This window comes from Bos javanicus, chromosome 17 (assembly GCF_032452875.1).
Source record: "Bos javanicus breed banteng chromosome 17, ARS-OSU_banteng_1.0, whole genome shotgun sequence".
NCBI lineage: Eukaryota > Metazoa > Chordata > Mammalia > Artiodactyla > Bovidae > Bos > Bos javanicus.
In genome coordinates, this window is record NC_083884.1 from 13,867,550 (window position 1) to 14,155,907 (window position 288,358).

The 288,358-nt window shown below is 40.5% G+C and overlaps 2 protein-coding genes and 1 long non-coding RNA gene across 3 annotated transcripts; 1 reads left to right on the forward strand and 2 right to left on the reverse strand.

The window, feature by feature from the left end:
• Nucleotides 1-52,774: 52,774 nt before the first annotated feature.
• On the reverse strand, nt 52,775-170,128 carry HHIP (hedgehog interacting protein). The gene is made up of 13 exons (XM_061384097.1): nt 169,847-170,128; nt 163,677-163,869; nt 156,318-156,474; nt 155,472-155,673; nt 102,829-102,980; nt 102,278-102,451; nt 101,565-101,708; nt 93,141-93,262; nt 90,014-90,137; nt 88,603-88,733; nt 85,255-85,336; nt 63,312-63,460; nt 52,775-59,467 (listed from the first exon to the last, which is right to left on the reverse strand). Exons 1-13 carry the CDS (start codon nt 170,126-170,128, stop codon nt 59,274-59,276), a joined length of 2,106 nt encoding a protein of 701 aa, XP_061240081.1. The 3' UTR covers nt 52,775-59,273.
• LOC133228556 (uncharacterized) lies at nt 64,664-66,067 on the reverse strand. Its single transcript, XR_009730254.1, has 2 exons — nt 65,934-66,067; nt 64,664-65,671 (listed from the first exon to the last, which is right to left on the reverse strand). It is a non-coding gene; the product is annotated as an uncharacterized LOC133228556 (long non-coding RNA).
• A 359-nt stretch (nt 170,129-170,487) lies between the features above and the next one.
• Nucleotides 170,488-174,104, forward strand: LOC133229266 (mamJ paralog LimJ-like). Its single transcript, XM_061385770.1, has 3 exons — nt 170,488-170,521; nt 170,824-172,254; nt 172,987-174,104. The coding sequence occupies exons 1-2, from the start codon at nt 170,488-170,490 to the stop codon at nt 171,759-171,761; spliced, it is 972 nt and encodes a 323-aa protein (XP_061241754.1). The 3' UTR covers nt 171,762-172,254; nt 172,987-174,104.
• Nucleotides 174,105-288,358: the final 114,254 nt, after the last annotated feature.

Here is a 288,358-nt window from a genome sequence, read left to right on the forward strand (position 1 = left end):
AGTGTGCATCTCTCAATCCACGGTTCCCAGAGGCACACTGATTCTAAACGCAAGCCACTCAGAGAAGAAAGACCAGGGGAACATCTAAAGGATCATGACTACAATTTCAGACTTAGGCTAGGCAGGAGAGCAGAGATTGGGGATGTGAAAACAGTGTCAAAGACTAAAACGAGGCGCTCCATAGCTCGGCATTCAGTTCTCCGCTAGGCATGCCCACCTAGACGGCTCCAATCTAAAAGCAAACCAGAGTGAACTTACCACCTTCTCTCTGAAACTCTCTCCTTTTGGGTTCCAGAGCCCAGCAGGGGACATTAGTACCCACCCAGTTTCTTAGACTAGAAAACTGGGAAGGATCCTAGATTCTCCTCCATCCCCTTTTTTCTCTTCTCTTCTGTCCTCTCTGCTCTGGGGCTGTCTTTTGAGAGCTGCCAGGAAGGTCACTGCCACAGATCTGAGGTCAGCTCCATATCGTCATGATCTCCTATCGTCCTCCTCATTTCAATTCTCCTTGTTCATTATTCCTTTCGAGAGATGTGTTCCTGAATTTCTAACCTTGGTGGGAATACTGTCAGATCCGTGAATGGATCCAGAGTTACTATCCAGTTCTCCCAAGCCCTTTCTGGAGGTAAAGCTTCTGACGTAGTTTCCAGGTGTCCCCACATGGCAGTCCGCCTCTGCCCAGGCCAACCAGCTCGGACACAATCTCTGGTTATGGTCCCAGCTTTCCTGATGCCCTCTTGTCCAGTCCTCCTCTGTCTGCCTTGTTTGGATGGTCAAAATCTTTAGCTTGGTAGATTACGTTAACACATGTGTGTGTTAGATGCTCAGTGGTGGTCGACTCTTTGTGACCCCATGGACTGTAACCCTCCAGGCTCCTCTGTCCATGGGATTCTCCAGGCAAGAATACTGGAGTGGGCTGCCATGCCCTTCTGCAGGGGATCTTCCCCAGCCAGGGATCAAACCTGGATCTCCTGCATTGCAGGCAGATTCTTTACCATCTGAGCCACCAGGGAAGCCCAGACTGAATTAGTAAGTTCAGCCAATATTTACTCTCCCCCTCATCATCCTATGGGTGGAGAATCCTGCTGTGCCCTCCAGACTCTCTGAGCTTGGCCATGAAGCTTAGGCTAGCATGGTGTGGACAGAAGGGACGGTGTGCCAGCTCTGAGCAGAGGCTTCAGGAAACCTTGCACGTTTCTGCCCTGCACTCCTGCCATCCAGCCATGGGAGACTATGGCACAGAGAAGTCATTGTGCGTTCATCCTGGGCCCTGAAATGAAAGACCCAGGGAACACATGTGAATCAGCCAAGCCCAGCTCAGTTAAAACAACCCTCAGTTGACCCGCAGATGCGTGAGTTGAAAATAAATGTTTGTGGTCGTAAGACACCAAGGTTTTGGAGGAAATGAATATTTGTTGTTATAAACCACTGAGATTTTGGATTGTTTATTACTGTGGTAAAACCTGACAGATACATCTGAATTTTTCAGAACCTCCTTCCTAATCTTCCAGTCTCTAGTCATACCTTCCAACCGTCTATCCTTCACGTTGGATTAAATAAAAATTCTTCAGTAGCTCTTATGTCCCACAGGATAAAAAACCAAGATGGAATAAAAGACTTACCTGCTCAGCCTCCCCTCCCACTTTTTTCTGTCTTGCTTTTTAAACTCTAGCTATACCTCACACCCTTATGTTCCTATGATTCACATATTTGAATTATATTTGTCTATGTTCCCTTTTGCAAATCCTGTCAATTCTGAGTCCAGTACGTCTGTCTGATCCCCACTCTCGATCCAGCACATTCACCTGCAAAATCCTGATAAGTTTTCAGCATTGGCACATCTGAGCATCTTCCCTGGCTTCTCAAAGCTCTGAAAATAATTTGTACAATTCCATGAGAGGACATTTTGTTTTGAAATAGATTACTTTTTTTTTTTTTTAATCTCTCTTTCTGTTAGATTGTGAACAATTTGCTGATAACAAAGTTTCTCTCTTCCTGTTTTTACTCTCAGGACTTAACAATAAGTGAACCAATAAATGTTTAGTTGGTTTGGAAATTTAATCTGCATAATGTCTCTATCATCCAGTTGAATCACTTACACTGAATGTAACACTGAATGTAAGTGGTTCTCACCAAGATGCTACTTCTTGAACTATGCTTGAATCCTCGAATGAACACTCTCACGCACCCAGTGGCTGGGCTAAGAAATAAAGCATTTCTAGCCCCCTCCTTCTTCTCTTACTGGTCACTACAACATTTTGGCAGAGGAGAGCACTGTTCTGACTTCTAACACCATAGATTTGTTTTGCCTGTTTTAAAACAATACATGAATGGAATCACAGGTGCACGTTTGTGTCTGGCTTCTTTTGCTCAACACGATAGTTCGCAAAGATTCATTCAAGTTGCTGTGAACAGCGGTAGCGCATTTCACTGCTGTGTACCACTCCATGGCATACATATAACACATTTTATCTATCCATTCCACCATCAACAGATATTTAGATTGCTTCCAGTTTTTGACTCATGAATAAAGGGATTATAAACATTTTAATCTGTGTCTTTTGGTGTGCATATACGAATTTCTGTTGAGTATAAACCTAAGAGTGGAATTTTCGGGCCACAGAGTGTGTATACATTCGCTTTTGACAGATACTTCTAGACTCTTCTTCAAGGCAGTTGTACCAGTTTGTGTTCCCATCAGTGGTGTGTGAGAGTACTTATTTTGCATCCTCACCAATACCTAATATTTTCAGTCTTTTTAACTTTAGTGATTCTGGTAGATGTGCTTTGGCTTTAATTTAAGCATAACTTTTTTTTTTGGCCATGCCATGTGGCATGCAGGATCTTCCCCAACCAGGGATCGAGCTCATGCCCTTTGCATTGGGAGTATGGAGCCTTAACCACTGGACCACCAGGGAAGTCCTATTTTGGCTTTAATTTGCCTTTCCCCAATGACTAATGACACTGAACACTTAAATAATGTGTTTATTTAATATTTAGATATCTTTTGTGAAATCCTTTTCTTTTTTTCTATCAGGTTACCTTTTCCTTATCTATCTAATATTTTATACTATGTTTTACTTCTATCTTCCCAAAAGAGATTCACTTATACTTTTCCTTTGTTATATTTTTATCAAGTTTTGAGTCATGGTTATTCTGGTCTCATAAAATGAGTTGAAAAATGTTCTTTCTGTAGTCGCTGGAAAAGTTTATTTTTAATGTATTTTATGGAAGTATAGTTGATTTACAATGATGTGTTAATATCTGCTGAATAGTGAATTGATTCAGTTATATTCTTTTTCATATTCTTTTCCACTATGGTTCATCACAGGATACTGCATTATATAGTAGGACTTTGTTATTTATCAATTCTATATATATGGAAAAGTTAAATGTGAGAGTTGTATTATTTCTAATTTCTTCTCTAAAAGTCAATATGTATGCACGCTAAGTTGCTTCTGTTGTGCCCAACTCTTTGCCACCCTATGGACTGTAGGCTGCCAGGCTCCTCTGTCCATGGCATTTCCCAGGTAAGAATATTGGAGTGGGTTGCCATGTCCTCCTATAGGGGATCTTACCGACCCAGGGATTGAACCCCCATCTTTTATGTCTTTTCCATTGGCAGGCAGGTTCTTTACCACTAGCACCATCTGCAAAGCCCAAGAGTCAGTATGAAAGTGAAAGTGAAAGTCACTCAGTCATGTTTGACTCTTTGCAACCCCATGGACTATACAGTCCATGGAATTCTCCAGGCCAGAATACTGGAGTGGGTAGCCTTTCCTTTCTCCAGGGGATCTTCCCAACCCAGGGATCAAACCCAGGTATCCTGCATTGCAGGTGGATTCTTTACCAACTTAGCCACAAGGGAAGCCCAAGAATACTGGAATGGGTAGCCTATCCCTTCTCCAGGGGATCTTTCTGACCCAGGAATGGAAGTGGGGTCTCCTGCATTGCAGGGGGATTGTTTACCAACTGAGCTATCAGGGAAGCCCAAGAGTCAGTATACACAGTGCTTAAGCTTATGGCCCTGGGAATCAGACTGCTGAGACTGAATCATGGCTTTCTGCTTTCTTATCATGTTGACTTTGGAGAATTTATATAACCAATTTGCTCCTCAGCTCTCCCATCTGTAAAATGGGGGTAAAAAAGTACCAACGTTATAAAATTATTGTCAAAACCTTAAGAGTTTTACATGTCAAATTTTTAGTAATGTGTTTGGCCCATAGAATAATTAGCTATTATAATTATTTAATTCATCAAATCAGTGCTTTGGTTATAATACAGTCTTTCATAGAAGCTGAAGCTATATTCTCTTAATGGTGTTGGTTCAACAAGAAGCATTATGTGGGTTGAGGATCTAAGTACAACCTTCTAAATGGGATGCCAAAAATCAAATTCTTCTCCACACTTGGCTTTTTCTCTGTTTTGTGAAATATGAGGCAAAAGGCATCAGAAGCTTTCTGTAGAAACAGCACCCAGAGAAAGACACGGATCTTAGTCATGGTACCTTCAGCAGTGTTGTAGGTGGGTGTGGGTCCACACGGCAGATAATCCAGTGGTTAGAAAGGAGTCAGGACTTTTGATTTTCGCTGCCTGGGTAACTGACCTCAGAGATTCACAGTTTTTCTTTTTAACAAAAGGAAGCCCAGCCTTCCCAGGGTGTGGTTTGAATTCCTGATTTGGCGGTTGTTAGGGACTCTAAAAATGCCGTGGAGCTTTAAAGCGAAGATAGAATCATTACTATGCAAATCTTTTTTTTTTTTTCTTTCAGCCTTTGTGCCCCTAAAACACCACTTAAGTGGGATGTCTTTTTTCATCTGGCTTAGAGCCGAGATTTAAGACACACGGTTCTCTGATTAACTCTGAAACCATTAGCACCACATCTTCATCAGGAAAACCACAGAAATTAGGGTTAAATGGGTCCCCTTGTGACTTTTCTCTTTTTCCAGCTTTACTGGTTTCTCTCTGCTTCCACTGTGTCTTCTGTCTGCTTTTTATTTGGGAACAAATTATCTGTTCCAGATCTCCACGCATAGTCTTATTTTTGCATAGTTCCTGCCCTATAGTAAGTACTTCATGTAGGCAGTGTTCCTCTCAGTCATTTTCTTCTGAGCAACAAAAGACAGAAAGATAACAAAAGCTGCTGTAGATTCCTATTGTTTACAGGTGTCTGGTCTCCTGAAGACAATTGTTCCCCTCTACGTGCTCAATACAGCTACAGAAATCTCTGCCATTTCAAAAAATAATTTTTATAATGTTGTGCTTTCATGTAACCTCATCTGTTATAGCACAGATCGTGTGTGCATGCTAAGTCACTTCAGTTGTGTCTGATTCTGTGCGACCTTGTGGACTGTAGCCCGCCAGGCTCCTCTGTCCATGGGATTCTCCAGGCAAGATTACTGGGGTGGGTTGCCATGCCCTCCCCCAGGAGATCTTCACGACCCAGGGATCGAACCCGTGTCTCTTTCTTCTAACCTGCATTGGTAGGCAGATTCTTTACCACTAGCACCACCTGGAGAGCCAATCACACTTGTGATTATTTGCACCTAAAGTAGACAAGCTAAGATTTCTATTATGGATACTAATCTTTTTCTTTTGTTCTGCTGATATATAACCTTTTCCTTCTATGTGTGTGTCCTACTTACATTTTAAAAATATTTTGGGGATGAATACTGAAAATAACTAAAGTACCTCATGGTACATATTTTCAAAAAAAAAAATATTTTGATTACATAAGTATTATATGAGCACTGCTGCTGCTGCTAAGTCGCTTCAGTCATGTCCGACTCTGTGCGACCCCATAGACGGCAGCCCACCAGGCTCCCCCGTCCCTGGGATTCTCCAGGCAAGAACACTGGAGTGGGTGGCCATTTCCTTCTCCAGTGCATAAAAGTGAAAAGTGAAAGTGAAGTCGCTCAGTCCTGTCTGACTCTTCGCGACCCCATGGACTGCAGCCCACCAGGCTCCTCTGTCCATGGGGTTTTCCAGGCAAGAGTACTGGAGTGGGGTGCCATCGCCTTCTCTGTATATGAGTTCAGTCTCCTTTTAAAAAACTTAAGACATTATGAAGAAAACTAAGATCCTCTGATCAAAACTTTTAATTTGGAATGGATTTTTTTCAGGTTTTTAAAAATATTTCTTATAAATGGGAACTAAGATCCCACAAACCAAAATAATAATAATAATAGTTATTATTATTAAATAAAGTCAGTGTCTGACAATTGTGTCATGTTCATCAGTTCTTTTTCTATATTTGTCTATGGATTTTTTCTCCTGGACATATAGTGACATTTTCATGCCTCTTTGTCTGCCTGATTATTTTCTTATTGGATTCTGGACACTTAATCTTACATTGTTGAGCTCCTGATTTTGCTGTCTTCTTTTAGCAAGTGTTGTGATTGTTCCAGCAAGCAGTGAAACTATGCAGTACATTTCATTCCTCTTGATTCTTTGAGCTTTGCTAGGGTAAGTTTTGGAGAAGGTGATGGCACCCCACTCCAGTACTCTTGCCTGGAAAATCCCCTGGACAGAGGAGCCTGGTGGGCTGCAGTCCATGGGGTCGCTAAGGGTCGGACACAACTGAGCGACTTCACTTTCACTTTTCACTTTCATGCATTGGAGAAGGAAATGGCAACCCACTCCAGTGTTCTTGCCTGGAGAATCCCAGGGACGGGCAAGCCTGGTGGGCTGCCGTCTATGGGGTCACACAGAGTCAGACACGACTGAAGCGACTTGGCAGCATCAGCAGCAGGGTAAGTTTAGAACAGTCTTCACTCTAGTGCTAATTTAGCCCTAGTATAAAGTTTGGCCTCTCTGAGGTCTCTACTAAATGCTCTTCATATTATGAAGTTTCTTTGAGTGTTGAACTATCCTAGCCCCATCCTGGGAATGCTTCAGCCCACTGCTTTCCTACTTTCAGCCTCAGGGAGTTTTATTCCATGGATGTGGAGAATGGTACCCTGCCAAACACTCCAGAGAACTCCTTTGCAGATCTTTAAAACGGTCTCTCCAGTTTCCTCATCTCTGGTGTTCTGTTCCATAAATTCTAGCTACCTGGACGTCCCTGAACTATAATCTCTGTTCCTCTTAACCCTGTTAAGATACTAAAGATACTAGGATGTATCTAATCCCTTCCTTGAGCTCCCTAGACACAGTCACCTGGCAGAGAGCCAAGAAAATCCTAAGACAACCTTGTTTGCTTCCCTCTTTCCAAAGATCACAGGCTAATGCTGCCCACTGCCCAGTGTCTGAACAGAGTTACTTTATGTATTTTGTCCAGTTTCCTTGTTATTTTCAGTGGGAGGGTAATTCTGTTAGCCCTTCCATGGTGCTTGCAGCCATGAAATTAAAAAATGCTTACTCCTTGGAAGGAAAGTTATGACCAACCTAGATAGCATACTCAAAAGCAGAGACATTACTTTGCCAACAAAGGTCCGTCTAGTCAAGGCTATGGTTTTTCCAGTGGTCATGTATGGATGTGAGAGTTGGACTGTGAAGAAAGCTGAGCGCCGAAGAATTGATGCTTTTGAACTGTGGTGTTGGAGAAGACTCTTGAGAGTCCCTTGGACTGCAAGGAGATCCAACCAGTCCATTCTGAAGATCAGCCCTGGGATTTCTTTGGAAGGAATGATGCTAAAGCTGAAACTCCAGTACTTTGGCCACCTCATGCGAAGAGTTGACTCATTGGAAAAGACTCTGATGCTGGGAGGGATTGGGGGCAGGAGGAGAAGGGGACGACAGAGGATGAGATGGCTGGATGGCATCACTGACTCGATGGACGTGAGTCTCAGTGAACTCCGGGAATTGGTGATGAACAGGGAGGCCTGGCGTGCTGCGATTCATGGGGTCGCAAAGAGTCGGACATGACTGAGCGACTGAACTGAACTGAACTGAACCATATTTAAAATTATTTTATTCTTTCCTTCTTTTGAAGCAATTGAATTTCTGTGTTTCATAATTTTACATTTTGGTCTAGAAAATGTCCTATTCTTCTAGTGGTCACCCTTGAATTTAGGTTTCTTCCAACGAGGATATTGGATCAGAGTTATCATATGCACTGCACAGGCTGTGTACTTAGTGACTCTAGGGAAAATCACTTATGTGTACTTGTGCAACATTACAGCTGGTATACATTAGAATCTATACATATTCAATCATATTTTTATTTTTTTCATTACTATTGAATGATAGTTTGTATGGATATAGTACTTTATGTTCAAAATTATTTCTCTTTAGATATATAAAAATAACACTTCATTAAAAAGTAGTCACCTGTGTTACTTTTGAGATTTTGGATATAAATCTGATTTTCCTTGCATTTTAGATGATCCATGTTTCTGGTAGCTTTTAGGATTTTCTCTTTATCCTTGATATACCAGGTTTTCAGTGCCAGTACTAAAAGTATAGATTAAAAAAAAATTTTTTTTTCTGCTTGGCAGTTTGTTTGTTTGTTTGTTTGTTTTTTGAGGAATCATGATATTCTTAAGTTCTGAGAAAATTTTGTTATTATTACTTTATTTATTGCTTGTCCTATAATGTCTCTGGGGCTTCCCTGGTGGCTCAGTGGTAAAGAATCTGCCTGCAAATGCAGGATACACGGGTTCGATCCCTGGGTTAGGAAGATTCCCTGGAGAAAGGTGTGACAACCTACTTCAGTATTCTTGCCTGGAGAATTCCATGGGCAGAGGAGCCTGGCTGGTTACAGTCCATGGGGTTGCAAGAGAGTTGGACACAACTTAGCAACTAGACAATAATTACGACAACAACAATAATCTTTCTAGTCTGTTTGAAAGTGCATTCTTGCTTAGCTGCTTCAGTCGGGTCTGACACTGCGACCCAATGGACTGTAGTCCGCCAGGCTCCTCTGTCCGTGGGATTCTCCAGGCAAGAGTACTGGAGTGGGTGGGTTGCCATGCCCTCCTCCAGGGGATCTTCCCCACCCAGGGATTGAACCCACATCTCTTATGTCTAAACAAATGTTGGTACTTTTGTATCTATTCCTGTCATTCAAATTTTTTTCATTAAAAAAAACTTTTACTACGATTCTTCAGCCACATTTTCCAGTTCAGTAGTTCTTTAATTTTGTAGTAAAAGAATTACTTTAATTGATAATTACTCCATATATTAGATTTTTAAAAAATATTTTTATTTTTAAATAATTTTAGGTTTAAAAATGTGTTGTAAAGTTCGAGTTCCCATATACTTTCACCCAGCTTCCCTTAATGTTAACATCTTATACAATCATAGTACAATTATCAAAACTAATACACTAACATTGGTATAGCAGTGTTAATTAAATATAGACCTTATGTGAATATTACCAGTTTTTTCCATTGATGTTCCTTTTTGTGTTGTGTTTCAGGATCCAACACAAGATCTCACGTTGCATTTAGTTGTCACATCTTCTTATTCTTTTCTAAACTGTGACAGTTCTTTAGTCTTTCACTGTCTTTCATGAACTTGGTACTTTTTAAAATAGCGTTGTTGAGGTATAATTAATACTGTAAAGTGCACAGATTTAAAATGGATAATTGTATATTTTTGCATATGTATACACCTATGAAACCATCACCACAATCAAAATAATGAAGCCACCCGTTGTTACTGAATTCCAGAATGTCCTTGGGTCCTGTTGGAATCCTGCTCCGTTGCCTTCCTTCACCTCCTGTGACCTGGCAACCATGGATCTGCTACCTCTCACTTTAGATTTTTTTTTTTTTTTTACATTTTAATGCAATTTTAAAGGTTTAAATCCATTTATAGTTATTGCAGAATATTAGCTATATTCCTTGTGTTGTGCAATACATCCCTGAACATATCTTACACCCAACAGTTCATGCCTCCCACTCCCGTACCCCTAAACTGCTCCCACCCACCCCTGTCCCCACTGATGGCCAGTAGTTTATTCTCTGTATCTGTGAGTCTCCTTTTTTTTGTTGTTGTATTCACTAGCTTGTATTTTTCAGGCTCTACATATAAGCAATATCATACAGTATCATTCTCTGTCTGACTTATTTCACTTAACATAATGCCCTTCAAGACCATCCACGCTGCTACAAATGGCAGAATTTCATTCTTTTTTATGGTTTAGTGGTATTCCACTGTATATATAGGCAGAATTTCATTCCTTTTTATGGTTTAGTGGTATTCCACTGGATATATAGACTCCATCTTTTTTATCCATTTATCTGTTGATGGACACTTAGGTTGCTTCCATATCTTTCCAATGATAAATAACGCTGCTACGAACATTGGGGTGCATATATCTTCTCGAATCAGTGCTTTGGGGTTTTTTATATATATCCAAGAGTGGGATTGCTGGGTCATATAGTAATTCTATTTCTAGTTTTATGAGAAATCTCCATGCCATTTTCCACAGTGACTGCAACAATTTGCATTCCCACCAAGAGTGTAGAAGGGTTCCTTTTTCTCTCAGCATTTGTTATTTGTGTTCTTTTTGATGATAGCCATTCTGACAGGTGTGAAGTGATATCTTATTGTGGTTTTGATTTCGACTTCTCAGACAGACAGTGATGTTGAACATGTTTTTGTGTGCCTCTTGGCCATCTGCATTTCCTCTTTGGAAAACTATCTATTCATTTCTGCCTATTTTTAATCAAGTTGTTTGCTTTTTGGTACTGAGTTGTATGAACCATTTATGTAGGTTGGATATTAACCCCTTACATTTGCAAATATTTTCTTCCACTCAGTAGGTTCTCTTTTCCTTCTGTTTCCTTTGCTGTGCAAAAGCTTTTAAGTTTAGTTAAGTCCTATTTGTTTTTGCTTTTATTTCCTTTAGTTTACGAGATAGATCCAAAAAATGTATTGCTGTAATTTATGTCAAAGAGGGTTCTGCCTATGTTTTCCTCTAGATGTTTTATAGTAGCTAGTCTTACATTTAGGTCATTAATCCATTTTGAGTTTATCATTGCTTATAGTGTTAGGGAACATTCTAATTTCATTATTTTACATGTAGTTGTCCAGTTTTCTCAGCACCACTTTTGGGAGAGAGTTTCTTTTCTGTATTGTATATTCTTGCCTCCTTTGTTGTAGATTATTTGGCCAGATTAATTCATAATTAACCACATTAAAATTAGTTTTAATTTTATGGACATTCACATAAATGAGAACTCCCTTGGTGATCCAGTGGTTAGGACTCCATGCTTTCACTGCCTAGGGCCTGGATTCAATACTGGTGGGAGAACTAAGATCCCATGAACTGTGCGGTGCAGCACCCCCAAATTTATGTAAATGAAGTAATACAGTATAGTATATACTCTTTTCTGGGGGGGGATCTAGCTTCTTTCTTTCAGAATAATTAATCATACAATGCATGTGTGCTTAGTCACGTCTGACTCTTTGCAACTCCATGGACTGTAGGCCACCAGGCTCCTCTGTCCATGGAATTTTCCAGGCATGAATACTGGAGTGGGTTGCCATTTCCTACTCCAGGGGATCTTCCCAACCCAGTGACTGAACCCGAGTCTCCTGTGTCTCCTGCGTTGGCTGGTGGATTCTTTACCATTGAACCACCTGGGAAGCCCATCAATAGTTCATAACTTTTCATAACTAAAGAGCATTTCATTGTATTGATTGATACACCATAGTTATATATTCACCTGTAGATGGACATCTGGGATTGTTTCCCATTTTTGGTAATAACCAAAATAAACATAAAAATAAATTTAAAATAAAAATTAAAAACAAATTTGGCATGGACATTCCTATACAAATGTTTTGTATGGGCCTATACCTACATTTCTACTGAGTCAGTGGGTAGGAGTGGAATATCTTGATTGTATGATAGATGTGTGTTTAACAATTTAAGAAAACTGTCAAACTATTTGTGAAGTGGTTGTATTATTTTAGATTCCCTGCAGCAGTTTATGCAATGAGATTTCCCCTTTTTCCACATCTTCACCAACAATTGGTATCATTAGTCTTTTTACTTTTAGCCCTTATAACAGATGCATCAGTTCAGTTCAGTTCAGTCGCTCAGTCGTGTCCGACTCTTTGCGACCCCATGAATCGCAGCACGCCAGGCCTCCCTGTCCATCACCAACTCCCGGAGTTCACTCAGACTCACGTCCATCGAGTCAGTGATGCCATCCAGCCATCTCATCCTCTGTCGTCCCCTTCTCCTCCTGCCCCCAATCCCTCCCAGCATCAGAGTCTTTCCCAGTGAGTCAACTCTTTGCATGAGGTGGCCAAAGTACTGGAGTTTCAGCTTTAGCATCATTCCTTCCAAAGAAATCCCAGGGCTGATCTCCTTCAGAATGGACTGGTTGGATCTCCTTGCAGTCCAAGGGACTCTCAAGAGTCTTCTCCAACACCACAGTTCAAAAGCATCAATTCTTCGGCACTCAGCTTTCTTCACAGTCCAACTCTCACATCCATACATGACCACAGGAAAAACCATAGCCTTGACTAGACGGACCTTTGTTGGCAAAGTAATGTCTCTGCTTTTGAGTATGCTATCTAGGTTGGTCATAACTTTCCTTCCAAGGAGTAAGCATCTTTTAATTTCATGGCTGCAGTCAAGTATATTATTGTAGCTTTCATTTACATTTTCTAAATAACTAAGGATGTTGAGTACTTTTAAAGGTGTTTAGTTGCCATCTGCATATCTTCTTTGGTAAAGGATCTGTTCAGATATTTTGTACATTTTTGCTGTTGTGTTTGCTTTTCTATAATTGAGTTTTGAGAGCTCCTTATTTGTTCTGTATTCAAGTTCATTGTTAGATATGTAGTTTGTAGATATTTTATCCTAGTCTCTGTCTTGTTTTCTCATTCCCTTAACAGCATCTTTCAAGAGTCAGACACGACTGAGCGACTAAACCACTAAGTTGAGTCTACCTCTGCCCCTTAATCCTCAGTTGTAGGCTGTACTGTTCCTCTTTCTTCAGGGAAATGAGGCTTTGACTATCTTCTCCCTGTGTTAAACATACATGCATACTTTGTATCCTCAGCATACTTCTCAGAATAGCTGTATATTTATTTTGTTGAGAGCAGTATTTATTGCTCTTGTCTTTATGAATTGATAAAGGCTACAAAATAACCTATGACAGACAACTACTTGTGTCTTATGCTTCTTGGAGTTAACAACTTTCTTTCTGGGGGCATGGAGGATTATTTGCTTAGTTTTCTAGGTATATGTCCAGCTCCAAACCCTGCCAACTGAGCATCTGCTGACGCTCAGACATAACAGGCACTTAAGGTAAAATTTCACATTTTTGAAGGGATTTCACGGACAGGTTGTCCTCTGTTACTGAAGAGAGGTCATTCTAGGATCCCCAGCACCATCAGTTCAAAATTCCTTTTGGCCTGAATTTCCTGTTTTCAGAATCCTATGTATTACTCTTTCTTCACGCACTCCTTCAGTTTGGTGGAATATAGCCTCTAATAACTTCCTGAGAAAGGATCTGTGGGAGACAGATTTATGAGACCTTACATGTCTAAAATATTCTTTTCCTCTACCTTCACACTTTATTGATAGTTTCTTTGGATACATATGCCTAGGTGGTAAATCCTTTCCTGGATAATTTAAAAAAACATTTCTCAATTGTCCTCTAGATTCCAGTGTTGCTTATAAAAATGTGGAGGACATTCTGATTCCTGAATTTGTATATTTTATCTGTTTTTACTCCTTGGAATCTATCAACAAACCTTCCTTAGATTAGCACCATCCCCCTGCTTCTGTTTTCAGTGGTAGCTTCTGCAGTAACTCACAGACTTCTTGGAGATTCTGTGGTCTACACTAGATTGGGATTAGCTTTTCTCTACAGGTAGCTTAGGAGTTAGTCTTCTTGAGACACTTATTTAATTCATGTCCAGTGGCTTTCTAGCTTCAGATAGTTTATAGTGTCCTTTCCTATTCTCACCTTGTGGATTGTTGCCTTAAAAAACTTTAACCATATTTCAAAATGAACCCTCAAAAATGTGTGCGCTCAATTCACCATGTTTACCCATGGATAGGGCTTCCCTGGTGGGTCAGCTGGTAAAGAAGCTGCCTACAATGCAAGAGACCCTGGGTTGGGAAGATTCCCCTGGAGGAGGGCATGGCAGCCCACTTCAGCATTCTGGAGTCACAAAGATTTGGACACAGACTAAGCGACTAAGCACAGCACAGCAGCCATGGGTATCCTGTTTTGTTTTTTTTTTTTTTGCCCCACCACGTGGCTTGCAGGATCCTGGTTCCCTGACTAGGGATCAAACCTGTGCCTCTTGCAGCAGAGGCATGGAATCCTAACCAATGGATCACCAGGGAATTTGCAGCATTTTGTTTTAACTGATGTATGAAATATATAAAGTGAGCAAAACACAGTGATTTTAAGTTTACAGCTTGATGGATTTTTACATCTATCTACCTACCTACCTTAGTTATCTGCCTGTACAACTATCTTAATCATTAGGTAAATTAGGAGATAGATTATTTATAGCATCCCCAAAAGAAGTTTTATGTTCCTTCTGTGTCAATACCAATTCCCTCTTGTGCTCTCTTCTGACTTCTATCACCATCAAATAATTTTGCTTGTTCTTTTGATTAATAGGAAGGTAAATTATGATGCAGTCTTTTGTTTTTGGCTTATTTCACTCAACATAGCCTCTGAAGGGTTTGTCACTGTTGTTACACATATCAGTAAAGCAGTGCTGTGCTGAAGCTGACTCATTTCAGCTTGCAATTGTGTGCCTGACTTTCTGATTCTGTATTTTATGACTTCATGCTGATAACATGAAATTGGCTATATTGGAAGTATTTATTCCATAAAAGTTAGAAAACACTACCAACCAGGACTTTTTTCCTCCTTAAGGAGCCAGTTGTTAAGTGTTTGTGAGCATATCACTGCAGTAGTTTTTTCTTTATATTGCTGTGCAGTATTCCATTATATGACTATAATATGTTACTTTTTCACTGTCTTATTGATGGACATTTTTGTTATTTCCAATTTTGCCTATTATGAATAAAGCTGCTTTGAGCATTCTTATTCATATCTTTTAAATAACATATGTATTTATTTCTTTTGGAAGTATTTACTCTTGGAAGTATGATCGCTGGGTCATGCATTGGGTAGATATTTTGTTTTAGGAGATACTGCCAAACAGTTTTTTAAAGAAGTTTCACCAGTTTATACTTCCACCACCAATGCAGTTTTTCCACATTCTTGTTAACTCTTGGTTTATCTGTCTTTTCAATTTTGCCGTTTTGCTAGAGGTGTGATGTCTCTCATCGTGGTTTAAATTTGCTTGCCTTGATGAATAATGAATTGGGATCCCTTTCCTTACATTCAGAATCTTAGCCACTGGGCCACCAGGGAAGTCCCCCAAGTCCTTTAAATTTCCATGTAAATTTTAGACTCATTTGTTAATTTCCAAAAAAAAAGAAAGAGAGAAAAGAAAAAGAAAGATCCTTGCTTAGGTTTGGTTTTGGATTTTATTGAATCTATAGATAAATTTGGAGAGAATTAAAATATTGATGATCTTGAATTCTGCCAATCTACTTACATGGTGTGTCTCTTAATTTATTTAGGTCTTTAATTTCTCCTTAATATTTTGCAGTTCTTAGCATAGTGTTCATATACATCTTTTGATAGATTCATTTCTAGTTATTTGATTTTTGAATAAAATTTGTATAAAATTGTGTTTTTTAAAATTTCACTTACCAAAGTTAGGTCCTAAAAAACACAATTTATTTTTATATATCAATTTTGTTTTTAGTGGTACTTTAAATTTGCTTATTAATTCTCACAGTTTGCAGATTGCTTTTGATTTCCATGTAGTCATGTTTTCTGCAAATAAGGGTAGAGCATTTTTCTTTTCCAATCCTCATACCTTTTCCTTCCCTTTCTTTCCAATTGCACTTGAGTAGGGCCTCCAGAACAATGCTGAAAATATTTGATAATGGTGTACATTCTTGTCCTTAACAGAGTGGTACTGGCATCTGGAAGGGAGAGGCCGGAGATGCTGCTGATCATGCTACAGTGCACGAGCCATACGCCCACAACAAAGGATTATTCAGTCACAGTGTCAACAACACTGATCTGAAAGACCCTGGCGTAAAGGAAAGTAGACTAACAGCTCATAAACCTTAGGGCATGGCTGCTAATATTTATGACCTTGACCTTGAATCATTCAGGAAACATTAGATTATGATCAGTACACTCCAAAATGTAATTCAGTCTAGAAAAATTTACGTAAAAATGGTTAAGATTTGCAATGATTTGGGGCTTAAAGATCTGTTTCAATTGTCTAAAATAATTAATTTATGTGGAAGATCTCATTTGCAAATCATGCCAAATGCAAGAAGTATTACAGAAAGGCAAGACCTCTTTACAATTTTTATATTGTTCAACGATAATTTAAAAAACACTTCTGGCTTCCTGGTTTGATATTTGCATAAAGAGAGCGTTAAAAAAAAAAAAAAGTTCTAAAACAAACTGTGGAGTGGACATCAGGGCTCCAGTGAACATTCTTCCTGTCTATAGAGACTTACATAATCATGGACGTGGACCTCAGCAGCATCTCGCTATCAGCTGGGAGCTCACTCAGAAGGGGCTTCTCCTGCAGAAGAAGAAGGATCTCCATCATCTCTTTCACCTTCAGGGCAGAGGCATCCTTAACTGGGGCATGGAAGAGCCAACTACATTTTGGTGTAATTACAGCAGCTTTCTGGAATTCTTAATGGGCTGGAGGAGCTGGTGGAGAAGGTGGTATGGAAGGGAATTATGCAGAAGTTCAGGAAAGGATAAACTGTGCTGAAAATAAAAAGAATATGCAACAACATCTGGAAATTGATTGAAAAAAGGCAACAACTAAAAATGCATCTGGTGAAGAGAAAACAAGACCCAGATTGCCACGAATCTGGAAAGATCTGGAGACCAGAGAAAGTTCTATTAAAAGAAGAAGAAGAAGAAGAAGACCCTGTGGCTATGCACCAAGAAGCAAACAAAATTATTTGGCTTCCTGACCCAGAAATCTCTGTCTGTATCTCAGCATGCTTTCTGTTGTGAAATCTGCACAGGAAGGAAGCCAGAAGAGCCATAAATTCCTGTGATAAGGAAAGATGGTACTGCTGCGGCAGCTCAGAGCTGAATGAAGGCTGTCTCTGGAGCTAACAGGTCATCTGTTAGTCAGAAATAAGCAAATTTCATTGCCTCTTTGCTCACTGCATTCCACCCATCTCCTCAATGGACTATCTTCTTGAGTCCTAGATCACAGTATCACCCAATGGCTCAGATGACACTGGCTTGTGAAATGGCCCATGTGTATTTCTCAGTGTGTTTTTATAACACAACAGTGCATGATAACCACTTCTGCTGCTCTGGTCATAAATCATGCTATCGTCACAGTCTCTGATCATGCAGAGCCGATCACGGTCCTCCCTGTCCATCTGAAGAATGAAGAGAGCCTAGCATTTTCCAGTGGACCTCTGTATCCTCAGTGGAGTCGTGGAGGGATGACTGTGTAGTGCGATCTTCAGTTACAAAGTGAATGTCATATCAAGTCTCCAGGGACGATGAGGTGAAGACCACCAGAGCTGCTGGCTGGTGTTTCTTGTGGAGACTCCAAACTAGGACAAAACGCCCTTCTCTGTTAGGATTGCTGTAGGATTGTTTGTCAAGAACCTGGTCATGTTTCTCAGGAAGCTCACAGATTTCTTCCTGCTGAAGTGTTTTCGTCCTTTGTTAGCAAGCCCTTTCCCCTTAGCTCTTTTGGGAGAGGAAGCTTGGCCCACTCTGTAACACTGAGCCTTGAATTTCAAAGACGGATGCCTTTTGTAGGCCCTGTTATATTTACTAATCTGTGGAGAGGAGGAAGGCAGGAAAACCTTCTATTTGGAAAGCATTTTGCCTCCGAAGACAAGAATGACACAGTACACAGAAAACCACTGTTATGGATTGAATCCATCCACCCCAAATTTGTAACTCCCAGTGCCACGTGATTTGTTTGGACTAAGACATTGAAAGAAGTAATTAAGTCAAAATGAGGCCATTAAGGTGGGCCCTAATACAATATGGGGCTTCCCAGGTGGCTCAGTGGTAAAGAATCTGCCTGCAATGCAGGAGATGTGGTTTGATCCCTTGGTCAGGAAGATGCCCTGGAGAAGGAAATGGTAACCCACTCCAGTATTCTTGCCTAGAGAATCCCCATGGACAGAGGAGCCTGTCGGGCTACAGTCCATGGGGTTGCAAAGAGTTGGACACGACTGAAGTGACTAAACAATACAACATGACTGGTGTCTTTATAAAAAGAGAAGATTTGGACACAGAGGGACAATCATGTGAAGCTATACAGAGAGATGGCTATCTGCAAGCCAAGGAGCAAGACCTCAGAAAAAGCCAGTGCTGCCAACACCTTGATCTTAGGCTGCTAGCCTTCAGGACTGGGGAGTGCGTACATTTCCATTAAGCCATCCTGTTGGTGGGTAGTTCATTATGACAGCCCTAGCAGACTAATACACCCATAGACAGTTTGATGCATTTTTCTGGATACACTATCAGATCTGATCAGATCAGTTGCTCAGTCGTGTCTGACTCTTTGCGACCCCATGAACCGCAGCACGCCAGGACTCCCTGTCCATCACCAACTCCCAGAGTTCACTGAGACTCACGTCCATCGAGTCAGTGATGCCATCCAGCCATCTCATCCTCTGTCGTCCCCTTCTCCTCCTGCCCCCAATCCCTCCCAGCATCAGAGTCTTTTCCAATGAATCAACTCTTCACATGAGGTGGCTAAAGTACTGGAGTTTCAGCTTTAGCATCATTCCTTCCAAAGAAATCCTAGGGCTGATCTCCTTCAGAATGGACTGGTTGGATCTCCTTGCAGTCCAAGGGACTCTCAAGAGTCTTCTCCAACACCACAGTTCAAAAGTATCAATTCTTCGGTGCTCATCCTTCTTCACAGTCCAACTCTCACATCCATACATGACCACAGGAAAAACCATAGCCTTGACTAGACAAACCGTTGTTGGCAAAGCAATGTCTCTGCTTTTGAATGTGCTATCTAGGTTGGGCATAAGAAGTGAAGGGCTGCCCTGGTAGCTCAGTCAGTAAAGAATCTGCCTGCAATGCAGGAGACCTGGGTTCAATCTCTGTGTTGGGAAGATCCCCTGGAGGAGGGCATGGCAACCCACTCCAGTATTCTGGCCTGGAGAATCCCCATGGACAGAGGAGCCTGGTGCACTACAGTTCATGGGGTCACAAAGAGTCGGACATGATAGAGCAACTAAGCACAGCACAGCACATAGAAGTGAAACAGAAAACTTGGGTTAGGAAGCAGGCTACCATTGTCGGCACCTGGGGCTCATTCCCACAGGAGAGTCCTGGGACAGGGTACAGAACAGACCTCAGAGGTGTTGCTCTTACCCAGAGTAAAATTGCTGGGTCCCCTTAGCTCTTTATTGAACATTTTGAGGGAATGCCAAACCATAATTCACAGAGGCTGCGTCAATTTAAACACCCACTAGCAATGTTTGAGAGTTTTAATTCTCCACATCATCATCAATATTTGCTATTATCCATCTTTTGTTATAGTCATCATAGTGATTATAAAGTGATATCTAGTGATTTTTATTTGCATTTCTCTGATGAGTAATGATTGTTGAGCATCTTTTCATGTGCTATTTTCTTTGGAGAAGTATTTATTCAAATCCCTTGTTAAATTTCTAATGAGGTTATTTGTCTTTTATTGTTTAATTGTAAGAATTATGATTTGGGTACCATTTGTTGAAAGACTATTCTTTTCTTTATTGAATGGTCTTGGTACCCTTTTCTAAATCAACTGATCATAGATGTATGGGTTTATTTTTGGATTTTCAATTCCATATGGTTGATCTACATGTCTGTCTTTATGCAAGCACTACAAAGTCTTAATTACTGTGGCTTTAAAATACACTTGAAATTGGGAAGCATAAATGTTCCAGCATAAATGTTTTTCTGTAAGATTATCTTGGCTATTTTGAGTTTCTTAGATTTCCATATGAACTTTAGGATCAGCTTGTTAATTTCATCAAATGAGAAACTTCCTTTGCATTTAGTTTTTTCCTCTAAATGTGCAAGGATAGGTTATTGATTTGAGATCTTTCTTTTTTCTTAACATAGGCATTTATAGCTATAAACTTTCCTCTAACAACTGCTCTAAGTACTTCCATAAGTTTTGGTAAGTTGTGTTTTAGATGCATTCATCTCCAAGTATTTTCTAATTTCTCCATGATTTCTTCTTTGAAACATTGTTTTTTAAAGAATGTGTTGTTTAATTTTCACATACTTGGGAATTTTTCCAATTTTCTTCTGTTATTGATTTCCTATTTCATTCTATTGTGGTCAGAGAATATACTTTGTATGAATTCAAGTCTTTTAAATTTTCTGGTACTTATTTTATGTCCTAACATGTGATCTCACCTGGAGGATGCTTCCTGTACGATTGAGGAGAATGTGCATTGTTGTTGGGTGGTGTTCTATAGATCTCTGCTAGGTGTAGTTGGTTTATAATGCTATATTTGTCTTTGATTTAGTTGTTGACCTTTTATCTAGTTGTTCCATCTTTTATTGTAAGTAAAGTATTGGAGTCCCCAGCCGTTGTTAAATTGTCTGTCTCCTTTCAACGTTGCCAGCGCACCAAAACATGTATTTCGGTGTGCTGTTATTAGGTGTGGTTGTCTTTTGAATCAGATAGGAGGGGGAAAAGCAAGTTATAAACAGAATTTTATTTAATCCACCTTTTATTTTTACCCATATTGTTACCTTTGGCCACTGCCTCTTCTTGATGAGGGTGAAAGAGGAGAGTGAAAAAACTGGCTTAAAACTCAACATTCAAAAAACTAAAATTATGGCATCCAGTCCCATCACTTCATGGCAAATAGTTGGGAAAACAATGGACATAGTGACAGACTTTATTTTCTTGGGCTTCAAAATCACTGTGGACAGTGACTGCAGCCATGGAATTAAAAGATACCTGCTCCTTGGAAGGAAAGCTATGACAAAGCTGTGCTGTGCTTAGTCACTCAGTCGTGCCCAACTCTTTGCAACCTCATGGACTGGAGCCCATCAGGCTCCTCTGTCCATGGGATTCTCCAGGCCAAAATGCTGGAGTGGGTTGCCATGCCCTCCTCCAGAGGATTTTCCCATCCCAGGGATTGAACCCAGGTCTCCTGTGTTGCAGGCAGATTCTTTACCTTTTGAGCCACCAGGGAAGCCCATGACAAAGCTAGACAGCATATTAAAAAGCAGAGACATCACTTTACCAGCAAAGGTCTGTATAGTCAAAGCTATGGTTTTTCCAGTAGTTTTGCATGGATGTGAAAGTTGGGGCATAAAGAAGGCTGAGCACCAAAGAGTTGATACTTTTGAGCTGTGGAGCTGGAGAAGACTCTTGAGAGTCCCTTGGATAGCTAGGAGATCAAAATAGTCAATCCTAAAGGAAATCAACCCTGAATATTCTTCGGAAGGACTGATGCTGAAGCTCCATTACTTTGTCCACATGATGCAAAAAGCCTACTCATTGAAAAAGACCCTGATGCTGGGAAAGACTGAAGGCAGGAGGAGAAGAGGGTGGCAAAGATGAGATGGTTGGATGACATCATCTACTCAATGGACATGAGTTTGAACAGACTGTGGGAGATGGTGAAGGACGGGGAAGCCTGGCGCACTGCAGTTCCTGAGGTAGTAAAGAGTTGCACAGGACTTAGTAACTAAAGAATGCCGTTACCTTTACTGGCACCTATTTTTTCTCATATAGATTTTAGTCACTGTCTAGTGTCTTTTAATTTCACTTTAGTAAATTTTCTTTAGTATTTCTTGTAGGCCAGGTCTTAAGTTTGCTTATCATTTCTCATTTCTTTCTTTCAGAAAGAAGACCATGTAACCATTTGAGTGGCTATAAAATCATTAGAAATGACTGCTAAAATGATAAAACAATAATAACTCTTTATTACAAAAATATTTCATGTTCTTTGGAAACACTGTAGTTATTTTACTTTAAACCAGTTTTAAAAGTTCTCGTTTTTAAAACTGAAAAAAAAAATCTTCTGTAAGAGTGATGGAAAAACCTTTCCTGAATGTAGCAATACTAATAATTAAATTATGAAAAGCACTTCAGTTTAAATTATGAAATAAATTCTTTGTGAAATCAAACCTGGATCTGTAAACAATGGTATTTGCTTTAAAAACTGAACAAATAATGGAAAGCTTGTATAAAGGCACAGAACATAATTCTTGAATATTGAGCGGTACGGTTGACTTTCATAATTCCTTTTAAAGTGTTTTATACACATTAATTTAAACCTCACAAGTGTTCACTGGTAGATCATTTATCCACAAGTGTTGGCCTGGAAATTATTTATCCTAGAGTTAGGAGATGGAATTGAAGATACAACTAATGGAGTCTGGGGTCACAATTTTCTTACCAGAAGCAAATGTTTTTTGCCTCTGAATAGTTCTGGACTTTTAGAAAGAATAGTGGACATTTTCCTAATAGCATTTGCATTTAATCATAGAAGAAGGAGAATCCAGTGTAGGCCTTGGCACGTGAAGAGGGGTATTCAGTGGCCTTACATCATAAAAACACATCCATTTGTAATGCGCAGTATTCACACACTATTTATTTTTTATTTTATTTTTTTGGATGATAGTGGTATTCTAGGATCCTAGTTCTCTCTGATTCTTTTATTTATTTTAATTTAAAACATCATGCAAGTATGATAACGCATTTACAAGAGACTTGGACAACACAGAATAAAGTTTCACTATATATTACAATTATTTTTTAAGTAGACAAATTAAGGTTTTTAGTTGGAATTTCAGTATCAAACTCTCAATAATTAACAGAATGAATAGACAGAAAAGTAGAAGGTTAGAGTGGACCTGAAAAACACCATGAACCAATTCAACATAATTAAGATTTATACAGTTTTTACACAACAGTAGGATACAAATTCTATTCAAGTTCCCATAGACTATAAACTAGGAGACACTGAAATATATCTAGGGACAGAAAACATGGTGCAAAAATTTCATGGTCTAAAGGTATTGAAATCATACAGAGTCTGTACTCTTATCACTGTTCACACACTGTCTCTAATCTTGTTCACTGCAGACTGTCATGTTTCCTCAATCAGGTAGACGAAGGACCAAATTCACTCCTTCAAGTCACTGAGGAATTGATTGCTGTCATAACACATCAGTTGCTATCACTGGAGCCATGCACGCATTGTAGATCTCACTTAGAATGGTACTTTGCTCAAAGCCTTTCTGGAGAGTTTCTTCTCAGCATGACTCATCAGGAAATTTTCTCAGAAATTTAGGGGCTATCTGGGAGGTCCAGCCACTAATGATCTACCTTCCTGTTCAGACAGGATATTTTCCCTTTGCCAACTAAAGAAATCCCTTTTATAAAGAGTTGTCCTGCTGAGCTTTTGCAGGATTAAGTGCCTAGTTGAGTGCCCTCTACCAGGGAAAGCTGGAATGGATTTGGTTTATTTCTTAGCTCTGTGGAATCCATTTTGAAAACTGTCAGCCAAAGCAGATTAACAGAGCGATTACCATAAGCTATTTTGTGGACTTCATCCAAGTTCTGAGGGCTTGAACTCAAGTCTTTCTTGTCTTGAATGTCATGCATTTGAACAGGAAGGAGTAAAATGACCCATTTTGGTGCATCTTGGCACTTTATTAAAATCAGGTCTAAGGCTAACCCAGTATGATTTTTTTTTTCCCCCAAAGGAAGTCTTATTGATAGAGGAGTTACTTTTTCCCAAGATTGCTCCATCTAGCAGGTTACTTGAGGTCTAGTTTATTTACTTCCTCTACTAAGTGGAAGGACTTTAAAGCAATGTTGCAGACATGTCCCAGAAAGTTCTCTTGAAACAGAGAAATTAGAATTGTCAGTATTTGAGTAAGGTCAAGGAGTTTAACTGGATTATGCCTCTGGGTTTCTGTGACTACCTTACTCTACACTTTTCCCTGGGATGGAGTTTATTTTTCCAGGTAGACAATGCATTAAGAATGTGTGTTGGGGGGCCTGCCTGGTGGCTCTGTGGTAAAGAATTCACCTGCCAATGCAGGAGACATGGGTTCCATCCCTTATTGGAAAAAGCCCCACATGCCGCAGACCAGCTAAGCCTGTGCGTCCTAACTGTTGAGCCTGTGCTCTAGATCCTGGGAACCACACTCCTGAGCCCACCACCCTGGAGCCCATGCTCTGTAACAAGAGAACCCGTCACAGTGAAAAGTCCGCACACTGGAGAGTAGCCCTTGCTCACCGCAACTAGGGGAAAATTGGCGCCGTGGTGAAGACCCAGCACAGCCAAAAATAAATAAATATGAAATTTTTAAAAAGAATGTATTTTTGTTTTTGGCATCATGTCTCAGTTGCAGAAGTGATTTGGTCACAGATCGTGGGCTGAACCATCTGTGGTTTCTTGATTTGGGGAAGAAAGGGAGATGCTCTTTGGACTTGGACATGACAGAGGATAGAGTCTTTCAGTTCCATCTAACATGGCAGGGGAGGAGGATGCAGCACTGGGGCTGGTGGAAGAAGGTTGGAGTGTTTGAGCCTGAATCGAATGAAAATGCATGAAAAGAAGTAAAAGTAATAATATTCAGTTCAGTTCAGTTGCTCAGTCGTGTCCGACTCTTTGCGACCCCATGAATCGCAGCACACAAGGCCTCCCTGTCCATCACCTACTCCCAGAGTTCTAGGATGTGGCAAACACTATGATTGTGAGGGAAAGTCCATTGCTTCTATGCATTAATATCTTATGGAATATTGGGTTCAAATTATGTTTTGCTTTAGTTTTTATCACTGAATAAGGGCCTTTTGAGTCCATGGTTAAATGTAAGTGGCATTTGGGGTGATCCTGGCTAATTAAGAAATTAGTCAAGATGCTTTAGAAATCATGTCATCAAATACAAGTCAAAAATATTTTCCCAGCTATCTGAAAAATAAACCAGCAAAAAATGAAAAGGTCAAGTTGCTATAAACCCTTTGGCTTTTGTTATGGGCAGTTGCAAATAACATCACTCATTCTCAGATAACTGGAGCTTGAGTTACATAAAATAAGCCTTCGGAATTAAGCTGATGGGTGGTCTTTAGCTTGTTACTCCGGCACTTGGGTACCAATACTTAATATTCATGATTAAATCCAAGGAGAAAAATTCTTGAAATTACAACCTCCTTTTGTGTTTGGAGAAGAATCTAGTTACAGCCAAAATTTTCATTTTACCAACATGTTTTAACCTCACTTAACAGAAAAGGGGTAGACGTCCAAGTACTAGTCAATGTTTACCTTTGGGCCGCCTGCTGGAGAATGTGACAGGTTTGCAGATGTGTTTCTAATGCAAAGATAAGGAACCTGTTTCTCTCTTCCTCTTGCAACACAACACCTCACAAAAGCCTCTATAGTGCAGATCCAGCTGTTGGGAGAGTGTAGGCACAAAATCTCTGCAAACATGTGATCTGGTGTCTCCTTGGTGCACCTATGAATGTCTGGCTTTCACAGACAGGTGCCCTTATTTATAAACTCCTCCCGTGAAGACAGCCAGAGGTGTGAGCTGTGCCTGTCAGGGTGAATGATGGGTGCAGAGGAGGACAGAGGAGTAAATAGTGGGACTGTCCTGAGTTAAAACCTGAACTCTTCCAGTCCCTCGGGGCAGGACACCTGGAGCTCATTCTGCCAGGTCACCCTAACAGGTTTTGTCAGACATGGCCCGTGGTGAGAGCTAAATAAATAGAGTGTGTATGGGAGGGGGGGCTTCCCAGGTGGTGCCAGTGACAAAGAATTTGCCTGCCTGTGCAGGAGATGTAAGAGAGGTAGATTCGATCCCTGGATTGGGAAGATTCTCTGGAGGGCATGGCAACCCACTCCAGTATTCTTGCCTGGAGAATCCCATGGCCAGAGGAGCCTGGCGGGGTACAGTCCATAGGGTCACAAAGAGTCGGACACGACTGAAGCAACTCAGCACACACGCACTTGAAGGGGAATGGGATGAAGGATGTTTGGGGAATTTAATCCAACCAGTGAACTTCCAAATGCCTCTCACGACTGAAAACAGCTCTCGGGCAGGGGTGGTTCTTTGATTGTTCACTCAGGTGATGCCCCCATGCCACCAGGCATGCCTTCTACCTACTACCCTGCCAGCCTAACTTCTCATTTCCGCCCCTTTTGCTCCTTGAAATTCAGGGTTGAAACCAGGGTGAGGTGGGGAGATAACTTGGAAAGAACCATTGGGTGGCTTTTGACACATTGGTTGGATCTTTCACAAAGGCAATTGATCACATATTGGTTTTCATGCTTGTGAAATGTGAAATACTCTTTTCTCTTTTATTTTGAATTTATGTGACTACTCATCAAATCCAAGAATTAGTGCCTGATGGTTTAAATAAACCATTGTAATAACATGACTCTGTATGCAGTTTGTCTCTTAAGAAAGGAAGCTTAACTTAGATACCATAATTAATATTTTTTTATTTTTATTTTTTAAAAATTTTAAATTTTTTGAAAGATTTTTTTATATGACCCATTTTTTTAAAGTCTTTATTGTTACAATGCTGCTTCTATTTTATGGTTTGTTTTTTTTTTTTGGCCATGAGGCATGTGGAATCTTACATCCCTGACCAGGGATCGAACCTGCATCCTTTGCATTGGAAGTTAAAGTCTTAACCACTGGACCACCAGGGAAGTCCCTAAATTTTAATTAAAAAAAAAATTGAAGTATAGTTGATTTACAGTGTTTCAGGTATACAACAAAACAATTATATATTTCTGTATAAATATATTTTTTCAGATTCTTTTCTATTATAGGTTGTAACAAGATATTAAACATAGTTCCCCTTGCTGTACAGGAGGTCCTTGTAAGCTAGTCTTTTTAGGTGGCAAAGCACTGGGCAAACAAGCTCCTCTGTTGTAGAGGAAAGGTTTTATAGTTAGATACGTCAGATTTAAACTTCTGCTCCAGCCTCTACTACGTATGAATGACCCTGGACAAGTGGTTATAGCTGTGCCTTAGTGTTCTGCCTCTGTGAGATGAAGTTTACTGTTTCTCTTTAGTGCTGTGATAGTGAGTCCATGGACTGTGCCTACGGAGCACTCATTCTGATGCAGAGGGTGCCTCCGTGCACGTCAGCGCCTCCCTTCAACAATTCATGATAGAACCTCTTTTAAAACAAGGATTATACCAAGGGGGAAGAGAAGACGGGATGAACTGGGAGACTGGGATTGACATATGCACTCTTGGTACCATGTATAAAACAGATAACTAATGAGAACCTACTGTATACGCCAGGAATTTACTCAGTGCTCTGTGGTGACCTGAATGGGAAGGAAGTCCAAAAGGGAGGGGATGCATGTGTGTGTGTGGCTGAATCACTCTGCTGGACAGCAGTAACTAATACAATGTTAGACAGCAATTGTACTCCAATACAAATTAATTAAAAAAAAAAAAAAAAAGAAAAAGAAGGATTATCCATGTTGCAGTGTCTCCAAAAGGTTATCTTCTTGGTTGCTTTTTAATCTGTAGGAAAAATTTCCCTGGATGCAGAGTTTTCTGCTGTTTTTCACTCTCTCCTGGAAGAGACGCTGAGTACAGAAAGCAACAGTTAAAAACAATGTTTGGTGACTGGGAAATGGATAGAAACATGAGAAGTATCCTTATCAAGAAGACTTTTCCCCCTGTTCTTGGAACTTTGGCTTTCCCTCATTAAACCCCTCTCTAGGGACATAAGCATGACTTTTCTCCACCCATGTGTCAGACATTTGTGATGATATTGATGCCTGTGTGATAGAAATCGAATTTTGGGGATAATAAAGGAAGAATATTAGAGCTGGAAGAAATTATCCCTGTTAGCAAAACAGGACACTGATGGGCCCAGAAGGAATTTGGGAACCTAGAGATGTCACATAGTGAGTTCATGGCAGAGAAAGGATTAAAATCCAGAATATTAGATTTTTAACCCAAAGCCCTTTATTTCAGAAAGGGTGTTTCATTATAAACGTTTGTTTTTCTCTCAGTTGCTGCTCTTGGTGAACTGGGAAGATGGAAGCTGATATTAATAAGCTGGGCTCTTTTTACTGTCCTTCAGAGATCTTCTAAGTGATTTGAAAGAGCAGAGTCAGGTGGATTCGAGTTGGAAAAAGAATGGCCTTCCCAGATGGGAATCCCCATAACAGTTTCTGTTTGGGGCAACTACTGGACCATCATACCTTGAGTTTCTCACTTATTCTACTCATCAGCACACTCACTGATTTTAAGGAGCAAAAAATTCATATAATTTGGGGGAAATCAGAAGGAGTATTTCTTAAAGCTGTGTGAGGAACAATCTCTTATATGGACTTGTTTTGATTGCTCTATGAAATGAAATCATAGTGAGATTTCTCAGGCTTTACAACTATGAATTAAAAATTAACAACCAGTCTCTGGCCAAAATCTGCTCCCTAACCTGTGTTCCGCATCTTGTTCCAAGAGCAGCACAGCCTGCCAAGCATACCGGATGGCGCATCGGCAGCGAGAACTGGAAAGGAGAATTTTGCCCTGAGTTTGAAGGTGTTATTTTTCCCATGGTTTGATTTGCCTGGCATTCTTTGCCTGGCTTTTTTTTTTTTTTTCCTTTTCCTTTGCAAGGAAAGGGAGAAATGAGCATTGCTGACGAAGTCGAGAGGGCGCTGAGGCTGGCTGGCTTTATTACTTTTGGCAGATGAACGGTGTGATGTGGTTTTACTTCCTATTTGCAGAGCCTTTCTAGAAACCTGGGCTCTGTTCTCTGGTGAGTCCTCCCTGTCAGTTTATATATATTTTAGAAAGAGAAAATGAAAATGCAAAAGGTGGAATGGAATTTTTAAAAGCAGATTGTTAAAGAGAACCAGAGGACCCCATGGGAAAGCAGGGGCATAAGAAGGGATGGAGCAGAAGACGATTGTCAGCATCCAAAAACTACGTTTCTTTCTAGCACAGAATTTTTAGAATTTGCATGTGTGCAGTCTCCCTTTGACTGCAAGGAGATCAAACCAGTCAATCCTAAAAGAAATCAACCCTGAATATTCATTGGAATATTTGAAGGACTGATGCTGAAGCTCCAATCCTTTGGTCACCTGATGTGAAGAGCTGACTCATTGGAAAAGACCCGATGCTGGGAAACATTGAAGGCAGAAGGAGAAGGGGACAACAGAGGATTAGATGGTTAGGTAGCATCATGGACTCAATGGACATGAATTTGAGCAAACTCTGGGCGAGAGAAAAGGACAGGGGAACTTGGCATGCTGTAGTCCACGGACTCGCAGAGTTGGACATGACTTAGCGATTGAACAAGAGGTCTCTCTCAGAAGCCTATTGTAGCTAATAATGACAGTAGCAAAAGCATCAGTTACAAATGATGTGTGTGGCACATCCCAGCTTATCAGCAGCTTTTGGCACACATTATTTCATTTAAACAAAGAAAGGAACACAAAGCAAACTTTTGAGGATTCACAGTAAAACCTGCAGAGCTTGGGCCCAGGATGACGCTCTAGTATGGAATAGCCGAGGAGACAGTGGACCTCTGGCGAATGGTTTGGGCTCAGCTCACTCATTAAAGCCTTGGATAAGGCACAATCCCCTAGGCCTGTTTTCCTCATTTTTAATGTGATAAAATTATATTAAAGATCTCTAGGAATCCTCCCAGCACTACTATTCTCATTCTGTGATCAATTTCTCTGGATGGGGAGAAAGTTTTCATCTTAAACAAGGCACCCTTTGAATATTGCAAGACTCACTCTGCTCTTTGAAGAAGTCCCTTGCAGCCAACAGTCTTTCTGAAGGTTTACACTTGATTTACTAAACCATTATCTTATCAAGCATGCAGCTAGCTAAAAATTTTAGAGCTTTCATCACCCTTGCTTCTATTCTGAAGTGAAAATTCTCCCTGAAAAGATTGAAATGGGAGTGTGTCCTGCACTTACTGTGAAACTACATAACAATGTCACAAGTCTGGAATCCATTATTGGATGCCATAAGCCAACTCTTTTTAAAAAAGAATCTTAATACATTTTTTAATTTTTATTCAAGTATAGTTGAGTTATAATAGTATGTTAGTTTCAGGTATACAGCAAAGTGATTCAGTTATACTTATATAGATATCTACCCTTTTACAGATTCTTTTCCCTTATAAGTTATTACAAAATATTGAGTAGAGTTTACTGGGCTATACACAGTATAGTCCTTGATGTTTATCTATTTTATATATAGTAGTGTGTATATGTTCAGAGAAGGCAATGGCAACCCAATCCAGTACTCTTGCCTGGAAAATCCCATGGATGGAGGAGGCTGGTGGGCTGCAGTCCATGGGGTCGCACAGAGTCAGACACGACTGAAGCAACTTAGCAAGCAGCAGCAGTGTGTATATGTTAACTCCAAACTCTTAATTTATCCCTCCCCCACTCTTTTCCCTTTAAGCCAACTCCTCTCTTTCTCTCTCTCTGACTCTTTTTTTTAAGCCAACACTTCTTGAATGTAATTCTAAGCCTGGAAATCTTCAATCTGTACACATGGAGCCTTGTTGTGTTACTTAAAAAGAAGTTTTTGTACAGTTAGGATAATGAAGAGCAAGTATGCAGAGAAGGAAAGGAAAGGATGAGTTAGCTGTGCTTCAGCAATGATCTGGAGTGTGAGTGTGTGTGTCTGACTCAGGGAAGATGGCAATGATCGAGAGGTTGAGTGTTGCAAATTCAGAGTCTTTAACTTGGGACATATGATTCTTGTGCACACTTGTTCTGTGTCCATACATCTTAAAAGGATATCTTAAAACCTTTAAGACCACACTCATTGTAGCATGAGATATATTGTCTTTAGTGGAATACCAGTTTCTGGGTTTGGTGTTTCTAGATCTATTTCAGAATCCACCTGCCATGCGGGAGACCTGGGTTTGATCCCTGGTTTGAGAAGATCCCCTGGAAGAGGGCATGGCGACCCACTCCAGTATTCTTGCCTGCAGAATCCCCATGGACAGAGGAGTGTGGCAGGCTGCAGTAAAGAGTCAGACATGACTGAGCGACAAGCACAACACACAGATCTGTTTCTCCTTAGTTTCCAGGAAGAAACACAGCTTGTCATTGGGAGCTGTGTTTTCCATGTCTACCTTGTTCTTTTTCAAGAGTAGCTTTTTATTGTTATTTTTAAGGATTCTGTTTCATAAGCAAACATTTTTAAAGTTAGCCTCTTATTTTGGAGTAGTTTTATTAATAGAGTTATAGAAAAGTTGCTCAGGCAGTACAAAGATTTCTTAAATATCACTCACTTCATTTCCCTGGTGTTAATGTCTACATAGCCATGCTACATTAGACAAAACCAAGAAATCAATATTAAGATACTGATTTGAACTAAATCCATGAACTAAACTTCAGACTGTATAGATTTCATCTGTTTTCCACTTGTGTTCTTTTTCTGTTTCAGAATCCAATCCAGAGTTCCACATGGCATTCAGCTCACCATGTTTTACAGAGGTGAACAGAAGGGTCTGGGGAAGACCCACAGTGCCTTTTAGAGGTATTGCCTTTTATCTGGATTTTCCCTCTTGTTCTAGAGGTGGTATTGTGCAGTGATTAGCTAGACTCTGCTTTTTAAAAAAAATTTTATTTTATTGATGTATAGTTGTGTTGTTGAAGTAATGTACTAGTTTCTGCTCTACAGCAAAATGATTCAGTTATTTATATATATATATTTATATATATATATTTTATATATATATATATTTATATATATATTTATATATATATATTTTATATATATATATATAGGAGAAGGAAATGGCAACCCACTCTAGTATTCTTGCCTAGAGAATCCTGTGGACAGAGGAGCCTTGTAGGCTGCTGTCCATGGGGTCGCACAGAGTTGGACATGACTGAAGCGACTTAGCATGTATGCATGCATTGGAGAAGGAAATGGCAACCCCACTCCAGTGTTCTTGCCTGGAGAATCCCAGGGACAGAGGAGCCTGGTGGGCTGCCATCTATGGGGTGGCACAGAGTCGGACACAACTGAAGCGACTTAGCAGCAGCAGCAGCAGCAGTGTGTATATACGTGTGTGTGTATATACTCTTTTTCCATTATGGCTTATCATAGGATATTGAATGTGATTCCCTGTGCTACACAGTAGGACCTTGTTGTTTATCTATCCTATATATAATAGTTTGCATTGGCCAACCCCAAACTCCCACTCCACTTCTCCCTTGTCCCCCTCCCCTTTGGCAACCACAGTCTGTCTTCTGTGTCTGTGTAGAGGCTGCTTTCCTGACCAATCACTGATTCCCCAAGGTAGCTTTGGCTATTCTTCCATGATAGTGTCATTTGCAAACCTCTATTACAACACTCATCAGGCTGGACTGCAATCTCACTCACACATACTGGGAGTTGTTTAACATTAAAGCCAGTATTGGGGGCTGAGAAGGAATGTTGGCCACTCAGGCAATGTAGTTCGCTTCAGCTGGCTTTGGTGGCATTGAGGAAAGGAGCCTTGAGACCTCTGCTTATGGCTAGACCCTCAAACTATAGACCCTCAAACTATAAGCCCCGTGAAGTGAGGGATTGTTTCTGTTTTGGTTACTACAGGCTTTCCAGGTCCAACTGGTGCCTGACCCAAAGGAGGCTCTTCATAAATATTTGCTGAATGAACAAACGCATGAGAAGGTGAGAAGCTGCGGAGCTGAAGGAACACCAGCAGAGACAGGGAACACCACAGCTGGCAAAGGAAGGGCGTTTGGCCCTCTCGGTCCCCACCCAGGCGGCCTTGGCAGCGAGAAGGAAGGAATCCTCCTCTCCCGTGGGGGGCAGCTCCGAGTTCTTCAGCTGTTCTGAGTTGGAAGGCTCCCCTCACTACATCACACCTGGCTATATTTCAAAGATTAATGAACAGCGTCTTGTCAGGTTTAATATATTGCACTCAGGGAGTTTACTTTGACGATGTAATCATAAATTCCCTGAGCTGCGAATTACACCTTAAGGACTTAAATGAAGTCCTGGTGAGACGCAAAGAAACAGGAATCAGCGTAAAATGTAAAAAGTGCCAGTTTTGAGAGAAAACTGTAAATTTTCTAGGACATTAGGTTTCAAAAGAAGGATTACACACAGACTAAACAAAGTAGAAGTCATAAAAATTTAAAGACACCACAAAACATAACAAAAATAAGATCCTTTTTAGTTATGACAGAATTCTAAAAGGAAACTTACACCAAATTATGCCACCCAAGCAGAGCCATTAATTAACCTAATGAGAAAATATGTTCCATTTCCATGGCCAAAACATGTCAGGAAGCCTTTGACATTTTAAAATAGGAAAAAAGAAAGAGAGAGGTTGGGGGTGGGGGGGATGGAGAGGGAGAGGAAGAAAGAAAGAAAAAGAAAGGTAGTTGCAGCATTCTAAAAAGGTTTAAACATTCACTTATCAGTTCAGGAAATTGAAGGTACTTTTCATAATATTCTCAATGACCCCTTTGGGAAATTTTTGCAATTGTTGCATAAATAGAATGTGGATTACAAAAACAGTATTGGGAAAAAGAATTTGAAGTCAAGGGAACCATCAGGAAACCAAGGATCAGTGTCTGAAGTGGAAGCTTAGCCACTGACCTTTGGGCAGAACTTCAGAAGATGAGCTTAAGTAATGCGGACAGAGAGAAAACAACGGCCTCCCTTCCACCGCCTCCCCACCAAACCTACGCTGACCCGAAGAAAGACTCAAGCAAAGCATGGATATAGAAAAATATGTATTCTGAAACAAACCAATGACAACGAAAATTCCCCAAGTCAACTCCCCTTTCTATCTCCTAGGAATTCTATTGGTTCCGTGACTCATGTTGCTTCCAATACAACCGAAGTCGTTTTCTCTCTGGAGGGCCATATTCCACCCCCTTTCTTCCTGGGCCCTTCCTTGCTCCAAATCTCCCTACCAGCTCTCAGTCTTGAGGCTAGTTACGAGGTCTAGACCTGGGTAATTCACTGACGATCTCTTTTTCCCTCCTGAGACCCGAAGATAATAATATTTCCCATATATTTTTCAGAAGTTATTATAAGGATTAGTGAGGTCATGTGGGTAGTGCTTTAAGGTCTTCAGACGAAAAGGGCCAGAGGAGGCCAACATATCATTAGTCAGCTTTATTCAATTGCTGTACATTCTTATATCAGTGTAGTTATAGTCGAGAAGGTATTAGTCAGGGGTTTATGTATTTCTCCCCAAGATTACTCTTAAAACTGAAATTGCAAAGTGGTCCCAGTTGTGAAAGTTGAAACCAGGGTAGGTAATGAAGGCTGTAGGCCTGATTCCCAGGCATCCTGGACGGGGCTTTGTGGCCTGGACAGGCTCCAGGTTCTACCTTCTCTGGTGACCTGGGGGGCAACTTGCCCTTGTGCCCTTTCAGAGGTGATAGACAGTTAACAGAGTCCTAGCAGCTCTGGAAATATTGCCTCGAGGTCTGAGGTCAGAGATGTTTTTCCAGCCTATGCTGGGAAGGTAGTCTAATTCCTACCGGCCTATTGATGTTGCCAATCATTTTAGGAAGGAGGTTCTCCACTTGACTGACTCCACTCGAACAGAAGAAACGACTCTTGAGTCCACCCTTTTTCAGCCTGAGGTATCACTGAGTTATCCATCCATCTGCCTTCGGGGATAACCCCAAGGCCACTAGAAATGTTCAAAGACGAGCCTGTGCTATGCTATGCTTAGTCGCTCTGTCATGTCCGACTCTCTGAAACCCCATGGACTGTAGCCCGCTAGGCTCCTCGGTCCATGGGGATTCTCCAGGCAAGAATACTGGAGCTGGTTGCCATGCCCTCCTCCAGGGGATCTTCCCAACCAGCGACTGAACCCAGGTCTCCTGCACTGCAGGCAATTCTTTATCATCTGAGCCACCAGGGAAGCCCAAAGATGTGCCTAGACTTCAGGAACTCCAGTGCTCCTTGGCCTGGTGTCCACACCAGGGTATTAAGAGCTTAACTTTGAGGATTTTGAACTTGTCCGAAGATCATATTATTGAACCAGAGGATCTTTAAATGAAGGTTGAGGGGATTCATCTTTTTAAATGTGAAAAAAAGTTGATGATTTTTATATGGTAGTTACAGTTTGATGACGAGAGGGAAACCCATCATCATCATTTCAATTCAACTCATCGTTTCAATTTGGAAATGAACTTACTCTAAACTCTAATTTGTGTTAAATACATCAGACGTATGGACTCGAGACTTGTTGATTCTGAGATCTAGATTTGGAGACAGTAGCTAAAATTATTTAGTTCACTTGAGTGAATCTTGAGACTGTCTTCCTTATCAGACTTCAGGATGAATTTCCTGGAGGAAATGAAGACATTTAGTGCTGAGCACGACCAGGGAAATGTCTGATCTGGTAGGTCTGAGGTGGGAGCTGAGAATTTGCCTTTTTCACAAGTTCCCAGGTGATTCTGGATGCTGCTGGTCTGGGGTCATGCTTTGGGAACCATTAAACTAAGGGTACGGGCTCGTAGAATCTGGAGTCTAAACTAGACCATGTGTGGTCCTGAACCAGGACGTTGACATCACTTGGAAGCTTGTTAGAAATGCAGAGTCTCAGGCCCCACTCCAGACCTTTTGTATTTAAATCTGCATTTCATAAGATGCCCAGGTAATTAATGGGATTGCCCTGATGGCTCAGACAGTAACGAATCTGCCTGCAATGCAGGAGCTGCTGCTGCTGCTAGGTCGCTTCAGTTGTGTCCGACTCTGTGCAACCCCGTAGATGGCAGCCCACCAGGTTCCCCCCGTCCCTGGGATTCTCCAGGCAAGAACCCTGGAGTGAGTTGCCATTTCCTTTGCAATGCAGGAGACAAGGGTTCAATCTCTGTCGAGAAGATCCCCTGGAGAAGAGAATGGCAACCCATTCCAGTATTCTTGCCTGGAGAATCCCATGGACAGAGGAGCCTGGTGGGCTATGGTCCACAGAGTCACAGAGTTGGACACGACTGAGCGACTAACACTTTCACTTTCAGGTAATTAATATGGATGTGAAAGTTTGAGAAGCACCACTCTCAAGCTCCCTGTACTTGACTATCCAGTAGCCTATAAATTGTTCTTAATTCTCAGGCAGAAAGCTCTCTGAGTGACATAACTTTCCGTTTGAATACAGCTCTGATTGACTATAACCAAGGACTCCAGGAGAATCAGCGTAGCACAATAAAAAGAAAACTCATCTCTCACTCATATCTCATCAAAGAATGAATTGGGACCTATAAAAATGGCCAATAAACAAATTCAAATGACTTCAGTACACAGACAAGCTTGCTTGTGTCACAGGAACCAAAACCCCAGGGGAGAGTATACTCCTGAAATGACCTGTGGAGTGACTCCTTGTGAGCAAGAGTCCCCTGAACCAGGCGGGAGCTCTTGGGTGTTCACCTTTTAGCTCCGTCGTACAATTCTATAGAGCAGCAATGTCAACGCCTCTCTCAGCAGGGCCAGCCACAGCTCTCCCTGTGTGAAGGCAGGTGTTCAACATCAAATAACACTGCCCTGGACCTGAGCAACCCAGAGAAAAATGTAAATGAAACTAAACAGTTATGATAAGAACCAGTTGAGCACCCGGTCCACCCCGCCCCCAACTCATCCCACCCACCTCTCTTCTTTGCTCACAGAGCTGAAAGGCCAGGAGTTGTCTTTAGAATTTCAAATACTGTTTGGAAAAAGACAGATCCTACAAACGTCAGAAATCAGGGCAGATGAATTGATGGTCCTGGCCACAGAGGATTTTACCCACAAGAACCCACCAGGCTATCCAGTGAAGGAGACAGTGAGCAGCCTGAAGTTTTACTACATGGGGCAGATCTGTCCTCTCAAATAACTGGTGTCTCTTTCATGGGTTTGTTCTAGCAAGTCATTCATTCAACAAGTATACATACCCATGGTAGGGTCTACAGGAAATACAGAACGAAACACCTTGTAGGGGGAATAAGTGTGAAGATAAAAAAAAAGTAGAATGCAAGGTTGAGAGTGTTCAGGAATCCCTGCAGAGAATCTCCGGGTGGATGGGAGAGAATCTTAGGGTACCAGTCTCTGAGATGAAGGAGATGGGGTCCATAGCAGTATGAGCAGAAACTGGTGACTGGAGTTTGGATGTACTTATCTCTTGAGGTCACTCCGCTTTGATTTCCAATGGAAACCACATTTCCAGCCCCCGTGTAAGCAGTTTGACTACCCTGGGCCAATATGCTATGAAAAAGCTAAGACTAACCTCCATAGAGAGACCACAAGAGGACAGGAAGGAGAGTGCTATCTAGCCAAGCCTGTTGGGGCAGCTCCACTCACCTCCTGAGGGCAAGGTCATGAGAACTTCCAAGCAGAAGATACCCAACCAAGCCTCTCCTCAATTCCTGTCCTAAAGAAACTTCAAGATATAAGAGAATGATTGCTTTGGCTTTAAACCACTAAGTTTGGAGTGATTTGTTGCGTAGTCCTTGATACATGGGCTTCCCAGGCGGCATTAGTGGTAAAGAACCTGCCTGCCAATGCAGAAGACGTAAGAGACGGGGGTTCGATCCCTGGGTCAGGAAGACCCCCCCGGAGGAGCGTGTGACAATCTACTCTAGTATTCTTGCCTAGAGAATCCCATGGATAGAGGAAGCTGGGGGGCTACAGTCTATAGGGTTGCAAATAGTCAGATATGACTAAAGTGACTTAGTAGGCACACACGCATTGATACACAGAACAGTTAAGAAGGAAATGAACAGGTAGATGGCATACAGAGTAACTGGGAATGAGAGCTACTTTAAATGGGGGGCGGGGAGAGGCATAGAAATCCTATCTCAGGAAGGAGAGGTGAAGAGTTTGGAAAAGGGCATCTCAGGCAGAAGAAAACACCAAAATATTAAGGGGAGAAAGGACTGATCCTTGTTATGGAGGTCAAATGAAGAATAAGGTTGGAGATGCAGGCAAGAGACAGTTACGCAAGGTCCTGGAGGGACTCCTAAAGAATTTGGTTTTCATTGGAGAACCCTGGGGTGACTTAAAGCCACTAGCTAACCCCAGTTCATGCCTGTTACTCCAGCTGCCTCGGTTCCAAGGCTCTCCCCTCCAGAGGCCACCCCCCTCTCTTTGTGTATGATATCAAAATCATAGGCTTCCACATCCAGTGGAACCCAAAACCTAGTGTTATCAAGAGACAGTACATCCACAACCCCAATCACCTGTTTCCACTCTTCCTGCGATGGTCCATGTCCCCTTTATCTCAGAGATTGGCACCCTCTTCTCTACCGGGTTTGGTTATTCTTGGACCACTGGCCCAAAGCGGGTGTGCATTCATTGTTTAGCTGAATGTTGAATGAATGCCCAAATGTCAGGATAAATGGATAGGTCAACTCAATTCTTTCACAAAACTAAAACATATCCTTTGTGAAATGGTCTTTCCTCTTTGACTCACCCACTTTCTAAAGGATGTAGTAATAGCTACACAGTGGCAGTAAGACATCTCCCCTTACCCCTTTTTCCCTTTAAACTGACATTTCTCCAGTGCCATTTGGTTCTCAATGGAGAGACACAGACATTCTGAATGTTTCCTGTGTTCCCAACAGGTTCTGGGCTAGCCTTCAGTAACTATTCATCAGTGGGTTGGTGGATTCTTATAAGTTATCCTCGATCCCTTACAGCACTAGCCTGGATATATAGTGTTTTCTGGTCCTAACGTTAGCTTTTATTGTGCAAATGAAAAGAGAAAGTATGTAAGAAAGAAGCGTCTCAGTTTGTCCCTCCTCCTTCCCTCCATTTTCATTCTTTGATTTTTCTCTCATTATAGAAATGTAGAGGTGGGTTTGCTTTGTTTTTTCTCAAACTCTGGTAATCAAACTTCCCTTTCTCCCTTCATACTTGTGGTCAGTATGACACATTGATATGAATCTTTTTTTGAAATCTAATTGTGTAGAGAGAACTCATTAGGGAGAATAAATCACTATGAGTTCCTAAGTGAAAATAAGAAGAGGTGAAACACTACTTTATAACAAAATTCTAAGAGATAATCATTTCTCACAATGGAACAAGGGAATATATGAAGTCAGTCATAAAGGGAAAAACAAATATCATATATGGAGGCATACATGTTGAATCCCGAAAGATGGTATAAATGATCTTATTTGCAAAGCAGAACTAGAGATGTAGACATAGAGAACAAACGCATGGATTGGGAGATTGGGATTGACATGTGCACACTAAAATGTATAAAATAGATAACAGAGAATCTACGGCATAGCTCAGGGAACTCTACTGAGTGCTCTGTGGTGACCTAAATGAGAAGGAAATCCCAAAAGGAGGGGTTATGTGTATAATTGATTCACTTTGCTGTACAGCAGAAACTAACATGACATTGTAAAGCAACTATTCTCCAATAAAAATTAATTTAAAAAGAAAAAGAAACAAGGGAGTATAGAGGCCAGTCTTCACATGCATCCATGATGAGGTAGGGGTGGAAAGTAGGTAACAAATACAAGTTCATGTCCAGAGTGATGTTCCATTTGCAGCATGAGGGAAATGCACAGGCGCTCTACAATGGCTGGGTTGGGTGTTCAGCATGCCTTTGAAAAACCCTGTGAACTTTCTTTTTACCAAAGTTGGTAACGTAGTGAGTCCAGCTAGATAATGAGCAAACTTAACAACAAAGCATGCTTTCATTGTAGTGTATGAAACTCATCATCAGAAATAAATGTTTGAAAATAAGATGAAAATAAATATTATTGTTAACTTGGGAGTCACGTTGTGGGAGGCAACCCAAATACCTAGAAATCTGGAGTGATTAGGTCATTGTAATCTTAATCAGTTTTGTTTTTTTTTTAAAGGATAGACAAGACTTTCCTGGCACTACAGTGGTTGAGACTTCGCCTTCCAATGTAGGGGATGAGGTTTGATTCCTGGGCAGGGAGCTAAGATCCCACATGCCTCGCAGCCAAAAACCAAAACCCTAAACCAGAAGCAATATTGTAACAAATTCAGTTGACTTTAAAAATGGTTCACATAAAAAAAAAAAAAAATCTTAAAAAAAAAAATGCGGATAGGCAAACTGCAATAAACTCCAAGTCCTCTTTCCCCCTTTCTGTTTACTACTGAAACAGTGACATGGTCTGTTATGCCAAAGAGATAACTGGTCAGCTTGCTTTATCAGACTGCCAGTAAATTGATTTTGCATCCTTGAAACACCATTTTCACACACAGCACGTTCACTATGTCATCTCATTTGACGTTTGCAAAACTATGGTAGTTATCGTTATCCTTATGTCCATTTTATCAAATATGATCTACATGCTGCTGCTGCTGCTAAGTCGCTTCAGTCGTGTCCGACTCTGTGCGGCCCCATAGACGGCAGCCCACCAGGCTCCCCCGTCCCTGGGATTCTCCAGGCAAGAACACAGGAGTGGGTTAGCATTTCCTTCTCCAGTGCATGAAAGTGAAAAGTGAAAGTGAAGTCGTTCAGTCGTGTCCGACCCTTAGCGACCCCATGGACTGCAGCCCACCAGGCTCCTCCGTCCATGGGAGTTTCCAGGAAGAGTACTGGAGTGGGGTGCCATTGCCTTCTCCGATGATCTACATAGAGACGATGATTCCTTGCAAATGTTAGCCTTCTCGTGTCTGTTGAATGAAAGAACATTGGTCAGTGACTTCTGAGATTCAGACTCAGTTTTCACTGCTGGCCCTGAAACCCCACCAGTGTCATTATCCAGTCCAAATTATCTTGGCCCTTGAACTATGAGTGCAGATTAATTTACATGCTGAGTCGCTAAATCGTGTCCAATTCTTTGCAACCCTGGGATGGTAGCCCACCAGGCTCCTCTGTCCATGGGGTTCTCCAGGCCTGAGTACTGGAGTGGGTTTTCCTGCCCTCCTCCAGGGGATCTTCCCAACTCAGGGATTGAGCCTGTGTCTCTTGCATCTCCTGCACTGGCTGGTGATTTCTTTAGCACTGTGCTACCTGGAAAGCCTGATTAATTTACATAGTCATCGTAGATTCACAGATGTCCAGTTAGACTAGCACATGACCTTGAGTTACATTCTGAGGTCAAAGGGATATAAGAATGTCTTGGCCCATCTGCCCCATATTCTATGGCTGAGGTTCTTCCTGAGAGAATGCTGTTGCTCTCTTTGAGGGCATCCTTCAAATTTACATGTATTTCAACTTCAGTATCCACTTAGGGCTTTTCCTCTTACTCATGTCCACTAGGAAAAGAAGGTAACGTTTAGCTGAATCCTGTAATTCCTTAGTCTAACAATTCGAGGTCCCTTCTGGAAGGAGTTGGAAAGATAAATAAAATTTCCTAATAGTTTGCTACAGAGCTGTCTGTGGCAACACTGGAATGACCTGGGAGCTGATTAGCAATGCAGACTGTCGGGCTCCACTTCATACTTAATGAATCATAAATTGATTTTCCCAAGATTCCCCAGACACCTGGTAAGAAAGGACATTAAGGTGTGAGAAGCACTGGCCTGAAAGACGGGGTACTCCTTAGACACAGCATCTGAGGTTGGAGAAATGAGCGCCTCCTTTTGGAGGTTTGACGTTCTGGTGGTTCACGCTGGTGATGCCTGCTGTTCAAGGTTTTGGGCACTAGAGGGGGACATTGGGCCGCGTGGCTAAGTGAGCAGGGCCTCTCTCCAGGAAGCAAATGGGCATCTTGACATGATGCACAATTAAAACTTTTCTTTTTCAATCTCTTGTATGAAATTTAGTCCAGTTACCAAATAGTAACTGACACTTAGCATGAGCTATGTGCCCAGCAATCGTGCCAGGGCATTTACACGAAAGGCTTCTTTGAATCCTTAGAGGTACTATTTATTGATGTAAAGATGAAGACATTGGAGGACCTCCCTGGTGGTCCAGTGGTTAAGATTCTGTGTTGCAATACAAGCAGCGTGGGTTCAATCCCTGATCAGGGAATTAAGATCCCACATACCATGCAGCCAAAGAGAAAAAACTAAAGATGAAGAAACTGGGGTTCGGGAGGTAGGGAAATAAACTTATGCTCACACCACTGAGAAGTGACAGGAAGTGATAGAGCAGGGATCAGGCAAGGTCCTTCTGACCACGAGCCTGAGCTCCGACCCTGCACTGGCTCCTCTTCACTCTTCTCAGCAGCCCTTCAGGTCGGGCATCACAGAAACCAGTGGCGATCCCTTTAAACAATTAAAATAGAAGAGCAAGAAATTACGAAAAATTCTCTACATTTTTAATGCACTTTTTTTGTGAGGCAGGAGAGCCCAAAGGTTATTGTACAGGCTTTAACGTTATTCTGCCCAAAACAGAAGCCACTGGCTAGAGATGGTGAAGAGCCCTTGAAATGTGGCTGTTGTGATGGAAAAAATGAATATTTAATATGTTTAATTCTAACTAGTTGACTTTTAAACTTTGGTAGTTGATTATTGGAAAGCTTTAAAGTATGTTTGGAACAGCTTGGGGGTGTGACTCTACTTTTTCAATTGTCAAGTTTTTTCGTTAAAAATTTTGGGTCTATATATATAAAATGTACATGTAAGTATTAGTCACTTAGCCTGACTCTTTGGGCTGTAGCCTGCCAGGCTCCTCTGTCTATGGGATTTCCCAGGCAAGAATACTGGAGTGGGTTGCCATTTCCTTCTCCAGGGGATCTTCCCAACCCAGGGATTGAACTCAGTTCTCCCACATGTCAGGCCGATTCTTTACTGTCTGAGCCACAAACTGAATGATTTTGCTGTACACATGAAGCTAACACAATGTTGTAAATTAACTATTCTTCCAGTAAAAACAGAAAAAAGATTAAAAAATTCTGTGTCTGAATAAAGATGTGGCGTAAGTGTAGCATACACTTATGGTTTTTCAAGGACTCTATATAAAAAAGAGTGTACTTATTAAAGTTTCATTAACAACAACAACAATAATTCATATATCAGTTACATGTTGAAATGATCATATTCTGGGTAAGCGGAATTACATAAAATATATTACTAAAATTATTTTCACTTGTTTCTTTTTACTTTTATAATTTGGCCACTAGACATTTTCAATGATGCATGTGGCTCACATAACCTTTCTGTTGGACTCTGCTCCTCCAGAGCCGTTTGTTGGGTTCAAATCCTTACTCTACCACTCAAAGCTGTGAGAACTCTGTAGGTTTCCATTTCGTTTGTAAAATGGTGTAACAGTACCTACCTCACATGGTTGAGAAGGTTAATGAGTCAATATATGTTAAGTGCTCATTGGGTGACAAATCTCCATGGGCCTTGTATGTTCTGCACCTCTGATAAGCAGAATCTTGTTTTGTTGTAGTTCAGTCACTAAGTTGTGTCAGACTCTTTGCGACCCCATGGACTGCAGCATGCCAAGCTTCCCTGTCCTTCACTATCTCCCAGAGTTTGCTCAAACTCATGTCCATTGAGTCGATGAGGCCATCCAATCATCTCATCCTCTGTCACTCCCTTCTCCTCCTGCCATCAGTCCTTCCCAGCATCAGGGTCTTTTCCAATGAGTCACCTCTTCGCATCAAATGGCCAAAGTATTGAAGCTTTAGCATCAGTCCTTCCAATGAATATTCGAGGTTGATTTCCTTTAAAATTGACTGGTTTGATCTCTGCAATCCTAGCAGAATGTTCTAAACTATCTTATCAAAGAAGCTTGTATAGTAAACAGCCGCTCGGAAATGGATACAGCTTCTCCTTCTCATACAGAGATCAGCTGTGTCTGTCTGCTACTTTGAAAGATTTGGTTGCCCTAAGTGCAAAGTTCCTCTTCTGAAACTCAACCTTTTCTACATGTGCAAGAATCATTTTGTGTAACCCTGTGTGAGCACTGGGGCTTGAAGGACTAGTTAAGATCATGGCTACTTCTATGAGTAATAAACTGTCCTTTGTCTCTGACTCAGGAGGCTTCTGCTTGTGTCTGAGACAGGGTGGCAGGCTGACTTGTCTTCTTCACTAGAGTGAAACTAACACCTGAAACTAACACACACTGTTAATCAACTGCACTCCAATATGAAACCAAAATTAAAAAAAAAAAAAGAAATCTTGGACTCTTCACAGTTTGGGACAATACTTAGAAATAGGCGCCTGGAATACAGCGCTGTGTTAAGTGTTAGATATTATTACCGTTACCTCCCCCTCCCCCTACTTCCACTTGGTGCAGCTGAATCACTGCTAATTTCTGCCTTTCGTGTCCTCTTCTGCTTAGGGAGAGAGCGTGTCCTCACGCTGTCTTTGGACCTCTGGCATTTGCATGGGTTGTACCTTGTCACTTACCCCTCCTGGTGGTGTCTTGCTGCATGGGGTCAAATTGTCAGAGCTGAATCATACAGATCACCTTGATGGATTTGATTTTTTCTCCAAATATTGTTTCTTATAGCTTATTCTCTTCCAGGAGAATTTTCTAGAACTAGATATTAAGGCTCATGGTGGTACTCTATGCCCCCCCAGTTCCTCTGATTGTACCTCCTTTCATACAGAGGACAGTTTGGCATGTGAGAAGTATCAGCGAGCACTTCTCTCCACCAAAAACTCTGTCTGTCTAGTGCTATTTCTTCACTTTTTTTCCTTAAAAAAAATTTGGGGCTGTACCACGCAGCATGCAGGATCTTAGTTCCCAGACTAGGGTTCGAACCTGTGGCCCCTGCAGTGGAAGCACAGAGTTTTAACCACTCGACTACCAGGGAAACCTCACTGCTTCACTTGTTTACACTCAAGAGATGTGCATACACACAATCACAGAGGGTAGTTTCCACATTTGCACGAGATTGATTTTGACTGTACTATAAAACTATACCTAGAGTTAAGAGCTTTATCGGTTTTGGTCAAAGGACAATGTAAAAAATTTCAGAGCAAAGAGTATACACAGTGTACTATTTGGAATAAGCTACAGGGTCAAAACAGAACAAAGCTAAAGGGAATGTGAAACATTTCAGTGTGAATTATGTATAAAGGATAATCACACAAACATCACTGAAATGTTTTAACTGAACTCTCTGAACTGTCTTTAACTCTGGTTTTTAAAGTAGCCAATATAAAAGAACACCTTAACTTTTATACTGGCAACTGAAATTTAAATTTAATTAAAATTAAGAGTCTGATGCTGGGCAAGATTGAAGGCAAAAGAAGGGGGTGGCAGAGGATGAGATGGTTAGATAGCATCATCAACTCAATGGACATGAGTCTGAGCAAACTCTGGGAGATAGTGAAGGACAGGGGAGCGTGGCATACTGCAGTACATGGGGTTGCCAAGAGCTGGACACATCGTAGCGACTGAACGGCAACAAATAAAATTAAACATTCATACCAGCCCCATTTCAAGTATTTGAGGGCCAAATGTAGCTCATGACTACCATATTGGACAGTGCATATATAGTACATTTCTATCACGGGAATTTCCATTGAGGAGCCTTGCTGTCAAATTACATAAATGTCTGAATCAGGTGGTAAGTATTATTCATTAGCAAACAGCATTAAAAGTTACATCCAAGGTATTTGGGACAGAATTCTAGACATGTTTGCAACTCTAAGCAATATGATTATATCTTGGCTATAAGATAAAGGTACGAAACTTCAGCTATGAAAATTCAACATAACATACAATTCATTTTCTATTTTGTCAGTGGTTATATCTTCATTTAAATCTATCTGCTCGCAGTGATATTTTCCTTTTTGAATGTTTTCTCTTGACGGAAATCTCCCAGTTTTGTTTTGACTGAGTATCATCTTGGCACAATTTACAGAGCTTAAAACTAGCGTATACTTTATTTATGGTGCACATGGCTTTTACAACCCAATTTAACAGATTGATGAACTGCAAAGTACTTAAAAATATTGTGCATGTTTGTGTCATTATGATACTATTGCTGAAAATCTCATTGGCTATAGTAACAACAGCAACAAGAGCAGCTCTAGCATGACGGGGATACCTGACTGCCAGGTACAAATGTTTACCCTGTGTTGTGTGTCGTGTATATTCTAATACTCAACTCAGCTCAAGCCTGGAATGAAGATAGATATAGGACATATGACTGTTTCCATTTTGGTGACAGAAAGCCATTTTCCCACCAAGTTTTTGCATTATTAGTATTCTATCCTTGGAGAAGGAAATGGTAACCCACTCTAGTATTCTCGCCTGGTGAATCCCATGGACAGAGGAGCCTGGCAGGCTACAGCTCATGGGGTCATTAAAAGTCAGGGATGACTGAGCACATCCTGCCCTTGAAACCATCCTCCAGATCCTTGTGCTTCAAAATGCAGTCCAGGAACCAGCATTAGCGTCACTTGGGAGTTTGTTAGAGGCACGGAATCTCAGGCACCCCCAGACTCTGTGTCCCCAGAAAACTAGAGGCACACTAAAGTTTGTGAAACACTGCTTTAGACACCGAAGATGAGACATCGGTACTTCTGATGCCATTTCTGAGGCAAGGTGTTACAGACTGAATCATGTCTCCTTTCAAAATGCCTGTGCTGGAGTCCTAAGCTCCTGTACTTCAGAGTGTGTTCTTATTTGAAGTTAGGGCCTTTACAGAGGTAATGGAGTTAAAATGAGGTCATTAGAGTGAGTCCTAATCCAATAGGACTTGTGTGCTTATAAAAATAAAAGGGGGGAAATTTGTATAAGACCCACGGTGTCTACAAGCCAAGGAGCGGGAACAGAACCTTCCCTCCCAGCCCTCTCTGAGGAACCAACTCTGCCAGTACCTTGATTTCAGACTTCTAGTCTCTAGAATTATGAGACAATAAAAACTTTTGGTGATTAAGCCACAAATTTGTAAGGGCAACCCTGCTGCTGCTGCTGCTGCTAAGTCGCTTCAGTCGTGTCCGATTCTGTGCGACCCCATAGACGGCAGCCCACCAGGCCCCACCGTCCCTGGGATTCTCCAGGCAAGAACACTGGAGTGGGTTGCCATTTCCTTCTCCAATGCATGAAAGTGAAAGTGAAGTCGCTCAGTCGTGTCCGACTCTTAGCGACCCCGTGGACTGCAGCCTACCAGGCTCCTCCGTCCATGGGATTTTCCAGGCAAGAGTACTGGAGTGGGGTGCCATCGCCCTCTCCCTAGTGGACACTAAATGGTTACTCTTTCTTCTGTACCATGACTTGTCCACCTTTTTAGATGATGTTTCAGGCATTTATACTGTTCTACCTGCTCAGAATATGGTATCTATCAATCAGGTAGGGTGCCTACAGCAGTCCTCTTGGGAACACAGTTCATGGAAGAGACCATTATGTTTCTAACAGGAAGGAGCAAAACTAGTTACTGAGGGCCCTGGAAGGAGTGGCAGCCCCCTTGTGACAGTGGGCTTCTTCAGCAAGAAGAAAATGGTGGCCACAGATCAGCGTGTGTGTTAGTCACTCAGTCGTGTCTGACTCTTTGTGACACCATGGACTGTAGCCCGCCAGACTCCTCTGTCCATGGGATTCTTCAGGCAAGAATACTGGAGTGGGTTGCCATTCCCTTCTCCAGGGGATCTTCCCAACTGAGGGATCGAACCTGGGTCTCCTGCATCTCCTGCATTGGCAGGAGGGTTCTTTATCACTAGTGCCACCTGGAAAGCAGATCAGAGAGTGCTTTAGAAATCAGAAGAGAGAGAGCTGCAGGAGACATGAAAGGATTATTCAAAAATAAATCATACCAGGATGGGAGGAACAGGAAAAAGTGATCCAGAGAACCCAGCGAAAGCAACAAAGAACCATAGAGGGTAGAAGTGGCTGGAAGACTGGGAAAAAATGGAATGTCTTTTCTAGTCATTTACCTCCCACAAAATGCAGCGCAGTAGTTAATAAACTATCTAAGATATGCAATTTCTAATCTGCAATTCACATGGATCCTGGGGTTAGGCATTTCTAATAAAAATAATAGCTGTTAGAGCTGGTAGGAACTTGTCTCTCATTTTACACATAAGGAAACTGAGTCCTAGTGCAGTAAGTGGCTTACCCAGCATCACTCAGCTGATTAGCTGGAAATACAAACCTGGGAACCCCATCTCGCAGCCGAAGCCGAGAATTCCTGCCAGCACACCCGGCATACACAACTTTTGGAAGCTGTAGATCACAGAACAGTGTCTATGATAATCTAAATTGCTTTACATGAAGCACATGGATTTTGCATCAAGTAGTTTTAATTATAAGGCTATAAATATGTCAAAGGCATCATCAAATATCTGATGACATCTTATTAAATTACAAAAGTGAGCTCAAGCAGTTTCTGGTGTGGGCATAATCCCAAGAAGAATGAGTTTTATAGTCAAGTGCTACTCAGGCTTCTCTCCCCTTCTCCCAGCCCCTATTTTCCCCCTGTTAAATTGTATTAATCATAGAAATGATCATCGAGAAATCAAGCATAAATCAAATTATGAAAATATTGAAGAAATATTGTATCTAAATTATTTTTCTTCCTTTGATCCTTTCATTTCTTTAAATGCTGGTAGAATTTAATCTCCAGAGAGACCCTTTCAGACCTTCAAATAGGGGGGAAAATGTATTTTTTCCTGATGAGATCGTGTAGTTGCTTTTTTAAGCTGTACTTCCATTGGAATTAATACATTAGTCTAAAATGAAATTCAAAAAAAGAAAAAAAAACATGAAAGTAAGGAACAAGTTCAGAGAACTCTCTCTCATATCAGCTGTCCAACTCCTGGACAAATGGAAGCTGATAGGTTTAATAGTACAAAGGTGAGCTATGAGATCTCTTAGTGATGACTGGGGGAATTTCCATATATAACCCTGCAATTACTTAGGCAGTAAGTAAGGATCCCTTACCTTGAAGGTAGGATCCCCCTGACTATATGTTGCTGTGACCATGTTGGGACTCTAGGCAATGGTTTCTTAAGATATTCTCCTAAAGGAGATCTCATCATGTTCCTTTGTAATGCCACCTGTAATCTCTTTTCTCATCTGTGTCTAAGTCACTCTTACTAACATATGTATCATTTAAGTATTTATTTTCCATCTTTTGGCCATGTTGTACAACATGGGGGACCTTAGTTCCCTAACCAGGGATCAAACCTGGGTCCCCTGCATTGGTAGCACGAAGTCTTCACCACTGGATCAGGGTCTAAAAAAGGAGAACAGAAACTGCTCCTTGTATTTATGACAAAGGGAATTTAATGCAGGGAATCGATGACACTGTTGACAGCAGAGGAGAAGGCAATCAAGGGACACGAAGAAACCCAGAGAAATAGTTAGCATCAGGAAAAGAACCACTTCCCTCTTTAGCCTGTTATTTAGAACTAGCACCCAAAAAAGATGTCCTTTTCATTGTAGGGGACTGGAATGCAAAAGTAGGAAGTCAAGAAACACTTGGGGTAACAGGTAAATTTGGCCTTGGAATATGAAATGAAGCAGGGCAAAGGCTAATAGAGTTTTGCCAAGAGAACACACTGGTCATAGCAAACACCCTCTTCCAACAACACAAGAGAAGACTCTACACATGGACATCACCAGATGGTCAACACTGAAATCAGATTGATTATATTCTTTGCAGCCAAACATGGAGAAGCTCTATACAGTCAGCAAAAACAAGACTGGGAGCTGACTGTGGCTCAGATCATGAACTCCTTATTGCCAAACTCAGAGTTAAATTGAAGAAAATAGGGAAAAGCACTAGACCATTCAGGTATGACTTAAATCAAATCCCTTATGATTATACAGTGGAGTGAGAAATAGATTTAAGGGACTAGATCTGATAGATAGAGTGCCTGATGAACTATGGACAGAGGTTCATGACATTGTTCAGGAGACAGGGATAAAGACCATCCCCATGGAAAAGAAATGCAAAAAAGCAAAATGGCTGTCTGAGGAGGCCTTACAAATAGCTGTGAAAAGAAGAGAAGCGAAAAGCAAAGGAGAAAAGGAAAGATATGAGCATCTGAATGCAGAGTTCCAAAGAACAGCAAGAAGAGATAAGAAAGCTTTCCTCAGTGATTAGTGCAAAGAAATAGAGGAAAACAACAGAATGGGAAATACTAGAGATCTCTTCAAGAAAATTAGAGATACCAAGGGAATATTTCATGCAAAGACGGGCTCAATAAAGGACAGGAATGGTATGGACCTAACAGAAGCAGAAGATGTTAAGAAGAGGTGGCAAGAATCCACGGAAGAACTGTACAAGAAAGATCTTCATGACCAAGATAATCACAATGGTGTGACCACTCACCTAGAGCCAGACATCCTGGAATGTGAAGTCAAGTGGGCCTTAGAAAGCATCACTATGAACAAAGCTAGTGGAGGTGATGGGATTCCAGTTGAGCTATTTCAAATCCTAAAAGATGATACTGTGAAAGTGCTGCACTCAATATGCCAGCAAATTGGAAAACTCAGCAGTGGCCACAGGACTGGAAAAGGTCAGTTTTCATTCCAATCCCAAAGAAAGGCAATGCCAAAGAATGCTCAGACTACCGCACAATTGCACTCATCTCACATGCTAGTAAAGTGATGCTCAAAATTCTGCAAGCCAGGCTTCAGCAATATGTGAACCGTGAATTTCCAGAGGTTCAAGCTGGTTTTAGAAAAGGCAAAGGAACCAGAGATCAAATTGCCAACATCCGCTGGATCATGGAAAAAGCAAGAGAGTTCCAGAAAAACATCTATTTCTGCTTTATTGACTATGCCAAAGCCTTTGACTGTGTGGATCACAATAAACTGTGCAAAAATTCTGCAAGAGATGGGAATACCAGACCACCTGACCTGCCTCTTGAGAAACCTATATGCAGGTCAGGAAGCAACAGTTAGAACTGGACATGGAACAATAGACTGGTTCCAAATAGGAAAAGGAGTATGTCAAGGCTGTCTATTGTCACCCTGCTTATTTAACTTATATGCAGAGTACATCATGAGAGACCCTGGGCTGGAAGAAGCACAAGCTGGAATCAAGATTGCTGGGAGAAATATCAATAACCTCAGATATGCAGATGACACCACCCTTATGGTAGAAAGTGAAGAGGAACTAAAGCCTCTTAATGAAAGTGAAAGAGCAGAGTGAAAAAGTTCGCTTAAAGCTCAACATTCAGAAAACGAAGATCATGGCATCTGGTCTCATCACTTCATGGGAAATAGATGGGGAAACAGTGGAAACAGTGTCAGACTTTATTTTTTGGGGCTCCAAAATCATAGCAGATGGTGATTGCAGCCATGAAATTAAAAGATGCTTACTCCTTGGAAGGAAAGTTATGACCAACCTAGATAGCATATTCAAAAGCAGAGACATTACTTTGCCAACAAAGGTCTGTCTAGTCAAGGCGATGGTTTTTCCAGTAGTCATATATGGATGTGAGAGTTGGACTGTGAAGAAAGCTGAGCGCTGAAGAATTGATGCTTTTGAACTGTGGTGTTGGAGAAGACTCTTGAGAGTCCCTTGGACTGCAAGGAGATCCAACCAGTCCATTCTGAAGGAGATCAGCCCTGGGATTTCTTTGGAAGGAATGATGCTAAAGCTGAAACTCCAGTACTTTGGCCACCTCATGCGAAGAGTTGACTCACTGGAAAAGACTCTGATGCTGGGAGGGATTGGGGGCAGGAGGAGAAGGGGACGACAGAGGATGAGATGGCTGGATGGCATCACTGACTCGATGGACGTGAGTCTGAGTGAACTCCGGGAGTTGGTGATGGACAGGGAGGCCGGGCGTGCTGCGGTTCATGGGGTCGCAAAGAGTCGGACACGACTGAGCGACTGAACTGAACTGATACCTATTATTATCATCTTCCTCTAGGTAAGTAGGCAGGAGCTGCTCTAGGTGTGTCAGAGATTCTAAGTAGAAGATATATCCTTGGGAGATTTATAATCTGGTTGGAGAGACCAGGCACATGCAGAAAACAGATTGTGATTAAGAGACTCAGGGACAGAGTCTCAAAAGTGGAAGGGCAGTGGCTGAGGGAAAGAGACCTTCTGTGCTTCCTGGGCCATTGAGGGAGCTTCCTGGGTGAAGTTAGTGGTAAAGAACCTCCTGCCAATGCAGGAGACATAGAGATGGAGGTTCGAACCCTGGGTTGGGAGGATCCCCCGGAGGAGGGCATAGCAACCCACTCCAGTATTCTTGCCTGGGAAAGCCCATGGACAGAGGAGCCTGGTAGGCTACAGTCCGTGGGGTCACAAAGAGTTGGACACAATCAAAGTGACTTAGCACGCATGGGCCACTGAGGAATGAGCTAAGGGATGCTTTTCGTGGAGTTTCTTTGCCTAACCTAACACTTCTGGAGAGTAACCTGAGTTCGAGGACTCTATCTGTGAATCAAGCACCTGTACCACATTTTCTTCTCAGAACAATCTTCTCTTCTAGGGAAACAGCTTTACCTGCCGGTCAGGGACGTATTTGTTCAGGAAGAAAGGAGATCGAGATGAAAGCATTTTGGTCTTCTAAAGAATATTGGCAGATTTTTAATTCATGTTCAAAACAGCATAGCTGACCTTGTACAAATACTCTTGATACAATTGACTGGAAACCAAACGGCCAGGTCAACGAGGTTTTACGGTATCTGCAATCGCCTTTTTTCCGCATCTCCCCTCTTCTACGTGCTTCTTTCTCTCAGGACTCTTGACTGCTCTTTTGCATCCTTCACTGATTAATATTTTACTTTTTTTTAAAGGATCAGATCTAAGTCATTTACAACTTATAAATTTAAGTCAATATTTGTACCCAATGAAACTGACCCTTAACATTGCCGTATATTTTGGGGAGTAAAATTTTGAAAATAGAACATGAAAAGTGAAAAAAGGCAAGAATAGTTTGAACAAGAAGTTTGAGTATAGAATATTTAAAAAATCAGTGTTTATATAGTCAATATGGATACTTAAGCTTTAAAAATTCTACAATAAAAAATAATTTTAAAATCGCACATGTACATTAGATCATAAGATAAAGTTTAATACATTTGATCATGTTAAAGGACACAAACACAGCCAATCTAACCAAATTTCAGGCATGCATTTACATAAATATATTAAATTAAGAAAAGAAATTATACACTTAAACATCCTTTTCACCTAAAAATCATTAAATCCACAGATGAACAATAAAAACCAATTCTCTGCATTTATCACTTCAAGATACAATTGTTCTATTTTAAAGATAACACAAATACACTTGTTAGAATTTATATGCATTATACATATATTATATATTACATAGATAGTGTGTATACATATGTAGTGTTTGTACAGATAGATAAATATATATACATGGGTGTGTGCACACATACAGATACACACAGATGTATTTTAGGCCATCTGTACTATTACTGCTGGATTTTGATGTTGAACTGAATTAGAGCAGTTGGGTGCGATTACTGTCTTCTGCTTCAAATGTACCCACTGGGCTCACAATCTCCCATTATACACATCCTTGCCTTTTCTATAGTACATAAATCGTGCTGGGCACTTCAATAAATCTTTGTTAAATTAATGAATGGATGGATGGCTGAATAATAGAAGATCAATTAAAAAGAACTAATATTATAATAACTTGGTAAAGTAAGTCAAATTAATGCAAATATAGAAGGATTATCTAAGCCAATGACTTTGCGTGTTACTTTTCCAAAGAACATTTATAGAAAACAACTAGTACATATATTAACCTGCTTTTGTTACTTGTTCCCACAGTCTTCTGCCTCTTATTAACAGAAATCCGAGCAAAGTATCTTCTGCGAGTAAGGTTACGGACAAATTGCCCTAATTGTCAAAAATCTAAAGAAAAATCAACAGCTAGGAAAAGCAAAACTTAAAACAATTTAGCCATTCTAAAGTTAAAAGATAAAGTTAACCATTCTTTAAAGCTGGACAGAATTAATCACAGATAAAGCCAGGAAAGACATGGTTTCTTTACCAATTTCTTTTATGCTTATTAATTATAATGATTTGATAATTTTTTTTATTTTAATTAGCTGGGTTTCTTTTAAATAGACTTCTTTAGCATGTCCTAGGGAATGAACTCCAAAAATCTCATAGAACCTCTGTATCATTTATCTTGTTACCCCATAGTTCTTGGTGAAATGCAAGTCCAAAAATGTCCTATGAATTGAATGAGATGTGGGAAATACCTGATATAAGGTTGTCAGTTTGATTTCTCAATAATAGTATTACGAATGGAATGTATTAATGTGTTAATAGTATTATGTTCTATACATAAACTCCTAATTTATTCTATGAAAATCATGTCTCTGATTTTAAGAACATAAAGTGAAAAAATACCCAACACACTTTTGGGCATAGACTACACCAAATCTGATCACACATTGTTCAGTGAATGGAAACTCTTGGCTAGTTATTTTTTAGTGCAAAGGGAAATGTACAAGAGTTAGTTTCTAACTGTGAAGACAAAGCTTATTTTCTTTTTAGCGATTATGAATTTCCCATCCCTGTTAATATTATTTTTTTTATCTTGTGTTAAAACTTTTTTTAAGTTAAAAAATTTTTAACTTGAAAGATTATAGTCAATTGAAATAACTGACCATTTATATTAATTTGCTTGTGTATAAGTAATATAAAATCTACATATGCAAAAAAATACCCTGACCAAAATGTGATGTCTGACTTTGTGATGTACGTGAGATGTACCTGAGAACTCATATTGAATTGGCATCATTTTTTTTGTTGTTGTTAAAAGCAGTGACAAGTTTTAAGCTTAAGCTTTATGTTAATAGAAGGGATCATTATTTTTTATTGCTTTCAATCAACTTGTAGATGATTTATACAAAAGAAAGAGAATGTATCAAAAGAGCTCATCTGATAAATAAGTAAATCTCTTCATAGTCACTAGGGAAATAATCACTATGATTGAGAAGAAAATAGCACAACACTTTCTCCCGCTCTCCTGAGTACACTGTACTCCCCAAAACAGTTATTTTAAGACAATTTCCAAAACCAATGAGTGGCTATTAAGAGCAAGAAGTGTTGCAACTGGTTAAGATTAACGTCCGGCAGGTTTTATGGTCATGTTTTTTATATTTTTAATATCAAAATGCTTCTTTTATTCAGTTGCTCACCTTCTCTGCATCATATTGATTATAAGAGGTATGACTAATTTGTGTTTGTGTGATAAAGAGAAAGAAGGTAAGATGGAATGTATTTCTTTAGGATATTCTAACGAGAAACTTTCTAGAGGTATTGTCTATAGTCACAGTAACAGTATCTTGGCGGTAATAAAGAAATGGGTACATTTTCAAGGCATGGAACTTTGGTCTGAGTTCTTTGCAAGTTCATGTTTCATTCCAAGGGTGGGGTAAAGAGATTCTGAAGTCTCCACTGAGGGACTATTTCATTTTTTCCTCATTGATTTGGGATAGTCTTAAGATTATTCAACCATCCATAGAGATGGTTGTTGTTTGAAAAGGAAATAGCCGCTACCTTTCCTTACTGTTAACTCACACCGTTGGACTGGGGACGTTCTTTCTAGCATCCAAGCTGGAACCCCAGCCAAGCTGGGACATCTAGGCTGGGAGTCATGCACTCCTTTTTGTCACTTCTTTCAATGACTGCAATAGGTCAGTCTAGTCTGTTCATCACTGTCTACTGTTCTTTATGATTTAGTTTGAACAAATGTGGTACTAGGAGAGGAATTTTTCAGGCAAAATCAGTAGCAAGCTGCAGGATATCTTCATTAGTGTCCTGAGGACATGTTTGTTTAGTCAAAACCAATAGAAACAGAGACGAGAGAGGTTAACAAGAAAAGGGATGTATGGGGGTGGGGGAAGAAAAAAGAGAGAGAAAGATATCATAGGTAACATTCTTTAGAGATGCTCAGAAACTTTATCGAGCAGCCAAATATAAATGCCTATAATATACCTTATTTTCCCTCTTAAAAATTTAGTCTTAGTTTTTATGTTTCAAAACTAAAAGAAACTAATACAGTTTAAATTAATGTGTACTTTGAAAGACCCCAGATGCAGCATCTAACCTAAGATCCTAAACCTAGTAGATTTCTTTTTAGTTTATGATTTGGAGATAAAAACAATATTAAAAAATTGTTAAAAATTATTAGTACATTATTATGTAATTATTTTCAAATAAATAAATAGAGAAGTGCTTACTCTTAAATATATAAATGAAAAGGAGAATGGCTTTCTATTTAAGTTGTATGTGTAGGTTTCTTTGCTCTTCTTTATGAGATAGCCCATTAATCTGAGAAAACTTCTGAGTATTCTTTGTGATAAAAGGTATATTTTACAATAGCCATACTGAAGGGAAATTCCAAAAAGAAAGCTAGAGATGGAAGTCCTTTTTACCATTATTCAAGTTTCTTAAATCTTCCCTTCTTTGCACTTTAATGATGTGTCAACTCATTTGTCTTCTTATTACTTCAAATAACTAGCAAAAAAACGAAGTTCTATCAACCAGAACAAGAGTTTGTTAGAAGCAGTGGCAGAAAATATTTTGCCTCAACTCTTTATAACTACCATCATAGCATTTTACATTAAATTGATCCCCAAAGCTTAAGCTCTAGAATGGAAAAAAGGAATAATAATTTACATTTTTATGTTTATTGTATCTTTATCTCCCACATCTATATTCATACAGAGGACATTTTCTTTCATTTTGATTATGTGCTTTTTTACTGAGTAGATATTGCCATTCATGTGATGAAACAATTATTTTTCCCTAGCTCATACTTTTTAACCAATTCCTACTTGCCTCTCATCATGAATTATTTAAGATCATTCTCAGTCACATATATGTTTAAAATCTACTTGAAAGGAAAGGTCAAAAGTTTTTTTTGAAAGGATCACTTAGTTTAAAATATGTAGGTATTAATCTGCCTTTGCTATTTACTTCTTTCCTAGGAACAGAAAGAAATGATTCCAATGACTGTATTTGCTGGGGTTTAATGTAGTAGATCTGTTTTCTTTTTAGAAAATTTTGATCTTTTATTCTAATGACTCCCCATAGAAAAGGCAATGATACCTGGAGTACATATGTTTTTCTAAGTCATTTGAAAGTCTTTCGCTTGGGAAAGGACTATCTAAAAAAAAGCTGGGTCTGGTCAATTTAATCTAGATATTTTTAAATAGAACTAATGGCAATAGAACATCTTTTCTTTTATAAAGATTCTTTTGGAAAAGATGGAAAGATTCAAGATGTCAGAAAAAATGCTGTTTTGTGTTTTTTTTGAATTTGGCTGAATATATGGCAGTATCCTTATTGTTTTCAGTGAAACTATGAACAGGAGAATGTGTAATAAAACTGCACGATTTGACAGATTTAGACAGCTGGCTCCCTCACAAGAAGCTCACATTTTGTGAATGTCACCCACGTTGAATAAGAGATGAGGAGATGGTAGGGTCCATTTACAAAAATGGTTGTCAGGACATTTTTTTTTTTAATTGTAAAACTTTCTGTGATGGAATTCAGTAAAAGGGCCATGAAGAGAAAGCCACAGGGACAAAAGACTGCTATTAACCTACAGATGCGGGCTACGGCAGGGTTCACCGCAAGATTTGCCACACTGTTGGGCCAATGAAGTGTTCGTGTGACTAGAAGGGACCACCCCTTTTCTGGGGTAAGAGGGCAATTTGGTCTCCATGCTCATTTAATCCTGAGATTTCTTTGAATAGACTGTCCATTGAAATCTAAATTGTGCAAAATTATGCATGCACTTTTTAATGCAGGCTATTGTTCACTAAGCACTGAACCAAGGCTTGTCAACCCATTTCCATTGGGCATGAGGTCACTTGAAACTTAAGCAATCATATATGGCAGACAAGAACAGGGTACTTAACCAAACTTTCTACTTGGTGGTTTCTCCCTGTGCTTTCATTGCAAATCTCTCGCTTTCCAACAATAAACAAATACGAGTTGCAAGGTTTTGTTTATTTTTTAAATTGACGCTTCTGTTCTTAAAGGTAAGGAGCAGGTTTGGGAAGTCAATCTGTGTTGTATAATCTGCCCTGCTCTACAATTTAGACTCTGGAGGGACAGATGTTAAAGAAGGGCAACCGAAAGTGGGGGCCCACGTGTCATGAGTCGATGTTTCTTCAGAGGTGCAAAATGTCCTGATAATTCTTTATAATCCAAACATGGCACGCTGACTTCAAAAACCACGAAGAGAAGCGTCTACCTGAGTTTCTGCAGTTTAAGTTAGAACATGGTATTTCTTGAAAAACCCAAAAGAACATTTACAGGATATTTATTCATACATGAACCGGAGAGGATTTTCATTGAGTTCTGAAGGAATGTACACATTAAAAGTCATATTTGGCAAGAATGAGCATATTAAAAATTCGTACAAGTGACAGCTTACATAGGCAAGATTTGTTCAAAACGAGTGAACTCTTTTTCCAGTGAGGTTCGATTCAGTGTGAAACCCACAACATTCTAATCACATATACTCTCTGACAGGCTTGCTATGGTGAAAAGCATTTTACGAATGTTTAGTGCTGGAATTTTATAATGAGTGGCTGTTTTCTTGCTTTTTCATCCGTCGTTAATGATTACATGTTGGCACAAGGATACATTGCTAGATTAGATCCACAGCACATTAAAGGCTGTTTGCTTTCTCACTCCCCTTCTTTCCAATTAAGTTGGTGAAAAATGTAACTTTAGTATTTTACAGGACAGGGTAAAGGTGTTTCATCTAGGTGATGTCTATATTATAAAAATAAAATAAAAAATATAAATATGTAACACAAACCCGGTGCCTATTGTTAAATAAACTATACAATAAAAGCAGACCTTTTAGGAAGATTGGTTTTAGAATATGCTGTTATGATTTAATTGAAAACACTTGAAAACGATCTTGAAATTAAGCTAGAGTAACCAGATTTCTCTGCCAATAAAAAGGTAAGTGCGTTAACATTCTATAATTGGATACATTGATAAAAATGCAGATTACAATTTTATACCATTGCCCACTTAGAAATTAATCAGGGCTGAAACATTCTCTCATATTATAATCCTTTAATATTAATATAAAAATATGGCCTTTTAAAATTCAATCCATCAGATTGCACAGTAATGTTTTAAAACTCCATTGAAGTAGACTTCAGTGATTACAGACAGAAAATTCCTGGGAAGTCAAATAATCTCTTCTGGTGACATAAAAATGCCGTTACCAATTTACAATGGAATTTCCGGGGAAATTACTCCACGCAAGGAAATACATATTTTTAAAACCCATCTGTTATGCAACCACACGCATAGGGGTTTTGAGTGTGTGTGTATATGTGCATATGTGAACAAACATGCCAATATACACACACAAGACCTGCACATTTCTGGAAATGACTTTTAAATTAATCAAAGAAAATGAAATCACAGGAGTGTGTAGCAAGATAACAGTTGTTCTTTTTAATGACAGGATAAAAAAATAAATGCCCACTGGAAAGGAATAGTCAAACAGTCCCAGAAACTATACAATGTAACTTGTTAGATCCAGCAAATAAGATGTCATGTCAATGATCTGATCAAGAATACCTGCCCTGGTCACTCTGCGGAGGTTTCTGTCCACTTGTTCACACTGAGCACCAAGATATCCTTTTTTACAGAGGCACTTGTTGGGTCTAACACAGACACCACCGTGGCAACACGCTGGCTCACATTTCGCTGGAAGAAAAAATAGAGCAATACAATCACGTTCCATTCTGTAGGTCAGAAACGGCGCAGAATATGAGGCCAATAAATATTTGATGAGTGAGGGAAGGGAGGGAAAGAGGGGAAGAGCAGTCCCAAAATGACCCCAAAGCTGATAAATACAAAGAAAGAAGATTTTAGACTTCCAATTATTTGGGGGCCAGAATGCAGCAGACAGCGGGAGATATTTCTAGAGAAGCGGATCACCCAGATCACGGGAAACAATTTCAATCCATTATGGAATGGACTTTATGTAAAACAAGGACCCTGATGCTGGGAAAGGCTGAAGGCAGGAGGAGAAGGGAACAACAGAGGACGAGATGGTTGGATGGCATCACCCGACTCAGTGGACATGAATTTGAGCAAGCTCTGGGAGATAGTGAAGGACAGGGAAGCCTGGCGCGAAGCAGTCCATGCAGGTCGCAAAGAGCTGGACATAACTTAGTGACTGAACAACAACATCGAAACAAGAATTTCAGTTCTTTAAAACTTCTGTTTCCCTAGGGCATCTCCAACAGAATGTCTTCCAAGTACCTCTGGTTTCCATTCCTCCTCAGGTTAGGAGGACCTCACGGTGGGAAGGGCATGGCCAGAGAGAAAGACCCAGAGGCTAGAATATCAACAGTTTGACAGCAAGAAATGGTTAGTTTTTTATTTTGGCTGGAGGGAGGATCCATTATGTGGATTCCCTTGGATTCTTCCCTTTCCTTGTTCCCAGAGGGTGCACGGTATATGTCTCATTTCTGATTACACCCTGAAGCCCTTTCTTGGGGGTAGTAAGGTTGCCCAGTGAAAGATGTTTTGAGCAATCCTTTTCAGGGTACTCTACAGCACAGGACTGCCTCAGAAAAGAATGTTTACCACTACAATATAGGTAGGGAAGGGAAAGATTTACTGTTAAAATGAGGTGGAGACATAAAACTGAGCCTGTAACTTAGTCTCTTACTGATAGGATGAATGTGGGGTGTGCAGCCACTGTAGATAGAATCAAATTCCTTGAATACATATCCTTATACTTCTCAGGGATAGTTCTTTTAACCTTTTCCAGTGCATTAATAAAAATCCAGGGGTCTGTGGCTGGTATATGGGAAAGAAACAACACGGAGAAAATAGACTACAATAGTCTTTTAAATTTGTGGGAGATGAGCAAACTATGTGAGTATATGAAAAAAGTTCTTGGTTGGGTCAAAAATACCAAAAAAATATATTATTTTAATAAAATGATTCTGGTTTAATCTTATATATTCCAAGTATTTAAACTGATTTAGTGAAAAGATGAAAAATAATTTATGAAAATATAAATTTTCATTTATATCATATATTATTATTTCATTTATATCATATATTGTTATCATATATGGTATATATGAAGCTACCTATATTCAAAATTATGTTTACCCTCAGCCTAACATATTGTTTTTTTTTTTCTTATTCAAAATTTTCTTATTCAAAAATTTTTTCTTATCCAATGACTTGAGGTGACTTAAGAGTCAAATATAAGCAAAATATAAGTAAGGGATAAGACAGAATGGACACCAGGTAAAAGAAGTCGAGAGAAAAGATATCAAGTATCAGAGGAAGCAGGGGGAAGAGATATCATCAGGAATTAGAATATTATTGCATTTAAACACTGATCCTCATTTTTTGGCCAACTAATGAAAAAATATAGAATATGAATATTTGTTTTAAATAATGTAATTATTTTATTTCTGTTGTTTCAATTATGATACCTTTTTCCTAGATACGTAACCATGGTATCAATCAGTCACATAATACTGTTAGTACTGAAGTAATTTAAGCTTAAAATGGATATTGTCTATGTGACTTTAAATACTGTCTACTTTATTTTGACAATATATAAAGTAAGCAATGTATGGCTATAGTATTTTGAAACAAATACATGTTTAGAGTAAAGAGAGATGGCCTTTATGAATGATTGATACTTTTAAATATTAACATGGGACTTAGAATTTCATCAGCAAGAGAGACTTTAATGTTTGAAATCTTTTGTAAATAACACGTATATGCTGGTTATTGAAAACGTTCTTTCAACATATCCACCTTAAACTCTAGGTCTCTAAATTAATCTAACTGTCTTCACAACAGGTAGAATTTAAACACAACTGGGTGTATTTGTGGAAGTCACAAGTTAAAGGATAGAATAACCCTGGATTGAAACTCCTTTGCTCTCTGAGCGGCTGCACACCTAGCTGATGGTCAACAAGGGAGTGGCAAAAAGAATGAAGAAAATCTCATAAAATGACTCTGCTGCTGCTGCTAAGTCGCTTCAGTCGCGTCCGACTCTGTGCGACCCCAGAGACAACAGCCCACCAGGCTCTGCTGTCCCTGGGATTCTCCAGGCAAGAACACTGGAGTGGGTTGCCATTTCCTTCTCCAATGCATGAAGTGAAAAGTGAAGGTGAAGTCGCTCAGTCGTGTCTGACTCTTCGCGACCCCATGAACTGCAGCCTACCAGGCTCCTCTGTCCATGGGATTTTCCAGGCAAGAGTACTGGAGTGGGGTGCCATCACCTTCTCTGAAATGACTCTAGATAACTGCATTTTCCCCTTTCCTATAAAAGCACCAACTGAAAACCCCCATTTTAGTGCACTGTAGCAAGAAAGCAAGCAACAAATCAAGGGAGGGCCTATATGGAGTCTCTGAAAAATTCTGGCACTCAGAAAGGGCGTCTGTACACACAGGTCATTGCTGCTGTTGTTTGGTCGCTCAGTTGTGTCTGATTCTTTGCGACCCCATGGACTGCAGCACACAAGGCTTCCTGGTCCTTCACTAATCTCCAGGAGTTTGCTCAGACGCACGTCCATGGAGTCAATGATGCCATCCAGCCATCTCATCCTCTGTCACCCTCTTATCCTCCTGTCTTCAATCTTTCCCAGCATCAGGGTCTTTTCCAGTGAGTCCACAGGTTTGAAATCTCAAATCTGGGACTGAAAGCCCACAAGGATGATCTGGTTGGGCTGTTTTCACTTTTGATTTTGTGAAAGAAGTCAATTATCTTTATAACTAACTTATATAAATGAATTATTTACATCAGGAAAATGGCAATGTCTTCATGTATAAATTCAGAAACGAGCTGAGCATTACTGTTACTGTAAATGGCTACAGTTTTATCTTATTCGCCTTATTCTGTGGGGGGACTGTACTTCTCGGTTTGTGGGATCTTAGTTCCTGGAGCAGGGATCGAACCTGAGCACCCAGGAAGCTTGAAGTCCTAAGCACTTGACCTCTGGGGCATTTCCCCTTTTCATGCTATAGCTGAAAAGTTCATGCCCTTTTATCAGCCTCTCCCTATTTCCCCCACCCCTAGCCCCTGGCAACCACTTTTCTGTTTTTATGAGTTTGACGTTTAAAAAAACAAATTCCACATATACGTGATATCATGTAGAATTTATCTACTGTCTGGCTTTTTCACTTAAGATACTGTACTCAAAGTCTATCTCCGTGTTGTCAGGAATGGCAAGATTTCCTACACGGCTGAATAATAGTCACCTGTGTGTATAACATCTTCTTTATCCATTGACAGTCACTTACATTGTTTCCATATTTTGGCTACTGTGAATAATGTTGCTATAAACATGGGTGTGCAAGTAGAAATAGCTCTTTGAAGTCCTTTTTTCAGTTACTTTAGATAAATACTTAGAAGTGGCATGTTGGATCATAGGGTCACTCTATTTTTCAGTAAATGGCTACAGCTCTGAACGTTAGATCATTCTAGAAAAAATAACTAACGTAAGGTCTTGAGTTCCTAGAGGCTGTCCCATGCCCTCTCTTTCCCAGGGACAACAGAAATACTAACCGATTCTGCAGAAGTCCCCTTCCCAGCCGGGACTGCAGCAGCACGTTCCCGTAGGGGTGCAGTAGCCATTCCGACAGAGCCGGGAGCACTCGGATGTTAGGGTCTGGGCGGGCTGGACCACAGCCCTGCATTCCTCAGGCATCAGAGGTCTGCATCAAAAGACAAAATCAAAAGTGCATTTTGGTTGAAAATCAGCACTGGGATAAAATCAAGTGATTGTGTAGCTTACAAAGCATGTCTCTTCCTTTCTATGGAAATTCTTCTTTTAAGTCACTCAGACAGAAAGGTCGTCGACTTTCTAAGAAAACATACACCCATGAGAAAACAAAATAACCAGTTTTGAATCAAAGGGAACACATTAAACATGGTTAAGAAACTTTATCACGATCAAGATTCATTGATTAAAAATGTAATTACATTACACCAATATTTTGGTGGGGCTTCCCTGGTGGCTCAGTGGTAGAGAATCCGCCTGCAGTGCAGGAATGCAGTGAGATGCGGGATTGATCCCTGGGTGGGGAAGATCCCCTGGAGAAGGAAATAACAACCCATACCAGTATTCTTGCCTGGAGAATTCTATGGACAGAGGAGCCTGGTGGGCTGCAGTGCATGGGGTCACAAAGAGCGGGACATGACTGAAGCGACTGAGCACACACACAATTTTTTGGCATCTAAGAATTCCTAGCAATTACAATTAAAAAAATGAAGATATATGGATATTTTTTTTCCTCTAGGACTCCAAACTAACCCTGGTGGCTCAGCTGGTAAAAGCGTCTGCCTACAATGTGGGAGACCCGGGTTCGATCCCTGGGTGGGGAAGATCCCTGGAGAAGGAAATGGCAACCCACTCCAGTATTCTTGCCTGGAAAACCCCATGGACAGAGGAGCCTGATAGGCTACAGTCCATGGGGTCGCAAAGGGTTGGACACGACTGAGCAACTTCACTTCACTTCCAAAAGTTTTTAGGAAGAGAAAAAATAGGGATATTTGGCAATATTAGGGGGCTGAAGGCAGTCATTAAAATGAGTGCTTGTAGCCTAAAAAGCTTTGAAATTGCTTTTTATTTCATTTTCATGTTTCTTTTGAGATACTTTTTCCCAGAATGACTGGTCTTGAAAGGACATAAATAATACATGTGTGTTTCTGGACTCAAAGTTTATTTTTTTTTATTTTTTTATTTTTTTGTTAATTTTATTCTTTTTTATATTTCCGCCGCGGGTCCCCACCCGGCCAATGGGGATTCGAGATTCACGCGCCGCGAAAGGGGTGGGATTTTAGGTATTAAAGGAGCTTCAGAGGGTTGACTGCGCAAAGAATAACAAAGACCACCAGGGGGAGCCTCAGGTCCCAATTTTCCTCCACTTGACTAGGCGCTGCTAAGTCGCTTCAGTCGTGTCCGACTCTGTGCGACCCATAGACTGAAGCCCACCAGGCTCCCCCGTCCCTGGGATTCTCCAGGCAAGAACACTGGAGTGGGTTGCCATTTCTAGGCGCAAGAACTAAGATTTTCTTTCTCCAAGATTTTCTCCTAGTCGTGAGACAGTGGAAATAGGACCAAAGGTTTTTTGGAATCCAGTGGACAAAAGCATAAAAACAAGCTCATCACTTCACTTTTTTACTCGACAGTTCTTAAATATGTGATTCCATTTTGCAGACGAGAAAAGGCAGTGTCTCAGTTCAATTCAGTCGCTCAGTCGTGTCCGACTCTTTGCGACCCCATGAATCGCAATACGCCAGGCCTCCCCTAGCACATGTTAAAAGCAGTATCTAGCACACAACAGGCAGTTTCCTCCTCTTCTCCAACTGCTCTAACCCTCATCTTTATTTCTGATTTGGGGCCCTCAAGTTTAATGCAGTAACCAGCTTGGTCAAGATCTCTGGAAAAAGTAGCATTCACACCAGAGACAGACAATTGGCAGCCTCACTCCTTACCCCTTGGAAATAATGGAATCTGGGGCTCAGAGAGCCCCAGTTCCTCTCACAGTCCGAAAGGCAACTGTTCCTGAAGTACTCAATCCCTAGACCTCAGGATCCTCAGAGGACTAAAAAGAAGAGGCCGGAACCTTTAGTTCCCTTTGAGACTTGATACATAGTCAACAAAATGTAGCCAGCTCTGTAGTATTGCGTATAAACCAATTATATATATAAACAATGTACATACATGTGCGTTACCATTTGCCTGGCGAACATCGGTAAAAAATACTGCTTATTATCAGATTAGCCTAAGAGGCCATGCAATTGTAATACCTTGGTTTGCTTAATCAATCCCTTACCTTCTTCTAGAGGGCTTTAGGCTCCACCTTGACTTTCCTCGGAGCTCAGGTTCTCTCCCACCCACACCCCCAGCCACGGTGTTGTACCTTAAGGAAAGCAAACCACAACCCGGGAAGAGGGACATTTTTATCTCCCTTCTGTCCCCTGATGTGTTTCAGGCAACTATACGAGTGCTCCGAAGGCCGACGTAAATACGGCGGAAGTGAGACTGGGAGGGAAGCGGGCAACCATAGATCAAAGTTTTCCGGTCAGACACTCCCCCATTCCCCACCCAGTGGTCGCCTCGTTGACTACATATCCACTCCCATGACTATGAGTCATAAGATCAGGAGGCTCCGGGATGCTGACCACGGCTCTGGAAACGGGAGAGGGGCCGGGGAGACGGCAGGTCACTGCAGGCCAGCCTACTAGCGACGATCTCGCACCAAGTCGCATCAGCTTTAGAGCACGAACACATGCACCCCTCCAAAGCGAAGTCTCGCGCTCCTTGGACTCAAAGTTTAAACTCTCTATGCAATAAATGATCTAAATTGAGAGATTTTTATATACGTATGTGTATATGTGTACATACATATTTTTATAATTTTACTTTATCCTGCTATAAAGAAAAAGAATGCTAATAGTAGCAAACAAAAGTATCTTATCTGTCACTTAAAAAGTCACAGACTTTGTTTTAACTGCTCGACAACTGCCATCATTTAAAGAAGGACCAAGCTGCCTCCAGAAAATTGTCATAAGTCTTCATGTTTTTGAGTGAGAGGTTATCTTTCAAGGCGGTTCAGGCTAGAAGCATGATCCCAACTGCTCATGACCTCATCTTTGAGAAAAAATTTGCAATGGCCCTTTGCTATCAGTCACCTCTACCTGCGCCTCAGTGTGGTGAGAAAGCTCTTTTCAGGGAAGGAATGTAAACAAACGCTTCATCACCAGTCAAATCACCACCATGAAGAAGGCCAAGTCAGTTGGAGTCCTTAAGTACCATAACAAAGAAGGTGATAATTATGGGTCAGGACCACCACAGAGCTAAATGATACAGCTTTCTGAGAGAAGCAAATAATTAGGCCCCGCAGCCTTAGTTTTTTTGAGACAGGTTATCTTGTTATGCCCCATGGCAATGTGAACTGTGATAATAATTTGAGGTCTGATCTGAGACTGTTTCTACAATGACTCAAAACCATATTTAAAATATCCAGTGACTTCTTTAGCTCTTCTCTCCAATTAAAACCCACTCTCTGTTGAAAGTGTTGTTTGGGATGAACATGTATGCACTGCTATATATAAAACAGATATCTAATACGAACCTAATGGATAGCACAGGGAATTCTGCTCAATATTCTGCAATATTCTAAATGAGAAAAGAATTTGAAAGAGAATAGATACATATATATGTAGAACTGAATCCCTTTGCTGTACACCTGAAATGAACACAACATTGTTGATCAACCATCAGTTCCGTTCAGTTCAGTTCAGTCGCTCAGTCGTGTCCGACTCTTTGTGACCCCATGAATCGAAGCACGCCAGGCCTCCCTGTCCATCACCAACTCCCCGAGTTCACTCAGACTCACGTCCATTGAGTCAGTGATGCCATCCAGCCATCTCATCCTCTGTTGCCCCCTTCTCCTCCTGCCCCCAATCCCTCCCAGCATCAGTCTTTTCCAATGAGTCAGCTCTTCGCATGATCAACCATACTCCAATATAAAATAAACATTTTTTAAAATAAATTACTGATTTTTGCAACTATTGTGACAATTCAGAAAACTCCCTTAAATTGACTCACCCTTTTATTTAAATCTAGAAATGGTCCAGTTTATGTGAAGGTACTTAAGACATTCTACATTTTCACTCTGAACACACTAATATCTTCCTTGTCTCTCCCCACCACTCCCTGCCCCAAAGAAGTCTTTCTGGGAGTAAGGGCAGAGGGTGATATGGTGGAGAAAACATTAAATGGCCAAGGAAAGTGAGGGAAAAATCTTTGCCTTCTTATTTTGAATAGCCCAAGTCTGCTCAATTTTTCCCTCACATAAAATTCTTATTTTGTTTGAGATACTACGGTGGCATTTTGACCATCAGAAGAGCAGTTTCTCAGAAGTCATGATGTTCTTCTGAATTACAGATCACCACATTTACTGAGTGATATTTGGTGAACAGGTATTGTTCACATTTTCCTGGCAACTGAGATTCTATTTATCCAATTCTATTTAGGCTACCCACTCCAGTATTCTTGGATTTCCCTCGTGGCTCAGCTGGTAAAGAACCCACCTGTAATGTGGGAGACGGGTTCGATCCCTGGGTTGGAAAGATGCCCTGGAGAAGGGAAAGGCTACCCACTCCACTATTCTGGCCTAGAGAATTCCATGGATTGTATAGTCCATAGGGTTGCTAAGAGTCAAACACGAATGATTGATTTTCATTTTCACTTCATTTGTTACTAATGAACAAATGTTACGTGTGAACTAATGATTTTTGTTTCACTTCATTTGTTCATGCCCTTTCCAATTTATTCAAGAAAAGAGACCCAGAAGTACAGTGTGTCAGGAATATGTTACATGCAATGGAAAATGTGCAGTCAACATAGCTCACATGCTACTTGATTATATGGTTTACACCTGAGCAGATGCATCTAAAGACAAGACACCATGTGATCAAGAATGACTTCGATCAAACAGCTACAACCAGAAGATGTTGCCTGTCTGAAGCAAAGTATAGGGTCACTGAGCCACGTGCACTGGGAACAGATACGGCAGTCGGATGCACAGGGATTCACAAGCATGGTTTTTCAGGGCAGGATATCTGATCCTTGTTTCCCCGCTGATCCTCCAATTAGACAGTTTGATTGATTTTCACCAAACATTCAAATGTGTGTAAACTCAGATTATGGAGGGAATTCTGATTTTTTTTTTTTAATTTTGCTTAAGATAGAGCAAATGCTTATCTATCTGCAGATGCGATCGCTTCATGCTTGGGCTTGTTTAGTTTATATAAGACTGTGTGGCTGTCATATATAAACATGGTTCCCTTAAATTTTTATTTAATTACCTACAAAAATAACTTTATTCTTTTATGAAGTTGACAACTAACATTCCTCACTTAGCATGTTAAAATCCGCCCCTCCCTTCCCTTTAAACTATTATTCTATTGGGAACCCTTGAACATGAAAATGTACATCAAACATAGCCCATCACTTATTGGACCTCACTTTCCTTAAGGAATGAGGAGTCCTAGTTCTTCTTTCCCTTCCCCATTGATATAAGCTTTCTGAGGGCAAAATCTGTACATGCAGTCCTCTTCGAGTCCAGCCACTGATTGCCACGCACTATACCCTTCATGGGGAGAAGACAAAAACAAAACAGAATCCTGGTCCTCATGGAGACCACTGTGGGGCAGACAGGCGAACACCAAAGTGTGAGGCAGTAGGATCTTTGCTATGACAGAGGGCATAGGAAGTCATCAGGAATACAGACGAGGGCGCAATTAATTTAGGGTTGAGGGATACGACAGAAAGATGATATTTAAGCTACCCAAGTATTTTATCTCCTCAACTACTTACAGTCCTAGGAGGTAGGAAAAGACCATGGAATTTCAATATGTTTATTGAACTAAATGCATACAGTAGAAACTTTCAAATCTAGAATATAAATTCCATGAAGACCAATAATTCCCTCTCTTCTCTTGTGTCCTTTCAGGACCCATAAGAGTGCATAGCACATGCAGGATGCTTATTAAAAATCTGCTGAATGAATGAAATGAGTGTAATTTTAAAAGGGTGTTTGGTTCCTTAAAATTCTGTTGAGTGATGATATTAGGAACAGACAATTTAGGGGAGGCATATGATTAAAACTGTACCACTACACTTTTATATCATAAGCATAAAACTAAATTCATTGTATTTCCTTCTGTTGCCTAAATTAACTCAAGTCTTAAAAAATTCTTCCAAGACACAATTAAATTCACTTTAAATAAAGCATTTTTACACTAATTATAATTATAACAAATAAACAACAGGCTAAAAAGTAAGCAAGACATAAAGAGATAAGATTATTTTCTCCTCCAGTTGGGAATTAAGTCAACACATCAAAATTCATTTTTCTAATAATATATTTGACAAAGCCTGACAAAGATTGTTGGAGAGCTCAACCATTTCTTTTCTCCACACATACTCTTTGTTCTAGGGACATTTCTTCCTTCCATTGAAAGAAGGAAGTTTCCTTTACATGGAATAAATAAGAATTAAGAAAAGGGAATAGAAGAAGTAAATGTGAACTTTATTGTCACCTTGAAATAGACCATCTCGTATTTCAAAATTATTACATATACACACCTACATGGGATCTAAACACAAATCTAGAGTATATACCTGTGATAGATACACTCATTTTTCACTCTTAATTTTTATTGAACCAGGAATTTGGGCATTTTAATATAGCCTTAATAAGAATTGCTTAAATAGTATTCTCCTTTTAAACAATTATTTTTTAAACTTTTAGACCCTTACATCTACTGAATGAAGTCTGAGATAGCTTTCAAAACAGAAACTTACCTAAGAAGATATTTAAGTTTTTAATAAAGAATATATGGTGTCCATTTGTTGACAGTTATTCTCCATAATTCTCAGAAATTTAATTTAAATTTCCTAATTAGAAAAACACATTTCCTAATCCCTTTACACATGACAAATAATGAAACACTAAAGGGTTAGAACAGAAAACTACCCAACATTTCCTAATCTATAAAAGCATTGTTTCCAGAAATGTAAGACATTTTCTTAGAAATCTACTTTGATTCATTTTGTGTAGTAGTACAAAGCTTTAGATACTTTCTTGAAATAAAGGAGAAAATTGAGAAACCCAAGTAATTTATAACACACATCATATCATGATGATTTTTTGTGAATAGTAAGGCCAATGGTGACTGTCTCTGTGTAGTGGGTTAAAGAATGATTTTAATTTTAGGATCTTTAATTTAATAAGTGACTGACTCAATCAATGGGAAGTCTCTATCCATCTGTATGGACGCACAGGGATAAGATCTGTCGTAGCAGGCCTGATCTTCAGAGTGAGTGCTGCAGAGACCGATCTATTGTGTCTTTTACAAAAAGTGAAGTGTTCATTCTGAAATTTTTTTAAGGGGTTCAGATTTTAAATTCATGTTATTATAAAACAAGGTACACTGATCACGAGTAATACTCTTTTATAAGATTCTGAATCGTTGAAAGTTTCAGAAGATGTGCTCATTCTTCAGCTTCTCTTAGACAGTGTTCTGCTTGAGGTGATTTAGGAGGTGATGTAAGAACTGTCTTACTCTTTTTTTTTTTCTTGTGGAATCTTATTTCCCTGAGTGGGGATCAAACTCAGGCCCTCAACAGTCAGAGAGCAGAGTCCTAACCACTAGACCACCAGGGAATTCCCTTATTCCTTTATCCACATTCATGTTGGGACACATGGAAAAGTGATCCCTTACAACTAAAACCTTTGCAAAACTATTTTCCTTTTTTTTTTTGGCAACTAGTCATCTTTATAATAGAAAGTAGAAAATTAAATTATACAATTGTTGTTGTTTAGTCACTCAGTTGTGTCTGACTGTTTGTGACTCCATGCAGTGTAGCCTGCCAGGCTCCTCTGTCCACGGGCTTTCCCAGGCAAGAATATAGGAGTAGGTTGCCATTCCTTCTCCAGGGATCTTCCTGATCTAGGGATCAAACCTGTATCTTCTGAATTGGTAGAAGGGTTCTTTAACACTGAACCCCAAAAATTATAAAATGGGGAATAATAAAAGGATCCTAATGGAAATTCTAAGGAGGAATAGAGAAAATATTTCTAGTCTAGTATTTGCAATTGGAGAATTGTAGTATGTGTGACTTCAGCATTATTTACATAGTCCAAACTGAGCTTCTGATATCCACACCTCAGTCTTGACCCTCAGACTTCCCAAGTGGTGCAGGTGGTAAAGAACCCACCTGCTAATGCAGGTGACATAAGAGATTCAGGTTCAATTCCTAGGTCAGAAAGATCCCCTGGAAGAGGGCATGGCAATCCACTCCAGTATTCTTGCCTGGAGAATCCCATGGACAGAGGAGCCTAGAAGGCTACAGTTGATAGGTTTGCAAAGAGTCGGACATGACTGAAGTGACTTGGCATGCACACAATCCTGATCCTCCTACAAGGAGGGAGGAGCTTCTCTATTTCAGTTAATGGCAGCTCCCTTTTTTTTTGCCAAACTATTTTCATGTTTTCTTCCAATTCTCATGAGGTAGGAAAAACTGTTAAGTCTAAATCCTCATTACTCACTGTGACACAGAACACAGCCTTAGCACCACCTAGGAGTTTGTCAGAAATGTAGAATCTCAGGCCCCTCCCAGACATATAGAATCAGAGCCTGCACTTCACTCAATTTATCAAAAGATTCACATGCATAGTCAAGTTACAGAGGGACTTTTCTAATTTAGGGCCATTCCCAGCCAATGGTGATTAATGGGGGGCCATAAATTAATGTGGTCAGGAGCTTCCAGGACTGAACATTCTGCAATCTTTACTAGATGGAATATGACCTCTGCCCAAGGAGGCAGCCTTCCTGTACCACCAGATTTGATGGCTTAATGATCTCCTCACTCTGCAAGCATTTGGATACATAGGTGATAATCCATAAACGTGCATAGGTTCTAAAATCATGACTCAGCACTTTTGCCTCAAAAAAAAAAAAAAAATTAAGAAAATGGAAAACTTCTCATGATTGGTGAGATTTTTACTATTTTCCCATTTGTATAGCTTGAGGCATAGGAATGAGGACTAGTATATTAGTACTGTGTCATCTTTTAAATACTCATTTTAGGATCCTTCTCCAAGGTCAACATACAAAGGAATTTTTATTTATTTTCAGTCTGGATAATTTTTTTGGTTTGGGTGGTCACTAAATTCTTCTTTTTCATGTTGACATTTCTCTTTTCAAGGTGTCAGTTTACCCATGAGGAGTAGAAGCCTGGATTCCGACTACATATAACCATTTTGTAGCACCTGTTAAAATGATAATGCACCATACAAATTCAATTTGGCTGTGAGGAATCTTATATATTCATAATGCAATCCTATTCCAGGTCAGAGAACAGAGACTATGGAATCTGTTTCTGTGTTATCATGCAAAACTGGTTTCACAGGACTTCATGGCTATATAGAGGGCAATACACATTTCCTAACCACATTTTTCAAGTACCATTTGAGATCTATCAAAAAATTGAATGTTTTAAGAGCTACTTGCTTTCATTTCCTTCTTAAGGAATGCCTTCTTTGATATTATATCACATGTAGGCCACTTAGAAAAATCTTTTTATGTACGTCCTCCGTAAACCCTGATATTGGAATGAAGGAAAAGAAAACAAATTTAAGAATACCTCTGAAGTTACATACATTGTTGATCTTATTAAACATTATTAATTTGTACTGTATATTTCTATAATTCAAATTTAGAATGGGAAAACCAGTGCTCTACCTTATTTCTCAAACCACTGCATTTTTCTGTTCTCAAAATTTCTCATTTTTCTGTTCTGAAAGGCACTGAAGAGCAGGGCTAGGCTTGGGCTCTTTGCTCTGGGGCCAAGCGAAAGTGAAGTCGCTCAGTTGTGTCCAACTCTTTGAGACTCCATGGACTGTAGCCTACCAGGTTTCTCTGTCCATGCGATTTTCCAGTACCAGAGGGGGTTGCCTTTTCCTTCTCCAGGGGATCTTCCCGACCCAGGGATTGAATCCAGGTCTCCCGCATTGCGGGCAGACACTTTACCCTCTGAGCCACCAGGGAAGGTTGACTTTATTCTAAGGTCCGTGACTTAACTGCTGAGCACATGATCACTTAGACATAGGAGTGTCCATAGTCTGTCCACACATTTGTTCCCCCACAGTGCCCACTCCTTTGTTATCTATGTCTGTGTCGCTATTTCTGCTTTTCAGATAAGATCATCTATACCATTTTTCTAGATTCTACATATATGCATTAATATAACAATATTTGTTGGACTGCCTAGTGCTATTGTTGTTCAGTTACTCAGTTGTGTCTGACTCTTTGCAACCCCATGGACTGCAGCACCCCAGTCTTCCCTGTCCTTCACCATCTCCCTGTCTTCACCTTTGCTCAAACTCATGTCTATTGAATCAGTGATGCCATTCAACCATCTCATCTTCTATCATCCCCTTCTCCTCCTGCCTTCAGTCTTTCCCAGCATCAGGGTCTTTTCCAATGAGTTGGATCTTCGAATCAGATGGCCAAAGTATTGGAGCTTCAGCTTCAGCTTCAGTCCTTCCGATGAATAGTCAGGGTTGATTCCCTTTAGGATTGACTGGTTTGATTTCCTTGCTGTCCAAGGGACTCTGAATAGTCTTCTCCAGCACCACAGTTCAAAGGCATCAAGTCTTCAGTGCTCAGCCTTTTTTATTGTCCAGCTCTCACATCCATACATCAGTGCAGTTGCTCAATGTCTCTGACTCTTTGAGGCCCCATGGCTATCCTGTCCATCACCAACTCCCGGAGCTTACTCAAACTCATGTCCATAGAGTTGGTGATACCATCCAACCATCTCATCTTCTGTCGTCCCTTTCTCCTCTTGCCTTCAATCTTCCCCAGCATCAAGGGCTTTCCCAATGAGTCAGTTCTTCGCATCAGGTGGCTCAAGTATTGGAGTTTTAGCTTCAGCATCAGTCCTTCCAATGAATATTCAGGACTGATTTCCTCTAGGATGGACTAGTTGGATCTCCTTGCAGTCCAACGGACTCTCAAGAGTCTTCTCCAATAACACAGGTCAAAAGCAGCAATTCTTCAGTTTTCTTTATAGTCCAACTCTCACATCCATACATGACTACTGGAAAAATCATATGTTTGACTAGATGGGCCTTTGTTGGTGAAGTAATGTCTCTGCTTTTTAATATGCTGCCTAGGTTGGTCATAGCTTTTCTTCCAAGGAGCAAGCATCTTTTAATTTCATGGCCGCAGTGATTTTGGAGCCTCCCAAAATAAAATCTCTCACTGTTTCCATTGTTTCCCCATCTATTTGCCATGAAGTGATGGGACCAGATGCCATGGTCTTAGTTTTCTGAATGTTGAGTTTTAAGCCAATTTTTCCACTCTTCTCTTTCACTTTCATCAAAAGGCTCTTTAGTTCTTCTTCACTCTCTGCCATAAGTGTGGTGTCATTTGCATATCTGAGGTTACTGATATTTTTCCCAGCAACCTTGATTCCGGCTTGTGCTTCATCCAGCCTGGCATTTCACGTGATGTACTCTGCACATGAGTTAAATAAGCAGAGTGACAATATACAGCCTTGATGTACTCCTTTCCCAATTCTGAACCAGTCTGTTGTTCCATGTCCAGTTCTAACTGTGGCTTCTTGACCTGCATGCAGGTTTTGCAGGAGGCAGGTGAGGTGGTCTGGTATTCCCATCTCTTTAAGAATTTTCCACAGTTTGTTGTGATCTACACTGTCAAAGGCTTTAGCATAGTCACTGAAGCAGATGTTTTTCTGGAATTCTCTAGCTTTTTCTATGATCCAACAGATGTTGGCAATTTAATCTCTAGTTCCTCTGCCTTTTCTAAATCCAGCTTGTACATCTGGAAGTTCTCAAGTTCACACACTGTGGAAGCCTAGCTTGAAGGATTTTGAGCATTACTTTCGTGTGAAAAGACTGCTGTTGTGCAGTAGTGTTAATGAAATTATTAGAAAGTTCACAAATACCTCCTCAGTTTTGTTCAATGGTTAAAGATACAAACCGAATAAAAGCAGATATCGAAGCCACTTACACCTTTCAGTAATTTCACATTCAACTTTATCCTCATGAGATAGGGCTGACCTTGTTACTCCCAAGTTTAGAAGATTAGAACATGGATGAAAATATGAAATAACTCTCATACAGCCTAAGTCAAGATAATCGGGAATTCTTTTCTAGCATAGATTTTTACTCAACTGGTCCTCTTCAGGAACAAAGGGAGCTAGGCACTGTATTTCAGGCCCTTTATTAACCTCCTATCCAAACACCACCAGCAAGATACACAAGTATCTAAAAGGGTGTGTGAATTGCCTTCATTCAACTTTATCAGCTTAACTCAATGCATGTATTTCCAGGGGGAAATTAGGAAATGAAAAGGTATATATTTCCTTGAAAGGAAAACCTAGGAGAAATGACTAATGAAACTAGATAAGGTTGTTTGCTTTTAGGGAGAAACAAAGTCCAATTTTATTAAATTGCCTTAGGTGTTTCTTGTACTATTTTTGTTATGTCTTTAATTCAGAAACTGGTCTACTATAATTATTAGAAAAACAGGCATTTCACTTTAACTCAGTGGACTTGTTCCTGAAAAATCTTGTATAATAAAAATAAGGTTTAAAGGAAAAATAGAGCTGGGGCAGACTCCTCAAGATCTATGCAACTCTGTACCTAAAGCACTAACAAAAGTAAAATGTGGTGCCATGGAGAGGGTATCCAAGGGATACCAGAGACCACCTGCAGGTGGAGGAGAGATTCACTCAGGGGAGATGAGAAGCACAGGCAATACTGTATATTAACGCATAAATGTGGAATCTAGAAAATGGTGTACATGATATTATTTGCAAAGCATAGAGACACAGATGTAGAGAACAAATATATGGATACCAAAAGGGAAAGGAGAGGGGTGGGAGGAATTTGGAGACTGGGACTGACATACACGTACGCTATTGATACTGTGTATAAAATAGTAGGTTTCCCAGGTGGCTCAGTGGTAAAGAATCCACCTGCCAAGGCAGGAGAGTCAGGCGACATGGGTTCAATCCCTGGGTTGGGAAGATCCCCTGGAGGAGGAAATGGCAACCCACACTGTTCAGTATTCTTGCCTGAAAAATCCCACGGACAGAGAAGCCTGGGCCACTGTCCATGGGGTCACGCAGAGTCAGATACGACTGAGTGACTGAGCATGCAAGTATAAAATAGGTAACTAATGAGAACCTGGTGTACACCACAGGGAACTCTACTTAATGCACTGAGGTGACCTATGTGGGAAGGAAGTCCAAAGGGGAGACATACATACATATGCACGGCTGACTCACTTTGATGCACGGCAGAAGCTAACACATTATAAAGCAACTGCTTCCCTGGTGGCTCAATGGTAAAGAATCTGTCTGCAATGCAGGAGACCCGGGTTTGATGCCTGGGTTGGGAAGATCTGGAGGGCATGGCAACCCACTCTAGTACTCTTGCCTAGAGAATCCCATGGACAGAGGAGCTTGGCAGGCTACAGTCCTTAGGATCACACAGTCGGACATGACTGAAGCAGCAGCATACTCCAATAAAAATTAATTAAAACACACACACACACACAAAACCAAAAACCACAGAAGTGAGGCTTTGATCTCAGGAGGAAGTGAAACCTGCGAAGAGCCATGCAATGGCCCTGGGGTTGGGTGGGGGAACTCAGCGCCATGCTTCTTTCTTGTTTTAACTCAACTGGGGAGGCTCCTTCTGCCTGGACAAGTCAGGCTGAGGCCTTGATCCTCTTGTCATTCTGGCTTTAGTTGCTTGGAAAGCTACATAATTTCCATGTTATGCAACCATCCTTTTTTTTTATAGGTGAGTTAATTAGTCTGAAAGTAAATCACAGCATAGCAGAACAGATTGGACCAGGAAGCCAAATTATGGTGAGTTTTACCCACCTTGGTACCTATTGCCTTCTGGACCATTAATTTGGCAATTTATAACTTACCATGTTTTGACATAATTTTGTTGTTCCAGAGTGGCAATATTTATCTCTGAGAACATTGCTAATGTTTTAGACAATGTGTGCAATCTCTTGATTTAAGACAAAAATAAGCTCCTTAGAGAAAAGGACTAAATTCTCATGTATATTATCCCTTCATAACGCATAATGGAGGCTACCCACTCTACTATATTCTTGGGCTTCCCTGGTGGCTCAGCTGGTAAAGAATCTGCCTGCAATGCAGGAGACCTGGGTTTGATCCCTGGGTTGGGAAGATCCCCTGGAGAAGGGAAAGGCTACCCACTCCAGTAATCTGGCCTGGAGAATTCCATGGACTGTATAGATCATGGGGTCACAAAAAGTCGAACACGACTGAGAAACTTTCACTTTCACTTCACTTTCATAATACATAATACAATACCTTGCACACAGGAGACAAGCCAAAGATACCTGCAGACTCATTAAATCTCATGATTCAATCTTGTATAACTAGACTTACTCTGATAGAAAATAAAAACTGAAAAATTAGGGTTCAATAAAAAGTCAATGCAATTGCACCCTAATATAAAGAAGGAATAAAATTCTGTTCAGAATTTTATGTCCAAAATAAATTTTTTTAACTTAAAAACATAACTTATAAGCCATAAGTGATAAAAATATTAGACACTAAATAAGAAACACTGGTGACCAATGTTTTAAGTGGGAAGTAAGATTTGGAACAAGTTTCTATCCTTTAAAATAGCACAAAAATGTCAGCTTAAATTCTCTTTGAAGACTATCAGGATGACAAATTTTCAAATTTTGATGTTACACCTTTCAATTCACTTGTCAATATTGATAAAAATGAGGCATTTAAGCAACAGTTTTTTTAATCAAGTAAAGTGAATTAGTTAAAAAAAATGATACTAGGGTACAATATGTGTCTTTAGAAAGCACATCTTCCTCTAGAAAGCATTTTTTACAAATTTATGTGGCTGTTCCATGCAAGATTAAATCTGTCTTTATCTCAAGAACTGCAATATCTGATGGTATACTGTCTTACAATAAAAGTATGATATTCAGAAGGTCTGGTAACAGATTTCCACCATTGTCCCAGGCAGGGAAGAAACATGGATATTGAAAAGAAATGCTTTTAATTATCCTTCAATAAAAAATAAATTATTAACAAAATAAACAAAAAAAGAAATGCTTTTAAAAGTTTTTGACTCAACAAATGAGTCTCTTTTTGAAGACTATATTTTTAGCTACTCATATTCTCCGTTTTCGGAGAAGGCAATGGCACCCCACTCCAGTACTCCTGCCTGGAAAATCCCATGCACGGAGGAGCCTGGTAGGCTACAGTCCATGGGGTCGCTGAGGGTCGGACACGACTGAGTGACTTCACTTTCACTTTTTACTTTCATGCATTGGAGAAAGAAATGGCAACCCACTCCAGTGTTGCCTGGAGAATCCCAGGGATGGGGGAGCCTGGTGGGCTGCCGTCTATGGGGTCACACAGAGTCGGACACGACTGAAGTGACTTAGCGGCAGCATTCTCCATTTTCTGCCTTTTTAACAAATGCCACTTGTAAGTGGCAATTCAATCAAGTTTTCATAGCAATCTGTACAAATTACTCTAGGAACTGATATACCAACATTCAAAATTAATAGTTTAAGGAAGACTATATAATTAATATAAAGCAGAAAATTCCCTCGAATACTGTGGTCACATGTGACATCTTCAGGAAATAGGATCTAAATATAAGAAGTCTTATAGTATAGGCTTTTAAAATAACAGGGTCATTTCAATAAAAAATTTTAATAAATTATGATATAATATTTTGTATGTATCTTGAAATAGGTGATGGTGCAACATAGACGTATATGGACTATTTGAGTGTCTTTAAGTATGTCTGTGTACATATATACACATACAACAAGTCTTGGTAAAGAATGAATAAAATTCCAGTTATCCTTAGACAATATATTATGTATGCATTCTCATCCATTCATTAAAAGTTTATCTCAACCCATTCTTTTGTAATATATCTTTAAATTTTCATATGCTTCTGGCAATTTAGGAAGGATTTGTTAGCTAAAAATATTGTGCACCACAACATAAGCTATAGCATATTAAGAATAAAATGTAAGTGGGCACATAAGTGTATGCCATTTTTGGTGATTGGGAATGTAGAAAAACCATAGCAAAAATGTGGACCATGCTTCCCTTGTCTTTTTGACTTCAAATCCACCATGCTGAATGGATTTTTATAAGGCATATACTTGTTCATGACCTCTAGTGTTAAGAAATTCTGTCATGTTTGAAAACTAGTCCCTTGTCGAGCCTGTGTCCCTGTTAATAGCTGAGAGGTCAATGGAGCTGCTAAACAGTTTGTATTACCGTCAGGGTGGCCTGAAAACACCGCCCGCAGCAAGAGGACTTGGCAGCTGGGTCAACAGGCACTGTGGGGATTTATCAACCTAGGGAGGCCACTTGCATAAAACTCCGACTGATGAATTGGGACTAGACTGGCTTATTGGGCTAAACCCTCTCCATTATGCACGGCTTTCTTTAGGATGGCAGAGCTGCCTGCCAGCTCCCTGAGACATATGCGGAGGATAAACAGAACCAATTTCCTCTCATGAAGTGATTTTTTTTTTGTGGGAAAAAAAAAAAGCACTCTTCAGCATCCAGCATACTAAGGAGTAGGATGAAGATATTAAGAAAAAAGTAAACAAAGAACAGTGAGTGGGGGCATAGTGGGGAGGAGACAGAAGAGCAGGTTTTTTTTTTTTTTTAATATTAATACCACCATATTTATTAGTTTCCAGACTTCCAAATAACCCATACCTAAACAGAAGAACATTGCAGACTATTGTTACTAGCAGCAACAGTCCTTAAACAGAAAGGGTTTAGGTGAATTTGGAGTGATTGCAAGATAAAAGTCATAGTTTTTCTTTTAGCAGCTGGTATACGAACAGTAAAACCATAAATACTTAGACACCCTGGTTTAGGCATGAGGGCAGTTTTTGATATTGGTCATACAGGAGTCTGGAGATAGGATGTTTCTGTAAAATAAGCTCTGAAGCTGGGAATTTGCAGTTAATTGATAGACCTTTTAAGGGAATGGGCTGTGTGATTTGAGTGGGTATAATAGATAAGCAAGGTGTTAAAACAGAGAAAGACGGTATATGGTAATTAACTCAGTATGTTTAAGAATGATTTTGTTTTACAAATTCCTGGAGAAATAACCCTAGAAATATTTCCAGGTCAAAAAAGGGCCTTTAGTTTCAGTTCATCTGAAACAAAAATTAAAGAATCTTTTTCAATAGTGTGAAAAGATTTGCATTCTATAAAAATGAAGCTTGGTAAATTCATAACTCTGTTAGAATTCTTCCATTTCCACTCCTCAGGAGCACTTGTGTGATTCTGAAAAGATTTAACAAAGAACAAGCCTCTAAGACATGACTTGAACAATTGAAAACTAGACTCAGAGTTCTTTCCCTGCTGACTCAGACAGTAAAGAACACGCCTAAAATACAGGAGACCTGGGTTCAATACCTGTGTCAGGAAAATCCCCTAGAGAAGGGAATGGCAACCCACTCCAGTATGCTTGCCTGGAGAACTCCATGGACAGAGGATCCTGGTGGGCTAAGGTCCATGGGGTTGCAAAGAGTTCTTTAAAACTCTGTGGACATCTTGACCCCAATTTTGGCACTAAAACAACCTCAAAAAGCTGTGAGATCAATCACCTGAAATAATTCTTGAGTGCATGGAATGAACACCAATGGTACTGAAGAATAGCACAGGCTTTAAATCCATTACATTATCTTCACAGAGCTCTGCGAGGCAGAAGCAGAATGTCCACCTGCACTTGACAGCCAGGCAGAGGAGCACAGTGCGGTCGCATCCGCATTCCAAGATTCAGAGACAAGATCATCTGACTACTGGGCCTGCCAGGATCAACATCTTAACCAGCCTCTGGGGGCACTACTAAATGAAACTAAAATGATGGCCCAGTTCCTGTGCTCTATGCATTGATATGCTGGCTGAAGGAGTCCCAGACCAGGGTACGCAGAACCCAATACTCGAGGCTTCAGGGGACCTAGTGAGGTGGGCCAGTAAACTGGGAGATTGGCATTGATTCAATCCTAACTCCACTCCGCCATGAGACTTAATTTTTCTATCTCTGAAGGTATTCCCATGCTAAGATGGTGGCAACGTTCATCTCTTTTCTGCTTTTCCCTTAAAATCTCTTATGTCCTAGTTAAGCTGTAGAGAAAGCTGGTTGTATTCTCATGGAAGTTTCCTTTGATTACAATGGCATTTGTGTTTTTTATAATAAGGTATCAAACCATCCTTTCTGAGAAGGATGCCCACTGTAAAGGATTTTACATTTATGTCAATAGTTAAGTAATATATAGGCTGAGGGCTTCCCAGGTCGCTCAGTGGGTAAAGAATCTGCCTGCAATTCAGGAGACGTGGAAGACATGGGTTTGATCCCTGGGTCGAGAAGATCCCCTGGAGGAGAAAATGGCAACCCACTCCAGTATTCTTGCCTGGAGAATTCCATGGACAGAGGAGCCTGGTGGCCTGCAGTCCACGGGTCACAGAGAGTCGGACACCCCTGAGCGACTGAGCGCTCAAACAACAGATAGCCTGAGACCAGACTGTCCTTACAGATGGAAGTGGTAATGCTGGGACCTCATCTGATCTTATCAAAATGACCCAAGAATATGGCATATGGTTTATAAATTCCTGCATCTTCTTTTTTAAAAATTATTTTTAATTGGAGGAAAATTGCTTTACAATGTTGTATTGGCTTCTGCAGTACAACAAATGTGAATAAGCTACATGTGTTCACATAGCCCCTCCCTGGTGAGCCTCCTTCCCCTCCCACCCTTCTAGATCATGTCAGAGCACTGAGCTGAGCTCCCTGTGCCTGTACAGCAGCTTTCCACGAGCTCTCTGTTTCAGACACGGTACTGTATATATGTCGATGCTACTGTCTCAATTCATCCCACCTCCTCTCCTTCCACTGCTGTGTCTACAAGCTTCATTTTGGTGTGTGTGTGTGCACGAAACAAGAGAGAAAACATAAATCTTATGGTGTATGAGAATGGAACTTCTATGACATGATACAGAATATAAGATTTCTATGATTTATTGTTCTCCTCTTTTAAGGCCATGAGTCAACTGATACTTGAAATTTATTCTGAAAACATTATTCGAACAAGTCTGGGGTTCTTCCACAAGAATACAGTTAATCTAAGATTTTAATTGGAATGAGATATTTGTTGTAACAAGAAATGTCTGTGGATTCTTCTTCTTCTTTTTTTTGGTTGATGAGGCTCTTTCTTCAAATTCTCCCTTAAGTGTTTTAGAAAAGCAGTTGTGCCCTGAAGCAGACATTCTATTAACACTGTGAGGGTAGTAATTTGCTCTTGTTTCCAAAATAGCCCCATTCACATATACTAAAGTGTCTGCTTATACAGAACTTCCACTCGTGTCGGGAGAACTACTATAATAATAAACGCTGGCATCCAAATCGAAACAGCATGCGGCTCCCAACAAGTGTTTATGAAAACATTTGTTTTCTTACAGTCCGTTTAATTTTGAAATGTATGCCTAGGCCTATGTACAAGGACAGTGTCTCTGGGACTCTGTTAATCCCCCCCACCTCCTCAAAGCCAAACACACCTCTTAACCCTGGCCCCACACGTGACAGGACTCACCAGAAACAGGCACCACAGTGAAAAGTCAGGCTTTTGAGGTATGTCACTCTGAGACCACCCTACGAGAGGAGGCCCCGAGATCGCAGAGCCAAGGCCCCTCACAGCAACCCTGGTAATTAGACACTAATAATGGACTGAAGGTGTAACATTCACCTCAACTCACCACCAGCAGACTAAACAATCCATAGGAGGAGAGAAACCTTTCTGTGAGGATCAAGAATGAGTAATACAGCAGAAAGCTTGCAAAGGCGTATCAACTTTGACAATCATAATGGAATAACAATGGCTATTTCAAAACGAATGGCATTAATCTGAGTGAAGCCCTAGACTGCATTCTGAATCATTAGAAGGCTGCTAGTTCATGAATTAACATTGGTTTGATGTTTGTTCTTAATATCGCCAACTTCAATAATCACCAAGGTGTCTGATTTCTGATTTTTTTTTTTCATTCGTTAGTTTGCTTCGCATGAAGGACACTCAAGGAGGAAGAGAACCCTTGCAGTGTGTAGATGGGTACTTCTCTTATCGTGAAAGAAAATGCATACTGTTAAATAGAGAAGGAAAGCTATCATCATCGCTGTGTGACAGATGGGTATATATGATGTCCTCTATCACAGACCATTTAGCATTGATTATTCCTTTTTGTTCTGCAACACCAACGTCAACCTGTATTTTTCTCAGGAAAGGCAATGAATGCTTTCTGGGATGGAAAAAGAACAAGAACCTCCATTTGTTAGTCAGTGATTTTTTTCAGAAAAACATACCCAATTTATAACCTACAAATATTTTTAAAGGGGAATTAAATGAATGCTTTTAGTAAACTTTTTGGATTATTGGAATGTTTTTCTCCTAAAAGAGACTTGAAATTTGGGGATTTCAATTTGCACATGGGCTCATGAGGTTAACTTAGCACAGAAAGAATTAGAAATTCACTCACATAGTAGCATTTTAATACACATAAATCTCAGATAAATACAGATAATGTTGGGCAAAAGAAACCAGAAACAACTGAGTACATCTTATACGATTCCACTTATACAAAGTTCAAAAATGTGCTAGGTCAGTTAGTCATATACCAACTCTGTGAGACACCATGGATTATAGCCTACCGGACTCCTCTGTCCATAGGATTTCCTAGGCAAGATTACTGGAGTGGGTGGCCATTTCCTCCTCCAGGGGATCATGCCCACCCATGTGAGATCGAACCTGAGTCATCTGCATTGGCAGGTGGATTCCTTACCGTTGTGCCACCTGGGAAGTTCAAAAATGGGAGAAGCTAATCTATGCTGTTAGAGGTCACAGGATGATTGCTCTTGGCAGGGGAGGTAACTGGAAATAGAAATGAGGGGTCTTCAGGCCACCTGTATCCTTCCATCCCTTCTTCTGGGTGCTGGTTACAGTGTGTGTCACTTATGAAAAACTGTCATACTGTATGCTTATGATTTGGGGCCTTTTCTGAATACACGCTTCAGTAAAAAGTTTGAAAAAGAAAGGATTAAAAATTCATAGCACTGTGAAGCTACAGTCTGACCACAACTGGTTCTCCAGTGGTCATATACATGAGTATACTGAAGTCCTGCAATAATTGTTTCTAAACTTACACCTAAAATCTATTTGACAGTATGTAATTTTAGTGGCTTCTGAGAGTTCTGATTTTATCCATGAAATTAACAACTGATTCGTGATGACCCAAGATAATTTGAAAGTTGAGTGTGTGCTGAAGTTGGGTTAGGTGGGTAGAGGGTAGCAGGGGAGGGATAATTATATTCTCTAAAGGATGAAAACATTCACATCTTCCTTTTGCTGAAGCAATAACAAAATACTTCTGTAGTTTTCATTTATTTGGTCACAGAAGCTGTGAGCTTCCAGATAGTGTGAAACAAGGCTTCGATGCTGAACTGCCAAAAAAACTTTCCTTGCGTGTGAGCATGCTCAGTTGCTCAGTTGTGTCCAACTCTTTGCGACCCCATGGACTGTAGCCAGCCGACCCTGTAGTCAGCAGCTCTCTGCTGACTACAAGGATGCTATGGCTATGTACATGATCAAAATAACACTTTTGAAGGTCAGGGTATTGAAGTCTAAGTTTTAGAGACTGGAGCTGAGGGTCTCTCAGGAGAGCACTCAGCAGATGGACAGGGCAGAAATGTTCATCTTTGAGTGCTAATTGCAATTCCATCACTAATTTGAATGCACTGGAATAACTTAAGAGAATATTACTTGACTTAATAGAATATTAAAAAAAACTCACCTTTTGGGATCAATAATTTTATAGAGTTTTCCATTGTGAGTCTGGGTCATACTTTTACTACTTGATAGAATGTAAACTTCACCTATGGAGAGAGAAATACCGTAAGTTAGTTCACAGTATTGTAAGGCTTTACCTTTCATTGACTGCGTGTGTATACTCAGTTGCTAAAATCGTGTCTGACTCTTTGCGACCCCATGGACTGTAGCCCACTAGACTCCTCTGACAATGGGATTATCTCGGCAAGAATACTAGAGCAGGTTGCGATTTCCTCCTCCAGGGGATCTTCCTGACCCAGGGATCAAACTCAAGTCTCCTATGTCTTCTGCATTGGCAGGTGGATTTTTTTGTTAAATCACTGATTCTTTACCACACGGGAAGCCCTGTGTGTATGTCTATATGTATACTGGGCTTCCCAGGTGGTACCAGTGGTAAAGAATACGCCTGCCAATGCAGGAGACACAGGAGATGTGGGTTCAATCCCCGGGTTGGAAAGATCCCCTGGAGGACGGCATGGCAACCCACTCCAGCATTCTTGCCTGGAGAATCCCACAGACAGAGGAGCCTGGAAGGCTACAGTCCATGGGGCGGCAAAAGAGTCGGACACGACTAAAGTAAGTCAGCACACACAGAACATACATATATTATATAGTCATACATCCTCAGAAGATCACTGGCCTGAAGATTATGAGAGCTTTCTAAGTCCACCCTCAGTGACTCTGGTCACTTCTTCCCACGTCTCCCCATTGCTCTGCATTAGCAGAGCGTAATCTCTCACCTTGATGATGGCCATAGCCTCCTAGCTGATCTCCCTGCTCTTGCTCTTACTCTTCTAGGCTTACTCTCAGTATATCAGCTACAGAGATTCCTTACAAGGCAGGCCAGAGTATATAAACTGGATTACACTCCTCTGTATCAACACCCTCCAATGACTTCTAATTTCCCTCCAATAGCTTCTGCTCTCTCTCCAAGCCAAGGCTGAGTCCTGACAGACCTCTACGACAATGCACTCCCTTATTGCTCTGATGCCATCTGCAATGTTTCTAGCCTCACTGGCCTCCTGACTTTGGAAACGGGAGGCAAGTTCCTGGCCCAGCATCCTGTTTCGGGCCCCCGCTGTCCTAACTGCTCCTGTCTTAGCATCTGTCCCAGGTCCTATCCGTCAGTAATCACCATTAGGTGCGTTTCCCCCCTTTCGTCTGTGCTTATGTCATCGTTCTTGACTGTACTGTTTATTTATTTTAATAGATCGTTTTGATTTGGACCATTGTTTAAGTCTTTATTAAATTTGTTACAATATTGCTTCTGTTTTATGTTTTGGCTTTTTTGGCTTTGAGGCACGTGGGATCTTGGCTCCCTGACCGGGGATGGGACCCCCTGTGCTGGAAGGAGAAGCCTCAACCACTGGACTGCTCGGGAAGTCCCCTTACTGTGTTATTTAAAAGTACACTTGTCCCGGCTCCTAGTACACTTTGTGCCAACTCTCTCCTCTTAGGAGAGAGCCACTCTCATTTATGACCATTCCTTCCATATAATTCAATACATAGAACTGATCATATGAATAGGGAATTAGAAGTTGTTTTTATGATTATATGTTTATGAGGCTTTAAAATTTATGTTTGGTTATCATTCATGAAATAGTCTTTGATTTAGTTTATATTTCTCTATTTTACTCTGTTATTATGTATTAAGCACACCCTACTGCTTTCTCACTTCTGGAAAGGATATTATGGGACTTATAATAAAAACAAACACAACAGAAAAAATGGCATTAAAAAACTAAGGAATGTAAGTAAAAAAAAAATCATATTTGTTTCATCAACTACTTTATGTAGTTTACCACATTTAATCCTTAAACCCATTCCGATTTTATGGTTAAACACACACACACACACACACATCCAGAAAAACTCATTAAAAAAATCTAACTCAATTTATTATATGGCTCTTAATTAAAAACCAAAGAATTTACATTAAAGAGTGAAAGTATATTTACTCTAAATTATGAAATATACATGATATTTTTGGTTTTGGACAGTAAGAACTGTGTGTGCTTAATTTCTGGTTCTCCTCCCAACATTGTATTAAGTATGGACAGATATTTGAACATTTTAACCACGGTGGGGTGACGGTAGAAGGATAAATGATGGTGAGTTATTGGCAGTAAGGTCTGGGGCAACCAAAATGATTCATCAACATGATTCTAAATACTTATCTCTAACTCTGTCACAAACAATTTGATCCTAATTTATACTTTAAAATCAGAGTTTGCCAATGATGTTTAAATTACATTACAGAAGATTGACGTGAGAAAGGCTATATTTCTGGTTCATTTGAATGGGGTAGTAGAATTTCAAAGCAAACTTAAATGCAAGATGCTTGCAATGCTAAAACAAGAAAAAGACAGATTGGACTACTCTTCTTTGAATCCCTATATTCCAGCAGCTCTGAAATCTGTGTTTTGTGTTGCAGGAGTCTAGTTTGAGTTCCTTGGCAACCTAAGTGAATGGCATGGAGCTATTTCTGATGAATTCTCTATTTGGTGGAGTTAAACCAAATCTGAACATTTAGAGTAAATAATTATGATTTAGATGAAAACACAACTTTTCTTTTTTAATACCTAGAAATTCATGTCCAAGGCTAAAGGAGCATGGTAGCCATTGTTTATTTGGATATCGCTTTTTAAAGGGAATCATTATGATAGCTACATTTATCTCTGAAGTTTAAAACTGGTAGCATTTCACTCTTTGGTAGCATTCCAATTATCAACCTCTTTTTGCTTTTTAAACTGCATACATTTTGATAATATATCAACAAATAAATTGCATGTTATACTGGAGATTATCAAGGAGAAGATAATTTTCATTCTGTTGGAAAGCAGCTCTATAAACTCAGATTATTTCCAACAAATTTCATGCCCTGATGGGCAAAAAAAAAATAAATAAAAAATTAGGAAATGAAGTGAGATTCAGATTGCAACATATTTTAAATTTATTTCAAGAGACATGGATAAGTGTAAAGGTTTTCAGATAGAGAATATAGACAAATGACTTAAGTGCTTCAAAGATATCAGTAGCCATTTGAAATTTTCTCTCTAAGATTCAAAAATTCTCTTTTGTTTCCAACTCCCATCTTCCTGCTTTGTTTCTTTCATGTTTCTGGAGTAGAAATAAGATTTAAAGACCCCCAGAGAAAGATTATTGGAAGTGAATACTGAACTGGTCATCTTTGTGGGAGGTTATATTTCCAACAAATGGAGGTTGAGATTATTTTACTTGTTTTTCAGAGTAGAACAGAGCCTCTTGGGCAAAGATCGAGAATGGAACTTAACAGAAATAGTTTGTACAGTACCTAATTCGTCTTCTCCAAATCCCAAAATGTGACCTGAAAAGTAACCTCTACAGGAACCACCGTTGCCAAGACAGAGTGGTTTTTCTTGCCATTGCTTGCTCACAGGACTTTGCTGGAGGGTTAAGAAATTCCTACAAGAAAAACATACCAGGAACCTATGATGAAAATGTGCTTTTGCCTAAAAGACACAATGACATGCTTAAAATAAAGCTTGTAATAAATAATTCCTGTGCCATGGACCTGGCTTCTAAAGGGAAAAATAATATAGCCCAAAATGTGTGTGAATACTCTGAAAGTCCCATGTGAGGAAAAAGTACTTAAAGATGACATTTTGTTTGGAGGGGGTGGGTACTAAAAGTACCTGAGTATGAGAAATACCCTCCCCTTCATCTGGAGAATGATACTTCCTATCCAGGACTAGAGATCATGCTGTGCTATTCATCAGAGAGAGGGACAGGGGAAGAGTGCAGGGTCAGTTCACTTTTCTATTTCCTTTTAGTGACCAAGCATATCAGTTCTGCCATATGCCTGAATGACAGTGACTTAGGAAACAAGATCCTTATTTTGGGCTTCATTACAGAGTTTCTTATAATTATTGACAATGTGACCTCTAAGCTTTAGGCTAATATTTAATTTTGCAGTATTCCTATCAATAGAGAGAAATTAAGGTCTGTTGCCAAAAGTCCTCAAAGTCTGGCAAAAAAAAAAAATTCTTAGCCTTCCAATAATTTTTAAAATATTTATGTAACTCATGTAAAACTACATTTCTTCAATTTACTCATGATCACGGTAAATTTATGTTAAGGATGAAGGGAAGAGCCTAAATAATATGAAATGTCCATCTGAAGACTTTTCTGCTCTTAAAAATTATTTTATGAAGTTGATCAAGTCTGTTTCAAAAGCATCTTTTAGGAAATTCTTTAATTTCCCCACCATACATGGTAGAACTAAAAGTAAATAACAGGACTTCCTTCGTGGTCCAGTGGTTAAGAATCCGCCTGCCAATGCAGAGGACATGGGTTCAATCCCTGGTCCAGGGAGATTCCACACACTGCAGGGCAACAAAGTCTGTGAGCTGCAACTACTTAAGTGCGCGCTCTAGAGCCCTTGAGCTGCAACAAGAGAAGCTGCCACACTGAGAAGGCTGTGCTTGGTAATGAGAGTAGCCCCAGCTCACGGCAACTAGAGAAAGCCCTTGTGCAGCAAGGAAGACCTAACACAGCCAAAACAAAAAAAGAAAAGGAAGACTAACTGGTAGAATTGAAAAAAAAAGATTAATGAACAATAGTTTTTATGTGTCCCACACCTGACCTCCAAAGGGTGACATGCATTTGAATATTTTCTGATGATTTGCCCAATAATCAATGGATATGTCATTCGAGCTATCAAACTGTGGTGTCAGGAAGCCTACCCATTACGATCTCCAAACACGTAGCTTCCGTAGAGTCTTTCTGACTGGCAGCCTCGGTAAACAAATCCACCAACCAAAGGACCATTACTGAATGGCTTGAATTCTAAAAGTGATGGCTCACTTTCTGGAAATAAATGGACATAACATTAGATTAAATGAAACATTTTTATAAAGGAACACTAATGTAGGCCAGGGGGCTTCCCAGGTGGCGCTAGTGGTAACAACTCTGCCAATGCAGGAGACGTAAGAGATGCGGGTTCAATCCCTGCAGCAGGAAGATCCCTTGGTGGAGAGCATGGCAACCCACTCCAGTGCTCCTGCCTGGAGAATCCCATGGACAGAGGAGCCTGGCGGGCTACATACAGTTCATGGGGTCACAAAGAGTCAGACATGACTGAAGCCACTTTGCACGCATGCACACATAATGTAGGCCATGCCACAATTACTACGGTAATTCACTCGAACTCTGAAATGTGTTCCATGATGCATAAGATGGATTCTTGCTATAGGTCTTTAGTGAAAATAATTAACCCTTTTGCTTAAACATTATAAAATGTACAGGGCTTCCATGCACAGCAGAATAAAACAAAAATGCTCTGCAAACGCTTATTGTTATTATAACTTCCAAGACATACCAAATTTTCAATGACAACATCTCTGAACATTTTGGAAATCGTGGACTGTAGAACTAAAATACTTAAACAAATAATACTTAATTTTTAAATATTGAATATTTTGTAGAAATACTTCTGCGTATACCTCCTAAAACTGAGTCAAACCTCTGTCAAATTCTATAAAATGTTTAAAAGTTTACACTTTAATGAAAATAAAGGCATGGTACATCAAAACCACATTTGTTGCATATTTTAAAACACTGTCACTAGTCAAGTAATATCTTCATTTAAAATGTTTTAAGAGTTTTGTTTGTAGGATCATGTAGTTAACAAGGTCTACTTCAGTCATTCCTTGAGAATTACATGTGAATAGTCATGTATCTCAATCTTTTCATGCATGTCATTATGTTCTCAAATATAAAGATGCCAATTATGATGAAAAAGATACAAAGCCAGCTGGAAATTAATCTGAAAATTACTTATTACATACTTAAATAAGTCACTATCAACAGGAAGTCTTTTAGGCAAAAGCTTTTGTAGAAAGACAAAAATTCTAAAGTTCTTCCCGCTTCCCACGTGATTATGGTGAATAGGTGAATGTGTGCGCAATCAGTCATGTCCAACTCTTTGCAACTCCATAGACTGTAGCCCTCCAGGCTCTTCTGTCCATGGGATTTTCCTGGCAAGAATACCGGAGCGGGTTGCCATTTCCTTCTTAGGGGATCTTCCTGACCCAGGGATCAATTCCAAGTCTCTTGCATCTCCTGCACTGCAGGCTGATTCTTGACCGCTGAGCCACCGAGGGTGCCTGATGACGGCGAATATGATATTATAAAAAGTAGAACAATCAAGATTTAAATGAATTAAATTTAATCCTCTCCCAGGGTACTGAGAGGCAGCATAAGTGAATGTCTAAGGTCATGAACTCTGGAATCAGGCTGCTGCTGCTACTGCTGCTAAGTCACTTCAGTCGTGTCCGACTCTGTGCGACCCCATAGACAGCAGCCCACCAGGCTCCCCAGTCCCTGGGATTCTCCAAGCAAGAACACTGGACTGGGTTGCCATTTCCTTCTCCAATGATGAAAGTGAAAAGTGAAAGCGAAGCCGCTCAGTCGTGTCCAACTTGCTGCAACCCCAGGGACTGCAGCACCAGGCTCCCCTGTCCATGGGATTTTCCAGGTAAGAGTACTGGAGTGGGGTGCCATTGCCTTCTCCAAGCTACCTGGGTTCAAATCCAGATCCTGTTACTTCATGTGGTGTGACAAGTCACCTTTGTATGTCTCAGTTTTCTCATCTGTACAATGTGAACAGTAAGAGTACTTCTAGGATTTCTCTGTAAATGAAATGAGTGAAGTTTTTCAAGTACTTATTACAGGCCCTGGCATGTAGTAAATGCTGTGGATGTGGTTATTTGTTTTCTGGGTTTTTTTTTTTCTGATTTATTGAGGTATAATTGACAAATAAAATTTGATATATATAAATAGTAAAAGAATTCTGCAGCTGTGTTTTTAATATATAAATGTAGGGCCATCCATATTGTAATCAGTTTCAGCTGAACCCAAATTAATGTGATTGTAGAATTTAGTTTAATCTACAAATATAGCTAAAATTCCCACAAACTAGTGACTCATTAGATTTTTTTTTTCTAACCACATTATTCTTTGGTTTGCCTTTTATAAGATGCACACACATACATGAATACCTGAAAAAAAATAAAGTAAAATAACTGACTACCACGTGAACTAGCAGAGCTGCTTCATTCCTGGTACTAAATAAATATCTGTATTGAATGAATAGAAGAAGCAATCAATTCAATAATCTTCATCTATTATGTTCCCTGAATCATAATCGTATTTGATACACCATTTCCTCCAAAATGAGTAAATACAAAAATGTGGGAAAATATTAACTTTATATTTTAATATGTATCTCAAACACTCTAATAATCATGTCATTAAAAATAAGATCTAAACATTCCATCTTCATGACTTGGGTAAATAACAGGTTTTTATAAGTCTATTACTTTGTTTTCTCTAAAATAAACACCTTTAAAAAATACATTCTTATTTGAAACACATAATTTTCCTAATTGCTGAGGCTAGTATGTTGGGTATTGAGAAATTTCTTACTCTTAACACTTATTTTTTCCCTCTGTATATAAGATGTTAAGACAAGTTCTCTCTTATATATTAAATAAATAGAAGGTATTCATCTTGATTCTCAGATGAGCAAAATATAAACTGCTAACTTTCGAAGGCCCATTAAATTTTTTGGACCTACAGAGCAGCATTCAATCCACAGGGAGGGTAATTACCCAAATGGAGCCCCTAGGGCTTGTAAGAATCATCGGACCTTTAAGAAGCCAGCAACTGATTCTGCTACCGCTGTGAGGCCAGGGTTCTGATGCTTTCCTAAATGCTCATTTTGCAGAAATCCTTTTCTCTTCAATTAATACACTAAAATAAAACAAAGCCCGAATGAAAGCCCAAATCAACAAATTATGCTCTACTTACCATAGTCTTTCCCCTTTATGATCTGTAGGATTCTGGCCGATGAGCTGTTCTTTCCATTGGAGTCTGAACAAAGTATTGTTAAATTGATGTTTATATCAGTGGGGTGTCGATCCACAGCGCATCTGTGACAAAAGTGGGGACACTCATGAATTCCTACCAGGGTATGTTCCAAACTCAGAGATTCCTGACACAGGAACCCTCTGTGGGCTGGTAAGGATCCTAGGGAGGATTTAATTTGGAATCTCCAGAAACCGCCGAAGGAAACACCCTGTTTGTTTACTCTGTGGACGTTTAATGAGCTCTGGAGTGTATTTCTTAATTTCTTTCGGTACCCTCCTCCATTATGAACGTGCATGCTGACTTGAAACATGTGTTAGTCTGTTGTTAAGGGAAAGCAAGGATATGATACCTGGGTAACATACAAGAGTAAGGACAGGGATACCATCAACTCACTCCTGCAATACACGCTACAGGATATGTGGTCCCTGAGTTGTGATGACCCAGCATTATGATGCTGTAGAAGTATTTCATGGTCAATAGAAACTGCACTTTGAGTTTTGATCTTCTCTCAGACTAATGACATGTGGTACAATACTCTCTTGTGATACTGGGCAGAGGCAACTACAGTTCCCAGCAACCCATGCATCACTAGAGGAATCAACGATGCATAGACAACCATTCTGTATCCCTACAACCATTCTGCTTTCCACTTTCGGTATAGCATTTGATAAATATTGAAATATTTGATATTTGATAAATATCTCATGAAAACATGAGACATTCAATTAAATGGCCTCCCTGGTGGCTCAGATGGTAAAGGACTGGCCTCCAATGAAGGAGATCCAGGTTCGATCCCTGGGTTGGGAAGATCCCCTGGCGAAGGGAATGGCTACCTATTCCAGTACTCTTGCCTGAGAAATCCCATGGACAGAGGAGCCTGGCAGGCTACAGTCCATAGGGTCGCAAAGAGTCAGATACTACTGAGCGACTAACACAGACACACATTCAATTAAATAGGCTCTGTGTTAATAGATTTTGCCTAATTGTACACTAATGTAAGTATTGTGAGCATGTTTAAAGTGGACTAGGCTAGGCTATGATGTTTGGAAGGTGAGGATCATTAAGTGCCTTTTCCACTTATGGTATTTTCAACTTACAATGGTTTCACTGGGACTTAACCCCACTGTAATACAAGGAAGGTGTGTATTAGTTATAGTATTAATTTTGTGTTTCTTTTTTTAAAGATTCTTTTAAAAATGTGGACCATTTTTTAAATGTCTTTATTGAATTTGTTATAATACTGCTTCTATTTTATTTTCTTGTTTTTAAGCTATGAGGCATTTGGGAACCTTAGCTCCCTGACCAGGGACTGAACTTGCACCCATTGCATTGAAAGGCCCTCTTAACCACTGGACCACAAGAGAAATCCCTTGTGTTTCTTAGATAGAATTCTAAAGTGTGGGCTGCCCTAACCAAGGGGAGCATGCACTCCAGTTTAAGGAATAAAATAAAGTTAGCCTCCACAACCACTAAAGTCCTTCACGTGGACTCTGACTTCATGTTCACCCCCAATATGGCCAGAATATTTCTGTGACTTAAGCCACTGACTGTAAACTGTATGAGGAAAGGAACTATTTTCAACCTCATTATCACTGTTATTTCTGTCCCTTAGTTCAAATCCAGGAATATAAGGAGGGCTCAATATTTGTTGAATGTTTCAACCAACGAGTGACCAGGTATGGGGAGTATGGGTTGAGGGAAGGATGAAATTGAATAATATTTTTGAAATTTTCAAAACTTTGGAAAACAGTCCTGCACTGTTTTCAGATTTCTTAAGCTTGGCATTACTGACATTTGGTGCCAGATATGTCTCTTTCTGAGAGGAAAAGGGGGCTGTTCTGAGCATTGTAGGATATTTAGCAGCATCTCTGGCCTCCACCCACTATGTGTCAGTAGCATGATCTACTCCTTCTAATTTGTGGAAACAAAAAATGCCTCTAGACACTGCCAAATGTCCACTGATGGCAAAATCATCCCATTGGGAATCACTGCTTTAGGCCAACAAAATACATTTGTGACAGAAACAAAATCATTGGGAATTTTAAAATAAATTACAATTTTTTTTTAAAAATCCAAGAGTAGGTCTGGGACATGAGTGACATAAGATTCATACACAGCAATTATTTAAATAAACCATGAAATAAAGCCTGGTGGGGCCAGATGATCTGATTCACATTAGAGAAACTATAAGCCTGACAGTGAAAACAGTGGCTGACTTTATTTTTGGGGGCTCCAAAATCACTGCAGATGGTGATTGCAGCCATGAAATTAAAAGATGCTTACTCCTTGGAAGGAAAGTTATGACCAACCTAGACAGCATATTACAAAGTAAAGACATTACTTTGCCAACAAAGGTCCATCTAGTCAAGGCTATGGTTTTTCCAGTGGTCATGTATGGATGTGAGAGTTGGACTGTGAAGAAAGCTGAGTGCTGAAAAATTGATGCTTTTGAACTGTGGTGTTGGAGAAGACTCTTGAGAGGCCCTTGGACTGCAAGGAGATCCAACCAGTCCATCCTGAAGGAGATCAGTCCTGGGTGTTCATTGAAAGGACTGATGCTGAAGCTGAAACTCCAATATTTTGGCCACCTGATGCAAAGAGCTGACTCATTGGAAAAGACCCTGATGCTGGGAAAGATTGAAGGCGGGAGTAGAAGGGGACAACAAAGGATGAGATGGTTGGATGGCATCACCGACTCAATGGGCATGGGTTTGGGTGGACTCCGGGAGTTGGTGATGGACAGGGAGGCCTGGCGTGCTGTGCTTCGTGGGGTCACAAAGAGTCGGACAGGACTGAATGACTGAACTGAACTGTAGCTGATCTGCCAAAGGTGGGTAGCTGTTCTGTAGCCATAGTCCCTTTCTTGTCCTCATTAATTCTGTGATTCCCAGAATACAGTGTTTGGCAGGGATCATGAAGCAGACCTGCTGTGACTTAAGGTGGAACTAAGTCCATATAGGGTGACAAATTTTTCCTGTATTGGTTTTTCTTGAAGATGGAGAAACTCTGACCAAGAAAATAGTTTAACCTGCTTCTAACAAGAAAGAGGAAATCTGGAAGAAAAGGTGAGGCCTCCCAAAGGTGGAGTCTCTGGAGGCCATGAGATCTAGCCCTGGCTGAGTACCAGATTCACTAAGGTCCATCTGGCCCTTTTAACCTTTTTTCAGTTCAGTCTCTCAGTCGTGTCCCGCTCTTTGCGACCCCATGGACTGCAGCATGCCAGGCCTCCCTGTCCATCACCAGCTCCAGGAGCCTACTCAAACTCAGGTCCATCATGTCGGTGATGCCATTCAACCATCTCATCCTCTGTGGTCCCCTTCTCCTCTTGCCCTCAATCTTTCCCGGCAGCAGGGTCTTTTCAAATGAGTCAGCTCTTCACATCAGGTGGCCAAAGTATTGGCGTTTCAGCTTCAACATCAGTTCTTTCAATAAATATTCAGGACTGATTACCTTTAGGATGGACTGGTTGGATCTCCTTGCAGTCCAAGGGACTCTCAAGAGTCTTCTCCAACCTTTTTTAGTTTCTTATATAAAAAGAGCCCAGACAGTGAAACTTCTCTATATGATACTATTGCTGTTGTTTAGTTGCTAAGTCGTGTCCATTTCTTTGTGATTCCATGGACTGTAGCCTGCCAGGCTCCTGTGTCCATGGAATTCTCCAGGCAAGAATACTGGAGTGGGTTGCCATTTCCATCTCCAGGGTATCTTTCTGACCCAGGGACTGAACCCACCTTTCCTGCATTGTAGGTGGATCTTTACCACTGAGCCACCTAAGAAGCCCATATAATACTATACTCATGTCATTAAACATGTATCCAACCCAAAGGATGCACACAACACTAAGTGAAGTGAAAGTGTTACTCACTTACTCGTGTCTGACTCTTTGCGACCCATGGACTCTAGCCCACCAGGCTCCTCTGTCCATGGAATTCTTGAGGCAAGAATACTGGAGTGGGTTGCCATTCCCATCTCCAGGGGATCTTCCTGATGCAGGGATTGAATCTGGGTCTCCTGCACTGCAGACAGATTCTTTCAGTTCAGTTAAGTTGCTCAGTCGTGTCCGACTCTTTGCGACCCCATGAACTGCAGCACACCAGGCCTCCCTGTACATCACCAACTCCCGGAGTTCACTCAAACTCACGTCCATTGAGTTGGTGATGCCATCCAGCCATCTCATCCTCTGTTGTCCCCTTCTCCTCCTGCCCCCAATCCCTCCCAGCATCAGGGTCTTTTCCAATGAGTCAACTCCTTGCATCAGGTGGCCAAAGTATTGGAGTTTCACCTTTAGCATCAGTCCTTCCAAAGAATACCCAGGGATGATCTCCTTCAGAATGGACTGGTTGGATCTCCTTGCAGTCCAAGGGACTCTCAAGAGTCTTCTCCAACACCACAGTTCAAAAGCATCAATTCTTCGGCACTCAGCACTCACCATCCAACTCTCACATCCATACATGACCACAGGAAAAACCACTGCCTTGATTAGACAGACCTTTATTGGCAAAGTAATGTCTCTGTTTTTGAATATGCTATCCAGGTTGGTCATAACTTTCCTTCCAAGGAGTAAGCGTCTTTTAATTTCATGGCTGCAATCACCATCTGCAGTGATTTTGGAGCCCCCCAAAATAAAGTCTGACACTGTTTTCACTGTTTCCCAATCTATTTGCCATGAAGTGATGGGACCAGATGCCATGATCTTCATTTTCTGAATGTTGAGCTTTAAGCCAACTTTTTCACTGTCCACTTTCACTTTCTTCAAGAGGCTTTTTAGTTCCTCTTCACTTTCTGCCATAAGGGTGGTATCATCTGCATATCTGAGGTTATTGATATTTCTCCCAGCAATCTTAATTCCAGCTTGTGTTTCTTCCAGCCCAGTGTTTCTCATGATGTACTCTGCATATAAGTTAAATAAGCAGGGTGACAATATACAGCCTTGACGAACTCCTTTTCCTATTTGGAACTAGTCTGTTGTTCCATGTCCAGTTCTAACTGTTGCTTCCTGATCTGCATATAGGTTTCTCAAGAGGCAGGTCAGGTGGTCTGGTGTTCCCATCTCTTTTAGAATTTTCCATAGTTTATTGTGATCCACACAGTCAAAGGCTTTGGCATAGTCAATAAAGCAGAAATAGATGTTTTTCTGAAACTCTCTTGCTTTTTCCATGATCCAGAGGATGTTGGCAATTTGATCTCTGGGTCCTCTGCCTTTTCTAAAACCAGCTTGAACATCAGGAAGTTCACAGTTCACGTATTGCTGAAGCCTGGCTTGGAGAATTTTGAGCATTACTTTACTAGCATGTGAGATGAGTGCAATTGTGTGGTAGTTCAAGCATTTTTTGGCATTGCCTTTCTTTGGGATTGGAATGAAAACTGACCTTTTCCAGTCCTGTGGCCACTGCTGAGTTTTCCAAATTTGCTGGCATATTGAGTGCAGCACTTTCACAGCATCATCTTTCAGGATTTGAAATAGCTCAACTGGAATTCCATCACCTCCACTAGCTTTATTCATAGTGATGTTTTCTAAGGCCCACTTGACTTCACATTCCAGGATGTCTGGCTCTAGGTCAGTGATCACACCATTGTGGGTGTGATCTGGGTCACACATCTGGGTCATGACGATCTTTTTCGTACAGTTCTTCTGTGTATTCTGCCATTTCTTCTTAATATCTTCTGCTTCTGTTAGGTCCATACCATTTCTGTCCTTTATGGAGCCCATCTTTGCATGAAATGTTCCCTTGGTATCTCTAATTTTCTTGAAGAGATCTCTAGTCTTTCCCATTCTGTTGTTTTCCTCTATTTCTTTGCATTGATTGCTGAGGAAGGCTTTATCTCTCCTTGCTATTCTTTGGAACTCTGCATTCAGATGCTTATATCTTTCCTTTTCTCCTTTGCTTTTCACTTCTCTTCTTTTCACAGCTATTTGTAAGGCCTCCCAGACAGCCATTTTGTTTTTTTGCATTTCTTTACCATGGGGATGGTCTTGATCCCTGTCTCCTGTACAATGTCACGAACCTCCATCCATAGTTCATCAGGCACTCTGTCTATCAGATCTAGTCCCTTAAATTTATTTCTCACTTCCACTGTGTAGTCATAAGGGATTTGATTTAGGTCATACCTGAACGGTCTAGTGGTTTTCCCTACTTTCTTTGATTTAATTCTGAAATTTTACCCTAATGTAAACCAGGGTCCTTGGGTGGTAATGATGTGCCAGTGTAGGTTTCTCAATTGTAAAAAATGAGCATTTGGGTGGGGCATGTTGATAGTGGGGGAGGCAATGCTTGTGCAGGGGTTATATAGGAAAATCTCTGTGCTTTCTGTTGAATTTTGCTGTGAACTTCAAACTAACCTAAAAATTAAAATGTCTTTTAAAAAGAGGAGAGGAGGCACCTGATGCCAGCTACCTGAAAGCACTGGCTGACCGTTATCAGTAAGAGGATAAGCACAAGATTCTTGGCCTGCTGCTCTGCACCAAGGTGCTTAATAAGAGTCAGCTTTGCTCTGTAGGCAATAATTTTGGATTTTAGTTTCCTTTCTGCTTTATTAAATCCTCCTCTGCTTGAAATACTTTTGGAGGGAGGCAGATTGTTCGGCCCTCTACCGCCGGAGGATGTAAGCCTCCACAGCACAGGCACTCTGCCACATGTAAGGTCTGTAAGGCACTCCGCCCTGTGTTTTTACACTGAGGGTCGGGACTCCCCGGGAGGGGTGCGTGAAGGGTCCGGTGGGATTGTGGTGACTCAGGCTGCTCTGACTTCAAAGTGCTGCTTTGTGGTGGTATCTGTGCATTCTGAGCTCCAGGAATGGAATGTGACAGTTTCCTCCACATCCTGAACCCACCTTAAGTATTCCCTGTCGCCCAGATTTTAAGATCTGCTGAGATGCCAAAAAGGAAATGAACTGTAGACTTGCACTTTGATGGAGGGGAGATGAAGGGCAGGAGGGATTATAAAAAGAAAAAGTTCGAGAAATACTCACCTTGCACATAATGAACACTCAATAAACATTAAATAGCAATAATAACTTAACGAGTAAATGAATAAATGTGGCCAGATATCCCTTAGTGTGAGTCACAGACCACAGACTGAATGAAGCCTTCATCAAAGAAATGCTATACAGTATCACACTTCCTTGCATTTTTCAAGTGTATCCCAAATTTCTCATTCTACATACTTATTTTTTTTTGGCTGGCACCGAGTGGCATATGGGACCCTAGTTCCCCAAGCAGGGATTGAACCCACATCCCCCGCAGTGGAAGTATGGAGTCCTAACCACTGGAGTGTCAGGGAAGTCCCTCTAGTTAGTGGTCATTTCTTTATGATTCACTGTAGTTTTCATGCCTGGAAAATCCCATGGACGGAGGAGCCTGGTGGGCTACAATCCATGGGGTTGCAAAGAGTCGGACACAACTGAGTGACCTCTGTGTGTCTGTGTGTGTGTGTGTGTGTGTGTAGCAAACAATCAATCTGAATTCCTTTAACATTTATAATCTTTTTCAAGTAAAAAAGTTAACATTTAGCTCAACTCCTTCCAAATGCCACCAAGTCATCTTATATTAAGTGAAGCTACGATAATAAGAAGCATAATTTCTTTAAAATCTATCAGGTGTGTCAGACACTCTAGTGCTTCACTTACAAGATTTATATTTAATCAGTACAGCATTCTTACAAGGTGGATATTACCATCCTTATTTACTGTATGAGGAAATTAACATTTAGAAGTGTGTAAGACCTGGGTTCAACCCCTGGGTTGCGAAGATCCCCTGGAGGAGGGCATGGCAACCCACTCCAGTACTCTTGCAGGGAGAATCCCATGGACAGAGGAGCCTGGCGGGCTGCAGTCCATGGGGTTGCAAAGAGTCGAACACGACTGAACAACTCAGCATGCACACAAGGACAGCAGAGGGTGAGATGGTCAGATAGCATCACTGACTTGAATGTGAGCAAACTCTGGGAGATACTGAAGGACAGGGGAGCCTGGCATGCTACCGTCTATGGGGTTGCAAAGAGTCAGATACAACTTAGCGACTGAACAACAGCAGAGACAAAGGTTTATTATTTGTCTGAAGTGTTCAGTTTGAAGTCTTAATCATGATCCTAGCCCACCAGTGTTTATCTAATAAGAACCCTCCAAAATGTTAAGGTGATTTTTCTCTGTGAATTTGTCCTTTGTCTTATCTAATCTGTCTTCTCAATGTGCTTCACACATGAATAGAAGAAAGAGAACAAAATCCTGGGTGACAACGAACCAGTGTGATTTTAGCGGCATAGTGTTGGCTGAGACTCTGTTCCCTGCCTGGAAACTCCCTTTTCCCCACTTTGTGAATCCCTGCTCTGCGGTAAGGCAGGAGAGAGAAGAGGCTTGTATTCTCACCTGCCTGGATCATGGAGGCCATGGGCAAACACTTCTGGGGGCTGGTTGGTGCTGTTGAAGTGCGGGTTGCTCCTAGGTATGGAGTACGGCGCGTGGCACATGTCAGTATCCACGTCCAGCCGGAGCACGGAACCTGTGAAGTCGCTGAGGGATCAGAGGACCGCGTAAGGGCTTTCTGTTCTTGTTACATATTTCACCTACACTAAAGGCAGGGAGGTTGCTCTATGGCTAAAAAAAATAAATAAATAAAAACCACCTCCCCTCATTTGACAAAAAACTATTAACATTCCAAATTCCACATTGTGGGAAATGAAACCAGAGACTGTTTTGTTTCGGACCAGCACTGAGACACACACAGCTCGACGGTGACGGAAGGCTGTGGCATCGGTGGGGTACATCCTCTGAAATGTTTTTTTCCAATCCACGCATTTAACATCCCCTGAGAAGTTCCACTGAATGACATCAGTCCATTAGGCAGTGTGGAAGGTGGCTGCTGCACAACCCCCATGGGAGGAACTGGTGTGAGGACATCTGAGAAGAGCGACTTCCAGAAATACTGCATCAGCAGATTTATTGAATTCCTCTTCATGTTACAAATGCAGATACTGATAATAACAGTTAAAGAATTTAACCAAAGTGATCTAATTCAGTTTTTAATTCACTTAAAGCACTTTAGCATCAAGGGGCACCTGTTTCTCCGTTTTGTTTTTTACCTTAATCCATCCATTTCTTCCATATCATCCAGTGTGATCATCCCGTCACCGAGGATGATGTACAGAAAGCCGTCAGGACCGAAGAGCAGCTGTCCCCCTAGGTGCTTTCTGTGGAGTTCGGCGACTTCAAGAAATACTCTGGCTGTTCGTAGATCAACTTGATGGGGGTTTTTCCTAGTGGTGGGGACGAAACAAATCATGACTGTGAAATTTGTCAGGTGAACCCACAGAAAGTAAATAGGATACAAATAGGGAAGCACACACGTGGCATGTAAATAAGCAAACATACTGAAGGTGAAGCTAATAAAAATTACAGAAAAATTACGTTAGTTTCTAGGTTTCCCAAGTGGCATTTAAGAGGAAAGAGAATTGTAGAAAATGCCAAAACTACCATTTTCCGCAATTTTCCTTAAAGACACAATCGGGATGTTCAGCCAGATGGAGACTGAGGTTTAACTATTGCCACCTGATGGTAAATTATTTGTAACTTCTAAACAAAAAACTACAAAGACACAGTGAGAAAAATAATATCAACCATCTTTTAATGATACCTGGATACTGTGTATTCCACAACTCTAAGAATATGATCATGAGGCCCCATAGCCCACCGTTCTTGGTTGGTGGTATAAGACACATATAGCTTTCCATTTTTCTTGTAATTGGGATGGAATGCAAGGCTTAGCAGTCCTCTTTCATCTCCTCCCTGCAGTCAAATGAAAAACACAAAGAATTGTGAAGTTAATTACGTTCTTTATTGTGTTTAAACTGGAACCCCCAAAAGAGTCCCTTTCTTCTTCCTGGATAATCTTTGTCCAAACTCTTTTCTTTCCTTCCTTGCCTACTGCACACACAAAAAGATGATAAAATATTTCACTTTGCAGAACTCTTTAAGGGCTAGAAACAAGACAGTTGTCTTGTGTGGTTATCTACGCACAAGACCCTCACACCACTTTTGTCGAGTGATTTGTGTATGTAATCTGGGGAAGCTAGGAAGACAAGTTTAAGTGCTGTGAAGAATTCTTTGCTGGGTTACTAGGTTGCTTGTAGTTCACAGAAGACAAATAAAAAGGTTCATAATCAGCAGTCACTTCTAATCCAAGTCTCCCAAACCTAAAACACAGTGCGGGCTGCCAACTCCCACTGTCTTGGCAATCTATTTAGAAAACAGTTAAATTGCTTGTGTAATATGTAAACCTTTGTTTTACCCTGGAGGCATCTACATCAGTTGTCACAACCATGGTGGTCTGTTCGTCATAGCTAGGTAATAAGCAGCCTTGGCCTAGAAATGAGCTATTTTTACATAGATCCTTTCGCTGCCTTGAGTTTTTTCTTTATAGAAAGATGGAGAAATGAGAGGAGAGCTAAAAGCCAGAGCTGGGGTGGGGGTGGGAAAAATCCTAGAGAGGAAAGGGGACACTAGGAAATAAAAGAAAAATCCCAAACAACTTTCTTTTGTTATTATATGTATGTCAAGAATTGTATACATTAGGCATGCCAAATGCTGTAACAATTAAAACATCATCGTGTGCTTAAATAGAAAGGCATTTTATCTTTATTTTCTGCTAATTCAGCTTGATGAAACTCAATATGGTCTTAGCATTTGTTTTATCCCACAAGTAGTCTAGGAATTTCTATAATGAAATCAAAGTATCTAAAATTATCGAGATCAGATACTTCAAGTTCACATCCTGGTAAGCCAGTGAGCAATTCGTCTGTAGTCTGCCGAGTTATGTACAATGGCGAAAAATGTGACCGAACCTGCCCTTAGGACATCACCTTATCCCTGCTATTTCATTAAACAGCACATCTCTTAGGGTGAAAAGCTGTAAGTTACTCCTTAGACGTGTCAGAGAAGCAAAACCAGTCTCTAATACTGCAATTTCTTCACTGGGTTATACTCCATCATTCTGCCTTTGTTCCCCAGAATAGCTTGTGTTACTAGAAATGTCTGATACTGTTTGTATGCTACATGGATTTGTGAATTTCAAGTTCTAGGCATAAAAGTTTGCTTTTAATAAACATTGTTTATTTCCTGGATTAGAGAAAAACTGCTTTCATATGTATGCCATCCAAAGCCGAAACGTCCAAACTTTAAGTGTGTGTAAGTAATAAAGTGGGTGTAAATATCCCAGAACTACCAAGTTATTATTCAAATGTCCCAAAAGCCAGCCTCTTCATCTGCATATCACAATATTATTAATTTTAACAAGGAGAACTATCTCACTGAAGGGTAAGTCTTTATGACTTTATGAATGAGCCTTTTTTTTGGATTATCTCATTATGATGATTTTAATATTGACTCATCTTTCTTCTTACATCTTAATTAAACAGATAGCTCTTGCCTTTCTTATGAGACATTGAAAACAGGGATGTGTAACTAGTATTTGATTATAGAAAAACCACTGCACATCTAAACCTCCCTGATGGCTGAAGAGGGAGGCTTAGGGGTGGGATTTATTTTGTAATTAATTCCTCTTCCGGATACATCCCCCTCTAAAGCTGTGAATGCAGGTTAAGTGCTGCTGCCCACTTCACAAATGTTTGTGTTCCACTAGAAGAAGGTTTTGTTGAAAGTAGTTCTTTTGTAGTCTTTAATCAAATCATCTGAAAGACAATTTGAACTGGCTAGCAACATGGTTTAAAACTGTGCTGGTTGCTTTTTGGGAATTAGGTGTAGAATTCATGCACTGTAGAGATACAGAAGGAAAAAGAGATTTAAATAAATCCACAAGTGATAGAAGACAGTTGTTTACCTTAGAGATGGATGTATCTCACGAATGAATTTGGAGTTGGGGGGCACCACTGACTTTTATTAAAGGGCCAAACATGGAGACAGAATGAGACATCTGAATGACAAGTAAATAAATCAAGAAAGTCATTTCAGAAATGTCCTGAATTTTTCGGGTTATAGGATTTACATTTGTTTAGGTGGTGCTAGTGGTAAAGAACTCTCCCGCCAATGCAGGAAACATAAGAGACGCAGGTTTGATCCCTGGGTCAGGAAGATCCCTGGACGAGGGCATGGCAACCCATTCCAGTATTCTTGCCTGGAGAATGCCATGGGCAGAAGAGCCTGGTGGGCTACAGTCCATAGGGTTGCACAGAGTCAGACAAGACTGAAGCAACTTAGCACACACACAATAATTACACATGATTTCACTTTTCTAAAGTCAATTTCCAGGTGCAAAGTAGTGTTCTGGGTGGTTTAGAAACAGGACTAATGACTCAATCATTTCAGGGAAATACTCACTTTCATAATTATAGTGATGAAAAAAATTAATATACTATGTATACATCCTAGGGTGTCTCTCAAAACTAGCTTTTAAAATTATATCATATAACACAATTCCGAGATTGGGAAGGAAGGCTATTTGACTCCTGTTAGGATTTTAAAGTATTGGTAGGCTCACATTTAGCTTGAATTAGCCTGCAGAGGTATGCTGTCCATTTAAAGCATGTTACAAATCATAAGAATGGAGAAGTATGTCGATTGGACACTGAAGTTTTAACTTTGGGCCAGGGTCAGAGGCTATAATGCCAGAACCACCACCAGATTTTTGAGGCTTCCAGACCTTCTGTGGTTGCTTCCACCAGTCTTCATCAGCGCACTGCCGCCTGAGAGCCCGAGTGTTGGCCCCTGGCGCCAGGATCGAAAAAATGGCCCAGCTCTCGAAGGCTCATCAAAAAGCCCTTATGTTAATGTTCCCGTCTTTTTACTCTTTCCCTTTCTTTCCCTTCATTATGTGTAGTTTTATGGAATGAAAACCAAGCACTCCTCCCAGAAATATCAAATTATTGCACTGTTTCTGCTGAGCATCTGGAGGGAATGAACCTCTAGTGATTAATTAGTTCAACAAAGTTGCCTTAAAAGGGAGACAAACACAGTCCTAGATGGCAAACGGAAGCTCCGCGGTGCAGGGAGCCACACCTTTCCAAATGACACTGACTTCTAACATCATACTTGTGAAACTGTTAACCTGATGTCCCAAATGTTTATCCTGAGTGATGTGAGAAAGAGTAATGTGTCCAAATATTCACATTATACTTTGTACTTTATTACTAATACCAAATGCTCTGTGTGTGTGTCACTGCCTGAACCAAACAGGCAAAAATTAGTTTACAACAACACTTAAGAGTTTCCTTTATTTGGATAATGCTGTTTTTTTCCCTCTAAGTTCACTGACTGAAGCTTCGACAGAATATCATTATAGGCTCCTGTGAGCCCCTTTCTTCCCTGTGCCCAGGCCTCTCAATACCACATCAACTTCTGGACAGCCTCTCACCAAGCACCAAGGGCCCCTCAAAATCAGGTACTTGCATGATTTGAAAATAATGTCCCTATACACTTTGAAACCCTGAGATCAACCCATGTTTCAGGGTACTTCATAAAACCCTCCTTAGGAACTTATGGTAAGTAGTTAACTACCATTATAATCATCGTCCAGCTCTCAGGAACAATTTCACAGGTCAGCAGAAAAGAGACAAAGCCCATAAGCAAAGGGTATTGGTGACTTTCATGTAAGTACAAGATGAGATCTAGTCCTACAGTTTTGAGATAAACTCTTCCCTGGTGAACACATCAAAGTTCTAACTAAATGACTACAAATATTCTTCTTTGAAGAAAATGAAGCGGCTGTTGAAAAAGACAGGGAATCATGAGATGATTCTAACAGGAAGTATGTTTTACTTTTTTAATAGAAATTGTTGGGCATGGCCTTTCATGATGATATTTTAAAGAAAACATTCCAATGTGTTCATATTTCAATGTGGCGAAAGTTAATTTTTTTCTGATTTCTGCCTACTTTAAAACTGGCCTTAATATTTTCTATTTGGCAATTGACTTGTGTATTTTAGGAAACAGGGCTGGGCTGCACTGAGTTGGAAGCGTCACTTCTCACTTTTGCATAGTTTGCTTAGTGACCCTTCAGCAAGGTCAGTGATCCACAGAACAGCCCTACGGTACAGAGAAACCAAGGAAATGTAAAGTAATACGGCACTCCCTGTCACTGTCTCGTCAGACAAAAGCGCGTTTAACACTCACCCAGCAAATATTTAGTGAATATCTACTGCGTGTTAGGCATTATACTTGGCACCAGGGGTAAGATAATCAACAAGAACCAATTCCTGTCTTCCAGGTGCTTATCCAAGGAAGCAGGTAACAAAGTTTTCAGTTGTAATTTCCCCTATAAATTCTTTATGATGCTAATTTGAGATGCAGGGCAGTTAATGCTACACTATTAGAAATATGCATGGCCCCAAACCAAGCATTAAAGAGAGTAAATAGCTATTCTGGGTAACTTCTGACACGAAGTTTAATTAGCATATCTTCACTGAGGTTTCTCCACTCTAAAACATGGTAAAAAAAAAAAAAAAGAAAAAACCTTGGTTTTATGACAGATAAATTACATGAAGATTAGGCAGAGTGTCTGCAAATAGTAAAACCATCTTCTAAATTTATCTTACATCTGTTACCCAGAAAAACACATATGAATGAAGACCTCTGGTAAAACTTTTGTTCTCTTAGTAATGAAGGAGTTTCTAGGAATTAACATAAGAACAGACTGGTGGCACTTAAAATTCTAAAATATAAACTTTTATTAAAAGGCAAGTCACACATTTCCTTTATTAATTGTCATTAATGTCTATGTTTTAATGGCACATTATCAGGAAAGGAACAAGAGAACTTGGAGACCAATGTGAGCCCCTCCCCGTGCAAGCCTGTGCTTCTTAGATTGGAACCTTTTGCTATTCAGAAATGACAAACAGGTTTATTTGAGAACTGTTCATTCAAATACAATACCAGGTTTCTATTACTGCTGTAAAAAGTCATCATAAACTTAGTGGCTCAAAACAATACAAATGTATTATCTTAAAATTAGTAAGTTAGAATCCAACACAGGTCTCATCGGGCTAAAGAATTGTGTTTTCAGAACCATGGTCCTTTCTAGAAGCTCTTAGAGGATAAGTCATTTCCTGTTTCAACTTCAAGCCCCCTGGCATTCCTTGGATGATGCTGCCTTCCTTCCATCTTCAAAGTCAATAATAGCAGGGTTGAATTCTCGTATCTCACCACTCTGACCTTCTCTGCTGTCCTCTCTACTTTTAAGAATTTGTGATGACACTGAACCCACCCAGATAATTCAGTATAATCTTAATTCCATTGCAACCTCAATTCCCCTTTGCCAATTAGGATGAGGAAATCTTTGGGGGGAGCTTTCCTGGTGGCTCAGATGATAAAGAAATGGCCTGCAACGCAGGAGCCCCAGGTTTGATCCATGGTTTGGGAAGATCTGGAGAAGGGAATACCCACTCCAGTATTCTTGCCTGGAGGATTCCATGGACAGAGGAACCTGGCGGGCTATAGTCCATGGGGTGGCAAAGAGTCAGACATAACTGAGTGACTTTCACTCACTAACATCTGTTGGGGAAGGGCATATTCTGCCTGCTACGTGGCTATTTTAATCTGTTTTTTAAAAAGGATCCTAAGCACTGATGACTTGAGCCATCTTGGCCGTGCCCTGAAAGAGAGGACTAATGAAGCTCACCAATACATTCATAAGGAGATATCTAAGGAGATTGCTGGTGCTGGAGAAGACTCTTGAGAGACCCTTGGACAACAAGGAGATCAAACCAGTGGATCATCAAGGAAATCAACCCTGAATACTCATTGGAAGAACTGATGCTGAAACTGAAACTCCAATACTTTAGCCACCTGATGTGAAGACCCAACTCATTGGGAAAGACCCTGATGCAGGGAAAGATTGAAGGCAGGAGGACAAAGGGATGACAGAGGATGAGATGGCTAGATAGCATACCAATTCAATGGACATGAACTTGGGCCATCTCCGGGAGACAGCAAGAGACAGGGAAGCCTGACATGCTGCAGTTCACAGGTTCGCAAAAGTTAAGACGTGACTTAGGGACTGAACAAAAACAACCGCAACGACCTAAGGAGAGCACTTTCACAGCAAGCACTCTCTCTGAGCTGTCAGTATCACAAGAACAACCAACACGCTTCAAAGTGAGGTGAGAGCGCTTTTCAGAATGGAGGAGGAGAAAGTGGAGACCATCTCTATGTGGGCACAGATGAACTCAGTCAAGAGCAGAACTCGGGTGTTAATCACAGGATGCAAAGAAGGTACAATCAATGGAGCCAAACCATTTCCAAACACTAGAGGACCTCAATCTCACTAAAACTTTATTTTGGCTTGTTGGTAAGTTTGGAAAAGCACTGTATTCATTTCTCCACAACTGCTGGAAAAGATGAAAAGCATTGCTTTTCAATAGTTCCCAAAGTCTAATTTGGTCTCAGAAGAGGAGCCAATCTCCTGAAGAACCCAGAGGGTTTATGGGAGGGGCTGCATGATGCTACAGCACAGCATGACGTGGGCTGTTGTATAATACAATGAAAAATATACTTGATTTTTTGGTCCTGTTTCTTGGCACAGCTCTTAAAACCATTGGAATTTCCTGACTGATAGGAGCGTCTTTTGTTCTTCATTAGTCTTACCTGAGTTTGTGCTAACAAAGTGACTTGGTATTTCCCCTAGCCCCCATAGGTTCAGGGCTTCCCTGGTGGCTCCGGAGTAAAGAATCCACCTGTAATGCAGGAGATGCGGGTTCGATCCCTGAGTCAGGAAAATCCCCTGGAGAAGGAAATGGCAACCCATTCCAGTATTCTTGCCTGGGAAATCTCATGGACAGAGGAGCTGGGCAGGCTACAGTCCACGGGGTTGCAAAGAATCAGACACAACGGAACAACTAAACAACAATCACAACAATAGATAGCTTCAGGATGGAGACTGGTAGCCAGAGGAGCCAAAAGGTGTAACTGGGGGATTAGAACTTTCAGCCCCACCCGCCAACCTCCCGGGAGAGGAGAGGGACTGGATTTCATCAATCAATGAAGCCTCCATAAACCCTTAAGTGGTGGAGTCTGGAGAGCTCCCAGGTGGGTCAACACATTGAAGTACTGGAGGGTGGCGCCCCTGGAGAAGGCATGGGAGCTCTATGTCCCCCTAACTTCTATACCTTGTCCTACGCTCCCTTGTAACTAACTGCTCCTGAGTTACAGCTTTTATAACAAACCTGTGGTGAAAAGTGAAAGTATTAGTCACTCAGTCGTGTCTGACTGTTTTCAACTCTGGGGGTCTTATAGCTTGCCAAGCTCTTCTGTTCATGGAATTCTCCAGGCTAGAATATTAGAGTGGGTAGCCATTTCCTTCTCCAGGGGATCTTCCCAACCCAGGGATCAAACTCAGGCCTCCCACACTGCAGGTAGATTCTTTCCCATCTGAGCCACGGGGGAAGTCCAACAAACCTGTAATAGTAAGTAAAGCAATTTCCTGAGCTCTGTCATTGCTCTCTGAGTTACTGAGCCTGGGGAGGGAACCCCCAAATATGTAGTCAGCTCATGGACTACATGAGAACTCATGGGAACCCCCAAATATGTAGTCAGCTGGGCAGAAATGTGGGTAGTGTGGGGGCCCATTTATAGCTGGTGTCTGTAGGGAAGGCAGCCTTATAGGATTGAACCCTTAATCTGTGGGGTCTGGGTGCACTCTGGATAGTTACTGTCAGAAATGAACTGAACTGTTGAACACCCATTGAGTGCTGGAGAATTGGTTGATGTGAGAAAACCGCTCCCCCCAAACCAAAAAAACTCTGTCATTTGGTGTCAGAAAACATTCCAGAAAAAACCTGAGAATTGCATTTCTTTAGCTCTGGGATCTAATGCCTGATGATCTGAGGTGGAGCTGATGTAATAAAAATAGAAATAAAGTGCACAATAAATGTAATGAACTTGAATTATCCAGAAAGCATCCGCCCACACTGCCCATGGAAAAACTGTCTCCAGGACACCAGTCCCTGGCGCCCAGAAGGCTGGGGACCGTGGCTCTGTACCACTCATCCTCTTTCTAGGAAGGAGTTCATGGTCAACTCTATCGAAGAAGTCTAAGTTATACTTGGAATGATTTGGTAGTCTTCCTGTTGTACAAATTTTATTTTGGTAGTGGACCTTTTTATAAAATATCTTGTGCCATTTTATTACTCACTCTTCTGGCTTTTCTTACTTTCACTGTTCTCTGAGCATGAAACCACAATATACTGAGGCTCTATCACTTACAGCACTAACTCTCCCCTTTTCTTTAAAATTGCCTTTATTTTTCCAGATTCGGCTTTTCTTTTAAATAAGTCTGTCTGTAACTTACTCCCTCTGAGTTTCCTGATAATGAATGCACTTCGCAGCACTGTCTTGTCTCCTTAAGGCCTCTGCTATGCTTCATTGTATTTACCCTCTGTTGCAGCGCTTTAAAAAAGTATTTACAGTTTTCAAATGCTGGCGGGACCCATGCTCACCTAGACCACACTCTGACAAAGAGGTCTGTCCTGCTTCATATGAAGTTGGAGAACTGCTAGGAGATACCCCAGTAAGTCAGAGCTTTTAGGAAGTGTTTTATGGGGTATATAATTTCTGGTATGTAGCAATTGGGCCACGTCAAATGTACATTTAGGGCTGTACATTTTATCTTCTGATGGTAGCAAATGCAAAAACAGACGAGAAAAGCACAAACGAGGGGATAAAAGATATTCGAGATGGAGACTAGCTACCTCAAAGTCCCAGTACCCTCTTCAACGACTCTCTTCCCCACTCTTTTCAAGCATAAACAAAATAAATCCGTCACACTGGGTTTAAGTAATGACCTGCGTGGAGGCAAGATACCAGAAGTGGTTATTTTCTAGAATTTACAGCTTTCCAGCTGCTTCTTATTCCATGTACTAATATTCTTTTGACATCTTATGCCGATGGGGAAGAAAGTATACACATATTCAGTTATATAGGTAAAAACTGTTATGATCACAATAACTTACATCTGGGTGTGCATGATTTATTTTATACTTTATTTTAAACTTTATAAGTTTATTTTAAACTTTAAATTGTGAATGGAACCAACTTTCCATCTGAACTGCGATATCTGATACAGGATGGCACATTACAGAGTGGATTGACTTGTTCCTTTTATGCTATCCAGGCAGCAGTTAGTTGCTGTAGAGCCTTTAATATATGCTGCCCAGGGAATCCAATATAGGATCAGGGAATGGCTTGGATACTAAGGACTATTTGGCTCAACACGGGTCAAGTACTATTAATAATAATATCTGTCATACTCCAGAGTTCAGTTCTCCAAAACATCTTCTCTAAAAGAAAAAAAGAATGCTTCAATAAAACCAAATTGCGTGGAACATCTATTTGAAATAATGACAAAATACTAAAGCTACAAAATGTATAAACCCTTTTTAAAAACAGAATCCTAGCATTAAACACTTTTCTGAAGAAGAAAATGTATAGCGATGTTGGCAACACTTTTAGAGAAAGCTCTTATGTTATGTTTAGGGTACCTGAAAATAAATTAACAAAAGCTTTGATAAAAACTACAAGGACATTCACGGAATTAAAAATGAATAGGGAATTCCCTAATTGTCCAATGGTTAGAACTCTGCACTTTCACTGCCGGGGCCTCAAGATCATAGCTGGTAGAGAACTAAGATCCCACAAGCAGAGAGGTGTGGCCAGAACAAAACCAAAAACAAACAAAATGAATTAAAATGATAGTCAGAAAAGACTGTAACTACATTAAACTCTTCTATTATAACCTACAGGTTTAATACTTGTTGGGCCTTAGATTTTTAAAAGTACACATTTTCTGTATAACATAGGATATTCAAATATATAATACATACATTAATATATAACTGAATCACTTTGCTGTATACATGAAACTAACATAATATTGTGAATCAAGTATACTTCAAATAAACAAATAAAAATTAAAAAGACACATTTCTAGATTGAAATGAAAATGAGTAAAATATTGGGCAGCTACATTTTGGGACATAGCAAAATATCAGATATGTAAATTAGGAACTAGACCAAATCCCCACTAGACTGTAAGGTTCTTAAAGGGAGGGGCCTGATCTTGGTATTTCTAGTGTCTTACAGCGGAAGCCTTGTCATAAATGGTAGCATGTACTGAGCACTTCCTGTGAGCCAGAGACCATGCTAAGTAATTTGTAAGCATTATCTTGTTAAAACTTTATAAAAACTCTAAAGTTTAATACTATTTTATTATTATCTTTACTTTATGGATAGAGACACAGAGACGTAGAGGATTTGAGTAACTTGGCCCAAATGTACACCTACAAGAGGCAAAAGAGAGATTACCCGGCTGGAGGAGAACTAATGTGAACTGTTACGTTCCACCACCTCACCAAATATTCCCTAAATGAAGACAGGAACAAACACAAAATAGATTGTATTCTCTCATCAGCATCTACTGTTCACGGACTGAGGCAGTTTTGAAATAGTCTTAATTAAGTTTACAAAGCTCGGCAGAAGAATGAAATGAAGCTTATACATCAGTTATTTGAAAACAAAGGTTAACTTAGGCTTTAGGGCAATGCACTGATAAACTGACTATCTGGGAAAAAAAAAAATCCCCAATTTGTGTACATTTCTGTGGTGTAAATACCCTCACCATGGCCCATTTTAAACTGGTAACTTGATGTCTCTGACTGTGGTGTATGAAGAGGTGAGCACAGTTAGCTCTGGAAAACCCAGAACCACCACTGTAGAGTATTTCTATTCTTCAAGACTCAGTTAATAACACTCTTTCTCTCCACTAGTATTGCGCTCTTATCTTTTATCCCCTGCTTTACAGTTTTATCAAACTTGTTCCTTTCAAAGAGAAGTACCCAAATCATTTTGTAAATTGAACAGGGGTTCAAAATACTAAGTGAAACATTAATTAAAGATGATATTTTTAGATGAAACAATACATAACAACTAGTCTGGTCCAGTGGCTAGGACTTCTTGCTTCCAATGCAGGGACCAAGGGTTTAATCCTTGCTTGAGGAACTAAGATTCAACACGTGGCCTGGTGCAGCCAAAAACAAAGTAAAACCAAAAAACTGGTCTACAGTGAAAAAATAGAGAGCTCAACAATCCTTTCAAGGAGTTTATTTGGTTATTTAATGGGTGAGAAAGGCAAATTAAAATTCCTTGGCAAAGATCTCTCCTCCTTCTCATAAAGTTGCTCAGATAATCAAAGAAGACAATGAATGAAAAATCATTTTTATAAATTCCAAAGTGCAATCTGAATGGAAGATACAGCTATTACAATGGACAATGAGGTAAAAGCCATCCTCAAACTCAATCAATCCACAAAACACTAAGATTTTGGAAGGGAATATGATTTTGAAGCAGAGAATGTGTAGCCCTATATTTGAGTCAGATGAGGAATGCATTTAAATTGTGTAGCGGAAGTATTATCTTGCCGGCTACCATCTGAAGAACTTTTGGACTTCAGAAAATTGCAGGCATGGAAAGGCACGTTGATATTTATATTTAGCACCAGGCTTACCACACACTTTTGATAAAGATCTGTCTGTATTTCTTCAGAAGATGTAGATGGCATGTGTTAACAGTGGCTTATTAATGAATGATTTGCAAAACTCGAGGTAATCTGAATTTTTATCCTAGCATTGAAACATATATACCTAGCTACTGCTATTGCAGGAATTTTATATTTTTTTTCAGTTAAATATATATATATATATATATATATATACACAAACACTATAAATATATTCTTTATAGTATTCTCTAAAGCTAAAGTGATTTCTGTAGTAAACAAAGAAGAATGGGAGAAACAAATTAACCCCAACATTTGTGTTTACTAATAATACACATGGCAAGTCACAATATTTTCTCCCCTCTAAAAACAAACTCTATGTAAAAATGCACTTCCAAGATTTATGACAGAAAAATCTGCATTCTTGGTATTGGCAAACAGCTGGGAAAATTACCTCAGAGCAGTACTGACTGACATAACAGATATTTAAATAAATTTTTAAAAGACACTGAAATTTAGATTCAAATTTGAATATCTGGTTATGAACTAAGAAAGAATTTTAAATTATTCAGTGTGTGAAAGTATGTACATTAAAATACACATCTCCCCAAGGATTAGATGATACTATGGAATAAAGGAAATATTTGTTTATGATGGGGAGTTTCAACTTTTACTTTCCTTACTCTCTCAAATATTTCCTTTTCAGGGTCATTCTTTTTTTTTTTTTTGGATCATTCTTAAAATGTAAATATTTTTAAAAAATTATTAAATTGATAAATATTCGGCAAAGCTTATTAGAAGAGCAAATAATTCCTTTGGAAGATGATTTAGAAAATACCTTAATGCTTTCAAACCACAAGACTGTATTTTATTTAATGGGCAAGAAGTGTTGTTCTATTGTTTGCTAGCTTGGAAATCTCTTTCTTAGAATGTCTCAGTCTTCCATAAAGAAAAGTAATTTTTCACAATTTATTAATAAAGGTCTAACAGAATTAAGGATTATTAACTTTTATAATAAAAGTAAAAATTTTAATGAAATTATTAGAAATATTAAATTTTTATATTGAAAGCTAAAGAAATAAAATAGACTCATATGATTTCATTTACCATCTTTAAAGCTAATATTTTTGTGGCATAAAATCTGACCATTTTATTTTAGACATTAAATCCAAGGATATAAAGCAAGTTTCCTTGATATTTTCCTCTGCTTTATACCTTTTTATCTGAAAAATCTTTTTCCTCCTGTCAGAAAATGGAAGATTCAGGGTCTTTTCAATGGAAAGAAAAAAGAAAAAATCACAATATTAAGTATTAATGCTTCACTCCAGCTATGGGTACAAAATATTAAGTGAATTTGACCTCTTGCTTTTATAAAGTTTGTTTTTTATGATGTGTGGCTAATATGGTGGTCATGCAGCTAAAAGCATTATCTTCACATCATTATATAGAAATACAACACCAGGATACTTGAGTTTCCTAGGCATGTTCCCCTGCTCTTTGCCATTATATATTTCCTATTGGTAGTCTAAAGAAGAACTCAAGTTGACTTATATGAGAACAAACATTAAACAATTAAGTAAGATTACTGCTTTGAAAAGAAATCTTGAAAAAAACCCCAACAGTTTAGACCACCAAGGAACACTAATAAATCTAAGAAAATATGAAGTTTTCTCTATGTGACTTCTCTTGAAAAGTTGTGCAACAGATTGCTTCAACTTCAAGGTCATATAAAAGTTATGGTACTTTTGAAATTATTTTCTGAGAAGAGTTTGTCTTTATAAGAGTTAGATGTCAATTAAACTTGAAATTTACCACGATAGCAAAATTAAATTCTATTTTCATTAATCACTATTTCACAAAATGATCAAATGTAGAATTCTAACAATACAGCAACACTAAAAAGCAATCAATCAAAATCTTCATTTTTACATCAAAAAAATCATTCTTACTCCAAAATACCATCAGTTACAAATCAGCATTTAGTAAACAAACATTATCTATGCCTCAGATATCCAAATTAAGCAACAATTTTTGAAATTTAATATATTACATGCCTATACTAATTATGAATGATAGTAATTAACATACATTATTTCTGGGAAAATGCATCTTGAATATTAAATTATATAACAATTTAAAATGCAAAATTTGCCACTCCATCTTTTCTATAATTAGGAAAGTATGATACTATGGCATTAAGACAGAATAAATGTGGGGACTGTGTATTACAGATATCTGAAAATATGAAGTCCAGATTAAAGATATGTAAGTAATTATAAAATCAGAATAGGATTTATGAAGAAAGACTAAAAGAAGGGCTTGGATTTCTTAAGTTCAAAAAAGAAAACAATCTGAGTGCACATAACTTGCTTCAAATACATGAAAATTTATTTCAAGGAGGACAGCGTTTGGCTCCTCACCTCTTCCATTAAGTTTCACCAGTAGGACAGTTTTCAGTGTAAAAGAAACTATTCCTTTTGGACCAAAAGGCAGAATTTGAGGAAACTTCTGACATTCATACTGCCCAAGATTGTTCTTAGTGAACTGAGGGAAGGACAGGAACAGTTTCCTAATGTGTTTATAATTCAACATTTGTGGCAAGGGGGGTCAGAACCGATGGCACGTTCACCATCCCGTTTTCATTCACAGACTCACCATGCAGAGACAAGTTCCCGATTCTCAATCATAGGGCAAAGGAAGCGTTTATAAAGGCCGCATTTCCCGACCAGCCCCCACCTCCTCATCATTTATAACGCGGTCCCCATTTATCCTTACTTACTGCACAGCTCTGCTCTGATTCCAGCACTCCATTCAGTTATTGTGGGGCCAAGTATGGTGAGCCAGTTGCTCTCAGGTCATTAGGCATCAGATTCCTGTTCATTCGGGTCAAGAGGATGGGCTCAGAGCTTTAGACCGTCTAGATTTGCAACTTGTTGGCTTTTTGACAGGAGAAAGTGACTTAGCTTCCCGTGTCTTTGTTGAATCACCTTTCAAACAGGAACCTTTCCTATCTCAAAGGTTGTTGGGAGGTAGATAATGAAAAGAGCAAAGAGTGGACCCTGACCCAGGGCTGATGCTCAACAGAAGTCAGCCACTGTTACTCTGCACCATGGCTGGGCTATTGTATTGTAGTTGGGGAAAGAGGCTTAGACAAGTAAGCATACAAACAAATGCATAATTAAATACTAGAGGGGACTAAAAAGAAAAGAATAGGGTGTTATGGGAATGCATATCATGGGGAATCCAATTTAGACTAGGGGATCAGGGAAGGCCTCCCTGAAGACAAACATTCAAGCTGAGACTCCAGGAGCCAAACAATGAAGGGGAAGAAAATTCCAAAGAAAGAAAGAATTGCATCTCCCAGAGAGACACTTTATTCAATATTGGGAATTTTTTGGGAAAAGAGAAATGTAAGGGAAAAGCACAAAAGTACGCACACTCTCCCATTCTTGCTCTCCGATTACAGAGAGTTTGAGGGATTTGAGGGCATAGATGAATAGAGAGAAATAAATGTGGGTCATTAATATGAGAGCTGGGTTTGAATCCTGGCTTAGTGACTTACAGGCTATTTGACTTTGCAGAAGTAATTTAACACACTTGAACATCAAGGTTTTTTAAAAAATGACTTATAACCTTTACTTCATTAGGTTTCTTTTTTAGTGAAAAATACACACAGTAAAAAATTTTAAGTTACTAACACACAACTGATCCATATTAGCTGCTCACTAATCAGCTTTCTTTTCTTCCTCATGGTGGAGGGCAGAGGGATGGGCTGTAGTAGTTCATGTACCTGACCGTAGACAACAAGGATGTCTACTTAAGGGTAAGAAAGGATTGAGCATTCAGGATTATATCCTGGGATGAATAATCATTTATTCATTCATCAATTATTCTGACAGAACTATAACCTCAAACCAAAATGCCACTCTGAAATGTTTCAGATTATCTTAAATGATAATTCAATTACTCTCCCTAAGCACTTATAATTTTTTTTTCATTTTGATATACCTTTTCTGTCTTGATGTTTTCAAGTGAAAAGCTGTAGTTGGATAAAATGTTCATTTCTCATTTGATGGCATGCGTGACAAAGTGACTTTCAGGGTGAGGACCCAGAAAGGGCAATGCTGATGGCATTTGGTTTTCTCGGGTGTGGCATTTGCAGTAAATCTGCTTGTTTTACTGTATGTTTGTAATTATGTGAACTCAAATAAAGGAATCAATTTTAAAAGATCATCTTAAATGGGAAATCTAAATATACATACTTATTTTTATATTTATATATAAAGTGTGAGTATAAAAATATAAACACAAACATATTAGCAAAAACTACACAGGTACTGCAAGAATCATCATATGTTAAAAAAAAACAAATTTCCAGAAGCAGCAGTTTATCAGATGAATTTGGACATAAATACAGCACTATCCACAAACTGCCTTGTTATACTCTTTCTTAAATACTTCCAGACACAAAACATACTGCCTTTTATGTTACACCTATTAAGTCTAGGTGGTGGGAATCAGGAAATGTGAAAATAACAATCAAAATTAATATGCATAATATAAAAACTTCTAAGGTTTTTTTCCCTGACATGTATAGCCAAGATGTAAGGCCATGTTGATATGAATATAAGAAATCCAGGTATCCAAAACCCACATTTTAACACTGTAAAAATGATAAGGGAAGTCATTTCTTTTTTTCAAGCTGGTAATATTTTCATTGTGTAATAAACAGAAAACTATCGCAGATACACGTGAGATTGTCTGGAGAACTCTCAAATATACAAGGAGCATTATTTTGTATAATGCACACATGATCCTAGAAGAAGTGTAGAAGATGGGACCAGCCTAAGACAGAACTGCCCTTACTGATGCTAGAGTGACTTTGGCATCCACCCCTTGCTGTTGAGCTGGTGAAAATACAGATCAAGCTAAATTTCCTTTGAATCAATTAATTTCCCCATATAAATCTAAACAAGGGTAAGAAAACCATGGACAGCATAAAGGACACCTTGTTTTCCCTCTTCGGCTATGAGAGATTTTTGTTTCTGTTGACTGTGTCTAATGATAAGAGTCGACTTCCTCCACTTCCTGGGCTTCCCGGGTGGCACAGTGGTGAAGAACCTGCCTGCCAATACAGGAGACTTGGGTTCGATTCCTGCGTCAGGAAGATACCCTGGAGAAGGAAATGGCAACCCAATCTTGCCCAGGAAATTCCATGGACAGAGAAGCCTGGCAGGCTTACAGTCCATGGGGTTGCAAGAGAGTTAGACACCACCACTTAACAGCAATTCTGCTTCCTACACACAATCTTGTCAAAAGTTCATCTGATCATTTAACTTTGCTTCCTTACGACAATAACAAAACAAAACTTTCTGCCATTACCTAAAAAGTAAGTTCAAGGGATTTGACAGTGAATACAAGACCCTTCAACAGATAGCCCTAGCCTCTTTTTTCCAGCTTCAGCTTCTGCCATGTATCTGGATGCTCCCTATGTTTTCACATCCTCATGACTCTGCACTTGGCTATTTCCTCTCCTTGTAAGACCATCCCCATCTAGTTGCTGGGAAAGAACTTACTGATCTTTTAAGACCCAGCTCCAGCTGTTCTGCGGTCTTCTCTGATTCCAAAGAATGCCTGTCTCTTTTTTTCCTAGCACTTTCTACAAATTGCTATGACACCATATCACTATGCTATTATGTTTTATTGATTGTACCTACAGCTCTACCTGGCTCAAATGTTTAAGAATCTGCCTGCAGTGTGTGAGACCCAAGTTTGATCCCTGGGTGGGGAAGATCCCTGGAGAAGGGAATGGCAACCCACTCCAGTATTCTTGCCTGGAGAATCCCATGGACAGAGGAGCCTGATGGGCTACAGTCCATGCAGTCACAAAGAGTCAGACACAACTGAGTGACTAACACTTTCTCTTTTCACCACTTTCCCTACCCATCAAGAAGAATCTTGAATAGAAATCAAGTCTGATTATTTTTGACTGTATCCCAGCACAAAGTCCAATGCTGCTGCATCGCTTCAGTCGTGTCCGACTCTGTGCGACCCCACAGACGGCAGCCCACCGGGCTCCCCCGTCCCTGGGGTTCTCCAGGCAAGAACATTGGAGTGGGTTGCCATTTCCGTCTCCAATGCATGAAAGTGAGAAGTGAAAGTGAAGTTGCTCAGTCGTGTCTGACTCTTAGCGACCCCATGGACTGCAGCCTACCAGGCTCCTCTGTCCATGGGATTTTCCAGGCAAGAGTACTGGAGTGGGGTGCCATTGCCTTCTCCGAAAGTCCAGTGGGCTCTCACCTAACAGGCACTCACATAGTTAGTTGCATGAGTAAAAGACTTTTAGCTCGATCTCACATATTATATATATCTTTGCCCCATGCTCTTCTAAGGCTCAATTTATCAAATAAGTCATTTAAAAGGATTTATGTAGAAAAAGTACTAAAGCCTCAGGAAAAATAGAAAGTTAACAACTTCCACTTGGTATTAGTAAAAGAAAGGAGCATATTGCTAAAATTTACATTGGATGGTTATGAAAAACCTTTTTCTGATCGCAACAAGTAATGGTCTATAAAATATTACTCTAAAATCGTTCTTTGACTTGTAGACTCATCAAAGCACTAGTTCAGACAAAAATACAAGGTAATTCTTTCCCATTAAGAGTTTAAGAAATTGTGCTTTATTATCATGTTGTTTTTAATGATGAATGTGTAAAAGAGAACTGATGATAATACAGTGGTCCTAGAATTACTTCCTAGGATTAATGTCACTAGAAAACATCAGGTAAAGTATTAAGGGATAACACTAGACAATTTGTTTTTCTTTATAACTACTGGTCTAGAGCTGTAGAACTTCAGAGCAAAAACACTAATAAAAGTCAGTCATCATTATGATGTCATTCTCATAATTTCCTTAGAAATAAACCAGCAAGTACAAAAAATATTTATAATGTACGACATCATCTATGTGCCTTTCCATTGCTTAAACTTTGAGTTATATTTAGTGAGGTTTCCTGTTTGTTATAAAGAACACCTTCTAGATGAAATAAAATACATTAATAAAAGCCTTTTGAAGTCAAACTATCTTTGTGAATTGCACGTGTGCAGGAATAGCTTAAATGTTAGGGACTGAGCCAACTGTATGATCTAGCCCAAGTTATATAAACATTTTTAAAAAGAAATTTTTGTGACCCTAACTCTTTGGAAGATATGGAAATGGTTTAAATATCTAAAAGCAGCTCCCAAATGATATCTGCCTACTGGCATGGCATGGGCCCTAGATGACATGTGTAACCCACCAAACTTGGAGAAATAAGTGCACCAGTAACATTTGTAGTTTCTGGTGCCTTTACTTTAAACCCATAAATGTCTACGGCCTTTAACCACATCCAATTTGCAAGTCAGAACGACTTACACAGAATAGGAGACACAGGAGAATTGAGAAGTTTTGGGTATACAAGAAAGAATTCTCAATTCTTCCACTTGTGCATATAACTTCTTAGATGATGCATTTCCTCATTTCTCCCACTCTGCAAACTGTTTCATTTGGCAGAGTCAGTTCATATCTCCGGGCCTGACACAGTCTCTTTGACATTGAACATACTCTCCATGACACGCATCCTTCAGAGTGTGAAATGGACTTGGGAGAAACAAAAGAACAAAGGATCCTCAGGTTTCTTGAAATATGTCAGAGGGGCATAAGCCTGCTCCACAAGTTCGAGTATTTAGACTCCCCAATTTGTTTTGGCAGAAAAATCAAACTTCCTATTCATCTAAGATAAGGAAAGCCTTATCTCACCACAGGTGTGCCTTTTCCCCAAGATTTGCATGAATAATGCATTTTCATCTGCTGGCTGCATGGGACTTCAAAAAAAAAAAACAAACCTCCAATGAATTCTACAGAAGGACATTCTGTCAACCAATATCAAACTGGGGCTCTTTTAGCAAGCCACATTTAACTTCCTTCATAATCATACTGTTCCAGGCCAAATCAAGCTTAGCTTCTTTTTCTGCTTCAACAAGCTGTTCCAGGGTCGACCCATACTTGGGAACAGAGGCTGGGGGAAGCAGGAATATGATCTGAGTTTAGCTTTGGGTTAGTTTATTATGGAATGCTCATTAGAGAGAGCAGAGTTGGAAATCAGTGCTGATTCTGGAGCAAAACGTCTTCATATATTTACTGGTTGGTTTTTGGATGGTTATTGTTCAGTTCCCTGGGTTGGGAAGACCCCCTGGAGAAGGAAATGGCAGTCCACTCCAGTACACTTGCCTGGAAAATCCCATGGATGGAGGAGCCTGGCAGGCTACTATCCATGGGGTCGCAAAGAGTTGGACACGACTAAACGACTTCACTTTCACTTTCACTTTCAATGTACAAATACTAGAGTCAGACAGGAATTTAAATCTCAGTTCTTCCAGTTAATAGAAATAACTGTATATCATTACTTAATATTACTTAACTTTTCTGAACATGAGTTTTTTATCCATAAAATAATTTCTTATCAATAAAATAGGAATAAAAATATCCAAATTGTAGGACTATTAATAATGCCAGAATTAAAGTGGGTATATCTTAAAAACTCTCTGAAATAGAATGAAACTTCAAAATGGTACATCCCTTTCTCTGTTAAATTAAAAGGTGTACGTCAATAGAGTGTAAGGTATCAAATTTAACTTACAATGCTGAAGCGGACTAAAGGCCATTAGCAAAAAGACTCCAAAAAGTTATTAGGCACTTTCGGAACACCAAAAGCACTCACTAGATCAAATGATTGTTATAGTACTATGGAGAGGCAGTAATGTATTGTGTGAAGAGGGAAGGCTTCAAAGCATCAGTTTAATCTGGGGCTATTGCACATCTGGAACCAAAGAATTGGAGGATGGTGGCTCCCCCTTATCCATGTATAGCTCACTGATTCTTAAGCTCACTACAGCTCACTGATTCATTTCCTACTTGTAGGAGACTGAAACATCCTCCTTGAGGTTGGTAGAAATTAAGCATTAAGTTTATAGTCAATGCATTATTTTCTAAACCAAGCGAAAGTGAAAGTTGTTCAGTTGTGTCTGACTCTTCGCAATGTCATGGCCAGAATACTGGAGTGGGTAGCCTTGCCCTTCTTCAGGGGATCTTTCCAACCCAGGTCTCCTGCATTGCAGGCGGATTCTTTACCAGCTGAGCCACAAAGGAAATTCACTCTAAACCAAAGCAAGGTAGAAAACGGGTTGCATAAGAAATAGATTTGCCAGATAACATATTCAGTCCCTTGGTTTGTTTGACCAGTGCTTTCCAGGTGGCGCTAGTGGTAAAGAACCCGCCTGCCAATACAGGAGATGTAAGAGACGCGGGTTCAACCCCTGGGTTGGAAAGATCCCTTGGAGAATTCCATGGACAGGAGTCTGGCACACTATAGTCCATCCATAGGGTTTCACAGAGTCAGACATGACTGAAGTGGGGACTTGGGGGATCATACTTTAAGGTGAGTGGCAGCCCTTCTCCTCCATCCCAAAGCTCTCTACTTGGATAAAAGCTATCTTTATTGCAACAAAGCTTTCCTGGGCAGGACACATGAAGAGAGTATTATTAGGATATCCAAGGACTTACTGCATGAATGGCTGATGCTAGACAAGACAGGCCCAAGCAGGACCGCCTGCTACATTATTCAGTCAAAACCAATGAATGAAGAGGACTGGCTGGATATAACAATCCCTAGAGTGACAAAGCTGTGGTATATCACCAAAGAATAAGTCACCCTTGTCCTGAAGATGTGGTCGCTTCTCTTAAGCCAATCGGTCATGCAGTCTAAGAGATACAGAATGATGCTATGAACAGGAATGATTTGGAAAGAAATCCAGGCTAAGTATCTTTCTCTTCAGTGTTTATGCTTTCATACATTTTCTGAGAAACTTTTTGTCCTTGTGCCTTGCATTGAGGCCAGACTAAGGTCTTCCTGGGAAGTTCTGACAACTAATGCATGCCGCTTTGCTGAATGCCATGGCCTTAGGGTGAGCCAGTAAATAGCCAAATAGCTTCAATTCCCATTTCTTTGTCCCCTTCTTTCCACTCAGAATGTCATTCATGTCTTTAATAACCTTTTAAGTCTATACAAAGTCATTACCTTAACAGTTCAAGTTATTATTAAAAAATTTATTTCCAAATACAATTTAAGATGGATAAGCAGAGAGCAAAAGTCTTCCCGATAATTACTTTTAGGAACATTTTCTATGTTCTGTTTTCAACATTCCCAACACATCTTTAACCCTCCATTTCTTCCCCCCTCCTAATTTCGATAGCCTCTTTAATCCCCCCAAACACCTCTCTTTTGAAAGATAATGACCTAATATACTCAGATTCACAAGATAACAAAATATTGTATCTTAATCAGCCCTTTTCCTGGAATAAGTTTTATGGCATTTCTACTGATTCTTTTCTTTTTGACTTCACAGCATTTCCCCAAAGACCCATTTCCTGGCTCTGGAAACATTCCTTTTCTTTAAGCTCAGTGTCATAATAGTACTTCTCAGAGCCTCCAGGGAGGATACTGAACTTAATTATATTATGGCCGCTGTAATTTGGTGGCTTAGCCACACTTATTCCTTAACCAATTCATATGCTACTGAAGGCGAAACCAAGAGCAACCTCTCTTTATGCTTCAGCAACAAGCTGTTCCAAGAAAACCGTTGTTTATGGTATTGAGAAACTGCTCCTCCAAGCCACATCCCAGTGTAATGTTCAGTTGGCAAAAAAGAAGGTTGTATGTTGTTTGACAGGGAAATCTGCCTCATTCGACCACCCAAGAGGGCAGCAAAAATAAGTTACCTAGTAAAGGTGGTCTTTTATACAGAGGTCAGACAGAACTTTACTGGAAACTTGGGTGGACTGGAAAGTCCTGGCTTAATATAGTGAACTGCATAATTTACCATGCGCTCAAATGTTACTGTATAAGTAAAGCTTATTGTAAGATCAATGCATGCTCCGTTACACTTTAAAAAAAAAAGTGATTAAAAAGGAATAAAAATGAATCAGAATGGCTTGTGCAAGATATTGCTTCCAAATCCTGGACACAATCCTTCATCAGCCCCCTTCTTACTCCTGGCTTTGTTTTTAATATTTTTATGTTTTAATTAAAGGATAATTGCTTTACAGAATTTTGTTGTTTTCTGTCAAACCTCATCATGAATCATTCATAGGTATACATACATCCCCTCCCTTTTGAACCTCCCTCCCATCCCACCCCTCTAGGTTGATACAGAGCCCCTGTTTGAGTTTCCTGAGACATACAGCAAATTCCCATTGGCTATCTATTTTACATATGGTAATGTAAGTTTCCATATTACTCTCTCCATACATCTCACCCTCTCCTTCCCTCTCCCCATGTCCATAAGTTTATTCTCTATGTCTGTTTCTCCATGGATTACTTCTTTTTTTCTCTTCTTTTGTTGGCCATTGTCTAGAGTGACTGCTGCTGCTGCTAAGTCACTTCAGTCGTGTCCGACTCTGTGCGACCCCAGAGACAGCAGCCCACCGGGCCCCGCCGTCCCTGAGATTCTCCAGGCAAGAACACTGGAGTGGGTTGCCACTGCCTTCTCCAGTGCATGAAAGTGAAAAGTGAAAGTGAAGTTGCTCAGTCGTGTCGGACTCTTCTCGACCCCACGGATTGCAGCCCACCAGGCTCCTCCGCCCATGGGATTTTCCAGGCAAGAGTACTGGAGTGGGGTGCCATTGCCTTCTCCAATGCATGAAAGTGAAAAGTGAAAGTGAAGTTGCTCAGTCGTGTCGGACTCTTCGCGACCCCATGGACTGCAGCCTACCAGGCTCCTCGGTCCATGGGATTTTCCAGGCAACAGTACTGGAGTGGGGTGCCATGAGAGACAGTTATCTGCTTTTCTTGATGACTGAAAGGAAGAGAAGCTACTATGAAAGCAGGAGTGAAAAGGAAGAAGGCTTGGTTGTCGTGTTGCTTATATCAGGTACAAAGTATCAAGTTCAAGTTAACTGAAATTCCCTCAATTAAAAAAAATTTTTTTTAGTTATTTTGTTGTCATCATCAAGGTCATTTTAATGTCTATTTTATGATAATGAGTCGGCTAATGATCAGACATAGTATAATTAAGGAGATCTGGTAATTTTAAAATGTATAAAATGTAGGGCAACCATATAGCCTGGACATAGTTCTGGTCTATGTTCTAATAAAACTCTCCTTTCACTCACAAAGGTATCCCAGCTTGAATGATACATTAAATAGTCATGCTTAATTTAATACATACTTCAAATATGGAGCATGTGCAGAGGAGGAAAATTTTGAAAGTATACTTTTAGAGGAAATACCAGCTTTCTACCACAAATGGTGCTAACGTCTGGCATGTAGGAAAATGACCTTAGTATAGTCCCTGTCCCTCAGGAGAGACTATGTCAGTGTAATGTGGTTACCGCTGCAGTAAAGGGTGTAACTCATGAAAAGTGTTCTGGGTCTATTCTGCACAGCGCAGAAGGCTGCAGTTATATCCAGGCACACCTTGGAGCAATTGCGGGTTCGATTCCAGACTACCACAATAAAGCAAAAATCGCAAGAAAGCCAGTTACACAAATTTTTTGGTTTCCCAGTGCATATAAAACGTATGTTTACACTATGAAAAAAGTGAAAGTGTTAGTCACTCAGTTGTGTCTGACTCTTTGTGACCCCGTGGACTGTAACCCACCAGGCTCCTCTGTCCATGAAATTCTCCAGGCATGGATACTGGAATGGGTAGCCATTCCCTTCTCTAGGAGATCTTCCTGACCCAGGGATTGAACCCACATTGCAGGCAGATTCTTTACCATCTAAACCACTGGAGTCTAATAAATATGAAATAGCATTTTGTCTAAAAAAAAAAGGTACATACCTTAATGTTAAAATATTTTATTGCTAAAGAATTCTAACCGTCATCTAAACCTTCAGTGAGCAGTAGTAGTTACATCAAAGATCACTGATCACAGATCACTATAACAGATATAATCACAATGAAAAAGTGGGAAACATTTTGAGAATTCCCAAATGTGACAGAAGGGGAAGTGAGCAAATCTGTTGGGAAAATAGGGCTGAGAGACCTGTTCCAAGCAGGGGTGCCACAAACCTTCAGTATGTAAAACACACAGTGTTTGTGAAATAATAAAGTGCAGTGCATAAAATGGGGTGTGCCTGGATAGGCAAGGGTACAGTGTTAACGGTAGGAAGCAGTATATCCAGGGAGTCAAGACCATGGGTTCGGATTTGAGGTATATACACCAGACCAAGGTGTGCCAAAGACTAATGGAAATCCTACCTAAGTCATTTAGAGTAGCAAAGTTACGGAATGCAATCAAAAGCACCTCTACTGCTTTTATCCCCCACGGCACCCCACTCCAGTCCTCTTGCCTGGAAAATCCCATGGACGGAGGAGCCTGGTGGGCTGCAGTCCATGGGGTCGCTAAGAGTCAGACATGACTGAGCGACTTCACTTTCATTTTCACTTTAACGCATTGGAGAAGGCAATGGCAACCCACTCCAGTGTTCTTGCCTGGAGAATCCCAGGGATGGAGGAGCCTGGTGGGCCGCCGTCTATGGGGTCGCACAGAGTCGGACACGACTGAACCGACTTAGCAGCAGCAGCAGCAGCAGTTCTAAAATACAGAACTGTCAAAAGTAGCTTGTTGTAATGATGTTTTAAAAAAAAAAATTCAAAACCCTGGAAATATAAACTACAAAAAAAATTAGGATTCTATGAGTATTGAATTTTGCAACAACTTGGATGAATCAAAAAAGAAATCTCAAAAAGACACGTGTACCCCAATGTTCATCACAGCACTGTTTATAATAGCCAAGACATGGAAGCAACCTAGATGTCCATCAGCAGATGAATGGGTAAGAAAGCTGTGGTACATATACACAATGGAGTATTACTCAGCCATTAAAAAGAATACATTTGAATCAGTTCTAATGAGGTGGATGAAACTGGAGCCTATTATACAGAGTGAAGTAAGCCAGAAGGAAAAACATAAATACAGTATACTAACGCATATATATGGAATTTAGAAAGATGGTAACAATAACCCGGTGTACGAGACAGCAAAAGAGACACTGATGTATAGAACAGTCTTATGGACTCTGTGGGAGAGGGAGAGGGTGGGAAGATGTGGGAGAATGGCAATGAAACATGTAAAATATCATGTAAGAAACGAGTTGCCAGTCCAGGTTCGATGCATGATGCTGGATGCTTGGGGCTGGTGCACTGGGACGGCCCGGACGGATGGTGTGGGGAGGGAGGAGGGAGGAGGGTTCGGGATGGGGAGCACATGTATACCTGTGGCGGATTCATTTTGATATTTGGCAAAACTAATACAATTATGTAAAGTTTAAAAATAAAATAAAATTGGAATAATAAAAAAAAAAAAAAAAAAAAAAAAGTTATGTATTGGATGTTATAACATTTCAAAAAAGCAAAGTCACACTGTTGGGAACAGATCAGGGAGTGACAGGATCTAGGGGCGGTGGTGGGCAGCAGGGCAGGCTGTACATTCAGGGAGATAGAATGAGGAGGGTTTTTTGGGGGTTGATGGAACTGTTCTGTATCATGAATCTGGTGCCAGTTATGTAAATTTGTACATATGTTATAGTATACAAAATTTGACTATAAATTAATTTTAAATTAAAATCAGAGAAAAATCTCAAAAATTAAAATTTGAGATAAGACTAAAATGTGCATTTAGAGGGACTTCCTTGGTGGCCCAGTGGTCAAGACTCTGTGCTTCCAATACAGGGGCCACAGGTTTGATCCCTGGTTGGGGAACTCCCACAGGCATGGTCAAATTAAAAAAAAAAACACAAACAATGCATTTAGAGAAACATGCTAACTTTGTCAAGATATCCCTCGTTTTGTTAAAACATCATTGTGTAAATGAGTTTAGTGCCTTCAAAGATTAAAAGCAACTAGACTTCTAACAGAGGAGTATATTGAGAATAATTAATGGACCACCTAAATCTGGGGTCAGCCAACTTTTTCTTAATGGTCAGATAGTAAATATTTAAACCTTTGAGGGCTATATAGTCTCTTTATGGCAATTATTCATCTGTTGTTGTAGCACAAAGGTAGCCATGGATAATATGTAAAGAAATGGTTTGGCTATGGTCCCATAAAACTTTATTTATAAAAACAGGCAGAGGGCCAGATTTGGTCTGTAGTTTGCCAACTTCTAATTTAAGTTATTACCACACAGTGTGTCTTAAGAATACTTTACTCTGGCTCACCACCTATATAACATCCAAATAGGCAGAAGTAGTTGGTATAATTTTTTACATGCTTTAAATTCAATTATTTAAGTATAACCCCCCCTTTTTTTTTAAATTTTTGGCTGCACCCAGAGGCATGTGCGACCTTCCCCATCAGGGACTGAACCTATGCCCCCTGCACTGGAAGGTGGAGTCTTAACCTCTGGGCTGCCAGAGAAATCCCCTTAAAGCTTAAAAACAGTGGTCTTTTGTTAGTTCTTTTACATTAATAAAACAAAAAGAAAATGATGTAATTCAGTTCAGTTCAGTCACTCAGTTGTGCCCGACTCCTTGCGACCCCATGTATCGCAGCACACCAGGCCTCCCTGTCCATCACCAACTCCCGGAGTTCACTCAGACTCATATCTATCGAGTTGGTGATGCCATCCAGCCATCTCATCCTCTGTCATCCCCTTCTCCTCTTGCCCCCAATTCCTCCCAGCATCAGAGTCTTTTCCAGTGAGTCAACTCTTCGCATGAGGTGGCCATAGTATTGGAGTTTCAGCTTCAGCATCAGTCCTTCCAATGAATACCCAGGACTGATCTTTAGGATGGACTGGTTGCATCTCCTTGCAGTCCAAGGGACTCTCAAGAGTCTTCTCCAACACCACAGTTCAAAAGCATCAATTCTTCGGTGCTCAGCTTTCTTCACAGTCCAACATTCACATCCATATATGACCACAGGAAAAACCATAGCCTTGAGTAGACGGACCTTTGTCGGCAAAGTAATGTCTCTGCTTTTGAATATGCGATCTAGGTTGGTCATAACTTTCCTTCCAAGGAGTAAGTGCCTTTTAATTTCATGGCTACAGTCACCATCTGCAGTGATTTTGGAGCCCAAAAAATGATGTAATTAGCTCCTGTTTTTGAACCATGGATCAACTTTTATACTCAAATGTCTTGTAAATATATCATCCTTATTTATTCTCTTATTTATTTCTTCTTATTATTATCCTTATTTCTTTCTTCTTCTTATTATTCCTTATTTATTTCTTCTACAAAAATGAAGAATAAGGTAAATAGCACTTGCTTTCATCACTTACAGTGAGGATCAAGATTAAGAAAATACTTTATTTCTGTCCCATCTGATCCGAGGTTCTTTATTTTAAAAAGTTAGTGAGAAATATTGGATTGCATATTAATAGTCCAAGTAATTTCAAAATTCTTGGACAGGAACATAAGATCCTACAATCTGACAATGGCACTGGATTGCGGAAGTTACTACTGTAATGTGGGCCATATTATAAGACCAGAGATTTGTTTTCAGTGTCTAAACTCGCTCAGGTTCTGCCTTTTGTTTTCTCTCTACAACTATCTATCCCTTCTTCTCTGAACCCAAATATTCTCAAGTTTTCTCACTACCAAAATGTGCATTTAAAGAGCTTAAATTTGTTCCCACTAAATCTAAAAGAACGGTAAGGATAAGAGTCAGCTTTCTCAGAGATATCAGAATTTTAACAAAAATCAAGCTGGTAAAAATTTGATTGATAACCTTTAAAAATATTTCACACATGCTTACTTTTGGAAATAAAATTGTAATATTATCTTAGTGTTATCTTTTAAAAAAAGGATCTCTATATTTTGTTTTGCATATTGAGATTGTTTTCCTCAAGATAACTCTAATTATCAGCAACACTAATGTTGCCTTTCCATGTCTCTCTTCCCTTACGAAATTCCATTTAACTCAAATATCATTGGCTTTTTTCTTTTTTTGCCCCACAATTCCACTGCATGCAGAACTTCCCTGACCAGGGATCGAACCTGCACCTCCTGCAGTGGAAGCATGGAGTCTTAACCACAGGACTACCAATGAAGCCAAAATCACTGAGAAGAGAATACAATTCTCTTCTTCTACTTTGATATTGAGGGATGTCTCAAAAGTGATAAACCTAATCCCAGGTGAATAGGTTGGCAACAAGGAGAGCCACGTAGAAGGTCACTTGTGTTCACAGAGGAGCACTGTGCTTCCTCTAAGAGAACCCTGGAACAAGACACAGGTATCGTCACCCTGACAAGAAGTCCAGCCTTCAGGGAGTGTATGAAGTCATTTCTGGGGAAGGAAACGGCAACCCACTCCAGCATTCTTGCCTGGAAAATCCCATGCACAGAGAAGCCTGGTGGGCTAGTCCATGGGGTTGCAAAAGTCTGACGTGACTTAAGAGCTAAACAGCAACAAAAGTCTTTTCTGCCCTGCAAATGTGCTGCTCTCGTAGCCTGCTCTCAGTCTCCACTTCTTGGTAAAGCAGCCTCTAGGGTGCCCTGTGTGCCCTCCGTATTTCTAATCCACTGTTCACTGTCACTCAGAAAGTTGAACATTCTGGGAACTAACAGCAACACATCAGCCCTATTAACTAATGAAAATTAACTTTATATATAATTCAATGTCAGGGTAGCTAACCAGCTTCAAACAAATGATTTGGTTTCTCCAGTCTCTTGTTTCTTCAACCATGGAATGGAAGAACTGGATTGAATGAATCCAAAGCTTCTTCGACTGCTAAAAGTTTTAGGATTTTATGACTGCAGCACATGGCACTCAGTGACAGCTATTTTCTCGGAACCTTAGAAGACATTTCTGCTTATTTTTGCTTTCCCAGCTCTGCTGAACTCACTACCAGACAAACGAGATGCTAAACACAGTGGTGTGATCTAAGGGGTCCGGGATTTCTTGTCTCCTAGGCAATTCTGAAATCCAAAAAGCTTTGATAAGCAAGAGCTTTTTTATAAGTTTAGTGTAAAATTTATTTGCCAGCAAAACTAGATCTGAACTACTGGGAAGAAATTTATACTCTCTCTTTATTCCATTCATTTGAATATTCGGATTTTTTCTGCATATACGTTAACACATTTTTTACCAGCGCTATCTCAGATCCCACCAGGGATGTTAGATAGGTTTTAGAAAAGGCACAGGAACCAGAGATCAAATTGCCAATACCCACTGGATCATCGAAAAAGCAAGAGAGTTCCAGAAAAACATCTATATCTACTTTATTGACTATGTAATGCCTTTTACTGTGTGGATCACAATAAACTGTGGAAAAAACCTGCGTCTTGAGAAACCTGTATGCAGGTCAGGAAGCAACAGTTAGAACTGGACATGGAACAACAGACTGGTTCCAAATAGGAAAAGGAGTATGTCAACACTGTATATTGTCACCCTGCTTATTTAACTTACATGCAGAGTATATCAAGAGAAATGCTGGGCTGGAGGAAGCACAAGCTGGAATCAAGATTGCCAGGAGAAATATCAATAACCTCAGATATGCAGATGACACCACCCTTATGGCAGAAAGTGAAGAGGAACTAAAGAGCCTCTTGATGAAAGTGACAGAGGAGAGTGAAAAAGTTGGCTTAAAGCTCAACATTCAGAAAACTAAGATCATGGCATCTGGTCCCATCACTTCATGGCAAATAGATGGGGAAACAGTGGAAACAGTGTCAGACTTTATTTTGGGGGGCTCCAAAATCACTGCAGATGGTGATTGCAGCCAGGAAATTAAAAGACGCTTACTCCTTGGAAGAAAAGTTATGACCAACCTAGATGGCATATTGAAAAGCAGAGACATCACTTTGTCAACAAAGGTCCATCTAGTCAAGGCTATGGTTTTTCCAGTGGTCATGTATGGATGTGAGAGTTGGACTGTGAAGAAAGCTGAGCACGGAAGAATTGATGCTTTTGAACTGTGGTGTTGGAGAAGACTCTTGAGAGTCCCCTGGACTGCAAGGAGATTCAACCAGTCCATCCTAAAGGAGATCAGTCCTGGGTGTTCATTGGAAGGACTGATGTTGAAGCTGAAACTCCAATACTTTGGCCACCTAATGTGAAGAACTGACTCACTTGAAAAGACCAAGATGCCGGAAAAGATTGAGGGCAGGAGGAGAAGGGGACGAGAGAGGATGAGATGGTTGGATGGCATCACCAACACAACGGACATGGGTTTGGGTGAACTCTGGGAGTTGGTGATGGACAGGGAGGCCTGGCATGCTGCGGTTCATGGGGTCGCAAAGAGTCGGACATGACTGAACGACTGAACTGAACTGAATATATGACTAATACTGACAGTATAAATCTGGAAATCTCTGAATTACGAAACTTATCTAGTTTCAAGGGTTTCATGTAGAGGGTGATGAGGGATGATGAGCCTGATATATTTCTAATGATGACCTGAAATCTATAATATTTCAAATTTTGCATCTAAGAATAAATGGTGCTTGGCAGTATTTACATGTTTTTTGTGCTATGTTTATGTACATTCTTTGAATATGGTAATTTTCAACATATATCTTTAAATTATTAATCAAAATAGCTAGTTAAGAAACTAACGTAATACTGTAAATTAACTATACATCAATAAAATATTCAATTAATAAGTCCTCATTTCCTGTTACAGATAAAAATTTTACACATTTTAGTGTTTTTCAGGTCAATATTGGGAATAATGAGACATTCTCATATGAAATAAGTGAACAAATGAATGGGGAGATATTTGAACCTGCTTCAAAGTTATCCTGAAATGCAAACCCAAAAGCCATCATTTACTCCATCTTCCTTCTAACATTATAAATCTCTATCTGCATGTTTACAGTCAATTCATTACATTCTATCAACATACAGAGACAAAACTTCTGAACTTTCCCCAGGTCCTCTGGCTCAAATAGAAAAAGTCCAATACCCATTAGCTTGATGAATAAGTCGGTCAATGAATGGGTGGATGGCACACAGACAGCCATCTCCCCTGTGTGGAGCAGAGACATATTATTTTTGCAGTTCCATAAAACACAGGGAAGACATTCAGGAAGTCCCTACACAGAGAAATTCAGAAAACAGATTATTCCTCTGAGCTGGTCAGAGGAGTTCCACAACCTGGTCACCTTCTGGATCAAACAGTAAGTAGCTTTATTATCATCTTTGGTTAAGAGTCCTCTAGCTGGATCCTACTTGAAACTTCCATGGATAAAAAGTCAGTTTCAAAGAAAAACACCTTCTCATCATTTGACATTATCAAGTGGCGGAACAAAAAGTCTGACAGGGGGTCAGGGTGATGAAATAAAGCAGAGGGTCGAGTCATTGCAACTTTCTCCACGAGCAAGTGAAACGCTGCTTTTGGAAAAAATGGATACTACGGGCAGTGGTATAATAGACACTAAGGAAAACAAGTTAACTATTTTGGTGAGAGATAGTGAGCACACAGGCATGTTTTTAGACAGAAAGAATGAAAAAGAAAGTCTGTCATATACTTATAATATTGTACTATTCCTATTTAAAACTCAGATACATGACATGAACTAGTTTTTTTTTTTCATTAAAAAGAAATGACCTTTTAATTGTGGAATGCTTATTGCATGTAGTTTGCATGAATCTGAAGAACGTGTGTAAACGTGATAAAGGCTTTCAATAAAAACACAAATAACTAAAGGTTTTCCTAATGTTAGAGATATAAGAACACACATTCTTAGGTAGTCAGAATTTGTGCTTTTCAAACTTTCTCTTGCTTTCATTTAAGTGAGTAAACAAGAACAGATTTTAATATGCTTATTAAATACCTAGCAAAGGCATACTAACAGAGTCATGAGAATATTCAAAAAAGTATGAAAAAATGGCAATATTATTCATTTAGTAGTCTACAGCACATTCAGTTCAGTTCAGTCGCTCAGTCATGTCCAACTCTTTGCAACCCCATGAATCGCAGCACGCCAGGCCTCCCTGTCCATCACCAACTCCCGGAGTTCACCCAGACTCACGTCCATCGAGTCAGTGATGCCATCAAACCATCTCATCCTCTGTCGTCCCCTTCTCTTCCTGCCCCCAATCCTTCCCAGCATCAGAGTCTTTTCCAATGAGTCAACTCTTTGCATGAGGTGGCCAAAGGACTGGAGTTTCAGCTTTAGCATCATTCCTTCCAAAGAAATCCCAGGGCTGATCTCCTTCAGAATGGACTGGTTGGATCTCCTTGCAGTCCAAGGGACTCTCAAGAGTCTTCTCCAATACCACAGTTCAAAAGCATCCATTCTTCGGTGCTCAGCTTTCTTCAGAGTCCAACTCTCACATCCATACATGACTACTGGAAAAACCATAGCCTTGACTAGATGGATCTTTGTTGGCAAAGTAATATCTCTGCTTTTCAATATGCTATCTAGGTTGGTCATAACTTTCCTTTCAAGGAGTAAGCGTCTTTTAATTTCATGGCTGCAATCACCATCTGCAGTGATTTTGGCACATTAGTCATATCATTATGACTAAAAAAACAAATTAAAACATGTCATCTTTGTTTACCAAAATTAATTCAATTGCACAAAATGAGCTCAATATCATTAGAAAGAAAATGTGAACTTTAGAGACACGTGGTGCAAAAATATTCCAAATTACACAGTGCAAAAATACAAAATGTTATCATCTAATGTTTCAGACTCAGTATTCAAGCGTTTTGAAGACAGTTCTCTACACACTTCTGGAATTCTTGGAGGCAAACTCTATAGTGACTCACTAATAAATATGATTAACAGATGAGACTGAAATAGAAATTTCTTGAAAGCCTTTCAAAATAAGGACAGGACTGTGGCTTGTGTAGATGTATTTCTTATGGGGCCTCAGCTACCTTGTTTTGGAGACAGGACATTATCTGCAATTTAAGCTATTAAGTCACCCTTTATTTCTAGTGATTTAGTAATGATTCCTGATGCATCATTTATTGGTACATCAAACATCAAATCAAGGTATCTTGATTTCCATGTCTTAAAAATAAACGTAGGCATATGTAAGAAACTAGAACTATGTGTACGATAAGAAAATACCCCCCAATTAGGCATATTGTACCCATGGAAAGCTCCAGTTGGGCTGCTTTACAACCTTTGAACGTCCCTGCCACATGACCCAGAGGAAAACCCAGTAATCAGAAGCATGGGAAGGAAGGCAGTCAGGATTGAATATTCAGAGCTTGGACTCTCTGATTTAAGAGTAGCCTTCTTCACCCAAAGAGAAGTGTAAGTCTGTTGTTTTGGCTGCCCGGAATCCACTCCTGCTTCCTCTACTAACAACACTCTGATTTCCCTTTGGAGTATCACTCTTCAACGCTTAGAGGGTAGTGCTTTGGCCTTTGCTGACCTCTGCCCCTGGTCTAGGGAAGGGGATATGACCCAAGGCAGGCAAATCATGGTAGCACATGACTGGCCCCGGTGGATGGGGGCCTGAGACAGGAGCATCATTCAGGGCACTTCTGTTGGAACTCATGGGCAAGCAGCTCTTGTTCCCCTGGATTTGCTAAACTGGTAGGATCGGAGCCTGGAACCGCTGCAGAAACCTGGCGAAGAATGAACCCAGCATGGAGGAAAGTAAAGCCAGGGGAGGATGGGGTGGGGTGAGGTGAGGGGTCAGGTTGTGGCTATGCCTTGATTAAGCCCATTTGATGCAGCCCCTTTGAACTGAGTTTGTTTCCCCTAGGGTCTTCTTTCTCCCTTTGGATTCATTTTTCAATTCTTCCTAGATTCAGATCTTAAGCTGCCTTGCCCCCTAGATAAGGAGAAGCTCTGAGATGCCCTACAAGGGGAAAAGATGGCAGTCACAGCAGGGAGAAGGCAGCTGGCTACACGGGAGCCTGCTATATCACCGGGGAGTGGCTGCAACTATCTTTGCTGTCTACTCTAGGAAGAAACTCAGAATCGCTAACTGCGTCTGGGGATTGTCTCTGGCCTCAGTTTACATGTCAAGCCCCATCTCAATCCTTTCATCATGTTTCCTGTATGAACAAAGGCGCATCTCTCTTTTCTTCCCATTCCCTCTAACAGTCATTCCCCACGTGAGGCGCCATCATCCTCAGAGGGATGGAGTTCCCTGTTCCTTCCCCTGGGATCTCCCAGACTTGGCCCAGACTTTGGTTATACACGTGTGTGCCTCCTCGGTCCATGGAATTTTCCAGGCAATAATACTGGAGTGGGCTGCCACTTCCTATTTCAGGTTGTAGCATGTACTATCTTATTTATTCTGTTTCCTCTCCCTCCTTGAGTTTCTCAGATCTCTGTTGTTTTTCCTGCCCACCATCAGAACACTCTGATGGGTGGATCAGAACACTCTGATTTTCCTTTGGGGAACTACCTGCCATGCTCTCGGTCCTGTGTTTTGGGTTGGGATCCAGAAATGACTCCCAAGATGGGCATCTCTGCTGAGTACCTAACACATATGAATGTGTCTCCTGGTCTATGTTCAATGGTAACTGAATAGCAATAATAAAGCAGAGCAGGCTGTTATGGTTGAAACCATCCAGATACTTGCATGCAGAATTTTTGACAGAAGGAAAAAACAGACACACACACACACAAAGAAAAAAACACCTAGACATAGCTCAGTAGGAGCATACATCATGACAAACAAATGCTTTTGGTAGGATTAAAACAGTCTCAGATCGTGTGAGTCAGTGTGGTAATATGCCATTTACTGTATTCTAACTATTGCTTCCAAATTCGTTAAGTTTGATGGCCATTTTCTCTGATAAACTCTTCTTAGGGTTATCAGCAAGTTGCATCCACATCCTGCTTGATTGCTACTTTGCTGTGGCTACGCCTCCCACCTGTAAAGAGAAACCACTCAGGTGGGGTGGGAGGAAGATGACTTTCGCTACTCAAGTTTTTGGAAGCTATTGCCTCCGTGTTTCTAACGTATTGTCAGCAATTTAGTATTTCCTTCAGCATTTAAAGACTGCTCTCTGTCTGTTGACAACTTCTTTACCACTGAGTTTTTCTCCTGGGTGGCATTAAACTATATTTAAAACTTACATCTTGTTTATATATGCTCTTGAGCCAGAACCTTTGGTTTACAGGAAAGAATTTGCTGATCTCTTTCCTTCCCCACTAAAAAAACTACTGAAGTTACTCTAATTGCTTCTACAACTGCATACTGCTGGACTCCTCAAAGGGCTGATACCACAGGCAAAGCTTAGACCACTTGGCTTTGCTTATGTTACAATCTGACATATAAATCAGAGAGATTATAGAAATATTCTACATTTAGTCTATGAATTTACATACCTAAACATTGTCTGATTAAAAATTAGGTGTGTAATTTTGGAGGGAAAGCTTATCTTTAGCAATATTTCATTCAGCCACACAGGATTCTATTATATATGGGTGTATATATTAATATAGACATACACACTTATATGTATATATAATACACTTATAAACAAAAAAATTGAGCAGTAAAATTACTTTTCTTTAGGAAAGAGTTAAAAATACTGGTCCCTTCATGGTCATCTAAAACTAGTGGAAAAAGAAAAGTTAGACATTCATAGAACTAAAACCTAGACATCTGGGTCTACCTAACTTATGCCCTGATCATTAAAAGAAATTAATGATCACTTTATATTTTATATCCTATAAAAGAGCATTATTTTCCAACGTTTTCAGTTTAACAAAGCCAAATAAGGAGATATATATATATATATAAAATCCACAACTGAGTCTAAATACCTACATTCAATAATTTTTGATGTAATTATCCCCTCAAAGCTCAATAAAAGCGTTTTCATAATGAAAACAACACAGAAACTGACAAGACTTGTTTGCAATAACTAAATATTTTGTGAAAAAAAATGTATTCTGATGCAATATATTCATTCATCTTTAATGGCTTGTATAAATTTTCAAGTGCCATAATACATTCAAATTAGCAAAATTATAGGGATTAACTTTTCTACAGAGTTCCCCCAATGTCACCCAGGAGTCATAATTTAACTATGAATCCATTTTGAACGCATATATATCTCAACTCATTAAATGTTTGGTATTTAAAAGTAAATTACAGACATAAAAAAGCTTACTGGCATGCTTCATTGGGGAGTTAAGCAACAAATGTGTGGTTAACACTATCTTATGGGTACAGGAGAGGTCTCTCTTTTACTATGATACTCAATAACGTGACTAAATGCCTCCCAGAAATTTCGAATTAGAAATGCAAAGGTTAGATAAGTTAAAGGTCACCCCCCTACAGTCAAGAGGGGGCCAGCTCCCTACCAAGTTCCTAGCAGACTTGCTTCCCTAGGGCACATCATAAAAGTAATTTACTGACAACTCACCTTACCAGGGGTCATCTGGGGCCTCGAGTCTTCTGGAATTCACTTTTAAGAAGCATGATTAAGTGGGGACAACTATTGGCCCTAAAGTATTTATGCTGAGAACAAATGTCTGTCAGAATTAAATCCTTTGTGTGTGGTGGTTTCAGACTTAAAAAAGATGTGTGCCCTGACGAAAAGCACATATATTCTATTCACCAAATTAAATCTTAGAATGAATATGGTTAATTGATTTATGAGGTTTAAAACAAATACTCCAGAAATCCAAATAGACAACACAGCCTAATAAAATGGAGAATGCATTTACCAGGTTAGTTAAACTCTTTTTCAATGTCCTCTAGTCCAGTTCTGTCTCACACTGGAGGAAAAATGAATTCACATCGTTTCAAAGAAAAATGAAGATGCTGTGGAAACCAAGCCAGGAAAGTTGACTTATTTCAAAATTTTTGCAAGAAAGAGCTATTTCCTGATTAAAACAAATCTCCTGCTTTGAGTGCTTTTGATAATTTTGACATGAAATATTTGGTTTAATACTAGGTAGAGAAGGCTTTTCTACATTTAAAAAAAATTACGAAAGGGTAAAATATGTGTGCTTTGCACAAAATTAAAACAGATTATCTGACTCTGTGTGTGGGATACAGTTCTAATCTATACAGTGCGTGGAATTGAAGCTGGTACTTTGAATCGCCCAGCACACATCTCAGTAATAACAGGGGATGAGGCATACAATTTCAAGGAACACCCACAATGAAAATTATTCTTTCCAAACAGAGAATTGTTTTGGAATATGTGAGGTTAATTGGCGCAGTGGGATTTCTCTCAAAGAAACACAGAGCACTGAAATCCTGACATGTGCAAGTAAAATGATCAAGCCTACTCTCTTCCCCTTTTCAGTTTTTCACATCTAGTCTACTCTAAGGAACTAAGTAAGTGCTAGCTGCTCAGACTCTTTGTGACCCTGTGGACTGTAGCCTGCCAGGCTCCTCTGTCCGGATTCTCCAGGCAAGAATACTGGAGTGGGTAGCCATTCCCTTTTCAAGGGGATCTTCCCAACCCAGGGATCAAACTCAGGTTTCCTGCCTTGCAGGCAGATTCTTTAGACTCTGAGCCACCAGAGAAAGCCCTCTATGCACTGTCAAATTCACTTTTGTAGATTCACATGCAGATAGAAAAGGAGACAGTGTTTTGTTTCGTTCGTTTGTTTTTGCAACTTTAATTTACAGCAGCAAAGACTGATTAGTTAAATGAGGTTCCACTGGCAAAAAGAAAGAAGAAACTCACCGAAGATATCTGCGAATATTCTACTTTGGAGGGTGAATTGCAGGTAATTTAGAAGTAAGGTGATTATTATTTTATGCTTTTGGTCATTATTTTACAATTTAAATAGTTAGAAATTCCCTACAACATTGGCATATCTTCCCTATTAGAAGGACATAGTTATTCCATCATTATTTTAATCTTCCTGACTTAAGAATGGGTTTCCCTGATAGCTCAGTTGGTAAAGAATCCACCTGCAATGCAGGAGACCCCAGTTTGATTCCTGGGTCGGGAAGATCTGCTGGAGAAGGGACAGGCTATCCACTCCAGTATTCTTGGGCTTCCCTTGTGGCTCAGCTTGTAAAGAATCTGCAATGCAGAAGACCTGGGTTCGATGCCTGGGTTGGGAAGATCCCCTGGAGAAGGGAAAGGCTTCCTACTCCAGTATTCTGGCCTAGAGAATTCCATGGACTGTATAGTCCATAGGGTCTCAGAGAGTCAAGACACGATTGAGCGACTTTTACTTTCTAACTTAAGAACACCTTGATTTGGCCTGTTACATTCTAAAATCCAATTATAATTATTCTTTTAAAAAATAATCACCTGACTCCCTTACTCTATTTAAATATGCATCTTTCCCAAGGAGGAACATGTGTGTGAATACACAGTCTCTAAGCTGTGGTTTGGAGAAGGCAATGGCAACCCACTCCAGTACCACTGCCTGGAAAATCCCATGGACGGAGGAGCCTGGTAGGCTGCAGTCCATGGGGTCGCCAAGAGTCAGACATGACTGAGCGACTTTGCTTTCACTTTTCACTTACATGCATTGGAGAAGGAAATAGCAACCCACTCCAGTGTTCTTGCCTGGAGAATCCCAGGGACAGAGGAGCCTGGTGAGCTGCTGTCTTTGGAGTCGCAGAATCGGACACGACTGAAGTGACTTAGCAGCAGCAGCAGCAAGCTGTGGTTACCATTTTTGTGAATTATCATTTACAACTGGTATAGAATGAGCCCTCTTCATATTGCTACAATTGATAGTTTCCTGTAATTTGCAACTTTTCACTGGAACCAATTAAATGCCCCATGTTGTTAATGTACTGAGGTTTTAAAAATCTACACTTCAAAACTATGAGAAAGAATGTATACACTCAGTAAACACCATGTGTAAAAATACTTACATTTAATAGGGTAAATTTCTAAATATTCTTCCCAGTATTGATGCAGTGAAAGTTGGAAATGAAAGGAACCTCAGTGATTATTGATCCTCTCATGTTACAAAGGAAAATCTGAGGCTCAGGTGGTCAATGACCTGGCCGTGGGCACAAAGTGCTCAGAGCAGCCCTGGTACCAGGAGTCAATCTTCTTCCCTGTGACCTCCTTCTACTCCTGCCCCACCTCGCCAGCTATCTCTACATGGTTGCTATCAGTCTTGTTTACAAAAGCTTGGGTCAGACTTTGTCACTCTCCTGTTCAAAATCCTCCAGTGATTCCCCTCTTTCATTCACAGTAAAAGTCAAAGACCTTAGGAGAACATGTAAGACTCTCTGTTATCTGAGGCACACGTTCTACCCCACCAACACTACAGTAATCAGATAAGATGCTCTGCGATCTTATCCGATTACTCTCCTCATCACTCAGTTCCACACTCTGTCCTCCCCAGCACACCAACTGCCCGCTTCAAGGTCATGGTTTATCTTTACCATCGAACCCAGGTTTGCAAACTTAGCCCCTGTTATCCCTACACATTAAAGACATTATACTTTCATTAACTGAAACCCAAAGTCTCACTTCATGCTGAGTTATGCAGCTTTTTAAAATTTAACTGGAGTGATGGTGACCTTATGAAGGTGAGTGCACCTATTTGTCAGCATGGTAGGGTGTCCAACGGGCTCTGCAATTTGGGAGACACTACTTGTGCTTCTGTATCAGTACAAAGGAAAAAATCAGAATAAAGTAGAGTAAACCCCATGCTCTCTGAGCCTGGGCAAGGATGGAGTTCCCAATGCCTGAGTCATGCTGACCACTTTTCTTTACAGTCATTTTCTTAGAAAGTGTTAGAGACTTGCACTGCTTTCTATTTCACTGACTTTTAGAGCTAGAAAAGACCTATGGTATTATTTAGCCTAGTCCTCTGATCTCAAAGATGAGGATGCAGAGATGCCAGAAGGTTAAGCAGATTGCTCCCAGTCATAATCCCACTGGGGCTTCCTAGGTGACTCAGTGGTAAAGAATCCGCCTGCCAATGAAGAAGATGGAAGAGATGCAGGTTCGATCCCTGGGTTGGGAAGATCCCATGGAGAAGGAACGGGCAATCCACTCCAGTATTCTTGCCTGGAGAATCTCCATGGACAGAGGAGCCTGGCAGGCTACAGTCCATGGGGTCAAAAAGAGTCAGGCACAACTCAGTGACTAAGCGCACAGACACACACAACCACTGGCAAACTCTGTGGACAAGAGCGCCGTAGCCACTCAGAGAGCAGTCCTCACGCACACCCAGCTGAGGCGGGATACTACGGGAAAGGGACAAAGCAAGAAACAAAGACATTGACAATTTGATGCTGTCACCCAAAGTTTTAATAATTACTTATAAGAGAAGAAGTGTACCTAGTTAGTCACGCCCATAATACATTTTTTGGTTGTTTTTCTTTCTTTCTTCTGTTTCTTTCCTTTTATGCAGAAGTTTTATATGTACTGACATTTAATCAAAGTCAAAATCGTAAAATACATACACACACACACACAACCTTCCTTTGACAAGGAGACATTGTCTTTAGGTTGCAATTAAGGAACTTAAGCAATTAAGGAACTATGCCAACTATTGGGTAAATCTTTTCTGGAGCTAGCTATTAATACGTTGCTGCAAGTCACAAAATCCTAACAAAGATCAGCCCCAGGGTGGTGTGTGTGGAAACTCTGGGCGTAAATACATTATTAATGTCATGGGGTCAAACTGATCTTCCAAAGCCCTGGAGATTTAAACAGAAGCTTTAAGAGTGGTACAGGGTAAAACCACAGACTGGGTAAGAGACAGAATGAGCTTTTGCAACCTCAGGTCACAGGCTTGAGCCCAGTCTTGGCTAGTAATTGATAACTTATGACAGATGTTTGGTGACCTGTGTGTGGAAGGAGTCGGTTCAAGTTTTGTTTCCCTTTTCCTGAACAGGTGTGTTCATATCTACCCACAAAGATGTTTGCACTGTGAAAATCTCATTCCCAAATCTTTCACAGAAAGGCTAAGAATTTAATGGGAATTAAATCCAGCTATCTTTTTATCCTCTTAAGGGTTAGCACTTTTCTCATTTTTTAAAACCTTAAGCAACTTCCCTTCACTCCACGTACACAGTCTTATCTTTAAGGAATTCTTCAGAACAGTTTCAAAGTGTTGGCTAAGGGAAATAGCCTGAGGACAGATGTCATTTTATTCAAGTATGTGATCCATTTGGATCAAAGGTACTTTAGGATAAGAGACTGGTTTAGGACCAGCTTATTAGAATTTTTTAAAAAGAAGAGAATTTAGTTACTCTTAAAGAGATAGAATATTCAATATTTGAATTATTTGTAAGGAACATTTTTCCTCACGAATTCTGTGGCCATATGCAAACCTTCAAGATCCTTTGTCATCATGTTTTATTTTTATATTAGCCTCAAATTTATTGGATTGTTTTATAAGCAGGCTAAATATAATTTCAACTACAAGCAATCATGGAATTAGATCAAATTCATTGATGTTCTCCTTTTCCCTTCTTGTGCTACCACATATATGTATGATAGGGTAGCTAGGACATATTTTTTTGTCTTAAACAAATAATAATCTTTTACGGATATTCTGTGATTTGCAGTTTAGGCCTGTGGAATTACACAACATTTTTAAATGAGTGAATGGAAGAGTTTAAACTTAGTTGTATACAGCATGCCTAGAAAGAGTAAAATGAAAATTCACGAGAAAAAGGCGTCAAATTTTACCTCCTTTTGGATGATAATTCTCACAAGCCACTGTGACCATATGTATTGTCATCTAGTATCACAAAGTCAAGCTGGGGTAGAAAATGACATGATTTAGAAAAAGATTCTCTCAAGTTTTTCTCATTGTAACACATTATACAATGGGCTCAATAAATAGCATCTCCAAAGATGATTTTAATTTCTAGACAGTGACCCAGTTTTCAAAATGTCCTCAGTTTTGGCCACTTTGATATTATGATAATTCAACATAATTGCAGATTTTCAGATTTTTTTAAAAAAACCATTAAACTAAATCTCAATTGGTGATTAATATAAACAAATACATTAAAGTGAATTATAGTAGTTGATTAAAATATTTACTGTACATAAATATTACATATTATATAAATAGCTCTCTCTATATATTTAGTATATAAATGTAAAGATGAAAGAAGTCTGTTAAAAGCCAAGTGCTACATAAACAAACTCCCCAAATTGGTCTTAGGTAGGAAGACACAAATCAAAGAGCAAACATGCTTACAGATTTAGGAAGCTTTCTATAAAATACTGAGTTGATGAGATAGGACAAGGGCTTCCCTCAGCCTGGGATGTGACAAGGAGGAAGCTGTGGTCATTCCATTTATATATTCTTGCACGTGACCTTCAGCACATTTTGTGATAAATTAACAGATGTTTGTTGCATTGTTCAATTTTGAAAACTTCCTTTAAACTTCCCTCTTCACTGATCTCATATTTTGCCCACCTGTCTCTCTTAGAAAAATATTTTGTTGAGTAATACACTCTTTGTATCATGACATTACATGTTAATTTCAGAGCAACTTTGCCCAACTACTCCCCTACCAAATCCTGAGATTCTAAATCTGGTGGGCAAAAATATGTGCCTTCTTAGTTTTCAGTCTCAGTATATTTCCTTTGCAAATCCTACAATTTATTAACTCTATGGCAGAGTGACACAAACCACGTTCCAAAATAAACACACAAAAAGACCTATATTACTGTAATATCCAGGTTGAGAAAAACTACTCTGAAAGCAGGGAAATGCTGATGAAAGCTTGCTGCCATACTCAGGGCTCAGCTGCTTTGTGCTTAATCATCATTAGGCATGTGCTCTGAGGAACCCCAGACCTGGGAGTTTTTGCATAATGAGGTAGGTAGCAAGGCCTTATACCTAATGCCAGAAGGTGATGATGTAAAAATGAAGACGTTTTCTTCCTCTAGTTATACATTTCAATAACATTCTGGGTTTATCTTTTTGAACGGAAGAAAACACATAACAATATAACTCTTTCCATAGGAGTGCTGTATAATTTTACTGCAAACACTATCATAGAATTTCCATGAAGTACCATCCAATCCCACACTAAGGGGGACTGTGAAATACCACAGAATATAGTTAACTGTGGCCACTGGAGCTTCGGAGTCATTCTGAGGGCTAGGCACCTTTTCCTTACTCTTCTTTTCATGTGAGTATAATAGTTAATATAATAGTATAATAGTTTCATATTAGAGGATGCTGAGAACAGTGAATGCTTACAAGGTATTGATACTTCAGAGTCCTGTGAGATTGAGCACGTAAAGAGGTAGGTGCAACCTTTTAGCATCCCTATTCTACAGATAAAGAAACCAAGCCTAGAGGTTAAACAACCTGCCCAGAGTCAAACCACCAGCATATGGTATGAATGCAGTGACTGGCACCCAAGTCTGTATGCCTGCCATCAGATCTAGGTCCTCAGCCTCCCTGCTGTTATGCAGCCAGGACAAGCAGCACCATGCATGTCTACACCAACTGTCATCCATCTCTGCGTAAATGTGCTCCCCAATCTTTCCCTCTATGCAGTTGGCTGCTGATCAAAAGCACAGGGCAGCAGAGCACCATGGTTGAGAGCATGGTGGCCAGCAACTGCCTGGAAAATTCGGTTCTGCTACTGGCTAGCAGTATTCTCACAGGCAGTTTGTTTAACTTCTGGGCCTCAATCACCTCGTCTCTGAAATGGCACAATCATCCCTGCCTCAAGGGGTTACCAGGATTACAGAGGTACTCTATGTAATGGCTTAGCAGAGTTAAGTGCTTAAAAGAATAGTGGTTATGATTAGTAAAACGTAAGACTAGAGCGGGCTTCCCAGGTGGCGATAGTGGTAAAGAACCCGCTTGCCAATGCAGGAGATGTAAGAGATGCAGGTTTGATCCCTGGGTCAGGAATACCCCCTGGAGGAATGCACGGCAACCCACTCTAGTATCCTTGCCTGGAGAATCCCATGGACAGCGGAGCCTGCCAGACTGCAGTTCATAGGGCTGCAAAAAGTCAGACACAACTGAAGCGACTTCGCACGCGCACACACATCCTACATCCTTGCTTAAAACATGGCCAGCTTGAAGACTATAATACTGGGAAAGTTTTGGGATGCTTGTGATTTCGCTTTCATTAGATGACAGAGCCACTGTAAAGTCATGCCAACTGATAACTACCGACAGTCCTCTTTTTTCTTCTAGTCAGACACAGAGAGCTGGTGGCTGCCACATACAGATAGATACTTTTGAAAGACAGCAGTGACCTTCTGAAGGGTTCAGATTTCTTGGCTTCTCACTTGTTTTAAATGATTACCACAGGACCTTTGAGATTTATGGGCTCTATTTCCTTTGCCCTTCAAGTCTTAGATAAATGTAAAGACATTCATGTAAAAGCTTTCCTCACCTCAGCTGTGAATCATGGGACCTAAAATGTAGGAGAAGGCAGGTCTGTCTCTGTTTAGCTGGAGGGACCCTGTACTCTGAAGTTTCGACTTCAGTAAAAAAATATGATGCATGCTGGAGAGAACTTTATAGATTAAACCAGTTAACACTGGCACACACCATACCTGTATCCATTTATATTTATTCAAATGTTTTAAATAGAATTGCGAATGCCAAGATAAAAAAGTAAGAACACCAGAAATGAAATGTACTTAACCAAACAGAAAATTACATTGAGATTATTTCACATGACCAGCGAATTAAAAAAAGATGATTTCTCTGTTGGACATTTATAATAGACTTAAAATGAGATTAGACATTTAAAAATTGGAAACATTTATCACAGAGTGCAGGGCATTTTGATGCAGGATCAGTAACACTCAGTAAAATAAAGATAGTTGGGTTTAATACCATATCATTACTATCTTGATATAAAAAAATTATAGTAGTAAAAATTTTTACTTGCAGATCTACATTTTAATGGTTTGGAACCAGAATTTTAAATTACCCCCCAAAAGAAGGTATTTATAAATTTATATCTGAGGGAAGACTTGTCAATGAACTTTCTACCACTTTTAGAATAAATGTATTTCTACCACATTAATTCTCTTTTAGATGGAATTCAGTAATGCCTAATCCAGTAGTTTGATAGGTCAAAAACTTAAAACATATCACATATACAAAAAATTCTAGAATGGCAACTCTTCTATTGCAATATTTATCAAATATATTAAATATATTTTCCTGCTTTATTTCAACTAAACGCACACTTTCTTTCAACCTAAAACATGCTTAAAAGCAGAGCTCTAACAATTTTACCGAGGAAACGTTCGATGGGGACACAGTCGGCACCGCATACGTGTGCATGCACATGAGTGTGCACGTGTGTTCATGCTATGCTTCTGATACCAGTTTTGAACAGGAAACTGCTTCTCACTGATGCTCTGACTCATTTCACTCAGGAAAAAAAACACTAGCATTGCATGCGCTCCTATAAGCCCACCAGTTAAAGACAGAGGAAAATGTGAAAGGAAGGGTCTCTGACCAACTTCGGAGAAGTAGGACATCCATCCCAATGGGCTGATGTGCAATGGATTTCACTAGACCTTCGCTGCTCACGATCATGCGTGTGACTTACAAGCATGTGAGATCAGAGGCTGCCTGGCCGGGCCTTGCCCCGGCGCACCCTACCTCTTCTTCCACAATGCTCCTGTGGCTCCCAGGCACCTGGGCCACTGTCTCTCAAGAGACCCAATGTCAATGGGTTCGGTCACCCAGACAATCAGCAGCTTTCAACTGCATGTCCTCTCCTCTCCTGGTAAAAGGACTGCTTCAAAAAGCATCTTTTGAAATGAGGATCCCAGTAGATAGGGAGGGACAGGAGCCCAGGCATACTTGTTCCAATGATCAACAAGTCTTTAGCTCTGTCTGCTGCATGATGTTTGGGTGAGGCCTCTTGGTCCTCTGACCACCCCTGAGAACTGCGTGGGGTTGCAGGTGCAGGCTTGCCTTCACTGTCGTATACACACAGAGCTAAGGCTGATCCTTGGTGGTCAGGGCAAGTTTGTTTAGATTAGACTAGAGTAACTTCCCTCCAGTACTCTTGCCTGGAAAATCCCAATGACAGAGGAGCCTGGTAGGCTGCAGTCCATGAGGTCGCTAGGAGTTGGACACGACTGAGCGACTTCACTTTGGCTTTTCACTTTCATGCCGTGGAGAAGGAAATGGCAACCCACTCCAGTGTTCTTGCCTGGAGAATCCCAGGGGCGGTGGAGCCTGGTGGGCTGCCTTCTATGGGGTCGCACAGAGTCGGACACGTCTGAAGCGACTTAGCAGCAGCAGAGTAACTTCTGGTGTCCTTGTCATTATTTTAACAAGGGTTTGCAGATACAAATAGCAAATTACATTTTATGAAAAGGAATGAGAACATTTTTGCCAACTAGCTGAATACCAAATTCCCAGTGGAACAAAAACAGGAAAATGTAATAGGTGAAGCGACTGTCCAACTCAAATTAATTGCTGAAAAACATTAATGTAATTTTCTAAGACTTTTTATCAAGAATCTCACATGCTGCCAGAGTTAACTAATCTCACTCAAAGTGGACAAATTCTATGTGAAGCTCAAATAAGTGACAGAAGGTACAGGACAATGGGGGTTCCCTAGGGGCTCAGCAGTAAAGAGTCGCCTGAGAAGCAGGAGACACGGATTCGATCCCTAGCTAGGGAAGATCCCCTGGAGGAGCGCCTGGCAACCCACTCTGGTACTTCTGCATGAAGAATCCCATGGACAGAGCAGCCTGGCGGGCTACAGTCCATAGGGTCACAAAGAGTCGGACATGAATGAAGTGACTGGGCGTGTACACGCACACACACATCAGTGACAACTAGTGTACAACCATTTGCTCCCAGTGGTTACTTCAGAAATATGACTTGGCCATAGGTGGGCAGAGAAAAAGTGTCTCATTCCTTACTCAACTGATCCAGGGATTTGGCTCAGTCTAGACCAGTGCTTTTCAAATTGGCCCCATGTTGAAATCACCTGGAAAATCTTTAAAAGGGTACCAATGGAGTCCCCACTCCAGATATTCTGATTTAATTTGGGCAGTAGAATGTTCTAACGTTCCCAGTCATCTCTACTGTGCAGCCATTCTTAAGAACCAGGGGTCTATCACCCCCAAGAACTTCAAAGAGATGAGGCTGGGTCTAGTACATCCAGAAGTTCTGACTACGGATTCAGACATAAGATTAATTTAAAGATTTCAAATCACTGTGATCTTGGAATTTCCCTCTTTGGGATACAACAACATCAACAACAAGGTATATGCTCCTTCCCACTCCCACACTCAACACACAAAATGAAGATTTTAAAGTCTGCTCATCAGTTGGTCATTTGAGCCATTTCTCATGGCATCCACATGAATGGTCAGCTTGCACAATGCACTAATGCTAAAAATCTAGCAAACAGCTATTTAGTTTTAAAACTATTTTTTACCTATTCTTGGTAATTTTACAAAGCTCAGTCTTCTAGGATTTGAGCTATTGTGAATGGAATCACCTCTTCCTAAATGAAACCACAGTTTAAATTCATATGGCATAGAATTTACTCTATTAATCCAACTCCACAATTTCTTAGAGCAAAAAGAAGTCAATGCTTTAGTTGGTGCTTTGCAGTTTTGCACATAAATTTTGCTCAGTGAAACTTGGTTATGCTCTCAGGATATTGCAATCTCCTATAATACAGGCAGCACAATCTGGGTGTTAGATACTGGGTTGGCAAAAAGTTCGTTTGTGTTTTTCCACAATGGCTTATCAAAAAATTTATACGAATGTTTTGGCCAAAGCAGTAAAAACCAGACGCCATATTTTTTAGCTTTAGTCAAGACCCATTTAGGGAGGTGTTCTCTAAGTTCCCCAAATGACAGGTTCTTTGTTGGTGGGATAAGAATCAGGGCTGGTAGATATTTAAGGACATCAACCAAGTCCAGCTCTTTGCCACAAAAAGGCCAGTCCTTAACCAGGTGACAAAAATCCCTGTCAATTCTGAATTGACCGTTAGCAGAAAAGGAATTCCAAATTCCCTTATACCCAGCACTAGCTTTTAGAAACTCTTATAATCAAGAATTCCTCTTTATGTCTAATTTAATATACTCATATTGGTCATTAATTAATACCATGGGGGGAATCACCACTGTGGCTTGTCCTGCATTTATTTCAAACCTACCAAGATTGGGTTTAGTATATAGAATTATTATTAATGCTGTGATTAGAATATTTCAGTCAATACTTTGGTCTGTTAAAACAGCTCTATTCCCTCTCTTAGGATGTTTAAAACTGAAAGAATAGGGAAATGATATGCATAATAATTTATGAAGATTCCTATTTGCATTATTAACACAAAATAATCATTGAAAAACTCAGAAGTCTGCCATGAACACACTAATTTTTCACACATCAAGAAGCCTGAAAATTACTGTGAAATGATTGTGATACCGTTTTCATTTCAAAAGTCTCTGAGGGGCACACCACAAAAACCAGTAGTCTAGTCAAATCATGAATGTGTTGGCATCTATTCCATTAAACCAACAGTAGTCACGTCTAAGCCTTCCAATCTGTGACTTGTGACAGCGGTTCCTTGGAGACTGAGATAAAGGCATGCTGTTGCCTGATCTACTTGAGGGGCTACTTGAGGACAAGGATGTGGTCTTAGTACTGACTATACAGCATACATTCAAATTTCCCTGTGATAGGTTCCTATCGTACTGATATCACTAGTGCCAAATACTAAAGGAATCCAAAATACGCACTTTGAAATATGTCATTTTCTGTAACTCTACACATGTATTCTACATATTTCTACATAATGGGTAGAAGAATGGATTTTGAAGTTTATTTTAAGCCTGAGAAACCCTGCAGGTCTCCTAGGAAAGAATGCCCAACAGGGTTCTGCAGAACTCCTAGAGGCCTACAGAACATACGTACTACAGATTGTGACACGGTGCTGTCACAATCTGGCTTGTATTATTTTATTGCATGATAAGATGTCTCAATATCACAGAAGATAAACTTTCATTCATATCCCAATGAATAGGTGTGAATGAAAAGAGAGTCTTAAGTGACTCTAATCAGAAGAAGGGCATTCAAGTTAAATTGAAGTAGAAACATCAGTGTAGTGTTTTCCTTTCTGCAACAAAATTTTCCAGTATTCTGAGCCCATTTCTTTCACCTACATTTTATCATACATAAACTTTTAATACCAACATTTTAAGTAAAACGGTATTTGAAAACTATTCTCTCAAATAGCTGAAGATATATTTAAGAGTTAATTGGCAATGTGTATCATGGTGTATGTCCCTCAACTCAGTAATGTTCTACCAGTGAATTTTAAAGAAATTATCCATAATCAGGTTAAATAATATATACAGAAATGATAAACATTATTTACAATGATAAAAAGAAAATACTGGGGTAATCTTAAATATCTCTTAATAAGGAAATTCCATGCTCAAAAGACATAAAAAAAACTAAGTTTTTGAGAAAAGTTTCCAAATCTGGTAACATTCTCATGACATAGTATTAGGTAAAAAATGAAGGCTAAAAAGCTTTTATAAAAGCTTATTTTTATTTTAAAGTTTCCTAGGAAAAAACTATTAGAGAACATATTCTTCTGTGTTTCCAGTTATTAAAACAGACTTGTGTTACTTTTGCAATCAGGAAAAATTAACTTAATATAAAAACTGGAAGAAAGTATATCAAAATATTAATGGCGATATTCTTTAATTGATAGGATTATAGGTGATGGTTTTTAGAACACTTTCCCCAATGTTTTATTTCATAGAGAGAATGTTTAACTTTTCAAAGTCAGAAAAAAGCTTTCAAGGTCAGGAAAAAAAAAAACTCACTTGTAGTGAGTAATGCATTTGCTGAAGTACCTTTATTCCTTCCTCATGAGGTATCACTGGCAGTGAGTTATTAGAATACATTTCAGAATATATTTATTGAACTCTGATGTGTAAAACAATAATGGTTCATTTTAAGAGACTTTGGATTATGTGCTACAAAATGTAATGAAAAATTTTACTGGGAGAAAGTTGAAACTACTGATTTAAACAACTTTTCCAAATCATCTGTGTCTTGGTGCCAAAGCTGTTTTCCTTAAAGGACCAGAAGTACCATTAAGTACTTCTTTTGCACAGTTATGTCCTGGTCAGTCCTGAGTGTTCATTGGAAGGACTGATGTTGAAGCTGAAACTCCAATACTTCGGCCACCTGATGAGAAGAACTGATTTATTGGAAAAGACCCTGATGCTGGGAAAGATTGAAGATGGGAGGAGAAGGGGACAACAGAGCATGAAATGGTTGGATGGCATCACCGACTCAATGGACACGAGTTTGGGTAAACTCGGGAGTTGGTGATGGACAGGGAGGCCTGGCGTGCTGCAGTCCATGGGGTCGCAAAGAGAAAGAGTCAGACACGACTGAGCGACTGAACTGAACTGAATTGATGCTGCCACAGTGTGACCTTGAGGCTGAGTGGTCCCAACAATAGGCATTCTCTGTACTCTGAGTCATCCTAATTATTTCACATGGTAGATACTGAATAGATAGGTATCAGGAATATATTTATATTTTTTCTTACTGGCTTCTTCTGGTTTTGATGTTCTTACCTTTGAATAGAACTCAAGAAAACAAGAAGGAGCTTATTTATATCATATGAGTAGAAGAGTATATATCCTCCTTCGATTTTTTTCCAGTTTAAAATGAGAAAGATAATCAGGTCTCCTCAAATCATACTTAATTTGTTTCATTCTAAGACATTCATGAACTGTTAGATGTCTTAATTTTAGAATGCCATAATTTGCTTATAGCTTAGTACTACTAATATTGCATCATTTTACTTTCTTGTGAACAAACGTCTTGCCAACAAAGGTCCATCTAGTCAAAGCTATGGTTTTTCCTGTACTCATGTATGGATGAGAGAGTTGGACTATAAAGAAAGCTGAGCGCCAAAGAATTGATGCTTTTGAACTGTGGTGTTGGAGAAGACTCTTGAGAGTCCTTTGGACTGCAAGGAGATCCAACCAGTCCATCCTGAAGGAAATCAGTCCTGAATATTCATTGGAAGGACTGATATTGAAGCTGAGATCCCAATACTTTGGCCACCTGATGCATAGAACTGACTCACTGGAAAAGACCCTGATGCTGGGAAAGATTGAGGGCAAGAGGAGAAGGGGAAGAGAGGATGAGATGGTTGGATGGTATCACTGACTCAATGGACGTGAGTTTGAATAAGTTCCAGGAGTTGGTGATGGACAGGGAAGCCTGGCGTGCTGCAGTCCATGGGGTCACAAAGAGTCAGACACGATTAAGCGACTGAACTGAACTGAACTCTCTTGTGAAGAAAACGTGACAGTATTTGTTTACACACCTATTAGATTATTGAACATGAGAATTCAAATTGAAGAAGCAAGGAAGGAGGCAATAGATGCACTTATATGTTATAAAGGTGGCTAGTTATATAAAAAATATTTGACTTACCTGTAAAAATATTGTACAAGGAAATCACAGTATAAATAGCATATCTTATGACACAGAGTCAAACAAAGATGTAGTGAAAGAATGATTTGCGATTGCCAAAATAACCCAAAGGCCTCTTTGTTTCTGCTGGCAGATGCTGATATACAATTCTAATGCCTGTTAAACAGTATTTAAGCAAATATTTTATAAAACCAAGAATCATTTTAAGTATGTCAATTACATAGGGAAACCAAGTCAAAACACCAATCTGATTGCACTGCTTAATCATCACCAAATAACATGAAAAATGTAATGTCATTGTCCTGATTTAGTGGTCATAATTATTGTTTCCCTGTGTTGCCTCCTTATTTTCTCCTATATTCTTTCCTTTATTGCGAAGAAACACCTTTAGTGAGGATAACACTAAAATAAAATTAACATAGCCAGAGCAAAGATAAATAAAATTTAAAAAGCCAACCTTTATTCCACTCTGAACAAGTTTGTGAATGTCCAAATAAGGCTCCTTGAAAATTTCTCCTTCGGGGGTAAGTATCTTCACGTAACCTTCTTTTTCCAGAATGAAGAGGCGGTGGGAGCCATCCCCACTCTGAAGGGCGCTGACAGGCTGGCGCAGCCCACTCACAACCTCCTGGATACAGAAGCAGTTGTGTTTGTGCTTTCTAAACAAATTAAAGAAAACCAGTAAGCTTTTCCTGAGATGAAGGAGGTAAGAAATGTATGTAGCATCCTTTTCAAAATATATTTCCTCTAGGAATCAATGAAGGGCTGCTGACCCAAGGTCCCAATCTGATTCTCTTAAATTCTTTTCAATGGGAAAAAAAAAAAAAAAACACCTCAAAAAGCTTTCTATCAGAAAGCAAAGGAGAGAATCCAAACACATACGTATTTTAAATTTTTCACAAGCTCACTATCTCATCTTTCAGTGACTCCAATTAAAATCAGCATTACTCACAGTAATTAAACCTTACAGAAAGGTACTGAAAGGTCTAAGATCTATTTATAAAAGTCTGTTTAGCTAATAATAATTGTGCTGAATGTTTCTACAGTGCCATAAGCTAACAACAATCATACAATTCCAGTTTAAAACTATACTCAAGCTCATAATAGAAGATTAGTAGTCTCAGCATTAAAGATATTTAAGTGAATATGATTTTAGAGAAGCAAACTACCAAAAAAAAAAAAAAAAAAACATCTGGAGGATATAACTGCTGGACATGAGCATAGACAGATGACTCATTGTTAAAACCACAAGGCTTGCCAGGTTTTTGTTTTTTAAGATTAAATAACATTTATCTTTATGAACCTGCTGATCTCTTCCACTTTGTCATATTCTTCCATCTGGTCCAAGTAGTTAGAGGCTGGTCCTCTGATTTGTTTTCTTGGAAAATCAGGAAAGCACAGGCCACCATCTTTTCTTGCATAGTAAAAGCAAAACTCATCAGCAGTAGTTTGAAGTAAACCTTTAAAAAATGTAAAAAGATGCCTTAGAAATATTTAGTGTTATGGTAAAAACACCACATTTGAGAGACAAAATATAGGTCAAGAATTTTAGGAATATTCTAGGAAAATATATAGACCAAAAAAATGAAAGAACATTGTATTTTGGTTTGGGATTTCCATTTCTTTTTAAATCAAACATTTAAAGTTGCAGTGCAAGTGAAACAATATTATATTAGATGTCTTAAAAGGCTCATATGAAATAGAGCTAGTATGAACCCAGCATTAATTGCATTGACTCTATTTTCAAACCTTCCCAGTTTCCAAGTGTCACACTTTCACATTCATCTGATGACTATTCAGCACTTTTTCCCCTACCATATTAATAACTTCCTAAGAAGAACAAATTGCAGTCAAGAAAGAGACAGACCATCAAGAGCCAGTTTGGGTCATTTTAAAATTCTTACTCTACTGTCACTCATACATGATTAAATGATAAATCTAGTTACTATCCCAAGGTCATACATTATATGCCACAGTAAATGACTGACTCCCTGCAATGATCAAGGCATGAATTGATGCCAGTAACAGAGCCTCTGTATTCAAATGTGTCGGTGCCTTTTTCTTGCTCACTTACAGAAGACTATTTTTTAACACAAAAATAATCTTTAAAATATTCTTTCAATCTTCTCAAACAGAAGAGCTGACATACTACTCCTCACTGAAAAAAAATTAATTAATATGAGCCAAAACAAAAATGCAGACTTAAAGGGATCTGAATGAAAGGACTTATTTTTTCATTTCTTACATAGTAAGCATTTTTACCAAATAAAAAGTTGAATAAGAAAGAAGATCTTACCACAGAAAAGAATTTTGACATGACTTTTACAATTTGAGTTAATAAGGTAGGTTTTTGTTTTTTTTGCAGGGAGGGTGTAATGGCTAAGATTCACTTCCATATCTGACAATTTTGTTATTAAAATATTACATTACTATCAGAATTGACTCTTGGTTCAGTTCAGTCGCTCAGTCGTGTCCGACTCTTTGCGACCCCATGAACTGCAGCACGCCAGGCCTCCCTGTCCATCACCAACTCCCGGAGTTCACGCAAACTCACATCCATCGAGTTGGTGATGCCATCCAACCATCTCATCCTCTGTCGTCCCCTTCTCCTCCTGCCCCCAATCCCTCCCAGCATCAGAGTCTTTTCCAATGAGTCAACTCTACTGCTGTCCCAAATTCCTGCTTCTGATTTCATACCTTCAATTATGCTCAGTCCCTTGATTTTTATCTAACAAATCAAACTATTTTACTCCCACGTAATCAGGTAATGTAGCTGAGGTTTAGAAGTTGTATAATGGATGCAAGTTTGCAAGTATTTGTAAGAAAAAGAACTTGGAATTTGGGAACAACCAAGTGAGGCCCATCAATGGAATATGAAAGACACTAAAAAGTTGATTTTCTGTGAGCTTAACCCAAGTCCCCTCCAACCTGAGCGACTTCACTTTCACTTTTCACTTTCATGCATTGGAGAAGGAAATGGCAACCCACTCCAGTGTTCTTGCCTGGAGAATCCCAGGGACGGGAAGCCTGGTTGGCTGCCGTCTATGGGGTCGCACAGAGTCGGACACGACTGAAGCGACACAGCAGCAGCAACAGCAACCCAAGTCCCCTCCAACCTAAGACTAACTAACCTTGGAATCTGAGGGTCCCACAGGACTAAAACATAATATATATTTTGATCTAACTTGTGGGTGAAGTGTATTATCCCTGAATTTCTGAGACAGATTCTTCAATGCTGATACCTGACTAACCCATTGAGACAGGGCTTCCCTAGTAGTTCAGCTGGTAAAGAATCTGCCTGCAATGCGGGAGACCTGGGTTCGATCACTAGGTTGGGAAGATTCCCTGGAGGAGGGCATGGCCACCCACTTCAGTATTCTTGCCTGGAGAATCCCATGGACAGAGGAGCCTGGCAGGTTGTAGTCCATGGGGTCGCAAAGAGTCGGACATGACTGAGCAACGAAGCACAGAATTGGGAGACATCTTATCTTTGGGAAGCAGGTGAGTAAGAGGTGTCATTGGGTGTGTGTGTGTGTGTTGTGGGGATGGGCAGAACAAGGAGCCATGGCAGCTGGGAAGGGTGCTCCCTGGGAGGGGTAAGGCAGATGGAAGGAGGTTATCTTTCTTTGAAAAATCCAGGGATTAGAAATTGAGGAGAGCAATAAAGGCTGCAACGGCATTTACTCATCTTCAGCAATTTACTGTTCGTAAGAAATTAAGTTTTCTCTTCCATTCTTTAATGGCTAAGCATCAGAGGAAAACTGCACAGTGGTGTTCAATAATTCTGTCTGAGGTAAAAAGAAGAGAAGGAAAACTGAGTTGCTAAATCAAACTTTTTCCAGTTTTGGCCCAGATGTTTTGGGGAGCTAGATGTTTTATATATAAATACAGATATAGATCTGTAGATAGAGATATATATTTACCTTCAGGCAGGAAGTTCTCTATGCCAATATGATGCATGCAGGAAGACTGCTATACTATGGATATATTTATAACTGAATATGTGAAGGAGAAATTTTGTTTTAACTTTGTTTTACCTGCAGGGGTCACACATAAATTTCAAAGTACGACTCAGAGAACATTTTGAGTTCATTTTTAAAAAATAATCTGTTTTTCAACATTATAGTCTGCAAACCCATACCATTTTAAGGGGAAATAAATGAATAATCCCCATGGCTGATTGCATTTGGTAAGGAATTATTAGCTAGGGACAAATATGAGGAAATGAGAAATGGTTTTCAGATGAAACATCTGAAGATCAATGAGTACAGATTCATAAACTCTGACACTCCAGAGATATTATGCTGTCTTAGCAAATTAAACAAAACCAGAATGCTACCAATGAATTATTCTGAGGTTTTTACAGTATTAAAGGCAAACTGAACAATCTAAGTGGGAAGAAGGGAGCCAACTTAGAGGACTTTTACATAAACATATGGGCATTTTCTGACCATTTTGATAATATGAATGGAAACATCTAATACTTTTATTAGTACTTTATCTTAAATGATCTGATTTTATAGACAGTGATGGATAAGATACATTTTCTGTGAAGAGCTAAAAGGGGATCTGGTTTTGGGACACTGGGCTAACATTTATTTCCTGGGAGGATACAACTTAGCAAATGGTACCCTTCTGTTTAAAAGGAGACCCTGAAGAGCATTTTACTGAAGGCTGCCGCTCACCCTGATTATCATCCTATGATCAGGTCCACCAGTGATGGGAGTACACTGATGATCCCAGCAGCTGTAACGGTTTTATAACTCCTGATAATTTATCAGATGTTTGGAACTATAACTCTTCTCCCGTCTTACTATACCACAAAGCACCCTGTAAAATACTGGACATGTAAATAAATATTCTCTATGCAGTTTTCTAAGCTCTAGCTTTTCCCTAAGCAAGTACGCCAGAGAAAAGCTACTTTTCCTCATTCTCTCTGCTGTTTATATAGATGAGGAAAAAATGGAAAAACCCCACCATCTGTAAGGCTTGGACTGGAAAGCATTTTCAAGCAGAGGAGGTAGATCTGAGTGTATTAATCCATCCATTCCGGCTTGCTCTCTGGAGCACTAATGAGACACAAGTGTAAGATATCTGACTAGGGGTCAGGAGTGGCTGTGGACTTGAGAAACTCAGTGGAATCAAATCCATGACCTTGGCCTCTTTAGCAATGGGATTAAACCAGTTGAACTAATTGTGTACAAACAGTTCACACAACCCTCATCTACAGCTGAGAGATGATAGTCCGAGAGTGATAAAAATCATTATGGTAATGAGTATAAATGTAAAGGAAGAAGCAAAACCCCAGAGGTACCCTTTCATGTCCTCTCCACAGAGTGTACTTATTAGGTCATCATTTAGTGAACAGCAAAGCATCTCTTCTGTTCATCGTAATTCAGGCAGAAGAGACCCATGGTATTAAGAAAGGAGTTCCTATGGTTTTTTTTTTTTTTTTTTTTTAATGAAATTTGGGGATTTTTTAGAAGCTTTAAGAGTTTATCTCCCTCACTAAATTCACAGCTGGAGATTATGATCAATAAAGCTCCAGTATATCTTTACTGCTGCTGCTGCTGCTGCTAAGTCGCTTCAGTCGTGTCCAACTCTGTGCGACCCCATAGATGGTAGCCCACCAGGCTCCCCCGTCCCTGGGATTCTCCAGGCAAGAACACTGGAGTGGGTTGCCATTTCCTTCTCCAATGCATGAAAGTAAGAAGTGAAAGTGAAGTTGCTCAGTCATGTCTGACTCTTAACGACCCCATGGACTGCAGCCTACCAGGCTCCTCCATCCATGGGATTTTCCAGGCAAGAGTACTGGAGTGGGGTGCCATTGCCTTCTCCATATCTTTACTGCAGTGATTTTTAACTTCTTTATTTGTTGTGGAAATAAGCAGACCATGAATTTTTCTAAAGTTTCTAGAAAGTTGCTGTCTTTTGGGCAGACGTGTATCGCAGAGTGAATGGCACTTTCTTAAAGCTGTGGGGGTAAAGCAAAGGGATAGATCATTTATGTGTTTAATTCTTCACGTATTGGGCCATGGGGGAAGAAATGAAGATGTCTCTGAAATTATTTTCTCTCTTTCAACCCTTCTCAGCAGTCCTTAAGGTCCCTTCCTCTACATGTTTTTGATTTGCAAAAAGATGAGGCTGATGAGGACAGGTTAAAAAAAAACAAACAGAATCACAAAGCAGCTGTTTTTCACAATGTTGAATTTCAAAGACGAGCAAACCAGGACATTAAACAGACTTAAGAAGGTGAAAATATTACAAAGTCGCTTTTTGAGCAATTTCTGAAAAAGGAGTGCTCTAGAATTCTAAAGAGCCTTCTGTGTTGGGGGCCAGGGCCAAGGGGAAGGTTGTCATCTGATTTATCATACTTTAGGAAATGGTAACCTGTGTGCCATGGATCAGCCTGGCTAACAAATCGATCGACACAAACAGTGTGTTATTACAGCTCACTTTGGGGACATGTATTTAGAGCGATTATTAGCATTTGATGGATGCAGAGGAATCCCCTCGGTTTCGCTGCTAACGCCTGCCGGCCCAGCCCTGAAAATCACCCTGGCCGCTCCACCCACCACTGGAGCGCAGCTTTCATCTGGTTATCTTTCAAGGCAGCCTGGGTGGCCACCAAAAGCACTTGACATCTTGATGCACTTCAGCAGTTTTACATATATACAAACTTTGGAGAAAAATAAATTTGTCATTCGTCACCACATATGTTGATCTGGGGAGCAAGGTGCTTACAGTTTGGTTCCTGAGCTGTTTGCTGGGCTCTCTCTTTCAGGGGATATTGCTTTTTGTTGTTTGTTTTGGAAGCTAAAATAACTTCAAATAAAGGAAGCAGCCCACAGATGAGTCTCTCAATTCAGCCTAGTGGTATTTATCTCTAGGAGATAAAAACGCTGAGTGTCAGTACCATTTTCAGTTTAGAGTGGTAAAGGCAAGCCTTCCAGACTGGAAGTTTGCAGCAAACCTTGATGGGACCTAATCTGTTATCACTTCTCGGCAGGCCATCTAGGCAACCGTGACCTATTCTACTTTGCTTTGGGGAATGTGATAAAGAGGAAGAAACAGCTGGTTTAAGGCAAAACTTAGAAACATGGCTGTAGTTTATAAAGTCAATAATAATATTTTCACATTGAATGGGTTTAGATACATGTTATGGTACACCAAAGGAAGCAAGCAACCCTAGTCAAAATGTTTTCTTAGGCTATTAAGAGCACTCTATAAAAAAAAAAATACAAAAAATACACGTTTCTGGGTCAGAGAAAAAAGTAAAATGTGCATAGCAGTTTAAAAAAAACTGTTCCAGTGCATCCTACAGTTCTTAAAAGCTTGTCTTTTACTTCAATGCCACTGAGTTTTAGAAACTGTTAGCATCAGTAGATTTGTTTGTTTGTTACACTAACTAAACAGAATCTGTCTTATGAAATTCTTTTCTACCTCTGTGTTGATTCTTCCAACTAAAGCAACAACCACCAGGGTTTACAAGCCTCACATGGTAAAATTAATCAGTGCCCAAGAACTTATGTTCATTAGGGTCCAAAATATGGCCATGTATATCTGGGACATTATAAGCTTAAGAACTTGAACTTTATCTCGCCTATAAGTTTCTCATTGTATACAACCGGATTAAGGCGTTAAGGTGTTCTGAGGCTACCAGGTAGCTCAGTGGTAAAGAAGCCACCTACTAATGTAGGAGACTTGGGTTTGACCTTTGGGTCGGGAGGATCCCCTGGAGAAGGAAATGGCAATCCACTCCAGTATTCTTGCCTGAGAAATCCCATGGACAGAAGAGCCTGGCGGGCCACAGTCCACGGGGTTGCAAAGAATCGGACATGACTGAGCACACACGCACACACACACACACACACACACACACACACACGGCTCAATTTTCCTCATCTGTCAAAGGGACACAACTAGAACTTTCCTATCTCCCTCAAAGGCTTTATGAGAGGCAATCAGTCATTATATGTAAAAGTACTTTCTAAGGTGTTACGTTAAGGGGGGCTTTCAAATTATATTTTATTTAAGGAAATACCTTAAAAGTCAGTGGACAAACTGCGCTTACATATCAACTGTGTGGAAGGAGAGGTTGTCTTGATAGTGACACTGATGAGTAAAGACACCAATGAGAAATCTGTATCAATAATCCAGCATGTGTAAAGATTACCAACTGTATTATCAGTTTAACAAGAAATGTAAAACACTTCAACAAAACAATGTACTGTTTGTAGGGTGAAATGACAGTTATCCTTTTAGCAGCAATACAAGGTTACAAGTTTTTAACTGTTAATTACGAGGTAAAAATAGATATTTTGAAAGGAAAGGCAAGATAAATTTTACACCCTTGTAAAGCAAGCGTTTGGGCTTCCCTGGTGGCTCAGTGGTAAAGAACCTGCCTGCCAATACCTTGAGAGCTGGGTTCGATTCCCGGGTCAGGAAGATCCCCTGGAGAAGGAAATGGCAACCCACTTCAATATTCTTGCCTAGGAAACCTCATGGACAGAGAAACCAGGCGGGCTATAGTACAGGGGTCGCAAAGAGTTGGACGCGACTAAGTAACTAAACTACGCCAACGAAGCAAGTGTTTAGGAACAAGTATCTTGGAAAGCTATTCTGCAGTAGTTGATTTCACTTAATCATTTTTTTTTTTTACCTGGAATATGGCCTCGGCAAGTATAAAAGAATTCTGTGCAATAGTCTTTGCAGAGCAAGGGAAGTACCAGATCTCTTTCCAAGGCTTCTCTCTCAGGTGAGTAGAACAGGCTCTGAGAATGTGGAGAGCAAACGGCACACTTGATTTCCTCCAGTAACTTCCCGCATTCTGTGTTGTTGGTAACAGAAAATATCTGAAAGCCAGAAATTAGAAAAAGACTTCTGTTTAGTTCTACGAAGTTAGGTTTAGTTATGTTTTTTTTTGGGGGGGGGGGAGCGTCTCATAGAAAGAGAAAAGTTCATTTAGCCAATGCTGTGGTCTGCAAAGAATCACCAAGTCACAATTCAGAACACCTTTATAAGGATGCAAGCACAGTTTCTTGGCTTCCCAGGTGGCTCTAGTGGCAAAGAACCTGCTTGCCAATGCAGGTAAGAGATGCAGCTAAGAGAAACAGGTTTGATCCCTGGGTCAGGAAGATTCCCTGAAAGAGGGCATGGCAACCCACTCCAGTATTCTTGTTTGGAAAATCCCCTGGAAGAGGAGCCCGGCGGGCTACAGTCCACAGGGTTGCAAAGAGTTGGACACGACTGAAGTGACTTAGGCAGTCTCTTGGGTTGGGATGGGAGGGCAAAGGGTAAGGATGCACAGACAGGCTTCTTACTCTTGTACATCATCAGTCTGTTTGTCCTTCAGGTGTGAAAAGTTAAATGACAATTATATTTAAGACTCCTTAACTCTTTTTCTCACCCTGCCTTAAAGTATATACTGACTGACATTTAATTTGAAGACTCCAAATATCTTTATCCAACTCTATGTAAAGCAACTTTTTAACACGTGGCTTTTCTGTATCTTGGGTAAAAATCTCTTTCATTCCTGGAATGCCTAATGAGATTCATAAAGATGTTATTTAAATAATATTGTTCTCATTTGAATTAATTTACAATCTACAGATTGCCTAGGGAAAGTTTTCTAAAGTGTGGGAAATATCTTCTTTTCGTGTTCTACAAAAATAATACCTGAAGCTGAGTAAAACAGGTTTAAGACCAACTTTTATTATTCTTTATATCTTAGCCAGGAAAATTTTTCTAACTAGATCCTCAGGTATATGTACGAATAAACACAAGACTTTAGTAAAAGTGTTTTTGTATAGTATTTAATGAGTTTTAATGAAAAAGGGGCATACAGTATTATTATGTCTTTTATATCAATAAGACTAATTTGACAGCTACTGATTCATTGAGGTTAGAAATTTGTAGGTAAAATAGATTTCAGTGTTTAGAACTAACTTTAAAAAACTGATTTCAGGACCTCCTCTAAAAAACAGAATATCAGCACAATATTTGATACATGAAATATAGTACTGTCAAATCAACCATTGATTTTTCATATTAAAAACACCATAATGAGGTAGAATTTCATACAAAAACTTCCCAAGTTTTCCCAGTTTATATAACTACGTTTACACTTATTTCTTTAGAACTATGAACTGAAATTAACATTTTAAACTCTAGATCACTGTTTAAAGCAAGTATTTCATCTCGAGTTGAGGTTCTAATTTGACTAAACTGAGTGACTCATATGGCTTCTGTTTTTTTAGGATAAAGATATTCTAGGTGATCACAAACTTTGGATCTGAAAGAGCAAAGCAACTAGAAGGACAAAAAAAGCTGCACACGAGGCATGCTGAAATTTTAGCATGTAGTAATTAAAAGTCCAACAGAGGCTACCCTGTTTCAGAAAAAAAAAAAAAAATATGTGTGTACATATATGTATATGATGAGTTGTAACTATCTACAATATTCAGAAACTTTATTAATAATTACAATTATGCTTACATTTTTATAATTTTATTTACATGACAATTGCTTAAACGGTTAAAGGTTTCTAAAAGGAAACATAGACCAGACACTTAGAATTTGCATTCCAAGAATGTTTTAAATGTCTTTTATTGTCCATACTCTGTCAGACCTCACCAGATCTATTCAATATTAATACTGTTCCACTTTGTTCTGTTTGTTTACCACATGGCCGTCCAGTAAGAACAAAACAACTGCAGGATGCTGAGGCCACCTCTTTTGCTGGCTGACAAACTGGAATGTAATTACCTTTGGTTTTATGGAGAATATGCAAGCTTAGATTTTTCATAGTTGAAACAAAATGATCCCCATACACACTCCCAGCTGCTATCCAGGAAGAGCTTGATTTTAGTGCCTAAAGAATTTTGTCTTTTACAATTTTTGGAATGTGTCCTGGCCACAAGGTCTCTCATCAAAAGTTTCAGAAATAGGATTCAATAAATTATCTGAAATCAAGTTTACAAATTATTCTTTGTAAAGTTTCACGCTGTCCCGGCCCAGCAGGATGGGAACATTTTGCTCTGTGTGGGGTCTGCAGTGTAAATACCTATTTGAAGATAGATAGAGCCATCATTCTGGCTTTGGTTTCAATGAACCAATAGTCCCACTGAAGTCAATTAAACTGACTCAGCCCAAGCTGCAATGCTGTTTTAGACAGATGAGTGCTGGTGTGTGTAGGGTATTTTTTTCTTTTTCTTCTTCTTTTTTTTGCCTATGTGTCTGTGTCTCTACAGGGCCTTAACTTTTATGTCTGACAATGTCATCAATCTTAAGAAGAAATTTAAGCTAATTTCCTGTTTCAATTTTTAAAAGCCATATATGAAACCATCAAATTATAGCGGTTTAAACTAAATATACTTTGGAAATCATGTAAAACTTCGAAACATTATTACAGTGTGCCTAGTAATGACTGTGGCTGTTGCTGACTAATTTATAACATCTGGCAGGTCATCCTTTAATCTTTAGCCACATGAAAGTAAAAATCCACAGAAGGAAGGTAAGATAAATCCTGGAATACACAGTGAAGCGTGGCCTACAACTACAGCTTATCAACAAATAGTAAAGCGGGTGACAGAGACCTTCTGTATTTCTCTTTATTTATCAAGTAACTGAACAAAGAGGATAAAAAGGCACGCACATGGGTTCGATGAGGGGACAAAAGGGGAAAATACAGGACAGTATATTAAGATGATGCCTGAAGATCACTTGGTACACAAGAAGTTATTTCTAAAAATCATATGCCTACAAGGTTGTTCAGCTGTTGGATAGAACACATGCGTCTCTGGACTGTAGTGCTGGATTATGTCATTAAAGAGTTCAGTTTCAATTTTAGGCTAATATGTAAATAGATCATTGTACTAAGGCAGCTGTTAAAGGGACCCCAGGATGAGTTATTTGTTTAGTTGGATGTGTTCAACAATAGCCTTTGTCCCTGAAAGAGCCAGAGCAAACAAATGATTGTAAAAGGGCACACTTGAAAACAATTACTTTTCACCCATTCCTTGACAGCTTTGGCTGTGAAACCACCCAAGGTAGAGAGAGCTTCTATGCCTCTGTGGCTACAAGTTAAGTTTTAGAAATGGGGGTATTTCAGTTGGTTGCAGATTCAATTTGGCTAATGGGAATTAGATCTTTTTAGCATCTTGTATTTAGAAGCTGCAAAAATATTGCTAAGACAACATAACTTTCTAGATTTTGGCAGTACTTATTTGTAACAGTAGTTAACCACCTCGTTACAGTTCACAAAACTACTAAAATATACAAAGAAAGGAAAATACAAAATAATTGATGAGAATAATACTGTGGCTAAGAATTGAACTCAATTACATTCAATAGTTCCTTACATATTAAAGAAAATGGGTTAGCCTGGAAACTGGACTTAATTGCCCAGCTAAGCATGATCAATATTCTCTACCTAATTTGCTACTATTTGTCTATGAAGTTTCTTCCTTTAGGAAAATGCTACTCCTGTAGTTTCATGAAAATTTGCAGAAATCTTTCTGGGGAAATTTTTTTTTTTCCCATAAACAAAAAAGGGCCCTTTAAAATAGCCATCATCTCTCCTGTACACACATTATGAAATAAGACCCTAACATACATTATAAGCCAGGAAGGCTTAGGGGAAAAAAGGGAAACACAGAAGTTTATTATAAAATAACATGTTTTAAAAACTATTAAAACTTGAGAACGAACATGGTTTGAGAATGCATATGCAGAACCATGTTACATCTCTGATTTGAACAATTTAAGTATTGTTGATTTATAAGCCACTTGTAATGGAACCAGCCAAAGTCTCGTGTACCAACTTTAATTCAGACACGTTTTCCACATGAGTAGGGGTTTGTTGGAGATTGGAAGCACGTAAAACAGAAGGAATGTGGATCGCTAACGTGGCAGATTGCTTCCTAAAGAATGATTTCTTTAAAAAAAAAATTATATAACTTCTCTTAAGGGTTATAACTCTACGCCCAGCCCCCCATCCCTCCCCCAGCTCCCCATTACATTTAGCCAAGAAAAAGTTGTCATTCCTCCTGTACCTGGCTGAGTTCAGTATTGCAGGGGTCTGCGGATCATTGGTATACTCATACATATATCGCACATGGGGAGGCTTCATGGCAAATATTTCTAAATCTTTATCTGAATCTCCTGGTTCTGTCCAGCTCCTGGTAAAAACCCTGGAGCGGCTGTGAATGGAGTGATTTTTGTACTTTAATTCAATTAAAACCCAGGAGCTTAATGACATTGTTTTGAATAAAATGCTGCAATATCTGTTCCCTGCATCTCAGACTACTGCTGCATATGGTAAGAATAAAGAGAGAGTTGGAGCTGAAAACCTGCAGCAAGACAGTTCTCACTCAGCTGGGAATAGAGGGAGTTGGACAAATGCTCCCTCAAAAGGCATGAACATTTGGACAGAGCTGGGGACTGAAAGCGAATGATGTTCTCTGGTTTCACCCATTAGTGAACCAACTAACAAACACAATGGTGTTGTTGTTATTCTTTCGCCATAAGCGACAGGACTCTGTGTGTGGGCAGCACTTTAGTGGGGAGGAGGATAAGTCGACCCCTTTTTGTCCTATTGATTTTTTCCCATTTGCATGACTTGAGCAAATTAAATGATGCAATATGGCTTTTTGTTACAAAACAAAGTGAGAGATACCACCCAGACACATATGTTGATTCGTAGGAGCTGTTTACATGAGAATAGAGTGAAATCTACCGTGAACTGAGCATAAAAATTAGATTCAGCCTGGGTACTTTTTTTTTTTTTTTTTTTTTTAATGCCTGGGCCAGCAAGACTGAAGCACAAGTTTTCCAAGAGTCTCTCAGACCTTGACAACTGCAGTGTTCTAACTGAGGAATTCTTAATTAAACCTAAAATGGGGAAAGGGAGGGGGAGCAAAGACACCTGATTGTTTATTTCACGGGCAGAGACTGTTAATGACCCAACCCCTCGGTCTTTCCTTGGAGTACAGTAGAGAACACACATTACTGCAACCCAGGGCAAGAAAGAAGTGGCAAAACTCAGATAAGCATGTCTTAACACCCAGCCAACACTATATTCATATTTGTTTAAACTTATAAACATTGGGAAACTGTAAATGCCACTGTCCCCAAAACAAGTTCCTAGAGAAGACGTTTCTACACAAGTACCACTGAAAGCCCGATTTTATAACGTTACAAAACATGTCAGGAGGAGAATCGCCACGGTTTTCTACGATAAACACGCTCCAGCCAAATCTTTCTCCAATTCTGGGGTTCTAAACTGGACTACCAGGAGTTCCTTTTAGCTGTTTAACTATTGTAACGCAGGACACCTCCCCCGCCTTCTGACCGGGCTGGGGATCTTACACCAACCATGCTTCAACATCCTTTACGATTCAATCCTCTCTCTAACCAAGCACGTGGAGAAAACTGCACAAATCTTTTTACCCTAGAAAAACCGGAAACCACAGCCACCTTCATTTACAGTTTCACCGCAGCCAGTGCCCGATTCGATCCAAAACACACTGTTCATCGCGATTCTTTTAAAATATTTACCCGGCCCAGAATGCGGGTACCACAGAGGCTTCTCTTTTCAGAGACAAGCAGTTTTGCACAGCATCCTGCCCGCGGACTCTTGGGGGCGGGAGAGGTGTCTGCGCACCCCAGAGGAACACACAAACGAATCACGCTAGCGCTTTAGAAAGTTATCAAGAAAGACTCCCCCAGACAAGTTTGGCCCCTCTTCAGCCACCAGCATCGCCGGAGCCTCAGGAAACCCCACCCAGTCACTATGCCAATCTCGCAGCTGCGAGGCGGGTGCATGCCTACCTTGCTGTCCAGGCGCCCCAGCCCGGGGCTGTCACTCCGCAAGCAGCAGGACAGTCGAGGGTAGAAGCCACCACACAGCATCTCTCCCCCACTCAGCAGTTCCGGCTGGGACATCATCCGCCTATCTTTCTTTTTCAGGCGCTTCGGGGGGTTCCCATTCAGGCACCTTCTCCTCCTCACTCCGCTCCCTTCGCTTCTTTCCCCAAACTTAGCATCTCCTTCAAAGAAGCCCAGAGCCACGGCCAACAGCAGCAGCTTAAAGGACAGCATCTTCAGCATCATCTGCCCCGCGCGGCAGGGGCTGGGCGCGGGAGGTGGAGTGGGGGGAAGGTCACTGCCCAGCAGGGGCACTCGGGCGCAGCTCCGGGAAGGGGCTGCGGGGCAGCAGGACACTCGGGAGGCAGAGAGAGGTGGCGGGGGAGAGAGGGTGTAGAGCGATGCAACTTTGCAAAAAATAAAAGACAAGGCGATGGGCCCGATGCCTCAGGGGAGCCGGAGGAGCGAGATAAAGTTGTGAGGTTGACACCGTTTGCAGTGGTGCCAATGTCAGTCGGGTGGGGGGCTTCCTGATGCGGCTGAGAAGTGGGAGGAGGAGAAGGAGGTGGGAGAGGAGGAAGAAGAGGAGGAGAAGACGGCCACAGATGTTCACTGGTCCGTGTAACGGGAGTTGTGTAGGTGAGACAGTACCAGGAACAGACACGGCGGCGGCAGCGGCGGGGCAGGCGGAGGCAGGGCCAGCGCTGGGCTCTAGAGGATGCTGAGGTCTCCTCTGCCGGCGGCTGCAGCTTCTCACACAGCCTCTCATGTTTCGTTCCCTCTTTTCTTCTTCTTTTTAACTAGCGCGCGGGGAGGTGCTGCCACCGCGCGCCCCTTGACGTCACCGCTGCTCGCGCGCCCCCGCCCGGGCTGGGGGAGGGGAGGGGGCGGCCCCGGCGCGAGCGCGTCCCCCGGCCCCGGCGGCCTCTAGGGTGCGGCAGGGAGGGGCCGCGGCGGCGGGCGGAGGGGGAGGGCCCGGCGGAGCCCTCGGAGCCAGCCTCGAGGGCGCGGGTGTCCGGCCGCCGCCTGGCCGCGCCGCCCGGCTCGGGTTGGGTGGGGGCCGTGCACGGCTCTGGTCCCCCCAGCCCGTCCCCCTCCGGACCGGGGCGCGCGGTCCGGTGGCTCTCTGTCCGTTCCTCGCTCCTCACGCAGCCCCTCCGCACGACCCCGCGCGGAGGCGCCGAGAGAAAGTGAGGAAGAGCCGGCTGCGGGAAGTGAGAAGGGAGGGGACCCTTCCAGGGCCTCCCCTACCCCGGCTCCGACCCGCCCCTTGCCCCGGAGGGAGGGTGAGCCGAGTGGGCTGGAGTTGTGGTGGGGGAGCGTTTCGGCCCCTTTCCCCACCACCCTGGCCCGCGCGACTCCTCCATCCCCTGGCGATTTCCAGTGTGAAGCTCACGCCGGTACAAATCTTCCTGGGGTCACATTGAGAGGCGGGGATATAGCCCAGATGCTGCAAGTCGCTGAGAATGTGCAGATGAAGACTGTGCCGAGATTTACCTCTCCATGCCTAAGTCCTGCGCGCGCCTTAAGTGGCACAAGCGCCTGTGCGTGGGGTGGGGTGTCGACGCCTCTTGGGAGAACTGCTCCCACCTGGGTCCTGGGCAGGCTGGGTCCGGACGCCCCTTTCCCTGGCCCCACCTGTGCCCTGGAGCGTAGCTGGGCCCCGCTGGCGCTTTCTGGAGAACAGAGGAATACCCCAGGTGGAGGAGCGGAGGAGAAGCGGGCATTGGAATCAGCGTTCGTTTTAAATGGAAAAGAAAATGCAAAAATCCTGGGGAGATTCCCGCAAGGGTGTAAACACGGAGGCCCTGGAGATGGAATTAGTAGTAGGTTTGCGCGCGTCAAGGGGCTTGATGCGCTACTTTTCCTGTGTACCTAAATAGAGGAGCCCCTTCCCTCCCCCCAGCTAGACAAAGTCTAAAGTGATCTGTGCCTTATCCGAGCGCGGTGATGTGACATTAACTGGATTCCCCCACAAGTCGGCATCGGAAGGAATCTCTACGAAGTTGCATCACAAAGTGTGCTTTCTGTCCACTTGAGTGTTTAACTAGGGGAGCTCATTTTCTGGTACAGGGGTTCTGAGGAGGAGATGAGGCAGTTTTCTCATTTTGGCAATGGAGGAACGTTCGCCATATTTGGGTTTGCTTCACTTTTCCAACACAGACTTGGTCGAGCTAATGTGAAAGTTTCTTGACAATGGGTGTGGATAACTGACTAAATATTGTTAAAGTGGTCGCAGTGGCTAGATAAGGCTTCTGCCCCTTTCTCTTCCAGGGCCTGGATTTGCTAGTGGAACTAAGTTTTTCCCGAAAGAGGTGACAGAATAACTGAGAACAATCTGCTGGGCTGTGGAATCCAGTCCTGAGCTCACTGTAAGTGCCCCTATGACGTACTTAACATTTCTCCCAGGGGCTGTTGTATACACAAGACTTCTGTATACTTGTGATCCCAAATGCTCCTTGTGATCCCACAGACTACTTTATCTGACACTCTCCCTGCCCCGTTGAAGACTTTTTAATATAAAATAAATCATAGAGCTATAAAGACTTTAAGGCTTTAAACTCTTGTTTAATAAACAAATCTGGAAAGGAATCCTGTCGAGATTAAGTCATTTGCACAATCTCGTCTAATTAGGTGTTTAAAAACCCAGTCTAGGTTGCTTTCCACTATCTAAGGTTTTATTCCCAAATACCAGTGTTATGTTGGGTTTCCAAAATAAAAAATACTTTAAAAATTATATTTCAGTGGTTTGAGCTCCCACTCCAAGTGATGAATTTTTGGAACAGGCCTTACTTACGGTTTGTGTTTAAAGACTAAGGACATTTAAAGGTAAATTAATTTTGGTTTTAAGAAAATTGTGCAGATATTATAAACTGAGACCCTAAGTTAAAGATAGTTTATAAATGATTACTGAAACGAGACACAGTTGTTCCTTCTTGATCCCGGGAGCTAGAATTGATCCCATCTGCTGTTAGTCACGACAATCCATAATTTGGGTCACTGATGAGTTAGTTGCATTTATTTTCAGTGCCACTGATAGAATTTCCAAATAGTCACCAAACAGTGTTATACAAGTGAACTAACTTCTGACTCATTTTTTGCAGAGGGAAATAGCAAACTCATCTATAACCAGATCTTCAGCATATTTTTTTTTTAAGAATCAAGAATCAACATTGAGCTATTTTCTGAAAGTAAACCATTAAAGCCCTCCTGGAGTCTGCCCAACGGTCTGCGAACTTGAACCTGAGAAATGGACTTGTTTTTCATCAGGGTGATCTCCTTCTTCAGCTGAATCATCAGAAGTGGTGAGACGAAAAGACTCCTACCCAACCAAACTGCTTCAGACAAATTCAATCAGTTTGTCAAGGAATGGAGCTGTATAGTGTGGCCAGATCACCATCTGCTTGCACCACCACTGAGCTGTCTCTCTACGACTGCCACCTACATGTAGGTTGTACCCAGTGCAGGGCATCCCGCTGAGGCAGGGCTTGGGAGCTGAAATCCTGCTCCATTCACCAAGCCAAGTTTATTGGTGCCTGGCCAAATGATGTGGCTTCTTTTTCTAATTTGCACCAGTGCACCCTGTACGGTCTAGTGACATGTCTGACCATCCCAATCCCATACCCCAGTCCTATCTGAGATTCTATTCCTTACCTCAGATGGATTCAAGGTTTTCATGAACAAATTAGGTGTCTTGCAAAAGATGAAATGTTTGACCCCAATTGAAATTAATTTCATAGGTGAAGCTCAAAATATTACCATATATAGGAATTATGTATATATTTATACATGTATGTATATACAGTTAAGTAGATACCATTGTCTATGTATCAGAAGTTAGCACAGTTTAAATGGGTAAATGTTTAAAATAAAACTATTTGGGGTATTTGAATCGGTTTCATATACGGATTTCTGGACTTCACAGAAATATGTGCTATTTAATTCTATTTTAACAAATATAAAGTGCCAGGCACTATACTAAACAATATGTATCCAGTAATGAAAAATAATACAAACATTCTGCTTCTAGTAGTTAATAATCTAGATCCAGAGATTGAACCCATGTCTTGTGTCTCCTGCATTGGCAGACGGGTTCCTTTCTACTGGCATCACCTCGGAAGCCCCAATAATCTAGTAAGGAAGAGAAATTATAAGGTCACAAATAAACTTGTGATTAAATAATTACAGTAAAGACTATGAAAGAAATGCTAAAATGGAGAATAACAAGGCACATTTATTTCAGATTAAGTGGCTGGAAGGAGCCTTTCTGTGAAAACGACATTTTAGCTGGGACCCGAGGATGAATTGGAAAGAGTGTGTGAAGTGAGTCCTCCATGCCATTTAAAGTACAGGAAAAAGAATGAAACATTGCCATCTGCAGCAGCTTGAATGGATCTAGAGATTATCATACTAAGTGAAGTAAGTCAGAGAGAGAAAGACAAATGTCATATCACTTATATGTAGAATCTAAAAAATGATACAAATGAACTTGTTTACAAAACAGAAATAGAGTCACAAACATAGAAGACCAATTTATGGTTACCAAAGAGGACAAGGGGGCAGGGAGAAATTAGGAATTTGGGATTAACACATACACACTTCTATATATGAAATAAACAACCAAGACCTACTGTGTAGCACAAGGTGCGTGCATGCTAAGTTGCTGCAGTCGTGTCCCACTCTTTGTGACCCTATGGACTGTAGCCCGCCAGGTTCCTCTGTCCATTGGATTCTCCAGGCATGAATACTGGAATGGGTTGCCATGCCCTCCTCCAAGGGAAATTCCCAACCCAGGGATCGAACCTGTGTCACTTACGTCTCCTCATTGCAGGCAGACTCTTTACCACTAGTGCCACCTGGGAAGCACCCCACCCCTGAGCTATATTCAGTATCTTGTAATAACCTCTCTTGGAAAAGAATATGAAAATATATAAACACGTATATATTTATGTATAACTAAATCACTTTGCTGTGTCACTTTCCTGAAACTAGCACAACAAACATTGTAATCAACTATATTTCAATGAAAAAAAAGAAAACCTTTGAATTCAACATAGAATATGGTACATTTAAGGGAAAGCAGAATAAATAGCAAAATAAAGTAGACAGCTAAGATAGGAGAGGCTACAGGCCAAACTCAAAGCATATAGACTCCAGATAACTAATGAAGTTTTATTCATGCATTTGTCATTTCCTTTTACAAGTACCTTATCCTTGTTGAACTTTTTCTCTTTCTTTAAATTCTGGCTTTTCACTCAACTTCCCTGATGGCTCAGAGAGTAAAGCATCTGCCTACAATGCAGGAGACCCAGGCTCAATCCCTGGGTTGGGAAGATCTCCTGGAGAAGGAAATGGCAACCCACTCCAGTATTCTTGCCTGGAAAGTCCCATGGATGGAGGAACCTGGTAGGTTACAGTACATGGTGTCTCAAAGAGTGGGACACGACTGAGTGACTTCACTTTCCACTTTCTTTCTAGGAATTTTATTTCTAACAGCATTTCAGCCATTGCTTCTCCTCTAATCAGCACTTATTTTCTTTGTTTTCTTTCGTGCACTGTTACTTCTCCGAGGTTTTTTTCATACATGGGAATTGAATGTCCGTGTGACTGTAAACTCCATGAAGGCAGAAATCGCATTTTCTTCTTGATCACTCCAGCACAGTCTTGTACAGGCTCACAGTACAACGGGTGCTGACCTCTAGATAAATGCTGCTGATTGTCCAATCTTGTGTGACTCAATGCTTTTTAAAGGTTTTAACTAGAGAAAATATTTGCATTATAAAAATTTTGAATTGTTATAACAGGAGGGAAGACACAACTTAAAGTGCACCCTTGCCAAGAAATTTCAAGAGACATTGCCACTAAAATGCGAGTTCCCTGAGGAAGGATGGTGAATAAATACAAATCCTTTAAACATTACAGACCAATTATAGTTCAAGTACACTGATGACAGTCACCAACAGGGCTGTTGGTAGGGGGTTTTATATAGTCTTTCAGATGTTTTCAAAAGTTGGCACCTGCCACATGCCAGATCCTGCTCTGGACACTGGGGACAAAGCAGTGAGCAAAACTCCTCTCATGGTGCTCTGTTCCATTGTGGGAGGCAGATAACAAGTAGTTACAGAACGTGCCAGAAAATGCTGAGTGCTGTAGAGGAAGGGGGTCATGGGAAGAGAGTACAGGGGCTGAGAAAAATAATAATTTTATTTAGTAAGACTCTACATACGAACGATTTCCCTTCCAAGAGTGCGTTCGTAATTCCAATCTAAGTCCAACAAAGTGAGCCTAGGTACCCAACTAACACAATTGGCTATGTAGTACTGTACAGTAATAGGTGTGTAATACTTTTCACACAAATAATACATAAAAACAAACACAAAAGATAAGAGAACATTTTTGGTCTTTGATCTTAAGAAAACATTTTGATCTTACAATATCTTGGAAAGTACAGTAGTACAATACAATGGCTGTCATACAGGGGCTGGCATCGAGTGAACAGGCAAGACGAGTTCCTGGAGGAGGGAGAGAAGGTGGGAGATGGTAGAGCTGAAGGGTCGTCAGCAGTAGGTGACCAAGGGCCAGCCGCTGTTTCATTCACACCTGATGCTGATGGAATGCACATTCACATCTTTGAAACTTCACAACTTCAAGGTTCGTAAGTAGGGGACTTACTGTTTACAGTGAGTCCTCTATATCCACAAGTTGTGCATCTGGGGGTTCAGTTAACTGCCATTGAAAGTACTAAAAAAGATGCCATGAAGTTCCAAAAAGCAAAACTTGAATTAGCCGTGCACTGATGACTATTTACATGGCTATTACATAGTATTTACATTGTATAATAAGTAATCTAGAGATTATTTAACATATATATGGGAGGATGTGTATGCATTATATGCAAATACTATGCCATTTTGTATAAGGGACGTGAGCATGTGGATTCTGATAGCGAAGGTTCTAGAACCAATCCCCTAGGGATACCATGGGTGACTGTATGTTGTCAGGAAAGGTGTCTCCTGAGGTACAGGCAGAGACTGGGGAATAGATATTAGAGCAGAGTGGGCTACATGCATGCGGATGTCTGTAAGTATAGGGAAAAGCAAGTCAAAGGCCATAAAGCAAGCATGCTTGGTATGTTTAAGGATTAGCAGAGAGACCAGTGCAGCTGGAGCAGAGTGGGTGACAGAGGAAATGAGAAGAAATGAGGGCAGGCAATATGGGGCAGCCCAGAGCCCTGCATTGCATAGAATTTTACAAACTGTGTTATAGACTTTGGCTTTTCCTCCGAATGAAGCAGTTATCACTCTGTGGTCTTGGAAATAAACTCTGTATGTTAATTTATTATTAAATAAGTAACAGCTATTTCCTATTACAGAGCAAATTAAATACAAGGAAGTAGTTAAGTGAATGTTGGGAAACTGAAAAAAGATTATTTAAGTAAATAGTGACTGCAGGAAGCCCCTCCCATCCCTAGGGATTGGGGAACAAGAGAAGTTGAAATTACCAAAACCTGGAAGCAGACAAAGGAACCCCAGGGTGGGTACCTCCAGGATGGGGACATGAAATTGATTGTGGGCATTCTTGGAAAAAGCAAGACTGGAACTAACTGCCACTGACAGGGTACATTCGTTTTCTAGGCTGCCATAGCAAAGTACCACAATCTATGTGGCTTAGAGCAATGCAGAAATGTATTTGCTCACAATCTGAAAGCAGAGGGAGGGCAGAGTTTGTTTCTTCTGTTCTGGGACTGTGTCCTAGGTCTGGCAGGCTCAGGCGCACCTTTGCTTGGTTTGTAGGTGGTGTTCTTCTTGTTTCTTCGCATCGTATTCCCTCCAAGCATGTCTGTCTCTGAGTCCATAGTTCCCCCTTTTATAAGGACACCAGTCATGTTGGATTAAAGTCTACTTCATCTTAACTCATGCACCTGCCAACACCTTTTTTTCAATTAAGGCCAACTTCAGAGGTACTGGAGGTTAGGTCTTTAACATCTTTGGGGGGGGGCACAATTTAATTCTTAACCCAAGATGAGGGGCATCACTGGGGTGATCCAGACAGGAACAGCAAGGAAGGAGGAAGGAGCAAGTCTCTTCTCTTGTCATTTTGCCTTCCAGCCTCCCTCCCATGCCCTGTCTTAGGTCAGGTTGCCAATAAACAGAGCTCAAGATGCGGATCCATGGCCAGTGATTTACTGAAGGAGAACTGTTAGGAAAGGATAGTGAGGGAAGCTGGATAAGGCAGGAGAACAAAGCTAGGTAAAGATGTAAACTGGAACCTAGCTTCATTCTGATCCTACTAAAGCGTGAATTGCACCACAGAATTGGTTTCAACTTGAGGCAAGGGTGAGGTGGGATGATTTTTTTTAATCCTTATGTTGGTTATTATTTGCTGGTTGCCTTCTCTTGGGACATAAGCCCCCAGGTACATAGGTGCCATTCTGCCATAACAATGCTCTGGAGAGGGGGCAGCTGTGAACTCTAGTAGCCCACATTTTTCAAGGAATTTGTCCATTTGATCTGTTGGCATACAGTTGTCCATAATATTGCCTTGTTATTTTTTTATTCTATAGAACCTGTAGAAGTGGCACTTCTCTCGTTCCTAATATTGACAATTTGTGTCATCTGTCTTTTTTCCTGATCAGTGTGGCTGGAGGTTTATCAATTTTATCCAAGAACTAGTTCTTGCCTTCATTAAATTTCTCAATTGTTTTTCTGTTTTCTTTTATTATTATTATTTAGTTGGTTTCCCTTCTGATCTTTATTGTTTACTCTTTTCTGCTTACTTTGGGTTTACTTTACTCTGATTTAACTAGTTACTTATTATGGAGCCAGAAGTCATTAATTTGGGACCTTCATCTTTTTCTAATGGATGCAATTAGTTATATACATTTCCCCATAGTACTGATTTTAGCCACATCCCACAGATTTGAAATATGCTTTCAATTTCATCCAGTTCGAAGTACTTTCTGATTTTCCTGTTGAGTTCTTCTTGACCAGTAGTTTATTTCTGCTGCTGCTGCTAAGTCGCTTCAGTCGTGTCCAACTCTGGGCGACCCCATAGACAGCAGCCCATCAGGCTCCCCCATCCCTGGGATTCTCCAGGCAAGAACACTGGAGTGGGTTGCCATTTCCTTCTCCAATGCATGAAAGTGAAAAGTGAAAGTGAAGTCGCTCAGTCCTGTCTGACTCTTCGCGACCCCATGGACTGCAGCCTACCAGGCTCCTCCGTCCATGGGATTTTCCAGGCAAGAGTACTGGAGTGGGGTGTTTTTTTTAAGCCTTTATGTTATTGATTCAAATTCAGTTCCATTGCAGTCAGAGAGCATCATCTGTATGAATGGATTCTTTTAACAACTTTTTGAGACTTTTTTATGGATGGAAAAATGGTCTAACTTGATACACATTCTGTGTACAATGGAAGAAAATATATATTTTGCTGTTTGGGGGCAGAGTGTTCCATAAGTGTTAAGTTGTTTTGTTAGTGTTGTTCAGTTTTCTGTTTTTAGTTGATTTTTCCGTCCCTTGTGCTACCAGCTACTGAGATAGCTCTGAATGTGTCAGGTATTTTTCTGTTTCTTCCTGGAGTTCCATCAGTCTTTGTTTCACACATTTTGAAACTCTGTTAACTGAGCATATATGCATTTAGGACAGTTATGTTTTGCTCATGAATTTTTCCTCTTGTCATCATGAACTATCTTCTTTTATCCTTGGTGATAATCTTTGCTACAAAATTTACTTTGTTATTAATATAGCCACTCTATTTTGATTAGTGGTAGCAGACTTTCCTCCCACCCTTTTACTTTTGGTTTATTTCTGTCTTAATATTTGAAATGCATCTATTGTAGGAAGTGTATAGCTGAGTTTTGTTTATGTCTGTCTCTGTGATAGCCTTTGACTTTTCATTGAGGTGTCTGGACCCTTTCTATTTGATGTTGGGTTTAAGATTTGTCACCCATCTGTTTCTTTATTTGTCCCCTCTATTTTTTGGTTCTTTTAAAATTCTTTTGGATTGGATATTTTGATTTATTCCATTTTTCTCTGTCATTGGCTTATTAGCTACACCTTTTACTTTTTTCGATGGTTACTTTAGCATTTGGAGTATTTTTCATTTCTCATAGCATATCTTTAGTTAATATGATACCATGTCATGGATAGTATAAAAACCTTAGCAGTATACTTGTACTTTCCTCTCCTAGACTTTGTACATATTCTCCATGTATGTTATAAACCTTGGTGTGTATTGCTGTTTAGACAGATTTTTTTTTTTCAGATTTAAAAATAGGGATAAAAGTCTTTCATGTTTACTCACATAATTATAATTTCTGATGCTCTTCATCCCTTAGAACAGATCCATATTTCTTTGTGCTATGATTTTCCTTTTGACCGAAGAACATGTGTTGACAGTTCTCATAGAGTCTGAACGTGGTGACTCAGCTTTGGTCTGACAAAGTCTTTATTTTGCCTTTGTTTTTTTCAGAGACATTTGTGCTGGGCATAGAACTTTTAAGTTGACAGGGTCGTTTTTCCCCTAAGTCCTTTAAAGATATTGTTCTATTGCCTTAACTTGTTATTCTTATTTTGTTTTTTGTTTATAATCTATTTTAATTCTCTGGTTTTCCCCTTATCAGTGAGTATAATCCTCTTAATACTGTTACACCTTTGTATAATTTTCTTCATGTTTCTTGTGCTTGGGACTTGTTGAGCTTCTTGGATTTGTGAGTTTACAGATTTCATCAAATGTGAAACATTTCCGGCCATTATGTCTTTAGTATCTCCTCTCCTCTGGGGACTCTAAAAATATATCTTATCAGGGATCTTGAAAATGTCCCTTGGCCCACTGACACTCTTTTAACTTTTCTTCTTCTTCTTTTTTTTTTTAGTCACTACTTTCTCTATATTTCATTTTGGTTTCTACATCCTCAAGTTCACTAATCTTTAATTCTGCAGTATCTAACCTGCTGCTGTCTTATCTTGGGTATTTTCTAATTCAATCACCCCATTTTTCATCTTGAAAAGTTTGATTTGGGTCTTTAAAAAAATCTTTCAAATCTGCACTTTACTTTCTTAATCTTTCTCCTATATTCTTGAACATAAGGAATATAATTATAGTAACTGTTTTAATGTCCTAATCTGACAATTCTGTCATCCATGCAAATTCTGGAACTGTGTTTATTCATTGTTTTTTCTCCTTCTTATGGCTTATCTTATCCTAGTTCTTTGTAAGCCTGATAATTTTTGTTGTTGTAAAATACCAAACCTTGTGATTTTTACCATCACTTCATGGGAAATAGATGGCAAAACAGTGGAAACAGTGTCAGACTTTATTTTTTTGGGCTCCAAAATCATTGCAGATGGTGACTGCAGCCATGAAATTAAAAGACGCTTACTCCTTGGAAGGAAAATTATGACCAACCTAGATAGCATATTCAAAAGCAGAGATATTACTTTGCCAACAAAAGTCCATCTAGTCAAGGCTATGGTTTTTCCAGTGGTCATGTATGGATGTGAGAGTTGGACTGTGAAGAAGGCTGAGCGCTGAAGAATTGATGCTTTTGAACTGTGGTGTTGGAGAAGACTCTTGAGAGTCCCTTGGACTGCAAGGGGATCCAACCAGTCCATTCTGAAGGAGATCAGCCCTGGGATTTCTTTGGAAGGAATGATGCTAAAGCTGAAACTCCAGTCCTTTGGCCACCTCATGCGAAGAGTTGACTCATTGGAAAAGACTTTGATGCTGGGAGGGATTGGGGGCAAGAGGAGAAGAGGATGACAGAGGATGAGATGGCTGGATGGCATCACTGACTCAATGGACGTGAGTCTGAGTGAACTCTGGGAGTTGGTGATGGACAGGGAGGGCTGGCGTACTGTGATTCATGGGGTTGCAAAGAGTTGGACACAGCTGAGCGACTGAACTGAACTGAACTGAGATGCTTAGTACTACATCCTTATAAAAATTCTTGAACTTTGCTCTGAAGTTTGGTTAAGTCACTTGGTAACAGTTTGGTCTTTTCAAGCCTCCTGTTAAATCTTGTTAGGTGAAACTAGAACCACCTTTAATCTAAGGCTAATTTCTTCCACTACTGAGGTAATACGATTGTAAATACCCTGCCTGATTTTCCTTGAGTTATGATGTTTTCCCTCTGGCTGCTTGGAACATGCACTATTCTTGGACCTGTCTGAGTTCTGAGTATCAGTTCCTTTTAAGTGGTTCTTTCCTTTTCCTCAGGTAATTGCGCCATGGGCATATGCTACTAAATATGAAAACTCACGGGGGTATCCCCTGTGGATCTTCATAGCTGTTTCTCTGTGCAGCTGTCTTCTCCCCAGGACTCTGCTTTTTGAACTCCAGCTCCTGGCCTCTCCAGACTCCCTGTGTCTTTCCTCAGTTCAAGGTTACTCCTGGCTCTGTTTGGATTCTGCTTTGCACCGCAGCCTGGAAAATCTGTCTGGGCAGTAAGCTGGAACTGTCATGGGGCTTATATTATTTGTTTTCCCTCTCTCAGGGACCAGTGTCCTCTGCTTAGTAAGTTGATATGCAGTGCCTGAAAACTTTTGTCTATTTTTTTTTGGTCTTCATTGTTATAGTAATATAATATTAACTGTTTAGTTGTTTCAGGAAGGGTGTTCTAAATGGTCTCTCCTACTCCATCTTAGTTAGAAAATATAGAAGAAGTCTTATCTTTTTTTTTTTGGTGAGATTTTTGATAACCAATTCAATTTCTTTAAAATATAGTTTCTTGTGGTCAACCAGTGACCATGTTGCTCTGCCTCCCTAGACCCACTGCTTCGTGTAATCTATACCCTTACAAAGTAACTGGCAGGTGTTTATTTCAGGGTTTTTTTCCATCTTTGCCCTTCGTTGTGAGTAGTGATGTTAATGAATTACATTCGTGTTTCCTCTTATATCAAGCTCTTTCAGCTCTGTCCACCACCTTCTGTTTCGAGAGCTATACCCAGGCCTTCTTCCCTCCTCTGCTATTACTCTGGGGAACCCTGACTCTCAGAATGTTTTTCTCCTTGTACTCCAACAGCAACAGTTACTTCTTTTGTTTACACTAGACAGTGTGCTAAATTTATTTAGAAAACACAGCAAACCCTTTCTCCTACTTTTTTTAGCCTAGAGGGTAACACCTGGCTGCTGTGTATTCTGAGTATAAGGATGGGGAAATCAGCAGCAGGCTTTTAATAAGTGCTCCTGTTTCCAGCCCTGTGTTGTATGTACCCTACTGCCTATCACACGTGTCATCCTGAGTCTATAACCCTCCTTCCACTGAGAGGCAGAATGGTTCCCTCTTTGGCTGCAGCCCCTCCATATTTATTCTGGGCTGTGTCTTTTCCTAGCTCATTTGTTGAGCTCCACTCTCCTCACTTTCCACCCCCTAGAACTGCATTGAAAGAGTTCATTCATTGATAAACTTCCTCCTGTTCTTTTCACTGCTCTCTGTTTACCCTTCCCCTTTAAATTGGTATATTCTTCTTCTAATAGGATCCAAAAAAAAGATTATTATTTTTTTTTTGTCTAAATCTTATATTTCTCTTTTTTTTTGGCGGGGGTACCAAAGGGTTGGTTGCAGGATTTTTTTTTAACGTTATTTATTTACTTATTGTTGGCTGTGCTGGGTCTTTGTTGCTGTATATGGATTTTCTCTAGTTGCAGACAGTGGGGGAAACTCTCGACTGGCAGTGTGTGGGCTTCTCATTGCCATGGCTTCTCTTGTTCCAGAGCATGGGCTCAAGGGCATGCAGGCCTCAGTAGTTGCAGACACGGGCTTAGTTGCCCCGCAGCATGTCGAATCTTCCCGGACCAGGGATCAAGCCTGTGTCTTCTGCATTGGCAAGTGGATTCTTAACCACGGGACCACCAGAGAAGCCCACATTTAATTCTTTAATTCACACTATTGACCTTTTCCGACACCGTGTCTTTTCTTGTTTCAGTTATTCCAGCCTCAACTGTTTTTTCCCTTATTTATCTGGATATTACTCCCAGGTCTTCACTTTCTATGTCTCTTTACATGGTTTTATACTCCGTATTATATCCTTGAGCTTCTTCTCTGCTTACTATACCTATTGAACATTTGCATGTGGATCTTCACCTTTATCTCAGTATACTCCAAACCAAACTTGCCTTCTTCACCCCCTGTATCTCTTCCACCCACCTGTAGCTCCTGCCTTGATAAACAGAACTTCCCTAAACTCACATTTAGATCTAGAAGCTTCATTAGAATCTTTGTAAGAATGATCCACAGATGGCTCCTATGTTACCATATTGGGGGACATACAATATATGGTTGTTTCTCTTTTTGTAATGATAAGATTTTTCAGTGGCTTAGTGTGTTAATACAAATTATCCATTAACAAATCCCTATAACCTCTCACCTAGTGGTTTTGATGGTCAGTGAGCTATTGACAGTCATTGCCTAGGTCCAATTTAGGGACTTATATTTCTTACCAGCTTTACTGCAGCGACTTCTTAAGGTTTCCACACCTTTAATTTTTTTCCCTTAACTTGACCCTTCTGTATGCACTACCACTAAATAGCTTTTTGTGTACCACAAATCATTTTATGTGATTTCTCTGCTTAAAATTCTTTAGTGGATTCTTAGTGAATTCAGAATACAATCCAAATTTTAGAGCATAGATATACAAGAACCTTTATCATCTGGTCCCTGCTTTACCTGACTGTTATTTACTATTTTAGCTCAGTTGGTGAAGAATCCACCTGCAATGGAGGAGACCCTGGTTCAGTTCCTGGGTTGGGAAGATCTGCTGGAGAAGTGATACGCTACCCATTCCAGTATTCTTGGGCTTCCTTTTTGGCTCAGCTGGTGAAGAATCCACTTGCAATGCAGGAGACCTGGGTTCAGTCCCTGAGCTGGAAAGATCCCCTGGAGAAGAGAAAGGCTGCCCACTCCAGTATTCTGGCCTAGAGAATTCCATGGACTGTATAGTCCTTAGGGTTGCAAAGAGTCAGACACGACTGAGTGACTTTCACTTTCACTTTATAAATGCTTGAAACTTTCTAAAATAGAATTCATCTTGAGGTAGACAAAGTTATAAGATGTTGGTTTAACACTTATGGGAAATGAGGGACAAGCTGCTGATAAGAGGCAGATGGCAGGATTATTTTCATAATAATAGCACCTATGCTTTTTTTTTTTTTATTTTTTAATTTTATTTTATTTTTAAACTTCACAATATTATATTAGTTTTGCCAAATATCGAAATGAATCCGCCACAGGTATACACGTATTCCCCATCCTGAACCCTCCTCCCTCCTCCCTCCCCATACCATCCCTCTGGGTCGTCCCAGTGCACCAGCCCCAAGCATCCAGTATCGTGCATCGAACCTGGACTGGCGACTCGTTTCATACATGATATTATACATGTTTCAATGCCATTCTCCCAAATCTTCCCACTCTCTCCCTCTCCCACAGAGTCCATAAGACTGATCTATACATCAGTGTCTCTTTTGCTGTCTCGTACACAGGGTTATTCTTACCATCTTTCTAAATTCCATATATATGCATTAGTATACTGTATTGCTTACTTCACTCTTTATAATAGGCTCCAGTTTCATCCACCTCATTAGAACTGATTCAAATGAATTCTTTTTAATGGCTGAGTAATACTCCATTGTGTATATGTACCACAGCTTTCTTATCCATTTGTCTGCTTATGGACATCTAGGTTGCTTCCATGTCCTGGCTATTATAAACAGTGCTGTGATGAACATTGGGGTACACGTGTCTCTTTCCCTTCTGGTTTCCTCAGTGTGTATGCCCAGCAGTGGGCTTGCTGGATCATAAGGCAGTTCTATTTCCAGTTTTTTAAGGAATCTCCACACTGTTCTCCATAGTGGCTGTACTAGTTTGCATTCCCACCAACAGTGTAAGAGGGTTCCCTTTTCTCCACACCCTCTCCAGCATTTATTGCTTGTAGACTTTTGGATTGCAGCCATTCTTACTGGTGTGAAATGGTACCTCATAGTGGTTTTGATTTGCATTTCTCTGATAATGAGTGATGTTGAGCATCTTTTCATGTGTTTGTTAGCCATCTGTATGTCTTCTTTGGAGAAATGTCTATTTAGTTCTTTGGCCCATTTTTTGATTGGGTCATTTATTTTTCTGGAGTTGAGCTGTAGGAATTGCTTGTATATTTTTGAGATTAGTTGTTTGTCAGTTGCTTCATTTGCTGTTATTTTCTCCCATTCTGAAGGCTGCCTTTTCACCTTGCTAATAGTTTCCTTTGTTAGGCAGAAGCTTTTAAGTTTAATTAGGTCCCATGTGTTTATTTTTGCTTTTATTTCCAATATTCTGGGAGGTGGGTCATAGAGGATCCTGCTGTGATGTATGTCGGAGAGTGTTTTGCCTATGTTCTCCTCTAGGAGTTTTATAGTTTCTGGTCTTACGTTTAGATCTTTAATCCATTTTGAGTTTATTTTTGTGTATGGTGTTAGAAAGTGTTCTTGTTTCATTCTTTTACAAGTGGTTGACCAGTTTTCCCAGCACCACTTGTTAAAGAGATTGTCTTTTCTTCATTGTATATTCTTGCCTCCTTTGTCAAAGATAAGGTGTCCATAGGTGCGTGGATTTATCTCTGGGCTTTCTATTTTGCACCTAAGCTTTTAAGAAACAGAACATAATAACATTTCACAATATATGTAAATCAAATTATTACACGGTATACCTTAAACTTATACAGTGTTCTCTGTCAATTATATCTCAGTAAGACTGGCAGACTATTTATAAATAAAGAATAATCCTCGTGTCTTTGACCACATCAACAATGGCAATGTGGCGTCTCAAGGCCATGCCCAAGAGTATTGACTTTAGGGCAAGAAACCCAGGGAAGGAATATAGGATAAGGGGGCAGTGACTTTTGGAAGACAGAAAAGTTACATTTTTTTCCCCAGCTTTATTGAAGTAGAAATTAACAAAATTTCTGTAGGTACAAGGTATGACGTGATAGTTTCATGTATATATTAATATATGTGCACTGTGAAGTGATTGCTACAATAAAGTTAACACATTCATCAGTTACCTTTTTGTGGCCTTTTTGTTTTGGTATGGTGAAAAAAGTTACATTTTAAAATGTATTGTTTATAAATTTGCCAAACAAGTATATTGTTTGCCTTGGCTGTGTTGCCATTTAAAACTTCCTTCCCATAATATTTTTCTTCAAATTATTATATATATGTAAATAGCTATGATTTAATTCATTAACTCGTATGAAATTGAATTATAATTTTATAATTAATTTTTTATTCTCATCTATATGTTTTATTTAGGTTCATGTTTAATAAAAATCTACCAAGAAATATATATTATAACATCTTAATAAGCTTCAGATCAGATCAGATCAGTCGCTCAGTCGTGTCCGACTCTGCGACCCCATGAATCACAGCACGCCAGGCCTCCCTGTCCATCACCAACTCCCGGAGTTCACTCAGACTCACGTCCATCAAGTCACTGATGCCATCCATCCATCTCATCCTCTGTCATCCTCTTCTCCTCTTGCCCCCAATCCCTCCCAGCATCAGAGTCTTTTCCAATGAGTCAACTCTTCGCATGAGGTGGCCAAAGGACTGGAGTTTCACCTTTAGCATCATTCCTTCCAAAGAAATCCCAGGGCTGATCTCCTTCAGAATGGACTGGTTGGATCTCCTTGCAGTCCAAGGGACTCTCAAGAGTCTTCTCCAACACCACAGTTCAAAAGCATCAACTCTTCGTCGCTCAGCTTTCTTCACAGTCCAACTCTCACATCATACATGACCACTGGAAAAACCATAGCTTTGACTAGACGGACCTTTGTTGGCAAAGTAATGTCTCTGCTTTTCAATATGCCATCTAGGTTGGTCATAACTTTCCTTCCAAGGAGTAAGCGTCTTTTAATTTCATGGCTGCAGTCACCAATAAATTACTCCCATCTTAACTGAAACATTTTACTTTTTAAAGAGAAGAAATATCCATATAACTTTTTAAATAAAGCAATATGGAAAGGCTAATAAGAACACAAAGCCCTTCCACCTGTACTTCCTGTTCTGATTTCCTCTTTTCAGTCAACCTTTTGGGGTTTCAATTCCTCTTATGAATATAATTACTTGGATTCTATTCTATTTATATTTGATTTATTCATAATTCATTATGATTATTTAGCTAAATGTAATTCATTATAAAATAACTTTTAAAGACTAAATCTTAATTATACCATATTCATTATACAGTACATTTTTATATTTACTTATTCAATTCAACTGAATCAAATTTTATTGCTAGATAGAAATTTCCTAAATGCAGCAGCATCAATTTAGCTGGTGGCATTTACATGAGTTTCCATACAGATAGTTGGTCTTTACTAAATATCTGCAACTGGTCCTTAATCATATCTGAATCGTAAATGGAGTGATGGAATCATATCTGGATCAGATGGATTCTATCTCCAACATTCACTGTGCCAGCCACAGTTGCAGGCACTGTGACTAGCTACCATCACCTAGCCAGCCCCGTCTCTTACACGGAGCACATTGAGCATCCCCAACACTGATTTGCAATCTGCATAATGCCTGGAGTCTCTGTCAGTGAGAGGGCTGAACTGAGGTGGACATCCCCAGGATGCCTGCAGCAGGAATCACTCCTGTTCATTTCTCATGATGCTGGGGGTTCTGTCCATGAAATTGAATCTCATCAATTCAGATTATTCTTAAAAATAGCCTTGTTTAGTGGTGGTGACTTAAACTGTTATTTTTATAGTTCATGCTAGGTTTTTTTTCATTAGTAAATGTCAGTTTCTTCTAATACCTGAATCAGCTGCCATGGTGTAATCTGCTGATATATTTTCTTTCGATGGAATTGGAAGGGTGAGCTAATGGGACCAAAGGGTGTGCAGAAATGGTGCTTAATTATAAAATAATGGAAAACAGTCTGCATCATGAAATTACCTCATAAACAGAATGATCACAGCCGAGATGATTCAGTAATTAATGATTACAGCAAGTAAATTAACTTGTTTGTATATCAACCCTACAGAAATGATGTGAGAAAGTATAATACCTTAACTATGTAAACAATTAATAAAATATGGAAGACATTATAAATTCACAGAATTGAAAAGCCCACACAGCTATAGAATTAATTACTTTTGTGTGCGTTAGGTGTTTTGGAAACTAAGAATTAATTTTCTGGCTTTGCCTCAAATCAGGACCACCCTGTAGGGAAGTTTAATTCCTCAGTGAGTACCTATTTATCATTTAGCGGAATGTTTGGCAACTAAGCCACCAAAACAACATATGCAAATGGATGTTTACTAATGATTGAATGAAACCATGCTCTATTTCTGAATGTGCTTAATTTGAGTAATGTAAAAATACAAGGACTTATTTATTCAAAACAGGCTACCTTAATCAAGATGCAGAATTAATCTTCAAAGATACGAAGCTGTTTACAATTTTGGCAGTTTTACAATCTGGCAAACATTTCTTTGAAAATGTGAGAGATGAGAACAATATGAGTTTAGTTAGATCAAGCCTAAATGTATGATTATTTAAACATTTTCAAATAAACATTTGAAACTTTATCTTATAAATAATTGTCCTGGAGAAAATACTACATTATAAAACCTTTATCGTGTAGTTTAAAATGTGAATTTGCAGTAGTCCTATGGTCTGGAAGGGGACTGATATTTGTGAAAGAATGTTCTGACCGACTAAAACAAAAACTTAGCATTTAAATTTTAGGGCCAGCCAAAGAAATCATTACATCTAAGGCAACAATATATCTGATTTGATAGAATGTGAAATAGTTAAAAAATTATTTGTGTGGTGTGGTTTGAGACCACAAATTCTGCAGCATTCAAAATTCCATGAATTGCATGTATCCTTTTATTTTCAAAATGGGTGGCTTACTTGTAAGGAAATTCTTCAGTTCTTTATTAGAAATACATCTAAATTTTATGCCCTGCTCAAGGGCATGGAATTCTGCAAACATTTTCCTTTATTAATAGTTGTAAACACCTGGGCATTTATAGACATTACAGATATTTTTACATGTATAAATTTAGAATGTTGGATATAAGACAAAGATTCCTAATTTTAAAATCTATTTGTATTTCATAAGATTCTAGTTTCCAAAAGAGCTTTGCTGTTTTGGTTTGTTTACCTTAAATAAAATATGATTTTTCTATTGAAAATATCTGAAAAGTATATTCTCAAATATCAACTAGTTCTTGAAATATATCTGGGTAGTTACCAGTGTAAATGAACTCCAATGTCAGGATTCCATATCCTTTAAAACAGATGATTTTTTTTTTTTTCCTTTTTGGTAAAGGGGCGGAGAATTGTGGGTTTATTCTTGGAACCATGAATCCCAAACATATTAAGCCAGACTTTATTTTCCCTTGAAAAGTAATTCTGTCCTAATTACCACATGTGCATTGTTTATTGCTTTTAAAGAATGACTTAACATGATTAATAAGCAAGCACCTGAGAAAGAATGTCTTATTTTCCTCCAGAAAAAGTGAGAGGCTCGGCGGGTGAGACCAACCCAAAGGCCAGCACGACACCGGATGATAGTCCTAAAATAAAGTCTTCACTCACAGTTAGGAAAAGAAACTTTCAAAAACGTACTGATCTTGTGAGGCATGGACATTGATTCAGTGTCTCCTCGGGGAGGGAGTTGGGAGGGATGAGATCATGTTTCTGAAATTCGGTGTTACGTCCTAAAAGTTTGTAATTCAGCCTTCTCTCGTTTCTTTTAAAACTAGGATTTTCCTCTTTATTCATCTCTGCTGGAACATAGTGGATTTCTCAGTCCCTTTGGTGCTCTTTTATTATATAGATGAATGGCTATTTTTATTTTTTTGTATAAATTCTTCTAAGAACTTCCTCTCTTTGATTGCCTATGTGACATGTCTCTCCAGTCTTTGAATCCATTTGATCAATTATTTTTGGGAAATGGAAGTTTCTTCTGTGAAACACAGGAAAGAGCTATATTTGAGCCCACCCTATATGCTAGGGGCAACGATCCGTGTTTTGCGTCTATCATCTTATTTCATCATCCTAGCAACTCTACAATGAATACATTTTACATGTGAAAAACCAAAAACTTAGTGAGGCAAAGAAAATTTCTCATGGCCTTGGAGAAGATCAACTACAGAGCTGTGGTCCAAACACAGATGTATCCAAAGATGATGCTTGCTCAGTTCACCGTGATGATTCCAGAAGACCTGGGCTGTGATGATTGTCGTATCTTAAACGCGGGTGTCTGAGTGCTATTCTCATCTTCTGAGACTGAATCTTTCTGTATATACACTGCTAAGAGTTCTCAACGGGCTTTCCTGCTGGCTCAGTGGTAAAGAACCCTCCTGCCAATGCAGGAGACTCAGGTTTGATCACAAGTCGGGAAGGATCGGGAAGATCCCCTGGAGAAGGAAATGGCAACCCACGCCAGTATTCTTGCCTGGAAAATCCCATGGACAGAGGAGTCTGGTGGGCTACAGTGCATGGGGTTGCAAAAGAGTTGGACATGACTTAGCGACTAAACAAAAGCAACAGAGAGTTCCCAGTATCTACTATTACCGTGTTTCTTTAAAGTCTGAAGTTCAACACGTGTGTCCTTGTGGAAGAGAAAACACAACCCATTTCTCTAAATTGTTCTTATTTCCACTGACCCCTTCCTCAGGTCACCCTTGTCACCTCCTCCTAAAATAACTCCCTGTGCTTGTCATCACTTCTGGTTTGATGTTCTCTCACCACATCTTCTCTATTAATTATACATGCTTTGTAACAGTATCATCACAAACTGGACAGCTTAAAACACACTTACGTGTTTTATGGTTTCTATGAGTTAGGAATACAGGCTCAGCTTCAGAGTCTCTCAGCACAGTGGTGTGAGAGACTCTGAAGCTTACCCACGCACGGTAAGCCTCCAGAGTATCTGTCCCTGCAAGCCCGAACATTCCTTCAGCTTCCAGCTGCTTCAGGTAGTGAGATTACTTGACTTGCCATGGCAGGGTTCTGTGTATTTGAATGGACCTGGAGAAGGCAATGGCACCCTACTCCGGTACTCTTGCCTGGAAAATCCCATGGATGGAGGAGCCTGGTAGGCTGGGGTCCATGGGGTCAGTAAGAGTCAGACACGACTGAGTGACTTCACTTTCACTTTTCACTTTCATGCATTGGAGAAGGCAACCCACTCCAGTGTTCTTGCCTGGAGAATCCCAGGGACAGGGGAGCCTGGTAGGTGTGAGACACACTATCAAGGTGTGTTGGCCAGGGCTCCAGTCCCAGCTAAGACAAAACTGGGGAAGGAGCCACTTTGTGGCACATATAGTTGCTGGCAACTTTAAGTTTCTTACAGGCAATTGGAGTGAAAGCCTCAGTTTCTTGTTGACTGCTGGCCAGAGGTGCTCTTTGGTTGTTTATCACATGGCCCTTGACATAGGTCAGCTCACAACATGGCAGCCATTTCTTCAAAGCCAGCAAGGGAAAGAGAATGTCCTCCCCAGATGACCGTTACAGTCTTGTGTATTGTAATCATGTGCGTGCAATCAGGTACATCCCACCACCTTTGCTGTACTCTACTGTTTGGGAGCCAACCACAGGTCCTGCCTACACTCAGGGAAGAGAATCACTTAGAAGATGTGCATGCCAAGAGGTGGGCGTCTTGGGGACCCCCCCAATGTCTGTCACCTCCTCTCTGGGCTGTGACTATTCTTCCACCTCATTGGATCTCCAGGCCATTGACCTCTTTTCTTTGTCCTCATACATCAGTCTTCAGCTATTTTCACACCCTCCATTGTCCTGCTTAGATTCCTTGCTTCCATATTTCGATTACTATCATGCTAATATTCTGATCCCTTGACCCTTTGCCTATGGCTGCATTTACCTGTAAAGCCTCCAACTCTAGATAAGCCCCATGATGCTTCTCCCCTGAATCTAAACTCAAATGGTACAACTGTAAATTCATGCTCACACATTCCACTTGGCTCTCCACAGTGCTCAGCAATCTTGCCACGTTTTCCCACTCAATTTGCTTCCCTATTTCCCACAAGAGCTATTCTAAACTTTCTTCACTGCCCTTAAATCTTCAAGCCCTTCCTCCTCCGCCTTTTTGTTATCAGCGTGTGAACTTAACCCCTGTATGAAACACATAAAAAGAGAAACCATCATACGGGATTTCTATCAACTTCAACCGAGTTTACAAATCTTCCTGTATCTATGTCCATCCTTTCCTTTCTTTCCTCCCCTGTCACCAGATGAAACATTTGACTCCTATGAAATGTCATATCCTCCACCTGAATTTCATCCCTCCTTTATTTAACTTGTAGTTTCAACATCTTTATCTTTACCAGCTCCTTCTTATCAATATTTAAGTATGCAAATGTTTAAGCTATTCTTTAGCCCCATGTTCCCCTGTGTAGTCACAGGCCTATCTTTCTCTTCCTTTTTACAGCCTGACTTCTTGAAAGAACTGAACACACTAGATGTCACTTTGACCTCACCTATACTGGCTTTTCAACCCTCATTCTGCTTGCCAACTTCATTGCTCTTTGGTAGTTCTGCTCATCTTACCAATGGTCTTTCCTTAGCAACATTCAATAGAGTTGACCCATCTTTTCTTAAAATATTATTTTTCCAGGGAACTCTCCTATAGTGCTAGTGGGAATGTAAATTGGTACAGCCCCTATGGAGAACAGTATGGAGGTTCATTGTTGTTGCTTACTTGCTAAGTTGTGTCCCACTATTTTGCAACCCCATGGACGGTAGCCCGCCAAGCTCCTCTGTCCATTGGATTTCTGGGACAAGAATACTGGGGTGGGTTGCCATTTCCTTCTCCAATGGAGGCTCATTATAAAACTAAAAGTAGAGTTACCGTTGCCTTCCCTGGTGGCTCAGATGGTAAAGAATCTACCTGCAGTGTGGCAGACCTGGGCTTAATCCTTGGGTTGGGAAGATCCCCCTGAGGGCATGGCAACCCACTCCAGTATTCTTGCCTGGAGAATCCCCATGGACAGAGGAGCCTGGTGAGCTACAGTCCCTGGGCTCGCAAAGAGTTGGACATGACTGAGCGACTAAGCACAGCACAGCACAGTTACCATATGATCCAACAACCCCAGTCCTGGACATATATCTGGAGAAAATACTAATCTAACAAAATACATGCAACCCAATGTTCATTCAGTTCAGTTCAGTCGCTCAGTCATGTCCGACTCTTTGCGACCCCATGAACCGCAGCACGCCAGGCCTCCCTGTCCATCACCAACTCCCAGAATCCACCCAAACCCATGTCCATTGAGTCGATGATGCCACCCAACCATCTCATCATTTGTCGTCCCCTTCTCCTCCAGCCCTCAATCTTTCCCAGCATCATGATCTTTTCAAATGAGTCAGCTCTTTGCATCAGGTGGCCAAAGTACTGGAGTTTCAGCTTCAATATCAGTCCTTCCAATGAACACCCAGGACTGATCTCCTTTAGGATGGACTGGTTGGATATCCTTGAGGTCCAAGGGGCTCTCAAGAGTCTTCTCCAACACCGCAGTTCAAAAGCATCAATCCTGCACTCAGCTTTCTTTATAGTCCAACTCACATCCATACATGCTGCTGCTGCTGCTAAGTTGCTTCATTTGTGTCCGACTCTGTGCAACCCCACAGAGGGCAGCCCACCAGTCTCCCCCATCCCTGGGATTCTCCAGGTAAGAACACTGGAATGGGTTGCCATTTCCTTCTCCAATGCATGAAAGTGAGAAGTGAAAGTGAAGTCGCTAAGGCGTGTCCCACTCTTAGCAACCCCATGGACAGCAGCCTATCAGGGGCCTCCACCCTTGGGATTTCCCAGGCAAGAGTACTGGAGTGGGTTGCCATTGCCTTCTCCCCACATCCATACATGACCACTGGAAAAACCATAGCCTTGACTAGACGGAACTTTGTTGGCAAAATAATGTCTCTGCTTTTTACTATGCCATCTAGGTTGGTCGGAGAAGGCAATGGCACCCCACTCCAGTACTTTTGTCTAGAAAATCCCATGGATGGAGGAGCCTGGTAGGCTGCAGTCCATGGGGTTGCTAGAGTCGGACACGACTGAGCGACTTCACTTTTACTTTTCACTTTCATGCATTGAAGAAGGAAATGGCAACCCACTCCAATATTCTTGCCTGGAGAATCCCAGGAACGGGGAGCCTGGTGGGCTGCCGTCTATGGGGTCGCACAGAGTCGGACACAACTGAAGCGACTTAGCAGCAGGATCAGCATCTAGGTTGGTCATAACTTTCCTTCCAAGGAGTAAGCGTCTTTTAATTTCATGGCTAGAATCACCATCTGCAGTGATTTTGGAGCCCAGAAAAATAAAGTCAGCCACTGTTTCCCCATCTATTTGACATGAAGTGATGGGACCAGATGCCATGATCTTCGTTTTCTGAATGTTGAGCTTTAAGCCAACTTTTTCACTCTCCTCTTTCACTTTCATCAAGAGGCTCTTTAGCCACGCGTTCTGGGAAACAAACTCACTCAGAAGGACAATGCAGATAGTGGAGTGCAGTTTTACACCAGCGGGCCCAAGGCAGAGTCTCCTCTTAGCTAAGGACCCTGACCAGTTTTTCTGAAAATCTTATATACCCTAAGTGTACGTGCCAAACCCACCTCCCCAAATTCCCTGAAACTAGTCTGAACAAAGGAAAAGAAAGTTACAATCAAAGTTAACCTGTGATTCATATGCCTTAAGCCTAGGTAGTTAACAGTGGACAATTATCAATAGGCCTGTGGTCATACCCCAATAAGCATAATAGAATTTATGATTCTATTCTGTTACACAGATAATTAGGGTATTCTTTGAGGCAACAGAGAGTCTAGGTACGAGCCCTGGGGCTCTTCCATCTGGGGGTGGGGGGGGCCTGGTTTTCCAGCTGGTGTGTCGTTTCCATAGATACTGGGCATATAGCTCAAAGTCCACAGTCCGGCCCAAGAGGGAGTCCTGCTTTCAGGATGGAGCCTGTTCTGTCTGTTTCCTCCTTCATTCCCCCTCTTGATGCTCTTAACTCATAGGATGAGCATCCTTCATAGGGACATATTGCACCCTGACTCTCTGACCTCCAATTTGGGAGAAAGTCATCAACCTTTGGGTTACAAAATTCATAATACATTGTGAAATAAAGGGGCCACAAAGCAGAACTATCAAGGCAACTATAACAATGGTAAATATAGTTTTCCACCCATCACCCTTCACCCAAGATAGGACTGAAGTCCAAAAAGGAAGATTATCATCAGACATAACTTTCACCTGACTTTCATATCATCTAGGGTGGCTGATATACAGCCAGATAAATCAGGAATATATACCCAACATTCAACTTTAATTATAGCACAGGTCCCTCTTTGTACTGAAACTATGGTTAGTCTCAAGATGATACCAGCATGTCCTTGTAGCAGCAGTTGATTGTAGAGCTTCATCTCTGTTTCATCTTTAAGATGACCTTTGTTTCACAGAGATTAGTGGGGTCCTGTTGTGTAGTCTGCTTGGTGTCCTCCGGGTCTGCATGGTTTGGTATGCTGGTTTTTCCTGTGGTCATGTATGGATGTGAGAGTTGGACTGTGAAGAAGGCTGAGCACCGAAGAATTGATGCTTTTGAACTGTGGTGTTGGAGAAGACTCTTGAGAGTCCCTTGGACTGCAAGGAGATCCAATCAGTCCATTCTGAAGGAGATCAGCCCTGGGATTTCTTTGGTAGGAATGATGCTAAAGCTGAAACTCCAGTCCTTTGGCCACCTCATGTGAAGAGTTGACTCATTGGAAAAGACTTTGATGCTGGGAGGGATTGGGGGCAAGAGGAGAAAGGGACGACAGAGGATGAGATAGCTGGATGGCATCAGTGACTTGATGGACGTGAGTCTGAGTGAACTCCGGGAGTTGGTGATGGACAGGGAGGCCTGGTATGCTTCGATTCATGGGGTCCCAAAGAGTCGGACACGACTGAGGGACTGGTCTGATCTTATCTGATCTGATCTTCATCCTCATGTGGAGGATCCAGGGGGTGACACCTGCAACTTTAACTGCAGTAGGGCTGGTTAGAACAACAGTATATGGACCCTTCCAATGTGGGGCCAAGGAGTCATGTTTCCAGTCTTTGACCACACCTGATCCTTGGGCACAAATTCGTGAATCTGTTCCCAAGGGGGAATGCCACCCTTTCTTGTACAAACTTAGTTACCTGATTTATTACCTTACCCGATTGTTCCATCTGCTGTGAAATCTCATCTCCCCTCACCTGAGGCAAATTTGTTGACACCTGTTTTATTATGGGAGGGGGCCTCCCATACACAATTTTGTATAGAGAAGAGCCATGGGACTGTGGGGTCATCCTGAGTCTGAGCAGAGCCGTTGGAAACAAGTCCGCCCAGGAACAGTCAGTCTCTAAGATCCACTTAGAGACTGTCTCTTTAAGTATCTGGTTGGTTCCTTCCACCATCCCAGAACTCTGGGGTCTATATGCTGTATGTAATTTCCACTTGATGTTTAAAGTTTTGCTTACTTGTTATACTAAATCAGCTACGAAAGCCGGGCCATTATCCGATCCAGTGCTGGTAGGAAATCCAAATCTGGGAACTATCTCCCTAAGCAGGCACCAGGGTCCTTTGGATGCTTTTTCAGTCCGGGTAGGAAAAGCTTCTACACATCCCAAGAACGTACATACGATAACCAGCAGATAATGGTAGTGTCGCTTAGGTTTCATTTCAGTGAAGTCCACTTCCAGGTGTTCAAAGGGCCCCAAGATGGTGTGGACATCGCCCTCTAAATGACCTTCACAAATTTCCTTCCTAAGCCCTAACATGCTCGTCAACCTGTGTACCAAGCAATCGTTGCCACCTGTTTATTCCAGGCTTCTGTGGGTCTGTGCCCCTTCTAGTCCCTCCCAGGGGGGTGATCGGGCCCCCTCTTCCACCCTACCGGGTGGGTTCCTCCTCACCTGAGCGCTCAGTTTTCCTGCTGCCATCCACTTCCTGCTAACGTGAAAGGTCCGGGCATTCAGAAGCAGAATCCTTCCAGAAGGGAGAGGCGCCTTCCCTCCCCTTCTAGAAGATTCGAGCCGCAAGGCCTCGGAGTAGTCCCAAATGGGATTTGTCTCCTCAAAGTGAGGAGTTTCCTGGCCAATGCATCAAATGTAGCCACGCGTTCTGGGAAAAAAACTCACTCAGAAGGACAATGCAGATAGTGGAGTGCCGTTTATTACACTGGCTGGCCCAAGGCAGAGTTTCCTCTTAGCCAAGGACCCTGATCAGTTTTTCTGAAAACCTTATATACTCTAAGTATACGTGCCAAACCCACCTCCCCAAATTCCCTGAAACTAGTCTGAACAAAGGAAAAGATACAATCAAAGTTAACCCGTGATTCATATGCCTCAAGCCTAGGTAGTTAACAGTGGACAATTATCAATAGGCCTGTGGTCATACCCCAATAAGCATAATAGAATTTATGATTCTATTTGGTTACACAGATAATTAGGGTATTCTTTGAGGCAACAGAGAGTCTAGGTACGAGCCCTGGGGCTCTTCCATCGGGGCGGGGGTGCCCTGGTTTTCCAGCTGGTGTGTCGTTTCCATAGATACTGGGCATATAGCTCAAAGTCCACAGTCCGGCCCAAGATGCACTCCTGCTTTCGGGATGGAGCCTGTTCTGTCTGTTTCCTCCTTCATTCCCCCCTCTTGATGCTCTTAACTCATAGGATGAGCATCCTTCATAGGGACATATTGCACCCTGACTCTCTGACCTCCGGTTTTGGAGAATGTCATCAACCTTTGGGTTACAAAGTTCATAATATGTTGTGAAATAAAGGGGCCACAAAGCAGAACTATCAAGGCAACTATAACAATGGTAAATATAGTTTTCCACCCATCACCCTTCACCCAAGATAGGACTGAAGTCCAAAAAGGAAGATTATCATCAAACATAACATTTACCTGACTTTTCATGTCATCTAGGGTGGCTGATATATAGTCAGATAAATCAGGAATATATACCCAACATTCAACTTTAATTATAGCACAGGTCCCTCTTTGTACTGAAACTATGGTTAGTCTCAAGATGATACCAGCATGTCCTTGAAGCAGTGGTTGATTGTAGAGCTTCATCTCTTTTTCTTCTTTAAGATGATCTTGGTTTCACAGGGATCAGTGAGGACCTCGGCGTCCTCCGGGCCTGCCTGGTATGATCTCTTCATCCTCATGTGGAGGATCCAGGGAGTGACACCTACAACTTTAACTGCAGTAGGGCTGGTTAAAACAACAGTATATTGACCCTTTCAATGTGGGGCCAAGGAGTCGTGTTTCCAGTCCTTGACTACACCTGATCCCTGGGCACAAATTCATGAATTTGTTCCCCAAGAGGGAATGGCACCCTTTCTTGGATGCTGTGTTCTGAATGTCATCAGAGACCCATAGTCTATTCTTACTCTCCTATCCCCATAGAGTTTCCTTTACTCACATTCCGCAAGTATCTTAGCAACATGACCATCCTCCACACAGCAGAAAGTGATGGAAAGAAAACTGAGATCATGTACTTTTCCTCTAACGGCCAAACCCTGATACATTATTCCATTCATATTTCATTTGCCACAAATTAGACATTTGACTTCATTTAGCTGTGAAGAAAGCAAGGAGTCTTTATTCCGAGTCTCTGTGTATCCAAGTAAATTATGTTACATGGAATTAAAAAAAATTAATATTGGAATACAATTGCCATTCAATTAAGTTCAGTTCAGTTCAGTCGCTCAGTCGTGTCTGACTCTTTTCGACCCCATGAATCACAGCACACCAGGTCTCTCTGTCCATCACCAACTCCCGGAGTTTACTCAAACTCATGTCCATCAAGTTGGTGATGCCATCCAGCCATCTCATCCTCTGTTGTCCCCTTCTCCTCCTGCCCCCAATCCCTCCCAGCATAGTCTTTTCCAATGAGTCAGCTCTTCGCATCAGGTGGCCAAAGTATTGGCGTTTCAGCTTTAGCATCAGTCCTTCCAATGAACATCCAGGACTGATCTCCTTTAAGCTGGACTGGTTGGATCTCCTTGCAGTCCAAGGGACTCTCAAGAGTCTTCTCCAACACCACCATGTTCAAAAGCATCAATTCTTTGGCACTCAGCTTTCTTCACAGTCCAACTCTCACATCATACATGACCACAGGAAAAACCATAGCCTTGACTCGACGGACCTTTGTTGGCAAAGTAATATCTCTGCTTTTCAATATGCTATCTAGGTTAGTCATAACTTTCCTTCTAAGGAGTAAGTGTCTTTTAATTTCATGGCTGCAGTCACCATCTGCAGTGATTTTGGAGCCCAGAAAAATAAAGTCTGACACTGTTTCCACTGTTTCCCCATCTATTTCCCATGAAGTGATGGGACCAGATTCCATGATCTTCGTTTTCTGAATGTGAGCTTTAAGCCAACTTTTTCACTCTCCTCTTTCACTTTCATCAAGGGGTTTTTTAGTTCCTCTTCACTTTCTTCCATAAGGGTGATGTCATCTGCATATCTGAGGTTCTTGATATTTCTCCCAGCAATCTTGATTCCAGCTTGTGCTTCTTCCAGCCCAGGGTCTCTCATGATGAACTCTGTATATAGGTTAAATAAGCAGGGTGACAATATACAGCCTTGACAGACTCCTTTTCCTGTTTGGAACCAGTCTGTTGTTCCATGTCCAATTCTAACTATTGCTTCCTGACCTGCATATAGGTTTCTCAAGAGGCAGGTCAGGTGGTCTGGCATTTCCACCTCTTTCAGAATTTTCCACAGTTTACTGTGATCCACACAGTCAAAGGGTTTGGCATAGTCAATAAAGCAGAAATAGCTGTTTTTCTGGAACTCTGTTGCTTTTTCGATGATCCAGCAGATGTTGGCAATTTGATCTCTGGTTCCTCTGCCTTTTCTAAAACCAGCTTGGACATCTGAAAGTTCACAGTTCACATATTGCTGAAGCCTGGCTTGGAGAATTTTGAGCATTACTTTACTAGCGTGTGAGATGAGTGCAATTGTGCGGTAGTTTGAGCATTCTTTGGCATTGCCTTTCTTTGGGATTGGAATGAAAACTGACCTTTTCCAGTCCTGTGGCCATTGCTGAGTTTTCCAAATTTGCTGGCATATTGAGTACAGCACTTTCATAACATCATCTTTCAGGATTTGAAATAGCTCAAGTGGAATTCCATCACCTCCTCTAGCTTTGTTTGTGTGATGCTTTCCAAGGCCCACTTGACTTCACATTCCAGGATGTCTGGCTCTAGGTGAGTGATCACACCATCATGATTATGTGGGTCGTGAAGGTCTTTTTTGTACAGTTCTTCTGTGTATTCTTGCCACCTTTTCTTAATATCTTCTGCTTCTGTTAGGTCCATACCATTTCTGTCCTTTATGGAGCCCATCTTTGCATGAAATGTTCCCTTGGTATCTCTAATTTTCTTGAAGAGATCTCTAGTCTTTCCAATTCTGTTGTTTTCCTCTATTTCTTTGCATTGATCACTGAGGAAGGCTTTCTTATCACTCCTTGCTATTCTTTGGAACTCTGTGTTCAAATGGGTATATCTTTCCTTTTCTCCTTTGCTTTTTGCTTCTCTTCTTTTCACAGCTATTGGTAAGGCCTCCTCAGACAGCCATTTTGCTTTTTTGCATTTCTTTTCCATACAATTCCATACAATTGCCATTAGGTCTTAGCTTAAATATAATTTTCTTCAGAGAAAACTGCAGTCCACATTAATTCTCCTTCATGGAATAATGCATTTCTTTGAAAATGCAATGTTTTTGGTTATTTTGGTTGAATAGCAATTATTCGTATTAGATTGTATGTAGGCTAGAGACAATATTCTTCTTAGTCATGTCATTAGTTCCTCAGTACCTTGTATAGTGCTTGGCACATTGAAGGCAATTGATATTTATTGCTTGTAGAATAACTGTGGCTTTGGCCAAACCTTTTACCAATGGATCCAGGAGAAAGGAAAGCTGGCTACTTTTATAATTTTATTATCCACATTAATTTTCTGAAATTAAAAAGAACTGAAAATAACATTAAAAGGGAAACAAAAAAAAATCAAGGTTTGTTGAAAGCAAATAAGAAGCTGCTGCAAATAATTGGTACAGCATTCTCATTAACTGTAATTAAAAGTTTTTAGAGTCATGACTTGGGGGGACAGAATCAGTCAGTCAGTTCAGTCCCTCAGTTGTGTCCAACTCTTTGCAACCCCATGGACTGCAGCTCCCCAGGCTTGCCTTTCCATCACCAACTCCCAGAGCTTGATGAAACTCATGTCCATCGAGTCGGTGATGCCATTCAACCACATCATCCTCTGTCGTCCCCTTCTCCTCCTGTCTTCAGTCATTCGCAGCATCAGTGTCCTTTCCAAGGAGTCAGTTCTTCTCATCAGATGGCCAAAGTACTGGAGTTTCAGCATCAGTCTTTCCAATGAATATTCAGGACTGATTTCCTTTAGGATTGACTGGTTGGATCTCCTTGTAGTCCAAGGGACTCAAGAGTCTTCTCCAACACCACAGTTCAAAAGCATCAATTCTGCACTCAGCTTTCTTTATAGTCCAACTCTCACATCCATCTGTGACTACTGGAAAGCCATAGCTTTGACTAGATGGACCTTTGTTGGCAAAGTAATCTCTCTGCTTGTTAATATGCTACCTAGGTTGGTCATAACTTTTCTTCCATGGAGTAAGTGTCTTTTAATTTCATGGCTGCAGGCACCATCTACAGTAATTTTGGAGGCCCCCAAAATAAAGTCTGTCACTGTTTCCATTGTTTCCCCATCTATTTGCCATGAAGTGATGGCACTGGATGCCATGATTTTCATCTTTTGAATGTTGAGCTTTAAGCTAACTTTTTCACTCTCCTCTTTCACTTTCATTAAGTGCTCTTTAGTTCTTCTTTGCTTTCTGCTGTAAGAGTGGTGTCATTTGTGTATCTGAGGTTATTGATATTTCTCCCAGCAATCTTGATTCCACCTTGCGCTTCATCCAGCCCAGTATTTCGCATGATGTGCTCTGCGTAGAAGTTAAATAAGCAGGGTGACAATATACAGCCTTGACATACTCCTTTCCCAGTTTAGAACCAGTCTGTTTTTCCATGTCTGGTTCTAATTTTTGCTTCTTGACCTGCATACAAATTTCTCAAGAGGTAGATAAGGTGGTCTAGTATTCCCATCTTTTGAAGAATTTTCCAGTTTGTTTTTACACACAGTGAATTGTGTGTAATTCACACAGTCAAAACTTTGATGTAATCAATAAAGCAGAAGTAGATGTTTTTCTTGTATGCTCTTGCTTTTTCAATGGTCCAACGGATGTTGGCAATTTGACCTCTGGTTCCTCTGCCTTTTCTAAATCCAGCTTGAAATTCTGGAAGTTCATGATTCACGTACTGATGAGGCCTGGCTTGGAGAATTTTGAGCATTACTTTGCCAGCGTGTGAGATGAGTGCAATTGTGCGGTAGTTTGAGCACTCTTTGGCATTGTCTTTCTTTAGGATTGGAATGAAAATTGACCTTTCCAGTCCTGTGGCCACTGTTGAGTGTTCCAAATTTGCTGGCATATTCGAGAGAATAGAGAGGTTTTAAATGCATATTCAGTAAAATAAAACAAAAGCATTATCAAATAATTTTTGTGAGAATGTATGAAGCAGAGATAACCTTTAAACTGTAAAGTATATCTGTACAAATCTAGTTTCTACATCTTTTGGAAGCAATTTCATAACAGTAACAGATCTTAGAAATTAAAAGCAAATTCTTAATATTATAGACATTCTCAATAAAATCGACATTCTCAATAAAAGTGATTAGTGTACCACTCATTCAGTTATAAATTTCTTCAATACTTAAAAATTCTCTTTTACGTTTTCTTTTTTTTTAATGTATTGTTATTTGAGGAACAGAGAGACATGAATCCACGTATAGTTCTTCCTTTTTGTTATACCTACACAATAGTTATATAATAATGATAAACTACTTTTAAAATATATGAACTGAAAAAGAGCAGTATTTTAGATCCCCTGATAAAGAGCTAGAGAGGGAAGAACATAAAAATACAATTTTTTAAAGAAAATTATCTTATTGACATATTTTTGTTAATTTACAATGTTTTGTTAATTTATGCTGTACAGCAAAGTTATACATATATGACTTTGTATATAGTATAATATATATTATATACTTTATATATAATATGTATAATATATACATATTCAGTTCTATGTATATTTTTTCTTGTTCATGTTCTTTTTCATTATGGCTTATTACACAATATTGAAAATAGTTCCCTGTGGTATACAGCAAGACTTTTCTGTTTCTCCATTCTGTACATAGTTGTTTTGATCTGCTAATCCCAAACTCCCAGCCATCCCTCCTCTCCCACACTTGCCAACTACAAGTCTGTTTTCTCCATTTGTGAGTCTTCCTGTTTCGTAGGTAAGGTCATTTGTGTCATGTTTTAGATTCCATGTGTAAGTGATATCATATGGTATGTGTCTTTCTCTTTCTGACTTCCTTCACTTAGTACAATAATCTCTAGGTCTATTCATACAGCTGCAAATAGCATTATTTCATTTTTATTTATGACTGGGTAGTATTCTATTGTATATATGTACCACATCTTCTTTATCCATTCTTTTGTCTGGACATTTAGGCTGCTTCCATGTCTTGGCTATTGTAAATAGTGTTGCTATGAACATAAAGGTGCATATATTCAATATTTTTTTGAATTATAGTTTTGTCTGGGTATATGCCCAGGAGTGGGATTGATGGATTATATGGCAACTCTAGTTTTAGTTTTTTGAGGAAACACCATACTGTTTTCCATATGGTTACACCAATTTACCCCAATTTAGGAAGCAGTTTGGCTTCCCTAGTAGCTCAGTCGGCAAGGTATCACCACCAATGCAGGAGAGAAGGGTGGTGCAGGAGACAAGGGTGGGTTCTGACCCTGGTTCAGGAAGATCCCCTGGAGAAGGAAATGGAAACCCACTCCAGTATTATTGTCTGGGAAATCCCATGGACAGAGAAGCCTGGCAGGATACAGTCCATGGGGTTGCATGAGTCAGACATGACTTAGCGAGTAACCGCCACCAACAGTGTAGGAGGGTTCCTTTTTCTCCACACTCTCTCCAGCAAAAAAATACAGTTTTTAATATATGTTGCAGCAGTTTCCTATTACCTGTTGCCTTGCTGTTCAGCTGGCTCCAGTGTGGTCATATGTAACATGGTCTACCTGGCAGAGTCCTTTTAAGTCCAAAGACAGGACACCCCATACGGCAGAGAGGCAGGTTGAGGATGTGGAAGAGAGTTATAAGCCCTTAGAATGTTAACATGCCTTCTGGTAATCCCTTCACAAACAGATTGGTCTGAACTTAGTAACTGTACAACCTCTCAGGACCAAGTGGGGCATTTTCTTTCTCTGTTTTGGCCTGGAGGGTGAGACAGGGCTGTTCTGATAGGCTCTGACCACAGGTGGTTCTGCCCTCAGTGTGCATGTAACTCACCCAGAGAAGCACAGGGCTTCTAGAAGGAGGCTTGGGTAGATCTTTTGGCCCTTCTGCTCTTAGTGACTAGGAAATTGATTCTAAAACCAATGATGCTATGAATTAAAAAAAACAAAACAAAACAAAAACATTAGAACCTTGAGCACTCCAACTAAGGCAAAGGAATGATTTCTAGGAATTCTGTCTTCTTCACTATTATGAATGCTTTTGTAAGAAAATGGTACCGCAGTGGATATATATTTCTTATATTTTCCTCATATATTTGCATACAGATATTTACATCTAGATAACAATATCTGTGAATAGAAATCTAGTAAAATGAGAAGCCTCTTGATGAGAGTGAAAAAGTTGGCTTCAAGCTCAACATTCAGAAAATTAAGATCATGGCATCCAGTCCCATCATTTCATGGGAAATAGATGGTGAAACAGTAGAAACAGTGTCAGACTTTATTTTGGGGGGCTCCAAAATCACTGCAGATGGTGACTGCAGCCATGAAATTAAAAGATGCTTACTCCTTGGAAGGAAAGTTATGACCAACCTAGATAGCATATTCAAAAGCAGAGACATTACTTTGCCAACAAAGGTCCATCTAGTCAAGGCTATGGTTTTTCCAGTGGTCATGTATGGATGTGAGAGTTGGAATGTGAAGAAAGCTGAGCGCCAAAGAATTGATGCTTCTGAACTGTGGTGTTGGAGAAGACTCTTGAGAGTCCCTTGGACTGCAAGGAGATCCAACCAGTCCATTCTGAAGGAGATCAGCCCTGGGATTTCTTTGGAAGGAATGATGCTAAAGCTGAAACTCCAGTCCTTTGGCCACCTCATGCGAAGAGTTGACTCATTGGAAAAGACTCTAATGCTGGGAGGGATTGGGGGCAGGAGGAGAAGGGGACGACAGAGGATGAGATGGCTGGATGGCATCACTGACTCGATGGACGTGAGTCTGAGTGAACTCCGGGAGTTGGTGATGGACAGGGAGGCCTGGTGTGCTGCGATTCATGGGGTCGCAAAGAGTCGGACACGACTGAGCGACTGAACTGAACTGAACTGAACTGAAAGTGAGATGAGCTTGTGAGCTTGACATTTTCACATAATGAAAGATGCTCCTGGCTGCTGGGAGTTTCTTAACTGATACCACCTCCCACTTGCTGTTTTGATGGAGGTTGATGTCCTTTACAGAACAAAAATAAAATGGAAGGGACTTTCCTGGTGGTCCAGAGGTTAAAATTTTGCCTTCCAGCACCAGAGGTGGGGTTCAAACCCTGGTTGGGGAACTAAGAGCCCAAATGCCTCATGGTCAAAAAAACAAAACGTAATACAGAAACAATACTGTAACAAACTCCTAGAAAATGGTCACATCAAAGAAAAAAACCTTTAAAAATAGAAGTGAGTTATTCTTCAAAAATATGATCAAGTAAAGTTCAGTGGTGGTAGTGGTGGTTTAGTCACTAAGTTGTGTCTGACTCTTGCGATGCCAGGGACTGTAGTCCACCAGACTCTTCTATCCTTGGGATTTCCCAGGCAAGAATACTGAAGTGTGCTGCCATTTCCTCCTCCAGGGGATCTTCCCAACCCAGGGATTGTATCAGTGTTTCTTACATTTCCTACAGTGTTAGGCAGGCTCTTTACCAGTAGTGCCCCCAAATCTCAGTAGCTATTGTCTACTCAAGAATCACATGGGGAAATATGTGTTTTGCTTCTTCACTAAATTAATATTTATTGGCAGAATCAGATTTTCACATCTAGCCTAGTTTTCTACTGATAATACAATATATGTTATAGGGCAAAATAATGAATCACATATTTAAAGAAATAGTGCTCGTTGACTCCCTAAAGGCAATGGCAACCCACTCCAGTACTCTTGCCTGGAAAATCCCATGGATGGAGGAGCCTGGTGGGCTGCAGTCCATGGGGTTGCTAAGGGTCGGACACGACTGAGCGACTTCACTTTCACTTTTCACTTTCACGCATTGGAGAAGGAAATGGCAACCCACTCCAGTATTCTTGCCTGGAGAATCCCAGGGACGAGGGAGCCAGGTGGGCTGCAGTCTATAGGGTCGCACAGAGTTGGACACGACTCAGGCGACTTAGCAGCAGTAGCAGCAGCATGGTGCTGGAGGAAAACTCTGAAAATCAGAAGGATCTAACTTTTAAATTTCATTCATCAAAATAGGACAGTTAAATCAAGTTTCATATTATTACCTGAACCAGCAGAGCAAATGTCAAGAGGAATAAAGAGGAAAGTACTCAAGGCAGTGAAAAAGTTGTTTGTAATCACATTACAAACATATAGAATTTTTTTTTTTTTCAAAACGGGTACTTATTTGAAAAGAACTTTAAAAAGCAACAACAAAGCAAAAGCTTGCTCATGTCCCAAGTTGGACAAATAATATTACTCTGAATGAGAGAAGTAAATGTGTAGATTAAAACTCTCTATTTTCTCGAATGCTTTGTGTTATGAAAAACCCCTGTGTGATTTTTTCCTAAATGAAGTTCTCTTCAATTTAAACCCATGGGCATCTTAAGGGAAATTTAATAAACAAGCACTTTCCTGGCCAAAAAGAATTCTGTGCTATGCAAACGATGAAGAGAATTGTGACACAAGATGCTGAGTCCTGCTGGGCCAGTTTTAATTCCATTCCCTGGATAGCTTGTTCACACACAGAACACTTTGGAAGTCAATGAGAGGAAATTAGCGTGCTACCCAGAGCAGAGAAAATTGAAATATGCTGAATTAATGTTTTGAATCATGAAAGTCACTCAAAGAAAATTCTTTCAATAGGGTGCCAACCAGAGTCTGGTTTTATAATTTTTATAGAAAACTAATTTTTTCCTTCTGAAAGGAGATTTTGGTTTTTCTCAGAAATAATGATGGTATTGCTTTATAGTCCAGAATACAATGTGAATAAGCTTATTTCAGAAACCATTCTTAATTTTTCTCTGATTATGAAAGACATACTCAATTTTGAAAATGTGTACAATACATAAAGCAACAAAGGAAACAGAAATCACAATAATTTCACTGTATCTTATACCCCAAGATAAACATTGATAACCTTTTGATATGCGTTTTAAAATTATATTGCTTTAAAGCTATTAAACTCGGTACCTATTAGCACTGAAAAACTGGAATATATTCTATATGAAGAGCGGGTATGTATAACTTTTAAATAGCAAAATCATTATCTTAAACAGACACGTCAAAACTTATGAAAATAAGCTGGTTAATAGTCATCTTGGAAAACTAGACAGCTTCTCTATTGATGTGTCCTTTGCTTACAGAATTTAAAGTCACTTTCCTGTAATTTACCTTAGATCCAGTTTATGAGGCCCAAGCAAAAATCATCTTGTAATTTTATAGCCTAAATGTTGTTGTTTAGTCACTAATTCGTGTTTGATTCTTTGTGACCCCATTTTGGACTGTAGCCTGCCAGACTCCTCTGTCCATGGGATTTCTCAGGCAAGAATAATGGAGTGGGTTGCCATTTCCTTCTCCAGGGGATCTTCCTGACCCAGGGATTGAACCCAACTCTCCTGCATTGGCTGGTGGGTTCTTTACTGCTGAGCCACTAGGCTTTAAAAAATTGTTGGTCATATTTATCTGAAGAAACAAAGCAGAACTACTCATGGATCAGTTGTGGGAAACAAATGTCTTTGAGTAAACTATTGTGGTATTTATTAGCGTATGTAAGGTAGATTCAACCTCAAATATTTCTGCTACTGTGAAGTAACATCTTCTATATATACCACAAAATTTCATATTAGTCATTGGTTTCAAACTGTGTAGAATATTTGCTCCTGTCACATTTGTTAAAGAGCAACCCAGCAGTTACAACACTGACAAATTTAACATTGAGTTTTCAGTGATGTATTGATGGAAGCAAACCTTTATGTTCTTTTCTCCTTTAAAGATTAGTCTTTTCAAGCACAGAAGCTACAAGACTTCTTGAAAATACTGAGGACACAGGGGACTGCATTAGCATGTATTAGCTGAAAAGTATGAATGGCATAAAACTGTGGCTGTGAAGTAAAGACTTGATGTGTGCAAGTGAGTTATAGAATGTCTCCATTTATAATCAAATGCCAAAGAATGCTCAAACTACCGCACAACTGCACTCATCTCACACACTAGTAAAGTAATGCTCAAAATTCTCCAAGCCAGGCTTCAGCAATACGTGAACCGTGAACTTCCAGATGTTCCAGCTGGTTTTAGAAAGGCAGAGGAACCAGAGATCAAATTGCCAACATCTGCTGGATCACTGAAAAAGCAAAAGAGTTCCAGAAAAACATCTATTTCTGCTTTATTGACTATGCCAAACCCTTTGACTGTGTGGATCACAATAAACTGTGGAAAATTCTTCAAAAGATGGGAATACCAGACCACTTGACCTGACTCTTGAGAAATCTGTATGCAGGTCACAGAGCAACAGTTAGAACTGGACATGGAACAACAGACTGGTTCCAAATAGGAAAAGGAGTATGTCAAGGCTGTATATTGTCACCCTGCTTATTTAACTTAAATGCAGAGTACATCATGAGAAACGCTGGGCTGGATGAAGCACAAGCTGGAATCAAGATTGTCAGGAGAAATATCAATAACCTCAGATATGCAGACAACACTACCCTTATGGCAGCAAGTGAGAACTAAAGAACCTCTTGATGAAAGTGAAAGAAAACTAATCTTTTCTCAACATTCAGAAAAGATCATGGCATCTGGTTCCATCACTTCATGGCAAACAGATGAGGAAACACTGGCTGACTTTATTTTTATTTTTTTTTTTGGCTCCAAAATCACTGCAGATGATGATTGCAGCCATGAAATAAAAAGACGCTTACTCCTTAGAAGAAAAAATATGACCAACCTAGACAGCATATTAACAAGCAGAGACATTACTTTGCCAACAAAGATCCATCTAGTCAAGGCTATGGTTTTTCCAGTAGTCATGTATGGATGTGAGAGTTGGACTAAAAGAAAGCTGAGCACTGAAGAATTGATGCTTTTGAACTGTGGTGTTGGAGAAGACTCTTGAGAGTCCCTTGGACTGCAAGGAGATCCAACCAGTCCAACCTAAAGGAGATCAGTCCTAAGTGTTCATCAGAAGGACTGATGTTGAAGCTGAAACTCCAATACTTTGGCCACTTAATTCGAAGAGCTGACTCATTTGAAAAGACCCTGATGCTGGAAAAGATTGGGGGCAGAAGGAGAAGGGGACAATAGAAGATGAGATGATTGGATGGCATCACTGACTTGATGGACATGAGTTTGGGTAAACTCCAGTAGTTGGTGATGGACAGGGAGGCCTGGTGTGCTGCAGTCCATGGGGTCGCAAAGAGTCAGACACGACTGAGCAACCGAACAGAACTGAACTGACTTATAATCACACTATATACTAAACGACCAATGGATGTGGTGGCTGGGTGGTGGGATTTTCAACTCTGAAGTCTTCTCCTAATGGAGGAAATAGTACTAGAGACACAAAAGAGACTCAGAGCACGTTGAATATAGGAGTGATGAGAAAATTCAGCACTCAACACTTCTGACTAGTGCCATCTTGAAATATGCCTGCCTTCTTGAATATTTATGTGGGTTTATGATGTTCAAATTATTTTCTTCTCTTATGACATCCACATAGATTTTGTTTTGCAGATCAAGAATTCTCTACTGATTTACCTGAGGAGTGCTAATAACTGGTTATGTCCCTACCTCGTGAAAAGCACTGCTACCTCTTGTTCCTCTTCTGTGTTCACTTGGGTGTGGCAGTACCAAGAGTAGTGATGGTAAACAGCAGAAGACTGAGGATTGATATTCCTACTTTGCTATGGTTAGCCTATCTGGCAGTGAGGAAATGACTGCCTTCCCTGAGAAAACTACTTCAACCACAGTTTATAACAGAGAGAGAGATTTCACTTTGAGAATAGTAGGTAGATTTGGCTAAGATCCAGCTTCACTTGGGCTTCCCAGGTGGCACAACTGGTAAAGAACCTGCCTACCACTGCAGGAGACATAAGAAACTCAATGGGAGAAAATAATAGCAAATGAAGCAACCGACAAACAACTAATCTCAAAAATATACAAGCAACTCCTACAGCTCAACTCCAGAAAAATAAACGACCCAATCAAAAAATGGGCCAAAGAACTAAATAGACATTTCTCCAAAAAAAGACATACAGATGGCTAACAAACACATGAAAAGATGCTCAACATCACTCATTATCAGAGAAATGCAAATCAAAACCACTATGAGGTACCATTTCACACCAGTCAGAATGGCTGCGATCCAAAAGTCTACAAATAATAAATGCTGGAGAGGGTGTGGAGAAAAGGGAACCCTTTTACACTGTTGGTGGGAATGCAAACTAGTACAGCCACTATGGAGAACAGTGTGGAGATTCCTTAAAAAACTGGAAATAGAACTGCCTTATGATCCAGCAACCCCACTGCTGGGCATACACACTGAGGAAACCAGAAGGGAAAGAGACACGTGTACCCCAATGTTCATCGCAGCACTGTTTATAATAGCCAAGACATGGAAGCAACCTAGATGTCCATCAGCAGATGAATGGATAAGAAAGCAGTGGTACATATACACAATGGAGTATTACTCAGCCATTGAAAAGAATACATTTGAATCAGTTCTAATGAGGTGGATGAAACTGGAGCCTATTATACAGAGTGAAGTAAGCCAGAAGGAAAAACATAAATACAGTATACTAACACATATATATGGAATTTAGAAAGATGGTAACAATAACCCGGTGTACGAGACAGCAAAAGAGACACTGATGTATAGAACAGTCTTATTGAAAAGAATACATTTGAATCAGTTCTAATGAGGTGGATGAAACTGGAGCCTATTATACAGAGTGAAGTAAGCCAGAAGGAAAAACATAAATACAGTATACTAACACATATATATGGAATTTAGAAAGATGGTAACAATAACCTGGTGTACGAGACAGCAAAAGAGACACTGATGTATAGAACAGTCTTATGGACTCTGTGGGAGAGGGAGAGGGTGGGAAGATTTGGGAGAATGGCAATGAAACATGTAAAATATCATGTAGGAAACGAGTTGCCAGTCCAGGTTCGATGCATGATGCTGGATGCTTGGGGCTGGTGCACTGGGACGGCCCAGAGGGATGGTATGGGGAGGGAGGAGGGAGGAGGGTTCGGGATGGTGAACACATGTATACCTGTGGCGGATTCATTTTGATATTTGGCAAAACTAATACAATTATGTAAAGTTTAAAAATAAAATAAAATTAGAGAAAAAATTAAAAAAAAAAAAAGAAACACTGGTTCAATCCCTGGGTAGGGAAGATCCCCTGGAGAAGGGCATGGCAACCCACTCCAGTGTTCTTTTGCCTGGAGAATCCCATGGACAGAGGAGCATGGTGGGCTACAGTCCATGGGGTCACAAAGAGTCAGACGCAACTTAGCACGTGCACCATTACTTAATTCTCCCACCTTTACCACCATGAATGATGGAGGGGCACAGGTGTGAATCCACGATTCCTTTGTTCTCCAAGATTCCACTGACAGAGAAGGAACATATTTAGATGGGTTGTTGAAGGCTGAGAGTGGGGAAGGGTTAAAAAAAAGAGGGGAGCAGAACAAGCAAAACCAAGAATAGCATGAGCTGAGATGGTAAGGCTTATAAAATGTTGATTTGTTGGTCTGATTGGCTGTGTCCCATTCAACTCTGGACCAGCCACTTTGTGGTGGGCATATTCTACACCAGCTATCAGGTGTCTCCATCTTCCTTGAAGAATAAGATCAAGACAGTGAGTACCAGAGGAGTAAAATTTCCTATTCCCGAGGGCCAGTAGATAGTTCTGGGTTCTTGTCTGGGGACCTTTTTCTTTTTCAGTTGCTTAACTTGGGCAATGCCCTTACCTATCCAGGGAGGACTCATGACCTTATCTGGTCTTCAGTATTAGCATCTGGTTTCCAGTGCCTTACCTGTATCTAAACGTAATATGATAACCTCATAAGAGCACAAATATTGGGGAGGTTGCCTCATTACTGAGAAAGTGACATTGGAACTTGCTGAGCTGTTGGACACTGTTCTGTAGAACAGAGCTAATAAGACCAGTGTCTCAAATTAATTGTCAGGACTAAATGAGCTACATAAGCAAAAATTCTGTATATTGATGTATCATATTGTGGGGAGAGAGGAAATTAGCCAAGATGGCACGGTCAGGCTCTCTCACCTCACGTTTGTAAATAATGACTAAGTAACAGCTGAGATCATTTATAGCACTGCTCAGGCGCGTCACGAGGTGCTCGCTTGGTCACAGGCTACTTTGTGCCGATCACCTGTACGAGCTCCACCTAAAGAAGAGTTACATTATGTTAAAGAGTTAAATCATGTTACATTACTGCTGCGTCATGGCTCTGTCCATTGGGTCAGCCATGAGAGGTGTGACTATAGCGTGTCTACTGCTACGGCTGCTGCATCAGCCGGGAGAGAATGCTGTTATGGCTGCTGTGTCAGCCAGGAGAGAGGTTGTGTTGTGTTAGGTTATGCTATGGTTGCTGCTCCGGCCGCTGCGTCAGCCAAGAGAGAAGAAACGTGTCTGCAGTTCCTACAGCTCCTCCTTGAATTTTCGTCCAGCTTCCCCACGTGCATCTTGTCTACCAGCAAACAGTGCAAACAGTGAGCTACTGCAAGACATACATGAATTGAAATCTCTATTGTCCCTCCAATAAATTCTTTCCTTACCTTCTACTGGTGAACCTAACCAAGGCTTCTTTTTTTTTTCTTTCTTTCTTTCTAATTTTTATATGTCTATGGCTTGTCTTTGGCACCCCACTCCAGTACTCTTGCCTGGAAAATCCCATGGATGGAGGAGCCTGGTGGGCTGCAATCCATGGGGTCTCTAGGAGTCGGACATGACTGAGCGACTTCACTTTCACTTTTCACTTTCATGCATTGGAGAAGGAAATGGCAACCCACTCCAGTATTCTTGCCTGGAGAATCCCGGGGACCGGGGAGCCTGGTGGGCTGCCGTCTATGGGGTCACGAAGAGTCGGACACGACTGAAGTGACTTAGCAGCAACAGCAGCAACCTTGCTATCACTATTAAGAAAGGGCCTACACTTCTAATTTATTACCCTTGCTACTTTAACTCTGCTGTGGCATCTGGAGAAATGATAATCAGCTGCAGCTTTTTTCCCCTCTTGACTATATGACTCAATACTGTGTTGTCATCATTCCCATTAGTAGCCATTCCACATGACTCAAGGGGAAGGATGGAAATGAGTCTCACCCAAGACGACATAAAAGCAAAGATAATACAATAAATTAAGACTTCAGCTAAAACTACAAAGGAAAAATGGTGATTCTGAGAAACATAAATGTTCAGTTTTTTGCAATTTGTTTCAACTACCCCCTCGGCCCCATCACTCATTCTTTTTTCCTTCCAGGGGCTATTTTCTGAATGAAAGGGTGGAGGTACAGGATGGCCTTGGTGAATGATGGCTGTGGAGCCTGTTATGATAATGTCACTACTCTGTGTGTGTCTTCTGGACTCTCCTTTGGAAATTATGATGCTGTTAGCTAAGAATCTCCTCGCCATGCAAGAATGTCATGTGCAAAGTAGGTCATCTTGTTTAAATTAGCAACACCCCGACAAAACTAAATTACTTTATGAATGAAATGATTGCCAAGCACGAGTATTTCTGGTTAATTTGCACTTAACTCATTCAAAAGACGTATCCTTAAACTTCTTGGTTAAATGAATCAAAAATCATCTACCAATTTAAAATGGGAATGCGTACTAAGACTCATGTGCTTTACAGTGCTGAGTCTTAATTGTTTTCTCTTCCACAGGGCTCTTTAGTATGCAAAGAGAAAATTCAATCTTGTAGTCAGAAGTCACATTCTAAAGAAGTCGTTTTAATTACGTTTAATTTTGCTTGTTTGAACATTTTTATATTTTAGCCAAAAATTACCAGCAACTTCTGCTTTTGCTGCTTTCTAAGGATAATGGCTTTTTAAACTAAAAGTGTTAGCATGATTTGGTACTTTCCTCTTTTGTGCTGTCATGCTTCCCACCATGACCGTGCTTCTTACACTGTTTTGCAATTGTTTTTGCAACTGTTTTTGTTCTTGTCCCTTCTACTAATGAAGGGGCGTGCCCATGTTTCATTCCTTTTGTATACTCACTGGCTGGTTTAGTTCCTGTCTCTTTTTACCTGAAATTTTCTCTATAAGCTAGAGGAAAGGGAAGTAGCTCCAGCATCCTTCAGTGCCAGAACTTAAGGCAAGAGGTTCAGGATCCATACAATGAAAACATAGGTATAAAATGGGCAAGGTAGTGTTAGGGGAAGCACACTGATTGAAACCGCCCACCCTGGCCAGGCACCATAGTAACCATTTGCATGAGTTATTTTATGACAGGAGATCCTGATAAGGAATACGGAACTAATAAGCCACCACCAACCGGAAGAGTTTGGGAAAGGTCAAAAGGAGACACCGCGTGTCCGTCCACTTCCCAGGATCCCTCTTGCTAGCATCCATTTTGGCTGAGCTATGTGTGCGCCACCAGGAAAGACTCTGATTTAGAATGATTGGCCAAAGACCACCCGGAAACTAATCCCATCACCATAAAACCTGACACTGAGAGCCACATGGCAGAGCAGTTCTCCTGGTTTCCCTTACCCTACTGCTCTCCACCCGGGTGCCGTTCCCAGTAAAATCTCTTGCTTTGTCAGCACAGGTCTCCTCGGACAATTCTTTTCTGAGTGTTAGACAAGACCCCGCTCTTGGGGTCCTGTAGGAGGGCCTGCCCCTCCCTACAACAGTAGAACTAAGGTTTTGGAATAAGGAGCTGTGGAAATCCTAACTCAGGACTTGAAATCAGTCATCCTTCCATCCTATGATAAGGCCTTCAGAGAGCTCATGGGGAAAGAGTTCGAAGGACCACAGACTCCCACAGGTGTGGGGTGAGGATGGAGGAAAACTTCTGAAGAATTGTACAGCTTCATGGCTCAGCAAGTAAAGAATCCGCCTGCAATGCAGGAGACTCGGGAAACTTGGGTTCAATCCCCGAGTCAGGAAGATCCCCTGGAGGAGGAAAATGGCAACCCACTCCAGTATTCTTGACTGGGAAATCCTATGGATAGAGGAGCCTGGCGGGCTACAGTCCATGGTGTCACAAAGAGTTGGACAAAACTGAGCGATTAAGCACATAGGCATGATAGTGCTAATCCCTTGAGAGTCAACACCATCACCCCCTGCCCGCCCCCACCCCCCCACCCCCAGAAGTGTGCCGCCATCCTCAAGTCAGCCAGGCTGCATTGGGCCACAGTGGATTGGAAAGGAAAGTGCAGAGAAGGGAAGGAAGAGGAATACACCTAGCCCAAGCTGGACCACTTCAATTCTCTATCACAGAAGTCTGACTCTTGGTTTCAGACACATTGTGTTAGTCTCTGCAGTGGCTGAAAGTGAGATGATGTAAACCAGGAAGTTCAGGGCAACCGTCTTTGCAGACTGAGAAGCAGGGTCAAGTGGGGGGCTTGGAGGAAAAATAATATGGGTCTGAAGAGAGTTGTGAGAGTAAGAGAACACTTCTTGGCTTTTGAAAGCTTTCTAGTTACTGGTTTTAGCCGTTTAAGAGGCCCTATTTCCATAAGATATGTCTGACTCATTTCAATACAATTTCTCTTTGAGATGAAGCTATTTTGTGTTAATGTCTTGACTGAAAAAGGGGGAGAATTCAAGGCCCTGAAACTAACTCGGCAGATCTAAAGGACAGGGGCCAAATCCTTCCTTATATTTCATGTTTTCTTTTGGTTCTTTATTTCTTTAGCATTTTTATAGTCAATTCAGAGCATGCCACTTTTACATTTATCCTTTCTAAGGCTTCCCTGATGGCTCAGGTGGTGAAGAATCTGCCTGCAAAGCAGGAGACCTGGGTTCAGTCCCTGGGTCAGGAAGATCCCTGGAGAAGGGAATGGCTGCCCACTCCAGTATTTTCGCCTGGAAAATGCTATGGACAGAGGACTCTGGCTGACAACTGTTTTCAAATTATGTTCTGTTTCAGTAGCATTTTCTAGAGCACTGCATGTCTAGTGCATTACTCAAGTTCTTGGAGTGCTTTACAAGCTCATTAACTACCCGCAGGGGCCGAAGTCTACTTGTGTGTTACTCAGAGGTCCCCTATTGTCTACAGAAAGCTCAGGCTTGTGAATGGTGAAGCAAAGATGAGTTTGGAATCTTGTCCCAAACCTGTCTCTTTCTCTAGAAAGGCCAGAAGTTAGGGACAGTCCTTGGCAGGACTAAATTCCAAATTTGTCTGTAAATTGAACGGTAAAAAGTAATTCGTGATTACTTTTCTATAACAATAGTGAAAATAATCAGATCCTAGAGATTACTATTGGGATGACTTATTGAAATTTTTTTCCTCTTAATGATCTGGAGAAGAAAATGGCAGCCCACTCCAGTATTCTTGCCTAGAGAATCCTGTGGACAGAGGAGCCTGGAGGGCTGCTGTCCATAGGGTTGCATAGAGTCGGACACAACTGAAGCGACTTAGCATGCATACATGCATTGGAGAAGGAAATAGCAACCCACTCCAGTGTTCATGCCTGGAGAATCCCAGGGACGGAGGAGCCTGGTGGGCTGCCATCTATGGGGTCGCACAGAGTCGGACACTACTGAAGTGACTTAGCTGTAGCTGATCCGGAAGAAAAATAAATGACTGATGAGATCTCCAAGTTTGCAGATCACACAAAATTCTTCCAGACACGTGGTGTGTTAGAACATCAAAAAATTCAGGTCTATAGTTGTAGCATGGTAATATATTTTGGAAAAATATCTTTCACAATTTGAAGGCTATGAGCTCTCAGTTACAGCTCAGAAGAGAGATCTAGAAATGTCTTGTCCCAAACGGAACTCAGCACTCTTCTAAATTAGGGTTCAGATTTTCTCATTTTTTAATGTTTGTAGCTAATATGCATGTTTAGTCTGTCAGACAGTATGCTATATGCCTTCAATACATAATCCCATTTAATTAATGAAACTGTACAGTGAATCAAGTGCAACAATCCCCATTTTATTGTTAAAGGCAATTCACTTGTGTGAGTTCCTCATATGTGTTGAGAGACATGAAGAGTTAAGCTAATGGATGAAACTACATTCATTTCTTCATCTTTTAGTACATTCGTGTGCTCCCTAGGTAGCAGAAATAGCCTAGAGGCTTGAAGTACACTGATGAACAAAACAAAACAGAAAAGGTCCATGCCCTTGTTAGCTTATATTGTAATGAGAGGAGACAGAACGCTAACAATACATACAGTAAAATAATAAATTATCTGGCACTTTAGGAAGTGACAAATTTCAATGGAAAAAGGAAAAAAAAACAAAACATATAGCAGGTAAAGAGGAACAACACTGTGAGGCTGGTGGGAAAGTGAGTAGCGATTAAATTGGGTAGTCATAGAGTAGGTCCCAACAAAAAAGAACACTTGCTCAAAGATTTACAGAAGTGGGGGTTGCCTACAGAGATGTCTGGGGAACAGCATTTCAGGCATGAGTGAAAATAGCGCCAAGCCTCTAAGGCAAGAATGTGCCTTGTGCGCTCAAGGAAGAGCAAAATGTCAGTGGGATGGGGCTGGAATGAAGCCAGAGAGGTAGAGTTTGCATAGACGCAGATCATGGTGCTTCCTGAAGGCTGTTCAAGATTTTTTAGTTATACAAAGCCTGACAACTATGCTTTTCTGCTTCAGCCATTCTTTTCTTCTTCTGATATTCTGGTGATGTAAGCAGGGAGGAAAAAAGTATTCGTTGTTTAGTTGTGTCTGACTCTTTGTGACCCCATGGACTGTAGTCCTCCATGTTCCTCTGTCCATGGGATTCTCCAGGCAAGAATAAGAGTGGATTTACATGTCCTTCTCCAGGGGATCTTCCTGACCCAGAGATCAAACACTGGAATCCTGCATTGCAGGCAGATTCCTTACCATCTGAGCCACCAGGGACGCTTCAGGTTAAAAGGAAGACTATGACACAGCTTTAGAATTTGCCTTCCCACCTTCACCCACCCCTATACTTCTACCTTGGAAACATTTTTTTTCCCTCACAGTTTTCAACAATTAGAAGTTATTTGGGTTTATAAATTGTCTTGATATGCAAATACTCTCTTGTCATGATTGCTGCTGGTGTCTTTTGGTGTACTTACTGCTTGGTGTACTTACATAATAAATTTGATACCTTTTCAATATCTAGTTGAGATATACTGTTAAAAAAAATTTCATCCTTCACTATCAGTGAATCTATTATAGGGATGATATGTCCCTGAAGAACAATATTTTATTTGTTTTCTGGAAATACAAATGCTCATGATTACAAAAACTCTAATCTTATATAATTAATCTTAAAAATATTATATCCACAGTCCTCTGTTTTATGATAGCTGTAACTATTGAGGCTGTAATGTTTCAAAGGGCACTATAAGAGTCTTCATAGTAGGGAAAATGCAGCTACTCAATAAATATTTGACCACTTCTTTCTCTACTGATTGGTTGGTTGGTTTAGTCGCTAAGTTGTGTCCAACTATGGTGACTTGAAAGGCTGTAGCCCCGCCAGGCCCCTCTGCCCATGGGATTCTCCAGGCAAGAATACTGGAGTGGGTTGCCATGCCCTCCTTCAGGGGATCTTCCCTACCCAAGGATGGAACCCGTGTCATTCCAGGGATGGAACTCTCCTGTATTGGCAGGCCAGCTCTTTACCACTAGCGCCACCTACAGGTTCAGTTCAGTTCAGTTCAATTCAGTCACTCAGTCATGTCCGACTCTTTTGCGACCTCATGAATTGCAGCACTCGACTGAAGTGACTTAGCAGCAGCAGCAGGCCTCCCTGTCCATCACCAACTCCTGGAGTTCACTCAGACTCACGTCCATAGAGTTAGTGATGCCATCCAGCCATCTCATCCTCTGTCGTCCCCTTCTCCTCCTGCCCCCAATCCCTCCCAGCATCAGTCTTTTCCAATGAGTCAACTCTTGGAATGAGGTGGCCAAAGTACTCGAGTTTCAGCTTTAGCATCATTCCTTCCAAAGAACACCCAGGGCTGATCTCCTTCAGAATGGACTAGTTGGGTCTCCTTGCAGTCCAAGGGACTCTCAAGAGTCTTCTCCAACACCACAGTTCAAAAGCATCAATTCTTCCGTGCTCAGCTTTCTTCACAGTCCAACTCTCACATCCATACATGACCACTGGAAAAACCATAGCCTTGACTATACGGAACTTTGTTGGCAAAGTAATGTCTCTGCTTTTGAATATGCTATCTAGGTTGGTCATAACCTTCCTTCCAAGGAGTAAGCGTCTTTTAATTTCATGGCTGCAGTCACCATCTGCAGTGATTTTGGAGCCCAGAAAAATAAAGTCTGACACTGTTTCTACTGTTTTGCCATCTATTTCCCATGAAGTGATGGGACCAGATGCCATGATCTTCGTTTTCTGAATGTTGAGATTTTTCACTTTCATCAAGGAGCTTTTTAGTTCCTCTTCACTTTCTGCCATAAAGGTGGTATCATCTGCATATCTGTTATTGATATTTCTCCCGGCAATCTTGATTCCAGCTTGTGCTCCTTCCAGCCCAGAGTTTCTCATGATGTACTCTGCATATAAGTTAAATAAGCAGGATGACAGTATACAGCCTTGACAGACTCCTTTTCCTATTTTGAACCAGTCTGTTGTTCCATGTCCAGTTCTAACTGTTACTCTGTGACCTGCATACAGATTTCTCAAGAGGCAGATCAGGTGGTCTGGTATTCCCATCTCTTTCAGAATTTTCCGCAGTGTATTGTGATCCACACAGTCAAAGGCTTTGGCATAGTCAATAAAGCAGAAATAGCTGTTTTTCTGGAACTCTCTTGCTTTTTTGATGATCCAGCAGATGTTGGCAATTTGATCTCTGGTTCCTCTGCCTTTCCTACAGGCTCACGACCCTTTATAAAAGATGGGGATTCTCTTCTCTCAGGTAACACACCTAGCGTATCTGTTAGTGTCAGTGTACTCTGTGGAAACCGGGGCTTGCGTGCACGCTAAGTCGCTTCATTCGTGTCGGACTCTGCGATCCCATGTACTGTAGCCCACCAGGTTCCTCTGTCCATGGGACTCTCTAGGCTAGTATACTGGAGTGGGTTGCTGTGATCGGGAACTTAAAAAAACTGCTGATATTCCTGCTACTGTTATGGTTGTAACAACGTGTCCTTGTTTCTGATCCAGGAATGTCATGTCTGTGCTAGCAGCCATGGCAGGATAATTTGTTAGCTTGCAACTTGAGTAGAGGAGGGGGAGGAGCCAAGATGGCGGAGGAGTAGGACAGGGAGAACACTTTCTCCCCCACAAATTCATCAAAAGAGCATTTAAACGTTGAGTAAATTCCACAAAACAACTTCTGAATACCGGCAGAGGACATCAGGCACCCAGAAAAGCAATCCAACTCTTCGAAAGGAGCGCGACTGAACAAAGAGAAGAAATACAGCTCCACCCATCAGAACACCAACACAAGCTTCCCTAACCAGGAAACCTTGACAAGCCACCTGTACAAACCCACACACAGCGAGGAAAAGCCACAATAAAGAGAACTCCACAAACTGCCAGAATACAGAAAGGACACCCCAAACTCAGCAATTTAAACAAGATGAAGAGACAGAGGAATAGCCAGCAGATAAAGGAACAGGATAAATGCCCACCAAACCAAACAAAAGAGGAAGAGATAGGGAATCTACCTGATAAAGAATTCCGAATAATGATAGTGAAATTGATCCAAAATCTTGAAATTAAAGTTGAGTAGAGGAGAAGGCAATGGCACCCCACTCCAGTACTCTTGCCTGGAAAGCCCCATGGACGGAGGAGCCTGGTTGGCTGCAGTCCATGTGATCACTAAGAGTCTGACATGACTGAGCGACTTCACTTTCATTTTTCACTTTCATGCATTGGAGAAGGAAACGGCAACCCACTCCAGTGTTCTTGCCTGGAGAACCCCAGGGATGAGGGAGCCTGGTGGGCTGCCGTCTATGGGGTCACACAGAGTCAGACACGACTGAAGTGACTTGGCAGCAGCAGCAACTTGAGTAGAATCTCAAATCCTTCACTTTTCTTGGTATTGATTTTCCATGCAGATTATAACAGCATAAACTTTACTTCATTTCTGATGCATTATGTTATATTACATGCTTCCTTTATTATATCCCCAAAAGAAGGCCAAAACATCTCCCTGTGAGGGTAGGCAGTTTCTTTTTTAGATCAATTGCTCCCTTGAATCAGATGAATTAGTTGCAACTTTTGGTTTTAAATGGCAGAAGCTAACTTTTTTTTTCCTTTTTTAAAAAAAAGTATTATTTTATATTGAAGTATAGTTGATTAAAATCTAACTTAAAAATATGTATTTATGTATATATCTAGGAAAAGTATTGAGATAACTCCTGTAGGAACCAGCAGTTGAAGGATAGGAACTGAATGTTTAGCATGTGTCTCTCCTTTGTTTTACTCTGGTTCTGGTTCTGTGCATTCTCTCTTCATTTCCATGGCAGAAGAGACATTTTAAATGGCAACCCTAGCTTAGCAACTTGAAAAAAAAGAGAATGTGTTTGCCCATATTGATTTCTTGGACACATTGTAATGTACATTCCTATGAAGCTCCACCACTTTGGCCATCTGATGCCGAGAGCTGACTCATTGGAAAAGACCCTGATGCTGGGAAAGATTGAGGGCAGGAGGAGAGGCGGCAACAGAGGATGAGATGGTTGGATGGCATCACCAACTCAATGGACATGAGTTTGAGCAAACTCTAGGAGATAGTGCCGGACAGGGAAGCCTGGCGTGCTGCAGTCCATGGGGTTGCAAAGAGTCAGACATGACTGAGCTACTCAACAACAACCAAAAATAGCCATTCAACATGGAGTAGAGGTTCACTGAAGGAGGTGAGGCTGAGCAGATGAAATAATTTATGTCCAGTATAAGAGTGAGTTTACACCAGATGAGTTAGTGACAATTGAACTTTGCCTGGAAAGTTTGTCTATATAGAACCTAACAGCCCTATATAGTAGCAATTGCAAGTCACTTAAGGATGATAAAAGATCTCAGGGCACTGGAATGTTGCATATAGCATTAATATAGTTATTTACTGTACAAAAAGTCTTATTTTAGCTTTCAAAGTATATAGTGTCTAGCTATTTAGCAGCTTCACAAGGGCAGCAGAAGAATATTACTATGTTTATTTTGGGATCAATTATCTGCATTATGAAGAATTTAGTAACCTGGAAAAATAACACAGATCAGCAAATCAAAGAAAAGCAAAGGATGAGTATCCATAATTTCCTGTTTCTAATGCTGTAACTTGTGAAGTTAGGCCAGATAGCTTTGGCTTTAGAATGCTGAAGCTTAAGGATAGAGTGTCACTGTTTATAATAGCCAGGACATGGAAGCAACCTAGATGTCCATCAGCAGATGAATGGATAAGAAAGCTATGGTACATATACACAATGGAGTATTACTCAGCCATTAAAAAGAATACATTTGAATCAGTCCTAATGAGGTGGATGAAACTGGAGCCTATTATACAGAGTGAAGTAAGCCAGAAGGAAAAACACCAATACAGTATACTAACGCATATATATGGAATTTAGAAAGATGGTAACAGTAACCCTGTGTACGAGACAGCAAAAGAGACACTGATGTATAGAACAGTCTTATGGACTCTGTGGGAGAGGGAGAGGGTGGGAAGATTTGGGAGAATGGCATTGAAACATGTAAAATATCATGTATGAAACGAGATGCCAGTCCAGGTTCGATGCACGATACTGGATGCTTGGGGCTAGTGCACTGGGACGGCCCAGAGGGATGGTATGGGGAGGGAGGAGGGGGAGGGTTCAGGATGGGAAACACATGTATACCTGTGGCGGATTCATTTTGATATTTGGCAAAACTAATACAATTATGTAAAGTTTAAAAATAAAATAAAATTTAAAAAAATAATAATAAAAAAATAAAGTAATTAAAAAAAAAAAGAATGGAGTGTCAGACAAGTGTATACCATTTCTTGTTTCCTGGAATGGTAATTTATTAATGTTATTATTAATGATAGTAGTAGTAAATGATGAACATAGTAAAGGCAAGAATCCAATTATTTCATATATCATTTTGCATGCAAAAGAGATGACTACAAAATTCTTTTAACTATATGAAAGTGATGATGAAAGAGCTTTTGAATTTGCCTATATTTATAGAATTTTGTTTTTATTATTCTGTGATGCCTTTGCATTTATACATGCTAGTGGTGGCTGAAATACTGTAAATTAATCTTTCCATGTGACTTGAAATGTCAGTATGAGAATTGACACTGAAGACAATTCAGATTGCTATGGCATATTTTTAATTTTCAGCTGTGCATTTGACTTGGCTTTTTTTGCGATTTGGATTTGTGCAAATATTGAAATCTCAATGATACTTAAGATTTCATACTTCATAGTTGAGACAAAAAGAAAAAACTGATTAAGTTACTACACAATGTATCTTAAAAATATGGGAACACAGAGAAGAACTCTGGTGTTTTGGAGCCAGTGCTTATTGACTCATGAAACCAACCTTAGCATCTCCTCCATTACTGGCTGAATAATGGATTACCAAGAATGTTCATGCCCTAGTCCCTGGAACCTGTCAATATGTTACCTTATGAAGTAATAAGCAAAAGAAATTTTGCAGATGCAGTTAAAGTAAAAGATGTTGAGATGGAAAAAGTACCTTGGATTATCCAGTGGGTTCAATCTAATCACATGAATTCTTAAAAGTAGAGACTCTTCCCTTGTTGAGCGTCAGAGTGATGATGGAATGAAGGTCAGAGAGATGTAATGTGAAAACGACTTGACTCTTCACTGCTGGCTTTGAAGATCGAGGAAGGGTGCCATGGGCCAAAGAAAGTCAGAAGCCTCTAGAAGCTGGAAAGGGCAAAGGAATGGTTTCCCCCCTAGAAGTTCCAGAGAAGAATGAAACCCTGCCAACACTCTCATTTTAACCTAGTGAGCCATAGGTCAGACTCTCAACCTACAGAACTCTAAGGCAATAAACTTGTGTTGTTTTGAGCCACTAAGCTTGTGCTAATGTTTTAATGGCAGCAATGGAGAACGAATGGCAGCAATTCCCATTTCTATATTCACAGACATCATGCTGGTGTCTTGAAATCAGTCATGGTGGGATTATTTACGTTGCTGAATTACTATAAAATAGGAATTAATTTTTTTCTAAGAGCTAGTTCAACATTTTACAGCACACCATTGGAAAGAATCCCTCTTCATTAAGGTTACTCAAGCCAAGCGGATTGACTAAAACAAAAGTCTAACTCAATCACTTTAGGAAATCAACCTGCAAGTTGAAGAGGAAATCACTGTTCATTAATACAGCAATCCACGACAGTGGTGATGCTGGCGCCTTGTAGGCCAGGGGAAGGGAGGTGGGTACAGGAGTGGTGATGGGTCAGAAAAGGGACACTAACTAAAAATTCCACTTCATTTTACTCCTGTTAACATAGCTTGAAAGATCTGCACTCATTTTCATGAATTTATTAATACTTGTACAGAACTTGGAGGAAAAATAGTATTGGAAAGGTCAAGATAATGTGGGACTTATCAGTAGGCAGATTTCCCAGAAGATGCTCTGGTCATTTCACATACTGGATGTTTGGATTTCTTACCACATGGCTTCCTATCCTTTACTTGAAAACTTTGAGTGTATAGAAATCAAAGTTGTTTTACAGTCATCTTCTTCATCTTTGAACAGCTGTCATTAGTAGACAGTTTTATTTATTTGTTGTTCAGTTGCTAAGTTGTGTCCGACTCTTTGCAGCCCTATGAACTGCAGCACTCCAGACTTCCTGTCCCTCACCATCTCCTGGAGTTTACTCAAATTTATGTCCATTGAGTCAGTAATGCCATCCAACCATGTCATCCTTGGTCACCCCCATCTCTTCCTGCCCTCAATCTTTCCCAGCATCAGGGTCTTTTCTGATGAGTCAGCTCTTCACATCAGGTGGCCAAAATATTAGAGCTTCAGCTTTAGCATCAGTCTTTCCAAAGACTATTTAGGGTTGATTTTCTTTAAGATTGACTGGATTGATCTCCTTGCTGTCCAAGGGACTCTCAAGAGTCTTTTTCAGCACCACAATTCAAAAGCATCAATTCTTTGGTGCTCAGCCTTCTTTCAGTCCAACTCTCACATCCGTACAAGACTAATGGAAAAACCATAGCTTTGACTATATGGGTCTTTGTTGGCAAAGTGATGTCTCTGCTTTTTAATGCACTGTCTGGGTTTGTCATAGCTTTCCTTCCAAGGAGCAAGCGTCTTTTAATTTCATGGCTGCAGTTACCATCTGAAGTGATTTTGGAGCCCAAGCAAATACTAAACTATAATCTGATTCACTTTAACTTCAGCAATATTCCCTAGTCTTGTTCTCTGAAACTATATATATCCAATCTATTGTTAAATCCAGTCCACAGGTGCAGAATATAGTAGAATGATGTTGTTCAGTACAACATACTACAGTTAAAGAAGATCCAGTTTCAAAGAGTTTTTATTGGAATGTTCCATTACACTATCAACTTTTAACAAGGCAGTTAGAAAAAGTACAAGATAAGGCATCATGGGGAATCAAAGGAGTCAGTCACAATTTTATCTAGTCACCTAAGATAATTTGATAACCAGTATGCACTGAGTATCAACTATAGGGCAAGTACTAATCCCAGCTCTTAAATAGCTTATTCTGATTGGACAGAGACTGACAGTAAGGAGAAAGCCTAATAAATTATATGCTTTGAAGGTAATAGAGCCCTGGAACAGAAAGAAAATTAAAAGAGGCTAAAGGGTGATTTAGAGTCCTGAGAGGGAAGGTGCTTTAGTGGCAATGTGAAATAGTGAGGTCCAGGTAGGTTTCATTGAGATGACAACATCTGAGTGATAACATGAAGGTGAAGCAGTCAGTCCTGTGGACAGGTGTGAGAAAGCGCTCCAGGGGGAGGGGCCATTCAGTGCCCAGGTGCTAAGGTGGGAGTGTTCCTAGTCCATTAAAACTTTCTTATGTTTTGAATATATAGAGCTTGCCAGTGTATCATTACTTTGGGGCCTTCCTAGGTGGTGTAATGGTAAAGAATCCACCTGCCAGTGTAGGAGATATAAGAGACACTGGTTTGATCACTGGGTTGGGACGATCCCCTGGAGAAGGAAATGGCAACCCACTTCAGTATTCTTTCCTGGAAAATTCCATGGACAGAGGAACCAGGAACCTGGCAGGTTCCTCTGTCCATGGGGTTGCAAAGAATTGGACATGACTGAGTGAATGAGCACACACACAAACATCACTATATTTAAAGGGCAATTTTTTTTTTGTTTTAATAGATAGCTTACAGTTGGGTCTCATTTTTGTTATCAATCTGGCAATCTCTGCATTACATTTTAAATGGAGTTTTAAGATTATTTACATATAATATAGTTTATATATTATTTATATTTAATATAATTAAAAGTTAAGATTATTTATAGTTAATATAATTATCAGTATAGTTGAATTTAAATCTAAATATCATCCTTTTATTTGCTCCTCCCATCTTTCTTTTTTTTTTCTTTCATTTGCTGAAATCTTTTGGTATTTGAGTATTTTAAAGTATACTAATTTTATATTTGCTAATAACTTATCTTCACTACCTTCTAATTTTATTATAGTTGCTAGTGTTTACCATATGGATTTTTATCTTATCACAGTTTCCATTAAAATGATATCATACCACTTCATGTATAATATAAAAACTTTTCAATATTTTACTTCCACATGTGTTATAAACTGTAGAATACATTATTTTTGTTTTAAACAGTCAATTTTTAAGTAATTTTAAAATGAGGGAAATTGTTTTGCATTTCCCTATATTTTTATACATTTGGTATTCTTCATGCCTCTATGCAGATACAAGTTTCCATCATAACACAATTTTGCAAAGTATCAAACAAAAGCTATAATATGTATCCTTCTCCTGTATTTGATCATTCTAAATGATTCTCTATATTAAAAAATGTATTAGGGACCTTATAATTTAGAGTATTTTAGTAAATGTGCCCCCAAATCTTGTCTTTGCCATATTGGAAAAATTCAAATAGTGGTGCCATAATTATTATTACGAAAAACACTATCTCAAAATTAAGGATTATATGTATTTTAGGACTGTATGTGTGTGCTGAGTCACTTCAGTCATGTCCGACTCTTTGCAACCCTATTGACTGTAGCCTACCTGGCTCCTCTGTCCATGGGATTCTCCAGGCAAGAACACTGGAGTGGGTTGCCATGCCCTCCTCCAGGGTACCTTCTTGACCCAGGGATTAAACCTGTATCTCCTGCATCTCCTGCATTGCGAGCAGATTCTTTACCACTGAACCCAGGAAGCTTTTAGGACTAACAGATCAGTTGCTCAGTCCTGTCTGACTTTTTGTGACCCCATGAATTGCAGCACACCAGGCCTCCCTGTCCATCACCAACTCCCGGAGTTCACTCAGACTCATGTCCATCGAGTCAGTGATGCCATCCAGCCATCTCATCCTCTGTTGTCCCCTTCTCCTCCTGCCCCCAATCCCTCCCAGCATCAGAGTCTTTTCCAGTGAGTCAACTCTTCGCATGAGGTGGCCAAAGTACTGGAGTTTCAGCTTTAGCATCATTCCTTCCAAAGAACACCCAGGGCTGATCTCCTTTAGAATGGACTGGTTGCGTCTCCTTGCAGTCCAAGGGACTCTCGAGTCTTCTCCAACACCACAGTTCAAAAACATCAATTCTTCAGCGCTCAGCCTTCTTCACAGTCCAACTCTCACATCCATACATGACCACAGGAAAAACCATAGCCTTGACTAGACGAACCTTTGTTGGCAAAGTAATATCTCTACTTTTGAATATGCTATCTAGGTTGGTCATCACTTTCCTTCCAAGGAGTAAGCGTCTTTTAATTTCATGGCCGCAGTCACCATCTGTAGTGATTTTGGAGCCCAGAAAAATAAAGTCTGACACTGTTTCCACTGTTTCCCCATCTATCTCCCATGAAGTGATGGGACCGGATGCCATGATCTTCGTTTTCTGAATGTTGAGCTTTAAGCCAACTTTTTCACTCTCCTCTTTCACCTTCATCAAGAGGCTTTTTAGTTTCTCTTCACTTTCTGCCATAAGGGTGGTGTCATCTGCATATCTGAGGTTCTTGATATTTCTCCCGGCAATCTTGATTCCAGCTTGTGTTTCTTCCAGTCCAGCGTTTCTCATGATGTACTCTGCATATAAGTTAAATAAACAGGGTGACAATATGCAGCCTTGACGTACTCCTTTTCCTTTTTGGAACCAGTCTGTTGTTCCATGTCCAGTTCTAACTGTTGCTTCCTGACCTGCATACAGATTTCTCAAGAGGCAGATCAGGTGGTCTGGTATTCCCATCTCTTGAAGAATTTTCCACAGTTTATTGTGATCCACACAGTCAAAGGCTTTGGCATAGTCAATAAAGCAGAAATAGCTGTTTTTCTGGAACTCTCTTGCTTTTTTGATGATCCAGCAGATGTTGGCAATTTGATCTCTGGTTCCTCTGCCTTTTCTAAAACCAGCTTGAACATCAGGAAGTTCATGGTTCACATATTGCTGAAGCCTGGCTTGGAGAATTTTGAGCATTACTTTACTAGCGTGTGAGATGAGTGCAATTGTGTGGTAGTTTGAGCATTCTTTGGCATTGCCTTTCTTTGGGATTGGAATGAAAACTGACCTTTTCCAGTCCTGTGGCCACTGCTGAGTTTTCCAAATTTGCTGGCATATTGAGTGCAGCACTTTCACAGCATCATCTTTCAGGATTTGGAATAGCTCAATTGGAATTCCATCACCTCCACTAGCTTTGTTTTTAGTGATGCTTTCTAAGGCCCACTTGACTTCACATTCCAGGATGTCTGGCTCTAGGTCAGTGATCACACCATTGTGATTATCTGGGTCATGAAGCTCTTTTTTGTACAGTTCTTCTGTGTATTCTTGCCATCTCTTCTTAATATCTTCTGCTTCTGTTAGGTCCATACCATTTCTGTCCTTTATCGAGCCCATCTTTGCATGAAATATTCCTTTGGTATATCTGATTTTCTTGAAGAGATCCCTAGTCTTTCCCATTCTGTTGTTTTCCTCTATTTCTTTGCATTGATCGCTGAAGAAGGCTTTCTTATAAACTACTGTAAAAAGTGTTATTTAGTGGGAGAGTGAAAGCTGAGCTTCCATAAGGCTTTAACCTGAAAAGCAGTTTCTGTCAAAGGTTGACAGTTCAACTCGGTGAAAAAAATTCATCTGTAAAGATCATTTGTCTGCACTAAGTTTTCTAATCAATTAAAAAAAATATTTCAGGAGACCTTGGTAGCCCTATCAGCCTAGTAGGGAGAGAGAATATTTAAAAAAAAAAGATTTTATGGTCAAAACAATGAATGTTTTGAAAAATAACTTTATTTTTGAAAAAATTTAAAGCAGACAGGTCAAAGAATTGTCTGGGTTTTCACAAGCTTCATTTTTCAACTCTGTGGGAAGAAAAGGAAGGCTATATGACCATAATCAAAAAAGGCCACTGGCAGGTTAACTAAGATTTTAGGCACAATAAAACTGCAGTTCTGCTGTCTTCCTACTGCTTTGCAATTTTCTGGTTTGAGTATTGGGTGCCTGTGAATCTCTGATAGGATAACTTTTTTGCTTCCACCTGCTTGCATAAAGTGTTTACTCAACTGCCACTTCTCCACAGGAAGATTTTGGTTTTGTTTTTTTTTTTCTGCGAGAAATTGTTTCCAAAAGTACCTCAAGAAATACTTCCTTATTTAAGAATGTCAACTTTACAACTGACAGATGTATCTTCTTATGGTGCATGCACATTTCCTTTTAGAAAATAGTGGACTGAAGAGCTTGCTGCTGCTGCTGCTGCTTAGTCATTTCAGTCGTGTCCGACTCTGTGCGACCCCATAGACGGCAGACCACCAGGCTCCACTGTCCCTGGGACTCTCCAGGCAAGAACACTGGAGTGGGTTGCCATTTCCTTCTCCGATGCAGGAAAGTGAAAAGTGAAAGCAAAGAGCTTGGGAGACTCTTAAACAAATGTAGAGTGATTCCAGCGCCTCTCTTCCAGTGTGGCTGTCTGTTCTCATCTCCCAACATTTGCTTTTCGGGCAAGGACGTTGTGGTGGGGAGTGGTAAGAGTTTTGAAATTAAAGAAAAAGATCATTAAGATAAACATAAAGTGGAAAATAGGTAAGTGAGGCCATCTTGCTCTTAGGAGTGGGGACCAGAATTTAGCAACAAATGAAGAACAAAGTATAGACGACCAGGAGATAAAGTTTCCTCAAAAGGCCCTAAGTATGTATCAACTTGGAGCATGTTTTAGGGCCATTCCTTTCAGATGGTAAAGAATCTGCTGCAGTGCAGGAAACCCAGGTTCAATCCCTGGGTCAGAAATACCCCTTGGAGAAGGGAATAGCAATCCACTCTAGTATCCTTGCCTGGAGCTTTCCATGGACAGAGTCTGGTGGGCTAGTCCCTGGGGTTGCAAAGAGTGAGACACACTAAGTGACTAACACATACTTTCCTACCCAAAGTTCCAGCCTTTGCCAGGACCCTGCCCTTAATTTTCCACCCTGCCCCCTTACCCCTAGAAGGTAGTGGAGCGTTGAGGGGGGATGTCCAAGTAGCAAGACACAGTGTGAAGGTCCTTGTTTTGAATGTCCCAACATGGGGATTCTGATACCAGCTAACTCTGGGCTCATTCTGAAATAAAGCTGAAGCCATTTCACTTCTCTGAGCCTTGTTTTCACCACCTGTCAGATGAGATCAGATGGCTTCCATGGTTTCTTTTAGTTTAGGAGTTTGGTGACTCTGTGTCTTACTCCCTCACTACGCAGTCAACTCTGGCAACTATTAGGGCTTAGCTCTGTTCTTTCCCCTAGATTATTTCCCTCCACATGTTCTGTCGGGCCTTGGCATCAACTGTGGCTTCTTCCTGTGTAGATGCCACTGTATGGCAGAGACACCATCAATGACGGTAGTTATATTCTGGACCAACCATCATTGGGAGGGACCTCAAAAGGTTCCTCTAAGTATTAGCAGAGGAAAGGGAAGACAAACTACCAGATTTCATTTCCTCTTCTCTCTTTTTTAAAAAAATATTTATTTTCATTTATTTATTTATTTATTTGGCTGCATGAGAACTCTTAGTTGTGGCATGTGGAAGCTAACTCCCTGCCCAGGGATCAAACCTGCTTCCCCTGCATTGAGAGCACAGATTCTTAGCCACTGGACCACCAGGGAAGTCCCTATCCTCTCTCTTTTCTCTATGAACTTGAAGATTTAGGAAAAGTCTTGACCCATCTCAGTCTTAATTTTCCCATCCATAAAATGGAATAGTCACTCTCAGTATGTTTTTACATTGCATAATTAAGACTTAATGGGCACTAAGGTTTTGATGAGTGAACCATAAAAGTGTAACATATCATTACAAATAATTACAGAGCATCTGGATGTAAAATATACTCTCAATGACAATATCCTTACCTGGAGACAGAGAAAGAGGAGTGTGGAGACTGATAGAAAATGAATAAGGAGGAAGAGATACAGAGAAAAAGAAACAGTGAATAATTGTCACGGAGTGGAGTAACGCAAAGGAAAACAATATTAAAAAGTCAAGTAGAGTACCTCCCTGTGGTCCTGTGGTTAGGAATCTGCCTTCCAATGCAGGGGACGTGGGTTTGATCCCTGGCTGGCGAACCAAGATCTCACATGCTGCAGGGTGACTAAGCCCTGGTGCCACAGCTACAGAGCCCGTGCACTCTGGAGCCCGCACATTACAATTGGAGAGGAGCCTACGCATCGCAATGAAGAGCCACCCACCACAACAAAAGACCCTGCATGCTGCAACTAAGATTCAATGCAGACAAAAAAAAAAAAAGTCAAGTAGAAGAAAAAACATGAGCAGAGTATCTTTGGGGAATAACTAAAGGGGCAATTTGTTCAGAATTTAATAGGATTTATAATAGCTATGATGGTTGTTACAAATAAAAATAGCAAATTATAACAGCATGTGCATCAGGTAGAATTCTGTGATGTCCCCCCGCTGCCATGATCTCTGCCTCCTAGTGTTATTCCTGTGATTATATTATCTTATGTGGCAAAGGGATTTTGGAGATGTAATTAAGGTTACTGATCAGTTGACATTATGATAGTGAGAATTTCTGAGTGGGGCCTAACCTAATTACTGGAGCTCTTTAAGACAAAAGGATTTTCTCTGACTGGAAAGAAAAGAGAGAGTCCTAGAGATGTTCACTGGCCAGCCAGGAAGAAAACAAAAGTCATGTGAATTGCCCATGGGGCCTACATGGAAAGCCTCCGAAAACGGACTGTGGCCGGTAGCCAGTGAGTAAATGGGGATGTCAGTCCTACAACTGCGAGGACTGAATTCTACCAACTTAAAATATGAGCTCAGAAGTGGATTTTCCTTGGAATTTCCAAATTCGGGTGGCTGATAACTTAACTGCAGCCTTGTGATACCCTGAGCAGAGAACCCAATCAAACCATGCTGGATTTCTGACTTACAGATTTGTGAACCAATAAGTGGGCATTGTTTTAAGCTACTAATAGAATACCAGAATAGCATCCATGGTAATATAAAATTGAAAAAACTATATTATAGCATGGCTCAATCAGCTCGGAGTCTTAGGATTGGCTTCCTGGGCCTCAGTTCAGTTCAGTTCATTTCAGTCACTCAGTCGTGTCCGACTCTTTGCGACCCCATGAATCGCAGCATGCAAGGCCTCCCTGTCCATCACCAACTCCCGGAGTTCACTCAGATTCACGTCCATAGAGTCAGCAATGCCATCCAGCCATCTCATCCTCTGTCGTCCCCTTCTCCTCTTGCCCCCAATCCCTCCCAGCATCAGTCTTTTCCAATGAGTCAACTCTTCGCATGAGGTGGCCAAAGTACTGGAGTTTCAGCTTTAGCATCATTCCTTCCAAAGAAATCCCAGGGCTGATCTCCTTCAGAATGGACTGGTTGGATCTCCTTGCAGTCCAAGGGACCCTCAAGAGTCTTCTCCAACACCACAGTTCAAAAGCATCAATTCTTTGGTGCTCAGCCTTCTTCACAGTCCAACTCTCACATCCATACATGACCACAGGAAAAACCATAGCCTTGACTAGATGGACCTTTGTTGGCAAAGTAATGTCTCTGCTTTTGAATATGCTATCTAGGTTGGTCATCACTTTCCTTCCAAGGAGTAAGCGTCTTTTAATTTCATGGCCGCAGTCACCATCTGTAGTGATTTTGGAGCCCAGAAAAATAAAGTCTGACACTGTTTCCACTATTTCCTCATCTATTTCCCATGAAGTGATGGGACTAGATGCCATGATCTTCGTTTTCTGAATGTTGAGCTTTAAGCCAACTTTTTCACTCTCCACTTTCACTTTCATCAAGAGGCTTTTGAGTTCCTCTTCACTTTCTGCCATAAGGGTGGTGTCATCTGCATATCTGAGGTTCTTGATATTTCTCCTGGCAATCTTGATTCCAGCTTGTGTTTCTTCCAGTCCAGCATTTCTCATGATGTACTCTGCATATAAGTTAAATAAGCAGGGTGACAATATGCAGCCTTGACGAACTCCTTTTCCTATTTGGAACCAGTCTGTTGTTCCATGTCCAGTTCTAACTGTTGCTTCCTGACCTGCATACAGATTTCTCAAGAGGCAGATCAGGTGGTCTGGTATTCCCATCTCTTGAAGAATTTTCCACAGTTTATTGTGATCCACACAGTCAAAGGCTTTGGCATAGTCAATAAAGCAGAAATAGCTGTTTTTCTGGAACTCTCTTGCTTTTTTCATGATCCAGCGGATGTTGGCAATTTGAACTCTGGTTCCTCTGCCTTTTCTAAAACCAGCTTGAACATCAGGAAGTTCATGGTTCACATATTGCTGAAGCCTGGCTTGGAGAATTTTGAGCATTACTTTACTAGTGTGTGAGATGTGCAATTGTGTGGTAGTTTGAGCATTCTCTGGCATTGCCTTTCTTTGGGATTGGAATGAAAACTGACCTTTTCCAGTCCTGTGGCCACTGCTGAGTTTTCCAAATTTGCTGGCATATTGAGTGCAGCACTTTCACAACATCATCTTTCAGGATTTGGAATAGCTCAACTGGAATTCCATCACCTCCACTAGCTTTGTTCGTAGTGATGCTTTCTAAGGCCCTCTTGACTTCACATTCCAGGATGTCTGGCTCTAGGTCAGTGATTACACCATCGTGATTATCTGACGTGTATTTTTAAATTAAACCACATTGAGGGATTATTCAGAAGGGCTTTTGGGCCAACTGTTTGGAAAGGAAGGAGTCTTTTTGCTTAATCCTATGACATGTGCAAAGTTATTTTTGTGAATTTCACTTATTAAAATTAAGTTTCTTTATGGAAAATCCCTCATGTAGTCAAAACTTTTGTTGACAAGTAGCAAACCGGGCTTATTTGAATTATACTGTCCCTGTGTGTTTTATTCTGTCCTCTAATGGAACAATTGCCAAATGATGAAGAGATTGAAGAGAGACAGTCAGAGACAGATTGGAGAGGTAGAAAAGTTAATTAGCATGTTTCTTCTCTTGCACTGATTTTTCCTGTTTTGTTATCTAATCTTGTGCTAAATATCAAAATTCTGATTAAGAACAGTTTTAAGAAGTAAGTAGCAAACCCTTGCCTTTCCTCCTACCAGCTAACCAACTCTTCCTGTTGTCCATTCTAATGTGAATAATGCCACCATGTATCCAGTTTCTAAGACTTCAAAGCTCTGAGTCATCTTTCACCCCACCCTCTCCCTGATTCCTCATATCCTACAATTTATTGTCAAACACCTATAAAATTCTTCTCCTTCTTCTTTCTCCCTCCCTCTTTCCCTCTTCTTTTCCTCCTTCATTTTGTCTTCCTCCTTCTTCTTCATTATTCTCCTCCTCCTTTTTCTTCACCTTCTTTTATCTTTAGCCCCAGTGCCATTAACTTGAAATTCAAATCCTGTCTATGATTTCCCAAATTATTGCCATCACCTGTTAGGTCATTCAGTTGTCAGACTCTGTTATCATATTAGATAATTCATTCTACAAATCACGGACAGGATATTGTGTCTAAAATACACTTCTAATCCTGGCTTCTTTTTTTTAACTCAAAGATTTTCAGTATCTCCTTTCACCCGCAGAATAAAATCCAAACTCCTTATTTGGGTACTAAATTCTTCCACAATTCAGATCCAGTTACTTTCTGTGTTTGTCAGTGCCCTCTATACACGTGCCCCATTCTTCAGCTACATTAGATTCCTGTGTCCCTCGAAATCTGAATTCTGCAATCACACGGCCCTGCAGTTAAATCTTGATTCCACCACCTACCAGCTAGCTATGTGAACTTGGACAGTCTCTTAAATCTCTATCAGCCTCAATTTGGCATCTGAAAAGTGGGGGTAATAATATCCCTGACAAAACAGTCATTGTGAGAATTAAATATGATGATGTATGTAAATTTCCAGGCTTAGTATCTGGCACAAAGTTCCTAAGAAATTATGCTTTTCATTGTTATTTTTCTTACTCCTCTTCCCTTCATCCTCTTACTGTATCTTCTGTATCTTATTCACATTCATATTCTTATTATCACACCGAATATTTTCTGACTCTTTGCTGTTGTTTGCGATGTTTTCTCTGCAAGGAATGCTAAGTCCTCCATTTCTACCTGTTTCATTGCATAATATCCTTTGTAATGACTCCCCCAAGTCTTTTCCACTGCAGAGTAGGGGTAGTCTAATCCAACCCTGAGAATTTCCTGACCTTCGCAGGGATTGGTTGAGGACACCTTGAACAGCCAATGTAAGGTAAAGGGAATCTGCTGGTAAAGTCTTTATCTTTCCAATGAAGGAGGCCATTTCTCCTCTTCATTTGAGTATAGATGTATCTCAATGTGATGTTTGAATTAGTATCATCCCACTAAGATGAAAGTGAAGATGAAGGATGAAAGATAGAGGAGGAGACAGAGAAACCCTTGCTGATATCATGAAGTTACTCATGCTGAGCCCAGAGCCCTCTCTACTTCTGGTCTGCTTGTTAAGTGACACAAAGATCTTTCTTTATTGAAGTCAGTTCGAGTTGTAGCTTTCTTTCTGCAATCAAAAAGATTAAAAAAAATTGTAACTATACGTGGGGACAGATGTTAACTGGATTTATTGTGGTTATCATTTCACAATTTATTCAAATACCTAGTCATTATATTGTACAACTGAAACTAATATAATGTCATAAGTCAATTATACCTCAATTGAAAAAAAAAATGTCTTTGGTTGTTGGCATGCTCCACTACATCATTTAGGAATGCATTCTCTCATCAACAGCAGAAAATCTGACTGTTGTGGCTTAAAGGAATGAAGATTTATTTTTTAAAAAATGACACCAAAATATTCATGATCCTTCAGGTTAAGTTCCAATGCCACTTTCTTGGTTAAACTGTCCATGTTTCCTCTGGCAGATGTAAATACGTTCTGTCTCCTCTGTACTCCTATTTCGTACACTACAGTGTCTCTCCCTGCTCCTGCCACATGTTGCCACCTCTGCAAGTATCTTTGTCACACTGGAGAGGTGTTTTGTTGATGGTAGTTACTGTATCTTTATCCTGTTTTCTTCTTCCACGGGGTGTCCGTGATGCTTGTATAGCCCATGGTGATTTGCTCCATCACACTTGTTCAAACAGGCTGTTTGTTCCTTGTTGGACTTCTGTATATTGATTTTTATAGTCTCAATATCATCCAGTGATTAAAAGAAAAGACAGTGGTGTTGGTACGTGGGTGTGTAGATCCCTTCCAAATTGTCTTGTACAAGAGTATTTTTTAAAAGAGTTTTGGATGTGGGTCATTTTTTAAAATCTTTATTGAATTTGTCACAATATTGCTTCTGTGTCATGCTTTTGGTTTTTTGGCTGTGAGGCATGTGGGATCTTGGCCCCTGACCAGGGATCGAACCTGCACTTCCTGCATTGGAAAGCGCAGTTTTAACCACTGGACTGCCAGAGAAGTCCCTATGAGGTATATTTTTTAATCAGTTCATTAGAGGAGAAACTCAAAACATTTACTGTAACCAGTAGCTCTTTGATAGAAGAGAACCCGAGAGATTAAGAGTTTAGGAAAAGAAAAGAGATGAAATCTAGGTACTCTGCTAAATGGCACCTGTTAGCAAGGTCAGTGGACATCTCTGGGCAAATCTCTGAAAGGTATCTACACACCATCACTTTATTTTGTTCTCAGTCTCCAAGTACTGATATGTTGACCTTAACATGCAAGGACACAAAATATTTAGATTTTGACTTTACTGCCATTTAGCATTAATTTCTTAATATAAGCCTCTGATAGGTTTTAAACTTTTAATGTTATTGAATAGCTCTAATCAAAGACCGTGTCTTGGACTTCCTTGAGATGAGAAATAAATCCTGTCCCTTCCCCACAGTCAATAACTTAAGTTGTTATGAAAGACCATGGAATTTCTGCCTCCTGGGCTTAAAATAATATAAGTGGTAGATTCTTCTCTTCCAAAGTTTGTTTAAATGTGTCTGAGTCTGAAAGTGGGAAAGATGTGACTCAAATTACCTCTTACTGTATCGTTAGCCTCTGATTTTATGATTGAGGTGTGTGTCATACCAAGGGTTCCAGAGGAGACTAAATGTGATTGGAGTTTGAGAAAACCTTTCAATGGAGCACAGAGCAGCTCTGGAGTGCCTCTGAGATGGGGTTTGCTTACGTAGACTCTTCTCTGATGTTCAGTTGCTCAGTTGTGTCCAGCTCTTTGCAACCAGGCTTCCCTGTCCTTCACCATCTCCCAAAGTTTGTTTAAACTCATGTCCATTGAGTTGGTGATGCCATCCAACCATCTCATCCTCTGTTGCCCTCTTCTCTTGCTCTCAATCTTTCCCAGATCAGAGTCTTTTCCAATGATTCAGCTTTTCACATCAGGTGGCCAAAGTATTGGAGCTTCAGCTTCAGCATCAGTCCTTCCAATGAATATTCATGACTGATCTCCTTTAGAATGGACTGGTTTGATCTCCTTGCAGTCCAAGGGAGAGTCTTCTCCAACACCACAGTTCGAAAGCACCAATTCTTTGGTGCTCTCTGATGTAAGGTTGAGCATATAGGATTATGCTCTGAAGGAGCCATGCAGAGTCTCCCATTGCTCTCGTCAGGTTGGGTGGATTCACGTACCTTGACCCAAAGGGAGAGCCCAACAGGCTGGGAGAGAGAGAGAGAAGGGTGTGAACTGGAGCTGGGGGGAAGGCACATTTATATCTGCACATGACTGTTCTTATGACTGCCTCTCAGCAGTTGCTTTGCTCTTTAGTGACTACTTCTCATTTCCCTGCTGGCAAGCATCCCAGAATGTGGGTTTTCTTCCCTCTGTGTCTTCTGGTAGAGAGATGCTGTTGGTGATCCACATGACCTCCTAATGGCTCCTGAATTTAGTGGAAAGAGCAAAATGGTAGAAGCTGGAGACCTCTGAATGTCAATTTCACTGGGTTTCTCTGTAGTTTTTAAGCTCTTGATCTTCTTGTGTGCCATATTGGTCTCCCCTGATCTAACCCTTTGATAATTAGCTACTTCCTTTTATTTTGTTAATGAATCATTTTTATTGTTTCAGCAAATGTTTTTTGAGCATCTTTTCCATGCCAGGCACTTTTGTCCACACACTGGGAACACAGTGCCATGGTGAACTAGAAAACCATGATCTCCACAGTTAGTGAGTTTATGACCCAAAGTAGGAGGCAGAAAATTGAAGAAAGCATTAAACCATAGCTCCAGCCTTTGGGTCATTGCTTGAGGGGCTCCTCCAGGTCGGGATGCTCTCACCTCAGACTTTGACCTATCAGGCTGCTATATACTTTTCCCACCTCAGCTCCAACATCATCTCCCAAGAGATGCCTTTTTGCATCACCCAATCTTAAGTCCTTTTCTTCTCCCAAGCCTCTATCAATCCCATCCTCCTCATCCACAGTTTCAGATCCAAACACCTCTGAAAGCTAAAAGAATTTCCCTCCTAACTCGAGTGAAAGTTTATTAATACTATAAACTTTACTCCGTTTATTCTGTTATATATTTTATTGTGGTGACATTCATGTGTTTGATTTATGGGAAGCTGACTCAGACCATGTTGGTTTAACAAACAGTATGAGCACTGTATTACCTTTCTAAATTAAAAAATCCTGAATTTTGAAGTACTTGTAGTCCCAGTAGTATTGTTATTTGTTATTGATTTTTATTGCTTTACAATGTTATATTGTAAAGTATAGTTGCTTTACAATGTTATATTGGCTTCTGCTGTACAGCAAAGTAAATTAGCTGTATGTATAATCCTTTTTGGATTTCCTTCCAGGAGTTTTGGATAAAGGATTATGAACATGTCCTACCTAAATTTCTCCTGTGTACTAATTAGCTGAGTTTCTTATTTTCTTGTTTCCCCAACTAGAATGATTGCAGAGACCTTGTCTCTCTGGTTTACCCTATTCAAAATATAGAGTGGTAACTGGGTATTTAATAAATATTTGTTAAGTGAGTGAGTGATGGCTTTTACAGGTAAAGTACCTAATGTTCTTGTGTAGATTTGGCTGGGGAGGGGAAAGCCAATGTCAGAGAAAGCTTGTTGGAAGAACTGATGTCAAATCTAAGACAAATAATTACCTAAGCAAAGTTCAGGATGGGGAGTGGGGAGAGAATGACTGTGTGCAAAGGAGAGTGGTAAGTTTAAAGCATGGGAAAGAAGTTCAATGTGAGTGATGCACAGACTTTAAGGGGGGAGTGGCAAAGGATGAGACTGGAGGGCGACCAAGGGGGTTTTAAACCTTATTAAAGGTTTAGACTTTTATTCTTTGGACAAGCAGGGTGATATAGCATGAAGGTGTCCACTCATTTAATCCTGCCAACAGCCTGGAAAGCAGGTACTATTCTTCCATTTCACACATGAGAAGGTTGAGGGTCAGGGAAGTTTATGGGGTTTGCATAATTTGTGGCAGAGCTGTGACTAATTCGGGTTGTCTGGTTCTGGCCTCCGTGCTTCCTTTTAGAAACATGGTGAAAACTCTGTGAGAAGTGGAAGATCTTGATGATGCGAGTCACCACCACCAGCACAGAGTAACAACTCCCGAGTGTCCTGGCGGCTGGAACACTAAGCTGACAATTCCAGCACCATAGACTTGGTCTCCGAGTGTGCTAGTTAGGCTTGATGGGTGCCACAGTGTGCTTCCACTTTCGTTAGCAGTGGGCAATGGGCACGGATGCACTGGTGGCAGAACGGGCGGCTGGGTGAGGCAGAGCAGGTAAGCGTAGGTCAGGCACCACTGCGTTAGCTGCAGATCAGAACCACAATGAGATGTCACCTCACACCTGTCAGAATGACAATCATCAAAAAGAACACAAATAACAAATGTTGGTGAGGATGTAGGGAAGAGAGAATTCTCGTGCACTGTTGGTGGTAATGTAAATTGGTGTAGCCACTGTGGAAAACAGTATAGAGGTTTCTCAAAAACCTACAAATAGAACTGCCATATGACCCAGCAGTTCTACCTCTGGGTACATGTCACAAAAAAGCAAAAACACTAATTCCAAAAGATACATGCATCCCAGTGTTCATAGCAGCACTGTTCACAATAGCCAAGACACAAAAGCAACCTAAGTGTCTATCAGCAGGTGAGTGGATAAAGAAGATGTGGTATGTATGTATGTATGTGTGTGTGTATATATATATATATGTATATGTCTATGTATATGTATGTGTATATATGTGTGTGTGTGTATATATATATATATATATAATGGAATATGACTCAACCATAAAAAAGAATGAAAACTTGCCATCTGGAACACATGCATGGACCTGGAGGATATTATGCTAAGTGAAATAGGTTGGATAGAGAAAGATGAATACTGTATGGTATCACTTATATGTGGAATCTAAAAAATGCAACAAACTAGTGAATATAACAAAAAAGAAGCAAACTCATAGACATAGAGAACACACTAATGGTTACGAGTGGGGAGACGGCAGAGTGGGGAAAGATAGGGGCAGGGGATTATGCGGTACAGACTCTTTATGTACAGGATAAGCTACAAGGATATATTGTACAACACAGGGAATATAGCCAATATTTTATGATAAGTATGAATGGACTGTAGCCTTTAAAAGTTCTAGTTACTTCATTGTACACCTGTAATATTGTACAACAAAGGCCCGTCTAGTCAAGGCTATGGTTTTTCCCGTGGTCATGTATGGATGTGAGAGTTGGACTGTGAAGAAGGCTGAGCGCCAAAGAATTGATGCTTTTGAACTGTGGGGCTGGAGAAGACTCTTGAGAGTCCCTTGGACTGCAAGGAGATCCAACCAGTCCATTCTGAAAGAGATCAGCCCTGGGATTTCTTTGGAAGGAATGATGCTAAAGCTGAAACAACAGTCCTTTGGCCACCTCATGAGAAGAGTTGACTCATTGGAAAAGACTCTGATGCTGGGAGGGATTGGGGGCAGGAGGAGAAGGGGACGCCAGAGGATGAGATGGCTGGATGGCATCACTGACTCGATGGACGTGAGTCTGAGTGAACTCCAGGAGTTGGTGATGGACAGGGAGGCCTGGCATGGTGCGATTCATGGGGTTGCAAAGAGTTGAACATGACCGAGCGACTGAACTGAACTGAATATTGTACAGCAACTATACTTCAAAAAACAGAGAAGATCACTGTCTTAGAAAAAGCAGCACGGAAGCCTGACCTACCGTGCAGCAGTGCCATTCAAGTTCATAGAGGACAGTGCATGTTAGCTACCATGCTCTGGAACAGTGGAAGGTTCATGAACTTGGCCACTCCCTGGAGGTGGTGTGAACTGGAAAACTGTTACAAGGACTTAAAAATAATATTCAGACTCTTGTATTCCTTCTTCTTTATCAGAATATATTGGCCTTGACTTTCAAACTTTTCAGACTCCATCCTGAAGAACAACATGTTTAAGATCCACACTGTGGAAGCACGGAAATGTGTTATTTCAAAATGCCACATGGCTAAGGCATGTATATTTATCACAGTTTATTATGTCTATCGTTGCTAGGAACTTAAAATATTCAGATCAGCTTCTATGAGTAGCATATTCCATGGACCACATTAGCTCTGACAAAGGCCCAAACTTGGACTTCATAGTTGATTGGTTCAGCAGATTTAGCAACCTCCAAAAAGAAGAGGGAAACCTACCCCGCAAACTGGTAATGGCTCATCTCTGTAATGTTTTCTAAGACATCTGATATGCATTTAAATTTTCTGTTTCTTTTTGCTCTCCCAGGGAGCCTTTCCTTCAGAGCCAAAAAGAAAGGACATATTTTGACATGGGTTAAAGGTCCTTGTAAAGATCTAGAAAAGAAATATCTGCCAATTAGGCACCAAGAATGTGGTGTAGTAGAAACGCTATTGGTTTTGGAGTCAGAAGATCTTTGCCTGATTACCAATCTTAACAGGTTATCTAATTGCTCTGAGCCTCAGTTTTCCCATCTGTGAAATGAGACAATAACATCCACCCAGTAGGGATGTTGTGAAAATTAAATGAGATTAAACATGTAAAATGTGCATTATAGATGTGCAAATGTCTACTATTCATATTATTAATACTGATGGGAATAGAAAAACTGAAAGCCCTTTAAATATCAGGGTAAATTCAGATTTGCTTGGATGGTTTTTTTTGTGGAAAATGATTAAGTGGTTTCTCTGGAACGAGAGAGAAATTTCATTTGTACCGCTTTTATGAAAGTTGTAAGAAATATGGCTGAATTCATCAGGAATTTGAAAAAAAGCTGAAGTGTCTTAGAAGAAAACCCCTAGAGCAACGCTATGGTTAACATTCAGCATGTTAAGTAACATGTTTGAAATAGTTTAGTGATGTATTTGAGTGAGTTTTGTAACTGTCAGGCCTGCTGTAATGCAAGAGGTTATGACACTGCTACATGCCAGGCCACAGGAATCAGCAGAGGACAAAGATCTTACATAGTTAAGGAGGGGCAGAAGCAAGTTCACTTATCCTGGGGATCAATAGTCGCCATTTTTTTTCTTTTTAATGTAGGTAGAAGGCTAGCAAAAAACAAACCAAAACAAAACAAAAACAATGCTGGCAGCTATGGTGCCTTAAACCGTAAAGGATCATCACGAGAACTTCGATAATAATGTAAATAAACAGGTTTGTCCATAAGGGAGGCTCCTTGGCAGAGCAGCTACTAACACAGGTTTTGGATTCAGTAAAATCTGTACTCATACTTCTGCTATGTTGTGTTCTCATTTGACACCTTCATCAAATGGAGATAAATAGTGTGTGTGTGCTAAGTCACTTCAGACGTGTCCGACCCTTTGCGACCCCATGGACTGTAGCCCACCAGGCTCCTCTGTCCATGGGATTCTCTAGGCAAGAATACTGGAGTGGGTTGCCATTTCCTTCTCCAGGGGACTTTTCTGACCCAGGGATCAAACCTGCATCTCTTATGTATCCTGAATTGGCAGGGGAGTTCTTTACCACTTGTGCCACCGGGGACTCCCAGAGATAAATAGTAATACCCTCATAACGTTATTGAATTCATTAGCCAGGGCAGTGGGTATGGGACTTACCTGATGGTCCAGTGGCTGGGACCCTGTGCTCCCAGTGCAGGGGGCCCAGGTTTGATCCCTGGTCAGGGGACTAGATCCCACAGCCTGAAACTAAGACCTGGTTCAGGCAAATAAATAATCATAAAGAGAGTTTAAAAAGGCAGTGGATGTAAGCCGGCAGCCCAGTGCCCAAAGTAAGCACCCAATAAAAGATTACTATATTTATAGATTATTTCAGAAACTTAAAAAAATGATCTTTCAATCTATTTCTGCAACATCCGTTCCCCCTAAAATAGAATGAACCAACCAGGAGCAAAATCTAATGCTGTCATTTTGATTCTATGTTCATTTCTTCCCTAATGAAAGAGGCAATAAAAAGAAAGGACTTGGATATGCAATCTCTGAGTTAACTGGGTCCACAGCCTGGTGAGAACTCAGGCAGGTGACGGGGCTTATGTGCCTGAGGTTTTGCAAGTGCTTGTACTCAAAATGAAATTTAACAAAATACCCTGATGTTGTCTGCCATCCAGTAGTACTTGTGGTCGAGTGCTTTTTGGAGAGAGCTCCTAGGCGGGGAAAAGAAATATGAAAGCAATGGAGCTTTACCAAACCTATGAGAGCGTAGAGGAAATCCTTTATTTGTTGAAGAAACGACACTCTTACTTTGGGAGAAACGGGCCAGGGGCCAGAGGGAAAGAAGAAGAAACAAACCAGGTGAGATACGGCGTGATAATAAGCAGAGCCTGACGCCAGCCATGCACAGGAAGCTGCTCGCCACCTGCAGCGAGGAGCCAAAGCAACCACCGGAACTTTCCGGTCACAATCAACCTACTTAAGACCTCGAGGGCCCAGCCAGAGGCAACTGCAGTGTTGACTGAGCAGAGAGACGCCTCAGTGGGGCCTGTAAAAGGGAAGAAATCCAGAAGGATTCCGGGATGGGGGATGTTGGCCTTAGAAGGACAGTAAAACACTTATGTTCAGAGATGGATCGACTCTAGGTCTAGGCTCTGTTCCCTAGGGAGGCCCGGAGGAGAGACCACAGGCTTAGCTGCTGTGGGGAGGCCACCTTCTCTCCCCACCCCCCACTCCCTCACTTGGCTCTGGACACGAGCAAGGTTTATGGATGGGCAGAAGGAGAACACCCGTTTTGTGCTTTCTGGCTCGGCTCCACAATGCCCCTGTGGTCCAGAAGAGACACATGCTCCCTCTAGAGATGAATGGGTGTGAAACTGTGAAGGTAAATAGGACTGGCCTTACCCTTTTCTATTTCCAATACTCAATTGAAAAACAATCTTATAAAAAGAGCTTTATTGTATCCCAACATGGAAAAAAAAGTCGAGCGCCTCTGGGGATCAAGTATACACAGACATTATTTGGATGGACCTGTGAGCCATGCTGTTATAAAGCATCTAGAGAATAAACAACTTTTCTCTCAGCGTGGTTAATCGAAGGGCTCAAAGCAGCAGTGGCGATGCAGAGGTGGATAAAGTGATACGGCATTTGGATCTTTAGGAACTCTAGGCTGGTTGAAAAGCAATTTTGAAATGGGTGAAAAAAGCGGAGTGATGTTGGGAGTCTGGGTTTTGAAATTATGGGGGCAACGACCATTGGAGCTAGTGTTGAGAAAGCCACCAGCTGCAAGTGGGTGTCTGGGAAGTTGGGGGCATGGGTGGAAAAAGGAGATGGTGGGCAGGTGCAGGAGATATGAAGGAGCCGACTCTCTTCCCGTCCACCATCACCCGCAGTTTAGCTCGTGTCTCCACTTTTAGGCTTTCCTGGTGGCTCAGTGCTAAAGGACCCACCTACCAACGCAGGAGACTCGGGAGACATGGGTTCAATCCCTGGGGCAGGAAGATGCCCTGGAAGAGGAAATGGCAACCCACTCCAGTATTCTTGTCTGGGAAATCCCATGGACAAAGGAGTCTGGTAGGCTGTAGTCCGTGCGGTTGCAAAAGACCTGGACACGATTTAGTGACTAAACAACAGCAACTTTACCTTTAGATATGCTTCCTAGTGTTTCCTAGAGACAGAGTGGCGAGGAGCCAAGAGCAGGAGAAAAATGAAGGTCAGATGGAGGAGAGATAAGAAAAGTCGTGGAAATCTTTCCAAACGCAGAGGTGTAGCAACATTCAAGGGTCCGCTGGGTTGTTCTTCCTCTCCTCACCCACTTCAAGCTCTGGTACTGCCGTCCTCTGTGGCAACTTCAGGTCGGGTGACAGCTTTGAGAGTGAATGATTGACCACATCGGTTCGTACCCAACTACCGCCCACAGCAGTGGCCACCCTAGTGGGTTTCCAGTTAGTCTTCAAGCACCATTTTCTTTCTTTTTCCTCTTCCCTTCCTCTTCCTCTTCTTTCCTCTTCTCGCCCTGTCTTTGCCTCTGTCTTTCTTTTGTTGGTTTTCCATTTAAGTTTACTTTTACCCACCACCCAGGGTGGCAGTTATTTATTTTCAAAATTGTTACATAAGAAGGGGAGGGGTGAAGTGGGCACTCTGGCTTCTGGGGGAATGGAGCAGCAACTCAGGGGCAGAGAACTTACCTGATCTAACCCCTGGCCTGCTTGTTCCATAGCCTCGATGAAAGTAAAGGCATCATTTAACACACAGTTGTGAGAAACACGAGGCCAAATACTAAACTCTTTGGCAAACGCTGTACTCAGGAACAACACCATTTTTCTTCACTTACCGTCATGACAGCTAAAGAAAGGAATACAGGGTGCTTGAATTGCAGGACGCTGGGGAAAGGAAGACAGTTAAGCAAATATTAGTTCATACGTGGTGATCCTCTCCTTTGTGTACACTTTGAACTAAAACAACAGCCTCTTAGCAGAGTGGTTGAAGTTAAAGTGTTCAGACACACATTAAAAAAAGAAGAAGAACATTTTAAACAGCAGCCCACCTCTGTGCTATACAAAGCCTCTCAGCAGTTCAGTAGGATGAAATTAATGTGCTCTTAAGATGTCTGCTTCTTCCACTGGTAGAGAAGTAAGTAGAATATAATTAGTTATTCGGTGACATTGGAATGCTAAAGGTGATAAAAGAAAAGGAAATATTCTGAAGTTAGAGTGCCCTGTTTGACTACTGCCAGGGAGTTAATACATTAACGAGGAAATTCTGGACCTAAATGGGCTAAATTCATTATTTTTTCTGCTGCTAAAATTTTGTTTGGATAACTGCAAAAGATGAAGTGGAAAAAGGAGACATTCACGTCTCATATGGAAGGAAAGGCCTGGTTGTGTCTGATACTGGAGAACCAAATTTTTCTAGGACTATTCATTCTAGTAAAAATATTACCTTTGTGTCTCTGCCAATGGTAGCATTTTAATTTGTGATTCAGGATTATTTATCCTGTTGTGGTTGTTTCATTCTCCTTTAAAATTCTTCCCTTTCTCTTTACTACTTGTTTTCCTTTCAAACTCCAGCTAATGTACATGACTGAGTAGTCTTCCAGAAGGTGAGGCTGAAATCTCCACTGGCCTTCAGCTATGGGATCATTGAAATTATTTCAAAATTACCTCCCACCTCCCATTTGGAAAGAGATTTGTGCATCTCTAACTCAGAAATTAGGCAGTGAGTTAATAAGGTCTCTTTCTTGGAATGGAGTCACCATCTGAAGTCTTGTTGTAATCACACCGAGGCATGAAAATGACATCTAGCAATACAGAAAAAAACATTTTGCTCCTGATTCATCAGTGGGGCTGCCCCAGGGTCTGAAAGTCAGAGCCTGGACCACTGGATTCTCTGTGTAGTGGGTCTAAATTGCTCAGCTCCATGTATTTATGGAATCTCTCTGGAGATTCTAGGAAGCACAGCTACTTTGGGGCTTTGTTTTGACCTTGGCCTTCTCCTCTTCCAAAAGAACATCTACTCCAGGTGTTTTGAAATGCACAGGAGAAAATACAGTTGGTTGTAGTCATTTAGAGAGTCATTCAGAGGTTCTTTACCATCAGAGCCACCAGGGAAGTTGTAATTTAGTTATATGCAATTCTGGAAAGTGCTCGCCCTGCTCACATGAGTTCCTATGTCTTTAGGAATTCTACTCTCTGTGGTGGTTGAAAAGCAGAATGAATTTCTGGAAACTTTTCTCATCCAAAGTTACATTGTCCAGAAATACTCCAGTTTCTCAGAGCCTCAGTTCACCCATGTGCTAAAAAAGCTGAGTATCTATTTGGTTCACACCCATCTGGGTCTGGCTTTTGGCTCATATTCAGGATTCCTCGATATATTCCCATCATTCCACCTGCTCTAAGATCTTTACTTAGAGGCAGTAGTGATTCCAAGAGCTAAAGGTGATTTATATCTGGGAAGAAAAGGCTGTGTTACCAAAGTAGCTTTTCCGTAAATAATAAACCATTTACTTTTTATTCCCCTAGAAGGTAGCATAACTCAGTGACCTCACTTTTGTAGTCAAACCAAATCCTGTGTTTATGGGTCTACACTGCATATATTTCCCCTGATAATAACCTGGAAATTCACTCAATTAAGAGTCTTGATACAGATCTGACATCTGAAGTGAGAAATTCCTGTTTCTTTGATTCACATGAAATATCAAGACTATTACTGCTATTGAAGTGAAATGAAATGAAAGTCTCTCAGTCATGTCCAACTTTTTGTGACCCCATGGACTATACAGCTCATGGAATTCTCCAGGCCAGAATACTGGAGTGGGTTCCATGTCTTCCTCCAGGGGATCTTCCCAACCCAGGGATCAAACCCAGGTCTTCTGCATTGCAGGCAGATTCTACCAGCTGAGCTACAGGGAAGCATTACTGCTATCATGCTTCTCTAATATGTGGTTTTGAATTTCTATATTAAATAGCTATGGTATTATGATTTATAAAAAATATATATTTGGTCATTCAGATGAGCAAAATATATTTCTCATATATATTTGCTGTTTGTCCACAATGAGGTGGATTTCAGAAAGCTCCTAAGAATGTTGGCTAGTTGCCTGGAGAATCAACCTCAGTGATTAGAGATTTGGAGCTTTTGGACCACCGCCCCCTACCCCCCGCCCACCTCATCCAACCTCCAGGGAAAGCAGAGGGGCTGAAGTTTGAATCCATCACCAATTGATTTAATCAATCAATTGCTAGTGATTTGATTAAACATGCCTATGTAGTGGGCTTCCCTGGTGGCTCAGACAGTAAAGAATTTGCCTGCAATGTGGGAGACCTGGGTTCCCTCTCTGGGTCAGGAAGACCCACTGGAGGAGGGCATGACAACCCACTCTAGTATTCTTGCCTGGAGAATCCCCATGGACAGAGGAGCCTGGAGGTGTACAGTTCATGGGATCACAAAGAGTGGGACACTACTGAGCCTATGTAGTGATGCCTCAATAAAAATGCCGAAGGACAGGTTTCTGAGAGCTTCTGGGTTGGTGAGCACATGGAGATTAGGGGAGAGTGATACCCCGCCAGAGAACACAGAAGCTCCACACTTTCCCCATACTTTGCCCTCTGCATCTCTTCCATTGGCTGTTCCTGAGTTATACTGCCTTTCATAAGAAACTGGTGGTCTAGTAAGTAAAGTGTTTCTCTGAGTTCTGTAAGCTACCCTAGCAAATTAATTGAACTCATGGGGGGGTCTTGGGGACTTCCAATCTGTAGTGGATCAGAGTCATAAGTAACAACCTGGACTTGTGACTGGCATCTGAAGTGGGGATGAAGGAATACCCCTGTAGGACGGAGCCCTTAACCTGTGGAATCTAATACTTTCTCTGGGTAGATAGTGTCAGAATAGATTTGAATTATAAGACATTCAACTGGTCTCTAAAGAAATGGTCACTGGTATGAGGAACATCTCTTACCCTCACATTGGAATTGATACCAGAACCTATCTAATAGACTTCTATATTGCCATGCTGCTGCTGCTGCTAAGTCACTTCAGTCGTGTCCGACTCTTTGAGACCCCATAGACAGCAGCCCACTAGGCTCCTCTGTCCCTGGGATTCTCCAGGCAAGAACACTGGAGTGGGTTGCCATTTCCTTCTCCAATGCATAAAAGTGAAAAGGGAAAGTGAAGTCGCTCAGTCATGCCCAACTCCTAGCGACCCCATGGACTGCAGCCTACCAGGCTCCTCCACCCATGGGATTTTCTAGGCAAGAGTACTGGAGTGGGGTGCCATTGCCTTCTCTGCTATATTCCCATAGAATATTTGAATACTGTAGGAGATTTGAAAAACTATGTAAGGTTTGGTTGTGGAAACAGAAATAATTCATAATCAGATTCATGGATGCATTTTTGCTGGTGAGTTTGAAAATTCAAGGTCAACAGGAGGGCAAGTCACATATTTCTGAATAAGTGTAATGGAACCAAGTTCTCCCTGGTGGCTCAGTGGTAAAGACTCTGCCTGCAATTCATGAGCCACAGAAAACATGGGTTCGATCCCTGGGTCAGGAAGAACCCCTGCAGGAAGGCATGGCAACCCACTCTAGTATACTTGCCTAGAAAATCCCATGGACAGAAGAGCCTGGTGGTCTGTGGTCCATAGGGTCCCAAAGAGTCAGACATGACTAAAGCAACTTAGCACACATGCGTGAAGGAAGGATACATGAGAAAGTAAAAAGCATGCATCAAAGTGTATTTTCTTTAAATTTATATTAATTTTTTTACTTCTTTTAAAATTGAAGTATAGTTGCTGTACAGTATTTCAGGTATACAGCAAAGCAAATCAGTTATATGTTACATGTATGTATTTATATCTTTATTCATATTCCTTTCCATTAGAAGCTTTTACAAGATATTGAATATAGTTCCCTGTGCTATACAGTAGGTCCTTGCTTATCTATTTTATATATAGTAGTACCTGTTAATCTCAAATTCCTAATTTATCCCTCTACTACATACAAAGTATTTTCATTTTTATTAGGATAAGATATGGACTATACCTAGTAAATGATTTCAAGTTGATTGGTTAAAAGGAGATTATACAGAAATTGTGGCATAATTACTTTTCTTTCTGAATTGATAGTAATTTAAGTTCTTTCAGCATCTAAAGACTGAAGGTAAAAGTCCCACAGAAGGATCACATTTTGAAGTAAAAAAGTCCTGTATTTAAAATTGTCTTTGAACAAAAGGTCCTCATCTTTCTGAGTCTCAATTCTTATTTCTAATCAGTTAAGTTGCTCAGTTGTGTCCGACTCTTTGCAACCCCATGGGCTGCAGCATCCCAGGCCTCCCTGCCCATCAACAACTCCCGGAGTTTACTCAAAACTCATGTCCATTGAGTTGGTAATGCCATCCAACCATCTCCTCCTCTGTCGTCCCCTTCTCCTCCTGCCTTCAATCTTTCCCAGCATCAGGGTCTTTTCAAATGAGTCAGTTCTTCACATCAGGTGGCCAAAGTATTGGAGTTTCAGCTTCAGCATCAGTCCTTCCAATGAATAATCAGGACTGATCTCCTTTAGGATTGACTGGTTGAATCTCCTTGCAGTCCAAGGGACTCTCAAGAGTCTTCTCCAACACCACAGTTCAAAAGCATCAATTCTTCGGTGCTCAGCTTTCTTCAGTCCAACTCTCACATACATACACGACCACAGGAAAAACCATAGCCTTGACTAGATGGACCTTTGTTGCAAAGTAATATCTCTGCTCTTTAATATGCTGTCTAGGTTGGTCATAACTTTTCTCCCAAAAAGTAAGCGTCTTTTAATTTCATGGCTGCAGTCACCATCTGCAGTGATTTTGGAGCCCCCCAAAATAAAGTCTGCCACTGTTTCCACATCTATTTGCCATTAAGTGATGGGACTGGAGGCCATGATGTTAGTTTTCTGAATGTTGACTTTTAAGCCAACTTTTTCACTCTCTTCTTTTACTTTCATCAAGAGGCTCTTTAGTTCTTCTTCACTTTCTGCCATAAGGGCAGTGTTATCTGCATATCTGAGGTTATTTATATTTCTTGTTGCAATCTTGGTTCTAGCTTGTGCTTCTTCCAGCCCAGTGTTTCTCATGATGTAGTCTGCATATAAATTAAATAAGCAGAGTGACAATATGCAGCCTTGACGTACTCCTTTTCCTATTTGGAACTAGTCTGTTGTTCCATGTCCAGTTCTAACGGTTGCTTCCTGACCTGCAGACAGATTTCTCAAGAGGCAGGTCAGGTGGTCTGGTATTCCCATCTCTTTCAGAATTTTCCACAGTGTATTGTGATCCACACAGTCAAAGGCTTTGGCATAGTCAATAAAGCAGAAATAGTGTTTTTCTGGAACTCTCTTGCTTTTTCGATGATCCAACAGATGTTGGCCATTTGATCTCTGGTTCCTCTGCCTTTTCTAAAACCAGCTTGAACATCGGGAAGTTCACGGTTCATGTATTGTTGAAGCCTGACTTGGAGAATTTTAAGCATTACTTTATTGGCATGTGAGATGAGTGCAATTGCGCAGTAGTTTGAGCATTCTTTGGCATTGCCTTTCTTTGGGATTGGAATGAAAACTGACCTTTTCCAGTCCTGTGGCCACTGCTGAGTTTTCCAAATTTGCTGGCATATTGAGTGCAGCACTTTCACAGCATCAGCTTCTGGGATTTGAAATAGCTCAACTGGAATTCTATCACCTCCACTAGCTTTGTTTGTAGAGATGCTTCCTAAGGCCCACTTGACTTCACATTCCAGGATGTCTGGCTCTAGATGAGTGATCACACCATTGTGATTATCTGGGTCATGAAGATCTTTTTTTGTATAGTTCTTCTGTATATTCTCGAAGAAGGCAATGGCACCCCACTCCAGTACTCTTGCCTGGAAAACCCCATGGACGGAGGAGCCTGGAAGGCTGCAGTCCATGGGGTCGCTGAGGGTCGGACATGACTGGGCGATTTCACTTTCACTTTTCACTTTCATGCATTGGAGAAAGAAATGGCAACCCACTCCAGTGTTCTTGCCTGGAGAATCCCAGGGACAGGGGAGCCTGGTGGGCTGCCATCTATGGGGTCGCACAGAGTCGGACACGACTGAAATGACTTAGCAGTAGCAGTCTGTATATTCTTGCCACCGCTTCTTAATATCTTCTGTTTCTGTTAGGTCCATACCATTTCTGTCCTTCATCGAGCCCATCTTTGCATGAAATGTTCCCTTGATATCTCTAATTTCCTTGAAGAGATCTCTAGTCTTTCCCATTCCATTGTTTTCCTCTCTTTCTTTGCACTGATCGCTGAGGAAGGCTTTCTTATCTCTCCTTGCTATTCTTTGGAACTCTACTTTCAAATCGTTTCTCCTTTGCTTTTGGCTTCTCTTCTTTTCACAGCTATTTGTAAGGACTCCTCAGACAGCCATTTTCCTTTTTTGCCTTTCTTTTTCTTGGCAATGGTCTTGATCCCTGTCTCCTGTACAGTGTCACGAACCTCTGTCCATAATTCATCAGGCACTCTGTCTATCAGTTCTAGTCCCTTATATCTATTTCTCACTTTTACTGTGTAATCGTAAGGGATTTGATTTAGGTCATACCTTTGGTTGGTTGTCTATTTGACATCCATTTTCCCAACCATCTCTCTTCCTGAAAGGTGCATGAGGAGAATCATTTGCAAATATTTGGTGATTCTGTCTCAGAACTATTTCTCAAACTGGCCTCCTGGGCTGGTTCTTAGTCTAGTGCTCAAGGACTGTTCCAACTGTCTATTAGTCTCTGAGTCACTGTCCTCTCCCATCTCCAGTCTACCCCCTACACTGTTTATATGTATCCAGTGAGTAACACAAAGGCCTTTGATGTGCCAAACACTGGACTGAAGCTAAGTAGTGAATTTATCTTTGGTAGTGCCAGAGGCTGGAGCCGATAAGCTGGGGTGTGTCAGGCTAACCTCCCTCTCCCGAAGTCTCCATCTGCCACTTGATGTGGACGAAGGCTTTGTTGCTGGAGGCACAGGGCAGGGATTTTATGTAGAAGAATTTTGAGGACAGTCAGGGAGATGTCATAGTGTTTGGATTCCGCCATATCCCCAGAAATAAATTTGAGCACCCATCATTAAATGGGAAGCAATTAAAAGAATTGTTTTTATAAAATCTGACTTTGGCACCGTTGGGCACAAGCAATTGTTTTAGAGCCCAGGAAACAAGAGTTAGTTGTAAGAGTCCTTCTAAGTCCCTCTACAAAGTATCTTGGAGCTCTTTAGAGTTTTGCAGACCAGTGGCTCCTTTTCTGCATAGGTGGGTCAGCATTATTGTTAATGAGCTTTCTATAGGTAGCTCCTTGGACCACGGACATGGACACGAAGAAGGCAGAGCAGAGGGGAACATGGCTGATGCCACCTGATAGCGACTATAGTTGACAATATGGTTTTCAGTGTTGGGACTCTAGAAACAGCTGGAGAGGCTTTGAGGTGTGTACACATGTGAAGAACAGAAGCATCGAAATAGTGAAGTAGGGGCTTTGGGGTCATAGTAATTTGGCTATATGTACATGTATATGTATTTACACATGAGTATGTATATCTATTTAAATATTTAGTAAATATATTTAAATAAATATAAATACTATTAAAATACTTATATATTTATACCACCTTATGGGGTCTGATAGACATGCAAAATCAGTACTTATTTAATGTATAAAATTAGATGAGTTTGGAGAAAAGTATACACCTGTGAAGGGCTTCCCTGGTGGCTCAATGGTAAAGAAACTGCCAGCAAATGCAGGAGACATGGGTTTGATCCCTGGGTCAGGAAGATCCCCTGGAGAAGGAAATGGCAACTCACTCCAGTCTTCTTGCTTGGAGAATGCCATAGACAGAGGAGCCTAGCAGGATGCAGTCCATGGGGTTGCAAAGTTGGACAAGACTTAGTGACTAAACAACAATCATAATATAACTTGAAATCAGGAAGTATGATGCTTCCAGCTTTGTTCTTCTTGCTCAAAACTGCTTTGGCTTCCTGGGATCTTTTATAGTTCCATATGAATTTTAGGACTGTTGTTCTATTTCTGCAAAAAATGCCATTGAGATTTTGATTGGAGTTGCATTGAATCTGTACATAACTTTAGAGAAAATATTTACAAACAATACATCTATATAAATTTAAATAATTGTTTGGCCATCTCATCTGCATACTCAAACTTCTTATTAAGCAGCAAACCCATGAACTGAGAGACTTTTCGAATGATCACATCTCTGATTAGAAGTGAAAGTGGGAGCATTGAAAGTATAGGATAGAATATGACTTACCAAAAAGAGGTGTAGACTAGGTGTACAGAGAGCTGGATTCTAGTCTTTAATTAGTCACAAGTGTTCCACGTGATCAGGCCTTAGTTTCCTATTCTCAGATGATTATAGGAGAGAAAGATTCATAATATCCTGTTTTCGTTAGAATCATTTGTGTGGCAAGGACCAAAAAACCCAACTCAACTTAGCTTAAAGCAGAAGGGATTCTCTGATTTATATAGATGAGCCTTATGATGATAATACGTAAATGTATGCAATATGATTTTCAAAGGAGGCATTTGAGATTCATCCCTTTTTTCCCTTTAAAGCAGGACTATAATATTAGCCTCTCTGGGCTTATTCCGCCCCTCCCACCAAAATTACTGAGACCAATTATAGGAATATTGTAGTAAGATTACAATTCTGGGTAGAAAATGTTTAGTTCTATAATATCTGATGGGGACAAAGTATTATCCATTATATCAATAATAATGTGTTTAAGATGAAACACGTCATTAAGAATTTATAAAAAGTGCTTCAGATAATTTACCATGTAGTCAACTTTAATCAAAATGTTGACAGGCATGCAAAGTCATGTTTTCAAAGGACAACAGAGGGGCTTAGACATATAAATATATATATATATTTATAATAAGAAATGCATATATTTATAATATATAATTATATATGATACATGTTTGACTATAAAACATAACATAGCAATTTTACATTTTCTCTAAGGTTGATGCATTTCATTTATATTACATTATTTAGCAATATTACTGCACACTGGCCAATGATCCCCTGATGAAGTCTGCATGGTAAGCCATGCTTCCCTTAGTTAGCTCTGTTAAGTGTCTCAGAGTCTAAATAAACTCCCCACAATGGTTTGGGAGCCAGTATGAGGCAAAGTTTATCATTCTGGGTTCCTTGTGAAGAATCAGTGAGAACATTCTGTTTACTTGTGCAAAGAAGTGCTTTTCATGGGTTTGGGTTCCTGAAGGCAGTGGGGAGACCCAACTGCTTAATTTAAGAATGTCCTTTTCTTCCTTATGCTTTCTTTCTAAGAATCTATTCCTTCCTGTTCTTCACCTCTCCCTCAACAGCAGCTGCACACACATCCCTTACCCTGACACTTGGAAATCAGACAAGTAGGGCTGCCATCTATGGAGTCACACAGAGTCGGACACGACTGAAGTGACTTAGCAGCAACAGCAGCCTTTTCTTAGGTCATAAATGCCACTCAGTGAACCCGCCACTAGGTCATGCTCATGTGCAGTGCAATCTGTTTCCTCCTCCTGGGCTCCAGCCTCACCTCCCTTACGATTGGAGCCGAGTGTCCCTCGGGGAGTCTGTTGTTCCACACTTGGGCTTTTGGAGGCTGGTAAACATAAAGCCATTATTTTCCAAGTGAGCAGGTTATGTAAACATGACATTTCCAAGTTGGAAAATATTCTCAGCTAGGATCAAATTCAATCGAAATTAACTTCTCTAATCTTTATAAGAGAATATTTAATGATGGAAAATATCTTGATGGGTTTTTTTTTTGCTCATATAGAATACAGTCCTTTTAAGAACACCTCCTCCATGTACAATCCTTCTCTTCCATGTGTTCTTAAGGAAAACCCATGCTCTCTTCCCAGGCTCTTCTGAGAGCATATTACGATAATCCCAAAGTCGATATCATGAGAGAGAAGATGGAGAAACTTGAAGATAAAGATTAGGAAGCATTGCTGACAGATATAAAATAAATCATAGTAGAAAATGAACCAGCTCTAAAACTATTTTAACTTACTGAGAATACAGTAAGAAATATATAATGAATCTCAGCAGACTTCACATGTGAAAAGTAAGCTGTATCTTGCTGTTTTGTGCTTAGTCACTCAGTCATTTCTGACTCTTTGCAACCCCATGGACTGTAGCCTGCCAGGCTCCTTTGTCCATGAGGATTGTACTGGAGTGGGTTAGGTTGCATCTTACCACTCCAAAAAAAAATTATAATCTGGTGTTATTTCTTCAAGTGTTCCAAAAACCATCTCCATAGTCCAAATGTTCCACCTCTCAAAATGTACATGGGTTAAATTAAGAAGGACACAGGTCAGATTTGTGGTTTATCATGTTTACTGTGCCACTGCAGGTAAAGGCTTCTCTTTTTAAAGTATGCTTGTCTCCCATAAATTCAATTGAAAAAAAAGCTGAAAGTACCAAACCCAAGCATTTCTTTCTGCTCTTAGATATCAATTCTGAATTTGCTTTTCAGTGCCTAGCACAGTGCCTGGGGCTTAGTGGGACCTCAGTAACTATATGTCGCAAAGATGAAGAAACGGATGAACCGCTCCCTCTTTGAATATGCCGTATTTCATCCTGCTCTGCCTCTGGAGGAAGGAAATTTCACTGGTGCTACTATGGATCAGACTACTGGACCCTGGGTTTTCCTTTTTAAAATTTCAAGAAGTGTCTCCTAGGTCTAGTACGTGTAGACAAGTCCGTGTTGCCAAAAGATGCTGACAACTGAGCGTATATGTTCTGGAGTCAGACAGGCCCACCTTAGGGTCCCAGCTGTGTCATCTCAAGTTCAGAGACCCATTTGATCCTTGGAATATGGTTGGGACAGTACTTCCCTCAAAGGCTGGTTCAGAGGACCGAATGGAATAACATATTGAAAGAATTTAAGATACTGCCTGGCTCAAGTAAACACATAGGACATTTATTCTTACTGTTTTAATTTTGCATCTGTGAGAAAGAATCTTGCTTTCTAAAGTTTGTTTTCACAAGCGTCTCAATACCCAAGATCTTCCTTTTTCCATTTCTTCCTAGAGGGTCAGTGATCATTAGTACTGCATATAGTATTCCAGGAATTGTCCTATCTTGTTTGAATGACATTTTCACCTTTGATATCTTTGGTGTTTTATTGCTCCTTTTGTCCACAGCAATATATTGGGATCTTATATTCAGGAAGCAGCATATAGTGGTTCTCAGAACCCTTTCTTAATTTTAATTGATGGCTCAGAGTCCTTCGCTTATAAATATTACTCAGATATTTATTCCCCAATGCAGTTCTTCCCATATGTCTAAGCTACAGCTTACCCAACAACAGAATGTTCTGTGAGCTCAATATTTAGTTAACCATTTCAGTTTTGCATTTCAAAACTGCCTTCTATCTGGCAAGGTTGAGGGGCATTTTCAATGCTGAAGATTATAAGAAAATATTAACTCTGACTGGCTACAGGAAGTAGCCTGTAGCTACTGGCTACAGTAGCTGGCTGTACTGTACTGGCTACAGGAAGAAACATTAGTAGCATGGCCCCAGCGAGCTCCCTTTTCTGTTTGTGGTCTTTAAATTAGCTCCCTATCACAGTGGCTAGGGTTCACTTTATTGGTTTTTTGAATAAATTTGTATATGATAAAAAGCATGGTCTCTGTTATCATATTTATGGCAAGATTTTAAAAGTTTGTTTGAGTTTGTTTATACATTTTTGAGGGCTTCTCGGGTGGCACTAGTGGTAAAGAAACCACTTACAGGAGACAGAAGAGATGAGGATTTGATCCCTGGGCTGGGACGGTCCCCTGGAGGAGGGCATGGGAACCCACTCCAGTGTTCTTGCCTGGAAAATCCCCTGGATGGAGGAGCCTGCCGGGCTGCAGTCCGTAGAGTCACAAAGAATCAGACATGACTGAAGCGACTTAGCAGGCACGCATATGTTTTTGAAGTTCTGTGTTTTTATTTAATTAACTCTAGTATTTTTTTCCTCTGTGATTTCTTCTGCGGCTGTTAAACTTAGAAGTTCTGAGTACTGAATTCAAATAAAAATTCACCAAAGTTTCTTCTTGATATTAATGATTGCTTTTAAAAATTTTGTCACATCAAATTTATCATTCCATCTACCATTTCTTTGGCATATGTGTTAGTCAGGAACTTGACTTAAAAAGAGGTAACAAATTTTCTTAGCTCCATTTATTGAATAAATCTTCTCTACAGATTTGATTTGTAAAGGCAAGCTTATCATCTACTCAATCTAAAAAGTACATTCTGGTAATAGGGAAAGAATGAAACTTTTTAAAGACAGTGTTTTGTTGTGGGGAGGGGGTGGTAGGGAGAGGGGTATGTTCCCAGTGTCTAGAGTAGTTGCTGGCATATAAGTGCTCAATTTCTCTTAATGAAAGGATCTAGGAATTTGAGTTAATTCTTTGATAAAATAAAATATTCTCTTCCCACCACTCCTCAAGAATTGCTGCTCTTTTCAGGCCTTCTATTTTTTAAGATAAATGATATTTTTCTACACCATTTACTGTGGAACTAGCACTGAATATTAAGATTTAAATTTTTATTGCTATAGTGTTTTTCTACCATCTAAAAATATTTTAAAAATTAAAATAATTCATCCCTGTATGTTCCTATATCTTCTTTTTCACATTAAATTTATTATTCCATTTAATTTTTCCTTGATTAAATTTTTATAGTTTTTTGTTTTTATTTGCTTATTTTTTCTTTTTTACTTCTTCTTAGTTTTCTTTCTATTTTTAAGTAATCAGAAATGATACATAGTTCTAAAAATTTGCTCCTTTAAAATAGTATTACATTTTTCTAATATTTTGTGTGATTTTTTAATTAATTGCTTTATTTTTTAATTGAAGAATAATTGATTTACAGTGTTGTGTGTTTGTTGGACCTACAACACAATATTAGTTCCTGGTGTACAATATAGCGATACAGTATTTCTATACATGTTAAAACGTTCTCCATGATAAGTCTAGTTATGATCTGTCACCATACAAAGCATTCCATTATTATTGACTATTTTCTCCATATTGTACATTTCATCCCTGTGTCTTATTTTGTAACTGTTGTACCTCTTAATTTCCCTCAGCTCTTTCTCGCTTCTTCTTTTAATAATATTGTAATTATTCTGTAACTTCCTACCCAGTTAGATCTGACATTTATTCAGACTGTCCTAGCAGTAACAGGAGTATGGTACACATGTTGATTCAAATGTATTCATTATATTATTTCAATATTCCATGAAATCTATTTCTTGAAAACCTAAGATGACAAAGGCTGAGAAAGTGAAAGTCACTCAGTCTTGTCCAACTCTTTGTGACCCCATGGACTTTGGCCCAGCAGGCTCCTCTGTCCATGGAATTCTCCAGGCAAGAATACTGAAATGGGTTGCCATTCCCTTCTCCAGGGGATCTTCTAGACCCAGGGATCAAACCCAAGTCTCCTGAACTGCAGGCAGATTCTTTACTATCTGAGCCACCAAGGAGGGGCATACTAAATTCAGGATAAGGAGGGAGAAGTAGGCAGGGACCAGAACATACATGCAGGTCTTCTTAAGACACACAAAGCAGTCAGAGCTCTCTTCCAAGAGCAGTGGGTGGCGACTGGAGAATTTTTTAAATGGTACCATGTTTTATGGTTGTTGGATGAAGAATCTATCAAAGGGGGCTAAGACAAAAGTTAGGGAAGCCAATCAGGAAGTTATAGAAGCCATCAGAGGTGGAAAGAATGATAGATACTTGGACTGAGGATGTAACAGTGGAAATAAACAAACTGGATGAAGAAGGAACATGTTGAAAGTAAAGTAGATGGAACTTCTGTTAGACTAAATATGGATTGTGAAGGAAAGGAAATAATTAAAATAATTTCTAGTTTTTAGGCTTGAGTATTGGATGAACCATGAGGCCACTTAGGGAAAGGATGAGAGCTGGGAAGATAATGTTTTGGGGAGAAAGAAAGAGTGAGATTTTAGCCACATTCATTTGAACTGTGTATCACACACATAAGGGATTTTACTACCCACTCCTCCTAGTTTTCGGAGAAGGCGATGGCACCCCACTCCAGTACTTTGCCTGGAAAATCCCAGGGATGGAGGAGCCTGGTAGGCTGCAGTCCATGGGGTCGCTAAGAGTTGGACACAACTGAGCGACTTCACTTTCAATTTTCACTTTCCTGCATTGGAGAAGGAAATGGCAACCCACTCCAGTGTTCTTGCCTGGAGAATCCCAGGGACGGGGGAGCCTGGTGGCTGCCGTCTATGGGGTCACACAGAGTTGGACATGACTGAAGTGACTTAGCAGCAGCAGCAGCCTCCTAGTTTTTAAGTTTAAAAGATCTTATAATTGTAAATTCAGGCTTTTGTACCCAGTTTCTAGTTATGTAACCTGGGGCTATTTACTGAACTTCTCAGTGCCTCAATTTTCTCATCTCGAAAATAAGGATAATGTGCCCCTCTTGTAAGTTTTGGAGAAGGAAATGGCAAGCCACTGCAGTATTCTTGCCTGGAAAATGCCATAGACAGAGGAGCCTAGTGGGCTACAATCCATGAGGTCGCAAAGGGTCAGACACAACTGTGTGACTAAATTTCGCTTTGTTTGTAAGTTTTATTGTTGAGATTGAATGCGTTTTCATAGTAAGAGTGTCTAGCACATACGAACATTCAACAGAAGCTATTATTATTACAGTTAGCATATATGTTTGATCTTTGAAATTTGCTTGGGAAATTTAATTTCATTTTTCTACTTATTTGTACTACTACTTTGACAACTGTGTTTGATAGGTTTCAGGATGTTCTACCATAAGTCTTTGAAAGCATTTTTTCTTGAAGAATGATTTATATGTAGCATTCCAGTGGTTTCAGGTGTACAACATAATGATTTAACATTTGTCTGCCTTGTGAAATGATCACCAGAGTAAGTCTAGCTTATATGGGGACCATCTGTCACCATACAAAGCTTTTTTAAGTTACAAATATTTTTTTCCTTGTGATGAGACCAGCTTTCTAACTTGCAATATGACATTACTGACTATAGTACCTTAACGTACATTACAGCTCCATGACTTATTTTTTTACAAATGAAAGTCTGTACTTCTTGATCCCCTTCATCCATTTCATCTACCCTTCAACCATCCTCCTCGCTGGTAATCACCAATCTGTTCTCTATGAGTTTTGTTTTGTAATTGCTTTTATATTTCCATGTGTAAGTGAGATCATATGGTATTTGTCTTTCTTTATCTGACTTACTTCACTTAGCATAACATTCTCAATTCACACAACTCAACTCAAATTATACACATATACTAATATTTCACTGTATATATATTTGCATGTGTGCATGCTCAGTCACCTCAGTTCAATTCAGTCACTCAGTCATGTCTGACTCTTTGTGACCCCATGGGCTGCAGCATGCCAGGCTTCCCTGTCCATCACCAACTCCGGGAGCTTACTCAACTCATGTCCATAGAGTTGGTGATACCATCCAACCATCTTATCCTCTGTCATCCCCTTCTCCTCCTGCCTTCAATCTTTCCCAGCATCAGAGTCTTTTCCAATGAGTCGTTTCTTCACATCAGGTGTCCAAAGTATTGGAGTTTCAGCTTCAGCATCAGTCCTTTCAATGAATATTCAGGACTGATCTCCTTTAGGACTGACTGGTTTGATCTCCTTGCAGGCCAAGGGATTCTCAAGAGTCTTCTCCAACACCACAGTTCAAAAGCATCAATTCTTCGGTGCTCAGCTTTCTTAATAGTTCAATTCACATCCATACATGACTACTGGAAAAACCGTAGCTTTGACTATACAGACCTTTGTCAGCAAATAAGTCTCTGCTTTTTAATACACGTTCTAGGTTTGTCATAACTTTTCTTCCAGGGAACAAGTATCTCTTCATTTCATGGTTGCAGTTACCATCTGCAGTGATTTTGGAGACCAAGAAAATAAAGTCTGTGGACAGGACAGACTTCCACAAACAGTGAAAATATACAGCCTTGAAATACACCTTTCCCAATTTGGAACCAGTCTGTTGTTCCATGTCCAGTTCTAACTGTTACTTCTTGAGCTGCATACAGGTTTCTTAGGAAGCAGGAAAGAAGGTCTGGTATTCCTATCTCTTTAAGAATTTTCCACAGTTTGTTGTGATCCACACAGTCAGAGGCTTTAGCATTGTCAACGAAGCAGAAGTAGATGTTTTTCTGGAACTCTCTTGCTTTTTGTATTATCCAGCAGATGTTGGCTATTTGATCTCTGGTTCCTCTCCCTTGTCTAAATCAAGTTTGAACATCTGGAAGTTCTCAGTTCTCATACTGTTGAAGCCTAGCTTGGAGAATTTTGAGCATTACTTTGCTAACATGTGAAATGAGTGTAATTGTGCAGTAGTTTGAGCATTCTTTGGCATTGGCTTTCTTTGGGATTGGAATAGACCTGACGTATGAAGAAATATTCTGTTGCCTTCTCACACCGGAAGCATCTTAGCTGGGATATCAAACTTTTAGTTCACAGACTCTTTCCTGAAAAACTGTGTGTGGCTATGGTTCTATTATCTTCTGACCTTTCTTATTTTGAAAAAAAAAAAAAAAAAACCCAGCTGGATTTCAGCCTTCTTATATGATTATAGGGGTGCATATATCCTTCCAAATTAGTATTTTATCTTCTTTATATAAATACCCAGAAGCGGAATTGTTGGATCACATGGTGATTGTAGTTGTAGTTTTTGAGGCCCCTCCATACTGGTTTCCATGGTGACTGCACCAGTTTACATCCCCACCAACAGTACACAAGGGTTCCCTTTTCTCCACATCCTCACCACGCTTGCTTTTTCTTCTCCTTTTGTAATAGCCATTCTGACAGATTGACGTGATATCTCATTGTGGTTCTGCTTAGTATTCTTTTAGAGACTACTTTCAAACAGGGTTTTACTTCTGAAATAAATCTTGGCCACTATGCCTTCTAAGGGCCTAGATCTGATAGATAGAGTGCCTGATGAACTATGGAATGAGGTTCATGATATTGTATAGGAGACAGGGATCAAGACCATCCCCATAGAAAAGAAATGCAAAAAGCAAAATGGTTGTCTGGGGAGGCCTTACAAATAGCTGTGAAAAGAAGAGAAGCAAAAAGCAAAGGAGAAAAGGAAAGATATAAGCATCTGAATGCAGAGTTCCAAAGAATAACAAGAAGAGATAAGAAAGCCTTCTTCAGCAATCAATGCAAAGAAATAGAGGAAAACAACAGAATGGGAAAGACTAGGGATCTCTTCAAGAAAATCAGATATACCAAAGGAACATTTCATGCAAAGATGAGCTCGATAAAGGACAGAAATGGTATGGACCTAACAGAAGCAGAAGATATTAAGAAGAGATGGCAAGAACACACAGAAGAACCGTACAAAAAAGAGCTTCACAACCCAGATAATCATGATGGTGTGATCACTGACCTAGAGCCAGACATCCTGGAATGTGAAGTCAAGTGGGCCTTAGAAAGCATCACTATGAACAAAGCTAGTAGAGGTGATGGAATTCCAGTTGAGCTATTCCAAATCCTGAAAGATGATGCTGTGAAAGTGCTACACTCAATATGCCAGCAAATTTGGAAAACTCAGCAGTGGCCACGGGACTGGAAAAGGTCAGTTTTCGTTCCAATCCTAAAGAAAGGCAATGCCAAAGAATGCTCAAACTACTGCACAATTGCACTCATCTCACACGCTAGTAAAGTAATGCTCAAAATTCTCCAAGCCAGGCTTCAGCAATATGTGAACCATGAACTTCCTGATGTTCAAGCTGGTTTTAGAAAAGGCAGAGGAACCAGAGATCAAATTGCCAACATCTGCTGGATCACAGAAAAAGCAAGAGAGTTCCAGAAAAGCATCTATTTCTGCTTTATTGACTATGCCAAAGCCTCTGACTGTGTGGAACTCAAGAAACTGTGGAAAATTCTTCAAGAGATGGGAATACCAGACCACCTGATCTGCCTCTTGAGAAATCTGTATGCAGTTCAGGAAGCAACAGATGGAACTGGACATGGAACAACAGACTGGTTCCAAATAGGAAAAGGAGTACGTCAAGGCTGTATATTGTCACCCTGCTTATTTAACTTATATGCAGAGTACATAATGAGAAACGCTGGACTGGAAGAAACAAGCTGGAATCAAGATTGCCAGGAGAAATATCAAGAACCTCAGATATGCAGATGACACCATCCTTATGGCAGAAAGTGAAGAGGAACTCAAAAGCCTCTTGATGAAAGTGAAAGTGGAGAGTGAAAAAGTTGGCTTAAAGCTCAACATTCAGAAAACAAAGATCATGGCATCCCGTCCCACCACTTTATGGGAAATAGATGGGGAAACAGTGGAAACAGTGTCAGACTTTATTTTTCTGGGCTCCAAAATCACTGCAGATGGTGACTGCAGCCATGAAATTAAAAGACGCTTACTCCTTGGAAGGAAAGTTATGACCAACCTAGATAGCATATTCAAAAGCAGAGACATTACTTTGCCAACAAAGGTCCGTCTAGTCAAGGCTATGGTTTTTCCAGTAGTCATATATGGATGTGAGAGTTGGACTGTGAAGAAGGCTGAGCACTGAAGAATTGATGCTTTTGAAGTGTGGTGTTGGAGAAGACTCTTGCGAGTCCCTTGGACTGCAAGGAGATCCAACTAGTCCATTCTGAAGGAGATCAGCCCTGGGATTTCTTTGGAAGGAATGATGCTAAAGCTGAAACTCCAGTACTTTGGCCACCTCATGCGAAGAGTTGACTCATTGGAAAAGACTCTGATGCTGGGAGGGATTGGGGGCAGGAGGAGAAGGGGACGCCAGAGGATGAGATGGCTAGATGGCATCGCTGACTCGATGGACGTGAGTCTGAGTGAACTCGGGAGTTGGTGATGGTCACGGAGGCCTGGTGTGCTGCAATTCATGGAGTCGCAAAGAGTCAGACACGACTGAGCGACTGATCTGATCTGATGCCTTCTAATGTTTTCTAGAAGGACATGTGACTTTTGTTTGTTTTTTTGACCTGACTTTCGAAGAAATATTCTGTTGCCTTCTCTCACTGGACGCATCTTAGGTGGGATATATAACTTTTAGTTCACAAACTCTTTCCTGAAAAACTGCGTGTAGCTATGGTTCTATTATCTTCTCAAATTTCTTGTTTTGAAAAGAAAACCAACTGGATTTCAGCTTTCTTGTAGCTAACCAATATTTTCTATCTAGATATTAAAGGATGTTTTCTCTTTGTCCTTTTATTTCAACACTTTGTTAGCACATGTCTCTGTGTAGATCTTCTTTCATTAATTTTCTCTCAGCAGCAAGAGTCCTTGAAGGGCAGCTAAGCTAGTGAAAACTTTAGATTCCTACACCCTGATACAGTTTCTTCATACAATAAACTGATGGCATTCAGGAAACCATACCTTCTGCCATTGACTTTTCCCTATCTCTGTTTACTTAGGAAGCAATGTACAATCACCAGCACATCCTTATTGCTCCTTTATTTTCTGGAATATACAGCTTCAAAATGAATATGAAAATGTACTTGTGCGCTGGTCTCAGAAGACACCATTTGTCCAGGAGAAAGGAAATGGCTTGTTTTCTAATTAGTTTGAGTCACTGACCTACATGTCCATAGAAGGGTCTTCTTCATGTCTTGGCTTGAGAACCCCATGAACAGTATGAAAAGGCAAACAATATGACACTGAAAGATGAACTCACCAGGTTGGTAGGTGCCCAATATGCTACTGGAGAAGAGCAGAGAAATAGCTCCAGAAACAATGAAGAGGCCGAGCCAAAGCAAAAACAACACCCAGCTGTGGATGTGACTGTGATGGAAGTAATCTAATGCTGTAAAGAACAGATTGGATAGGAACCTGGAATGTTAGGTGCATGAATCAAGATAAATTGGAAGTGGTCAAACAGGAGATGGCAAGAGTGAACATAGACATTTTAAGAATCAGTGAACTAAAATGGACTGGAATGGGCAAATTTAATCAAATGATCATTATATTTACTACTGTGGGCAAGAATCCCTTAGAAGAAATGGAGTAGCCCTCATATTCAACAAGAGCCCGAAATGCAGTACTTGAATGCAGTCTCAGAAACAAAGGAATGATCTCTGTTTGTTTTGAAGGCAAACCATTCAATATCACAGTAATTCAAGTCTATGCCCCAACCACTAATGCTGAAGAAGCTGAACAGTTCTATGAAGACCTACAAGACCTTCTAGAACTAACACCCAAAAAAGGTGTCCTTTTTAGCAGAGGGGACTGGAATGCAAAAGTAGGAAGTCAAGAGATACCTGGAGTAACAGGCAAGTTTGGCCTTGGAGTACAAAATGAAGCAGGGCAAAGGCTAACAGAGTTTTGCCAAGAAAACACACTGATCATAGCAAACACCCTCTTCCAGCAACACAAGAGACAACTCTATATGTGGACATCACCAGGTTGTCAATACCGAAGTCAAACTGACTATATTCTGGCAGTCAAAGATGGAGAAGCTCTATATAGTCAGCAAAAACAAGACTGGGAGTTGACTGTGGCTCAGATCATGAATTTCTTATTGCAAAATTCAGACTTAAATTGAAGAAAGCAGAGAATACCACTAAATCATTCAAGTATGACCTAAATAAAATCCCTTATGATTATACAGTGGAAGTGACAAATAGATTCAAGGGATTAGATCTGATAGACTACCTGAAGAACTATGGATGGAGGTTTGTAAGGTTGTACGGGAAGCAGGGATCAAAACTGTCCCCAAGGAAAGAAATGCAAAAAGGCAAAATCGTTGTCTGAGGAGGCCTTACAAATAGCTGAGGAAAGAAGAGAAGCAAAAGGCAAAGGAGAAAAGGAAAGATATATCCATCTGAAAGCAGAGTTCCAAAGAATAGCAAGGAGAAATAGAAGACTTTCCTAAGTGATCAATGCAAAGAAATAGAGGAAAACAATAGACTGGGAAAGACTAAAGACCTCCTCAAGAAAATGAGAGATACCAAGGGAACATTTCATGCAAAGATGGGCACAATATAGGACAGAAATGGTATGGACCTAACAGAAGTAGAAGATATTAAGAAGAGGTGGCAAGAATACCCAGGACTATACAAAAAAGATCTTAATTATCCAGATAACCACGATGGTGTGATCACTCACCTAGAGACAGATATCCTGGAATGTGAAGTCAAGTGGGCCTTAGGAAACATCACAATGAAAAAAACTAGTGGAGGTGATGGAATTCCAGCTGAGCTATTTCAAATCCTAAAAGATGATGCTGTTACAAAGTGCTGCACTCAATATGCCAGCAAATTTGGAAAACTCAGCAGTGGCCACAGGACTGGAAAAGGTCAGTTTTCATTCCAACCCCAAAGAATGTTCAAAGTGAAAGTGAAAGTCTCTTAATTGTGTGTGTGTCTTTGGGACCCCATGGACTGTATAGTCCATGGAACTCTCTAGGCCAGAATACTGTAGTGGGTAGCCTTTCCCTTCTCCAAGGGATCTTCCCAACCCAGGGATTGAACCCAGGTCTCCCTCATTGTAGGTGGACTCTTTACCAGCTGAGCCACAAGCGAAGCCCAAACTACTGCACAATTGCGCTTGTCTCACCCGCTAGTACAGTAATGCTCAGAATTCTCCAAGCCAGGCTTCAATAGTACATGAACCATGAACTTCCAGACGTTCAAGCTGGATTTAGAAAAGGCAGAGGAACCAGAGATCAAATTGCCAACATCCCTTGGATCATCGAAAAAGTAAGAGAATTCCAGAAAAACATCTATTTCTGCTTTATTGACTATGCTAAAGCCTTTGACTGAGTGGATCACAACAAACTGTGAAAAATTCTTAAAGAGATGGGAATGCCAGACCACCTTTCCTTCCTCCTGAGAAATCTGCATGCAGGTCAAGAAGCAACAGTTAGAACTGGACATGGAACAACAGACTGGTTCCAAATCAGGAAAGGAGTACGTCAAGGCTGTATATCGTTACCCTGCTTATTTAACTTATATGCAGAGTACATCGTGTGAAATTCTGGGCTGGATAAAGCACAGGCTGGAATCACGATTGCCGGGAGAAATGTCAATAACCTCAGATATGCAGATGACATCACTCTTATGGTAGAAAGTAAAGAGGAACTAAAGAGCCTCTTGATGAAAGTGAAAGAGGAGAGTGAAAAAGCTGGCTTAAAACTCAGCTTTTGGAAAACTAAGATCATGGCATGGTCTCATGATGGTCTCATCACTTCATGGCAAATAGATGGGGAAACAATGGAAGCAGTGACAACCTTTATTTTTTGGGGATCCAAAATCACTGCAGATGGTGACTGCAGCCATGAAATTAAAAGAAGCTTCCTCCTTGGAAGAAAAGCTATGACCCACCTAGATAGCATATTAAAAAGCATATAGTCAAAGCTGTGGTTTTTCCAGTAGTCATGTATGGATGTCAGAGTTGTATCATAAAGAAATTTGAGTACTGAAGAATTGATGCTTTTGAACTGTGGTGTTGGAGAAGACTCTTGAGAGTCCCTTGGACTGCAAGGAGATCCAACCATCCTAAAGAAATCAGTCCTGAATATTCATTGGAAGGACTGATCCTGAAGGTGAACCTCTGGTACTTTGGCCACCTGATGCAACAAGCTGACTCATTAGAAAAGACTATGATGCTGGGAAAGATTTAAGGCAAAAGGAAAAGGGGCTGATAGAGGATGAGATGGTTGGATGGCATCACTGACTGGATGGGTATGAGTTTTATTTAGCTCTGGGAGTTGGTGATAGACAAGCCTGGCATGCTGTAGTCCATGGGGTTGCAAAGAGTTGGACACGAATGAGTGAACTGAACTGAACTGATGGGAATTGAGTGGGAGCTTGGGACAAGCCATTAGGAGTGGTTTACTTGACACACCACTTTAAACTACAAAGTCTTTTTGATTTGAATTTATAGGTCAGTGTTTCCATATTGTCCAGTCTCAGAAAAACACTTCTCAGAATTTGCATGCCATTTTAGGTCTCTATATTTTTTTAGACTAAACATGTTTCCTGTATTTTTTTAGGCCTCAAACTGCAATTTACATTATCTGAATTGTTTGCCTACTTAGATCACATTCTCTAGACAGTGCTCAAGTCTTTACTAGGCTGGAGATAAATAGGCTTATACACAAAAATCTTCTATTTATAAAATCTCTATTTGGGATAATAGTATGCTTTTTGCAATTCATATATCTCTTCTAGCTTTGACTGCCTAACTTTGAATATTTTAAATTACAAATTAGGTGAATATTCCCCTAAAGGAATACCGAATATACAACCTATGTATGGGACACAATGTATATATGTATTATATATACATATTATTAATGTATATATTAATAATATATATTAATTATTAATATATTAATAGATATATTACAGAAAGTGCTTCTCAAGTGGTGCTAGTGGCCAAGAACCCACCTGCCAATGCAGGAGACATAAGAGATGCAGGTTCAATCCCTGGGTCGGGAAGATGAACTGGAAAAGGAAATGGCAACCCACTCTAGTATTCTTGCCTGGAAAATTCCATGGACTGAGGAGCCTGGCTGGCTCCAGTTGAGGTTGCAAAGAGTGGGACATGACTGAAGCTACTTAGCACAGCACATTAGATAGTAATTTTTATTTTTATTTGTCTTGTTTAAAATAAATTTGCGCTCATAAGTCTGTAAATTTAATGCCAGATCTGTGAATCCTTCTGATTGTTCATTTCATCTCTGTGTCCAGTTCTCTGGCTGTGTTAAAAAGAGAGAAGGGAAATGTTTTCTTTAGACCCATAGAATTCAAAGTAGGCAAATGTGGTGCACTCAAGTTTTTAATCCTTTACAAAAAACTAAGGTTTTCCACTAGCAAAAGGCTGATAAAATAAGAAAAAGCCCAGAGCAGAAGGTCTAAAGTGAAGAAAGAGCACCCTAGTGAGGAATTTCTGTTACTCTGAGCACAGACTCTAGGGTAGCGCAGACTCAGCTGTCTTTTCCCTGTTACCACCACACTTCAGGTCTCCATCTGATTAAAAACATGTGCAGCCGTACTGTTTGATGGACAGGACACTTCCATTCAGGCTGGGTCCAACCAGAGAAGCCTCGTTACCTAATACTGATTGGGCGCTGCTGTCAGAACAAGGGGGACTGGAGCTCGGTAGATGACCTCCACGTTTCCTCTTCTGGGCTCCTATCAGGCTTCACGTAGCATTTATCACTTCATGTTGTGAACAATTGAGTGTACGTGTGTGTATTTCCAGCATCTTCAATTCCCACTTATGAATTTCCCTGCCACTTAGTATGTATGGAACACATATTTATTAAATGAATGAATATTGTAATGAAAAAAATATGCATTGCTTGCTTCTCAAAAAGGGAGCTTATTTAGAAAGCATATATATAAGGTCAAGAAATTATTTTTCTTCTCTTTTCAAAATTCTGTCCCCAAAGTACCTTTATTTATTTTTCTGATGCCTTTTAAGGCAATGGCACCCCCACTCCAGTACTCTTGCCTGGAAAATCCCATGGATGGAGGAGCCTGGAAAGCTGCAGTCCATGGGGTCGCTGAGGGTTGGACACGACTGAGCGACTTCACTTTCACTTTTCACTTTCATGCATTGGAGAAGGAAATGGCAGCCCACTCTGGTGTTCTTGCCTGGAGAATCCCAGGGACGGGGCATCCTGGTGGGCTGCTGTCTATGGGGTCGCACAGAGTCGGACACGACTGAAGTGACTCAGCAGCAGCAGCAAAGCATATATGTGTAATTTATTTTTAAAGTATAATGTATGTAATTTTTAAAATGTCAATATTTTGGCATTGTTATGTCAGTTTCGGCTTCCTATCATTCATTTATTCTTTCTTGCAATAAACACGTGTCAATTATCTGTAAGTTCTAGATGTGACTTTGACCCTGAAAGTTCTGCAGCAACTGAGGTGTCAATATGGAGCTTAAGAGGGCTTTACATTTTCAAATGGAAGACAAACACATACTGAATCAGTATAATGATCTATGCAACAAAATGTTATAAGAAACATAACTGAACTGTAGACATAGATACTGGGTACTGTGGAACACAAGGAAAGATGGTCAGCCGTATTAGAATGAGGGCAGAAGGCATTTTTGAAATGTTTAAGAGAACCCAGACCCCAGAAGGAGAGTTTTTTACATCACAGTGCTTTTATGAATGGGTGTGAGTGTTAAATTTTAGCGATTCCATACTTAGGAAAAATAGCCTGAACGCTTCTCATACTGATTACTGAAGAAGAAGGTATACTCAGCTTATAATACTCCCGATGCAAATGCTGAGATTCACGCCTGCCCCCTCAGCATGTTTTTAGTGCTTCAGGGGAACACACTAAATAATTGAGATTCTCAAAAAGCTGAGCTATCAAGTTGATCCATATTTTTCTATAAATATTACAAAACACAAAAGATGGTGTCTATTTTAAAGACCCAGGAAAGCACGTGATAATCTTGTGCAGCTCCAGGGATACAAATGGGAGCTTCCCTCATGGCTTAGCGGGTAAAGAACCTGCTTGCAATGCAGAGACACAGGTTCGATCCCTGGATCGGGAAGATCTTCTGGAGGAGGAAAATGGCAACCCACTCCAGTATTCTTGCCTGAAAAATCCCATGGACAGAGGAGCCCGGCAGGCTACAGTCCAAAGTGCTGCAAAGAGTCAAGACACGACTGAGTGACTATGCGTGCTCACCTGCAAGAGGATTTAGATAACTCTGAGCTGCATAGAATATATTTCCCTTTCCTCACCGAAAAAGGAAATCTAACATATTGAGAAGCCCTGAAAAGTAAAAAATTTCTCTTTTGGATACTTTTTTATTAGGTTAAAAAAACAACACCCATCCTTTCAACTTTGTTGAAAATTTCCCCTGAAAATACACCCTTGAATACCGATTACATTCTGGTCACACTGGAAAATAACATGACTTCACTCCCTCTGCCCCATGGGCTGCCAGTGCAGAAGCAGGATTAGTCTGTGGCCCACCACCGTGGGGAGAACACGGCTCCTCTAGCATGGCACGATGCAGACCTCAGTCACTGCAGCTCACCCTTGCTAAAGTATAGCTCAGGAGCTAGGCGGAGTTGCTGCTAAATGGGAAACACTATTTTCCACAGAGAGCTTGTGGGACACCCAAGTAGGCCACCAGGGTGTTGGGGAGAACCAGAAAAACAAAGGTATGAGGCCTCTTCTCCCACTCCACCCTCCAATTGCAGGGTAATCAAACCAGCTCCCTGAACAGGCCAGTGGCTGAAGGCTTTGGGGTTTGGATTAGAGAAGGAACAGGAGGGCGGGAAGTAACATTACAGAAAACGGAGCCAATTAAATACCCAAAGCAAATTCAGGACGTTTCAAAAATCTCCCGGTTGGTGGAGGTGGCGGGGGGTGGGGTGGGGGGGCGGGCGGGAAATCCTGTTTTGCTTTCCATGAAAAATTCATGAGACAAAACCTAGGAATTTCTCACAGTGCACGCAGGGGGATGGGTGTTTCCACTTCAGAGCCAGCTTAATGAGAGACAAGTGATGTGGAATACTGTTGCTGTGAAGAGGAATAGAGGATATGTATGCCTAGATGGTCAGGAATGCTTTGCCGTCAAGACCTCTTTGTAACGTGTAGCAAGCTCTCCTGAGGCGAGGACAATTCTCAGAAACTCAACCTGGAAATGGAAGAGAGGCTATCAAGGAGCAGATTAAAATTTTGCCTTATCTGTAAGCAGAGCATCTGGCTGGTGATCTCACTGCTCAGAAAGAAAATCACTTTCGTTTAATAAACATGTTTGGCTGGAGAATTTGCTTGAAGGAGTTCCCTGAGCATTCCCCGGGTATCCATGGACTTGTTGAGATAGGGCCCCTTCCTTAGGTCACAGGAGCCTGCATCTTCTTGTGGTGGCCAGTCTGACCACCAGGATCCCTGCGGGAGACTAAGTCCATCATTTCAAACACACGGGAAAGAACCCCCAGTACAGCTGTTGTAGTTGTTGGTGGCGTGGGGGCTGATGGGAAGTGTGCAGATGGGAAATCAGAAATTGCACAAAGAAGATGTTTCCAAAACCTCCAGACTGGCTCCAAGCCCTTTCATTCCCTGCCCAGGCTCCCTTCTAAGTGTAAGTAAGCACAGGCAGCTTCCCAGAGCTTTTCAGATAATCAAGACACCATTGGTAGAAACAAGAAGTTATGAAAACAGTTTCTGCTTTTCACGTTCTGGCCTGTCTGATTCTTCTCATTCTTAAGTTAAGGGTCATTCTGCACTTTTTCCCCTTCCCTTTTGTGCTTCTCTGCCCAACCACTTTTCACCCATTCAACTTCCTGTTCCTCTCTTGCATCCACTTCTTTGTGTGACTTGGCACCTTGGGCCTTCACATGTCCGGAGTACTTCCTGAGCAAATATTTTATTGAACTTCCTAAAAATACACAGGTAGAATGAAAATAGGACCATGTAAATAAAGACAGTGGAGTGTTTATGTTTACTAGAAAACGTGCAGAAATATGCTGGTGTAGGGTTCTCTGATTCTGTCTCCACTGTGGCTCTTTCCTGTGTTAAAAATGCCATTGGACAGAAATAAACTCACAGCCATTTCTGCTTGACTTTCTGAACACCGACTTCCATAGTAACATATTCTGTGAAGTTCAGAACAGTCTGTTCCTCCATAAACTGATGGTCGCATTCCTCAAAAATTCCCTGCTATCAAAAAAGAAAAAAATCACATGAAGGAATTGCTTCAGTGGAAAAGATATGGTTCAGTTTCTGTAGTTCATTTTTCTAGTGGTGATGTATTGAATAAATAAATGGGTGCATGCTTTAAAAATACCTATATGATGCTTAGATATGCAATCTAAAATTTATTTGGCAAGTCAGCATTCGATTACATCTAATTTTTCCACCAATACTGTCCTTAACCCAGCATCTTCATGCATTTAATCATTATTACTTTTGCCATTCATCAGTAGGATAAATCAAGTGAAAAGCCATGAGCCAAAGTATCTGTGTCCTTAGGGCAATGGCTTACTTCTTACCCAGGTGCTAATTCATGTTCACAATTGTCCTATTACTTAAAGCGGTCTAGTACAAGCAAATCATTAGTCATTCGAGTCAATTTCATTATATTTCCTTGATTTTATGGAAAGGTGGACTCCATTTGTGGATGCAAAATGAAAGTCATGAGTTAAAATTAAATATAAGTTGATTTTGGATTACAACAAGCAGGCTTTTTGACGTTGCAATATTATCTAACTGTTGATATCTAACTGTTGATATCTAAATGTTGATACTCACTGAGGATCTTTTATTCCTTTGCATGCTATAAACCATTGAGACAAGAGCCAAAAATGGTCTTTTCTAAAGAACACTCCATCTTTTCTCCTGGGACATTTATTTCTGTTTTATTTTCATCTTTTATTTTTAATGAGATTCAAAGGCTAACTTTGTATATGCTTATTTATGATTGTTTAGAACAGCACATTAAAAATACTGGCATTTAATAACTATCTCTCAAATTCTGTTCTTAATTTTATTGAAGTATACTTGATTTACAACATTGTGTTAATTTCTACTGTACTGCAAAGGGATTCAGCTATACATCTATATAATTCTTTTCCACATTCTTTCCCGTTATGGTTTATCCCACATCTCAAATTCTAGATGGTTACACTTTTTAAGTCTATTTGCAAGTAAGTTTGTAGTGCCATGAAGAAGCTGCACAGATTTAATGAGGGCGAACCAGGTATTACTAAACAACTTTTCTAAAGAAAGGAACTCTACCTTAAAAGCAAGCAAGCAAAATTCCTTTTTCTCCCTCCTAACTAAAGAGACAAGTTAACTTGCCAACTGAAAACTCTTAAGTCCCAAGAAATACCCTAAACACAGAAAAATAAGCACTACATGAATGCCTCCCCTTTTTGCTCGTTGGTCTGAGGCCGACTGACAGCACCAGGTGGCAGCCCTCGGGAGCCGCCCGCTGCAGATGCCATACCTGACAGCCAAACGCTGGCAGGAATTAAGCAGAAACACGTGCTTCCTGTGCAGGGCAACGGTCAGCAGGTGGGAGCGGCAGGCAGGCTGCGATCCGAGCCGGTCCTCCTGTGTGGTCATCGGGCCGCCGGCCTCGCGGGCACCGAGGGCCCGGAACGGGACGTTTGCTCAGTGCTCTGTTGGAAGCTGTTCAAATGCAATTATACTGTATGTCGTGGCAGAATAGATGACTTAGAGGTTCCACACAAATTGAATTTGAGGCCAGCTTGAAATTACATTAGATTTGGGGGCTTTGACCAAAGCCTGTCTGAATCCCCCCTGCATTCCCCTTAAGGTCATCTTTCTTTAATCATTCACTAATGTTTTTCCTGTTAGGTCACTGATGAATGGGTGATGTAAATCTCCTTCCCCACCCCCACCTCCTCTTTTGAGTATTACATGGTAATGTTTTATTAATTTGTCCTTTGGGGCTGCTATCAAAACAGCAAATATGAAACTAATTTCCAAATCTCAAGAAACTGACTTTTCTCATTCTGCTTTGTACCGTAAGTCTCAAAGGCAAAGATCAATGACCAGGATGTGATACAAGCCAAGGTGCTCTGATGCTCTGCTGTTGTCTGTAAGGACATTTTTTACCAACTGAGAGACACCAAGGGAATGAAACAGATTCAACTCATGAGAAAAATAAGGACTTGCCCTCAGGGTGAGAAGCACGAATGCCCATTCTCAGATTAATAGCATCCTGTGTCTCTGATAACTACTTCATTTTTCTCAATATCCTATTCAAGCAGTAAACTATGAATCTCAGGAAATTGTTAAAGGCATAGCAAAGTTAGAACACTTCCTCCATCTTTACTCTGTCTCTGCAAACTTTAGCAGGTTGGGTAAGTATGCAACCAATGTGTTTGTAAAGTGGTAAAATTTCTCTGATAAATTTAGAATTAGCTAAACTATGCACAATAACTTTTTTTTCTTCATTCAATCAAGAATCTGTTAGGAAACTTTCATAAGGAATACACAGCTTATGATGTCTTCTAGGTTCTTTCATCAACAGAGCTAAGTTAATAGTATTCTAAAGCCAGGAAAGGTGATGAATGGTTTGGGAGAACTTTGGAGGGAAGAACTCAGAAGATACTTGACAAAAATCTGGGTAGACCACTTGACAAAATAGGTATTTCAGCAAATTTGGCAACAGAATATATTTCTATAAATATAAAGTAAAATGTCTGTCATTCCCCATTAGTTCATTTATTAGCTTCTTTTTTTATTAAAAAAATTTTTAAATTAGAGTTGATTTACAGGGTTTCAGGTGTACAACAAAGTGACTCAGTTATACATTCATACATACATATATATATAAATACACACATATCTATATATACATATATATTCTTTTTCATAGTTTTTCCATTATAAGTTATTAACCCATTAGTTTTATATTGTATTAATTCAATAAACATTTATTAATGTTTATTAAAGCATGTGCCAGGCTCTGTGTTGAACACTGAAGAGACTGATAAATAAGACACAGTCTCTGGCCTTAAGCAGATCTATGGCTAAGTAGTGGAGACAGAAAAAAGGAGCAGAGGGCGGCAGAGGATGAGATGTTTTGATGGCATCACTGACTCAATGGACAAGAGTTTGAGCAAACTCTAGGAGATGGTGATGGACAGGCAAACCTGGCGTGCTCTGGTTCATGGGGTCGCAAAGAGTCAGATACGACTTAGCGACTGAAGGACAGCAAAGGAAGACAGACATATACACGAGTGATTTCAATGCATCGTGTGAGGCACCACGGTATAGGGCTAACTGGTAGCATAAAGAAGGGAATTCTCAGCAGTGCCTGGGAGGTAGCTCTTTCAAAGATCCTGATTCCATGACAACAGTTAAAATGATCAAGACTCATACTGGAATTGAAGTATTTTTGAAGTTTAACATACACACCATTATGTGCATACACATAAACGAATGTGGCAAATTTTCACTCAGTGAACACTTATGTAATCTGTCTCCAACTCCACAAGCAGAGCGTGAGAAGATTCTGGAAACCCCCTTGTTTTCTCCCCCATTGCCACTCCACCCAAAGATGATGACTCTTCTGACTTCTAACACTGGGATTTACTCTTGCCTGCTTTTGCATTTTATGTAAATAGAATCATTCCGTAGGCTTCTTTCACATTTGGCTACTTTTCTCAGTTTTATATTAGTGAGGTTCATTTCTGTAGTGAAACGGCCTTCTCTGTGATACATAGCATTCTGCTTTATGAATATGGCACAATTTATTTACCCACGCGTGTGTGAGGGAATTTGGGTTGTTTCCTGTTTGGGTTGTTATAAATATTGTCTCTGGGAACACTTCTGCACATGTCTTTTGGTGAACATATGTATTCATTTCTCTTGAGTGAGTATATATCTAGGAGTGGAATTTCTGGATCATAAGGAATGCATATGTTCAACTCTTGTAGATACTGCCAGCAAGTATTCCAACGTGGTTTTCAGCAGTTTACATGACCACCGTCTGTATCCTCCAGTTCAGTTCACTCCACACCCTCCTCAGGGCTTGGCATTGTCTGTTTTTTCCACTTTAGCCATTCTTTTGGATATAGAGTGGTCTTTCATTGTGGTTTTATTTATGAAACCTAGGAGTTTTAAAATGATGAAAATCAGAGATGTGTTCCCACGGATAACTGCTCTGAAGAGAGAGCTGGAAAATTTTTGGAAACGAAGAGGTTCTGTGATTTAATCTGCTGTCTGTGGGATTTGGAGCACTGTGGTGGTGTTGCAGTACTCAGAATTACAAAGCATCTCAACTCACGCCTCTTCCATAGTTTCTTTCTTTCCAGCCTTCTGCTTTTTACCTCCCCAGTGGCGTGGCTTCCTCCAGCTCTAAAGTTAAAAGCGATGGTAGTAGCTGATACATGTCTGTGGGCTACTGTCTGCAAGGTCTTATTCCCAAACAGTTTCTAGGTATATATTCTGTTAACCCTCATGACGATTCCATGAGCTGGATGGTGTTATTCACTCCATTTTACAGGTGAGAAGAATAAGGCACAGAGAGGGTGAGTAACTCATCCAGGTTTCACAGGGAATCTTGGAGCCTGGTATTGAACCCAGGTGGAGAGTCTCTGAATCTAAGCTCTTGATCCTTATACTATTTTATGCTGGTGGAGAATGAAGCTTGCCCCTTTTCTTTCCAGTGTATATTTGTATTTTTCAAAGAGAATCATAGTTTCTTGACATTCTCACCTAAAATAAATACTCCATCAGTTACAAGGGACTTATTGACTGTGTGTCCTGAGCTATTGATAGACATGATGATGCATGTAAGGTGAGGGGGTTAATAAGATTCTGCTCTTGCATAGAATCCATAAACTTCCAAGTTCTTTTCCATCTGTCATGGCACTTGATCTTCTTGAAAGTCAACTGAGGAGAGAATTTAGGACTGAGAAGTTAAGCGAGTTGCCGAAGGTCAAATGGTGCATGAATGCCAGAAGCAGGCTGAACCTGATTTATATCTTGGGTTTTCCTGATGAACCTTAGATTGTGATGTGCAGAGACCTATTTGAATACAAATTCTGTGTAATCCACACCCAAATCCCTCCAGATTCTACACGTGAATCAATTAACTCTTCAGTGAAAAATCATCTATGTTGATTTTAATTTTTTTCCCCCTCATTTCTTGTCTGTTTTTTGGAGGGTAGGGATTGTATTTTTAGTCAAGCTGTGCTTAGTCACTCAGTTGTGTCCAACTCTTTGCTACTACATGAAGTGTATGTATCCTCTGCCCTTGGGGATTCTTCAGGCAAGAATACTGGAATGGGTTGCCATGCCCTCCTCCAGGGGAATCTCCTCCTGAGATTCCTCCTCCAGACCCCTCCAGGGTCTCCTGCACTGCAGGCAGATTCTTTACCATCTGAGCCACCAGGGAAGCCTTTTTTTTTTTTAGTAGTAGTAGTGATATCTAAATGGCTTCATAAGGACCAAATTCAGTGCTTGCATTACTAATGAAAAGTTTGACCCAGTACTGGCTAATAACCAATAGGGCTTCCCTGATGGTTCAGTGGTAAAGAATCCTTCTGCCAATGCAAGAGTCATGGGTTCCATCCCTGGGTAGGAAAGATCCCCCAAAGAAGGAAATGGCAACCTACTTCAGTATTCTTGCCTGGGAAATCCCATGGACAGAGGAGCCTCGTGGGCTACAGTCTATGGGGCTGCAAAAGAGTCAGATCCAATATAGTGACTAAACACCACCAATGACCAAAAATAGTACAATCCTTTTGTGTTTTTTGGTCATAAATGTCTACTCTTTTAGATTAATTGCCGCAGAAATCTAAAGAAGAATCTGTTATTAGTGACTTTTATGCCATCCAGTGGACAACACTGTAATTTTCCTAACACTTATTCACTAAAGAAAACAAACTTAATTTCCCTGTGCCACCATGTTAATAAATGTTGACTCTAAAAAGGACATTAAATATTTCAGTGCCACCCAGCATGTAAACACCTATGTCATATGTTACTTCTAAACTTACATCTGTAATGTTGACGGAGAAGGCGGGGTCAAAATGAAAATGTGAAACTTGCGGACTCTGCCACAGTGATATTCCCTGTTTCTTTGCAAGCACTTCTCTGAAACCAGAAAAACAAGTCTTCCCATCCTTTCCCCGCATTTTCCAAATACGGAATTTTGTTGGAATTCGATAGGAGCCCTTCTTCTCAACTGCATATACTTTGCTTCATGGAACCCCAGGAATCACCCACTTCTTTTTCATATTTGAGACACTTCTAGGACATTAATGAAATCATTTAGGGGTGGTGTAACTAGCACTTAAAACTAAAATGGAGTAGAATAGAATAGAAAAGAAAATATAGTGCATCCCATTGCTACATGAAGCTTGTTTCAGTTGGATGTGCATGAAAGTGATGTAATACTGAGTCCTGATGTGAATATATTTCTTACCATGGTTTTGTCTGCACTGGTTATTTATCTTTTGTCTTTCAACTCCACATCCACCATCTCTACACTGCTTTCTGATGTTGACATTGGAATTCTCCTGTGCAGGGTGGTTCTATCAAGTTCTGCAACTAGGAAGTGCTGGAGGCCAAGGAGAATGTGGGAGGAGGGAAGAAGGGGCTTCCTTTCTGTTTTTCTGTTTCCATCAGCATTGATTCAGCGACAGCATCAGCTCCAGCTTCAGACTTTTCTCAGCTTCTTTCAGATCTCCAGCAGCAGAGGTACCGGGCAAAATCAGATGGTGCATCTCCTCAAATGTATGAATGTCAGCTCCTCAGAATCTTCCCTTCAAGCTCCTGGTTCTAACTAGTCCATCTCTTATTCTCTGTTCCCCTTCCCAAGACTAGGGCTAATTGCTGCAGTTATTACCTCTAGATATGATTTTCAATCCTAAAGGAAATCAGCCCTGAGTATTCTGGAAGAACTAATGCTGAAGCTAAAGCTCCAATAATTTGGCCACCTGATGCAAAGAGACAACTCATTAGAAAAGACTGGGAAAGACTGAGGGCAGAAGAAGGGGATGACGGAGGATGAGATGGTTGGATGACATCACCAACTCGATGGACATGAGTCTGAGCAAACTCCAGGAGACAGTGAAGGACAGGGAAGCCTGGCATGCTACAGTCCATGGGGTTGCAAAGAGTTGGACACAACTGAGCGACTGAACAATAACAATTATTTTAGTGTTCCCTTTCTGTAAAGGCAGTCTGATTGTGGGTTGGAAAAGAATTTGCAGATATGAGGCAGAATGAGAGGAGAATAGAGTTTATCAGAGTGGGTGATGCTGTTAGAACAGCGGGCCAACTCAAGGGAGAGCCAACCCCTTTCATGGGCTTGTGGCCAATTTTTATAGTCTCAATGCAAAGAAAATTCCTGTGGGAAGGGGTGATGTTAAGTCATTGGTCGGGGGTCTTTTGGTGCCTGCTATAGAGATGGGTGCTGTGACAACTGGATGACATAGCTCATGACAAAAAGGATGGGTCGTGACAATAGTTGCCATGGAGCTTGGCTAATCCTGGAAATATGGCCCTATGATCCCAACATGGGGCTCCACTCTTTCTGACTTTCAACATGGTAAATCAATTCTTTGTCCTAAATCCCTCTCTTTGAAATCCATACAGTGATTTTCATTTTCTTGACTAAACCCTGAATGATATAGAGTCAAGAAAAGAAGTCGAAAAGCCATTGCTTTGGGCATTGACTCTTCAGTCAATGTCACTCAAGAAGTGTGTATCGCAGCATCTTGAACGCCTTGGAAACTACTCTACGCCATCAATCACTGATGGTAGAAGGACGCTTGGCTTACTCTGCTTTTTTTCTGAAAGGAAAAATAAGAAACAAGGCATGAAATATGTGTTCAATGTAGTTCATTTAATTTTAGAGTTGAAAGCATCACAGCATTTATCTTGTATTATGATGTGGGATATAATATTATATCTTGTTGCGTAGTCACTAGCTTCTGTCCAACTCTCTGTGACCCCATGGACTGTGGCCCACCAGGCTCCTCTGTCCATGGGATTCTCCAGGCAAGAATACTGGAGTGGGGTGCCATGCCCTCCTCCAGGGGATCTTCCTGACCCAGGGATTGAATCCAGGTCTCCTGCACTGGCAGGCGGGTTCTTTACCAGTAAGCCACCAGGGAAGCAAGATTATATCTAGGAAGGGGCTAAAGAGGAACTGGTACCAGCTTTCCTGAGACTTAGGTCATGGTAGCTGCAGGATGTGGTGCTGTGCTGGAAAGTGTTGGTGTCTATAAGTGTATTACTTCCCACCTCCACACACAAATTAAGTGATGAATCATTTACATCTACCCTGGGCAGTGACTAGTATTTGGTTATACAAATTGAGAACACTAAGAGAAGGCTACCATCTTTCAGTTAGGAAGAGGAACTGAGAGATTCAGAGAACCAATCACAAACTGGTAGCCCATGGGTTTCATCTGGATAGCAAATACATGTTTTTTTTGGGGGGGCTCACAGAGTGTTTTTTTAAACGTGAATTAATTGCCAAGATGTGAAAAAGATCCTATTTCCACGATCTCCAGGAGCTCAAGGAATACTGGGTCCTTGTTCCCACAGGCTACCAAGTATTTGCTGGGGCACATTTTGTCTGGTTTCCCATAATCCCTGCTAGTCCTTTATACCTGGACTTTCTTTTTTCCTTTATGTTGTCTGGCTGGCTCCTATGGGTGTATGTGGTATTTTTTTTTTAATTTTATTTTTAACTGGAGGATAATTGCTTTACAATATTGTGTTGGTTTCTGTCATACAACAGTGTGAATCAGCCATAAATAGACATGCATTCTCTCCTTCTTGATTCTCTGTCCTAGCCTCCTCCTACCCTCCGCCCTCCCTGATCTTCTCACCACTCTAGGTCATCGCGGAGCACCAGGCTGAGCTCCCGGTGCTGTACAGCAGCTTCCACTAGACATCTGTTCCACACAAGGGAGTGTACAGGTAAATGCTACTCTCTCAATTCGTCCCCCCTTCTCCTTTCCCTCTGTGTCCACAAACCCATTCTCTACACCTGCGGCTCTATTCCTGCCTGGCAAATAGATTCGTCAGTACCGTTTTTCTAGTACTATGTATGTATACATACATCTATGACATTTGTTTTGACTCTTGACCTAGAAGAAGCAGGGGCTTTCCAGGTGGCACTAGTGGTTAAAGAACTCGCCTGCCAATGCAGGAGACATGAGAGATGTGAGTTTGATCCCTGGGTCAGGAAGATCCCCTGGAGGAGGGCATGGCAACCCACTCCAGTATTCTTATCTGGAGAAACCCTTGGACAGAGGAGCCTGGCGGGCTACAGTCCATGGGTGTGCAGAGTCGAACATGACTGAAGCACCTTAAGCACACACGCACTAGAAGAAGCAAAATAGACAGATACAGACTGGTGGCAATGTGGCTCCAGGAGGGAAGGATAAAATAAATGCAGACTTCTTGGACAAGTGAGTTAGTAGGTATCAGACAGCTGTCAAGGGAATGGGTACTTGGGAATGTGTGAAGGAGAGCAAATGTATTGTTTATGAAGCTGTGCTGTGTGACTATCCCTACTGTCCATCTTCCCACGAGAATATCAGTACAACCCCCTTACTGGAGTTTGTGTGTTTTTGTGTGCATGTGTGTGTCTGTGTTGCTTTCTTTTGTGGCCAGATCATAGCCAGTAGGCTAAGACTGACACAGGTGGAACTAGAGAAGAAATGGCTCAGGAAAGCTCAGACATAGGCCAGTTACATATTTTCTGAGTGATTTAAAAAAGAGGTTTGGAAGTGCATAGATATGGCTATCTAAACGTTTGGTAATAGACAATTTTGTTGTTGTTGAAATATAATTGCTTTACAATGTTGTGTTCACTTTTGCTGTACAGTGAAGTGAAATAGCTACATGTATATATATATCCCCTTGGAGAGGGCAGTGGCACCCCACTCCAGTACTCTTGCCTGGAAAATCCCATGGGCGGAGGAGCCTGGTAGGCTGCAGTCCATGGGGTCGCTAAGAGTCGGACATGACCGAGCGACTTCACTTTCACTTTTCACTTTCATGCATTGGAGAAGGAAATGGCAACCCACTCCAGTATTCTTGCCTGGAGAATCCCAGGGATGTGGGAGCCTGGTGGGCTGCCGTCTATGGGGTCACACAGAGTTGGACACGACTGAAGTGACTTAGCAGCAGCAGCAGCATACATATATCCCCTACCTCCTGAGGCTCCCTGCCTCCCGCTCCCCCCATCCCATCCCTGTGGGTCATCACAGAGCACAGAGCTGAGCTTCCTGTTCTTTCCAGCAGTTCTCACTGGCTATCTTACACATGACAGCGTATGTATGTCAGTCATATAATTTGTCCCAGCCTCCCTGTCCCCTCCTCTGTGTCCACATATCCATTCTCTACGTTTGCATCTCTGTTCCTGCCCCACAAATAGGTTTATCTGTATCATTTTTCTAGGTTCTACATATATGCATTAATAGACAGTATTTTTCTCTTTTTGACTTACTTCACCCTGTATGACAGACTCTATGTCATCTACAAGTGATGTCTCTATGAATGATCCTATTTCTTTCCTTTTAGTGGCTGAGCAATATTCCATTGTATATATGGACAATTAATCTTAATGGATGAGACCCATTAACTTTAATCAGTCAAAAATACTTCTGCAAAAATAGCACTTCTTAACTTTTGCTTGATGATGTTATTTCTTTTTCACTTACCTCTCCTATGGTTTTATGTATTTATTTTTTATGTTTATTTTATTTTTTTGGCTGCTCTAGGTCTTCGTTGCTTTGTGCAGACTTTCTCTAGCTGCAGCAAGCAGAGGCTCCTCCCGTTGCAGCGTGTTGGCTTCTCATTGTGGTGGATTCTTCTGTTGCAGAGCACAGGCTCTAAAGTACGCTAGCTTTAACTGTTGTGGCACACAGGCTCTAAGGCGCGGGCTTAGTAGTCGTGGCACATAGCATTAGTTGCTCAGTGGCATGTGGAATCCTCCAGGACCAAGGATCAAACCCACGTCCCCTGCATTGCACGGCAGATTCCCATCCACTGTGCCAGAAGGGAGGTCCTCTCCCATGGTTTTAAAGACTTATTAGAGCCATTCACCACTAGGTGTCAAACTTTTAAATGTATATTAATTTATGAATAAATGAACTGTATGTATAAACTACTTATCTACCTATACATATAAAACTTAGCAGTGTAGCTTTGAAATGCATGTGTCCACCTACATGAGATACTTTTCCATAGTAAATACTATAGTACCACACGATCCATAGTTAGTTGAATTTGCAGCTATGGAGAAGCTACAGATATAGGAGTCTGACTATCAATTATATTAACCCTGAATTGTTCAAGGGTCAACAGTATATAGGAAGTTATGAAACTATATGCATAAAACAATATAGAGCTTTATATAATTATATAAGAGAACTTTCAGATGTACAAGCTGGATTTAGAAAAAGCAGAGGAACCAGAGATCAAATTGCCAACATCCATTGGATCATAGAAAAAGCAAGAGAATTCCAGAAAAACATCTACTTCTGCTTCATTGACTGTGCTAAAACCTTTGACTGTGTGAATTACAAAAAGCTGAAAAATTCTTAAAAAGATGGGAATACCTACCTGCCTCCTGAGAAAACTTAATGCAGGTCAAGAAGAAACAGTTAAAACCAGACATGGAAAAACAGACTGGTTCAAAATTGGGAAAAGAATACATAAAAGCTGTATATTGTCACCCGGCTTATTTAACTAATATACAGAGTACATTATGCAAAATGCTGGACTGGATGAAGCACAAGCTGGAATCAAGATTGCCGGGAGAAATATCAATAACCTCAGATATGCAGGTGATACCACCCTAATGGCAGAAAGCAAAGAGGAACTAAAGAACCTCCTGATGAAGGTAAAAGAAGAGAGTGAAAAAAGCTGGCTTAAAACTCAACATTCAAAAAGCAAAGATCATGGCATCCAGTCCCATCTTTTCATAGCAAATGAAAAAAATGGGGAAAAAAATGAAAACAGTGACAGACTTCATTTTCTTGGGCTCCAAAATCACTGCAGATGGTGACTGCAACCAAGAAATTAAAAGAAGCTTCCTCCTTGGAAGAAAAGCTATGACAAACCTATACAGGGTATTAAAAAGCAGAGACATTGCTTTGCCGACAAAGGTTCATATAGTTAAAGCTATGGTTTTTCCAGTAGTTATATACAGTTGTAAGATTTGGACCATAAAGAAGGCTGAGCACCGAAGAATTGATGCTTTTGAACCGTGGTATTGGAGAAGATGCTTGAGAGTCCATTGGACTGCAAGGAGATCAAACCAGTCAATCCTAAAGGAAATCAACCCTGAATATTCATTGGAAGGACTGATGCTGAAGCTGAAACTGTGATATTTTGGCCACCTGCTGCAAAGAACCAGATCATTTGGAAAGACCCTAATGCTGGGAAAGATTGAGGGCAGGAGGAGGAGGGGATGACAGAGGATGAAATGGTTGGATGGCATCACTGACTCAATGGACATGAGTTTGAGCAAGCTCTGGGAGATGGTGAAGGACAGAGAAGCCTGGCATGCTGCAGTCCATGGGGTCACAAAGAGTTGGACATGACTGAGCAACTGAACTACAAATATGCTTTGTAATAAACCAGTCATCTGGTGAATAAATTGGTTTCCTGAGATCTGTTCTAACAAGTTATTATAATAGAACCCAAGGAGGAGATCATGGGAACCTCCAAAATGTAACTAGTGGTCAGAAGCACAGGTTATCTCGACTTGTAACTGGCAAGTGGGGGCCAGTCTTGGGATGCTGCTGCTGCTGCTAAGTCTCTTCAGTCATGTCCGACTCTGTGAGACCCCATAGGCGGCCTCCTACCAGGTTCCTCTGTCTCTGGGATTCTCCAGGCAAAAACACTGGAGTGGGTTGCCATTTCCTTCTCCAATGCATGAAAGTGAAAAGTGAAAATGAA

Coding starts and splice junctions, on each gene's coding strand:
- HHIP (XM_061384097.1), bottom strand. CDS start 170,128: ATGATGCTGAAGATGCTGTCCTTTAAGCTGCTGCTGTTGGCCGTGGCT. Junction 90,138..93,140: donor CATAAAGGGGAAAGACTATG/GTAAGTAGAGCA, acceptor ATTTATTTCCAG/AAAGTGAGCCATCACTTTTA. Junction 85,337..88,602: donor ATTTGGAGAAGACGAATTAG/GTACTGTACAAA, acceptor CTCTCTCCATAG/GTGAAGTTTACATTCTATCA.
- LOC133229266 (XM_061385770.1), top strand. CDS start 170,488: ATGTTCACTGGTCCGTGTAACGGGAGTTGTGTAG. Junction 170,522..170,823: donor GTGTAACGGGAGTTGTGTAG/GTGAGACAGTAC, acceptor AGGGTGCGGCAG/GGAGGGGCCGCGGCGGCGGG.